The sequence below is a fragment of the Lynx canadensis genome, chromosome B1 (genome assembly GCF_007474595.2).
Source record: "Lynx canadensis isolate LIC74 chromosome B1, mLynCan4.pri.v2, whole genome shotgun sequence".
Taxonomy (NCBI): domain Eukaryota; kingdom Metazoa; phylum Chordata; class Mammalia; order Carnivora; family Felidae; genus Lynx; species Lynx canadensis.
The window spans coordinates 7392325-7680682 of NC_044306.2; the positions used below are offsets into that span (position 1 = coordinate 7392325).

General features: G+C 41.2%; 4 protein-coding genes across 7 annotated transcripts; 2 read left to right on the plus strand and 2 right to left on the minus strand.

Moving 5' to 3' along the window:
• Window positions 1-259: 259 nt before the first annotated feature.
• WDR17 (WD repeat domain 17) lies at window positions 260-87303 on the plus strand. 2 transcript variants are annotated; one of them, XM_032592798.1, is made up of 30 exons: window positions 260-366; window positions 12345-12473; window positions 20393-20576; window positions 24489-24719; window positions 29828-30079; window positions 38038-38160; window positions 40777-40961; window positions 42994-43162; window positions 45989-46080; window positions 48504-48586; window positions 50197-50283; window positions 55500-55664; window positions 57596-57798; window positions 58757-58906; window positions 58994-59124; window positions 59427-59552; window positions 60568-60723; window positions 63520-63584; window positions 66533-66665; window positions 67445-67536; window positions 68591-68690; window positions 69509-69648; window positions 72116-72136; window positions 74254-74365; window positions 77646-77787; window positions 78065-78167; window positions 79219-79320; window positions 83511-83609; window positions 83929-84112; window positions 86254-87303. In XM_032592798.1, exons 1-30 carry the CDS (start codon window positions 301-303, stop codon window positions 86371-86373), a joined length of 3945 nt encoding a protein of 1314 aa, XP_032448689.1. In that variant the 5' UTR covers window positions 260-300; the 3' UTR covers window positions 86374-87303. The 2 variants fall into 2 exon arrangements, with proteins under 2 accessions (XP_032448689.1, XP_032448690.1); XM_032592799.1 differs by lacking the exon at window positions 72116-72136.
• A 4285-nt stretch (window positions 87304-91588) lies between these two features.
• Window positions 91589-104287, minus strand: SPATA4 (spermatogenesis associated 4). The gene is made up of 7 exons (XM_030311843.1): window positions 104070-104287; window positions 103100-103229; window positions 102628-102746; window positions 102302-102522; window positions 95077-95193; window positions 93705-93794; window positions 91589-91927 (listed from the first exon to the last, which is right to left on the minus strand). The coding sequence occupies exons 1-7, from the start codon at window positions 104285-104287 to the stop codon at window positions 91821-91823; spliced, it is 1002 nt and encodes a 333-aa protein (XP_030167703.1). The 3' UTR covers window positions 91589-91820.
• Window positions 104288-110003: 5716 nt separating this feature from the next.
• On the minus strand, window positions 110004-163075 carry ASB5 (ankyrin repeat and SOCS box containing 5). 2 transcript variants are annotated; one of them, XM_030312078.1, is made up of 7 exons: window positions 162789-163075; window positions 119824-119903; window positions 117539-117646; window positions 116084-116234; window positions 115787-115921; window positions 113357-113548; window positions 110004-112078 (listed from the first exon to the last, which is right to left on the minus strand). In XM_030312078.1, the coding sequence occupies exons 1-7, from the start codon at window positions 162982-162984 to the stop codon at window positions 111951-111953; spliced, it is 990 nt and encodes a 329-aa protein (XP_030167938.1). In that variant the 5' UTR covers window positions 162985-163075; the 3' UTR covers window positions 110004-111950. The 2 variants fall into 2 exon arrangements, with proteins under 2 accessions (XP_030167938.1, XP_030167939.1); XM_030312079.1 differs by lacking the exon at window positions 162789-163075 and adding an exon at window positions 133409-133629.
• Window positions 163076-199352: 36277 nt separating this feature from the next.
• Window positions 199353-211729, plus strand: SPCS3 (signal peptidase complex subunit 3). Of its 2 annotated transcripts, XM_030312081.1 has the most exons (6): window positions 199353-199612; window positions 201083-201156; window positions 203451-203527; window positions 204996-205130; window positions 207079-207194; window positions 208131-211729. In XM_030312081.1, exons 1-6 carry the CDS (start codon window positions 199470-199472, stop codon window positions 208261-208263), a joined length of 678 nt encoding a protein of 225 aa, XP_030167941.1. In that variant the 5' UTR covers window positions 199353-199469; the 3' UTR covers window positions 208264-211729. The 2 variants fall into 2 exon arrangements, with proteins under 2 accessions (XP_030167941.1, XP_030167942.1); XM_030312082.1 differs by lacking the exon at window positions 204996-205130 and having other exon boundaries at window positions 199356-199612.
• Window positions 211730-288358: the final 76629 nt, after the last annotated feature.

A 288358-nucleotide genomic window follows, 5' to 3' on the forward strand; every position in this document is an offset into this window, starting at 1 on the left:
TTTGATGAAGCATTTGTTGGTACTTTACAACAACGTAATGATTATTTGGTTTTTCTTTCCTGTTTGACTATAGGCTTACGTTTTCTGGATTAGCATTATTTTTTACAGATGCTGTTCTTTGTAAATTATTAAAGCTGTTTCAGCTGAAATGTTGCTGTGCTTCTAGCTTCTTGTACTGAACAACATTTCACAAGGCAGAATTTGGTAAAGCTTTTTGGTTGAAACACGTTATTGTTACTTTAGGTGCTGACTGTTGTGATGCCGACTTTCCAATTGCCTTGATTAAAGTAGAAACATTCTATGGCTTGGATGACTTACATTTCAAATTGGTTTGATCAAGATGATTGGTATGAAGGACTACAAAGAGTAAGATACATTTATGTTGTAATTATGATATTCTGTGGGTTTTGTTTTCTGCTTTACTACTCATGCAGCTGTGTTTCTTTGTCATTTATGTTGAGGACATTTTTTCATTGAAATATTCTGAGGGTAAATAAGATAATCACTTGATCGATTCAAAAGCAGAGGTAAGAAGAGAATATGTAAATATAGTTGTATATTGAGGAAAAGGCATTTTTTTGTCCGTCCTGGTTTCAGATGAATTCTTAATTTTTTCAGATTATCTTTAACCTTTAAATATAAAACAGAATTCTTTTTAATGAGACCGATGGATGAAAGTAGTAATACTTTTAACAAAATCATTTTACATAGAGAAAAACTTGATGAAATAGAAGATGTGCATGATAATACTACATATATGATAATACTGTAAAAGAAAATGCAAAAATTTTCTGAAGAAGAGTGCCATATTCTATTTGATGAATTTTTAGGCAATTAATTATGTTTCAAAAGGACTTGGCATTGTTACTATGGCAACTTTTGCATAGTATTTTGAAAACAGCTATTCTGATCTGTTATTGCAATAGTAGAAAACTGCTATTTAAAAATGCATCTAATCAAGATGGATTTTGTGTAAAATTGTATGACGTCTCTGATTATTTTCACTTTTTTAATGGAAGTTTTCTTAATCATTTAGATGAAGGCACTTTGTGGATTTTTCTTTCTTTTTTCCTTTCTCCTTTCTCTCTCTCTCTCTCTCTCTCTCTCTCTCTCTCTCTCTCTCTCTTTTTTCTTCTTACACAGCCTGGATTTTTCCTTTTATTAGTGACTGGAACAAAAGAGCCAGAGTATCTTCACACAGTCTCACCAGCTGGTCCTCTTCGTTGTTCGAGGGCAGACAAGCCTGGAGATAGACAGCACTGCCTTCTCCCCCTCACTTCCTCGGGTCCCTTTCTCAGCACATCAACGAAAGACATTTTCCCAGTATTTTACTTCCTTTTAAGTATCTCTTTTGTTGTAATTGCTCAGCAGTTTAAAGCCTCCTGCCCTTTGGGCTTTTCTTGAGATTTGTTTTTTCAACTCTGAAACAAGCCGGTGAACATCTCTGGAGCCAGTTAATAGCAAACCCTGGGGAATAATCCTCATATCGTGGACCCTAAAGCATTCTTCAGGACACAGGTGGAGGATCCATGGGGTAGCTTTTCATTCTGGACTCCAGCCTTATCCATAAATGATGCAACTGTTCCAGCTTGTGGGTTTACTACGTGCCACAGGACACACACCCCCCACAGCATCTCCCTATTGTGCGTGCGCATTTTTGATGGAATAATACGCGCATTTCTGATGTGGACCCAGAGGCTTTTCTCCCAGTGTAGTCCGTGTATTTCTTTCTCAGTGGGAAAGCGTAGGGATGGTAGTCCAGCTGGCTAAAATGCTTTTTACTAAAATTGGGTGTTCCTTTGTATAGTGACTTTAGGGTAGTTCAGAGATTATGAGAATTCAAATTCTTTTCCTCTGTCCTGACACCATCCTGACACCCTTTACAACTACCATTGGCCTTTATAAATGAATTCCTGGCTCTGAGACGTATTACGAGAGTTGCCGTTGTCACATACGGATAAAGTTTGACCCTGAAATGACCACATCGTCTTCGTGGGCTTGAGGTTCTTCTGGCTCAGGTTTTGATCAGTTCTTACATAGACTTAAATGGGAATGAAAGATCCCGTTCTAAATAATGAGAATTGGCACATGAATATTGACTAATTTCTTTAAAAATCCAGCTTACTATTTTTCAGATGATGTGTCTGTGCATATATATCCTATATAATCAGCATTCAGCCTAGTACATTTTTCAATATAATAGTTTTTAACTGTTCATAGGAAAAGATAAGTTGGATTTTTTTTTAGTTAAAATTGTGGTTTAAAAATGGAGTCTTTGAAAAATTACATACAAGTGAGTTTGATCTTTAGTACGAAATTATGATAGAATTAATTTTGATAGGATTAATAGTGATGGCATATGCACATATTTCTACAGATACACAGACACGTATATATGAACTTAATTTTCACTTAGTTTTATAGTTTTATTTTTGGCAGTTGTAACTCTGTAATTAAAAATTTTTTTTTAATGTTTATTACGTGAGAGAGAGAGACACACAGAGAAAGAGAGAGAGAGAGAGCAAGCAGGGGAGGGGCAGAGAGAGAGGGAGACACAGAATTGGAAGCAGGCTCCAGGCTCTGAACTGCCAGCAAAGAGCCCGACATGGGGCTTGAACCCACAGACTGCAAGATCATGACCTGAGCTGAAGTTGGCCGCTTAACCGACTGAGCCACCCAGGCGCCCCTATATTTTAAATTTCATTGTGATTATTTCATATCTGCATACTCTCGCATATTCAAAAATGAGCTTTAATATTATACAAATCTAATGTAAATATACTCTTACCACTTTAATTTTTTTGCATTTCATGCACTTAATGTGTAGAGCATCTCTACTGTAATTATAATGTATGTAGGTGCATTTCATAGGAGATTGAAACAAAAAATTGAATTTAGGTTAAGAAAATAAAGTAATATTTTTGCAAGTAGGCTGTTGCCAGGCTACTGACAATGTCAGTTGCATGTGGGGTGTCCCAGTGCTCCGACTGTCTTCCTGAATCCTTTATAAATCTCCATTATTCAGTGTACCGAAAGGGTTAGTACTTCATCTTTAAAGTGTGCATGTTGTTTCTGGGCCAGAAAGATGGTATTTTCTAAAGCAACAAATCTTTGGAATGAACACGGAGATTAAGTCATTCTCTCTCTCTCTCTCTCTCTCTCTCTCTCTCTCTGTGTCTCTCTCTGTCTCTCTCACACACACACACACACGAAACATTCTAAAGTAAGGATGCAAAAGGGTACATCATATTTATCTGAAATATGTAATGAGCTTATATTCAGTTAACATATATTTATTTTCCTAAATATATGACATTTTATAGGATTTATATTTAAGGTACAGACACATATGTTAGAATAGACCTTCAGTTGAACATTTTCCATTTTCAGTAATGCAGAGTCAAGTCATTAATTGTGTAATATTCATGCGGACTACAAAGATAACACAAGCTTCTGGACATTTCTTTTTATGTCTTTAGTGATTGCAGATACCACTTTATAGGAGCTACATAGTATTACATATATTTTTAATAATACTTTTGAAAAAAAATAAAAATAAAATAAAATACTGCCTATAATTAAGATGTATAAATGCAGTAGTATTTATATATTTAATGATGTATAACTTTTTTCAAGTTTCATCCCAAATCCTAGATTTTTAAAATAAGTCACTATTTTGTTTTGTCCTGTTTATTATTAATGGCTGGTTTGGACATGTTATTCAACTCTGAATTTTTTTTAATTTTTTTTTTCAACGTTTATTTATTTTTGGGACAGAGAGAGACAGAGCACGAACGGGGGAGGGGCAGAGAGAGAGGGAGACACAGAATCGGAAACAGGCTCCAGGCTCCGAGCCATCAGCCCAGAGCCTGACGCGGGGCTCGAACTCACGGACCGCGAGATAGTGACCTGGCTGAAGTCGGGCGCTTAACCGACTGCGCCACCCAGGCGCCCCTCAACTCTGAATTTAAAAAAGATTTAAGTTGTTAGACTGTAAGGCTTATAAAAGCTGCTTATGAACAAGGTCATACCATATTGGATGACAACAATGATATTTTTAGATTATCTAAGTTTGGAAATTCAAAAGTAGTAAATTCAAGATATACTGATAGTTAAAGTAAGAGTGTATTGACAAAATGGATGTTGAAGTAACTTATTTTTAATAAATAGTTAGCAGAGGGACTTTGGGTTTCTAGTCTGCCAGGTAAGGAGCTTAGAAGTCTTCATTTCATCCTTAAAATGATACAAAGCTGAACGAACTGAAAAATCAAGAACTCTTCTTAGATCTCTAAGAGAAGTGAGATCACAAGGCAGATTGCTTCTCACACCACTGGAGACACTGACAGGCAGTTACAGAAATTCACAACCTACTGGAGCAGAGACCTACCAGCTAAAGCCTCTGCAGGAAGCAGAACCAGGGTAGGAAAAACTGAACTAATTGATGAATTGCTGTGAGGCTCCTGTGACAAGTCTGAGAGGTAAAAGTTCCAGGGAGGCTGCCGTGCTTATGTGCTTTTACCTCCAGGATCTCTACTAGGCCTTCACCATGAAGACCAGGGAAAATCCCTGCATGCTCCTGGCTGGGGGAGGGGAAAAGGAAGTATTGTGAAATATGTCCAGGCATTTTGTTCTTAGCAAGGGTGTTCTCAGGGGAAACTGTTTTACCAGAGCCCAACTTGCTGGTTATTTCAGAACCTACCCTATGTGGCAGAAGGGAAATAGCTATCTCAAGGCCACTGTACCCCTCATGTCCCACCTGGGGAATAAAAAACCCCCAAGAATCAGAGGCAAAATTCACATTCCACAGGCATAGACTCACCAAAAGACAGAGACCTAATCTTAGCACTTTCAAATGCTTCCTCGTGTTTCCTCTCCACCCTCAATGTACCATTACATTATAAAGGTCTGTGTACCACAGTTCCTTTTACCACTACATTCATGTTCTCCTCTCAAAGATTACAGGGCATATTAAAAGGCAAAAACAAAACAAAAGAACCCACAAAACCCCCCAAAACAAAAACAAAACCCAACAAACAAGCAAAAAACCAGAAGCAATTTATTGGAAGGGAGTAAAAAAAAAAATCAGAACAAGAGTCAGATATGGCAGGAATGTTGGAATTATCGGACCAAGAATTTAAAGAAACTTGGTTATATGCCAAGGGGTTTAATTGAAAAAAATAGACCATATACAAGAACAGATGGATAGTTTAAGCAGAGAGATGGAAATTCTAAAAGAATCAAAAAGAAATGCTAGAGTCAGAACACTGTAACAAATGAAGAAGTCCTATAGTGAATTCATTAGCAGACTGGATATGGCTGAAGAAAGAATTTCTAAGCTTGAGGATATGACCGTAGGGACTTCCAAATCTGAAAAGAGAAAAAAGAATGGGGAAAAACAGAACAGAGTACCAAGAACTGTGGGGCCACTACAAAAGGCATACCATGTACACACTAGAAATACCAGAAGAAGAAGAGAAAGGAGCAGAAGCAACAATCGAAGCAATAGTGACTTAGAATGTCCCCAAATTAATGTCAGACGGCAAGCTCCACATCCAGGAAGCACAGAAGATACAAAACCTGGTAAGTGCAAAAACAAACAAAAAACTACACCTACAAATCATATATCCTATTCAAACTGCAAAAAAAAAAAAAAAAAAATCTTGAAAAAAGCCAAAGAAGCAAGGATAAGAATTAAATTGAACTTTTCAGAAACCCTGACAGCAAGCAGAGAATGGAATGAAATATTTAGTGTTCAAGAAATAAAATACCAGCCTAGAAATCTGTACTGATAACACTGCAGTTCTCTTTCATGAATGAAGGAGAAATAAAGACTCTCAGGCAAAAATTTGGGAATTTGTTGCCATTAGGGAATTTGTTGCAGCAAATGTTAGAAGTTCTTTTTTTTTATTTTTTTATTTTTTTGAAGTTTCTTTATTTTGAGAGACAGAGCAAGCAGAGGAGGGGCAAAGAGAGAGGGAAAGAGAGAATCCCAGGCAGGCTCTGTGCTGTCAGCGCGGAGCCCGATGTGGGGCTTGAACTCACGAACCATGAGATCGTGACCTGAGCCGAAACAAAGAGTCAGATCCTCAACCAACTGAGCCACCCAGGCGCCCCAAAAGAAGTTCTTTGGAGAAAATTAGTGATAAAGGTTTGAAGCTCAGATCTGTATAAACAAAGGGAGAATATTGGAGAGTGTATAATTAAAGGTAAAATAAAAACTTTTATCTTTCTTACTCTTGATTGATCTTGTTAACAAATATCAGTGTGTTCAAAATAAAATAGCAACAGTGTATTTGATTATACTTTTATACAAACACACGTATATATGCTGTGTCGCTTATGTATAAATGAAATGAATGACAATGATCATACAGGGATGGAGAGAGGAATTAGGGATATTTTGTTATTAGAAGGTACCCATACTACCTGAGAAGTACTACCTTGGAAGTAGACTTGGATTAGTTGTATATTAGAAACTCTAGGACAGTCACACACAAAAAATGTTTAAGTGAGACACAACTGATACGCTAAGAAAAAAACCGAATCATATAAAGTGTTCAGTTGAAACCACAAAAGGAAGAAAAAGTGTGGAAGACAAAAACAGGAACAAAGAACAAGAGAAAATTGAAGCAGTAAAAATATGGAAGATACTGATCCAAGTACATGAAGAATTATTTTTGACATTAATGCTCTAATCCACTAATTAAGACAGAGACCCAACTATATGTTATCTATAAGTAACTTGCATTAAATATAAAGACGTATATAAAGAGTAAAGGAATGAAGAAAGATACACCATGTTAGCACTAATTAAAAGAAGTGGGTGTGTCTGTGTTAATTTCAGACAGAGCAGAATTCACAGCAGGGATAAAGAGGGACAGTACATAGTCACTCTCCAAGAAGGGGTCACTCCTCCAAGAAGACATAATAATCCTTAATGTGTATGCGCCTAATAACAGTACTGTAATACATGAGGCAAAAAATCGATAGAAATGCAAAGAAAAATCGATGAGTGCACTATTATAGTTGGAGACTTTAATGCTTTGTCAGACTGAACAGATCTAGCAACAGAAAATCAGTAAGAATGTAGTTGGACTCTAGCATCTTCAGTAAACTGGATATAATTTCCATTTATAAGGCACTTCACCCCAAACCAGATTGTACATTCTTCCCAAGCTCCCATGGAGCATTCACCTAGATAGACTGTATTTTGGGCCATAAAACACATCTCAACAGCTTAAAAGTATGGAGATAATATGAGGTCTACTCTCAGACATGAGTGGAATCAGACTAGAAATCGGTAACAGAAACATAACTTGAAAATCCCCAAATGCTTAGACACTAAGCCATGGTCTTTTAAATAACTAAATAACACATAATCAAAGATTTTTTTTAAGTTCATTTATCTTGAGAGAGGGAGCACAAGCAGGTAAGGGGCAGAAGGAGAGAGAGAATCCCAAGCAGACTGTGTGCTGTCAGCACAGAGCCCGATGTGGGGCTGGAACTCACGAACCTTGAGGTCACGACCTGAGCCGAAACCAAGAGTCAGACATTTAACTGATTGAGCCACCCAGGCACCCCAGAGAATTCATAAATTAAAAAGTATTTTAAACTGAATGAAATTGAAAATATGACTTAACGTAATTTGTGGGAAACAGCCAAAGCAGTGCCTAGAGGGAAATTTATAGCATTTAATGCATAATTAGAAAAGAAGGAAGATCTAAAATTAATCACCTAAACTTCAACTTTAGAAAACTCGAAAAAGAACAAATTAAATTCAAGTAAGCTGAGGAAAAGAAATAATGAAAATTGGAACAGAAGTCAGTGAAATTAAAAGTAGAAAATTAGTAGAGAAAATCAGGAAAAGTAACATCTGCTTCTTTGAAAAGATCAGCAAAATCTATAGGCCTTTAGCTAGACTAAGAAGAAAAGAGAGAAGGAGGAACATATTACTAATACCAGTAATGAAAGAGTGGACCTCACTGCATAGCCTATGGACATTAAAAGGCTGGTAAAGGAATACTACAAAGGATTCTATACCCACAAATTTGATAACCTGGATGAAATGGACCAATTCTTTGAAGACACAATTTGTCAAAACTCACAGAGGAAAACTATGCAATCTGAGTAGGCCTACATTTTAAAGAAATTGAATCAATAATAATGTTTTGCGGTATCATGATTTATAAGAAAATACTTTGGGTCATTCACAGGACCTGATTTCCCAAGCGTTGAGAGCCATTAATGTGTCTTGTCATGTTAATTAGGTGACTTTAAAAGCCTGTGGAGGCTGATCGCTGGTGGAGCCAACCATATGGTTAGAGGCTTGGAACTTTTAGTCCTACCCCCTTGACCTCCAGGAGGGGAGAGGGCCTGGGCAATGATTTAATTGGTCTTGCCTCTGTAAGGAAGCCTCCATGAAAACTCCAAAGGAAGGGTTTTCCTTCCCAACTTGATAAACATGTGGCCCACTCTGAGACTACGGGACCTCCTTGCCCTTCCCCTCATTCCGTGCCGTGCCGTATACATCTCTTCCATCTGGCTCTCCCTGAGTTACATCCTTTTATAATAAACCAGTAGTCTAGTAAGTAACATGTTTCTCTGAGTTCTCTGAGCCATTCTAGCAAATTCAAAGACTTGCACAGATACTTCACTTCAGAAGGTAGATGACATGTAAGTGTATGGAAAGATGACCAGCACAGGGAATTGCAAATTAAAACCACAGTGAATTACTGCTACATACCTACTAGGATGGCATGTCTGGACCGCTGACAACATTCAGGCCACTGAGGATGGAGAGCAGTAGCTGCTTTCACTTACTTCTGGCGGGAGTGCACATGGTTGATGGTTTCTCACAAGATGTACATACTCTCTTTGAAAGATGTTTGTTTATTTTGAGAGGGAGAGGAAGGGGCAGAGAGAGAGGGGGAGAGAGAGAAGCCCAAGCAGGCTTCTGTTAGCACCGAGCATGACACGAAGCTAGAACTCAGGAACTGTGAGATTACGACCTGAGCCAAAATCAAAAGTCATCCAGGTGCCCCATAAAGTAAACATGCTCTTACCAGGATGTAGCAGTCACCTCCTTTTGCACCCCTTGTTATTTGCCTAAATGAATTGAAAACTTAAGTTTACACAGAAACCTGCACATGGATGTGTGCAGCTTTATAGCAACTTAAAGTTTTTTTAAATGTTTATTTCACAGAGAGAGAGAGAGAGAGAGAGAGAGAGAGGGAGGGAGAGGGAGAGAAAGCATGAGCAGGGGAGGGGCAGAGAGAGAGGGAGACACAGAATCCGAAGCAGGCTCCAGGCTCTGAGCTGTCAGCGCAGAGCCTGACGCGGGGCTCGAACTCACGAATGGTGAGATCATGACCTGAGTCGAAGTCAGACGCTTAACCGACTGAGCCACCCAGGCACCTCCATAGTAGCTTTATTCGTAACTGTTAAAACTTGAAAGCAACCGAGATGTCTTTCAGGAGGTGATGGGTAAATAAGTGGTTCATCCAGAACAGGGAATATTTTTCGTTGCTAAAAAGAGATGAGCTTTCAGGCCATGAAAAGACATGGCAGAAACTTAAATGCATATTACTAAGTTAAAGAAGCCAATTTGAAAAGATTACATACTGTATGATTACAACAATATGACACTCTGGAAAAGGCAAAACTACAGAGAGAGCGGAGATATCCGTGCTTGCCAGGAGTTATTGAGAGAGGGAGAGCTGAATAGGCAGAACATAGAGGAGTTCTAGGACAGTGAGTCTCTTCTCTACAATATACTAAAAGGGTGGGTACATGTCCTTCTGCATTTGTCAAACTGCATAGAGTGTGTAACACCAGGAGTGAGCCCTAATGTAAACCATGGACTTTGGGTGATGACATTGTGTCAGTGCAGGTTCACCATTGTAACAAATGCACCGATCTGATGGGGGATAGATGGGTGGGGGACCTTGTACATATTGGGGGTCAGGGAGCGAGTGGGAACGCTCTATAATCTTCTGTTTTGTTGTGAAACTAAAACTGCTCTAAAAACAGTTTATTAATTTAAAAAAAAGTAAAGAGCAGAAAGTGAAAAATGTTTAAATGATTCCATTTTACCCACTAGTTTAAATCTCACGTTTCTTTTCCAGATATAAATTCAAGATTTGTTTAAACATAAATCAGAAACCATTTTTATTTGCACACAAACATTATTAATATTAATCTTGGATCCCAAAGATAAAATACAAAAGCCTACTTAATTCACCCTGCGGTTGAAATAATATATATTTTCAGTGAAAAGTAATGTGGTAACATTACTAGTTAGGTAAAGTATATTTTAAAACATTTGTCCTGACTGTTAGTGCCTGAGGAAATATAGGTGCCGGGGAGGAGGAACGAAGATTTTTATAGTTAAGCACTCAGAAGACTGAAGGCCCAGTTTGTTGATCATGCCATTTTTCACTTCAGATAATGTTTTACTTTTTTTTTTTTTTAAAGCCACTAGTTCCACCCTGATGAGGGGATTTGATGGGATGAAGATAGGTTTGAGGAAGAAAGAGGAAATTAAGAGATCTTTTCTAGAAAGTGGGAATATGAAATAGAAAAGATCTAAAGAAGAAAGTAACTTTATAAAAATGGAGATAATAGAACTGACTAGAACTTATTAATTGCTGAGCACTAAAATAAAGGAGAATTATAGGGTTATGGTCAGGACATCCTTCCACCTGTACTGAAAAGGAAGCAGGTAGTAAAGAGACAGTGTTTTGTTTTTCCGTGGTGGTACCAGGCGTCACTGGTTCAGAGTAGTTGGCTTTAACCCACTAGGTGGCAGGATAGAAAGAGAAGAGGCAGGTTGGGGTGGAAGGTTCCCGGGGCTAGACTGAACATGTACCTGTAAGAATTGTGTCATAGGTCAGACGTATATGTCTTTCTGTGTTTATCTTTCATATATGTGATAGTTCAGGTGTGGTGTTAAGGCAATAACATTTCGCTGCTGAAATGATGTAAAGCTTTTGAAGAACATAAAATAGTGATGAAATGCTGACTCTGGGATAGACTCGTCAACACGAACCAAATTTATCATATTTCCCAGATATTATTTTTTCAAAAATATTTTAAGATTATAATTGCTAGCTGTATTTTTTCCTTACTTTAATCAGATATGAAATTGACAGTAGTGAAAAATTGCATGGCATAACTCTGTGGTATTAGTGAAGGTTGTCTTATACTAAGAAACCTCATTTTTAGACCAATATTTTTTTACCATATTAGAAAAGACATCTAACAATAGTCTGGGTTGTGTCTTTAAAAAGTTGTTTTTTGGCCAATTAATCTATTCTTGAATGCCATTCGTTAGGTAACTATATAGTGCAATACTCAGAATAGGTTTTTTGGTTTTGTTTTTGTCTTCGTGTTTTTACTGTTTTTGGATTTTCATAACGATTGTAGACTTAGAAGCAGCCTCCCTCTTGGTTTGCTCTTCTCCGGAATCCCAGAGAGTTTACGCGTAGATTCACAGAATCCTTTGGGCTGAGAGGGATGGTAGGGAAAACCTAGTTCACAGGGTTTCTGTTAGAAGAAGCAGAGACCTGAGCTTCGATGCTTGAGTCCAGCTCATGCCGTCCGCTGGCTTGGAGTCGGGTCTCCGTCCCTGTGTCCCAGCCAGGCTGATTCTGCATCACCAGGCTGTTGACTCCACCAGCCTCTGTCCTGCCACATCAGCAACTTGTAACCGGTAGTTTCCAGCTTCCTTCTGTCCCCTGTTCGCAATGAGCAGTGTTGGTAATGCAGCTTGTCTACCTGCCCTGTGTGCCTCAAGTGGCTTTTGTGAAGGTGCTGAGTCACTGTAACAATAGTGATGCTCTGTGGCAGAGGTCACACAGTCCCCCCAATAGTGGTTCACGGTGTTTTACGTTTGAATTTGCTGCCTTGAATGTATTGCCAGTGTTTAGAAATCGTTAGGTTTTACACAAAAATCTAGATTCTTCCGTTTCCCTGGAGAGTTTCATAAATCTGGCCACATGGGAGGAGGACCTTTCTCCAGGGGCCCTCAAGCCCTTTAGATATAACATGCACCTGTATTCCACTGTAGTCCCCATGGGTCCTACATGGGGGTTCCCATTCCTTGGCTAGGTGCCATTTGTCATTTATCATTTATAATCTCTTGCTTTTCAAACTGAAATGACCTGCCTTGGTGTCTCTAGACATCGGGGGATTTCAACTCTTGTTCTCTGAAAGTATGCACTGAGATCAATCGTTCTCGTAGAAATTTCTTTAAAAAAGATGAAGATTGAGGAAGATAGATGGAAAATAATTAAGTTGGTTGCATAATGGAAATGACTGATATTTCTCCAAATTTGTTTTTCAAGGCAAACATGTCCCAGGTAAGGCAAGTGGGACTCCTAGCTGCTGGATGTCAGCCTTGGAACAAAGATGTTTGTGCTGCCCATGGAGACAGGTTTGCGTACTGTGCTACCCTGGCCATCTATATTTATCAGGTCAGATTCTGTGGATTCTTTCTGATTTCCGAATTGTATTAGGTAAAGTTAATATTTAAGTAGTATGTATTTTTAAATCCCTGTGGTATGAAAAGCTGAGTGCTTTTTGGTTTTACAAGTCAAGCTTTTAGAAAATGCTCATCTCCTAGTTTTAAATTATAAGAATCTTAATTGATTTCACAATCATTCATGTGGTTTCATCAGCAAGAATTTCTTCAAGAATTAAAAGCTCCCCATTCATTTTTTAATTTTTTTAAGGTTTATTTATTTTTGAGAGAAGGACACACAGTGCAAGCGGGGGAGGGCCAGAGAGAGAGGGAGGCACAGAATCCGAAGCAGGCTCCAGGCTCCCAGCTGACAGCACAGAGCCTGACGTGGGGCTTGAATTCACGAACCGTGAGATCATGACCTGAATCAAAGTCGGATGGTTAATTGACTGAGCCATCCAGGTGCCCCAAGAGCTCCCCATTTATGAATGGCGAGCAAGTAGAATTTAATTCTTTTAAAATATATTCCCATATAAATAATTGGAATTCGTTTATTCATTAGTTTCAGACCTTGCTTAGTAACTTTCGTACGATAAAATCTTACCAGGTGAAGAATAGGCATCATCCATTAGAGATCATTATATTAAAAACAGTGCAGATATATTTTGAGATATCCTTGGGATACAAGCCTTTATAACTCCTTTTTTTCCGTTAACTAGCTCCATCCAGACATCTCTTATCAGTTCCCAATCTACAGAGCTAGTGGCCTTCTGAGTTTCCCCAGGCAGAGGTGCCTTATGCCTCTTCAGTCCAAGTCAGTCTCCCTCCTCAGACTCGGAGCCCACATTTTGGTGTTAGCACTGCGCCCTTCATCTGAACCACAGCCGGGAGAGCTAGCTGTCTTTGGCTCCCTCTTCTGCTCACCTCTTTCGCTGAAGGTGAGCAGGGGCCATCGTAGTGTTTTGTACCGATTACTGTCTTTATACTGTGTCACCTACACTTTTCGAATACTCTCTCAATATCCTCTTTGCCTCTACTTTGACTCTCTAGTTTATTCTTCATTGTAATTAATCATCTTTAATGCAAATCTGAAATTTTCAATCTTCAGCTCTTCCTCATTCCCTTTTATGAAATCCTAACTTCATAGTATGATATCGTGTTACCAGCATTCTGTCTCTCTCCTCTCACCCTGTGTTCCAGGCATACCATGGTAATTGTATTTTCCAGAACATCTCAGACTCTTGTATATCTTGCCTTTGCTTACACTAATTTCTCTCCATTTGCCTGTGTTGCCTGTTTAGAAAGTATTTTCTCGTCTTTCAGATCTCAGTTGAAGTATAAACTCTTCTCCATATTCTGCTTTTTCCTCTTTCTTATTAGCAAAGGATCTTCTAAAACAGACTGCCCGTCTCAGTGCTTCCCTTTACCAGAATGAGACTTCCTCACCTTTGAACTCTCAAGTTATGCATACTCTCTGGTATTTTTTAAAAGTACTTTTTATTGTTTATTTATTTTTGAGAGAGAGCATGAGCAGGGGAGGGGCAGAGAGAGAGGGAGACACAGAATCCGAAGCAGGCTCCAGGCTCTGGGCTGTCAGCACAGAGCCCGATGCGGGGCTCGAACTCACTAACTGTGAGATCATGACCTGAGCCAAAGTTGGACGCTTAACCGATTGAACCACCCAGGAGCCCCACTCTCTGGTATTTAATAAAGACTCATTAAATGTTTTTCTTGTGATACATTTTTTTTGCTATTTTGAAACACCAACATATTTTCAGTTAAGAGTGAAAAAAATGATTGCATTATTCTGGAGTAAAAATCCTTTTAACTATTAACAGTGTTGTAGGTTTATTGAAAATTGAATAAACAACAGCATTAATCTATAAACCAGTTTTCCACAATATCAATTTTATGTAGTCCATTACTCAAGGTTGTAGAAATACACACCAAACTGCAATTTCCATATAACTCACAATTTTTTCGCTTCCCATACAGAAGACAGCAGAAGCCTGCTGACTGACCCCCCCCCCCTTTTCCTCCCGTCTGCCTCCTTCACACTTTCCATGTCCTCCCAAGCTTCTCCTTCCCAAAGATCTACAAAATGCCTCCCTTAGTCTTAAGTCCCTATCTTCTTGTCTTATTTCCTTTTAGAGAAGAAGAATGTATTAGACAAGGCAAACTATTCCTCTAAGGAGTGAAGAAGGTCAGAAAGTGGATGAAGGCAGAACTCAATTTTTTTCATGTTTGCAAGTGTCTTAAGTTTTGTGATGACATTTTGTGACTTGAATATTTAGGAAGATTAAGCTAAAATTATTAATATAAAAACCCTATGAAGAAAGTTTATGTATCATTAAAGACCGAAACAAACTAAAAATCACTCTGATTTAGAAGTTAAAACAAACTCAGGTGACAGTTGATTAGAGAGTTCGGTGTAAAACCTTGTTGCAAAGTATAATAGAAAATTACATTTATATTAAATGGTGGCATTAACATTCAACTTCCATTAATCAGTATTGTTTTAAATGTCATTATCTAAATCAAAATGCTTTGAAAATTATGCTACATGAATATTTACTAAATCATACCCAGGGTCAATGTACAGTCAAAGTCTGATTGTCTGTTACACTCTCTATAATGATGCTGAGGTTTTATCAGATTTTTCAGAACTATTAAATGATACTTGTAAATGCCATAAGAATTTTTTCTTTAACCATTGGATTATGATGCAATAATATATTGTATTAACTACTCTAAAAATAATTTATGGCCTAGGTCATTGTAATGGTACAGGCTCTCAATTGTAAATAGAATGGGAATGTATTAATAAATTAATCCCTGTAAGTATTCTATATCATGCTTAAGATACTACTTGGATAATTGTGTACTAAATCCAGGAAAGATCATTGATGTGCATTGTAGCTTCTTCATATGTGTTTGTATTTATAGACTCCTCCACAGGATTTCTAGCTTATAGAGCAGTCTTTCTATTAGATACATTAGACACTTTCACAGTATTTACCACAGGTAATATAAATCACTGAATAACATCAAACTTACAAAACTGTTCATTCTTAAATGTACAGGAAATATTCTTAAATATTTAAACAGGACAATTGAAGATTATTGTAACTGCAATACTAATCAGATGAAAACTCTACTCGTACTTGGTTATCTCTAATAATATTTTCATCCAAAGTTGTTCAGGAATAGCTGAAGTTCAGGTAGTAAGAGATACAGACATTATAGAAGACAAAACCTTTGGAGATAATTAGGTCATTAGTCAAAATTTTAGATACAGAGGTGTTCGCTATAGCATTATTTGTGATAGCAAAAGTTAAAAGTTGCTTAAATGATAAACAAAAGCATAATGCATCCTTTTTTCAATAATATTAACTGAACTTCTTTTGGCCAAGTATTACTAGGCACTAGGAATGCAGCTCTGAACAAACCAGTCACATTCTTCTCATTGAATTCATGTTCTTAGTAAGGACAGGGGACAGGGAGAAATCTGTGAAATATGTCATTTTATGAATAATAAGTAAATGTTTCAGGACGAAATGCGTTCTACAAAAGATGTAAAAATAGGTAATATGCTAGAGTCATTGACACCAAAATCAAAGGCAACAAAACCAAAAGTTAACAAGTGGAACGACACCAAACTAAAATCCTTCTGCAAAGCAAAGGAAACCAACAACATACAAAGGCAGCCCACTGAGTGGGAGAAAATATTTGCAGATCATATATCTGATAAGGGGTTAACATCCAAAACATATAAAGAACTTGTATGACTCCATAGCAAATTAAGCAAGCGATCTGATTAAAAAATGGGCAGAGGATCTGAATAGACATTTTTCCAAAGAGGGATTTCCAGATTGCCAACCGACACATGAAAAGAAATCTCAGTATCCCTCACCACCAGGGAAATGCAAATCAAAACCACACTGAGATATGACCTCACACCTGTTAGGATGGCTGTTTTCAAAAAGACAAGAAGTAACAAGTGTTGGTGAGGCTGTGGAGAAAAGGGAACCCTCATGCCCTGTTGATGGGAATGTAAATTGGTGCAGCCACTGTGGAAAACTCTATGGGGGTTTCTCAAAAAATTGAAAACTGAACTACCATGTGACCTAGCAATTCTGCTTCTGAGCATTTATGTGAAGGAAATGAAAAGATGTATGCACTCCCATTTTCACTGCAGCATTATTTACAATAGCTGAGACTTGGAAGGCACCAAAGTGTCCATTGATGAATGGACGGATAATAAAGAAAATGTGTGTGTAGTTAGCCATAAAAAGAAGGAAACCCTCTTTGCTACCGTATGGCTGAAACTTGAGGGCGTTATGCTCAGTGAAATATGTCAGAGAAAGACAAATACTGTGTGATCTAACTTATACGTGGAGTCTGAAACAAAAAACAAAATGAAACTGAACTCATAGATACAGGGAATCGATTGGTGGTTGCCAGAGGTGGGGGTGCGGTGAGGGAGAAATGGGTGACGGTGGTCAAAAGGCAAAACTTTAGAAACTAAATAAGGCATGAGGATGCATTGTACAGCATGTTGAATGTAGTTGATGGCACTCTGTTGTATATTTGAAAGTTGCTCCGAGAGTGGATCTTAACATTTATCGTCGCACCAAAAGAAATTATAACTATGTGTGGTGATAGTCAGCTAGACTTAAGTGATCATTTAGCAGTATATACAAATGTTGAATCACTATGTTGTAGACCTGAAACTAATATTACATGTCAACTGTATCTCAACTAAAAAAAGGATACAGCTAGGGGACAGGTTTTGGCATGGGAAGGGGTGTATAAATTTATTTAGATAGTGTGGTCAGAAAATACCTCTGTGAAGAGGCAGTTTTGAACTGAGACCTGAACAGGAAAGAATGAATAACCAGGAGCAGACAGACGGGGACAGCATTGAAGGCCAAGGGAACAGCAAACGCGTTAAAGCAGATGTGATTTTGCTGTAATAGAGAAACAGGAAGGTCAGAGTGAACAAGCAAGAATGTGATACCAAATGAGCCTTGCCAAATAGCCAAGGTTCATGATGTTGTAGGGCATTGAAGGCCATGTTGCAGTCAGGATTTTACTGCAAGTATAAGGTTGAAGAAAGATTGGTGTAATCAGTAATTAGCGTAATAATGATTTGAAACACTCCCCAGTAGCAGTGTGAAAGGTTCATTATTGTGTTAAAAGGTAAAGCCAGGTACAACCAAATGGCTATATGGTGTAATCCCAAACATGTTGAAAAAGGTAACAAAGGAAAAGGCACTGGCTGATGGCGCATTTACAAAGGAAAGAGGAAAATTAGGCTATTTCTTTTGTCCACTTACATATAAGAACACAACGAAATGCCCCATCCAAAAAACAATAACATAAAACAGGTCCAGTGATACCATTGTTCTGCAGACTTCAGACATCTTAACGTAATAATGAGCAGGTGGTTTGTTTCACCTGATTTTTTTGTTGAAGTATAATTAACATTCAATGTTATATTAGTTTCAGGTGTACAACATATTGATGCAACAGTTTTTCACGTTACTCACTGATCATGATTGTAAGTGTAGTCAACATCTGTCACCATACGATGTTATTACAGTATTACTGTATTCACTCTGCTGTACTTTTCATCTCCATGAGTTATTTTGTAACTGGAAGTTTGTACCTCTTAATCCCCTTTATCTGTTTCACCCATGACCCCACCCACCTCCCCTCTGGCAGCCACCAGTTTGCTCTCTGTATTTAGGGGCCTGTTTTTCTGTTTGTTGTTTGTTTTGATTTTAGATTCCACATATAAGTGAAATCACATGATACTTGTCTTTCTCTGACTTATTTCACTTAACATCATAACTTCTGTCTGCAGCCGTGTCATTACAAATGGCAAGATTTCATTCTTTTTTATGACTCGGTAATATTCCGAGTCATATTCCCACATCTTCTTTATCCATTCATCTGTTTTTTCAAAGTTTGTTTATTTTTTTGAGAGAGAGCGTGTGTGTGTGGGAGAGGGTCGCAGAGAGAGTGGGAGAGAGAGAATCCCAAGCAGGCTGCACACTGTCAGTGCATCTCACAAACTGTGAGATCATGACCTGAGCCCAGATCAGGAGTCCCAACGCTTAACTGACTGAACATCCAGGCGCCCCCTGTCCATTCATTCATCTATAGACAGATGCTTGTGTTGCTTCCATATCTTGGCTGTTGTAAATAATGCTACAATAAAAATAGGGCCGTTTTCATTTTCTTTGAGTAAATACCCAGTAGTGGAATTACTACATCATGTGGTATTTCTTTGTTTAATTTTTTGAGGTACTTCCATACTGTTTTCATGGTGGCTGTATCAATTTACATTCCCACCAGCGGTCCTTTTTTTCCACATTGTCAACTCTTGTTATTTCTTGTGTCTTTGATTTTAGCCATTCTGACAGGTATAAGGTGATAACTCATTCTGGTTTTGATTTGCATTTCCCTGATGATGAGTGATGTTCAGCATTTTTTTTTTCCTGTGTCTGTTGGACATCTGTATGTTGGAAGATGTTTATTCAGGTCCACTGCCCATTTTAAATCAGATTATTTGGTTTTTTGGTGTTGAGTTGTAGAAGTCCTTTATATGTTTTGTGTATTAACTCCTTATTGGATATATCATTTGCAAATACCTTCTTCCATTCAGTAGGTTGCCTTTTCATTTTGTGGTGGTTTCCTTCACTCTGCAAAAGCTTGTTTTGGTGTAGTCCCAATAGTTAATTTTTCTAACCTAAATTTTTTCATTCACATCTAATTGAAAAATTACAGAAAAAATATTCTAAACCAAGTGTTTTTCCCTCATAAATACATATAGCTATAGAAAATATAAAGCTCTGAATTATTATGCATATTTAAGTGTACAGTTATTTTTACCTTTTATAAATTATGTTTAATGTCAGTGCTCTTATTTTTTAAAAACTGATTTTTTTCTAGACATCGTAACTTATCAGGAAGATGCAAATTAAAACCACAGTGAGATACTACGTTACACCTGTCAGGATGGCTAAAATAAAAAACTCAAGAAACAATAAGTGTTGGTGAGGATATGGAGAAAAAGGAACAGTCGTGCCTTGTTTGTGGGAATGCAAACTGGTGCAGCCACTGTGGAAAACAGTATGGAGGTTCCTCAAAAAGTTAAAAATAGGACTACCCTGTGATCCAGCCAGCAACTGCACTGTTGGGTATTTACCCAAAGATCATAAGAACACTAATTCCAACGGATACATGCACCCCTTTGTTTATAGTAGCATTATTTACATTAGGCAAGATATGGAAGCCGACCGAGTGTCCATTGATTGATGAATGGATAAAGAAGTAGAATATATATATATATACAATGGAATGTTACTCAGCCATAAAAAAAAAAAAATGAAATCTTGCCATTTGCAAAAACATGGATGGAGCTAGAGAGTATAATGCTAGGTGAAATAACTCAGAGAAAGACAAATGACATAGGATTCCACTCATATGTGGAATTTAAGAAACAAAACAAGCAAAGGGAAAACATAAGAGAGGGAGACAAATCAAGAAACAATCTTAATTATAGAGAATAAACTAATGGAGGAGAGGAGGGTGAGGGGATGGGATAAATAGGTGACAGGGATTCAGGATGCACTTTCATGATGAGCACCAGGGGGTGTATGGAAGTGTCGAATCACTATATCGTACACCTGAAACTAATATAACTATGTCAGCTAACTGGAATTAAAAACTTTAAAAAAATGATTTACTTCTGATTGAATACTGTTCACATTTGAAAGTAGACCAAGGCTTGAAATGTGTTCATATCATGGTAGTAGGTGTACTAATTTTCACGTATGTAGCTTTTTAAAAACAATGTGATTATTAATGAGAAGTGTATAACTTAAAAAGCACTGAAATGTTTTATTTATATATTTTTTTTAGTTGGATCACCGTTATAATGAATTCAAACTTCACGCAATTATGTCTGAACATAAAAAAACAATCACAGCTCTCTCTTGGTGTCCACATAACCCTGATCTGTTTGCAAGTGGCGGTACCGATAACTTAGTGATCATTTGGAATGTTGCAGAACAAAAAGTCATTGCTAAGCTCGACAATACAAAAGGTATATTTATAACTGGGATTTATTTTATTGAGTGAATTATTTTTACTTCAGTAAGAAAAATATTTTATTTAAATTAGCTTAGGTTTTAAAGTATTGTTTTTCAAACTTTCTACTGCTCGTCTATGTAAGAACTACATTTCACATCATGACTCGTGTGTGTACATGTGTATAAAACTGAAGCAAAATCTCATGAAATATTTTTGCTTAGTACACCAGTTAAACCATAGTCAACACCAAATGATTTCATTAATATTTAAATATGACAAACATTCCCCCAATAAATATAAAAGTAGTAATTGGTAAGATTTTCTTAATGAGACAGTTCTCCTAGCCGGGTCATTATTCTATGCCAATCTGAAACATACAAACACCGTGTTACCCATGTAGTCACTGCCCTGATGAGCTGGTTTCTTTCCCTTATTTTTAATTGGGTCATGGTGGAAAGTCCTAGTTCACATAAGTAGGTCTTAGTGAATTGAAGATTATTACACTCTTTCTGGCTAGCATCTTACCCCATAATAATGATGACGCGAAATAACCATTTTTCTGTTTGATGTTACAATAATTCAGTCTCTTTTTGAACACCGAAGGAAGTTCACTTATTAATTACGGTTTTGAGAACTACTGCTGGGTATGTTCTTTATATTCAGTTGTTTCTCTAACAATGACCGGTTATCACTTTGAAGTAGAAAGCCTGGACGTGACAGTTCGATTTCTTTAGAACAGTCTTCAGTGTGTAGCATCAATATTAGAGAATTCATAGGCTGCTATATTTAAATCTTGCTTCCAAGTGTAATAATAATGCCAAAGGTTATGCTCAGCGTATTTAGTATGTGGCTTTTTCCTTGTCTGTTCAAATTTAGGTCATTAGGAATGCTGAAAATACCAGTAAAATAAACGAGTTTTGTTATATAACTTTCATCTTAAGAAAAAATTTGCCAAACAGGGTTAACTTTTCAACTAGAAAAATGCAAATCTCATTCCCAAGTTCACATAACCTGCTTATTATTTTCACTTGAGCTTCGGTACTAGATAGTGTGTACTTTGCTCCAATCTCTGAGCAGTTTTGTTTTTTTTTTTTAAGTCAGCTATTCAGTGAGCTTCCATTATTGTAACAGTTTACCATAAGGTTTTCAATACATCAATGAGGAAAAACCAAAATACTTTTGGTACAGGCTTTGTGATGTATAAACAGCGATTGATAGCCTCCAAATAAAATTTTTTATATTTTTCTGGTTATACCTGTTCATACCTGTTTGTCTCCCCATCATACCTCCTACGGTTTTTTCCAGTATTGTTCATATTGATCAGTAGCGCATTTTCTCAATACTTTAAATTCAGCTTTAGATGAGATTAATTTTAAATAACACAATAAATACTCCTAAAATGCTATACGATGTCATTGTTCTTCTGAGGTTGTCGCACAAAATCTATACCAGGCGATACCTGCATAATAACATTTCTAAATGTTATGCACAGGTACATATTAGTTGATGTATTATCACCTAGTTTATCTGCCGATTTGTCATGAAACACCATATGCATCTCCTCCATTCACGATGGAAGAGTTTTTTATTCATTACTGTGTGCACCAGGCTTCTTTTGCTAGTGAGCATACAATTAAATAAGACTTTTTCATTAACATTGTACAGTTATTAAATGGTTGTGGTAAGAGTTTTGATCACTTCTACTATTTTTCCTTTCCTTACACATTTTCCTTCTTTTGAAAATTTTCAGAGCCTTAACAATAAATTCTTCTTGCTATTTCTAAATATCTTCTTAATTTGAAGGTTGGAAGTTTGTGATTTATTTACAAAAAAATATGAATATTTTTGGTCATTTTCATTGTAAATATTTCACTTTGAAATGCATTAGACTCTGTTTCTTCTTTTCAGAATTCGGCTTAAGCAAAGTAGAATTTTCCATGAAATCAACTTAAAAAAAATTCTATTAGAACTTGCACGTACAGCAGTTGAACTTGATGTTGCCTCTGTATTTTCATTTCATCATTCTGTATTCCACAATAATAAAAAAATACACTTAAAGGGAAACAAGTATTAGTTTGTTTAAATGTAAAATGTTAAAATTATCATCAACTTGGAAAAAATCATACTTGGTAATATCCATCCAGGAAAAAAAAAAACAACCCAAAACACGTTAACAGTGGATAATAGTACTACCTGCCCATCTCAGAGTATTTTGGAGAGAATTAAATGAGTTGATATTCTGTAGAGCTCTTCGAAGCGCTTACACATACTAAGCCACTACAGAAGTGTTTTCCGTCTTAACTATATGACACTGTTGCTGGTCCCTTCTCTTCCTCGCTGCATTTCCTGAAACCCAGTTCAGAGAACCAGCTTTCTGGCTTTCTCCACGTGTGCTGTGGTGGTTTGACCCATTCTCTTACTCCTTACTGGAAAGTTCTCCTTCTGTTAATGGATGCCAAACCACATCAGCTTTTTATTGGCCTTATTCATGTGCTCTTTCATTCCTTCTATAAGCATTTATGGAGTTCCCATTTGATGGCAGGCCCCAAGGTAGGCATTAGGCGTGCAGTTGCTGCCCGTGGGGTGGTAAGGACTGTGACACAAACTGAGTTTACTGTCCATGAACAGCTTCCGACTGTGTCTTCATTCATACCATTTCCTTTTCCTCGGAAATACCACTCATCCCACATATTAAACTCTGCTGCTGTGTCTCAAGGTATAATTGAAATCCAGTTTCTTTTCAGGACAGTAGCCCAGTGGTTTACACACCTTTCTACACATCAAAATCATTTGGAGAACCTTGTTACAGATAGATTCCTGGGCCCTAATTCCAAATGATCTAATATGCATATTCAGTTTGCTGATTCTGACGCAGTTACTTAAAGTATCTGTGTTGGCACGTTTATAATTTCTGTCTTGAGTTAGAAATTTACCATAACACTTACTTTATATATGATTTATTTGATCACTGTAATGGTGAAGAGAATACAATTAACTTTAGTATGTCTTTTATAGTTTAAAAGGGACTTTTACATACATTATGATATATCCTTTCTTAATATTCATGTGGAATAGGTGTTCAGCTGTTTTTACTTATATCCGTTTTATAGATGAGAAGGCAGAGGTTTAAGAGGTGGTTATTTGTTTAGTTCATCTGAAGCAGTGCTAAGATGTGAATCTAAGCCCTGATAAAACATAGACTGTGGCATTAATTTTAAATTTTATTTATTTGTTTTTTATTTTAGAGAGAGGGAGTGCAAGCATGGGAGAGGGACAGAGGGAGAGAGTGTGAGAATCTTAAGTAGGCTCCATGTTCAGCGTGGAGCCCCATGCAGGGCTCAGTCCCATGATCCTGTGATCATGACCTGAGCTAAAATAGGAGTTGGATGCTCAACTCATTGAGCCACCCAGGCAGTCCTATAGCATTAATTTTATTGTTTTTAAACTCTTATAGCAGCATTCAACTTTTCATACAATGGATCCTTATCTTCCCAGGACTTTATATTTTTATCTTATGTTTAAGGTCCTAAAAAGCAGGAATCGTATCCCATACGTTTATACCTAAAATGCCTATAGCAGGTCTTCTATACAAAAACTCAGTAAGAATTTAATGCTTGATTACATAGTTTCTGAAAGAAAAAAAAAACCTCTTTTAAGTGCCTGAATATATGAAGTGTATTATCATATTAGTAGTTTTAACCCTAACTAGGTATTTTTCTGTTTTGGAAGCACCCTACACAGGTGGCCTATAGTCTTTGGGGTTACTTTATAAGTCCAATTCCCAACTTAGAAGGTAATATTATTTTAATAACAAGACGGTTGTTATATTTTAAGTTGTTTCAGCAGTGTGCAACGTAAATAGTATTTCATGGTCTGGTCTTCCTCCACATGTGTCTATTACGTGTCTATATTTTGTTTATTTTAGGGGTGCCTGCCTCTCTCAGCTGGTGCTGGAATGCAGGTGATACGGTGGCATTTGTTTCCCACAGAGGCCCGCTGTTCATTTGGACCATCTCAGGACCAGAGAGTGGGGTGACTGTTCACAGGGAAGCTCACAGCTTCTTGTCTGATATCTGCATATTCAGATGGCATAGCCAAAAAAGGGGGAAAGTTGTATTTGGTCATATTGATGGAAGTCTATCAATTTTTCAACCAGGTAAGAATTTAATTAGTCAAGATCTCTTGAAGTTTATTTTTCTTAACTTACAATTTCTTTTCTCCACGACATACAGCCAAAGTCAACAATATTTTAATTGTAAAATAATAGTTGTGCAAATATAGTCCAGCACCATGAAGTGTTGTTGTAATAGATATAACTCTTCTATGCAGTTTGGACTTGGCATTAGCCTAAATCTTGTCACTTGCCCCATAATTTTATTGTTCTAAGTCTGTTGTTCATTTTTGCACATTTACCTAGAAAGTGGCCTGAATGAATAAGGACACACAGCAGAACTATATGATGACTTGGGGCGCCTGGGTGGCTCAGTTGATTGGGTGTCTGACTTCTGGTTTCAGCTCAGGTCATGATGTCATGGTTTGTGAGTTCAAGCCCCACATCAGGCTCTGCACTGACAGGGTGGGGCCTGCTTGGGTTCTCACTCCCTCTCTCTCTGTCCCTCCTCTGCTCTCTCTCAAAATAAATTAAAAAAAAAAAAGTTTTAAAAAATAAAAAAATTAAAAAAAAAAGAAATATATGATGACTTACTAATACGACCCAAAAATACTTTCCTACCTGCTTGTACAATACCATTGTGATGCTGCAACCCCTTAACAAAGACTTTGAATCTGAGATAAAAAGGAATAATAACTCTGTGGAGTCCCTCACTAGTTAACCAATCTGGCTCAATGAAAGGGTCTGAGTAATTATGTTTATTTTTTTAATTTAAACAATGAGAAGTTGTGCAATGAAAAATTTTAAAAGTTGCCTAAATAGCTCTCCACTCATAAATAAGGATGGCTACCATTTGAGAAACATCTTTTAGCCATCTGGTACCTCTGTTAATAAATGTGACTCCTGATTCATTAGATAGATGGGTAAAAGCGCTTTTTAGGGTTAGGATCGCTACTTTCACAAAACAGATTACATTCAATTTACCTGAAATTAATGGAAGAAAAAAATTGAAATCGAACCAAAGAAATCATGAAAATTCAAATAAATATTTCTTAAAGGAACAATCTTTCTAAAGTTAAAAAATGTTACTTTAAACATTGGTATATTGGGGTCATTTTATCTCAAATATATTTCAAACAGGATCTGATATTCACTTAAAAAATTTTTTTAAGTGTTTATTTTTGAGAGAGAGAGAGAGAGGCAGACCACGAGCAGGGGAGAAGCAGAGAGGGAGGAAGACACAAAATCCGAAGCAGGCTCCAGGTTCTGAGCTGTCAGCACAGAGCTCGACACGGGGCTTGAACCCACGAACTGTGAGATCATGACCTGAGCTGAAGTCACACGCTTAACCGACTGAGCCACCCAGGCACCCTGGATTGTTATACTTTCTTTTTGAGAATCTTTTTGAGCTCTAAAGAGGATCCTGAGGAGGGTGTGCTTACTTTGGTCCAAATTTCATTCTAGATATTATTCATGTTTTATAATTTGTCATTGTGGCCATCTCCTTTTTCCTTGACCGTGGCTTTCTTTTCTTGCTTTATTATTGTTACTAGTCTGTTGTTGTTGCTAGTAGGCATTTTTGGAGGTTTTAACTCCTAAGACATTGAAACATTGTATTATGTATCTAAGACCTAAAACACTGAGACGTTGTATGCTCATTCTGGCGTAGAAAGGATAGGGATGGATAAAGACTTCCTTTCCCTTATTTCCCTGTTGTGGATTTCAGTCAGGGTAGGATGTATATTTCAGCAGTCCAACCCATGTCACTTCTAGAAGGGCCCAGATTTTCCCATAATTCATCTTCAAGTTATTAAAGTAAATTGTGCATTTTACCCGTGTAATCAAATGATTTTTCTGGGTCCACCCATGTGTTTACTTGCAAGGGCTGCCCCAACCAAGTTCCACACACGGGATGGCTTAGAGCAACACATTTATTGTGACGTAATTCTAGAGACCAGAGACACAAAATCAAGGTGTCAGCAGGCCCCCTGAAGGCACCAGGGAAAGCTTTTTGTTCTAGCCTGTCTCTTAGTTTCTGGTTCCTTAGCTTGTGACAACATAACATCGCTGTTCACATGGTGTTCTCCCTGTGTGCATGCAGGTCTCTGTGTCCAAATTTCTCTTTTTTATAAGGACACAGTCATGTTGGATTATTATTTGCCCTAATGGCCTCGTTTTAATTTATCATCTGCAAATACCCCATTTCCAAGTAAAATCACATTCACAGATTCTTGGAGGCTGGGACTTGAACATCTTTTAGGGGAACACAATTCCCTGTATGGGTAACCACCCGAACAGACTTGTTGACCTCATTTATTCCATAGGATGTATGGCAATGAATATGTACACAACATCAGAAAAGGTATAATCCTGCTATGTATTTTCCTCTTGCACATATATGAGCTGATGGTTGTGAAGGAAATACTACTTTTTGTTCTAATACTACATTCTGCACTGTGAGTTTGAAGCTTTGAGGCTGTTAGTATTCATACTGGTATTGTCCTTTCCTAAGGAGGGGTCACTTTCTTAATGATTTTTTGGCACACCAGGTGGTTCTATCTCTGTGCAACACGATGAAATTACTGTCCTCCCCGGTTCTTACAGGAGGCTAAGACCTCAGGCTCTCTGCTTTCCTGCCTTTATCTCTCTTTTACGCTTTCTCCCTTTCAGTCTGAAAAGCACCACTTTATTCTGTTAAATAATGTATTGGATCATGTACAGATCCACATATGAGCAGAGGAATCTAGGGCCAAAAACATTAGAAAACTGCTTTAGCTATTTTAAATAGTTTTGGACAAAGCCAGGTCATTGGATTTTTTTTTATCCTCATAATAGGAATGTTTTCATTGAATTGACTTTGGTTTTATTCCAAGGATGTGCATTAATCAAATTTGCATGGTTTTATTTTAGGAACGTTGATGATATTGTCCCTATGTAATGCTGTGTTCCCTTTTTGAAAACACACGGGAGACGTGTATTGCTGGTCTCATTTCTGGGAAAAGTTGTGCTTCTCCTGAGCACATTTTTTTTGTGTCTTTTTGTTTTATTTTTATCCTGTGGACCCTGAATTATGTAACCTTTCTTGATTTCTTTCCACTTTGCTTGGGCTGCTGGTCTCAAAATGAAAATTTGAACAGATATGTGTATTATACATTATCCTCATTATTTTATTTTTCGGCCCTAGTTTTCCTTTGCCCCAGTTTTTGTTTTTCATACAGAAATTGTCAACCTCATCTTCTTACTGAGTCTTGTCATACACTCCTGTCCTCATCTGACAACAGAAGTCTGATATTTGTATAATAAAATGGAACATAAATAATAGTAACATAAATACATATAAAATAATGAAAGTATTATCAGCTCTTGTTCTAATGCCTGGCTGTAAAATTTTACAGCTTTAGCTTTCTATTTTTTAATAATAAAAATGTTGGTACTAGACAGAATAGGAAACAATGGCTATAACTCATAATCATTTTGACTGTATGGGGCTTTGAAGCAACCCAATTTCAATATTTAGCATTTACTTTTTTTTTTTTTTTTTTGCATGCTGGAATATTTTTAATAAGCCATTGATATTAACTGTCATATGCAAATACCTAAAAATTACTTAAGAAATAACTAGTACAACTTAGGTGAATCATTTTTCTTCCTCTCTCTGGCTTACAGTGAATAGCTATTTTAATATTCATTACTGTTTTTTATATCAAATAGCACTTTAGCAAGGTGCTTATTTGGGGCAAGAAGAACCAAACTTTTCTTGATGATGATTGCAAAAATTTGATAAATTTTGATGAAACATCACGTGTGCCTTCTATGGTTTTATGTGTAAAAATTCTAAATAAAATTCTGCCCTTGTAAGATGAGCATTATGAAGATCAGTGTATTCTGACAAATTTACTCCCAGGCCAGACACTGTAAGGTGTTCAGTTCACTTTACAGATATATCCAAGGAAATTTATTTTTTCTGCTTTTATAATCTGGTACGTTGAAAAACAGTGTGTAATGACGAGATTACAGAAAGGGCTCTGCCAGTGGGTTATGGTTTAGTAAACACGCTTTGCAGGGTTTATAATACTCAGGAGGAGTGGGTTCTTTGTGTTAACATCATGGCCTCTGAATTGTGTTGTTTCACTGCCGTTCTTCTGGGAACCGAGGCCGGCTAATTGGAGCCCCGTGTGGTGTATCAGCAGAAGCATGTTTCTTCCTGTTGCCGGTTGTATCTCAGCTGGGACGGCACAAGAGGATTGTTGGATTGTTCTTTGCTTCATTCAGTTCCACACGTTTTATGTCCCTGTTTTTCTGGCTGCCTTATTTGTACCTGATGTCGGGAGTGAGTTATGGTTACGACAGATGCTCTGATGCACGAGGAGGGACAGTAAATGCCGATATGCTGCTTCTAAGAGGCCCTCCCGTTCTTAGCCCTGTAAGCAGCTAACTCCCTTAATCTTTAACAAAACTCTGCAAGCTAAGGATTGTTCTGTTCTCCATCATACAAATGAGGAACCCGAGCGCACAGAGACTCGGTGTCCTGTCCGAGAACGCAGCTAGTCCCTGGTGGAACCAGGCTTTGCCCCCAGGCAGTCCACTGCCAAGTCTGTGCTTTAATCACTCCAGGGTGCTCCTCTTGGTAAGCACGTCCCCGCCCCTACACTGTTGGAACTCCGTGCAAACTGTAGTTGATGACAAGAGCATTGGTGTTCTTTATCTGCGTCTTTTTCCTTTGGCGTTCTGGGAACAAACAGAAGCATTTGGGCTCTAGGGATTGCAGCTGAGGCTTCCACGTCCTCCTGTGCTCAAGTGTCCATGGTGACTTCTGCACACAGATGCCAGACTTCAGCACTATGCAGAGAGAAAATTAATAGGATCGCAGTTACTGATTTTCTTTTCTTTTTTAATGTTTTTATTTATTTTTGAGGGAGAAAGAGAGCACGCACGCGCCGGGGAGGGGCAGAGAGAGGGACACAGAGACGCCGGAGCAGGCTCTGGGCTCTGAGCTGTCAGCACAGAGCCTGACGTGGGGCTCGAACCCACGGACCGCGAGATCACGACCTGAGCTGAAGTCGGGCGCTTAACTGCCTTAGCCACCCAGGCGCCCCTCAATAATTTTCTTTTGAGCATTGTGTTTAAAATCTTTCTTCTTTATATTTTAATAGGTAGTAAAAGTCAGAAACATGTTCTGAGACCTGACTCTCTTGAAGGGACAGATGAAGAAGATCCAGTGACAGCCCTGGAATGGGACCCGCTGTCTACCGATTATCTCCTTGTGGCTAATTTGCACTTTGGAATTCGCCTGCTAGATTCGGAATCCCTTTATTGCATTACAACATTTAATTTTCCCAGTGCAGCGGCTTCTGTCCAGTGCTTGGCCTGGGTTCCCAGTGCTCCCGGGATGTTTGTCACTGGAGGTAAGTTTACCCTGGTCCCCAGAGTTTTAAATATATGTTTATTCTTTAATGGAGTCAGGGAAATGATACCCTTTTATTGGTTAATTTTGTGTAAAATGAATTAATATCCCAGTATTATTTATTACAGTAAGTGCCTAGTTTACTTTCCTTTATTATCATTTATTATAGTAAATGCCTAGTTTACTTTTCTTTATATTGTGTGTCATTAACATAATGATAAAAATGAAATTAAGGCCCAGTTTTCCAGGTTTTTTTTTTAATATATGAAATTTATTGTCAAATTGGTTTCCATACAACACCCAGTGCTCATCCCAAAAGGTGCCCTCCTCAATACCCATCACCCACCCTCCCTTCCCTCCCACCCCCCATCAACCCTCAGTTTGTTCTCAGTTTTTAAGAGTCTCTTAAAAAAAAAAAAAAAGAATCTCTTATGCTTTGGCTCTCTCCCACTCTAACCTCTTTTTTTTTTTTTCCTTCCCATCCCCCATGGGTTTCTGTTAAGTTTCTTAGGAACCACATAAGAGTGAAACCATATGGTATCTGTCTTTCTCTGTATGGCTTATTTCACTTAGCATCACACTCTCCAGTTCCATCCACGTTGCTACAAAAGGCCATATTTCATTCTTTCTCATTGCCACATAGTATTCCATTGTGTATATAAACCACAATTTCTTTATCCATTCATCAGTTGATGGACATTTAGGCTCTTTCCATAATTTGGCTATTGTTGAGAGTGCTGCTATAAACATTGGGGTACAAGTGCCCCTATGCATCAGCACTCCTGTATCCCTTGGATAAATTCCTAGCAGTGCTATTGCTGGGTCATAGGGTAGGTCTGTTTTTAATTTTCTGAGGAACCTCCACACTGCTTTCCAGAGCGGCTGCACCAATTTGCATTCCCACCAACAGTGCAAGAGGGTTCCCGTTTCTCCACATCCTCTCCAGCATCTATAGTCTCCTGATTTGTTCATTTTGGCCACTCTGACTGGCGTGAGGTGATATCTGAGTGTGGTTTTGATTTGTATTTCCCTGATAAGGAGCGACGTTGAACATCTTTTCATGTGCCTGTTGGCCATCCGGATGTCTTCTTTAGAGAAGTGTCTTTTCATGTTTTCTGCCCATTTCTTCACTGGGTTATTTGTTTTTCGGGTGTGGAGTTTGGTGAGCTCTTTATAGATCTTGGATACTAGCCCTTTGTCCGATATGTCACTTGCAAATATCTTTTCCCATTCCGTTGGTTGCCTTTTAGTTTTGTTGTTTCCTTTGCTGTGCAGAAGCTTTTTATCTTCATAAGGTCCCAGTAATTCACTTTTGCTTTTCATTCCCTTGCCTTTGGGGATGTGTCGAGTAAGAGATTGCTACGGCTGAGGTCAGAGAGGTCTTTTCCTGCTTTCTCCTCTAAGGTTTTGATGGTTTCCTGTCTCACATTCAGGTCCTTTATCGATTTTGAGTTTATTTTTGTGAATGGTGTGAGAAAGTGGTCTAGTTTCAACCTTCTGCATGTTGCTGTCCAGTTCTCCCAGCACCATTTGTTAAAGAGACTGTCTTTTTTCCATTGGATGTTCTTTCCTGCTTTGTCAAAGATGAGTCGGCCATACGTTTGTGGGTCTAGTTCTGGGGTTTCTATTCTATTCCATTGGTCTGTGTGTCTGTTTTTGTGCCAATACCATGCTGTCTTGATGATTACAGCTTTGTAGTAGAGGCTAAAGTCTGGGATTGTGATGCCTCCTGCTTTGGTCTTCTTCTTCAAAATTACTTTGGCTATTCAGGGCCTTTTGTGGTTCCATATGAATTTTAGGATTGTTTGTTCTAGTTTCAAGAAGAATGCTGGTGCAATTTTGATTGGGATTGCATTGAATGTGTAGATAGCTTTGGGTAGTATTGACATTTTGACAATATTTATTCTTCCAACCCATGAGCAGGGAATGTCTTTCCATTTCTTTATATCTTCTTCAATTACCTTCATAAGCTTTCTATAGTTTTCAGCATACAGATCTTTTACATCTTTGGTTAGATTTATTCCTAGGTATTTTATGCTTCTTGGTGCAATTATGAATGGGATCAGTTTCTTTCTTTGTCTTTCTGTTGCTTCATTGTTAGTGTATAAGAATGCAACTGATTTCTGTACATCGATTTTGTATCCTGCAACTTTGCTGAATTCATGTATCAGTTCTAGCAGACTTTTGGTGGAGTCTATCGGATTTTCCATGTATAATATCATGTCATCTGCAAAAAGCGAAAGCTTGACTTCATCTTTGCCAATTTTGATGCCTTTGATTTCCTTTTGTTGTCTGTTTGCTGATGCTAGAACTTCCAGCACTATGTTAAACAACAGCGGTGAGAGTGGGCATCCCTGTCGTGTTCCTGATCTCAGGGAAAAAGCTCTCAGTTTTTCCCCGTTGAGGATGATGTTAGCAGTGGGCTTTTCATAAATGGCTTTTATGATCTTTAAGTATGTTCCTTCTATCCCAACTTTCTCAAGGGTTTTTATTAAGAAAGGGTGCTGGATTTTGTCAAAGGCCTTTTCTGCATCGATTGACAGGATCATATGGTTCTTCTCTTTTTTTTTTGTTAATGTGATGTATCACGTTGATTGATTTGCGAATGTTGAACCAGCCCTGCATCCCAGGAATGAATCCCACTTGATCATGGTGAATAATTCTTTTTATATGCCGTTGAATTCGATTTGCTAGTATCTTATTGAGAATTTTTGCATCCATATTCATCAGGGATATTGGCCTGTAGTTCTCTTTTTTTTACTGGGTCTCTGGTTTAGGAATCAAAGTAATACTGGCTTCATAGAATGAGTCTGGAAGTTTTCCTTCCCTTTCTATTTCTTGGAATAGCTTGGGAAGGATAGGTATTATCTCTGCTTTAAACGTCTGGTAGAACTCCCCTGGGAAGCCATCTGGTCCTGGACCCTTATTTGTTGGGAGATTTTTGATAACCGATTCAATTTCTTCGCTGGTTATGGGTCTGTTCAAGCTTTCTATTTCCTCCTGATTGAGTTTTGGAAGCGTGTGGGTGTTTAGGAATTTGTCCATTTCTTCCAGGTTGTCCAATTTGTTGGCATATAATTTTTCATAGTATTCCCTGATAATTGTTTGTATCTCTGAGGGATTGGTTGTAATAATTCCATTTTCATTCATGATTTTATCTATTTGGGTCATCTCCCTTTTCTCTTTGAGAAGCCTGGCTAGAGGTTTGTCAATTTTGTTTATTTTTTCAAAAAACCGACTCTTGGTTTCGTTGATCTGCTCTACAGTTTTTTTAGATTCTATATTGTTTATTTCTGCTCTGATCTTTATTATTTCTCTTTTTCTGCTGGATTTAGGCTGTCTTTGCTGTTCTGCTTCTAGTTCCTTTAGGTGTGCTGTTAGATTTTGTATTTGGGATTTTTCTTGTTTCTTGAGATAGGCCTGGATTGCAATGTATTTTCCTCTCAGGACTGCCTTTGCTGCGTCCCAAAGCATTTGGATTGTTGTATTTTCATTTTCGTTTGTTTCCATATATTTTTTAATTTCTTCTCTAATTGCCTGGTTGACCCACTCATTCGTTAGTAGGGTGTTCTTTAACCTCCACGCTTTCGGAGGTTTTCCAGACTTTTTCCTTTTTTTGATTTCAAGCTTCATAGCATTGTGGTCTGAAAGTATGCATGGTATAATTTCAATTCTTGTAAACTTATGAAGGGCTGTTTTGTGACCCAGTATATGATCTATCTTGGAGAATGTTCCATGTGCACTCGAGAAGAAAGTATATTCTGTTGCTTTGGGATGCAGAGTTCTAAATATATCTGTCAAGTCCATCTGATCCAATGTCTCATTCAGGGCCCTTGTTTCTTTATTGACCGTGTGTCTAGATGATCTATCCATTGTTGTAAGTGGGGTATTAAAGTCCCCTGCAATTACCACATTCTTATCAATAAGGTTGCTTATGTTTGTGAGTAATTGTTTTATATATTTGGGGGCTCCGGTATTCGGCGCATAGACATTTATAATTGTTAGCTCTTCCTGATGGATAGACCCTGTAATTATTATATAATGCCCTTCTTCATCTCTTGTTACAGCCTTTAAAGTCTAGTTTGTCTGATATAAGTATGGCAACTCCAGCTTTCTTTTGGCTTCCAGTAGCATGATAAATAGTTCTCCATCCCCTCACTCTCAATCTAAAGGTGTCCTCAGATCTAAAATGAGTCTCTTGTAGACAGCAAATAGATGGGTCTTGTTTTTTTATCCATTCTGATACCCTATGTCTTTTGGTTGGCGCATTTAATCCATTTACATTCAGTGTTATTATAGAAAGATACGGGTTTAGAGTCATTGTGATGTCTGTATGTTTTATGCTTGTAGTGATGTCTCTGGTACTTTGTCTCACAGGGTCCCCCTTAGGATCTCTTGTAGGGCTGGTTTAGTGGTGACAAATTCCTTCAGTTTTTGTTTGTTTGGGAAGACCTTTATCTCTCCTTCTGTTCTAAATGACAGACTTGCTGCATAAAGGATTCTCGGCTGCATATTTTTCCTATTTAGCACACTGAAAATATCGTGCCAATTCTTTCTGGCCTGCCAAGTTTCAAAAGAGAGATCAGTCACGAGTCTTATAGGTCTCCCTTTATATGTGAGGGCACGTTTATCCCTTGCTGCTTTTAGAATTTTCTCTTTATCCTTGTATTTTGCCAGTTTCACTATGATATGTCGTGCAGAAGATCGATTCAAGTCACGTCTGAAGGGAGTTCTCTGTGCCTCTTGGATTTCAGTGCCTTTTTCCTTCCCCAGTTCAGGGAAGTTCTCAGCTATAATTTCTTCAAGTACCCCTTCAGCACCTTTCCCTCTCTCTTCCTCCTCTGGGATACCAATTATGCGTATATTATTTCTTTTTAGTGTATCACTTAGTTCTCTAATTTTCCCCTCATACTCCTGGATTTTTTTCTCTCTCTTTTTCTCAGCTTCCTCTTTTTCCATAACTTTATCTTCTAGTTCACCTATTCTCTCCTCTGCCTCTTCCATCCGAGCTGTGGTGGTTTGCATTTTGTTTTGCATTTCCTTTAAAGCGTTTTTCAGCTCCTCGTGACTGTTCCTTAGTCCCTTGATCTCTGTAGCAAGAGATTCTCTGCTGTCCTGTATACTGTTTTCCAGCCCAGCGATTAATTTTATGACTATTATTCTAAATTCACTTTCTGTTATATTATTTAAATCCTTTTTGATCAGCTCATTAGCTGTTGTTATTTCCTGGAGATTCTTCTGAGGGGAATTCTTCCGCTTGGTCATTTTGGATAGTCCCTGGCGTGGTGAGGACCTGCAGGGCACTTCCCCCGTGCTGTGGTGTATAACTGGAGTTGGTGGGCGGGGCCGCAGTCCGACCTGATGTCTGCCCCCAGCCCACCGCTGGGGCCACAGTCAGACTGGTGTGTGCCTTCTCTTCCCCTCTCCTAGGGGCGGGATTCACTGTGGGGTGGCGTGGCCCGTCTGGGCTACTTGCACACTGCCAGGCTTGTGATGCTGGGGATCTGGCGTATTAGCTGGGGTGGGAAGGCAAGGTGCACGGCGGCAGGGGGGGGCAGGCTTAGCTCGCTTCTCCTTAGGTGATCCACTTCAGGAGGGGCCCTGTGGCAGCCGGAGGGAGTCAGATCCGCTGCCGGAGGTTTGGCTCCGCAGAAGCACAGAGTTGGGTGTTTGCGCGGAGCGAGCAATTTCCCTGGCCGGAACCGGTTCCCTTTGGGATTTTGGCTGGGGGATGGGCGGGGGAGATGGCGCTGGCGAGCGCCTTTGTTCCCCCCCCAAACTGAGCTCTGTCGTCCGGGGGCTCAGCAACTCTCCCTCCCTTTGTCCTCCAGCCTTCCCGCTTTCCGAGCAGAGCTGTTAACTTATGACCTCCCAGACGCTAAGTCGCGCTTGCTGTCGGAACACAGTCCGTCAGGCCCCTCCGCTTTTGCAAGCCGGACCCGGGGGCTCTGCTTGGCCGGCGAGCCGCCCCTCCGCCCCGGCTCCCTCCCGCCAGTCCGTGGAGCGCGCACCGCCTCGCCGCCCTTCCTACCCTCTTCCGTGGGCCTCTCGTCTGCGCTTGGGTCCGGTGACTCCGTTCTGCTAATCCTCTGGCGGTTTTCTGGGTTATTTAGGCAGGTGTAGGTGGAATCTAAGTGATCAGCAGGACGCGCGGTGAGCCCAGCGTCCTCCTACGCCGCCATCTTCTTCCCTCGACCTCCAGGTTTTTGATAATAAGCTGGAATATAGTCTGTATGAGCACACATGTACACACACGTGCGCTCATGTTTTTGTGTTCACGTGCATACAGAAGACACAGACAATACAGTTTCAGGCATGGAAGGATGACAGGAAAAGTACTGACTAGAAAAACGGTTGACCTGGCTGGGAGCTTGTTTCCTCACCGATGATTTTGGTCGTCAGGGACCGCGGGTACCGAGAGAGACCAAGGCATTTTCAACGTAGGTTGGAAATGAAAGTGGAATTTATTACCATGGCTAGAACAGAAGCCCCTTCGTGGTTGCCTAATTGTGAGAGAATTAGTAAAGCTAAGAAGTGATGGGAAGGGAAAATGAGGGCATTCAAAATGGTAATTAAGGATTAAATAACTACTTCTGTTGTTTACTTAGTGTCCAAGAGAGAAGTCTCTGAAAGGCTGAGTACTTTGAGCTACTGTGTGACTACCTCCCACATTTGCTTCATGTGGGATAAGAGAGTTTTCATGCTGCCCACCGTCTTAAAGAAATTCTTTACATCCTAAGCACTTATGTCACACATGGAAGTGCATGGAGTCTTACTTAAATATCAAAATGGCCTTTCACTTCCTAGGATATAATTGATGATAGACATGAACATTTTCAGTATGCTTTCATTATTACGGAGTTAAAATTCACATACAATAAAACAGCATTTTGAAGTGTAGACTTCAGCGACTTCTGTAGGCGCAAAGTTGTACATCCGTTCCCACCACCTCCTGCCGCAACATTTTGTCGTTGCCCCGGTAGACTCTGTAACCATTAGCAGTCACTCTCCGTCAGCCGCTGTCCACAGCCCCAAGTGCACACAGGAGTGCATGTCAACTGCTAAACTGCTCTCTCTCTCTCTCTCTGGATTTACCTACTCCAGACATTTCCGAGAACTGGAATGATTCAGTGCATGTGTCTGGCTTCTTTGACTTAACCGTAAAGTTCTCAGGGTTCATCCGTGTTGCGGTGCGTGTCTGTACTTCATTCCTTTTTGTGCAAGGATATTACTCCAAGTGTGGCCATGCCACACTTGGTTTAGCCATGTATCAGTTGACAGACATTTACCTTCTTTCCACTTTTTTTTTTTTTTTGCTATCGTAAATAATGCTGTGATGAACGTTTGCGTACAGATTTTTGTGTGGACGTGTTTATCGTTCTGTTGGGTGTATGTGTGGGAGTGCAGCTGGCGAGTCATACGGTAGCTTTCGTTAATCGTGTGAGGCACTGCCAGAATATTTTCCAAAGTAGCTTGTATATAATAGGTGGGATTTTTTGGAAGGGAGGGAGCTTTCTAATTGGTCCTTAGGTAGTCCTTGTTTGCTGACAAGTGGGCGAGGGAGCATTTTACCAGCATTTGAAAAGACAAAATATTACTTAGTGTTAACGGTGGACAGTTTCTTTAGATGGCTTTCCTGAAGCAACTGTGGCAGTGGGCTGCCTTTTTTGTGATCAGACTCTGATAATAACCTTTTCAGGGGATACTGCCAAGGTAGGCAGTCTTTCACCCTAGGAGAGGATTTGGAACAGAAAAGTGAAAGCAAAACGAGCCAAAAATGTAAAGGATGAATACTGTTTCACCTGTTTCTCTGTGTTATTGTGCAATATTGTTTGAAGAATGTTGATAAGTGGTGCTAAGAATCTACAAGTTGAGGTTTTTGTTATTTCTTTTATGTCTGGGCATTTTATATTTCAAATAATATTCGTTAATACAATGCTGTTTTCTTCATCCGACTAGATTCTCAAGTGGGTGTTTTGCGTATTTGGAATGTTTCACGAACAACACCTATAGATAATTTTAAACTAAAGAAAACAGGGTTTCACTGCTTACATGTACTTAATTCTCCTCCAAGAAAAAAATGTAAGTAAAAATCTCATCAAAATGTACTATTTTAAAATGTCAGATTTGTTGCTGTCAAATGAAGTGACTGATATGATATATAGACATACCAAATACTATATGCTCCTGAAAAGCAGATTTTTAAAAATAGCCTTTGACAATGTATGTACTAAAGGACCCGTTAAGGCCATATAATATCTAATATTACTAAGTTGAAAATATTTAGAGCCAAGTTACTTTTTTTAAATGCTAATGAATTTAAAAAGAGGAAAAAATGCTAATGAGAATGTTAAGATAATCTCAAATTATCTACATGGGGAAAACGAAGCAATGATCATTGTGAAAATAGCAAATATCGAGAGTAATGGGATCAAATAAAATTGGTCTGAACTAGGACATTTTATGTCTTAACTGTGGCTCTTTTACAATCTGTAGGGTTTATAAGAAAGTTGAACGAACCCAAATGCTTGAAACCTAGGCTCTGGAACATATGTTACATGTGTGAATACCAGTTGTCACTGGACTCATAGCTGCTATTTAGGGTATTATTTATTTTTGTCTACTTTTTTTCTCGATTATCTTTTGTTGCTTTTTTAATGAAGAGAAATAATAAAATACACTTAAGCTCTAAAGGAAACTGTCTGGCATGTGGGGGAGGTTTAGAATTTTTCTTAATTCAAATTAAGGGAGGGAAAAGAGATTGACTTCCTGTTAAGTCCATCATGATTGCTCCATGTGGTTCGTAGTGCTTTCATTTTTGTGTGGATCGGAGAAAAACATGGGGAAGGGAATTTAATGATCGAGCGTTCAAGAGTTCCTGACGCCTCCTTACTGCTGTCCCTCTTTAGAATGCAGTAAAATATTAGCAAGACCTAATCAAAGCCATATGGTTTTGGTTGCAAATTTGGTATAGAATTTAGTGGGTGACGCAAGTAGGGGAAGGTCTCTGTGTTGGCAGAGCTTTCGTACATTTCCAGGCTTTCCATACATTTAAGCTTTGCTGTGCAGGCCTAACACTCCTGGATCCTGGAAACTGGAGGGGACAGAAACATTAGGGCCAGACAAGTCCTGTGCTCGAGGCCAGCATATCCATGCATCCTGTATTTTTTTTGAAGTTATTTGTGTTTAGGTGCTACCATGGGATGACTGAACTATTACAGTTTCTCTTCTTTCATATTTTTTTATTATTACAAGGGTTGCCCCTGCCCATTAGAGATAATACCAAAAATAAAAAGAAGCACATAGCCATCTTGTGATTTTTTAGTAGATCACTTCAGGCTACCTGTTGTTAGATATCTATCTCATTCCTCTCCCCTCCTCAATTTTTTAATGTAACAAAATGTGGAATAAAAAAAAAATATGTGAAAATGAAAACTTTCAAATATAGACATAGTCACCAAATTCTTCAAAAAGATAAGTTATAGATACATAGGTACATAAAAGATGTCACAGTGGGCACCTGGGTGGCTCAGTCGTTTGAGCATCCGACTTCGGCTCAGGCCATGATCTCGCGCTTTGTGGGTTCGAGCCCCGCATCCGGCTCTGTGCTGACTGCTCAGAGCCTGGAGTCTGCTTCAGATTCTGCGTCTCCCTGTCTCTCTGCCCACCCCCTCACACTCTGTCTCTCTCTCCTTCAAAAATAAACATTAAAAACAATTTTTTTTAAATGTCACAATCACCCATAATGTCAACAAATTAAAATATTAGAATAACCAGCCATGGAACATACTAATTTTAACCAAACTGTCAGCAGAATTTTGTTGAACCAAATGCTTTTTTTGTTATTCATGATTTATGCTAGTTTGGTCTTCCTGTAATTCTCAGATTCTGAGAAATGAATATTATCAAATTGAATGTAGTAAGGAAGGCTTTATTTGGATCAAAAAGAACTTACTGGAAAATATTTATTTATATTCCACTATTTAACTAATATAGATTGGTCTGATCATTTACAGCAGTGTCATTACTTTGATTTGTGTTTGCAAGAAAAAATTCACATTCTAAGGCAAAACTTCTTGAAAGAAGACAAAATATGAGACAAAGAATATAATCGAAAGTTGAGAAATGGAAATATATGAACAGTAAAAATAAACCTAAGGAAGAAGAAAGAAAAATTGCGATGTAAATGTACGTCAGACAGTTGTGATTCTTAATTTGGGTGCTAAATTTGAATTATAAATAATGTCAAAAATATTTTCATTGGATTGGAAATTAGTGGAAGAGCGTTATTAGCCTTAAAATAACATTCATGCATGTTTGTGTCTGTAGAGGGGAAGTAAGCCGTTAGCATTTTGAGAGAAGATTCTAATTAAAAAATAATCATGCTGTACTTTAATTTATGGGGAGATAAGAAACCAAGTATTCACCACATATTGTGGTTCCTCACTCAACTAATTTTCATCTGTTTTTCTCCACCTTCACGTTTATACACATCCTTGCAAAATCATCTCCACCTCTACATAGATGTATGTATGGTTTTTGACAGTGCTGCTGAATTACTCCTGTGGCAGAAAATATGGTTATCGTCTAACGGTTTATTGATATAAATTCTGGATAAAAGGAAACAAAGGGACATCTTTATAAACTATGGGAAGCTGTTGGTATAAATACTTACTTGTTTATTCTTTTCTTTTTTAGTTTCAACCCAGTCTCCAACTAAAAATCATTATACGTCCTCAACGAGTGAAGCAGTTCCTCCCCCAACTTTGACACAGAATCAAGCATTTTCTCTTCCTCCCGGTCACGTCGTGTGCTGTTTCTTGGATGGTGGGGTTGGGCTTTATGACCTAGGAGCCAAGAAGTGGGATTTTCTTAGGGACTTGGTAAGTCATTCCTTCCTTTATACACAACACTTATTTTGTGGTAGCATATGATAATTACTTTTACTTGCATATTAATATTGTTAAAATTATTTTTGCAAAGAATCATATGTTAGGACCTTATCTTGGTTGGCTGCAACATTTTAGAATTTTATATAGGATGATAAGAAAGCTATTATGTTTCTTAAAATTCTAAACATTGAACTTCGTTAATATTTAGTTTTATCATGATTACTGCACATGGTTGGTAGTGTTCCCATTTTTGTGTACACCCTGTGGATCCTTCATGTAGTATTGGGAAATTACATTTCTGTACTGTATGTTGGAAGCAAAATAAGAAACCAGTATTCTTTCGGAAGGAAGGACAAGTCCAAGCTTTATTGTTCATATCTGTGAAATGAATAAGGTTGAGTTCAGTGTTCTCCTAAGATTTATTGTTGTTATCGAATCAGTACAATAAATCCGTTGATTCTGTGAACTTCTGTTCTTGTGATCATTAAGCCCCCGTGTAAAATAGAATACAAACTCGCTGTGGACTCGTGTTTTTGTCTGATTTTTTATCCCCATGACATGAAATCGTGCCTGCCACACAGCCAGACTTTATTAAGTTTAGTTGAATGAAGGCATGTAATAATGTATATCGTGTTGCATTAGACTGATCCAGATACTTAAGAAACCTTGAAGTGTTGGTTGTTTTTCTGTAGAAAAACTTAGAAAAGGGATCTAGAGCTATAATTGCCCTGGTTAAAAAAAAAAAAAATTGAGGGAAACAATCGCTAATCCTGTATCATTTTAGGACATGTTTAATTTCATCTTCCAAAAAAAGGGAAAGGTAACCAAAAAAAATGTTGTAACAATGTGTAGCTTAGTTATTTTTAAATATTCCATTTGTAGATTTTTTCCAGACTATTTAATTTTCTTTCCATGTAAATTATTTCCCAGTGTGGTGAACTCTTCTTACACTTCAGATTACCATTTGCTTACAAAATAATTTATGAAAGGGAAGAGAGAAAAATACAAAACTACATTTAAATTTGTAACAACTTCTATTAGCAAAGGAGTAGTCATGCAATCGAAGTTCAGTAGAGTTTCTATTGAGTATGTGTCTTCATTTCGAAATGTTTTATTTAGAAAACGTTTTGTAGTTCTAAGAAAAACAGTCCTTGATTATAAATTATTGCAGTGGCTCCTTTCATTTTGATAATGCCTGCCAGTCTGAAGAGACAGGGATTTTTTTTTTCCTTACAATTTTTAAAGAATAAAGTTGTTAGAAAATTTGGAACAAGACTAATTAAAAACGAAAGCTATGCTGGATACTTTCAATTCTCCCAAAATCATGACGTTCTTTTGGCGTACGTCGTGGTATAAAAGAGAATAGTTGCATTTACGGACCTATAGTTTCAGTTTTATCTTCGTCTTTTATTATGCTACCGGAAAGACACAGTAACTGTTAATAGTTAATTACTTTATACATTTCTTTTCTTTTAGTATTTTTATTTATTTTTTGAGACACAGAGAGAGCGCACAAGCTGGGGAGGGACAGAGAAAGGGGGTACAGAGGATCTGAAGCAGTCTCCAGTCTCTGTGCTGACAGCAGAGAGCCCGATACAGGACTTGAACTCATGACTGTGAGCTCATGACCTGAGCTAAAGTCGGACACTCAACTGACTGAGCCACCCAGGCGCCCACTTTATAAATTTCTGGAATATAATAATCAGAAAAGACATGTTTTGTGTTTTTGAATTGAAGTTGACAAATGACACTTGGGAATTTTTTTGTATTTTGTTGCTGATTTGAGGTATTGTGGTTGAGTAAAATCTAGATCTGTATAAAAGAGTATAGTAATAACAGCACAGAGAACATTCAACCACAGCAGCGATTCTCATTTGGTATTACTATGTTAGTATATATTATCTATTTTAACATGAATGTTTGAAACCGTGGTCCATGTGTCACCTGATTAGACATTGTCATTTGTTCATGAATCACATGAATTGTCCCCAGTAGTTCTGACTTCTTTGTGCTGCATTCTCAGGGGCATGTGGAAACAATCTTTGACTGCAAATTCAAACCCGATGACCCCAATCTTTTGGCGACAGCTTCATTTGATGGCACCATAAAAGTCTGGGATATAAACACGTTGACAGCCGTGCACACGTCCCCGGGGAACGAAGGCGTTGTTTACTCCCTCTCGTGGGCTCCAGGTAAGCCTCAGCTCATTAAAATAGAGAATACAATTAAGTGAAAAAAAAAAAATACAGCTAAATGACTTTCTTAACTTCTGTTTTCGTTTGGGTTATATTCTTCTCTCAATGCCATCTTGCTCCAGATGATTGTAGAGGCACATTAGTTCTAGTATGTATGTTGGTTCTGTTTTTGTGGGGTTTAGGAATAGACTTCCCCTGCAGGTCCGTTGATTTCGGAGCCCTTTTATGTGACATAATCATTTACGAAAACCACAGTCAGTAAGGGTCATCTTGACCCTTCTGGTTTTAGTTGCATTTGTATAGCTGTGCCTTGAAAGGTACAACACATTTTATATGATAAAAGTTTTCCTTAAAATTTTCATATGAGCCAAACACATGAAAGTAAAAATAATAATAATAATAATAAATTATAATCCATATCTTTCCCTGATACGGCTATTTGCAAATATGAATCATTATATCATCATCACAGTTCCATTGTGACTATGTAATTCTATATAAAGTTCACCTTTGTAATATTGAAGAACTGTTATTGCCAGAATAGGGTCTTCTGTTCTGATCTCAGAAAGATGCTATTTTTATACCTTCCCGTACATAAAGGAGAGAAGAGATGTCCTTGAAACTTCTGACATTTTTTTTCAAAACATTATTGCCCTATAATAAATCACTTTACACACCTAAATGAATTTTCACTTTATAAAGTATATAGGATGTTTTCCTTACTTGTGCTAACGGTGACGTATTAATTTAAAATCCACATATAACCAGGATATAGCTTTTTTTGAGATTATCTTTTCATGCACAGGGATGATTAGCCTTGAATTTATGGGCTATCGAGGGTTTTAGACATCTGCAGAGATTCTGGGAGTCTCTTGGATTTCATGCAGAAAAGTTTTAGCATATGTGTGTATGTGCCAATGTCTGTCAAAGATTATCTTAGGAATCAGATTTTTCATAGAGGTCTGTGATACAAAAAAGGCTAGGAACCTACTGCTGTTTTATTTAGCCCTTATCTCTAACAATCAGGAGAAGATCCAGAAGCCGGTTTTACCTCAAACTCTTAATGACAGTAGTTGTTCTTTTAAGAACATACTTAGTGCCATTATGCATACAAGGCTGATTGAAAACAAAAAGTTACTTCACTGATTAAAAGAGCTAACTAGGTCTCTTACCCGCTGCCTCATTCACATTCATTTCAATTTTATCTTTTGTGATGACCAACATTTAGTAAAGAGGGCCTGAGGTCAGCGAGGTTGAGTAACTTACCCAAGGTTATGTGCGTAGTGGGTGGTGGTGGAATCAAGGTGTGAACAGCTGTCAGTTTGACTTTGAAGCCTGTGTTCTCGGTCAGTGCCATATGCTTCTGCTTAGCAGGGCCCCTGGCTCGGGAGGCAGGAACTGGGCCAGCCGATGCCGTGACACAGCACTGTGGCAGCTAGTAGCTGGATAGTCTTCCTCCTACAGAATGTTATAGAAGTCTCAACCCTAAAACTTAAATAGAAATTCCAAGTGTAAAAACCATTGTTTGAAATCGTAACCCTCGGGGCGCCTGGGTGGCGCAGTCGGTTGAGAGTCCGACTTGGGCTCAGGTCACGATCTCACGGTCCGTGAGTTCGAGCCCCGCGTCGGGCTCTGGGCTGATGGCTCAGAGCCTGGAGCCTGTTTCCGATTCTGTGTCTCCCTCTCTCTCTGCCCCTCCCCCGTTCATGCTCTGTCTCTCGATGTCCCGAAAATAAACAAACGTTGAAAAAAAAAAAAAAATTGAATTCGTAACCCAGAACCTAATCTTACTGAAAAGCATTATTTCACTCTACCTTGAGAATTTGCCTCAAGAAAGTAAACATGTTGGAAAATGGAAATTCTTAAGTTTTTTTTCTTTGATATTTTGAAATGTGATTACTGATGAATGGCTACTTTAGTTAAGTATGGAGAAAATTTAAAAGGCTAATGCAGGTCGATAGGAAGTAGAGTAGAGAGGATTGTGTAACTTGCCATAATTTTAGAGTAGCTACCGCAGGAAAAGAAAAAAAAGTGCAGATTTATGTGGAAACTTCTCCCCAGTAATTTGAGAACCCAAAGGGGGAGCAGAATGAAAATACTAGAAACATGGTAAGGACTTACATCTTTTTTTAGGTTTCTAATAATTTATCATTTCCTCCATGTTTTTACTCCATGTTTTACTCCTAGGTAGCACATGGCAACTCTTCCTTTCTTTTAATGGACAAAGTCTCTCTTTGTCTGCCTTGCAAAAAATACTTAAGTCCTAGACCATTTACTAACTTAGCAGCAGTTTGATTTTCACAGATTTTTTATTTCTTAAAAACATAGTTTATGTTTTTTTATTGTTTCTATGATTCTGCCTACAGAAGTGCTTTCCTAACCCCTCCCCCAAAATTAACTAGGTGTAAGATAAAGAAAATTGTAAGCACTGATGGGAAATCTGATAATATTCAGCAATTACTGATAGTTTTTGTATTTGTGATTGTGATAGTTTGTTCATGTCAACGAAAGAGTCTCTTAGACATCCACACTGAGGTAGTTACTGATGATATGATACAATGTCAGAGATTTGTTCCCATGCAACCCAGGAGGGACTATGCACAAAACAAGATTGACTGTGGTTTGGTAATTGTTGAAACTCTGGGATGGTTACATTCATTATACTCTTCTCTGTTGGCATATACTTCATAATTTCCATTATAAAACATTTAAAAAGAACTGTTAATACAAAGTACAAGTCTTACGTTTTCAAAAATTACATTTTGAAAAGAATTACGTATGTGTCAAACATTTCGTATCATGTCTAACCAATTGTTTCCTAAGGTGACTTAAACTGCATTGCTGGTGCAACGTCCCGAAATGGTGCTTTTATTTGGGATGTGAAAAGGGGCAAAATGGTACAGCGATTTAATGAGGTAAGGTTTATTTTTTGCTAGCTGAGTAGTATGATGGCTTATACTGCCTCATGTTTTGTAAGTGCCTTTCTCTCTTAATTTAATAATCACCAGGTGACATTGTGTTCTGTCCCTTAGAAAAAAATCCAAGAGAACATACACATGTTGAAATGAACTCTGAAAAATGTAGATGGGTCTAAGATATAAAAATTCTCCTAAAATTGCATTAGAGATTCAAAGGAATTCTTTTTTTTGTTGTTGTTGTTGTTGTTTATTTCTGAGAGAGGGACAGAGCATGAGTGGGGGAGGGGCAGAGAGACAGGGAGGCACAGAGTCAGAAGCAGGCTCCATCCTCTGAGCTGTCGGCACAGAGCCTGACGCGGGGCTCGAACTCAAAAACTGTGAGATCATGACCCGAGCCAAAGTCGGTCGCTCAACCGACTGAGCCACCAGGCGCCCCTAGAGATTCAAAGGAATTCTGAATCCTCCTCCACAGAATTGTCTAGGCAGATACTCAATTGGTTGTCAAAAGACCGAACTCAGAACAAGTTCGAAATTACGGCCTGAATTCTGTTACTAACCAGCTTCTGACACCGGCAGAGTCATTTAATGTCTTGAACCGGGTTCTTCGCCTGTGTGATGGTGAAGTTGGATTATACGGTTTCTTGGATTTCCTTCCACTTCTCAAATTCTGTTGTTCCACGGCAAGCACGAAAACCTCCCCTCTTCCTGCCTGCAGTGTCTCAGATCGTACTTGACTTCTGCCTGGAGTTAAATTGCCAGCCCGTATTCTACAGAGTACTGCTGATATTTGGAAACCACATGATCTTGTTAGAATGTGTTAGGTATGAATCAAGGGAAATAGGAACAGCATCTCTCACCATTTCAAAATTTCAGTCATTTCAAATGATTGCTATTGAAGTTTATTGAATATATAATTTATTTGAAAATGGTTTATATTTCAGGCTTTCAAACCACTTATACAAAATCTGATATTCCCACAAGGGTTAAGCAGCTTTGATGTTCTAGGGGACACTAAAGTAATGCGGCAAATGCAGCATATTAGGGAAAGGTTACCCACGACCTGTAAGCAAAGACGAAGCCTTGACGAAGGACCATGTAGTTACATCCCTCCCTTTCTCTGCATAACAATACTTCCCTTTCAGCTGTGCCCCCAACCTGCCCTCTTCCCTCCCAAGAACACTACCTATCCCATAGTGGTCATGTAAAAAGAAAAGAAGAACTTGAGAAAGAAACTTTTGGCCTTAATTGAAAAATGTTATCCTTAGGTGTCAGTCCTGTTGATCTCTTCTAAGAGCATCTTGGCATCTGTGACCTCAAATATGTGTCCATCAGTGCCACCGCGGCCCGTCCGGCCTCCAGCAGCCCTGCATCCTGGCATCGGGGCCGTCTCTCATGTCCATACGGGAAGACTCCCGGCATTCAGTAACATAGTCGAGACTGATCTAAAAAGTGCTTGCCTTTAGGATGATAAATATGGGACAATGCCAGCTTTAATTAACCGAGTTAGGTACGGTCTTCAAGCCGTAAGTGCACTTTCCTTGGGACAAACAAGGCTGACGGAAGGCCTCCACTCCTTCAACTACATGAGTATAGAGACCACCTCCATTTTTGTACCCGTCGTTACACAGCTGCCTACCTCAACCCCCAAAGAGGAAAAAAGAGCCAACTAGAGACCATTTTAGTAAAGGAGTCTTAAAACTCAGGGTAAGAAGTTACTTTAGTCTCTCCCTAGCAGCAGCCACAATTGAACTTAAAGTTAAATAAAAGTTGGAAATGGATTGATTGCAACGTTTATTCACCCATATCCCTGTTGATAAATGACGTTCCCATGAATAATATATTCCTTGTGGTTTTAAAAATCTTTATCATACTACCTGTGACTCTGTCCCTTCCCCTTCCCCAGTCCAAGAATGTAGAGGAACAGGTCAACATTGAGTGATTTGTTATAGGAATAACCTTAAATCCATTCTCCTCTGTTTCTATAAAAATAAAACTTCGAAATTTAGAAGAACAGTCACTAATAACAATTTCTTGCAGTATTTCGTACACTGTAGTTGTAGCCCTGGGTTAGGAAGCAGATAGATAACCGTCTTCGTCTCGAGTGGCACTTCGGGGAAAGGCATTAAGCAGAGCTTTCTTCTACAGGTGGCCGAGGAAGCAGATTCTGGCTCTATGCCAGTGTCTGCAAAACATGAGTAGAGCCACTCAATTTATACATCAAGACAGAGGTTTTGTTTCTTAAGTGTGATATCTTCATTCATTTTAAAAGCATATACCCAGCTTTCTGCTGTTGACCATAATGCCTCTGTTAGCGTCATCTAGAGTAACTTCCTAATAGAAAAGCAATACAAGAAGTAAATAAATATGAGAAAAAAGGGGTGAATTATTTTTTATTGATAGGTATTTTGCATTTTTTGAAGCATGGAAAAAACGGAATATTCTGCGTTGCCTGGAGTCATAAAGATTCCAAAAGAATAGCCACCTGCAGTGGTGACGGTTTCTGGTAAGTACTGTGTATGAAGTTATCCTGTTTGTAAAAGATACATTTGATAATACCGATTGTATCATGTTAGCACATACATTAAAACAGTCCGTGAGATCCCATTTGTACAGCGCTAGCAGCTATCCTAAGTATATATAAACCCATCTAGGCACATGCTGTGTTGCTTTACTGTATTAGTAATAGGAGTGTGGTGATGTTTAAAGCACATAAACCATTAATTCCTTTCTAAATGGAACTCCCACCTGAGATATAACTAAAATACTGTGAATTGCCTCAAAGAAACTTTAAGGACTTCTCACTAAGAAACTAAATAATCCTCACCACATTTTTAAGGGAGTGGTATTCTAGTTTTACAAGTGGTTCAAGAGATAACAAGTGCTCTAGAAACTTGTTCACCTTCTGTAGCTGCTGTTATTTATAAAAGGATGAAAAGCCTTTGCAAGGAGGAATAAAGTAATACATGTGGGAGATGCCTTTTTTTAGGTGACTAATATCTTTGACCCTGTGTTTCAGAAGTATGTGCTTTCTTCATTCTGTTAAGTCCCAGGAAAAAGTAGGTTTCCAAGAAATGTATGGAAGGGAAGAATTGCCTTTGAGTTAAACAAATGTCTGCTAGCAAACGATGCTACTGTGGAGCTCTAAGCATTGTCATCTTTGACAGGTGGTGTAGACACACCTGGCTGTTGAGAATATAGTGAGCATTGCTTCCTGTTAGGTTTTGCAATCCCCAGCCCAATTTTCTCTTCCTCATTTTTAAATTTCAGTGAAAAAGATAGTTGTTATGGAAACCGAAGATCTTTTCACCAGGAAGTTAAAATTTTCAGAAATAACAATATTAGTGACTTTTTCCCCCTGAAAAGAACTATTTGCTAATCAATAAATAGCCAAATACAAGAGATGTGCCTCTGAGGTTTTTGGTTAGGTGATACACATTTAGCTTTCCCATGCACTGTCAGGACCCCGCTTATTTGATCAATACCACAGGCAGTGACTAAACGTTTGTAAGCATAGGTCACCACCACTCCCAGGTAGTTCCAGAAGTTTTCATTGGCCTAATGAGACTTAGAAAAACCTGTAATACGTTAATTTATACACAGCTTTTTTTTTTTTTTTTTTAATGGAATCAATAGCCATTGTATTTTGGCAGTGATACCGTCGGGTGTTAGAATTCTTTCTGGCATTAGAATTTGCCAGAAAAATGTTGTAAGTTCTGAGTCTCGGGCTTGGTGCAATAGTACATGCAGCCAGCATTATAAATGGGTTGCCGTAAATACAGATTTTGAACTGCTGAATTTTGAAGCTAAAAGTCGAATGCTTATGTCAGTTAGATCCTTGTTTTCAAATACATGTATTAAACTAGGTGTTTCCTCAACTAATAGTTTTTAAATCAAAATTTATCACCTCCAAATTAAGTGGATCGCCATAATTAATAATGTCCGATGTAAACATACTTATAATTGGTAATTACACCGTGCTTTTAAATGTTCCCTGTGCTTTGCAGACAAGGTCTCGGTCTCTATCCTTTTGAATTAAACGATTCTGGCTTTGTTTTTGTGAATCACGTATTTAGGGTGTTTTTTCTTCTATTAATATGTCACACTTGCTTTCAGTATTATCCGAACGGTTGACGGTAAAGTGTTGCACAGATACAAGCACCCCGCTGCGGTGTTCGGTTGTGACTGGAGCCAGAACAACAAGTAAGAATTCTGCTCTCGAGATAAGGGAAAGCCTCGTGGCTTTTAAATAACCGTGAAATTTAATGTTACGCCCATAGGTGGTAGTCCTCACTCTTTTTAGGAAATGGTCGTTTTGCCTGGTCTTGTGATTGTTCTAGCTGATGCTCTAGGAAGAAGCAGAGGGCTAACAAGAAGTGCAGAGCAAGTCTAATCTGCACGTAGCTTCTCCACAGAGGTGTAGGTAGCCCTTTCCCTAAACCCACTTAGCGATCTCTCCAGTGGTTTTCTCCCACCAGGACTTTCCATCGCTGCCCACTTCATGCCTATGCTGTGGCATTGGAGGACTTCCTCAAACGTAGAACCCGCATGCAGAGTTCTGAATGGTCATCCTTGCTTAAGACCCTAGTGTATTCACCATATGAACATCGGCTCAAACCCCTAGTAAAACTGATCCTTCAAGTCACCGCACTTCCAAGAATCTTGCGTTTCAAACCTCTCCTTAGGCTATATAAATTGTACATAGAAATTCAGACTTTCTTTAGATATTGTGAAATAATGTAAAAATGAGTCAGCTCATTTTCATACCACAGCTTTCCCTCATGCTGTCTCCCTTTATCTAGGATTTGCTTCCAGCCCCACACCCATACAATACAGCTCATCTGTACTGTATGTAGATGATGTCCACCCCTGCTCTGGCTCTCAGGTCCAAACCACTTCTACAGAAAAGTGTTCTTTGACCCCTGTATTAGGTAAATTTCTCCTGTGATATCCTGGGAACACTTAACGTAATGAAATTAATTATAACAAATAAAGTTAAGTAAATATTAGAGCAGAAATCAGTGATACAGGGTTGCCTAGCTGGTTGAGTCAGTGGAGCATGTGACTCTTGATCTCAGGGTTGTGAGTTCGAATCCCACACTGGGTGTAGGGATTACTTAAAAATAAAATCTTAAAGAAAAGAAAAGAATGATATAGAAACTAAAAAAACAAAAACAAAAACCCCATAGAACAGATCAGTGAAAACAAGAACTGGTTCTTTGAAAAGATGAACGAAATTGGTAAACCTCATTCAAGACTCATGAAAAAAAGAGATGCCAAATAAAATTATTAACGAAAGAGGAGAAATAACACCCAACATCGCAGAAATACAATTACAACAGAATATAATGAAAACCTATGTGCCAACAAATTGGACAACTTAGAAGGAATGGATAAATTCCTAGAAACATATAACCTACCAAAACTAAAGCAGGAAGAAATGAAATTTGAACAGACCAATTACCAGCAATGAAGTTGAATCAATAATCAAAAAACCCCAAAACAGAAGTCCAGGACCAGACGGCTTCACAGGCAAATTCTATCAAACATTTAAAGAGTTAGTACCTGTTTCTTCAAACTATTCCAAAAAAAATACAAGAGAAAGGAAAACTTTCACATCCATTCTATGAGGTCAGTATCACCCTGATACCAAAATCAGGTAAAGACACCACAGGAGAGAGAACTGCAGGTCAATATCTCTCATGAATATAGATGCAAAAATCTAACAAAATATTATTAGCAAACCAAATCCAACAATATTTTTTTAAAAATTGGGAGCACATGGGTGGCTCAGTTGGTTAAGTGCTCAGGTCATGATCTCACGGCTAGTGAATTGAGCCCTACGTTGGGCTCTCTGCTGTCAGTGCAGAGCCTGCTTTGGACCCTTTGTTCCCTCCCCCCACCCCTCCCCTACTCACATATTGTCTCTCTCTATCTCTCAAAAATAAACATTAAAAAAAATTCAGGAGCACCTGGGTGGTTCAGTTGGTTAAGCATCTGACTCAATCTCAGCTCAGGTCATGATCTCACTGTTTGTGAGTTCAAATGCTGCGTCGGGCTACATGCTGTCAGTGCAGAGCCTGCTTGGGATTCTACCTCTCTCTCTGTCCATCCCCTGCTCTCTCTCTCTCTCTCTCCCTTTCTCTCTTTCCCCCTCTGAATAAATAAACTTTTAAAAATTTTTTGAAAATCAGGGGAAACTGGCTGACTCAGTCTGTTAAGCATGCAACTCTTGATTTTGGCTTAAGTCATGATCTCAGGGTTGCATGATCGAGCCCTGTGTCAGGCTCTGTGCTAGGCATGGAGCCTGCTTAAGTTTCTCTCACTCTCCCTACCCCTCAACCCCACTCATGTACTCACTCTCTCTAAAAAAAGAAAAAAGAAAAAATCATACACCAAGATCAAGTGGGATTTATTCCTGGAATGCAAGGGTGGTTCAGTGTTCGCAAATTTATCGATATGTCATATCAATAAGAGAAAGGATAAAAACCATATGATCATTTCAATAGATGCAGAAAAACCATTTGACAACGTACAACATCCATTCGTGATAACCCTGTGCAAAGTAGGCCTAGAGGGAACATATCTCCACATAATAAAGGCCATATATGAAAAACCCTCAGCTAACATCATACTCAGTGGTCAAAACTGAGAGCTTCTCTCCTAAGGTCAAGAAGAAGACAGGAATGTCCACTCTCACAACTGTCATTCAACATAGTACTGGAAGTCCTAGCCACAGCAGTTAGACAACATGAAGAAATAAAAGGCATCCTAATTGGTAAGGAAGAAGTAAAACTCTAGTTCCAGATGACATGATACTGTATAAAGAAAACACTTAAGGCTCCACCAAAAAACTATTAGAACTGAAAAAAGAATTCAGTAAAATTGCAGGATACAAAAATCAATACACTGAAATCTGTTGCATTCCTATACACTAATAATGAAGCAGCAGAAAGTGAACTTAAGGGGCTGCCTGGGTGGCTCAGTCAGTTGAGCATCCGACTCTTGATTTTGGCTCAGGTCATGATCTCACAGTTCATGGGATTGAGCCCCATGTTGGGCTCCATGCTTAGTGTGGAAACTGCTTGGGATTCTCTCCCTCTGCCACTCTCCCGTGCTCATTCTCTCTCTCTCTCTCTCTCTCTCTCTCTCTCTCTCTCTCTCTCTCTAATGAAAAAAAAAAAGTGACATTAAGAAAACAATCCAACTTATAATTGCACCAAAACCAAAAAAATTTCTAGGAATAAATTTAACCAAAGGGGAAAGACCTCTACTCTGAAAACTGTAAAACACTTTAACAGAAATTGAAGATGACACAGAGAAATGGAAGGACAGTCTGTGCTCATGGGTTGCAAGAACAAGTCCTGTTAAAATGAACGATAAAGAAGATGTGGCATGTACACAATGGAATATTGTTCAGCCATAAAAAAGAATTAAATCTTGCCATTTGCAATGACATGGATGGATCTACAGGGTATTATGCTAAGTGAAGTCAGTCAGGGAAAGACAAATACCATAGGATCTCACTCATGTGGAATCTAAGAAAACAAAGGAGCAAAGGGAAAGAAAAGAGGCAAACTGAGAAACAGACTCTTAACTATGGAAAACAAACTGATGGTTATCAGAGGGAAGGTGGATGAAGGGATGGGGGAAATAGGAGATGGAGGTTAAAGAGTACACTCGTGATGAAAAAAAATCAACCAGGAACTACTTGACACACAAATATTAGCCATGTGAGTAATAAATATATACATATATAATTTTTAAAAAACATAATAAAATTAAATTTTAGTTGGAAATTGGCTGTCTCACCCTCTAAAATGTAAGCTCCATGAGATCAGCAACTGTTCTCTATTTTTAGGAGCGTATTCTCAGCAAAACACTGTGCTGCTGACCCTCACTGTGCCTTGAACAAAGTGACTATTTAAAAAGTATTTCTTCAGTATACAAATGGATAGGATTACCTTGTATCCGACCGATAGACTAGTTCTACATTCGTATTTCTCTGCTTTATATGGTTGGTAAGCGTTTGAGTAGTTGAAATAAAAATTAGATATTAACGCAATATGTTTTCTTGGTTAAAAAAAAAAAAGTCCTTTATACTTAACTTGCATGCTTACTACCAAGTGTACCTAATAAATTTCATTTTTATTTTTAAAAACTTTTTAAAAAATGTTCTAATAGAGTATCCATATTTTAGGTAGCACCTTAGGAGATAAGTGAAAAATACCTTGAACTTACAAAGTTTATTCATAAGATATCTCTGAATTTACAATTTGGATGTCTGTACATTCCTTGAATGTTTATTATTTAATTTTTAAGATTTTATATTTATGTATCCACATACATATAGCCACGAAGACGTACTCACGTATACATGTAAATATTTGTATTACGCAAAGTGTATTTCCCCATGTGTAGAACCTGGCCCAGTTATCAGTGGGACTTAGGCAGATGTGATAATGCACATTTAGAGATGGGCGTGCCAGTTGCAAAGTGGTGTATTTCTGCATGTGGGCTTAAGTAAATGTAAGTATTATGACCCGTATGACAAAAATCAACAATTTGAAGGAAGGTTGTGATGACAGTTGGGTCCAAATGTGTAACTTCCTCTCTTTACGTTTAGAGTGTGGGGGCTGTTTGTATGATCATTAATGATCATTAGTGATCATTAGTGATTTCCACAGTTCCACCCTGTTAGTGCTGGAGTTAGTGCCCTAACTCCATTTGGAACAGTATTCCAAGTATGACCCAAGGGTATAAATGGTTTCTTAGTTTACTCTCAGTCTCTTGAGAATAACAAACGAATATCATGAAAAGATCAGATGCACATATTATGTTTCCAGAGGATCCTTAGTGGGAACAGTTAAAGCATCTCCTACTGGAGTAGCCACCAAAGAGAATTGGGAACCCAGGACTGTAACTTCCGTCAGCTGGGACAGCCTTGTCTGCAGGGAGCTTTCCCAGCATCCTTCAGGGGAAGCATTGCTATTTGTACTCATGCCACAGAAAAATTTCTGTGATTAATAATTTGCTTACCAGCAAGGAGGCAAATCTGTTACTCACCATTGCGGACCCTCGTTAAGACCCAATCGCTATGAAATACAAAGGTATGAGAAATATTCACCAAGTTATGAACCTGGACATTTAAAAAAAGACCTTATAGAAATACATATTCCATGATCTCTGATCTAAGATTAAAAATAGCAATTCAACCAATTAAAAGGGAATATAAGGAAACCCTTCACACTCTGGCAGTTTCTGGAAATCATGGTTTTACTTCTGTGAGTTTTCTAACTACGTTAAGGAAGCAAAAAATTCTAGTTTCAGAAATTAGAACTGTAATACATTTTAAAATTATCAGTAACAAATAATATCAACTTTTTTCATATTTTAATGTGCCACTGATGATATTCCAGAGACATGATAGCCACTGGCTGTGAAGATAAAAATGTTCGTGTCTATTACGTAGCCACCAGCTCTGATCAACCGCTGAAAGTCTTCAGTGGGCACACTGCCAAAGTGTTCCATGTTAGATGGTCTCCTCTGCGGGAGGGAATTCTTTGCAGTGGCTCTGATGATGGGTATGTAGTTTTGGATTTTAATTTTTTAGTCCTTAAAATCATAAGCTTATAATTTTCTAGAAATGTACACATTCATGTGATCCAACTTTTGGGTGAAAATATGTAACAAGTACACACAGGCAGTTAACACTTACCTAATTGCATTTAGCCAAAAGTAAATTAAATTTTGCCACACTTAAGTTGTCATCATATTCATGATTTCTATTTCTTTAACTTGTTTTGTTTACTATGGATGCTTATTTCTATCTTACTAGAGACAAAGTTAACAGAAACAAAATTTTTAAAGGATCAGTTCGGAAAGAGAAAAAAGATCCAAAACAAATAAATCTCTGTAAAACACAAGAATTTTTTAAAATAATGACCCAATATTTAATATGGAAAACAGCTGTACTCTGTTTTCATTAGGAAAAGAAAAAAGAAGATGATCTTGTATTTTAGCGTGAACAGAATGTGTTTAGAAATGAGAGTGATTTAACATTTTTTTTTCGGGGTTTGTGAAAAAGTTCCTGAAATCTTTTCTATGTTTTATATTCAAACGGGATAGATTTGCATAGTACAGCTTGGTCCCTATTTTAATACGAGATAAATTAGGGTAAAAAAAAAAATCTTACTTTAGGCAGATAGAAATCTGTATACAGTCACCACATGTTTAATATTGAATAATTAACTGTTTTCATCTTGAAATTTTGGCATCCATCCAAATTTCATAAGAAAAACAATGTGAAGTTTCTGTGGGTTTTCACTGGAAATGTTACTTAAAGTAAGGTTATAATGTCAAAGTGAAGGAGTTGACTTTATGGTAAGTCTGTTAACATAGACTTCAGTGTCTAAATTCTATGGGTACATGGAAAAAAGTATAATCTTCAACCATTGTCTAAGAAATATTCGTCAGAAAGGTAGTAGTAAGCATTTTACTTATTTATGATAATGAAACTTGAAAGTCTTGTAAATTCAGGTTATTGATCCCATTAGTAGTCATATAGGTGATAGCATGCTGTTGGCACCTGTAAATAATGCTTATGTGCAGTGGGGTATATCAAACTCTTTTTGTGTTTGGCTACCAAATATAATTATGTTAGCCTAATGTTTGCCTAATCTAAATTATGTCATAAAGCAATACCTTCTAGGGAATGCCTCTTAGAATAAATTATTTTGATACAACTCACTTTAGCATAATCTTATTTATGAAAGAGTGATATCAACCAAAAATAACTTAAATGGTAGCATAAGAGATTAGCACAAAGTTAGGTTATGATATGCCTGGACATATTGTCCTGTACTAGGGTAAGGGGAAGAAAAAGGAAGTCTTTATAGAAAGCAAAAATAAATATGCCTTAAATAAAATTATATAATGTGTCTTCTTTACTTTGTACAATGGGTAGATTCAAGTAATGTCATGAATTCAGTTATATTTGAATTTTGTACTTGATTTTAGACTGATTGCACACTGACTAAGCCACTTATTTTATTGACCAAAACATGAAGGAATGATTTACTCTTTGATAAGAGCATAAAGATGAATTGATTGTTCAAATAATACCCATCATCAAACATGCTATATTTTCATGGTGTACAAATAATGTGAGGGTTGTTAGATTATTTTATATGTATTATTAGTCATATTTTTCTTTTGGCTTTATCTGTTCTGGATATTTCTCTTGAAGAAAGAAATGTTTTAAGTATATAAACTGGAGTAGTATATTTAGTATCAGCAGTAAAGGAACAGTTAAAGTAAGGCAAAATATGTTGAAGTAGGCTAGCTCTAGCCTAATTATTTGTTCATTTCCATGATGAAAAGAATTGTAGTAGAACTTGAAACTAAAAAGCTTTTCCAGTTTACGGAGAAATAATTGTACTCCACTAAGAGCGTGTCAGTACTTTAGATAAGTTATAACTTGAATGGTATCATATACATAATATTCTGTTTTCAGTTCTGTTCGAATCTGGGATTATACTCAGGATGCTTGCATAAACATTCTTAGTGGCCACACGGCACCTGTGAGGGGATTAATGTGGAATACTGAGATCCCTTACCTTCTCCTGTCTGGCAGCTGGGACTACACTATAAAAGTATGGGACACCCGAGAAGGAACTTGTTTGGATACTGTATATGATCACGGTGCAGATGTATATGGTAATGTGTTTTTCATATACTTTCAAATTTTGTTGTATTACTGATGGTTATAATTTCTGAGAAAAGCAATATTTTTTGAATAAGGCTTACAGTGCTTCATTTTAAAAGAACGTCTTTCTTATTAGAAATTGTACTTGTTTGTTATTGAAATGTCAGAATACACAAGAAAATCCAAAACATTATGAGAAATTATTTGTGTTTCTGTGCACACAGAAACACGCACACACATATGGTTTGGATTTTTCTCCCTTCCTTTACCATCTCTTCATAAAGAAGTTGTGAAACAGGGAATCATTGATAAAGTAGATAGAACTTACCAAACCATTCTTCTGCCTTTACTCTTGGATATTTAGGACAATATTTTATTTTTTTAATGTGATACTGAGTCAATAAATATAATTGAGCTGGGTATGGAAACCAGATTTCTTGTCTTATGCATGTCACTTTCATTTGTAAACCCAAACTTTGATGAGAAAATGGTTCCTTAGAGAAAGGTACCGAATTCTAGCCACTTGTGTCCATATATGTCATATCAGTGGACTTTTAGTTGAAGCAGTGGGGCTGAGTGTGGGAGAGATACTGTTTCTGGATGTTATTAACTGGAAGGTCCCAACTGTTCCTTCTTGCAGTTGGAACTTCTGTCCATCTACCATTACCATTACCATTACCATGTATTCCATTGGCGTGATAGTATGCTTGCTGCTGAACCACCCGAAATGTAATTTCAACATTTTCATCCAGGACCGTTTGCTAATCATTATTCAATTTTGTATCCATATTAATAGACTATGCTAAATAATTTCTTATATTCTTGTATCATTTTCAGCCAAAATAGAAATGCTGTCTTAAAACACTCCTTTATAACTTCAATTCTGTAGAAGTTTTATGAGATACATACAGATGAAAAGTATTTTTCACTGTTTACTTTAGTTAAAGTAGGTTTCTTTTTTTCCATCAGGGTTAACATGCCATCCCAGCCGCCCCTTCACCATGGCATCTTGTTCCCGTGACTCTACAGTGAGACTCTGGTCATTAACACCTTTAATCGCTCCTTTACCAATAAATATTCTGGCAGACAGATCTTGGGAAGAAATTATCGGGAACATTGGTATTGCCAATATGCATGCATTAGATTTTATTTTTCAATACTATCTTCTAAGCAATCCTTTCTCACTGAATTATGTCTGTTCTTTAGATCATGCTGTGGAACAAGGCACTCCCCCTCTATTGTGTGGTAAAGTATCAAGAGATATTAAACACGAAATAGAGAAGCTAACTGGTAATCCTCGAGCAAAGAAGCTAAGATGGTTTTCAGAGTGTTTATCAGTGAGTATTATAGGAATTAGGTGAACATTTTCCCTGTAGTCTAAACAAGTCATGACAACTATTGTCCTCAAGTTATCACGTATTTGCTCATATCATCCCAACTCAGTGGGTCCCTCTGAACATACCTCGTACAGAATAAGAAAACAAATGGAAACCAGAAACGATAAATGAGATAAAGCATAGTTATAATTTTGTTAATCTTTCAATTTAAATATGCCTTCGTTGTGTTTGTGAAGATGCAAAGTTCCGTGTGGTTTTTAATTCATCCTTGTATCTTTGGTTTTTCTGTATCAACCTTTTAGCCTCCAGGTGGCAGTGACAACTTATGGAACTTAGTTGCTGTGGTAAAAGGACAGGACGATAGCTTGCTCCCTCAGAACTACTGTAAAGGAATAATGCATTTGAAACATCTGATTAAATTTAGAACGGTAAGTATGTATGTCAGGATCATGTACTCAAGCCCAAATTATTTTTGCCTTTTCACTGTTGAAATATAAACATTATTTTTCAAAATTTACATAGAGTTAGTAAAGTAAAATGAGTAACCACTGAGAACATATATAGTAAAAACCGATCATGAGACTATGAATTATTTGAGACCAGATTAAGGCAGCCACGGTTTCTATAGGTTGAATCTCGTGTAATTCTTCAAAGTCACTTGGCACCACCTGAAGTGGTGTTACCCTTACCCTGTTACCAGGTGACCATGATGTGTGGACCCGTCTGATTTTAGTCTCAGAGGCTGAATACACTGTATTCTCGGATACGTTTTATCAAAACTGGCCATATTATAGCTCTTAATGAATTTCATTTCGAAATTATCAGTGACCTTATCCCTGGAGTGATATATCATACAAACAGACCACTCCTGGGACCTGAAAGAGGAAATAGCTTTTATATTTGCAATGAAATATCCGCGGTTAACTCAACTGTCGGTGAGGAGAACCATTCCAGAGATGTGGATGGAAAGGTCATACGGAACAGTTATTTTCATAAAGGAGCGCCTTGATCACAAACGACACCTACCCACTACAACTCTTACCACCTGACAGTAGGAGAGCCTAGAGAGTGAGCCTGTCACTTTTAATTTTTGAGATTTTTCATATATGTTTTCACCAGTTACATATCACTCTATCATTCACTACTTTTTGGCCCCTGGACTTGTATCTAACCATAACAGCTGCTAAGTTTTAAGGACAGTGGGATTTAGCCTTTCTCTACCCCATACCAGACACATCTACTCTTTACTCCCCACACACATCAAAATATTAAGGTGAAAGAGGTATCATGTTTTATAGAGAAAAAGTATTGATTTTTAAAAATACCTAATTTCCATTGCTATCTGCTTTTAAAATATGTGCCCATGTAATGCTATTATAATCATCTTTTATCATCAGCTCTTGTGTAACAAAATTTAGAACATTTTGTTTTCTTTTTAACCAGTCTGAAGCCCAAGAATTAACAACAGTCAAGATGTCTAAATTTGGTGGTGGTATTGGTGTGCCTACTAAAGAGGAAAGACTGAAGGAGGCTGCAGAGATACATTTGAGATTAGGACAAATTCAGAGATACTGTGAACTTATGGTTGAACTTGGAGAGGTAATGTGCTAAAATCAATGAGTTTAACAAAGTTTTCTAAGTATTGGTGGAAGACTAAATATTAAGCTTATCTCAGGTAGTGTGCCTGAGAACAGTACTTACCAGAGTGAGATTTCCCAGGCCAGCAGCATCAGCATTACTCGGGAATGGGTTAGACGTGTATTTCCCAGTCCACACCTACAGAATCAGAAACTGCAGGGATGTAGCCCCACGACCTGTGCTTTTATAAGCCCTTCAGGTTCTTCACATGCCTGAAGCCTGAGAACCACTGCCCTGGGGTAGGATCTTTGATTCCCTTTGATATCTAAAAAAATACCCATGTTGGCTCATTTGCTCACATTGGGCTCCCCTCACTAATACGATTTGTTGTGACTAAACCCCACACTGGCCACAAGAAGGGTTGTCACTGAGGATTTTCTGGTGAATTATGGTCCTAGGGCACATCCTGAGTTAGAGGACTGATTCAGCAAAACAGAGTTTTCAAGAAAAAGGTTAAGATAAATCTATCCTATTAAAGTTAGGGTAGTGGTTATTTTTGGAAAGTGGGTGGCAAACAAACTAAGACAAGAAGGAGAAGGGGTTTCTGTTTCTTGATCTGGCTGTGGTTACTTGATTGTTTTCAGTTTGTGAAAATTTTTGGAGCTTTTTGTTTTTCTGAATGTCTACATTGTTCAACAAAAATTCTCCCAACCCTCCCCTCCCCCCAAAAAAACGGCAGGGATTCATTTCATAGTTGATGAAAAGCTCTAAGTTAGTTATTTTATAATTACAAAATACTATTAAGTGTACTATTAAATAATATAAAGTAAAACTGAACAATAAAGTTACATTAAAATATATCAAAATTAAATTTAACTTGCCTTTTTATTCCCCTATACACTAGAAACAAATAATGAATTACTGCTTGACCTAAAACAAAATGTCATTTTAAAATGTTACTGAAAACACATTGCAAACTATAAAGTGTTCAGGAGCAGTATAAAAATTTTACTTCTAAAGAAATAGAGGTTTGGCTTAAAGGTTACCTTTCTAGCAAGACACTGTTAGAGTATTGATCAAATTCAAGAAGAAAAAGAATAAATAAATTTTGGTAGAATACAAATTCTTCATCTTCCTGAGTTTTATATTTGGGTATATATTTTTTAAAGCTATATTTAATTCACATTTAAAGATACTTTCACAGTGTCCGCTTGTGGAGCTTGAGAATTTTGTTGTGCAAGGTCATCAGGGTTCTTAACGATCCAAAACACTGTCCTTCCAATCCTTAAGAAATACAGATGTCTTTGGAGCGCTTCACAATATGCTCCTTCTGTAGTTTCTGATTCTTTGAGATTAATTCTGTGAGATTAGGAAAACAGTTCATCTCTCCATTTACAGGACATGTTTTTATAGAAAAGGCTTGATGATTTCAAAGTTCATTTAATCTACATTTTAACTTGTTTCTTGCATTTGCCTCTACTATAATAAAGACAAATTTTCCCTAAAAGCATAATTTAGGTTACATTTTTCTAAAAAGGTAACATGACGACAGGGGTTCCTGGGTGACTCAGTCAGTTAAGCGTTTGACTCTTGACTTAGCTCAGGTCGTGATCTCATGGTTCATGAGTTTTGAGCCCCCATTCTGGCTCTGCACTGATAGTGTGGAGCCTGCTTGGTATTTTGTCTCTCTCTTCCTCTCTCCATCCCCGCTTGCTCTCTCTCTCTCAAATAAAAATAAACTTAAATAAAAAGGAAACATGACTACAAATAATGTAGTATTAAAAAGTTGCTATTTTGTACACCCAAAACTAATTTTATACTCTATGTTAACTAACTGGAATTTAAATAAAAACAAAAAACATTTACCTATTTAAAATTTAACCTATTATTTTCAGGCTAATTACCAATCTTCTAGCCATAATTGTAGTAGAATTCTGTTTGGGAGAGCCTTAATTAAGATGAAGTTTAGATCCATGTTGTGATATTCAGAATTCTTCACCCTCACTTCCCTTCTAGACATGAGTTCAGTGAAGTCTATGTTTTCCATATAATTGTCTCACTTGCCTTGATTGAACTATGATCTTTAATAACAGTCTAATTTTTAAAATATGAAGATCAGGGATGCCTGGGTGGCTCAGTTGGTTAAGTGTCCAACTTCAGCTCAGGTCACAATCTCAAGCTTCGTGACCTAGAGCCCCGTGATGGGCTCTGTGCTGCCAGCTCAGAGCCTGGAGCCTGCTTCAGAGTCTGTGTCTCCCTCTCTCTCTGCCTGTCACCCACTCGTGCTCTGCCTCCGTCTCTCAAAAATGAATAAACGTTAAAAAAATTAAAATACGAAGATCAGTTTATCAACTATAAAGAAAGATATGACAATAAATAAAATGTATAAAAAAACAAAGAATAAAAATAGAAATAAATGTCATATTTTTTAAACAGAAGAATTTCAGTGTGTATTATTTTGAACATAGGACATAGATTACCGTAGAACAGATTACTCTGGTGTTGTGTCAGAAGGGGAGGTACTATGTTTTTTAAACTACACACTTAGGTAGTACTATTCCTCTCCCCTCCCACTGCCCCCTGTCTAGGCTTGGGATTTTCGTTGCTGAATAATACAATTTACGTATTTTACTTTATTTTAAAATGTAATATTTATACTCTGTGGAATGGGATAGAATTCAGAAATATTCCTGGAAATCTAAACACCCTAAAAACACACGAAAAACTCCTATTAAAAATGTGAGTTCGTTAAAAAAAAAAAAAGTTAAGAGTTAGTACAGTCAAAATACACTTTGCCTTTCTTGTTTTCTGTTCTAGTGGGACAAGGCCTTGTCAGTCGCACCGGGGGTGTCTGTGAAATACTGGAAGAAATTAATGCAGAGGTAAGCACAGAGTCTGTGTCCAAATAGATGTTTTAAAATATGTTAAAATGGAAGCAATATATAAATAGTAGCTTTTGAAATTTTCTAGTCTTAGGTTGTCTTTAAAAACAGCTGAGTTTTGGGGCGCCTGGGTGGCGCAGTCGGTTAAGTGTCCGACTTCAGCCAGGTCATGATCTCACGGTCCGTGAGTTCGAGCCCCGCGTCGGGCTCTGGGCTGATGGCTCGGAGCCTGGAGCCTGTTTCCGATTCTGTGTCTCCCTCTCTCTCTGCCCCTCCCCCGTTCATGCTCTGTCTCTCTCTGTCCCAAAAATAAATAAATGTTGAAAAAAAAAATTAAAAAAAAATAAAATAAAAACAGCTGAGTTTTATGTCTGCTAATGCCGTAAATTAAATGAATTGGTTACAAGTCACTTGGTGTTCTTCTGTTTGACCTGGCATCTGAGAAAGACAGTGGAAGGCGGATTCTCCATGTCAATGGAGGGATTGACAGATGAGTAAACATACTTATTGGATAATATATTGCTACTGAAATATAGGTGGTAAGATTTTCTGAAGGTTTCCTAAAGTTCACAGAGTACTTCTTCTGTAAATAATCTCAGTTCTCTTTGGCCACCAATCCCTGCCGTCTCCCGTCCGTGAATACGAGGGAGGCACTGGTGAAGCCTCTTTCTGAGATGTGTTGGTTTCCTATGGCCCCTGTAACAAAGTATTATAAACTGGTTGGCTTTAGACCCACAGAAATTTATTCTCACAGCCCGGAGGCTAGAAGGCCAATATCCACTTGTCGGGAGGACTGGTTCCTACTGAGGTCTTTGAGAAAGAATCTGTTCCACGTGTTTTCTCCAGCTTCTGGTGGTTACTGGCAGTCGTCGGCCTTCACTGAGTCATGGGTGCACCACTCAAACCCCTGCTTTCTTCTCACGGTGCCTTACTCCCTGTGTGTCTGTGTGCACATTCCCTTCTTTCTTGGAGGACACCAGTCATAGCAGATTGAAGGTCTACCCTCAACCAGTTTAACTCCCTCTTTACTGATTACATTAGCAAAGACCCTCTTTCCAAATAAGGTTACATTTGTAGAGACCGTGGTTGGTCCTTCAGTAAACGTGTTTTGGGCAGACACATTTCAACTCACAGCTTAAGACTGTTCCCTATTCTAGTCATTCAGGGAATATTTATTTTTTTAGTGCTCACTATGTGTCTAGCACTGTGCTAGGCCTGTAGACTACTATTTCATGACTAATTCCCTTGATTCTGGCCTTAAAAATGAAAAAGTTTGATTTTTCTTCCACGAGACATGATTTAGAAGCAAATTCAACTGCAACTCACATGTATAAATAAAAATCTGCCTGAGGCTATGCATGAAATGCAGAAGGACTAATGAACACATTTGCCGTTGGAAAGTAGACCGTTCCCTGGCACCTGTTTTCCCAGCAATAAGTGCATCAGCAGGCTGGCTGTGGGCTCCCTGTCTTAAGTTCTAAAAATCCCAAATAATTCCAAGTTCCTGTACCCTCACTGCACACTTGTGAATGTTATCTTCCCCCCCAACCCCCGAAATCTTTAATAAAGTCGTGTTAGCAGACACTGTTTCTTTCACAAAACAATTGTGTTTCAACCTCAGCAAAAACTGTTTCAGATATCTTTGGAAACCAACACCTGCTTTTCTCTACTCCTTAATTCACATGGTGGCCAGAAAATGGTCTCCTCACGGCTCCTAAATTTATGTTGTATAGATGCAGCCATTCAGAGAGATTGGCCATTTCTCAGTCCTAGTTCCTTAGAAGGGGATATTATTACTCCTATAACAAAGAAATCAGTGTCACAATGGTTGAAAACACAGGTATTGGGGAGAATTCCAGTGACCCTGTAGATTGGAGATTGTTAACAGTGAGCTGGGCAAACAAAAACTGTGCTACACCAACCCAGAGATTGGCGATTGAAATGTAGTTTAATGCAAATGCCAGCATATATTAAATATGCCAGATTAGTGTTCTCTTTTTTTTAAATTCATTTATTTTGAGACAGAGAGCATGAGTCAGGGAGAGGCAGAGAGAGAGAGAGAGAGAGAGAATCCCAGGCAGGCTCTGCACTGTCAGCCTAGCGCCCGATGCAGGGCTGGAACTCACGAAACTGCAAGATCATGACCTGAGCCAAAATCAGGTCAGACACTTAACCAACTGCGCCATCCAGGTGCCCACAGATTAGTTTTCAACAAACCTGAGGCTATATATTAAGAGTTAATTTAATTTGGTTGGTCACTGGGAAACTACTTGGGACTTATTTAGGAAAAGAGAAACATAGGATACAGAGAGACAGAGGCAGACACAAGTAGATTCTTGGTAATCTCCAAGATCAGGATCCTATTTTCCCCTCACGTATCAGGAACTTTTTGTTTTTGTAAACTGCCTTGCTTGGGGTGCTCATAGTATTCTATATTTTATTGTCAGTATTTATACTCTTCTCTTTTTTAATGATTTCAAGTTACTTGCATTTAAAGGGTTTGCATTCATTGTTGTGCTCCCTAAAACGTTTAAAATTCTGTCTTTAATGCAGTAGACACGCACGTATTTATTAATCCAATTGAAAGTAGATATCCCATCACACATCTAGTTTACAACTTATTTTCAGAAAATATATTGCTCACTTTAATAGATAAGCTCTATTCATTTTTAAGACCTAATATGTTCAGTGCTTTTAAAATATGAAAATATGTAGTGTTTTAAGAGAAAGTAGGTTATCTATTTTATTTATTGCAGAAAACTTTTGTCTTCCATATCTGATTTGATTATAAAATCTGAAGCTTTTAGAAAAGTGATATGCAGAAGGGTTTTAGGAAATCTGCCACATATTTTGGATATTTGGCTGCTTTAGATATTTCAGAAAATCTGAGTCCAACTGAGAACCTTGAAATTGGTATATTATAAAGAAAGCTGTTCTTGTTTTATTAGGAGAGCTGATCAGTTAATCCAGGAAGATAAGGATGATGTCATTCCATACTGCATCGCCATTGGAGATGTGAAAAAATTAGTGAATTTTTTTATGTCAAGAGGTCAGCTTACAGAAGCTCTGCTTGTTGCACAGGTACCAGTACATGATCACACAGGCCACCTACCCTGGCGGGAGGGCCTGTGGAAGGAAGACTGTGCTGACTGATCACACCTGCCTTCCCGTGATCGACAGTCAGATGGCCTGGCTCCTGCCCACCTCCCAACCTTCTCTGTCTGCAGTACGGTCACACTTTCTATGCCCTGGTCACACTGCACGTATTTTAGACATTCAGGCATCCCTGGACTTTTGTATGCTGCTGAATGTTATATGTGGGTGAACAACTATTTCTAGTAACCATGCACTTGAAGCTTTGTGTTGATACAAATGGAGTCCACATTCTTTTTCAAATTCTGAGGGTACCTCCAAATTGTATAAATTTTAAACATGATTTAAATAAGCAGTTGATCCTTGAACAGCACAGGGTTAGGGGCACTGAACCCCCACCCAGAGATCCTCCTATAACTTTTGACTCCCCCAAAACTTAAGTACTAATAGTCTACTGTTGACCAGAAACTTTACCAATAACATGAGCAGTTGATTAACACATATTTTGCACATTACATGTATTATATATCGTGTTCTGACATTAAAGTGAGCTAGCGAAAAGAAAGTGTTATTAAGGAAATCATGAGGAAGAGAAAGTACATTTACCGTCCTGTATTTATTGGAAAAGATCTGCATATAAGTGGACCTGTGCAGTTCAAACCCATATTGTTAGAGGGTCAACTGCACTTTGATCAAAATAATATTTAGAAATTGGGCAGCTGTCAACAATTAGCTAAAAATTAATTAAAGATTTTATTAAATTCCAGGCTGCTTGTGAGGGAAACATGCAGACCGTACATGTTTCCACACCTAAAGGATCTTCATATCCTGATGATATCTACAAGGAAGACTGTCATGAGTGAGCACTTTATCCTTTGTGTGGGATCAGTATTTTCAGGGTTGGCTTCCCCTTAGGGGGTTTTAAGACCCATGCGCTTCACCCTTCTCCATGCACAGGGGCTGGGCTGTCTCACTTTGATTCTCGCCTCAGTCCTGCTCCATCCCAGGGTCTCTGGGTGAACAGGGCAGTGTCAGGCATGCACGTGCAGCCTGCAAGCCTTTTGTGTGGCTTTCAGAGAGGCAGCATGTATTTCAGTAGAGAGATTGCAGATAAAGCACCGAAATAGTTCAAAACATCAACCTTGTTTAGGGAGGAGACGCAGTAAAAATAAGGAGGGCTGTTTATTAATGTTTCACTGTAAAGTCATTGTAGATGACATCATCCCAAGACACCAGAATTAGTGTTGGGAATAAAATTTAGACTCCTTTTAAAGAAGAAATCCAAATACACATTTTTTAAAAGAAATGGAAGTTAGAATTCTTCAGCCTTTTGCCCTTTTTAAAATCTAATAATCTACTTTCCCATGCCTCATTATTGGCTCCTATTATTGCTTTAAAAAATTGGATATTTAAACTTTTAGGATGCTTTTCAAGTAAAAAAGGGTCATAAAATGTTAAGCAAATGATGTGTTAGGACCAGCATACTCCTTCCTGATTCTTTGCTGCTATTCTCTGCCATATCTAAACTCGACATTTTAAAGATCTAACATACCCTACCCATATTGTGGTCACCATCTAAATGTTGAAAAGTTTCAGTTCAGCCTGTAATTCTTCTGCAGTTAACTGTCCCTATAGCTGAGTTGTGAATTATTCAATGTAGGATGGCAAATTTTGAAAATGAGACTTTTATTCTGACATTTGGGGTGGGGGCATGCCATACATACTAATTTGTTTGCTAAGAAAAACAGCTTTCCTGATTTTTCTTTCCCAAAGATCAGACTTTATACCTGAATCAAAGATACCAAATTAAATCCTATGTGATCCCTTAATAAGCTTGTTCTAAAAGGGCGTTAGTTCATTTTATGACGGAATCCTTCTGTTTATATAGACTACATACTCTTTCTCTTTTCTAGACTCCTGCACAAAGTCAGTGAAGAACTAGCGGAATGGTATTTTCAGGATGGTCGCGCAGTGTTAGCTGCATGTTGCCAGCTAGCCGTAGATAATACTGAGGTACATTTCACATTGGTTTATGTAAATGGAAAGCTCTTAAGGTGCATCATGGTGTTTGAGTGGAAAAAATATGGCAACTCCTGTGCAAGATCTGATTTTGCGTGCTTACCAAGCCTGAGCTACCGTGCCTCAGAAGCACACATAAACTCTACAGACTATGAAATCTTATTTCCAATTCATTTTTATCACAAGGTTCATATTTGTAACAACCTGACTCTAAGTATTTCATCTGATATGAGAAGAAATAGTGTGGTGAAGGGAAAAATCTCAGGGATTCAGAATACTTGACTTCTAGAAGCACTTATTTTTAAGTATACGTTAGTATAATCTTCAAAAGTGATGTTTTTAAGGTATTTTCTATTTGACCCTCTAATCTAGTAAGAAAAATGTATAGTAAAGATGGATTCTGTTTTGCATGTATCCTTAGATACAGTAGATTTAAGGGATCATTGATAATCATTGCACACTGTTGATGAATCTTCTAAGAATTGGCATTGTTTTGTGATAGAGACATGGAAGGACATGAGGATATAGCAGACAAACTGTTATTAATTCATTAAAAAACTATTATCAAGGGTTCTAAACTTAAATTCTGACCTTATAAAAATTCCCTGTATGTCCCTTTATCAGATAAGCTTTTCCATCTGGAAATTGCATTTATACTTACATAAGTACTTTATAGGAATATTACATTCAGTATTTTTAAGAATAATTGATTATAGGTTAATACTGCTTTATCTACTTTATGAGCTTGGCGGGGAAAGATGATCCAATCCAGCATCTATGAAACTGAAGGAATTATTTTCTTATTGGGTAAGCTTGCTATGGCATACCTGATTCGTGGAAATGAACTGGAGTTGGCCGTCAGTGTGGGCACAGTGCTCGGAGAGCCTGCTGCACCCACAACCCACTATGCCCTGGAATTGCTGGCGAGAAAATGCATGATGATTCCACCATGGTAAGAATTTCTAAATTCGAAGAATAATTTTATAGGAATGGAATACATTTTTAAAATATTTTAACTTGCATTTGATGTGTTTTGAGAGAATACAGCATCTCCTTTTCAATTTTTTTAACTTAATTTAATTTCTTAATATTTATTTATTTTTGAGAGAGAGAGAGAGCATGTGATCAGGGAAGGGCAGAGAGAGAGAGAAGGAGAGAGAATCCCAAGCAGGTTACAAGCTGTCAACACAGAGCCCAAAGTGGGGCTCAGACTCATGAACCATGAGATCATGACCTGAGCCGAAACCAAGAGTCAGACTCAACTGACTGAGCTACCCAAGCGCCTAGCATCTCCTTTTTGATTGAAAGAGAAAGATTGTGGGAGGAAACAGGGCTATGATAATGAAGTAATCGTGGGAACTGCCCTGGTTTGGAGTGAAATCTACCGTGGCCCATTCTGAAGCAGTCCCCTCGTAACTCGGTATTATTTCGAGTGCACAGAACATCGTGAATAAATGTGCACTGCTTAAGATAATCAGGACCACACATTTCCACATTTCAGATTCTGCATATCTACACTCATTCTTGTCAGACCTTGTGTCTTAGTTTAAGGTTTGCAAAATAAGGTCACTTTTCTAATGGAGCATAATAACATAGTTTAGCTGGAGACTTGGAACAGGCCATTTCCCCAGACGTGGACAGTCCTCTAAGAAATAGACCCTGGAAAGTCCCTGGGGTGACCTGGAAGTCCAGGTCTAAGCAGTTCTCACCCCCGTCTGCAGAGCCCTGATCTTTGGGCAGATAGTCCTTCATTATGGAGCATCTTTAGCAAAGATACGAGGCTGACACTCAAGAGTTGTTTGTTGAATAAAGATGATTTCAGACATTCATCTTCTCCTTCCCTAAAGCACTTAAAACCTTAAGGAGTTTCTAAATAAACTTGTTAATCGGGCCTTTCACCTCTTCCCACCGCACGCCCAGTTCACGTGTGTGCGTGCACACACACACACACACACACACACACATACACACACACACACACACCACTCGTAAAATGGAGCTGTACAGACTCTACTGTCGAATCCCACAGACAGTAATAACATTAAGAATAACGACAGCTAACTAACCCTTCTGTACTGTGTGCCAAGCTCTGTGGTAAGCACTTTACATGTAATGATTCACTCACGATAGATACTGCTTTGCCTCTGGCCTCAATAAGTGGTGGAGCCAAGATTCAACGTTCTGTAAACTGGCTCCGAAGTTTATACTTAGCTACGGTCTTTGTCAGTTCAGGCTGCTGTGACAAAGTGTCACAGACTGGGTGGCTTACAAATGACAGAAATGTATTTCTCACAGTTCTGGAGGGTGAGAAGTCTAAGATCAAGGCGCTGGCAGATTTGGTGTCTGATGAGAGCCGGCTTCCTGGGTCCTAATCAGCCATCCTCTCCCTTTGTTCCTGTGCGGAAGGGTCGAGCTAGCTCTCTGTGGCCTCTTTTACAAGGCACCAATACCGTTCAGGGCTCAGCCCTCAGGGCCTAATCACCTCCCAGCGGCCCCACTTCCAAATACCATTGCATTGGGGATTAAGTTTCAATATGTGAACGTGGGGAGCAACACAGGTCTCCGGTCTTTTCAGCTATCAAGCCATGTGGCCCCCTTCGTCTGTGGCTAGCTCAGAAACACAGCAACACTTCCCGTTTTCCCTTTCTTTCTGGATCTGGGGGCTTCATAGGGAATCGGGAATCTCAGAGTTTTTATCATTTATTCCCGTGTCTTACAGCCACAAGAGGTCCTTCCCCCAACCCAAATGTGGCAGCACCCCACCATTGACCTTAGACTTATGACTTATGTGTGTGTAATGCCCCCCATCCTTAGTACCCAGGTCTGTGTCTGTCAGGAACAGTAACGGTCAGTTGCATACTGTGACTTGCCTTAGACCTTATCCCAAAGCATGAGTTTCACGTAGATTATTTATTCACAAAGGTGACGGACTCCCTGCTGGAGGTCATCGTGTAATCTAAATAAAATGTGATTAAGTTGTTTTTTGTTTTTTGGGTTTTTTTGGTAAAGGTAAAAAGTAGCAAAACAAGTAGAAATTAAATTTAGGTGAGGTTTAAAAAATCTTTCAACTGACTACATGTCTTAGTTGCTTTTAATATAAGACAAACTTCTATTTCCTCGTAATGCCCCTAAGAAGTTTCCTTTATATATCCATAGATACATGCACCAGAAACTTGGATAAAGTTCAAATTTTGAAATATGTAATGCTCATCAGGTTTATTTCCAGGGGAAATCCGTAAGCCCTATGAATAAGGCTCCAAAAGTTTAAATAAAAACATAGTTGATAATTTGGAAGGAATGTTCACAATTTTGTAAGACAAGTGCCCTTCCCTGTTTTACATTTGCTGGTAAAAGTCTCCTTTTTCCTGGTTCTCACTGCATATACATGGTATTCATATTTAAAATAATTTTCTTTCTAGCTTTCCATCTGTTGGATACAGGTACTGTCTAGTTTTATAAAAACATTTAATAAAAATATTCATATTTTATTTCAGTTTTAGAATATTAACTCTATAGTAAATGATCATTATCTGTTCTTGCTTCATTGTTTTGCGGAATAACAATTCATTTATAGAATTTATAACATATAAAACCTAACTACAAAGTGACAACACTTCTTGTAGTGTAGGTACAAAATCTCTCACGGTTTTATATTAAAATTTGTGTCATAAATGAATTGTGACTTTCTACAATACAAAATAGTAGTCAATAACTCAGCTAAACAAGTGAAAATGCCTGTTCTGACAATGAAATTTGAGAGTTTAGATTATTCAGTAGGTCTGTATTGTTACATGTATATACATTTTCCCCATTGGTAAATGGAAGTTTCAGTAAATGGTAAGTTACACTAAAAGGAGAAGAAAATTAGCATTGCTGCAAACTTCAGTGTATCAGGATATAATTCTACAGCAAGAAGGTCAGACTTTTGTCTGTAGTTCATAGAAGTTTGAATAGAATTTACGCATCTAGTTTATGTACTGTAAAAACAAATGTTAATTTCTGTATTCTCATGGACATTATCAAATACTGCTATTAAATGTCGGTATCAGGAAGCATAAGCATTGAAACTTCTTAGAGCAGATGAATTACCCTAATTTGAGACTTGGAAAAACACTCAAAGACTTACCTGTTCAATGATGATACAGTATTTGATACACATAAATTGTCTCTCTTCCTGTTCCATGCTCACTGTATTCTTGATTACACACCTCTTAATGTTTTAAAAATAATTTATTCACATAAATGATCAATGTACATTTTACTGAAGGCTTCACAAAGAAGGTGAAGGAAGATTTTACTCTCTGAAGTCCAGCCTTTCAGAAACTCACATTTGAAATATTGCCTATTCTCAAGTTATGCTGAATGTGTTTTATATCAGTTTCTTGAAAAGTGGATAATAACATCTTGAATCATTAAAAATTAGTGTTTTCTCAGTTGTGCAACAGTATTCAACGAAAAACTCTTCACCTAATGATTTTTAAAGAGGATATCATACAGAACATTTTTAACGTAAAGCCGTTAAATATGACACATGACGCTTTAATATACCTTCTTTTTTATTTTTTATTTTTAAAATTATTTTTATTTTAGAGAGAGACCAGGAGCGAGAGTGGGCATGAGCTCGGGAGGGGCAGAGGGAGAGAGAGAGAATCTTAAGCAGGCTCCACGCCAACCATGGCACCCCACCTTGGGGCTTGCCATGCAGCTCTATCCCATGACCCTGGAATCATGACTTGAGCCGAAATCAAGAGTCAGTCGCTCAACCAACTGAGCCACCCAAGCGTCCCTAAAATACCTTATTTTTAAGTGATTTATTCCTTTCATTGAATCTTTAAAAAAGTAAATCAGGAAACTGCATTTCTATCTTTGATTTCCACGTAAAGTTTAAGAGATGCAAAACACCTGAAATTCGAAACTTAAAATATCTAAGTGTTCTTTTGTTTTTTTTTTTTTATGTTTATTCATTTTTGAGAGACAGAGACAGAGCACGAGTGGGGAAGGAGCAGAGAGAGAGGGAGACACAGAATCTGAAGCAGGCTCCAGGCTCTGAGCCTGACATGGGGCTCAACCTCACAAACCATGAGATTTATGACCTGAGCCAAAGTCGGATGCATCCAACTGAGCCACCAGGCGCCCCAGTCAGTATTCTACTGGTTTTAAAGACTGGCTTAATCCAGCTGTGGTTGCGGCCATAACAAAAGCTGATGAAAAGTAGCCTTCACAAAGCTTGCTTCATAATTCACTCCACAGAACATATCTAATACTGCTTAGTTTGCTTAGAGAATAATTCTGTAATAGCAAATTAATTGCAAATATATACAGATTTAAGATTTTTACAAAATTATAGAAATTTCTTAATACATTTTTCCTTCATGCCCTTTGGTTTATCTGTCATCCACGTTTGGAGGTCTTTTATAATTAAGTAGAAAATTAGTATTTTTTATGTTAGTAGAAAACCAAAGGAAGTATCAGAGTTTTCTTCCTTTGAAATAGTTCTAAATGTTATTTTTAGATTCTTTCCTTGTTGAATCAATTTCCCCCTTTGTTATGTGCATAGGAATTTGGCAGCTGATCTTCTCCTGATGACTCCTGACAATGAACTACAGTTAGTTAAACTCTGTGCTTTCTACCCAGGGTGTACCGAAGAGATAAATGATCTTCATGAGAAGGTATTCTAAGGGTATTACATATTCTAATTTGGAATGCAGTGCTAGGATTTAACTAATTTTAGGTTAGGGCAAATAAAGATTCAGGCAGAGAAACATATGATCCCTCGCGAACCCTTTTATAGATATAACAGAAGTGATAACAGTAAGTGACATTGGTTGAGCTTCTGTGTGCTTGAGACAGTTCTGAATTTTCACATATGTTTGTATTTTACTGAATTCACATGGAAACCCCGAAAAGCAAGGCTCACTGTTCCTATTTTACAGCGAAAGTGAGCTCGGGGAGCTTAAGCAACTGCCTCTAATTAGTTAAAGGCAGAGTGTAGACTTGAGCTTTACCATGTCTGACTCCACATCTGTCCCACTCCGCCCCTCTGCACCTTAAGGTGCATTTTTGCCAACTTTTACAAATAGGCAGTTTAGGATCTTTTTTTTTTTTTTTTAATTTTTTTTTTCAACGTTTATTTATTTTTGGGACAGAGAGAGACAGAGCATGAACGGGGGAGGGGCAGAGAGAGAGGGAGACACAGAATCGGAAACAGGCTCCAGGCTCCGAGCCATCAGCCCAGAGCCCGACGCGGGGCTCGAACTCACGGACCGCGAGATCGTGACCTGGCTGAAGTCGGACGCTTAACCGACTGCGCCACCCAGGCGCCCCAGTTTAGGATCTTTAAAAGAGTTAATTATGATGAAATTCACATGCATTGTGTATATAAAGTGCAGTACATTTCTGTATTTCAATGCTTTTCACCCATTAAAAAGATCATGAAGTTCTCTTTTTATTGACATTGGTACAAGGCTATAAAACAGTTCTGTAAAAAAGCAGAATATGAAATACATGCCATATGATTTTCATTTTGAAAATAACTGCACATATTTATGTTAATTATTATATATTTAAGGAGATATATACCGTTCTTTTAAGAAAAATATAACTTATAGTAAAACATTTTTTTTGTCTTTAATATGAAAATAGCAGTGTTTTATTTCACTTAAATGACCCCACTTCATGACCCTTGATTTGTCTGCAGTGTTTAAAAATTACTTTTTAATGTTTATTTTTGAGACAATGCGAGAGAGTGCAAGCAGTGGAGGGGCAGACAGAGAGAGATACAGAATCTGAAACAGGCTCCAGGCTCTGAGCTGTCAGCACAGAGCCTGACTGGGGGCTCGAACTCACGAACCGTGAGATCATGACCTGAGCCGAAGTCGGAAGCTTAACTGACTAAGCCACTCAGGCGCCCCATGCAGTGTTTAGTGGTCCTTTTCATCCAACGGTGGATACTTACTAAGTATTATGATAACACAGATAGAGTGAGCATGTGTGTGCATGAGTGAGTGTATATGTGAGTGTTTGAGCAAGTGTGTATGTGTGTAACTGTGTGTGTGAGATGAGGGACAATACTTATGAGATGGTAATCATGCACCAGTGGGTTGTGAGATTATGGGTGGCCTGACTTCTTTACACACTTTGTGTTCTGTGAAATATTTTCTAAGTGAGTTGTGCTTCACTTTTACAAACATGACAAGTAAAAGCTATTCCTGTGTTGAAATGAAAATGCAGAGGGAAGGAAGTATGAACCTTACATTTGCTGCATGGTGGTTTAAATATACACCCTATGCCCTGTATGAGGTGATAGCAGCAAGCACTAATGTTGGGGCTTAGGAGAAATACTTGTCTGTGTTTACACGCTCGTAATGACACAGGCAGGATGGCATTCGCATCGCCTTTTTGTCACACAATCTAAAAGGATATAATTAGACTTTGTGCTCAGACTTCACTGATAACTGTTTACAAAGACTAGTCAGTTAGGTGTAAAGGTGTTACTAATACCTGTGGACAGTTTCACAAGTAATGCTACAAATTATATTTTTAAATATTATCTTAATTTATATAACTTAGAATTTTAAGATAGGATGGGAATTACAGCGATGATCATCTTACTCTTATTATATTTTATTTAAGAATAAAATTTCAATAGAAACCATTTTTTTTTATTCCCTTTACTCTTGGAGCATATGTCAAAGTGAAGAACTTTAGCCAGTTGTAATACCTAGTGCACATAGTTGCTCAGTAAATAACTGGCATTTAGTTAATGAAGTTGGGAAAACACTATGAAATTTTATATATACGAGAGCTCCTTTAATTTAGTTCATTGTAATTTTTTAAGAGAGATTGTGGAATCCAAAATGTTCAATTTACATAATTTTTATTTGATTTTTAAGTTTAATTTAAATTCCAGGTAGTTAGCATACAATGTAATATCAGTTTCAGGTGTGCAATATAGTGACTCAACGCTTCGGTACTCATTACAGCAGGTGCACTCCTTAATCCCCATCATCTGTCCCCCATCTCCAAACCCCCTTTAAACAGAAAATACAAAACTATTGAATAACCAACCTAGTAACTTAAGGGGACATAAAAGTGAGAGGGAAGAAAGTGATAAACCTCAGAGGTGAGGAGATGGGCAACCTTGCTGTGCGCGAACCGCGCCCTGTGGAGTCGTAACACAAAATACCTTTGTGGAAGCACCACATCAGTGGTTGCCAACCCCAGTGAGAAGAAGCATTAACTATTTATAGGTGCTGGAAGGGGGACAATGCAGGAAACCCCCGCCTGCACCCTGGAAGCAGGAGAACGTACCTAAGGGAGGAGCAGACTGAGTTTCAACAGGAAAAAAAAAATCATTTGAAAAACTGGGGAGTAGTGCTTTTCATTTTCCAGTAATGAAATTTCCTGGGCTCAAAAATCTGTATTTTGTGGCATTTCAGAATGTCAGAGCTAAAAACTTTGAGAGCTTGTAACGTGTTTTGCCTTTCTACTTCAAATTAAGTTGCTCTGTCTCAAAGGCCAAGCAAAATTAAACTCCACAGTGTGTGTGAGATGTCAGAGTGTATTTTTTATGTTTTCTGTATTTAATGTAGTTTCTGACAGTGGTCAGTATATTCTGAAGTGATAAATCTCAGCATGTGTTTTTCTAAGTTACATGTGTGGATACTAATTCCAATATCACAGGATAATTTACTTCTACCTTTTTCATTAAGTATTTGTGTGATGAAAAACTGCTGATGCACGTAGGTAATTAATACCTTATTTACTGTTATTAGATCCTAAAGATATTTTCATAAATGTGTGCTTTTAATAAAAATTATTTCACTGGCATCTGTTTTGAGCAACTTTACTAGGAAGAGCATAGTAGGCATATTGGAGATATTTAGTACTTATACTGCTGCGTGTATCCCTCTAAGTTTTAGTGACGTCATTAAACCGATTACTTTTCAGTGCAAGCTACCCACAGTAGAAGAATGTATGCAGTTAGCAGAGGCTGCCCTTGCGGATGGTAATATATTTGAAACTGTGAAGTATTTCTTGTTAAGTCAAGAGCCTGAAAAAGCCCTTCCTATTGGTATTGACTTCATCAAAGGTAAGTTTTCCATTGGTGGTATCAACTCAAATCTACTCACTGATTTTAGCCTTTCATTAGTATTGACAAGCAGCCTTAAAGTCAGACACCAGCCATCCTAAATTTAAAAAAGGAAGAGATTGCTGATTGTGTGCTATGGGGACTTGAGAGAGGGTAGATGTGCAATACTTGTCCAGATGAGATGGCCAGGAGAGAATTAATTATGTAAGTTAAAAGTTGGATGAACATGATTAGTATGATTATTTAGATCATCTCTTATTTGGTTTTGTTTTGCCAGAATGCATCAGTAGCTCAGAATGGACATTGGATACCGTTTACCCCGTTCTTGACCTATTGAGTTATATCCGTACTGAAAAATTAGTCTTGCATACATGTACTAAGTAAGTGCTTTTACTCCAAAATACATAAGGGAATCTATGTAATGCTTGAAAATGGTTACATTGTTTTTGGTGTCCATATCAAGAAATAAGATCATCTTGGATAGGGAAGTGCCCTTGGAGAAAAATTACATTTATATTTGCTATTCTTAAGAAAAAATACAGAGGTCAATTGGAAACGGAAAAAATAAATTCTCATGGTCCTATTTACTAATACCTACAGTGTGTACACAGACACATAGACACACACACACGGACACATGGACACACACACGGACACACACACGGACACACATGGACTCATGAACATACATGCACATGGACACACACACACACAGACACACATGGACACAAAGACAAGACGCACAGACACACATGGATACACACACACACACACGCACACCTGGTTCAAACAGGGCTAATTCAGAGCGTTGGGGTGGTCTTAGATCTGAAGTCCTCAAGAAGCTGCTGGTCACGTCTATTAAACAGCCACTGTGCACAGAGCATACTACTGGGGGAAAAGTGAAGGTGCTAGGGAGTGACATCTAGTTACCAGCCCTGCATTCAGGTATGGAAGGACACTCGTCCACAGAACGAAAGTCCCCGGAGATGGTGTATAGTTTGCAATGGAGGCTTTGGGCTGTTACTGTTTTAATGGCGGTGCGGGAAAGACGTTGCCACGGCCTGGGAAACTTAGACGTTTCCCCAGCGGGAGATCGAGAGGGTGTGCCCTGTCCTTGCTTAGAGTCTATAATGTGCCAGGAATTCCTAAATCAGGCCTCATGAGTTCCTTAGAAATTTGCATGAAGAGACGGCCAAGGGATAGAGGAAAACAAGGAGCCAAAAGTTAAAACATTACTTGTGCTGTAGCATAAATGTCTGAAAGGGACTCAACTCATGAATAAAACATCTTCAAGTTGAGAAAATTTTCTAAACATATTTTGCTATAAATGTCACCCATCAAAATACAGAGATATAAGTACGGTAACTATATATGTGAGTAATGTTCTGTACCTCAAGTTAAAAGAATTTTAAAAACTATATTCTCTTTTAGAGCTCGAAATGAATTGCTCATCTTATGTGGTTATATTGGTGCATTATTGGCCATCAGAAGACAGTACCAAAGCATTGTTCCAGCACTTTATGAGTACACAAGGTAAAAATGATTTCTCTTCTGGTATGAAATGAGAGACATTCCTTTCCCTAAGGTTTTAGTCTCTGAGTGTGTCCAGAAGGCACCAGATATATACTGCATGTATCCGTTTATTCATCCAGTATGTACTTTATAATAAAGCAGCAATCAAACTATATGAATTAGAAGTAAATTAGGCTATAAATAATCAAAATCCTAATTGTAGCTTAAACGTGTGGGGTTTATTGGTCTTCTGTCGAGACATTTGGGGTCTCCACATTCCAGGGCCATTAGAGCTGCAGCCAGAGTCCATTGAGGACCTGAATTCTTCCCTTCTTTTGACACTGACCTCCTGGTTTCCTTCCACTTGCTTGAACTACCTGGTGACAGGGTCATGTGTATTATGTCTGCAGTCTAAGTGGGAAGGAGAGAAAGGTGACAGGATGGGGACCCCAAAGGATGAGGCCATGTGACTCAGGAAGGAGAGGCCCCCTTAGGCTGGCATCCTACCGGCCGGATCTATGGAACCCGAATTTTGAAAGAAGAGGAAGGTGCACCTGGATGGCTCAGTCAGTTAAGCAGACTCTTGATCTCAGCTCAGGTCATGATCTCACAGTTTGTGGGTTCGAGCCCTGTGTCAGGCTGTGACGCTGACAGTGTGGAGCCTGCTTGGGATTCTCTCTCTGTCTCTGTCTCTGTCCCTCCCTTGCTTTCTCTCTCTCTCTCTCTCTCTCAAAATAAATAAAAATAAGGGGCGCCTGGGTGGCTTAGTCAGTTAAGCAGCTGACTTCATCTCAGGTCATGATCTCTCAGTCTGTGAGTTCGAGTCTTGCATTAGGCTCTGTGCTGGTCGCTCAGAGCCTGGAGCCTGCTTCCGATTCTGTGTCTTCCTCTCTCCCTGCCCCTCCTGTTCTTGCTCTCTGCCTCTGTCTCTCTCTCTCAAAAATAATAAACGTTAAAAAAAAATAAAAATAAAATAAAATAAACTTAAAAAAATACATTTAAAAATTGAAAAAAAAACCAGAGCGAAAACTGGGTATTTTACCTTTCCGCTCTCTATAGTAGGAAAAAGCAGAGTAAAGAGGATTTGTGAATAGTGGGTAAGTCACTATTTTCTAGTTGGGTGTACCCTTCCTGCCAGACCCCTGTATCTTCTAACAGCTTGGTGAATGTTGGCCATTGTGCTTACAACTTGTTATAATCAAAAAGAAAGCCCCACAGTGCCTTCCCCACACAGCATTTCCAAGTTGACCAGTTTGTTAAGCGGTAGAGTAGCTAACGCCCAACAGTGCTGAGTGTGAGACTAAGCAGTTGTTCTGAGTGCCTTCACGCGGGCAGAGATTCTGAGAGAAACAAAGCTTTCTCTTCCCTCCTCTTCCTTCTGGTCGCAGAGAAGGTCCTGCTTACATGTAGGGCCCCCACCTAGAGCAGACCGGGCAGGGGGGCAGAGGGGACATTGCTAGGTCAAGGAAAAACTCAAGGAAAAACCTACTTTCACTCAAGGAAAAACCTACTTCTGTGCAGGCAGCAGGCCCAAATGTGAAAGCAGCTTTTAATAATTTGAAAATCTGGGAACAATAGGGTGTATGTACCACATGGAATTAAAATCTATTTAATGAAATATATTCATTTAATAAATATGACTTGGGGGGCGCCTGGGTGGCGCAGTCGGTTAAGCGTCCGACTTCAGCCAGGTCACGATCTCGCGGTCCGGGAGTTCGAGCCCCGCGTCAGGCTCTGGGCTGATGGCTCAGAGCCTGGAGCCTGTTTCCGATTCTGTGTCTCCCTCTCTCTCTGCCCCTCCCCCATTCATGCTCTGTCTCTCTCTGTCCCAAAAATAAATAAACGTTGAAAATAAATAAATAAATAAATAAATAAATAAATAAATAAATAAATAAATAAATAAATATGACTTGGGTAATGAAAGTAAAGAGAGAGAAAATGGTCCCTTGAAATAATATCAGAAATGAAAGGAGGATTTTGTAAGGCAGAAGAGACCTGGGAGAACGTGTCTGAGAGAAACAGTTGAGAAGGAGAAACTTAAGGCCCTAATTGGAAAGAACTTCCCTGATTATGGTGTCTCTTGTCCTGTGCTCACACTGCCGCCTTGCCCTCAGGCTGAGTCCCCAGGCTTGTTCCTTCCTCTGCTTCCCAGCTCCCTCTCGGTCTTCTTCCTCCCCTCCCCTCCCCTCTGCTCCCCTCTCTGTACTCTGTCCTTCAGAAACCTGGCCCTTGCTGTAGCTCTACCTTGCCAGTTATTGTGACATCGCTCTGTGGCTCACTGAACCCTGGCTTCAACTCTGTGTGCTCAAAATGAACATCCTCTTCCTTCTCAAACTGCTGCTTCACCTGTGTCTCTTCTTTTGAGTATGGCGTTCTATTTCTGTCTCCCAGAATTTAATGGTGAGGGTCATGGGTGTTTTCTCTGACCGTAGTAAGGGTCTGCAGTAACTCCCTCCCACTGTAGCCCTGCATCTGGTCACCTGCTGTCTGGATCACTGTCCTCCTCCTGCTGCCTGCCTGACCCCACTGTGGCTTCTGCCTTCCTGAAGCTCTGCCCTTCCTCAGCACCCTCCGGGGCTCTCCAGTGTCCATCACAGAACTTCCAGATTCTTATTCTGACGTTAAAGGTCTACAGAAATAGGGTTTTGACCAAGCCGTCCACCTTAGCCTTCTCTGCGTTCTCCACTTTGGTCAAACGGAATTACTTGGGACCCCATATGTATGGGAAGCTTTCCCGCTGGTAGTTTCTCAGTGTCTTGTTTTCTCCTCACGCTTTAACACTGCTTTGCACATAGTAGATCATCAAACACTACTGGCGGGAAAGTCTTGTCAAGTGCCAAATTGTAGACACGGAAGGCACAGTGTTGAGGGAATTCATTTTGGAGCTAGCCACGTTGTCAATACAAATTTTACGTTCCGTAATTTTGGGGGGGGGGCGCCTGGGTGACTCGGTTAAGCATCCGACTCTTGATTTTGGCTCAGGTCATGATTTCACCATCGTGAGACTGAGCATCACTGTGGGGCTCAACACTGGGTGTGAAGCCTGCTTGAGATTCTGTCTGTCCCTCTTCCTCTGCTCTCCCCTTCTTGCGCTCTCTCAAAAAATGATCTTAAGTTCAGTAATTTGGGGTTGAAGAAAATGATAACTTACTGATTTGAGATGGTATTACTATAGTTTTCGGCGTGTGTAGGTGGAGATGTGTGCCTTTTTCCTCACCAGATCTTATTAGGTCCCAGCAGAATGAGGACAATTAGAGGGAGTAACCGTAAAATGTACATTACAGAATGGCTTACCTGTACCCTTAACTTCATCTGTAAGGTCTTACATTCTGTTTCTTTCTATCTCCCAAACAGCTTTTGCTTTTAAATGTCCCATAACTAGTTCCTTGAAAAGCACATGGAGTCTGTGACTTAGTATAGAAACTAGGACTAATAATTCTTTATCTAAAGCCTCCTAATTAATACCACATATACCTGTTTCCAGTTTTCCTTATGCGGATGTGATGGATCACTACTGTGGCTGTTTTCCTGCTTTTTCTCACCAGTCTCTGTCTCTCAAGAATTGAGCATTTCCATTCCTTTCTGCTGGTTGACATTCTGCTCTAGCCTTTCTCCCACTTGTTTTCTTACTCTTGATACTCATTTGTAATTCAGACATGCACCGCCTCCCACCCCTGCTGTGTGTGGCTGTTATTCAGCATTCTTGGCTGGACTACCCAGTCTCCATAGTTTGTTTGGTCCTTCATTTATTTCCTTATTTATTAGTTTTACATTTTATTTTTTTAAGCTTTTTTAAAGTTCTATTTAAATTCCAGTTGGTTAACATACAATGTAATATTAGTTTCAGGTGTACAGTATAGTGATTCAGCACTTCCATACATCACCCGATGCTCATCACAGCAAGTACATCCTGAATCCGTCACCTGTTTCCCTCACCCCCCCACCCCCTCCCTCGCTAGTCCCTTTTTCATCCGCTCGCTCAGACTGTCATCCAACCAACAGTATTGAACGTCTTTAACCTTCCAGGGAACTTGAAGGCCAGATATACAAGTAAGCGCGTGCACACACACACACACACACACACATTCATGTATACACGTGTTTTTGAACAGTAGTTGTTAAATCCAAAATAGCAATTATTTAAAGTTCATTTGCTTTCTTTCATATCTTAGTCTTGGATGTCAGTTGTTAATTTCTGTTCCACGTTTCAGTCAGCTGTTAAAACGTCGGGTGGTATCAGTGCCTTTAAAAATTGAGCACCTCTCTGAGGAACTGGATGCGTGGAGAGCTTGCACACGGTCCACAAGCCGGTGAGTGAGGACAGTGTAAAAATTGGGATACGGAGGTGTTAATATTATACACAAATTTATTGAAAATGTGGATTGGCTCACTATTAATCTTTGCCGAAAAATGAATCTTGGTTTGGTCAGCGTATATTCCGTCATCATTTACAATCCTATTGTTTTCTGCCTTTTTAAAGTACTTCATTTTACTATAAATTAAGCCTAAAGTTAATTTGCCATCATCTCTAATGGGGTCTAAATAATCATCAGGGACTGTTTCTAACTTAAACCTCAATAATTCTGTGGTTGTATGAAAATGAAAATGTAATATCTGTTGAAAATATAGATCACCAGAAGAATCTCCATATACACCCCCTTCTGATTCACAAAGAATGGTTTATGCAACTTTACTGAAGAGACTACAAGAAGAACCACTCAAAGGAATTGTTGGGCCAGATTATGTGACTGGATCAAATCTGCCCAGTCATTCAGATATTCACATCTCTTGTCTTACGGGATCAAAAATCCAGGTACAGCCTAATGTAAGGCATAAATTGTTCATTTCCATTATTTTCATTTGTTCAGTTACTCAAAACAATATGGTCTTAGAATAAGCATAATCTGAATAAAAGTCGGTACCTATAAATAAGACTGGTGGCCCCTGAGAAAACACTGCCCTTAATGCTGTATAGTTAGTATGAATGGTCGTTTGCTCCTTAAAATAAATTCAGAGAGATGCTCCTTGTATTATCATGAAAGCAATTCATGTAATAGGTATACTTAGAAACAAATGTTTACAAATACATATAGATCATACCCTTTGGGAAATTAAATAAGGGAGACAAAGCTACAATCAACATAGTTATAAATTATGGCTAAATAGATTAAAATTAACTTTATATTCTCCATTTGTGTTTTATAAACACAAAGACATTAAAAACTGGCAGGTGTGTGTTATCGATATACTGTATATGTTCTTAGAGTGACTTCCTAAATTTTTCAACAGTTACAAATTACTGGGATCTGTCACAAGGGATGACTAATTCCTGAGGAAGGTCCCTAACATACAGTCAAAAGTAATGATGGTGAATCATTCCAGAGCCTCCCAGTGTGACCCAGGGGTGCTGTTTTCTCCAGACAATGGAGAGGCCTTCATCATCTCAGAGTCAGGGCCAGGTGTAGGTGTCCATGTGAAGTCAACAAAGCTGAATCCATACCGAATGCGGATTGAAACTACAGTCTGGACTGAAAGAACACCACCTCCCAGAAGTGTTCACATTTTACTCAGTGGATTCTTAGATTTCTAATGGAATGTGACTAATTACATTTCTCATACTGATATGCCAGGTCAATGGGGACAGCTGCTTTTTTGGAATAACCATTTAAATTAAATAGCTTGCTGCTAATGTAAACCGTAACCATAGCTTGACTTGACACTATAAGTTTATGTAAGTAATATTTAACTAATATATTCTGAAAAAACAGGACACTGACATGCATAGTTTTTATCCACTTCCATTCAGAGGTCAAGAATCAAAGCAGTACATTCAGTAACTTATAATTAAGAGCAAAAAGATCATGCAATATTTAGAGTTTATCTTCAGCGCTAGTCGCGGCCCTCCCTGTGCCATTTGTCCTGATACCTTCAAGATCTTTTTCTCCATCTGCAGTAGCCATGTGGCCCAACACGTAGGCTGCCTAACCTCTCCGCACCCAAACCTGCATTAGGAAAAGACCTACTAATTATCTTACACACACTGAAGTGCAGATGACTAATGGAGATGGGGTGCTCCTCTCCCAGGATACTTCTGTTTCAACAGAAAAGTAATATTCTGGTTAGAACTATGAAATTTCAAGTGCCTGTAGGTAGGTACTTGAGAGGTACTTGAGAGTAGGTAGGTACTTGAGAGGAGGAAGCTCTCTATTTCATGTGATGGATTTTCCAGTGTCTCGAATAATTTACTAACAACAAGCTGTACCATTTGAAATTGTGATAAAAAATCTGATAACTTTAGAAGATAATTAAGGAGATAAGTTTTTATTCCAATTTGTGTTTTTTTAAATCATGCTTTTCCTTCTGAGAGCTAGGAGAAACAGATTGAAAGATTTCTTTGCATTTGGTGCTTCAGAACTATCCTTGACATGCAAAGTAACTGACATAGCTAAATTATAAATATGCTAGTAAATCGTATGATTGACATGATTTTAAATTATGTAGACACATCTACAGCAACATGTTCTTTGTCTTCTAGAGAGCAGGTTCAGAGCTTCTGGTCTGAATAATTCGCCCAGCTGTATTGATGCAGGCCATCTGATTAAAATAAAGTATATTTAAGTCTATGCTAGGCATGTATGCCTTTATAAAATGTTTACTTTGTATTAATAGATTAGCACTACCTGTCGTTATTGGTAGCACTACTGTATTCAAAGAACTTAAGTTATAAAACTAAATTCTCTTGTGAAAGACATCAGGGCATATTAAGATATTTTAAAGTTTAGGGATATTTGTAGCACTTCAAAAAAATCGGATTTTCTCATATTTTAAAAATTCCCATTAGCAGTGCCTAAATATTGCCAGTAGTTTTTTATCAGAGTGATTCTGTTTCTGGAAGTTGAAAAGCATGTTACACATTTATAATCTCATCGTCTCTCTCCTCAATTCTGTGTGCAGGGCCCTGTATTTTTCCTTGAAGACGGGAAATCTACTATCTCATTGAATGACGCTTTGATGTGGGCAAAGGTGAACCCATTCTCACCTTTAGGGACTGGAATACGACTCAACCCATTTTGACAGGTTTTTCTCCATGTTTAACTGTTTTTTAAAAAAGACCTTTTGTGGGTTAATATTACCTTAACTTTTGTTGTGCACAACCAAAGGTTGAGGGGAGAAGGGGAGGTGGGAATAACAGTTGACTTAATTCATCAACTTCAAAAAATAAAATAGTTATGTAATTTCAAGGAAAAATAGGTGTATTCTTTATAAAATAGAGTAGCCATATTTGGGAGAAAGATAATATTTAAGTTATAAAAGACCGAAAAATATAAAAGAGCATATTAAAGTTTCAGAAAGTATAAAAGGTACCAAAAGACTATATTTTTGAAACTTTGAAACATATAAAATAATACAACAGATAGAATAGTGCTTGACATGTAGTAAGTACTTAAGGAATATTGGAATATCAACATGTAACTGAGGTATGTAAGACTGATCTTCAAGTTAACAAACACCTATATTGTCCTCTGTAAAATATATAGTAAACCACTAGTTTTAGTTCATATTTAATAAAAAGTTTCCAGTTACGAGCTTACTGCGTGTCAATAAACGGATACACAGTCAAAATACTTACGAGTTTTATTTTTAAAAAAAAGAAGGCATTACCAAATTTTTTAACTGAAATTAAATGTGCAAGTATAAAGGACTAGGTTATGTAGGCATAACAGAAATTGACACATGAAAAACACAAATGCAGTTAAATTGGTCTGAGAATTTACATTTGATGATAATTGACTATTTTAAAAGATATTTGATATGTATGGATATTAGTTTTGATTATGCATTTAATATTTACAGTAATCTCTAATTGATTTATATTAACTTTCTATAACATTTATTTGATAAATTTAGTTTCAAATTTCTATGAGTAAATAGGATATTAGTTAAAATTTGGGGTATATTATAAATTCAAGTTTTTAAAATATTTATTAAAAGAGTAAAACTAGTGGGGCACCTGGGTGGCTCTGTCGGTTAGGCGTCCAACTCTTGACTTTGACTCAGGTCATGATCTCACGGTTGTGAGATCGGGCCCCACTTCAGACTCTATGTTCGGTTCCGTGTCCAACTCAGCGCTGGACGTGGAACCTGCATAATATTCCCCCTGCCTCTCCCCTACCCCTCCCTTCCCCTGCTCACTCTCTTTCTCTCTCAAAATATTAAAAATAATAATAATAATAATAATAATAAAACTATTTTTAAAAAAATCTGAGGCATGACTACCAGTATTTCAATTGTATTAGAATTCTGATTTTGAGGTCTATGAAATTAATGTATGACTAGGAACAATAATACTTTGGTACTCGAGCTGTTTCATAGGATTCATAATATAGATGTTTTTGTCTAAAGAGTGAGCTTATATAAATAGAATAATTGTGATTTTTTATTATATTTAAACCTGTTGCATTGAAAGTATTTTAAAAATTTTCTTAAACCCACTTCTAAAACAGAAAATAAGATATATATTATGTACTCTCTATTGCATTAACCACTTCTAACTCCTCAAAAAGACATTAGAAGGCCTAAATTCTATTTTATTAAAAAGATTTAATTAACACTGTAGAAGAGAATATATGTGACTCATTGATAGTGAGAAGTATTTTTTTAAATCCTTGGTTATATGTGTAACTCAAATTTTTTTAGGTGGGAGAATTTTTCATTAGCATATATGTAGTAAAATTCACTTAAAAATGGCAGTTGAAATCCTACTATAATTCTCTTTGTTTTAAAATAGATTAAGAAGCCTATCTTCTGTGCTTTAACTACTTTGAAAGAAAAGATACCATTGAGTTTAAGTTATACACAGATAATTATTTCCTTCTTCTGTATTTTAAATGAATGCGGGAAAATGATATTTTATGTACAAACTGAAAAAATATAACTCTTTAGCACATGAACATAATAGAGGAGGAACCAAATTTGTGTCTAAAATCTAAATTGAATTGATTCAAATATAATTCTTTTACTCTTTGACTTCTATAATGTTCTGTACCTTAGTATTAATTGTAACTATTAATTCTTCATAGAATTATGTCATTTGACCATGCCAGTCTGCCTCTCTTGTGCCTTAATATGAAAAACAAAGCAATTTTTTAAATTTATAAAAGGTTTTCCATTGTTACATTTCATATGCATGAAAACCCAAACAAATAATATTAGCTTATTTTACTATAAGAAGATGTCTATATTATTGATAACATGGACAAATTATTTTGCAAGATTACATATGCTTTTAGGAAAGAAGTCTCCTTAGATAATGGTTTTGAAAGCATTGGAAAAATATTTTGTCTATAGAAAGTACCAGGTGGTTAACAAAATTGCAACATCAAAATGAGTTCCGTCTTGGGAAATATGATTTTTATGTCAATCAAAACTGACATATATGTGTGTATACATATATGTCTGTGTATACACACATATATGTCATACATACGTATATACATACATATATGTATATATGTATATGTATACACACACACATAGATTTTTCCATGAAATCATCCAGAGGTGTTCAGGAACATGGTTGCATTAAAGCAATGACTTGTATTGTGTTGTCCTTAAAATAGGAAAATTGACACTTTTTTGGTCTTAAGTCAAAAGGCATTCTGAATATAGTAAAAGCCTCCCTACTTGTTTATAAAATTTGGGGTTTAGATTTAGTGTAGCGGTAATACAGAAGATATCTTTATGGTCAACTCTTAATAAGTGCTTATTGCACTATATCTTTGAAACATTTATTCCTAAATAATTGAAAAAAGGACTCTTCTGGTCAATTTAATTAGCCATATGACAGTGCTATGATATGGCATGTAGTTATCGAGATTTGTATGTCTGTATGTACGTATTTCAGGTCCCCTAAATTTCAGGAAACGCTGCAGTTAAAAGCAGATATGACAGAGTTAACCGCTAAAATGAGCATCAGCCTTGTCCCCACATATGCCATTGAGAGAACATGGTCTCTCCATAAATGCTGGGCCAGAATCATCAGAGGTGTGAAGGGCTGAGCTGTTCATCTGTGTTATTACTTTACGTGGAAACCTAGAAAAATCACTTCTTTAGGCTTTTCAGGAAGATGATTCTCCAACTTGTAAGAAATACTGACTGTAGTAAACCCCAAAATTAGCATAAAAGGGGAAAAGCTTACTAATAATGCAAACAGCGTATCACAGAGGCATCCGGTCCCTGATGAGTGTTGTGCCAATTGATTGAAAAGGTTGTGCTCCCAGAGGAGCTGCTGTTGCTTCTAGAAAAGCTCCTTGCTTCCTTCTGCCAAAGATCCTTTGTGAAGTAAATGGCCTTCTTAAGATACACCTGTAGTGTTGGCCTCTCTTAATACAACTCATCTTCCTGAAGCTCTTCAAGTTACCTACTTTGACCGTACCTGCTACCTCCATTTATTTGCTCACTATGAAGCATACAGTGTATTTCGGATTTTCCACTGCTCTCCAGAGGCCCCATGGGAGTCATGAGAACTTACCATAGGCAGTGGTGAGTGATCAGCTTTTTCAGGAGATTGAACGTACAGTCAGGAGGAGAATAAAGAAACATTTTGTATGACTCTCTACCCAAATTTAAATCCTTTTCTCTGGATCTTTTCCCCAGCTGAGGTTCCAAAGACTTGCTTCTATAGCCCCTCCCTAAGGAACTATATTTTATGGGTTAAAAATTAGTCTCATAATTTTCTACTTTAGATTTGTGCCATTAGAGTGCAAGGTAACAGGGGTGCCTGGGTGGCTCAGTCGGTTGAGTGTCCGACTTCAGCTCAGGTCATGATCTCACAGTCTGTGGGTTCAAGCCCCGCGTCGGGCTCTGTATTAACAGCTCAGAGCCTGGAGCCTGCTTCGGATTCTGTCTCCCCCTCTCTCTGCCCTTCTCCTGCTCGCACTCTGTCTCTCTCAAAAATAAGTAAACGTAAAAAAAAAATTGTTTTTAAAAGAATGCAAGGTAACAGATGGGTAACGTGTAGCTGCTTAAGGTACGCATTTAAACTATATACCCGTTACCTCAGAAAAAACTAGATCGTACACTCACTCCCAAGAAGCCATCCTATTTCATGTGGGCCCTCTTTAATTTCTTTCACTAAATATTACCTGCCCAGGGGCACCTGGGTGGCGCAGTCGGTTAAGCGTCCGACTTCAGCCAGGTCACGATCTCGCGGTCCGTGAGTTCGAGCCCCGCGTCGGGCTCTGGGCTGATGGCTCGGAGCCTGGAGCCTGTTTCCGATGCTGTGTCTCCCTCTCTCTCTGCCCCTCCCCCGTTCATGCTCTGTCTCTCTCTGTCCCAAAAATAAATAAATGTTGAAAAAAAAAAAATTTAAATATTGCCTGCCCCAAATGTGAAATTAAACACAGAAGTCTTTGGAGATAGAAATTCTAATAAAGCCAAGCCTTCAGCAATGCAAAACAACGAACAGAGTTTAGCTGGAGATTGGCGTGTGTGTCTCAGGATCCAGCATTAGTAATGCTCATCTTGGAAGTCAGATGAGACTGTTAATGAGAGAGTGTAACAACATGACTAATTACAGTTGAAGAAAATTTTCCAAATGTGAATGTAAAATTATAAGAATGCATGAAAGATAATCCATCTTTCAAGATATCGGCCAACTCTGGTTTCCCTCCACTAAAATTCTGGGGAGTGGCAGCAACCGGTAGAAATTTTTCAATTGAGCTAAATGGTTTGCTAAACACCAGAACCAAATTCCAAGTGAGGCACAATTTTTCCTCTCCCACAACTCCCTATCAACAAGAAGGACGACGCCTGTTTTTTAAAAATGTTTTAAGTCTAGCTGTTTATGGGGGTGGGCAGTATTCTTTCCGGGCCAATGTGTGATAATCACCGTTCGGAATGCATTCTTTATGAGTGCATGTGATATGTAGATATATATCAGGCAAAGTGGTTGCTCTTTTCATTTCTGATGAGGAAAACATAACAAAGCAGATCCACCATTGCTACAGAATTGATGAGAGAAAACTTTTACCTGTCATGGTGAATTATGTTTAACTGTACCTCTGGGGCGCCTGGGTGGCGCAGTCGGTTAAGCGTCCGACTCCAGCCAGGTCACGATCTCGCGGTCCGGGAGTTCGAGCCCCGCGTCGGCCTCTGGGCGGATGGCTCGGAGCCTGGAGCCTGTTTCCGATTCTGTGTCTCCCTCTCTCTCTGCCCCTCCCCCGTTCAGGCTCTGTCTCTCGCTGTCCCAAAAAATAAATAAACGTTGAAAAAAAAAAAAAAATTAAAATGATTTTTGCTCCTTCTCTGTTGATTTTGCATTTTCAACAGTACCTGGCACAGGTGTTTTAATACGTGGTTGTTGAATTGAAAAAAAAAAAAAAAACACGTTTTGAGCCCAATTATGGATAAGACATGGCTTTAATTTACTTATATACCCACACCCAGGTGATTAGACCCTCTGGGATGGCAGGAGACGCTGCATTACATCCTCAAAGCCATTGGACACGTGCTTTTCAAGGTTACTTTTTCGTGTTTGTGATAGGGTTCATGGCAGATTCAAAAGAGTATTTTCCAGCTTGTTTGACATGAATTCTTCTAAGTGGATTGCCAACAGTACCTGTGTTTCCTGGCATATTTAAATAAAAAACATTAAAATCAGTTTGTGGTTATTAAACATTTGCGCGATGATCAGTGTTTCTAACATACAGAACTTGCACGAGGATCAGCAACAGTCTGAACACAGGTTCATCTACATGCCTGGTAAGTAGAATAGTTACAGCACGCAGGGTAGTGGCCGTAAATAAAAAATCGGAATGCCCCCCGCTTCCAAAAGCCATTAGCAGTGCCTAAAATACCCGGGGCTTAGTTCGGCGTATCTGACACTGAATATGACTCAACTATTTTTAGATGTTGTTTCAGAAAGCAGCTGAGGCCTCGATTCTAACAGTGCTGAGATTTGGCAAATACACATAATTCGCAGTTTAGTTTCTGGAACTCTGATTGCAATGAAGCGTCCAAACTGGCTGACCTTCCAGGTCGCTCAGTTCTCATGTGAGGGACCAGTGGCAGCTAAGAAATGTATTCTCCCTCGGCCCACGAGTTCACCAGATGCTAGGTTTAGGTAAACATAGGGAGGGACTTCAGTGTTAACGAAAAAAACAAAGGCAACAGCCTTTCTTACAGTTAATGTTTGCCACCCTATTTGAGAATTAGAAGCTTTTGAGGTGAACAGCCTGTGGATTTGGTGCCGTTACTTGCCGCGCAATGTTAGATGGTAAAATAGGATCCTGTTTTACCTGCGGCCTAGCTCTGCTCCCCTCCTTCCACTCACTCCGATTATGTTAGCTGACCTGACCTAAACACTCTGCTCTTTCAGTAGAAACAACTGAGATGGGGGGCGCCTGGGGGGCGCAGTCGGTTAAGCGTCCGACTCCAGCCAGGTCACGATCTCGCGGTCCGTGAGTTCGAGCCCCGCGTCGGGCTCTGGGCGGATGGCTCGGAGCCTGGAGCCTGTTTCCGATTCTGTGTCTCCCTCTCTCTCTGCCCCTCCCCCGTTCATGCTCTGTCTCTCTCTGTCCCAAAAATAAATAAACGTTGAAAAAAAAAAAAAGAAAAGAAACAACTGAGATGGAATCCCTTGAATTAATTTGGAAAAAATAAAATCTAGCAAAACAGCTCTCATCGATGTAATTACCAAAGTGAGCTGCACACCATTCATTAATTTCCGTTATGCCCAGACTAAGAGGATCCAAGTTTCTGGAATAGGATTGAGAGAAGTAGAGAGAGAAAAGCATGTTTCTTCCCATCCTGATCTGTCCTGGTGATGTCTCGCTTAGCCCATCACCCACTTTGAAAAGGATGGAGAAAGCCCACTGCAGTGAGGGGGACTCGTAGAAGAGCATGGAGAGAATAAAATGGGGGAGAAGTCACGTGCAGCAGTTGCTACGTCATTACAGTCGTAAAAGCAGGACTCCACTCTCCTTGGAGTTGTGATCCAAAATGAGAGCATTATTTTTCTAAAAACTCATTTGTGACCTTGAAATGTTTCTGGAAAGATAAAGGAAAGTTCTTCAGCTATTCAAGTATCAGTAGCCATCATTGTGTGTGTGTGTGTGTGTGTGTGTGTGTGTGTACACACACACACACACATATATATGGACACTTTGCATCTGTTTCTTATGCAGGAAGGAGGCCTTGCAACATCTCATTCCTCTTCCCGCCTTCTCATTGCAGGTCCCAAAGCAAGTGGTCCTGTGCTTTCCCACCCCCAGGCAGGTCCAAGTAGTCCTAAGGGGAAAGAGGCAAGCAAGGGAACCAGCAGAGCCCCCCCCCCACCCACCCCCCCCCCCCCCCCCCCCCCCCCCCCGCCACCCCAGCCTCTGCCCTGGAGCCACTGCTTCTACCTGCTGGAGCTCTCCCTGCAGGCGTCACTGTTGGAAGAAGGTTGAGGCAGGTTGAAGGAGAGGATGTGTTCCCAGAATCTGAAGGTGAAACTATGGATACTTATTTTTTTTTTTCCATAGAAACGTCATTATTCACTTCTGTTGAGTCATGCTGAGTACCATGCCTCAAGCATATGAGTTAGACCTTTTAATGGACTGTTCTAATGTCTAGATATTACAAAGTGTGCTCTTAGAAATGGTAGTTCTACCAGGCCATTAGCAAAACAAAACCAAATAAGAGTGATGTGTGATCAAATAGAGTTTGGAAAACACTTCCCTGGGTACCTCTCCTCTTCACTGTTTACAATGAGTATTAGCATATTAAAGGCTCTGAGAAATCACAAGTTTAAAAGGAGGAATCTGTTAACATTGCTTTTCCAGACCCTATATAAACAAAGGCCTGTGTCCCCCACCCCCCATGAAACCCTTAACATTTTAGGAATCCTGCCTTGTAGGACAGGTCCCCTAATATTTTCCATCAGAGCCCTGACAGTAAAAACAAAACATGGACACTCAGTTAAGTTCGAATTTCAGATGAGCAATGAATAATTTTCAATGAAAGTATGTCCTCAACATGTCCCTGTAATTGGTTTTATTGGTTATATCTGTTTTTATTCACTAAATCTAGAACCTACTTTGTGGGCAGCGACTCGGCCCTGCTTTTGTCGCGTAAAAGCAGCCCATAGACATGGCATGCGGAACGGTCCTGGCTGTGTTCCAGTACAACTTTATTTATGAACATAGAAATTTGAACTTCATACAATGTTCGTGCATCAGAAAATACCATTTTTCTTCTGATACACTGTTTGAACCATTTAAAAATGTGAAAGCCATTCTTAACTTGCAGGCTCTACAAAAACAGGGTGGGAGACTGATTTTGGCTTATGGGCTCTAGATTGCTATGCTATGAACACTTTCTGAACTCCCAGGATTTAAACTAGGGGCTTGTTGTAATACAAGTATGCAAGTATCCGTATCTGCCTTAGGGCTGATTCCTTACCTGCTGGTAGAGAATTGAGCTTTGAGCTCTGCACTGGCCTTCACCTGTTTCAGACCCACCTCTTTGAAGATACATCAGAGCTGAAGTGGGTCCTTTAGTTGGGGTGGGGTGGGGGGAACCTGGCTTGGAAACCTCCCCAATGTGACCGGTACTCAGCGGACTGTGTGGCCCCTCCACCTACCCAGAGCATGCCGACACCAGCCTAATACACAGTTTTAGACTGAATGCCTAGACCAACATTTTCACTGTTTAAAAAAATTCTAAGGAACCAAGTAGCAGCAAAAGGTTCAGTTCACAGGTAAAAAGAATAAAACCACAGTAACAAAGACTCACGTAAAACAGGAGCAACTCTTTCCCTTGAAATCATGGAATTATATTTGCACCGAGAGCCATGGGTTGGAAGGTGGTCAAGAGTAAGTTCTCCCACTGTTGGTTTGACCTCAAACCATTCTATGAAATAGGAACACAAAAACTGTTAGAAAATCACTACGGCCAGGGCCAGAATAAGACACTGTAATTTAAAAATTAGGCAAATTCTTTAGACATCTGTTTTATCATCTTCTTAAGAGTGGTGTGAATATGAAGATGATTAACCTTCTCCCCACATTTTTCACATCTTTGATGCACAAGATAGTGGCTTTAAAAAAGTTATTTCAAAAAAAACCCGTTATTTTAAAGACTATCTTTATGTTCTTAGTTTTTTTGATAAGTTTTTATTCAGTAATAATATGTATACAGAAAAGTAAACAAATTATGTGTTTACAGCTTGATGAATTTTTGGAATGAATACACTTGGGGTAGCCATCACCCAGGTCAAGAGATCATATATTACTAGTAAGTACCCCCCAAATCCCCTGCTTGTCTCTCCTACACAGTATCCTAAAAAGAAAATACTGTATTGACTTCTGTCAGGTTAAATGATTTCTTAAATATTGTTTATATTTCATATGAACAACATGCAGTATCTGTTTTGCAAACTTATTTATGCTTTAAAACTAGTGACTTAAAATTATTTCTTTGTTTCCCCTATTTCTCATTAACTAATTCTATAATTCTATCTATCACACTTGGATATCAACTTCCCTGTGCTTCTAAAGATCACTTACTGCTCCTCTGCAGCTTGAAGAAGAGTCTAAGATTATTTCTACTTATCAGCCAGACCCTGTTCATGCTAAATACAGCTCTGGTCAGCAGCATCCTCAGAACTATAATTATCACAGTTCATGACTTTGAGCTTCAAATCAGCAGCCTCAAAGATCAAGATGGGTGATAACAGAATACTGTTGCAGAATCTGAAGGGTTGAGGTGATCCATGGCTAAAGAGAAAGTGTGCTCACGGGAGGACAAGAGAGATACAGGTTAACTTTGTGCAAAGATGGACTTTTAATTAGAAGATTAAATAGAATACTTGTGTTTGGCTCTAGAAATCCCAATGAGAACTAGTGAGTGACAGTGATGGTGAGGTAGACTAAATATAAGCAAACATTCTGTATGAAAAATAATCGTATCTGGTTTATGGTGTTAGAAATAAGGTAACTTGACAAAACTAAAATGCCGAAGTGCGGTAAGGGGCTGACAAGGAGCCGTCAGTGTTTTAGGGTCCTTATAGTTGGAGAAAGAGTAAAGACATTAATTTTAGATGAGGATAAGTCTGCATGGTGAAATTTCTAGAATGGCACTACAAAGAGTAGAAATTTAAAAATTTCCAAGTCAGTTTGGGGGGTGGGGGGAGACAGTCTTTACAAAAAATTCAATCCATTCAATCCAAAAGAAGAAAAGATAGGTGAAACAATAACAAGAAACGGAAAAAGAATAAAGAGCACAAAACACCACGATAGACGTGAATGCAAATATAGCAGTAGGCAGTACTACTGAATTCCTAACAGTAAAAGTCACAGTGAATGAAATAAATAGGTCCGTGCAACAGGATACTTCATAGAGGGAAGAATGGCAGGACTTGTTTACCAAGTGCCAACACTTGCTATAAAGCCATAGTAACTAAGATCGTACGGGTGATGAAGTTGCACACATTTAGACAAAATCAGCTAGGATATATATATATATAGGAAACAGGCCCAGATATACACAGAAACTTGGAAAGTTTGAGACCTAAGGATACTACAAATCAGTGGGGAAAGAACAGACTATTCAAAAAATGGTTCTGAGACCATTGGTTCTCCATTTCAGTTGCAGACAAATTAAGATCTTTTTTTTTTTTTCAAATTAACATCTTAAAAGAGACTAACCCCTTATCAGATACATGCTTTGCAAACATTTTTTTCCCCATTTTATAGTTCCCTTTTCACTCTTGTTTCCTTTGCTATGCAGGAAGCACTTTAGTTTGATACAACCCCATGTATTTATTTTTGCTTCTGTTGCCTGTGTTTTGGATGTCATTTCCAAAAATTCATTGCCAATACCGAGAAGCTTTTTCCCTGTGTTTTCTTCTGGCAGTTATATGGTTTCAGGTCTCATGTTTAAGTTTTTTAACCCATTTGGGTTTGATTTGGGGTGTGAGATTCTTCAAGTGGATATCCAATTTTCTCAGCATGATTATTGAGGAGATAGATTGTCCTTTCCCTATTGTGTATTCTTGGCATCCTTATTCAAGATCAGGTGACTGTAAATGCATGGGTTTATTTCTGGGCTCACTGTTCTGTTTCATTGGTTTACATGTCTGTTTTTTATGCCAGTACTTTACTGTTTTAATATAGTTTGAAATCAGGTAGTGTGATGCTTCCAGCTTTGTTCTTTCAGAGAATTGCTTTGGGTTTTCAGGTTCTTTTGTGATTCCATGTGAAGTCAGGATTGTTTTTTCTATCTCTGTAAAGACTGCCATTCAGTTTTGCGAGTTTGCATTGACTCTATGGATCAATTTGGTAGTATGGACATTTTAACAATATTCTTCTAATCCATGAACATGGGATGTCTTTCCATTTATCTGTGTCTTCTTTCCTTCATCAGTGTTTAATACTTTATCAGGAAGTAATATCCAAAACGTATAAGGAATTCATACAACTCAATACTGAACAAAGCAAATAACCCAATTAAAAATGGGGCAAAGGACCTACGTAGATGTTTCTCAAAATAAATACAAATGGCAAACAAGTGTATGAAAGGTGCCCGACATCACTAATGATGACCAATAATCAGGGACATGCAACCAAAACCACAATAATATATCATCATACATCTGTCAAAATGGCTGTTATCAAAAAAGACAAAAGATAAAAAGTGTTCATGAGGATGTGAGAGAAAAGAGAACCCTTCTACACTGTTGCTGGCATGTAAATTGGTACAGCCATCATGGAAGCAATATGGAGATTCTCTCCCAAATTAACTACCGTATGTTTCAGCAATCCCGCTTCTAGGTATATGTCCCAAGGAAACAGAATCAGTATCTCAGAGAAATATCTGCATCCCCATGTTCACTGCAGCAATACTCACATTAGCCAAAGATACAGAAACAACCTAAATGTCCAAAAATGGATGACCGTATAGAGAATATGTACATGTATACGTACACACGTGCACACACTCAAAATGGAATATTAATCCGCCTTTAAAAAGAAGGAAATTTGGGGGGTGCCTGGATGGCTCAGTCTGTTAAGCTTCCAACTCTTGGTTTGGGCTCAGGTTATGATCTCACGGTTCATGGTTAGTGAGGAGCCTGTTTAGGATTCTCTCTCTCCCCCTCTCTCTGCCCCTGCCCACTGGCACAGTCTCTTTCTCAAAATGAATAAATAATAAATGAAAAGGAAAATTTATCATTTGCAACAACACAGATAAAACTAGAGGACGTTATGCTAAGAGAAATAAGCCGGACATGGAAAAACAAATACTGCATTTCCACTTCTATGTGGAATGTAAAACAGGCTCTTCGAAGCAGAGAGTGAAATGGTAATTTCTAGGGATGGGGTGGAGGGGCACGTGAGGAGATGCAGATCAGAGGTGCAAAGTCTCAGTTATGCAGGATGGGTAAGTTCTGCAGGTCTAATGTGTGGCATGGTGACTGCATCTGATTGTGTATTGTGTACCTGAAATTTGCTAAGAGGGTAGGCCTTAAGTGTACTCACTACACAGAGCAAGCAAGCAAGGGAAAAAGAAAAAGGAAGAAAGAAAGAAAATGGCAACCTTGTGAGGAGATGGATATTTTAATGTTTATTTTTGAGAGCGAGAGAGCCTGAGCAGGGAAGGGGCAGAGCGAGGGGAGACAGAGGATCCAAAGCGGCCTCTGCGCTGACAGCAGCAAGCCCAATTCAGAGCTTGAACTCAGGGAACCGTGAGATCATGGCCTGAGCCAAAGTCAAACGCTCAACTGATTGAGCCACCCAGGCGCTCTGAACATGGATATGTTTGATTGCAGTGATCATTGAACAATGTATATGTATATCGAAACACCAAGTTTTACACCTTAAATATATGTAATTTCTATTTGTCACTTATACCTCAGTAAAGTTGAAAAATTATTTTAAATGAAAGGCTAACATAGCAACATTTTTCTAGGTATGTCTCCTGAGGCAAGGGAAATAAAAACAAAAACTCTTTGGACTACATCAAAATTAAAAGCTTCTGCACAGCAAAGGAAACAGTCCACAAAACTAAAAGGCAGCCTGCTGAATGAGAGAGGATATTTGCAAATGACGTATCCAGTAAAGGGTTAGTATTCAAAATACATAAAGAACTGATACAACTCAACACCCAAAAAACAATCCAATTAAAAAATGAGCAGAGACATGAACAGATGTTTCTTCAAAGAAGACATCCAGATGGCCAACAGACACATGAAAAGATGCTCAATAGCACTCGTCACCAGGGAAATGCAAATCAAAACTACAATGAGATACCACCTCACACCTTTAGTCAGAATGGCTAAAATAAAAAACACAAGAAACAACAAGTGGTGGTGAGGATGTGGAGAAAAAGGAACCCTTTTGCACCGTTGGTGGAAATGCAAACTGGTGCAGTCACTCTGGAAAATGATACGGAGGTTCCTCAAAAGGTGAGAAGTAGAACTGCCCTACAATCCAGTAATTGCACTACTAGATATTTACCCAAGGACTACAAAAATACTAATTCAAAGGGATACATCACCCCGATGTTTATAGCAGCTTTATTTACAATAGCCAAATGACGGAAGCAGCCAAAGCATCCATCTATGGATGAATGGATAAAGACGATATGGTGTGTATGTTTATATATATATATAAACATAACGTGTATATATACATATATATGTATATATATACTTAAATACAATGAGTTATTCAGCCATAAGAAAGAACGAAATCCTACCGTTTGCAACATGGATGGAGCTCGATAGTACAATGCTAAGCAAAATAAGTCACCCAGAGAAAGGCAAATAAATACTATATGATTTCACTCATATGTGGAATTTAAAAAGAAAAAAATGAGCAAAGGGGAAGAAAAGACAAAACAACTAAGAGACTCCTAACTACAAACAGATGGTCACCAGAAGGGAGGTGGGTGGAGGATGGGGAAATAGGTGATGCGGTTAAGGATGCACTTGCGATGAGCACTGGGCGTTGTATGGAAGCAATCACTAAATCGTACACCTGAAACTAATAGAACGTTGTGTTAACTGGAATTAAAATTTAAAAAAAAAATGGAAAGGCTAAACCTTAGTCAAGGTAAGGATAGGAGAATATTTTTATAACCTCATGATGCCAACAGTATTAATTATGAAGTTTGTGTTTGTTTTTCATTTCTGCCGTAACAAATTACCATAAAGTTGGTGGCTTATGAACAGTAGCCATCTTTACTCTCACAGTACAGAAGTCTATGGGCTTCTTTTTAGAGGCTCACCAGGCTGAAATCGAGATGTTAGCAGGGCCACATTCCTTCTGGAAGCTCTGGGGATGAATCCTCTCCCCTGCTCATTCATGTTTTTGGCAGAATTTGGCTCCTTGTGATTCTAGGTCCAAAATCTGTCTTGTCGCTGGCTGTCCCTGAGAGTTGTTTGAGGCCATGCCCTCACCTTGTGCTCTCCAGGTGGCCTCTGTGGCAGTGGCAGGTTGAAGCCCTCCCACACGTCAAATTGTTCCTGCTTCTGCTGCACTCCTCTGAGTCCACTTGGAGAACCATCTCCGCTTTTAAGGGCTCGTGTGATTAGACTGGATCCGCCTGAATAATCCAGCATAAACTCCCTATTTCGAGGTCTGTGACTTCTGCAAAGCCTCTTTTGCCGTGTAATACAGCGTATTCACAGGTTCCAGGGATTGGGGCATGAACAACATGGGGGACATTCTACCTAGTACAGACTTTGATAAAATCTTCTCAATTGAGAAATACATATGAATGAAGTCGTGCGCATAAACAAACTTTTTGAAATCAAGGCAATGACAAAGGCTGCAGGACAATGGTTACTCTCAGAGGCAAGTATGAAGAAGGCGGTAAGAGCAGGACACCGGGAGAATATAAAGCTATGGGTGATGTTCCACGTCATAGATTATGCAGTGATACACAAATATTTATTCATTGTCTTTTTAAAGTTGTACATCTACATTATATGCATGCATGAATCACAGCAGAATTAGTGTTTAAAAACCTACAAAAGAATTTGACTATATAATTCCACAACAGGATTAATGACCTCAGTTCTTTTCTGTTCACAAATTCATGAGTAAGAGCAAATAAGGAAGAGAAACAAAAAATGATAGGCAGTGGAAGATGAACAGAGCAACAGGATGAAAACCAAAATATCCAACTCACATTGTGAGGGGAAGTTACAGTTACTGCTCTCCTTTCCTACCAGAGACTAGAGAGAAAATGGCTCTTTTCTTCAGAAAGTGGGGGTTCAAATGAGAGAGAAATCCTACTGACCTACAGCTGCCTCATTCTTGAATGGTTTTAGTGCCACGGTCATGATGAAGTCACTAAATGTCTGGAATCAAGGACTATAGAATTCTGAGACCAATGGTGTCCTAAGTTAAGTGTTAGTAAAGCAACAACAATGAAAGAAAGAAGGTTCACTTATTTTGTTTGTCATTTGTTGGGACTCTGATGGCAAATGCTTTGGATGCTTTGAGAATTATTTCAGTGATCTCTCTGGAAGATTGCCGTGGGTTGCCTCCATCTGCCTTACCTTACGTACCCAGTCTACATACCGAGGCTACTACAGGACAACCATGACCATGGTCTGGAAATCATCTAGAGCAAATCATGATAATCCAGGCTTTTCCTAAAGTACTTACATCCTGATGAAGTCTGAAATATTCTCATCCTCGTTAGTAACTTGATATTTGAACTTACTTCCCACAGAATTTTATGTGAACATAGTCACTCTTTTCTAAAAAGAAAAGTGTTAATATACTAAGTTAACCTATGCTTTCATTTAAAAAAATATGCCGTAAACCACTCCAGTGATGATAAATCATTCCACTGCTAAGCATAAGAGAACCACTTTCCCTTTAAACCAGGGATAGAAAAAGCAGAGTTGGGACAGACAGTGGTCAACTTTTCTTTCATCTGTACTCAAGCATAGATAGCCTCACTACGTTGGGAAGAATTCAGTTGACTATTTCCAAGGAAAACTTACTGGGATTCAATTTTCTCCTTAATTTTCTTTGCAACATTTGTAAAAGGAAGAGGAATTCTACTTTAAGTTCATTGCTGAGCGTGTTGGGATTGCTTTTTATCTCTGATGACCTAATGTTATCTTTAATCGACTTGGAAGCTGTGGAGCTAGGAACCAGGGGCAGACGCATCTGGTAACTGTAGTCTGTGAAATTCACGAGGTCATCCTGGATACTTTTAATTCTGGAACGAAAAAAATATTGTTGACAAGCCATATTTTAGTAATGAGATTTATATTACCAAATTTTCATTTTAAGTTGTATCGCTAGAAGATTCCAAATGACTTACTCTCGATGCGTTAGCAAAGTATAAACCTCTTGTATTAGTATTTCAGGTACTCCAGCTTTGCAATGAATTGTTCCATGGATTAGCTCTTTAGGTAATTTAAGTCTTTTTCTTGCCAGGAACTTTAATAGTAGAAAGAAGGTATTTTCATTATAAGAAGTTACGTAAAAATCTTCATTTACTTTGTATTCACCTTAACCCCCTTTTTTTTGTCTCTCACCTAATAGTTTTTTTTTAACATGTTAATTATTAAAAAATATCGTTCAGCAAGAAAAGCAACCATTCTATCCTACTCCAATTTGAAATGAGTTTCATAAGTGACTCCTGACAAACTTTAATAACATTCATTTTAATACACGGAAACAAGCTGCCAGCTTCGTGGCACAGCCACACGCACGTGTGTGTAGATATCCACGACATCAGGAGTACACCATTTAAAACACAAACTTCTTAAAGTCGATGACTGCTAATTTACCTTCTCCAACTGTGCCCAGTTATCCAACTTGACTTTCAAAGAAGTTCCATTTTCAAAGGATGACAATTTAAGGTCCCTGGGGTAATATATAGTGAATATTTCTGCAATCAGGAAGCCATTTGAAAAATCCCTGATCCATAATATTAAAGAAATGAAATAAAATGTGGTTACTTTTACAGTTTGTTTTATAATCAATTAACACCAATTTAATATTCCACACTGACAGCAAATAACTTATAAAATTAGTTTTGTTGGATCATTGCTCTAAGGAAGACCTGCTATGGAATAGAATTTTAATAAGATTAGATACACACTAAAGGCTTTCGTGTTCTTTTTATGAACCCAAACTATTAATTTGTATTGAATCTTCATTTTAACAAGATCCCTAGGTGATTCCGATGCACATTGAAAATTTCAGGCATGTCTCTATTAAGGAGTATTGAAATTAGTAAACCAGAGTCTGCAAAAAAGTCATCGTCTTCATCTTTATGGAAATTAGTTCGCATTCCCAGAGCAGATATTAACCGCCCGTTACGTTCAGGGTGGCTGCAGTTCAGCAGCAACTTTTTTCCAGTCCCTGACTGGAAAAACTAGATGCCACCCAGAGGATAAACTGATCCCCACGATTATTAATGTCCAGTGTCTCTAAAGAAAGAGCCTTGACTATCAGTATTTTTTTGTAGTCACCAAGGCATTCTATATTAGCTTAAATCTAAAATGTGATGATTGAATGGGTAAATGAATAAGTGAGTGCTTCATCGCGTATTTTCCAGGCCCGCTCCCTAAAAGAAGGGGTGTGTGTGCTTGCGCGCGCGCGCCGCGCGCTGAGCGGGTGGGGGTCGGGGTCTGAAACCTAAACCAGGGGAGTAGGCCGTCTGCGCCCAGTGCCGCGGCGGGGCAGGCGGGGCAGCCGAGTGGTCGGCGGGTCCCCGGGGTGCTCAGGCCCCGTCTAGGCGGCTTGCTCCTGCACCTGTTGACGTTCCTAGGAAAGAAGGTGAGATCCAGGCCCTGGAGCCAGCGCAGAACCGACGGGGACAGGCGGGAGCTCTTCGGTGGATGCGGATAGACCAGATATTTCTTAGGCTTCCCTCGGATGGGAGCTGCTGCCTGTAGCGAAAGTGACGGTGACTTGGGTAGGGCTGCCGCCGGCAGTGTCAAAAGCCTTCCTCCCAGGCCGGCGGCAGCCATGTCGCTTTCTGGGTTTCTATGGCAGCATCCGCGGCGGGGCGGGGCCTCGTGGGGGCGGGGTCTCAGCGCGGCTGGGCGGGGCCCGTGGGTGGGCGGGGCTTGGGCGGGAGCGGGGGCGGGGCGGGGCGGGCGCTGGGCCTCGAGCGCTCCCCAGTTTGCAGAGCTGACGCTGTGGTCTGGGGCGATTCCTGGCCCCAATCTTGGTTGTAGTTAGCCTCTCTTCTCCCAACCCTTTGTCCTTCCAAATTTACTTTTTAGATATTGTGGATTCAGCCCAGCCAAAGGCCTATTGTGGGTCAAACATCTTGAGGATGGGAGAAGCTTCCAGAAGACAAGGTCAGTTTTTGTTTAGAAATCGGAAATGGTAGAGTATTTGCTCCAAAACTCCAAAGAAAAAATTTTCGAAATTAAAGTGAATAAATGTCTAATATCTACAGACTTAACCTCTTTCCTTAATTATTACGTTGTTTATAAAAATTTGTAAGTTTTCCCATTTCACAAGGATGCCCTGGTATAGATGATTCATTCATTCAACAATTATTTGAGTCCCTAGTATGTGCCAGGCACTGACCTAGTTACTTGGGATTTACCAGTGAACAATGCAGAGGGGAAAAAAGTGTAGCATCGACAGTTATAAACTAAATATGCAATAGATTTGTTAAAATCCTTCAAAAAGTTTTGCAAAAAAACACCAGTGTGGCATGTAGATACATATTATGCAAGATGAAATATGGGATAGAGTTTGATAGTGAAGCTATATAATGTTTTGTGGCATGTTTATTCATATAGAGATTTATTAATAAAGCAAACCATGGGACACCTGGGTGGCTCAGTTAAGCCTGGGACTTTGGCTCAGGTCATGATCTCGAGGTTCGTGGGTACGAGTCCCAAGTTGGGCTCTGTGCTGACAGCTCTGAGCCTGGAGCCTCTTTGGATTCTGTGTCTCCTTCTCTCTGCCTCTCCCTGCTCTGTCTCTCTCTCCCTCTCTCTTAAAAATAAATAAACATTAGGGGCACCTGGGTGGCTCAGCCGGTTAAGCATCCGACTTCAGCTCAGGTCATGATCTCACAGTTCATGAGTTTGAGCCCTGCATCAGGCTCTGTGCTGACAGCTCAGAGCCTGGAGCCTGGTTTGGATTCTTTATCTCCCTCTCTCTCTGCGCCTCCCCCGCCAATGCTCTGTCTCTCTCTCTCTTGCCTTCAAACACAAATAAAAAGCATTAATAAATAAACATGAGAAAATTAATAATAAAGTCATTGTGAGTCTGTATATGGTTTGAAAGAGAAGAACAAAGCTATGAAAGTATTTTCTTTTTGCCCAGTGAAGTTTTTCACGAATGACTAACTGTTCTGTACTGTGTTACTCACTGCATCTTCACAATCCAATATGGTGGCCCCTAGCCACCTGTGGCTATTTATATATAAATTTAAATAAAATAGAATAACGTGAGTGACACTTGCTGAGTTTCATCTGTTCAATACCCACGTGTGGCTGCTGGCTACCCATGTTGGACAGCACAGATACAATGCTGTCACCGCAGGGGGTTCTATTAGGCAGCTGGGCACTAGATTATTTATAGAAGGTGCACAGATATAAATACCAGTGAAAAGATCATGTACACTGAAAAGCTCCGCCATGGTAAAAATATATCAGGGAGGAAGCATGTAATTTGGATTGAGGGACTCTAGGAGTCTTTTCAGAGAAGGTGACATTTGATTTGGATTTTATGAGGCGATATTTTAAATTGTTTATGACAGGCATTGGAGGACCAGCTCTACTTTTTTATTAGTTATGTGACTTTGGGCAAGTTGTAAAATGTTTAAAAGATGGGAATAAATAAGTTATACCCCACAGGGTTGTGTTAATGATTAAATAAAGTTAAATATGCAAAGAGCCTAGAAGGGTGTGCAGTACATAGTAAGATCTCAGTAAGAATAAGTTGTTTCTAAGACGGTCATGGAAATCTGTGGGATGGGGGGGATGGGGACAATTCCACACGGAATGACTAATGTGAATGAAAGTACAGATGATATAATCTGTGATATGTGAGGATTTTTAAGTTAAGTTTATTTATTTATTTTGAGAGAGAAAGCACAGGGGAGGGCAGAGAGAGGGAGGGAAAGAGAGAATCCCAAGCAGGCTCCACACTGGCTCAAACACAGGGCTCAAACCCACAAACCATGAGATCATGACCTGAGCCAAAATCAAGAGTCCGACGCTTAACCGACTGAGCCACCCAGGTGTCCCGATATGTGAGTTTTTTATGAGTTTTGGGAAATAACGAACTCAATAGGGTTAGAGAAAGCGTTTAGGTTTTAGCATGAGTGCTAACCCAAGATTTAGGTGGTAACAGCTAAGGAGCTAGATTAGGGCTACGGACTGGGGCTAAATTAAGCAAAGTTTTGCTAAGGGTTAAAGCCTTCCCGTAATAAATGTGCCAGTTGATAAGCAGATACATCTCTGTTTCAAACACGTTCTGTATTTAGCCCGTCTTACCACCACAATGTGATTTCTCCTTTGCTGAAAGCTTTATTAAACTTTGCCAATAGGGGGAGCTAGAGGGAGGCCAGGAGGGAAAGGGAGGGGAAAGGGCGCTTGCTGTTTCCACATGAATTTGCAGGGGTGTTGCCGCAGCAACAAAGCATAACCTGGCAGGGGCAGGTGGTTGGATCTCCAACTTTCTTTGGCTCTCCTGGAGCAGATTTCATCTTAATGGTTCAGACGTTTCCCAAGCCCTGAGAAGCGGCCCTCCTTAAAGAGTCCCGGATTTTACTCTGAGCTTCCGAAGCCTTGGCTCCAGCTGTGTGCTCTCACCCTGCAAAAAGCCAGTCCATAGAAGTTTCCCTTCGAGTTCTCGGCTCTTACAGCCCGCACTTCTTAACTGTGTTCTCCAGCACGAGCAATTGCTTCCTGAATCGTCTATTTCTGTTAATTTGATGGCCCCATTTTAGTTTTTCAGTTCGCCGGCATCTGTTTAACCACTTCCTTAGATTAAGTTCTTGTTTAAATTGTGTAGTTACTTCCGTCTTCCCGACTGGATGCTGAGGGATCCGTTGCTTTATAGGTGGAGTGAGGTTTCCCTTTTCCACTAGTTGACCTGCTTCTAAGGCATCAAGATCCAGGTCCAGTCAGCATGGCATCATCCGTAGAGTGCACACGTGATGTTCTGTGGAACGTGAAGACACTTAGAAACCTTGGCTCATCTCCCGGCAGAAAGCACGAAAACGGATTTGACCCTACGGCAAGATCGTGAGCGCGCACTATGGGTCCTGATAAATAAAAGCAAACTACTTGTGGTGGTTCTTGCAGATTGTGACAGAGGGGAAAGGTACTTTCCAGATGGGTAATGGCGTCACAGTTGCTAGGACCGTGGTGATTTATTCCAGTAAAGAGATGTCAAATGGGGGGGGGGGGGGGATGGCTATAACTGGAGTTACTGCCTGATGAAGTTTGCATTAATCCACAGTCACCCTGTAAGATCCACCGAAGTTTTGTACCAGCCAGATAGCCATCAAAGTCGGTGGTGGTTTTTGATGGATCGCCTGCCGAGAGAGAAAATTCAGAGAGCTTTACTTCACAAGGATGTTTTGCTGAACAAGGAGCAAACCGTTCTCAAACAGGGAGATTACTTGCAACTCAAAGGGGAGGAGTAATTTTGTAGCCAGTGCGTGCCCGCATACAGCAATGACACGGTAGCGGGCGGAGCGTTCCAGGCAGAGGAACAGCAGGGGCAGAGGCAAGGAGGCAAGAGTACTTGAGGGAGAATCAAGTGTGCTTTCTGACTTTCCCACTGGGAGCTTCCCTGTAAAAGGCGCTTTGTGATCTGTCTCCTGATGCAAACAGGAGGAACAGAGTCATTCCTCTGACACAGGAGTCTTCCGGGGGGCACACCCTGGCCAGTGAACACTCCCACCAAAAAGTGGGTTTCACAGAATCTTTTGGAATTCAGATGCTACCCCAGAAAGAATGGGGAGGGAAGAAAAAAGACTGGCATTAACAGGCTCCATCTGAAGAGTGTAGCTGAGAGACTGAGAAAGCACTGAATTGAATGAGTTTACCCCAAAGTGGCCAGATTTCCCTGGGTGAAAGGGAAGCTCGCGATAAACGTGAAGTTCTACGAGAAGAATAAAGTTGGCTTTTAAACGCCTGAATATGTGCTTTGTAAAATTTGTATCTATAAGGTAAGCCTCTTAGACACCAAAAATGTTTTGAAAAATGTATCTGAGGGGTGCCTACATGGCTCAGTCGGTTAAGCGTCTGACTTTGGCTCAGGTCATGATCTCACAGTGCCTGAGTTTGAGCCCACATCACGCTCTGTACTGATAGCTCAGAGCCTGGAGCCTGCTGCTTGTGTCTCCCTCACTCTCTCTCTCAAAAATAAATAAGCATTAAAAAAAATGTATCTGAATTTCAAAAGTTACTTATTGAAAGACTCCTTGAATTTGAGCATACCACTCAAAATGGGAAGATACCTATCATTTAAAAAAGGAGAAAACGGAGACCTCGAGAGCTGAAGTGAATTGTTTAAGGTCCTAGAGCAGATGGAGGGGTAGTAACTCAATTTTTTTTCCTTTTTTTTATTAAAAAAAATTTTTTTAATGTTTATTTCAGAGACACAGCATGAGTGGGGGAGGGGCAGGGAGATAGGGAGACACAGAATCAGAAGCAGGTTCCAGGCTCTGAGCTGTCGGCACAGAGCCTGACGCGGGGCTCGAACTCAAAAACCGTGAGATCATGACCTGAGCTGAAGTTGGTTGCTCAGCCGATTGAGCCACCCAGGCTCCCCTTTTTTCCTTTTTTAAAAAATGTTTATTTATTTATTTTGAGAAGAGGGAGCATGCATGAGTAGGGGAGAGAGAGAGAGAGAGAGAGAGAGAGAGAGAGAGAGAATATGCTAAGCAGACTCTGCACTGTCAGCACAGAGCCGGATGTGGGGCTCAATCCCACAAACCGTTGAAATCATGACCTGAACCAAAATCAGGAGTCTGACACTTAACCAACTGAGCCACCCAGGTGCCCTACACCTGAATTTTCTGAATAAATTTCCTGCCACCAACACTGAAAAATCTGACAATGATTGTTTAGGTTTTTAAGAGAGAAGGCAGGCCTTGAAATAAACTAATTATAAATGATAATTAGAATAAGAAAGTTGAAAAATTAGAGTAAAAAAGTGAGACTAATCCGGAAGAGAGAATAATGTATAAAGTTACTTTGTAAACAGACAGCCACAGTCACTTGGGTTCAAGACCATCACAGAGCAATGAACACAGTACATTCAGACCTTCTTTTCCAAAGGGGCCATGTTTCACATAGTGTCTCTGTTCACTTCTTCGGAAACATCAAATATACTTTGTGGCTAAAACAAGAGTAGAAATTAAATACCTTTTCCTACAAAATAAATGTTTCAGCAGTACCTTACTACAGTGATTAATTTCATGGTACTTTAATCTCATGTCAAATAGTTTGGTGTTGCTTGGTCTTTGCCTTTGTGGGATTTTGTCCTTAGATCTTTGTGTGTGTGTGTGTGTGTGTGTGCGTGTGTGTGTGTGTGCGCACACAGTAAGATTTGGATTAGAAGGCCTTCAAAGTATCTGTTTCAGTCTGCACTACTCTCCTAATGCCCATAATACAGTGATTTGAAACTAATGTTGAAAAAAATTAGGGCAACTGAATCTTATTCTCCATTACCTTCAATTATAAAACCAAATACTAATTAGAACAGAAAAAAAAAGTGTTTTATTCCAGTGATAATAGTCACACTTTAACATATTAACAAACACATGATACAGTTAAATTAGAACACTTCTTCGATAAGACAATCATACCCAAGCAAAGATAAAAGGTATCAGCATACTAAAATTTTAAAGTACCCGTTTTAATTTTAATATTGATGTGTACTTATTGGCACAAGCCCAGTGAAAAGGGACAAATTATATTACCTTACACCCTAAGCCTACATATGTCTAGCTCAGGGAAGATACTAGTCAACACCTGTTTCACTAAAAAAGCAGTCTGAATACCCAATTATATGTAATGAGGTTACTCTATAATTAAACAATTAAATGCACATTATTCATGAGGACATTATAAATTTGTTAGGCTGAGCTATTTAGTAGAATAGCCTCATTTAAAAGTCTCTAGGCACACAGAAGACATTTTTTTAACACACATGCTACAGCCTTATTTCTATTTTTGAAAATCTAAACACGACTTAACGATGTGATCTTAGTGACTTTGGGGTTACATTCAAGAATAGTTTATTTCCCATAGGTATCCAAAATTCAGCCAAGAACCGAGAAGAAAGGAAAAAATAGGCCCCTGGGCTTATTATTAAAATAGTGGTCAAAATACTTTATCAAACTTTGATAAATTTATAAAACTCATCAAAACATTTTCTACGTTACACTATAGTAAGTATCCTATCTTATTTCTCAGTCCACAACAGACTCAAACTTAGTCTAAATTACAAAGAAGACACAGTTTGTTTTATTATGTTTTATACCGCGCTAAAGTATGTTTAAGGCAGAAGAAAATAAACACAGTAATAACCTTGCCGAAGACACTACTTTGTAATGCTATATACCCTCTTGCTAACACGGTCTAAGCCTCAACCGTTGCTTTGCAGAAGAAGGATTGGAAACAGCACTAGTAGGGTGTATGTATGGGGTAAATTTCGTAAGGTGTCTAAGTTTGCTAAGTGGCGCAGCCTTTTTCTTTTCTTTGCACACCCCACAATCGAAGGAGATTTTATCTTCTGTTTTCCACAGCCTTGGACTGCCCTGATCCCTGAAGCATGGCCCAGGAAGGGCCTCTTTCGCAACTGGGTACGAAGTTCATGGTCTTCAGTCTGCAGGTACCACCAGCTAGTGACAGTTTCTGGATGGAAGAAGGCTGGAGTGCTTCGTACAAAAGCACTGTAGAGAGGCCTTATGAGGCTACCCTGGAGAAGGAGGAAGTCTTAAAATAGTCTTAGCAAAGGTGTAAGGTTCCAACCATCCCAGGAAGAGATGGAAGGAGCCATAACCTTAGTCCAACCCGTTTCTGGAATGGGGACATTTAAGGTGGCAAAGTGACTAGTGAGATCTTTGCAGGGAGGGGGGCAGTTTATCTTTTCTTGATGAACTGATGATTATAATGACAAGCGCACATTCGACGCGGTGGGTTTCGTGAATGACAGCCATCTTTATTTCAAAAAGGGTAGTAGTTGTTCTTTTCTAAACCATACTCGTATTTTGCATTAATGTAAAAAATACACAGAGATCACCAATTACAGCAGCTAAAATTTAAAAGTTAATGCATTATTGGCAGGATGGAGGCCTTTTAAAGTATGTAGTTTCAGTAAGAGTTCACATTTTTTTTTCATAAAAAGAAACACTGAAATGAAAATTTCTCCTTTTTTCTACATCAAAAAGGGTACATGGGAATAGCTAATAATATATAGATATTTTAAATATGCTATAGTCCAAAAAACAAAAAAAAAGTAAAAATGCATAAAACAGTAGTACTCACTAGTACACTTAAAATTTAAATTGACATTTCACTTCTTCCCCAGGGCCTCATAATCCCTTATATACTGTGTTTAGCATATTTTACTATGAAATATACACTATGCAGATGAGACAGAAATGTTTGGATTTCGCAAGTTTAGCATTACTTCCCTGCCTTATCGGTACTGTAAGAAATTCTGCAACAACGTTGGCAGCTGGAGCTGAGGGATGAGGTGCAATCTCGGCCTCCCTATGTAGTTTCTGATACAGAGTCGGCAAAGTTGGCAAAGGCTGCTTGGAGTAGCTACAAAAGACAGGAAGGCATTTGTTAATTAAAATCCAAATGGATTTTTATATGTTGTTAAGATGCACAAAACAAACCATAAGCTTCAGTGCTTTGAGGTAAATTAAATAGGGTAGTGCGACCGCTATGCTAGAGACATTTACATAAGCATTTCAGTGGCTTTTATTTATAAGCTCTTATTGTAATTGTGGTATATTCCATATGGGTTCTTTAAAACATTATAATCCTGAGGCTTATGAAATTGTTATTGCATGTAAAGCCTCAGAAATAAATTCTGCTTCTCAAAGAACATATAAGTCAAAAGACCCAATAATGTTAGGCACTAAAGGGGGAAAGTTTTAAGTTGTATCTTTTTCTCAAATTAGGTCTACTAGTTAAGCCAAAACAAATTTTATTATAGTGTCTGAGCCACGCTTAAAAAATTCTGTTTTAAAATACCAAAAGTCTTGGGGAACCTGGGTGGCTCAGTCAGTTAGTTAAGCATCTGACTGTGGCTCAGGACATGATCTCACAGCTCACGGGTTTGAGCCCCGTGTCGGGCTCTGTGCTCACAGCTCAGAGCCTGGAGCCTGCTTCGGATTCTGTGTCTCCCTCTCTCTCTCTCTCTGCCTCTCCCCTGCTCACATTCTCTCTCTCTCTTTCTCTCAAAAAATAACCATTAAAAATTTTTTTGAATAACAAAAGTCTTAGGTATGAAAGTATTTCCTGATTCTGTTTCTATAACATTATAGAAGCCATGTGCCCTTAGAAAAGGGGGCATGTTTCTAAATATTTATCAGCAGATATTAAACAGAATTACATATTGCATATTGTCAAACAAACTGAATACATTTAACTTAACCCAACATATACAGACTTTATTTAGGTAAGATAAAAAAAAGAAAATTGAGATCATTGTGCTATCTTCTTTACAGATAGAACCTAAGTTAAAAAATCATCTGCTTCAAAAAAATATTTTAAATGTTATGCCAGTATCATTTTACATGTCAACAAAAAGTCTTTACTTTGCATTGATTTCAGGCAAATGTATTTTTGTGGGTTTTTTTTTTTCTTTTTTGGTTGTTTTTTCTTTTATTTTTAGAGAGAGAGCACAAGCTGGGGGTGGGGGCAGAGGGAGAAAGAGAATGTTAACCAGGCTGCACCTTCAGCACAGAGCCCGATGCAGGGCTCTATCCCAAGACCTGGGATCTTGGCCTGAGCTGAAATCCAGAGTCAGAGGATCCACATACTGGGCCACCCAGGGGCCCTGTGTTTTGAAGTGCCCACAAGTATCCCTACCTTCATGTTGAAGCAACAATCTTTCCACCAAACTGCTGGAAGTCGCTACATCTACAGGTCGAAGAAGCTCTGTATTTTTGGCATTGATATCCGCTCCAAATTCCAGCAGTAAGTTTACAACTTCCGTACTGGACTGCTGGGCAGCTGCATGCAGTGGGGTGTCCCAGTATTTGCCTTTTTGTACATCGGCACCTACGTGTAAATAAGGAATGATGAGAAATCTAAACAAAAACCCTTAGACCAGTCACTTACCTCGATGCACACAGAAAAGGGTGATGCCAAATGGACCTCACCTCTGTCTGTAATGAGTTATTCCCCCCCCTTACACACACACACTTCAAATGTACACATTAAAACTTGACACACATAGATGGAGAGTGCACGTTTGTTATGTTCTCTAATATTTTTCTCTATGCTTGAAAGAGCCCATAATACAAAATATTTTTAAATGCTTTAAAGCCCCCAAAGTAATCATATTAACTGGTTATTACAAATAGAGCATGATGAGGCCCACTCATACCTGTTTTCATCATGACTGAGATTCCTTAGGATTATTCAAGAGTTTATTGCTCGTATTCTTTTCATTTATTTTAAGGCAATAGAGCTCTTCGTGTTTCCTGGAAAACTCATGAATCTAGACGTGTGAGCTGTTTGGGGAAAATGTGCACGGACTTTCCTGTCACTTCTCTCTCATACAATGTAAGTCGATAAATATATAAAGGCATTGAGCCTCTTAAGTAGAAAGACACATTGTATTTCCATGTGCAAAGTAAATTTTTTAAAAATCTTACATTAAAAAAAAACACCACCCTACCTATTAAATTATTTATTGCTTAGTTATTTTATCTGAGTACGAGTCATGGCACATGGTGATCATTCAATACATGTGCAATGAATCAATACTGTGTAATACTGGAAAGAGCAATCTCATTTCCCAGTACCTAAGTGGTTATGACACCAAGAAATATCTATCGGTAAAAATGTGTAAGTCCTTTTCAACTCTGCTTTCTGATACTATCAATAAAACTAACGATGTTTACGAGAAGCAGTATGTTTTAAGGGTCCCTTCAGGCCTCCCTGCTACTTTCACATTTCAATAAATGTAATTGTTTTCATATTCTTTCATCAAATACACAATGTTTAGTGAAAGAATGACAGTCCATGACAAAATCTCCATGGAGAAAGCATAAACTCTATTGGTTATGTTAGTTTTATGGGAGGACAGAGCCTGATAATAACAATCAGTCCACAATTACCAACAGCATTCTCTTTCTTACCCAATATAAAATGTCTGGTGGAAATAATAATATTCCTAGCAAAGTAAAAGAAAAGAAAAGAGAAGAAAAAAGGCAACAAAGAAGAAACTCTTCTAGTTCTACAAATTCGTGGGCGATCACAGCCAGAAAATAAGAGTGTGTCAACGGTTATTAGCAGAAGTCCTATTTAAGACTTAACAGATATGACGGGAGTGAACTAACGAAGTAGAAACTGCCTGCAAGAAGCTTATCATTTAGCTAAGACATTATGAGCGTATCAGAGGCCAAATGATGGCAGAAACAGTAAAAAGCATGGAAATCCTTTTACTCATTTTACGTGTATTTTCAGCACCTACCACGTGGGAGGCGCTGTGGTAGGGAAAGGAGATGATGGGGAAAAAGACATAATCCACATCCTCAAAAGCGCCTGTTCCTGGGGTGCCTGGGTGGCTCAGTTAGTTAAGCATCTGACTTCGGCTCGGGTCATGATCTCACCGTCCGCGAGTTCGAGCCCTGCGTCGGGCTCTGTGCTGACAGCTGAGCCTGGAGCCTGCTTCAGATTCTGTGTCTCCCTCTCTCTGACCCTCCCCCGTTCATGCTCTGTCTCTGTCTCAAAAACAAATAAACATTAAGAAAAAAAATTTTTTTAAAAAAGCTCCTGTTCCTATAGGGGGAGACACCATTATGGTCTCAAAAGATTAGGACAAGTTTTCAGGAGGCTAACACTGAACGCTGAGGCATAGGTTTGTTTCAAGTTAGAAGAAAAGGCCGTTAAGTCTTTGTAGGTAAATGGGACAGGACAAAGTCGGGGCGAGCACATGAGCTCTTATGATTGGTAGAAGACAAGGTAGCTAAGCAGTTACTACCCCTCAAATTCCTTGTGATGGATTTATTCATGAAGAAATACATATTTGGCAACACTATATCAACCTTGAGGTTTTACGCTGTATGATCTTTACAAGGGGGACTTTAGGACTTGTGAGATAAAGCTTGTGAATTATCAAGAATGCAATTCCTTTTTTTATGGGTTATGTACTTACATGCAACAATGCTTAGAATAAGAACATTTTTAGCAAGGAGATATCTTTACACAGTTTATTCAGAGACACAAATATGGATCTGAATCATTGCTTACGTGTACGGACAGAACGAGAGAGGTTTTAAAGAAAATTACCAGCATAAAGAAGCTTCCGGATGCAGTGGAACTGCTGTGACATACAAGCTACGTACAGAGGAGTTCCCAGATGAGGAATGTCTTGGTCAACATCTATGCCCCAGGATATCAGTATCTCTAGGCATTCGTGATGGCCTGCCAACACAAAGTAGAGAGGAGCTTACTCTCGACACTGCCCACCTCCATGCGCCTCACCTCATGCTGTTCCCTGCAGTTACTCATTGAAAGCAAAATGCAGCACTCCACGTTGCTAAAGGGACTTCCTCCCCTTGTCACCTAATCCCATAACTAAGTCACCTTTGCTGGCGGCCTCATGTGTGGGAGAAGGAAGACAGGACTCCAGCTGGGGTTTGGCACCGTATTCCAGAAGAAGTTCTGTACAGCTGGCACTGCCTTGTGAGCACGCATTGAATAATGGAGTCACGCCATCTATCGTGATTGCGTTTACCTAAACCAAGCCAGAGTTCAGCAACGAGAGTCACAGAGCCGTACGAGATTAAACGCTAGGCATTTCAAAGTTCTACGACCCAACAGAAATCACTGGGATAATGTGTGCAGTAAATATGACAGAGGATATTTAGCTCATACGCATCAACAAGCAAAGCTTTTTTTTTTATGTATTTTTTTTTCAATATATGAAATTTATTGTCAAATTGGTTTCCATACAACACCCAGTGCTCATCCCAAAAGGTGCCCTCCTCACTACCCATCACCCACCCTCCCCACCCTCCCACCCCCCATCAACCCTCAGTTTGTTCTCAGTTTTTAAGAGTCTCTTATGCTTTGGCTCTCTCCCACTCTAACCTCTTTTTTTTTTTTTCCTTCCCCTCCCCTATGGGTTTCTGTTAAGTTTCTCAGGATCCACATGAGAGTGAAAACACATGGTATCTGTCTTTCTCTGTATGGCTTACTTCGCTTAGCATCACACTCTCCAGTTCCATCCACGTTGCTACAAAGGGCCATATTTCATTCTTTCTCATTGCCACGTAGTACTCCATTGTGTATATAAACCACAATTTCTTTATCCATTCATCAGTTGATGGACATTTAGGCTCTTTCCATAATTTGGCTATTGTTGAGAGTGCTGCTATAAACATTGGGGTACAAGTGCCCCTATGCATCAGTACTCCTGTATCCCTTGGGTAAATTCCTAGCAGTGCTACTGCTGGGTCATAGGGTAGGTCTATTTTAAATTTTTTGAGGAACCTCCACACTGTTTTCCAGAGTGGCTGCACCAATTAAGCAAAGCTTTTAAAAGTCAAGAGATAAACAGAAATATGATGTGGTAGATGAGTCAGTCACAAGAGTGGCCATGCAGCTAGTAAAAGTCATGGAAATCAATACATGCTCAAGAGTCAAACAAAAATGAATTCAACGGTCAGGTGCCTTTCAACTAGGAAAAAAGTCCAGAAATGTGATGGTGACAAACGTTGTGGTGAGGTCTCCTTGCTGGTGGTAAATCAGAGAAATGGGAAATTGTGTTTCTGAGAAATTTATCTAAAGAAAAACATCCTGGGGCGCCTGGGTGGCTCAGTCAGTTAAGTGTCCGAATTCGACTCAGGTCAGCATGCTACCCGTTTTTGCAATGACTAGAAATCCTTCTTGGAGCGCACTGAGAACACTGAAGCAAAGTGATTTCTTATTATTCTGCAATTTTTGAAAACTACTAAGGAAAGAAACGCCACATGAGAACTTTGTGGATTGTCTTAGTCAGTAGACGTGAAGTGATTAATGGTTTTAACCGGTACCTACATTAGCTCCAGCCTCCAGCAGAGTTCTGGCACATGCCACATGGTCTCCAAGGCAGGCTTCGTGCAGTGGGGTGATGTGGTCTATGGTAACTGCATTTACGTTGTAACCCTAAACACGACATGGATGATTTTGAAAGGTGAGCAAGAAAGTATACGAAATCATCTTTATAAAGGTCATTAGTGAGTGACACAAAAGACCAAAGACTCAGGGAGGCAGGTATAAGTTCAGCAGGAAAGGCCAGTTCAGACGCCATAGAGGCAGTCCGTTGTCAAAACTCGTCAATACTGTAACACCACCACCGTATCTAAACCCTGTAGTGGCTAAATTGTTTTGTTTAGTAGATTCTGAATATTTTCATAAAATTCCACCTCCTTAACTTTCTGTGGTCTTTATGAATTGGTTTGATTACTATTATTGTTTTCTTTTTTACTTTGTAGAAGTGGAGACCGTTGATAGGCCGGGTCACTTGTTTTGATTTGGGGCTGTGAAATTACAGGTTAGCCCAGACTGGGGGGAAAATAGTCTAAACTGTAGTGAGCCATGTTGTGAACTTTTGTCACTGGATAGGAGTGACTAGGTTCTATTCTTGTGGTTGAGAGCTCTGATCATCAAGTCAGTGACACTTGGGCTTGAAGCCTTGTTCCAGAATGCAGTAATTATTTTAATTTGGGTGAGTACCTTAACCTCTAAGTTTTAGGGTCATCGTGAGGATTAAACAGCATCACGTATGTAAAGCAGTTATTGTTACAGGGCCCCGCCTATGGCAAGAGTTCCATCTTATTTTATTATCCAATCAAAACCAAGTACACACTTTAAAAATCAAATCAAAACCAATAAAACACTTTATTCCAGTTAAACTAATGATGTCGGACTAAACTAATTAAATATTAGGACAGGAGATTCTGTGCTTTCCTGCTATTTTTGGTAACTCACTGTCTATTGACCATCATACTAAACACCGTAAGAGGAAGATTTTCGTGGCCAAACCCCCATAACATGACGCACTGCCATGGCCTGGAATACCGGGATGAATCTTAAAATGAAGGCAAGAAAAGATTCGCCCCCATTCTTTGTCACTAGCAGGTGGCAACTTTTTAGATCCCTTAAGTTATCTTTTCACAGATTTCGAATTGTCTAGCCAGCAGTCAGACTTGAAGGAGCCAATTCCTAACTGCCACCCGCCGGGGTGACCAGGTGGCCGAGCGTCTGAAGAGGTCTGGATTCTGTTTCCCATCGGGCTCTGGGGGCAGCCTCGGACTCTTCCTGGCTGGCGTGTGGGTGTATGAGATACATGTCGAAAAATATCGTGAGACTGCTCTCCTCTCAAAGAACTGCGTGAGGGTTTCTGTAGGTGGTTGGGGGGACCGAGTGGGTTACGTTTAGAAAATTACTGACTTTTCTGAGGGTGGGTTTTTTTTCCCCCCATCAAGTGATGAGCAAACAAAATGGTCACTCTGTTATCACAGGACAGCCCTACAGGAGCAGCTTGTCCTACATGTTCCCTTTATAGATGAAGAAAGGAAGGTCAGGAAGGTTGTGATCCACTTTAAGAACCCACCTGGCATGCAGGTGCCCTGAGTCCCAGGGCCATGTCCTGGAACCCGGGCATCACTGCCTTTCCTTCCCACACAGCCACCCGAGAGCATCCCTTTCTCCCGGATACCAGGAAGCACCGGGACAATGACTTCCAGATCTGGGTGTGCTTCTGAATCACGTCGTTCAATTTTAACAACGCACAGGCTAAGCCAGAGTGCTCTGTGTTTCTGTAAGGAATCTATGCTTTTCATTTCTCCTCTGGTGAGTCTGAGGAGTGGGCAGGGAGAGAAGTGATCGCTCTGTAGCGTTCACGGGTAATTCGCCATCACAGAGGACAGATTAATGTAAAAAAGCTTGTTTGGGCATCTGCTCTGATTACCCCTTTTTGGATATTTTGTGACCAAACTTTCTCTGCAATTAGCTGCACACATTGTATAGAGTAAAGCATAGTTGAAGTGCTAAATGAATAATACATACGTCCAGTGACTTCTTGCTGAAATATGTTTCAGTGAGCAAGTATACTGTATGAGAAAACTCGGTATATTAAGACATAGGATTATGCCAAAATATTTATAAAGAAATCTCAAAGCTAAATGCAAAGTAGAGAGCTGACTGATAAGGGGTTAAAACAAAAAAGACTGGTAGCATTTATTAAGAAGCTTTATTCTTTTTTCTTTGATTACTTTTGAAAGTTAATGTTCTACGGTCATGGGACAGGGATGTATTTCCAGCCGTAGCTAATACGTCACCTGGGATAGCAGTGTTCGCAGAGCAAGAAGACGACCTTGACTTGCTGCTTCATGTAGTGGTGACCGGTCTGCCCAGGAACCTGTTGGAAAAGAAGACGAGATCTGTGAGTAGAAGTGAACCCTGACGGACACACTCAGTTCCTGGAAATGCACACTCTTCAGAGTCTGTGTTCAACAAGGTGACTGAGACACCTGACCATATACCAGGAAGTCTGATTCTTGTCTAAAAGATCCAGCCTGGCAGTTTCAGAATGCCAAGGGCTATAAAGCATGTTCTGGAACTGACCAATCCAGACCTACTGTACCTTTTGAACTGTCTTCCAAAGAAGGGGAGGATTAAGTTCCCTTAGATATGCCCCAAAAGTACCTGTTTCATGGTTTCTCAGAACTCCAAAAAACTTTTTTTTTTAATGTTTGTGTATTTTTGAGAGAGAGAAACAGAGTGCAAACGGGAGGGGAAGAGAGAGAGAAAGAGAGAGAGGGAGACACAGAATCCAAAGCAGGCTCCAGGCTCTGAGCTGTCAGCACAGAGCCCGATGTGGGGCTTGAACTCACCAGCTGTGAGATTGTGACCTGAGCCGAAGCCGGACGCTTAACGGACTGAACCACCAAGGTGCCCCGCCCCCCAAAATCTTTTTTGGGCACTTTTAAGAAGGCTAGCAGCAGGAGCACCCCACCTCTCTACTTTCTATGCCCACCCTGCCATGCCCCCCTCTCTCTGCACCCCCAGACTGTCCTCTCCTTATAGTTTGCCCTGAGGTGTAAAGGGGCTATGCCAGGTTGCCAAGGAGAATGAGTAGCTGACCCCTACGTCCTGCGCCCTCGAACAAGCCCAGTGGGCCCTCGAAAGGGGTGTCGCGGGTTGGGAGGAGCAGACTATCGTTGATGTTTGAAATGGTACTGATAATGCCAAGGGCTCCCTCAGGGGTCGCTGATTCTCCACATACCAATGGTCGGCAACCCCTCCAACCCTACATCCTGAAGAAAAAGGCACTGACCCACCTTGTCCCCCAAGTTCCCCCTTCTTACGTGCCTATGCGCCCCTCCCATTAGAAAATCAGTGCCCTCCCGTGTGGAAATCCCATGTCCTTCTCTCCCCCAGAGCCATCTGGCATCCAACCACCCCTATCTCTCCCACCCTTGTGGTCCACCCAGGTGGTTTTATATGATACCGGCTTGGTGCCCGGTGATTTTCTTGTAATTTAAACAGGATCAGCATGGTTGATTCTATTTAATCTACACGAGAGATCACCGTGGAGGTTTTTCAGTGATTAAACATGCAGAACGTGCCAATCAGAAAAACATTCCTTTAAGGGGTCTCATTGGCTGATAAGCTGAAGCACTGCTAGCTAGAGGGAGAGCCTTCCTGATGTAATGGGATTATGTTCGCTAGTATCTGTCTTCTTGTCTACTCCCTCTTCCTCCTTTCGAGGATCCACAGGACGCAATAAACAAAAATAATGTTTAAAAACCCTGCTGGTCAGTCCTGGTACAATTTAAATAAAGTCACTTAGCTGTTAGAAACAGACATTATATGAAAAGCGTGTCTGAAGCTTTCTGAATAGGTCAGGAAATTAGGGGAAACGCGGTAAGGTGTAGTACTTTAGAAACACGTCATTGCTCCTATGATTTCATACCTTTGAAGAAGTCTCACATGGACCCAGGCTTCCTCAATTATGGTCTCACAGAAGAACTCTGCCAGAACACCGTAAGGGAGGTCCAAACGATTTCACCGAATAAAATGTGGGCCACATATCACAGGATTCATGAAATGACCGAGTGAACGTGGTAAAGAGGGCAGAAGGCAACTGCCCATCATCAGTCTTTTTTACATCCGGTGATATCATGGGATGTTGTGGAAGACACAAATCCCGAGGGCAAGGGGGCACAGCTTCTCTTCCCGTTACCCCTGATGTACCAGTAACGGTAATGGTGGCCGATGCCCAGCCTGCGCCGCGTGGGACACGCGGTGGGACATGGGACACCTGTGCCAGCACCGTGTGCATGATCCCCCTTCCTCCTCACACTCGCCGAGGCATAGACAACTATTAGTTCTAGTTTTTAAATTTTTCCTTTAAATTATTTATTTTTGAGAGAGAGAGAGTGCAAGTGGGGAAGGGGCAGAGAGGGACGGACAGCGAGAATCCCAAGCAGGCTCTGCGCTGACAGTGCAGAGCCCTACACAAGGCTCGATCTCATGAACGCTGAGATCTTGACCTGAGCTGAAGCCAAGAGTCAGACGCTTAACTGAATGAGCCACCCACGCACCCCTATTAGTTCTACTTTAAAGCTGAGAAATGAGAGCCAAGAGAAACATCATTTAAAGAGAGCTACATAATCTAACTGGAGTTGGTTATGACACTGCTCTGTTCTCCCTTTCCAGCCAGCATTATTTCTTGCTTATTCAGAAGATTAGCAAGCCAGACATCCAATTCTTTGAGCTGTCAACCGAAAGAAGATTTACCGTTATTAGCTTTTGGGCATTCTTTCTTTCCCGTGTGCAACGCTCCTATTATATATTAAAAGTAGGATTGAAATGCACAGCAATAAATATTTGTTGATAGGACAATATTTGGCGACAAAGCAATCATTTCTAAGAAGTTAGAACGTTATGTTCTCGCTAAACAAAGTGCAACGTCGCCATCGTAAATAATATTATTTGGGGGAACAGCTATGTTTTGAGTTTCAGCTTCTGAGGTGAAACCTGATGCTTTAAAAATCATACTCGTCAGAGTAGCTGGGTGGCTCAGTCCGTTAAGCATCCGACTCTTGATTTCAGCTCACATCATGATCTCATGGTTCATTAGATCGAGCCCTGTATCGGGCTCTGTGCTGGCAATGAGAAGCCTGCTTGGGATTCCCTCTCTCCCTCGCCCTCTGCCCCTCCCCTGCTCAAAATAAATAAACTTTAAAAATAAAAATAAAAGTCATACACGTTTGTTTTATCATTAAAGTAAACTTGACTGCTGAGTGAAACTCTGGAGAACTTAAGAACACGTATCAATTTCATTGTGAAGATTTAAATAAGGAAATTATAACAACTTTTCAAAGAGATCACATATGTGAAATCACTAAGTTCAGCTTGCTCAGAAGAGCAGTAGTAAATTAATAAAGTTTTAAGTAATCCTTGCTTAAATATATAAATTTAAATAATCATTTATAGTATTTATAATGATTGTAATGATCATGTTTTCTCTCCTGTATATTGGCTCAATAAATTCATTACCTTAATTTACCTCTGAAAGATACACGCTGAATTACATGATGCCGATTCATTATTGCTGCCTATTCTTTCATTGTCACTAGCTAAATGGCAATTAACCAGATGTTGAGACTGGGAAAAGTTTAGAGAAATAGCCTTTTGGTTCATTTTGGGCTCATTTCTATCTAGTATATTTATGAAGACCTTTAAGGGGCAGCAAAGCGAACAATATTTGTAGCTGACGGCAATCTGATATCCCCCTTTTGCAAACTAATGTGTTTGCCCATCAAAATCGTTGTATTGTACTTCTGAACAATTTCAGCATTGCTTGTTGGTGTTCATGAAAGAAGGCGGTGGGGGGAAGAAAGGAGAAGGATCATTTAGAAAACAGGCAACAGAAGGACCAAAATAAAGAAATGGAAGTATTTGAAGGTACCGCCCCGTACCCCAACCACCACTTGTCCCCCAGGCTGTCACACAGCTTTCTGTGGCACCTTCAATTTCTTTTTCACCAAGACTTAGGTCTATTATGGTGGGGAGAGAAAAAGCTGAGCCAGGTTTTCCCTTTGTGTCTTTGGTACTGTTTCTATTTACATGACCTCCAAAGGCATGACAAGGGAGTGAAACGTAATCTACAGGGCAGCGTGGTGGGAGGTCAGTTACAAAACCACTGGAGATATGCTGGATGAGGAATCTCTTGGCCCATCAGGCAGAGATCAAGCATGGGCCCCCTGCTGTCTGCCATTATTCCTACAAGAACTGGGTTGGGGATGGGGGAGTGGGTGGAAGGTTGGGGGAGGGGCGGGGAGCAGGAGAATTAAATGAGACACAGATAAAGCTAGAGCACAGAAGCTCAGGAGGAAAGAGACGGAGGGGCCAGGCAGGCCACGATTCGCATCCCAGTTTAGGACAGTGGCTTCCATGAAGTCATCTAACTTTTCCAAGATTCGGTTTCCACCAAAAATGGGACAAGCACCAGCAACAGTCAGACAGGGTTGAGAGGGGGACCGGGAATGAGCAAGTACAGAGCCTGCTCTGTAAGTAATAACCTGGTGGTCTTTGCTAAACAAACTGGTAAATAGGGGGGCTTCTAGTAGGAATTTTAGGGAAAAATAATTGTTTTCCAAAACTAGAGAAACTCGAACCATAAACAACAGCATTAAAATAATTTTCAGTGCTATCAGTTTAATAAACTAAAGCACCTGAATGATTTATAAATGTATTTAAGCCAACAAACAACACCTCGTGCTACGTTTTTTTGAAGTGTAGGTATGTCCATCTACCGAAGGAGTGACCTATAGCACGTGCATGGGACTCGAGGCACCTTGTTTGTTTGAACTCTGCTTGCTTAACTCCCAAGCGACCCCACCTCATTCCCGGTAATGCTGGAGAGGAATCTCTGAAATGAATCCATAACGTGTGAGAATCACAGGCACGAGATCAAATTCCGGTTCCTGTTTTGACCTAAGCCTCCACCCCTCCGTATTTCCTGCCTTCACAATCTGATATTCGGCAACTGCAAATTTCCATTCAGCTGTGTTGCATATAAAATATCGTCCCTTTCAACATGGACATGCTTTATATTAGAACGATTGACACACTTTCTCTCAAAACCAAGCAAAATTACACATAGCTTCATATACAACAGTTCAGGAACTTTACAATCTTGTCAGACTTTAACTGGCTAGCTAAGATTTTTTTAAGTGTCCACTTTAACTCTTTAGGATGAATTAGTGTGAAAATTAGTTTTACAAAACGCCTGTAACTTTCGCCAGGCTGATCGGGTGCCTTCTGTGAAGGCCGCGCTGTGCCACACGGAGGTAACTTGACTATATTTAGAAACACCACCAGTCCCCAGACATCTGGTATATAATTTACAGGGAGAGAGCCTACCCTGTCTGTAAACATCGCATGGCTAGAGCAAAAACATTCTCTTTCTTAGATAAATACGCTTTGGTAAGAGTGTATACCGTACCTAAATCGCCATCTCCCCATGGCACTTCAAGCCAGCCACTGTTGAGGTAAATCCGACTCATATCTTTCTTTTATCAACATAAAAACAAAACAAAACTCGCTCGTCGTTTGCTAGCTCTGTTCGGCCATCTTAAGGACCTCTAAGCTCCTTGTAACATGACCTTTCACCACCCAAAACGAAACAGCTTTTAAAATCGGATTTATTTTTCAAAACTGCCTTTTCTTACCGATCATTCCTCTTTGACAAATTGCTTATCCTACCTAATTTTTTCTTTACAGTATATGCCTTGCAATAAACTCCAAGCATTACAATGAGAGCTCTACCCATAGCGATGATGACACCAATCTGCTTCTTAAAGAGTCTGTGCCTGGCTCTCCTTAGTCCCATGTGCGGAAGTAGGACGTAGCCTCATTCCAGAGCTAACCTCGCACTGGCAGTGGTGCAGAGGGCTCTCTGTGTTTGGGTCACTCCCACTTTGCTCAGTTGGTCTCAAAATACGAAAGTCAGGACACTTATCTCAAACAGGAAATTATAAGGACAGATGGGAAGCAATGACATCTTCCTATATGAATCGGTACCAAATGTTAATGCATTTTACAACTCCCTTTGCTATAAAGCATTAAATCAACTATCTTCTTCAAAATGGCAGTGGATTTACCATGAAGCCAGTGCAAACTTAAGTTCAGGACCCCTCCATTGCACAGACACTTTCTAAGACTCTGTAATTTTGTATTATTTTGTTTAAAGAAGATCCCAAAATGCAGATAAGCTTCAGGCTCAACATCTGGCCCATCCCTCCTCACGGGTTTACAAAATAATTAAAAAATCACCAGGCATTTACGGACCTTGATGGTGTACTTTTCTGTTTAACCACATAAATAGAGCTACATAAACCCATGAGAACACGCCTGACAAGGAGAGAAGCATTACGCTGTTAAAACCAGTCCCTCCCAAGCTTGAGACTGTCCTCTTTTTCCATCACTGTTGCCTCTCTGAAAGTTTCCTCAGAAAAATCTCGTCCAGATCTGAAAACCACAGGCCACAGCTGTGCCTTGGAAACTTTAGGTCTAAGTGGTGAATTGCATGGGTATGCAACTTACTCTAATTGGTTTCTTGTTCACAGTCTAGGATCCCGTCATTATCTCCTAAGAAGACAGTGTCTGGTCCCGAACAGAAAAAGACAACAGGTAAATGAAAAAAGTTCTGGGGTTGAGCTCAAATTAAAAAAAAAAAAAAAAAAAAAGACTTGGGGCGCCTGGGTGGCTCAGTCAGTTAAGCGTCCGACTTCGGCTCAGGTCATGATCTCGTGGTTTGTGGGTTCGAGCCCCGCATTGGACTCTGCGCTGACAGCTCAGAGCCTGGGGACTGCTTCAGATTCTGTGTCTGCCTTTCTCTCTGCCCCTCCACTGCCCCTCATGCTCTGTCTCTCTCTCAAAAAATAAGTAACATTAAAAAAAAAAGGCTGGATTTCTAACAAAGTGAAGGCAGGGATTTCACTATGATAGCCACGAATATCCGAAATCAAGAGAGAAAGAGACTGTAAGGCCTTGCTCAGGTAACAGTGCTGCTCTTGGAGGAGACTATCTAGTCATTCCAATTACTTGTCACTGGTCACTGGGGCTGTGGGCAGAGCACGCTGGACATCTTCAGGTGGATCTGAGTTCAAATTCTGGCACAGATCCTACTTGTGAACTTGGTAGTAATTAACCTCTTGAACGTCAGTTTTCTCAACCATAATGGGAAGGATAAATCTCTATACATCACAGGGTTGGAGTCACTGTGAACTACTTAGCATAGTAGCAAACACATTTGAAATCTGTCAAAAACAATCCAAATTCCCTTTTCAACAATTATTTCCAAATATCCGCCCCGTGAGCTTTTTGCGACCTGTTCTAAACAGGAGGGTAGAACAACTTAACTTACTTAAGGTTATGAAGCTTTAGCTCCTCTTACTTAGATATCTGTAGGGGGCTATAAATAGAGAATGGTCAAAATTTAGGGACAATTATCTCCTAAGTCTCTTCCCTGGGCTTCCCAAAAACTTTTGTGCCAATTCTGAAATTTACTCCTGGATGTTCACCTGGGTCAATCATGTCGATACATTTCTAAAACTAAACTTGTCACCTTTCTCTCAAAACCAGTTATTTCTTTTTGCTTCTGTATGGTTTTAAACAATACCGTCCCCCCATCACCTGGCCCTAATAATATGGTCTTAAACGTAAGCACAACCATTTTCAAGGCAACTTCATACATGGTCGCTGTTTCATATGCTCCTCTGCAAGGAGGGAGTTAGTTATCATTGGCTCAGTACTTCTTTTTTTGGGAATTTTCTTCAACCCAAGCGGACTCCTAGCATCTGCCTACACTCGCTCTTAGGGGGAATCTCTTCTGGTCCCTTCAGTACAAATATTATTTGCGTGTTGATGAGCCCAAATTTGCATCTCCAGACCAGCTCCCGCCTCTAAATTCCAGACTTAAATTTCCAGCTGGCTCTTCCAACTCCTCCACTTGGGTATTTAAGCGGGCAGTTCCACTTCACATGGAAAGCCGAACTCGTGCCGGACTCCTCCTAGATCTCCTACCCACTTCCTGACAATGCCACTCATCCAGGTGCTGTGAGGCCAGAAGCTTCCGTGTAATCCTTCGTTTCTATTCCTGACATCCCGCAGGCAGATACCAGTCAGTCTCCCGCCTCTCGCCCTCCAGTGTAGTCCGGACTTTGGCTGTCATAACCCTCACTGCTGCTGCTCTGCTACCGGCCACGATTTCCCTCGCCTGACGTGCCGCAAAAGCCTGCTGACTGGTCTGTGTGCTTCTACTCGTGACCTTCCAATAGTCCGTTGGAACCACAGGAGCCGAAATGATTCTTCTTAAGTCACGGAGAACCCAGTGGCTTCCTTTCTTGCCCAAAGTAACATCTGACGTCGTCGTTGTGAGCCACCGGTGTCCCCAGGCTCGTCTCTGATCTCAGGTTCTACCTCCGACCCCTTCCATCGGCCACACTGGCCTCACTGTTTTTCCTCAAGCACGCCTCATGGACTTCTGTTCACTCTGCCTGCCGTGCCTCTTCGTGAAATTTGCACCTGGCTTTCTTGGTGACCTCTGTTCTGCCCTGGCACGTCACCTTCTCAGAGAGCCCTTCCTTGGCCATCTTCTAAGAAGTCCTCCCTGTCCTGTTCTTCATTCTGTCTCTCTACCCTGCTTTATTTTTCTTCTTATAATTGCCGCTAGTATATAAGATCTTGGAAAGCAGGACTTGATGTATTTTATTCATTGCCATGCCCCCCAATACTTAGCCCATTAATAATGTTCGTTGATGAATAAATGTTCAAAATCACATGATGCTCTAGAGCTTGGGGGCCCTGACTCCTAAATTCATTGGTTCTTCCATTGCCCCAAGCCACTCCCCCCCCCCCCCCCCATCAATGAGTCCTAAGAGTATTTCCTCAAGCAATAATCTTGCCCTTCACATTCACCCACTATTTGTTCATTTATTAAACGTTTATGGTGCTCTCCTAAGCAATTTTCACCCTTCTAGATGCCAGAGATACACAAAGATGAATTAAGTATGGTCCACTTCCTTTTGAATTCAGTTTGGATGGTCTTCCTCATGCCCATCTCTCTCCCACCATCCTTAATACTGTCATTGAATTAAACTTCCAAAAGCACCTAGAGTTCCAGCCAGCCCACAAGGTGCCTTGAGGAAAATTAGAAAAGGCCCCCGTTCCCATGGCAGTCACACCCCATGCTGGGCACACATGGTCGGGCTACACAACAGCGAGTGGCTGTTGTGAGCCCGAAAACACCTTTAGGACCATGTTGCTCTCAGGCTCAAAACCTTGAATGGCTCGCCACTCACATGCCCATCCTAGAATAAAAGATTATCTGCCATGTGGATGAGACTTTCTGTTTTTATCTTCTGTTACTTGCCTTCACATGCCCCATGCTTATGTTAAACTGGACTCTTGTACGCGTTCCCCCAATTTTTTCTTTTTTTGGATCATCTCCCCCAGCTCAATTTTCCTTCTTTTGTGGCTGTCTGTCTGCTTCGCTGGTCTGCCTGCTCTGATCCTTGGGGCTTAAGAAGTCCAAAAAGCAGAAGTGGTAGCTTCCCTTACGGGGAGAGTTAGACACTGGGCGGGGGAAGAGGGTAGAGGGTGGGTAGAGGGAGGAGAAGATAGCCAAGAGAAAGGAGGATAGAGAGGCGGGAGGGAGGTGTGAGAGGGGAGAGGCAAAGGAATGGAGGGAAGGAGAGGCAGAGAGCCACAGGGATGGTTTTTAATGCTGGTCCTGAGGCACCAGATGCCAGTGTCCAGGCCTTGGCCACACCCCTGAGAGGTGACAGGCAGAGGAAGAGAGGGGCCCTCGCCCTTGTGTCCCCACCTTCAGGACAAAGTTGCATGCTTTACATCTTAAGCTTTAAGATTTGCTGAACTTGTTTCAAGGGATTAATGGCTCGGCCAGCAGGCTCATCAGCAGGAAGCCTGGGGCCTGGAGGCCAAGTGCACCTCCCTAGTGCACTGGCATTCAGCTCCCACCTCGGCACAAAGCGGAAGAAAAGGATGTGAGGGGACATTATTAAAATGATAAAGTTCTTGGGGTGCCTGGGGGGTTCAGTCGATTAAGCATCCGACCTCGACTCAGGTCATGATCTCACAGTTCGTGGGTTTGAGCCCCGCATCAGGCTCTGTGCTCACAGCTCAGAGACTGGAGCCTCCTTCGGATCCTGTCTGTCTCTCCCCCACACCCCCCCCAACTCATATTCTGTCTCTCTCTCTCAAAAATAAATAAACATTAAAATAAAATAAAATAAAATAATAAAAAAATAAAATAAAATAAAATAAAATAAAATAAAACGATAAAGTTCCCAGTCAGCCTGAGGGATGGGAGCTTGAGGCTAGGTTTAATGGGGAAGTTAAAGCAGGCTGTCGTCTTTTGACCATGCCAATTTTCAGAGTAAGGTTCTATCTCGCCAAACTAGACTGGTTTCTCCCTGACCTCCTCGCAGAGCCTGGCTCCACAGTTTTCTCGTCCAGAAAACCCTCGGAGTGCTCCAGCAGGAGCGCAAGCCCTCTTTCTTCCACAGACCTCAGCTCCTTGAGAGTGAGCGTGAGTGGTGTGGCCATCCTGTGTTCCCAGCACCGACTCTGCACGTTTGCATTTTCTCAGTCTCCCTCACCACTGCTCCACAGTGGGCTCTTCCTGCTTCCTCAGACACAGTCATGTTGATCTTCCTGAGAACCCTGACAGGTCAGGTGGAGATGTGGAGGGGGCTTCAAACCCGGCTGTGGACGGAAGGCGTATCTACATTGGACATCTGACCATCATGTATTTGCTACTGCAAGTCGGTGAGATTAAGTTGCTAAATTGGTTTCCTCATCTATAAAATGGGGGCAGCGGTGTCTGCATTTTCCAGTTGTTATAAGGGTTAAATGGGCCTGTGTGAGAAGTGTTTGAACCTCAGTGTGTCTTTAATAGAACTCTGACTCTTATTTCCACTGTACTGAGATTCAGTGCTATGGACTGACTCGTGTCCTCCTAAAATTCATATGTTGAAATCCTGATGCCCAATGTGATGGTATTTGGAGGTGGGGCCTTTGAGAAATATTTAAGCCATAAGGGTGGAACCCTCATGAATTGGGGACTAGTACCCTTATAAAAATGGCTCCAGAGACATCCGAGCCCTTCTACCACAGGAGGACACAGTGAGAAGGTGCCAGCGATGAACCAGGAAGAGGGTCCTCATGTAACATGACTGTGCGGGCACCTTGATCTTGGACTTCCAGACTCCAGAGCTGTGAGAAATAAATTCTGTTATCAGCTACTTAGTCTCTGGTATTTTTTTTTATAGCAGCACAAGTGGACTAAGACAGGATTATTTTGTCTGCCACCAAATTCCTACGCTGAAGCCCTGACACCCAATGTGGCTGACTATATTTGGAGATAGAGCTTTTAGGAAGTAATTAAGGGGAGGCAAGGTCATGAGGATGGGGCCCTAATCTGATAGGGTTGGTGGACTTATAAAAAGAGAGAGATCTTTCTCTCCACAAACATGCACCAAGAAAAGTCCATGTGAGCATATGGTGAGAAGGTGGCCAACTATAAGCTAGGAAGACAGTTCTCACCAAGACCTGATTGTGTGGGCACTTTGAGCTTAGACTCTAAGCCTCCAGAACTATGAGAAACTTAATTTCTGTTGTTTAAGGCACCAGCCTGTGGTATTTTGTTACGGCAGCCCAAGAAGACTGAGACAGTGATTAAATGCTTTGCTTCAAGTTAAAATCAGTACCTGATAAATCCAGGAAGCAAACTCAGTCCTTTTGAATGTTCAATGAAACTTTATCATATAATATTTTCTCTTCAGCCACAGAGCATACAGTATACTTAGCAGGCTGTTAATCCATAATGGATCCATAATAAATACTACAAAACAAACTAATTAAACACACTAAGAAGCGTTACCTTCTAAAAATGAAAAAGAACCGTGGAATTCTTGTCTACATTCTCATATAATAATATGTATATTTGCAATAGTAGCAACAATAGCTGTACTCTCTTATTCAATTATAAAAGTGGGAAATTAAATAAGACAATAAATACATTGTCAATCAAAATCAAAATACATTGTAATCAAAAACCAAAAATCACAATGCTGCTTTCCAAACATAACCAAACCTTTTGTTGTATATACTTACTAATTTTTTTCTAAATGCACACTTTTTAATCAAGATGCAACCATACTACTCAGATTATTTTTAACCTTTTGTTTTCATTTATAGATATAATTCTACAACATTTTAAATGGTTATAATGCATATGTCATTGTATAGGTATACCATTATTTATTTAGTTAATCTCCTACTGAATGTTTAGGTGGCCTTTAGTTTTGAGGAATTAATATTATTTCTTATTTTTGTGAATGTGTCTAATTATCTGCTTAGAGTAAATTCTTAAGATTCTGATATATGTCATCAAATTACCTTCAGCAAAATGGGCCTGTTTACATTCTCATTCACAGTGCTGGAAACATTTGAAGCTAAATCTAATGAAAGTTTGACAAGACTTTTTTTCTTTATTGAAGCATAGGACATTTCCTTTTTATTTTTAATATATTTAAACTATGTCAAGGAAAATTGTGTAAAACTCTATTTTCTCTACACGAAATTAGATTTTAAAATATAATTTTACAGCTTATTTTCAACTTCTCTGGAGTCTGTCTTAAGTGAAAATGTGTGAGACTCATCCAGTTGAATTAATTTTGTTTGTTTGTTTTTAGCCACCTTGCCGAACTCTTGTATGCTGCTCGTACCTGTGGTCAAGTGCATATTTAGGTAATTTAGTCTTCACTGAAGAAGGAACAAAATGCTCTACAATAATTATTCTACAATAATTGCCTAAATTCCTCCTGGATCTAAGGACCGTGCAAATGATGAGACTATTTATTACTGCTTTCCAACCTCTAACACAATGCCTAGCACACAGTAATCGCTCAATAAACACTTGCTCACTACTGTCTTCTTTGTAGTCAACTACTTTCTATTCATGCTAATCTATACTTAATTTTTATTGATAATTGTACAGTTAAAAAGTAACTGAAAGGCAATGTGTGCTGGAGAGGAAGCATTAGGGAGTTTTCTCAGTCTTTTAAAGAAGTGATAGTATTTCATCCTATTTAAAAGCATTCTTTTAGATTTTTAAAATTTGTAATACTTTATCAGTAATATTCTCAGATTTCATCTATTACACAGTAAATGCAAGTCTTGCAGCGTTTTTGGAAATAGAGGTTTCCTGGAACAAGGGTCACCTTCGAGTCCGCATTCCCAACAGTTAGGTCTATTATTGACCATACTGGTGTTCCACTAAAATTTACATTTAGAGTATTCTTTTTAAAACTAATTTCCTCACAAAGCTCCCTTCTGGTACTGTGCTCATTCTCCTTTATACGTTTCACATTTTTTTATTCCTAAAATTAATAACTTTGTGTCAGCGTATTCTAAGGAACCCATTCTATTCATTTTCTTGCCTCCATCACCCTCCTACGTTCTGGTCCAATTTAAGTGATTCAAAATGTTCATCTTTGATGGCTTGTGAACAGTCTTTTCCTGCTTAACAGCATCTTTCTTTGTTTCCATACCAACTTGGAAGCACCTGCGGAAACAGAGAGGTAAACAACCCAGAGGCTAAGAGTTTACCGTTGTGTTTAATCTACGGTCATAGAAATGGGTCCACAGATGCATTCTCCATACACTAAAAAGTGAAAACAGTGCGGTCCTCTGCCATGCCATACATTTACATTTCAGAACCCGCGTTCTGGAAAGCACCCACAGCTTAAAGTTAGTATTTGCGAAAACAGGTCAACATAGTTTACTGCAGGATACCAACGGATTTGCAATGGCCGCTATACTAACCTTGACTGGTCAGAATAGCCCAGCTAGCTTTTCGTTTAGTAGAACGTTCTTCTACACTCGCTAGCCTTCTTTTCGTGAGGATCTGCTGTACGCAGTCCCTTTCAACAGCAATATCTGCGGGCATCGTGTCGTAGACGTTTCTGTCTGCGACAACCAGGTATCATAAGTGCAATTGCTCTAGCCAGAAGAAATACCAGCGACTGGATTTCTAACTACTTTTTCCTTCCCTTGAGACTTTCACAAAGATTCCTGTGTGCTAACTGGAGAATGGCCTGGATACTGAGCTCTATTCAGAAACACTTGGAGCGGGGTTAGTAAGGAGCAGGTGGGGGATGGGCCAGAAACGCAGTAGCATTTTCTATTTTTAAAGTGGAGACTCAGCAGCGGCCGGAAGTATTTAACTATTTGCATGATACAGAAAGGAAAAATGTGTAAAACTGCATTTCCTACTGGGAAACAGAACAGAAATGAATTCTACGTTTAAAATATGAAAGCCTATTTGAATTACTGACAAGTCAATCCCATGTAAAATTGTCCCTTGAAAACAGCTACAGACAGAACGGTAGAGCCAGAAAGCTCTGTTGTGATCAGTGAGTGGTTAGCCTTTCTTCTTCATCCTCGGGAGTAAACAGTGTTTGTGCATTAGGATCAGCTGGTACGTAGCTCATGTTCGTTTCGTAAGAATCTAACTTTAGAATTGGCTTCCCTACAAAATCACAGTCCTGTTATTATTTATATAGGCACAGCTCACTATTGTGATTTTTTTGGAGGTCATTTCTAGGCCAAAAGGCGTCAGCGGTCAATTTAAGTACAACAGATCTTTCACCCTAAAAGGCAGAGCAGAGCAGAGAGGAAAAACTGCACCTGTGCCTCGTATTTTTTGCTGGCATGTAAGTTAGAACAGGGTACGCTGTCCATGACTGAGTCAAGAGCAGCGACTGAACCATGGTTGATCTCCAGGGATTAACTGAGCTGGCGGTCATGTTACACAGTATTAATATATTGAGATCTGTCTTGATGAAAAACGGTCATAGAGTCTGTTACCACCTTTAACTTTTTTATCACTATTTTTTAGACTCCACCTTCTGTTGGCATATACAGAAAAAAAATTATTGGGGTATTGCCTTTACATAACAAGCTGGGTAAGAACAAAAACATTTCATGCGTAAAATTATTTCCCATGCGCTACCCCGTTAATAGTTGCTGCCAGATTACCTCGCCAGTATTTACCTCCAAGTCATCACTAATAAACACCAATATCTTTCCCTTATCTTGAATTAAGCTTTAATCCTACGAACTATGTGATCTGAGGCAAGCAGCTTAATGATACTTCTGTAAATGAAGAACTTGGATAAGATGACCGTCTTCTGGCTCTAACATTCTTTGATCCCATTCTTTGATTGGGATTCTATGACTGACATACAAAGGGCAAGGGTATATGAGCTGGACGCATATTACATTACCACAAAGGAGGCCACACCTTCCCAGGAAAATGAGCTCAGGGCCAACTCAGCTGAGGCAGTCTGTATGGGGGGCACATTCCTAGGGGTCTGAGAAGGCTGAAGGGTGGTCGATGAAGGGGCTTATTCAGTCCGTTCTCTCTCCATGTCCAGTTGTCACTAACTGTAGGTTCTTTGTCCCCAGGTGGTGGCCACAGGGGAGTGTGCTGATCTATACAAGCCGCACGGTAAGAATAAATACTAATTTTTGGTTTAAAAAAAAAATTCAGTTTTACGCTTTTGACTTTTTGGCTTTGTACTTTTATTGTTGCAAGATAAATATAGGAGGCTTTATTGTGAGAGTTGGGATAATTTTTGTTCTTGAAAAATTTTGGACACCAGATACTGTCATCATTTCCATGGTTGTCCCCTCTGGGTTGTGTGATCAGAGTGCATACCTCTGTTATTTCATAGACCTAGCACTGTACCTCTTGAACAGTGGGCGTTCAAAGCAAACAAAAAAAGTTAAAGAGTGATTTGAATAATGGCATTCACAAGAATGCATCAGTACTTCAAGAAGGCTTTCTGTAGTCCGTGGGGGGTAATAAATTTCCAGTGCCGTGGGGAGAAAACAAGCAGTTAACTCAGATGTGTGCTGGCCTGCACAATACATATAATAATTCACACATATAATCAAATGGACTAAGGGAATAATAATCACTTCTTTCACAAATTTTCAGTGCATCCAAAGCGAAAGTAATTTTAAGAAATGACTGCAGGAGGGGCGCGTGGGTGGCTTGGTCGGTTAAGCGTCCGACTTCGGCTCAGGTCAGGATCTCACGGTCCATGAGTTTGAGCCCCGAGTCGGGCTCTGTGCTGAGAGCTCAGAGCCTGGAGCCTGTTTCAGATTCTGTGTCTCCCTCTCTCTCTGCCCCTCCCCTGTTCATGCTCTCTCTCTGTCTCAAAAATAAATAAACGTTAAAAAAAAATTAAAAAAAGAAAAACAAGAAATGACTGCAGGAAATGGAAGGAAAATGTTGTGACAATTTAGTGGAAAAAATAAGGAACAAAATGCTAAATCTATGGAGTAGCTCAACTGTATGATTTCATTTAAAAAATGCACAGTGAAGTGAATGTGTTTCGGACCAAATCACTTGAATGCTGGATGTCGGCCATTATATGAACATGAGCGCACTGTGAAATATCTGGATATGTAGAAGAATCTAGCATCTTTCCTTGTGTCAATGTAAAAGTGGACTGGATAGGCTGCAGGATATCATTGGGCAGAAGTTTTAAAGTAAACTAGTATTCGATACAACGCTGCTGGAAATAATAAAAATTACATTCCAAGTAAGATAACAGATCCTGCATTACTATGCCTCAGAAAAAGCATGTGAGTTCACTAGGGATCAGAGATGACATACTACTACTCTCCACAAAGGCTAACGTAAAATTCTACATCTTTTAGGAAGGATAAAGGAAACGAAACAGGGCCACTCTATTCCCATTTTAACCAACGCTGATGTGTCTGAAAAGTCGGGGACCTATGTTTGGGCTGGTTGCCAATCCTCAGTGAAAAAGTGCTGTGAAGATTGGAAAAATTTCAAAGAGCGCTGGAAATCATCAAAAAGCTAAAGGCACTTCTACCGGAGAGCAATCTGAGTACCTTAGAAATTTCAAAATGAGAAGTTGAAATCTAAGAGGGATTATGCTAGAACTATATACAATCATCCAAGACACCGTTGGGAGTGAATAAACTTTTTCAAGAAATTCTGAAAAACGAGATAGTGGGATCAACTTCTGACAGTTTTAAAATTATATTTGGGACACAAATGGAAACTTTTTTTGGCTCGCACAACCAATCACAAACTGCAGGACCTCACTGGTTCCAAAAGGCAGTGCTGGGCTACCACCTGAATCTTGGGAAACAGGTCAGGATGAACAGACGCCCGCTTGGATCCAGGTGGCAGTTTCCCCCACTTACGGCTATGGAATATTTTATCTTTATTTATTTATTTTTTCAACGTTTTTTTATTTATTTTTGGGACAGAGAGAGACAGAGCATGAACGGGGGAGGGGCAGAGAGAGAGGGAGACACAGAATCTGAAACAGGCTCCAGGCTCTGAGCCATCAGCCCAGAGCCCGACGCGGGGCTCGAACTCACGGACCGCGAGATCGTGACCTGGCTGAAGTCGGACGCTTAACCGACTGCGCCACCCAGGCGCCCCCTATGGAATATTTTAAACCCGGACGCTCTCCACCACCCGATTCAACAGTTAGCAACTCACAATTAGTCTTGTTCCTTCTGTCACCCATCCTACCCCACTCCTAGCATCACTTTGAAGCAAACCTCATTATACCATTTGATCCATACATACTTCAGTCCACACCTCTAAAAGATGAAGACTCTTGGCGATCAGAACTACAGTATCATAATCATACAAAACGCAGTCATTCTGATATATCATCAAATACATGTTGGCAATCTTTATTTTTCGAAGAACAACTCAGTTCACAAATTGCCTTCTAGAATAATACCTAAATTGATCGTGTTTACATCCTTTCTCTTAGGACAAAAGTCTGTGATCTCTCTGCTTTCTAAACGTCTTTTTAAAAACGTCCAGGTTCCCATCCCTGAAAAGAAAATGTTTGTCTTCTCTAAAGTACCAATGGCTTGTGAAGTACAAGAAAATATCTTCCTCTTAAATCATCACACAGATACGTTAGATTCCCTTGTACCTGTTACTGCCAAATTTCCACCCTTGCAAAGTCTCATCAGGAACGGGGCATCATTCAGTTCTGGGAGGCTGTTTTGCCAGGGGTGTCTTTGCCAGGCCACACGTACATGTGTCTCAGAAACGTCGTCTCTGAGCCCCCCTCTTGTCGCTCCATTCTGTTTTCTCTTCTATTTTACTGAAACATGAGTACCTAACTCTGTTGGCCTAGTGATGGGGAGTGAGGGCAGTGGAGGTCTGAGGGCAAACCTGACACGAGTGTCCTGGGGAAAAGCAGAGTGATTGTTATCTAACAGTTAACCTTTGTCCAAGGGTCATTCGCTGCTCCTCTAAAGGTTGCTGGGAGACCTAGAGTGACATCTTGTGGTCCAGGACAGCTTCTCTCTTAGTTGCAACTGAGTGGTTAGGTAAGGCCCCAGGGGTCTGAAAAATCGCAATTAGAGAATATACGGTTAGGACGGTGACACAGCCAAACGTATAACACAGTGCCTAACCACAGTGGATACTTTATCAGCCTGGGTGTGCAAGACTTTGAGAATCAATATTACGGAAGGAGGTGTTTTCAATATTACCAACTTGTTTTGGTATGATTTTTTTTTAAGTATAAGCGTAAATATAAAATCCGGTTAAATTATACCCTTGCGCAAAACATTTTATTGTAGATCCTGAAACAAAATGGAAGGGGCTTCTATTGAGGAAAATGTACCCGTCCCCAACGTCCAGGAAACTTAACAGTGAAGAGTAATTCTCTGTTAGCTGTCACTTATGGGTGATTTCTACCATACTCAAATGTTTATTAGTACTGAGAGTTAAAATCTTCTCAAAATATTTAAAATATCATTTTCAACATTATAAAATAAAAGATGTCCCTGGATTTGGGATATTTTTCACTGTACCAAAAGATGTACATGATTTTCTTAAAGGCACAAGTAATCCCTATATGTGGAGAGAAAAAAGTAAAATACAATTTAAATTCAAAATCCCTAAGATTCTAAACCATGAAAGGCTAGCATAAACTCAAACTACTGAAGTATATTAATTTCTAGTTGCATAATGAATAAGTTGATACAATGTCATTCATTCATTCATTCATTTGCTCAGTATCTCCTAGGTGTCTAATAGATGCTGTATCCTGGGTACACAAAGATGAAAAGACAGTCGCCAACCGCTTGAACCTTAAACTCTAGATAGCATTTCAGAATTACATGAACCTCACTCACTGTCTAAGAAACCTCTGTATGTCCAGGAATCAGGGACTCTTAGAGTCATGACGTTCTTGGAAGTTCCCATCTCTAGGTTGCAGTGATGCCCCTTAACTTCAAGAAGTGTCCACAAAATATCTGATTTGCATACAATTTTCACTGAAGTTAAATAAATAGTAAGCGGTAAATAGTGATTCCCAATAAAGAAGAAACGACATTACAGTAGAAGATGCCATTGAGAAAGGAAAAAAATACAGAGAATCTAGCCAAAGACATCAATTCTGTCTTTGAAAACAGGATTCAACATTTCTCCAGACTTCTGTTGAACATATTTGTGCAAGAAGGTATATACACTTCTAATTTTGTTTTTCAGCCATAATAAACAGAACTAAAATACTTAAAACTCCCACTGATGTAACTATTGTTTCCCAACTCCACATACATCAGCAACGTATCTACGCTTGGCTTAACAGATCTCAGGAGATCCACTTTCTAATAGAGCTATTCATTCCAACACAGAGTAGTAGTTAGGGGCCTTAATACTGCCCTCAAATGACCAAATCCGGGTCCATACCCCAGAGGGGGCAAACGATAAACGTGTTACCTTGAGAAAGTTACCTCATTTCTTTGTGCCTCAATTTCCTCATCTGGAAAATGGGATAACAGTCCTACCTCACAGGATTTCTGTAAGAATTAAATGAATTAATATATAAATCAGAACCGTGCCTGGTATACAGTTAGCCCTCAAATAATGTTAGTTTTTATGGTATCATCCTGGCTAATGTAGAATTGTACATATAAATGCATCATTCAGGCTTTTTTCATCAAATCTTGACTTTCCATTTAGTAGTAAAGTTAAAAAGCAAATTAAAAACTCACAATGCTCCAGCATTCACTTACTGGTAAACGCCACAAATATTCACGGTTGACTAGTTGCTCAGTGTCTATGGTGTATATAAAACAGTTCTTGGTCTACTGGATATAACTTTGCTACTTTGTAAGCAAAACAAAATAAAACAACCAACCAAAGAAAATCAGCTAGTAAAAATTAAGCAACAAAAAATGCAGACTAGAACAGCTGCGGACTCAAAAAAATGTCTGTCCTGTGTCAGAGGTGAGTCTACTGGTCACAAAGAAAGAAATGCTGGTTGATATATAACTGATCAGCCATTTTCACATAAAAATTACAAAAAAATGAGAAAATACTTAAAATATTAGAAATGAGAAAATTTTTAAAAGAGAAGGAAAGAAGCCACAAATTTTGAAGTACAGTAAAACCTTGGATTGCAAGTAACTTGCTCTGCACGTGTTCCACAAGATGAGCAAACATTTCTAATAAATTTTAACTTGATAAACAAGCGATGTCTTGCAATACGAGTAGTACGTGACGCCCAATGTCACATGATCACAGCTGAGCCAATGGTCCTTGAAATTCGCTTTGATATAAGAGTGCTTTGAACTACAAGCATGTTTCTGGAACGAATTATGCCCGCAAACCAAGGTTTTACTGTAATTGCAAGCAGCATTATTCTGGAAACGTAGAAGTCTCTCAAATATCCTTATCAACAGTCCTTAGGTTCTGGAAGGTTTTACCAGGGGTGATGAAGCTGGATGATTTGGACAGTCCCTGAGTACAGCTTTGTTCAGTTGAATTTTACTTCCTCTCTTCCCGAGGTAAGTGCCCGTTCAACGGACAAAGAAATGAATGACAATTCCTAGATGTGCAATAATGCACTTTAGTGTCTACACTGAAAATCCCTTGATAAAGTTAATTGCCATTAGCCCAGGGCATTCACATGCATAAGCTGATCCATTACTTCACCATGCCAAACTTCTTCCCCAGTTTCCTTTGATTATGTCCATATTCATTCATCTCCAATACCATCACCCTTGGGTCAAAGGCTTAGACCACGCTACTGGATATTCCTGTACTGTAACAGGTACTAACTGTCCTCTCTACATCCATTCTGGCATCGTCCAATCTCTACTGATTAAGTGATATGTCTGGGTTTGCTTCAGAATAATCCCAGGGTGATTTTTGCAGGTTTGATTGTGTACTTCTGCCAAAGCAAGGTTGTATCTCGTAACAGGGTGTTATCTTTCCGCTCAATCTATGGGCCAGGATGTTATTTAAAACAGGCACCCTTATCATAAAAATTTCTTAGAAAGCTGATGCTTCACGCTAGATTTGGTTTGCTGATATTTTATTTAAGATGTTTGCAGCTATGTTCATGAGTAAGGTTGACTTCCTCTAATTTGCCTTTCCTTTACGGACTTTTTCAAGTTTGAGTAACGTATCCATTAAACTCTGATCACTCGGAATGTTCTAGAATGAGGAATTTTTTGTAGCAGTTAGTTAACCTGCCTCTGTAGTTGCAGGTTAAGAATCTCTGTGAGGCTGCTGTCTTTGCAGGTGTGCTGGGCTTGAAGTTACCATAGCCTGTCTGGCTGACCGTGGTAACAAGAGCCGAATGTGAAGTTGGGGAGAGCAAAGGTGTACTTGAAGCCTTGAGGAAAACCTGGAACAGAGTTTGTCTGTCTCTGGGGTAGACGTCCCTGTCTCCTCAGGGATGTTGGTGCCCTGAGGAGAACTGGTGCCTTTCACCCCAGAACGCACACACAGCTGGCCTGGGACTCCGGAACCCAAGTGGACAACCTGGAGGGAGCTGAACTAGCTGTAGATCTGACATTACCAGATGGCCAGTGACACGTACAAGCAGGATGGCACAAACGTGGACTGTAAGAGCGGCAGCTCCTCTACTCTGCCATCCGATGTTCTACAAAGTTCTCCTCTGCCCAATCCCAACCCAGACCAACACTAGAAAGGGAATCCTGGGAAGAAGTTTTGGCATAACTAAGTTGACGTGGTACAAAGCCACTAGATGTAATGGTTACTAACTCCATGAAAGGAGCTGGGGACTTGTCCTTGGCTTTCTCTGCTGTCATGGTTCACCTACTAGAAATATTTCTACCTATAATGCTTGGTAGACATCCCAGGTTATATCCTCTGCTCTTGGATGTGTTTTGGAGGAAGTTTTTTTTTTTTAAGTTTATTTATTTTTGAGAGAGAGAGAGAGGGATAGAGTGGGGGAGGGAAGATACAGAGAGCATGCAAGTAGGGGAGGGGTAGAGAGACGGAGAGAGAGAATCCCAGCCTATCGGTGTGGAGCCTGATGTGGGGCTCAATCCCACGAAGATCCTGTGAGATCATGACCTGAGTCGCAATTAAGAGTCAGACGCTTAACCGACTGAGCCACCCAGGTGCCCCTGCCTGTAAGTCTTATCCCGCATTAATATGGTGATACACTTGCAGGTAATATTTCTCTTGGGTCTATTCAACTTTTCTGAATCCTTATTTTTTAAACGAGTCATTAAAAAATATATATTGCTGGCTATTACCTAAAAAATCTGAAAATGGTTATCTTTAAACAAGAGAACTCAACTTATTTATTTAAAATAATTATTTAAATTACTGATCTATTTAGTTACTTATAGTTAGATTTATTTTTCCCATGTTAGTTCTGTACTTTGTCTTTTCCCCACCTTTTCTATGTTCCTTTGTTCTCTTTCTTTAGATATTTTGGTTTGATTAATTTTATAATTCCATTTTCCCCTATTCTCCTCTGAAAGTTATATACTGTATTTTTTTTTAACTCTGGGCCTATTATTTTATTCCAACTCCAACACTAAAGAAAGCTGCAATAAAATTATAGACCTAATCTTGTCTGCAGAAGTGACATATTTCAAGTACAAGTTTGGAGGGACACATGTCTCATACCCCAAAGCACAAATTCCCTTGTTCCCTGGGGTACCAGCTGTAAACCACATGTACATCCATAGCTACTTACATCTGTAGCACAAAATACATACATTGCTAATCATTATCTGCCAATTATCACTCTACAATACTATATATATGACTCATACCTAGAACCTCTCTTTAGAAACAAGACCTCACATCCAGTGCAGAGAAAAAGTCTTTCCCGAAAACTGGCTAGCTCTTTAATACACCTCAACCTTCTCTTGCTACCCAGTGAAAACAGCCAAACTGAACAGTCACTTCAGTGAAAATGACCCATGCCTCGCTTCAGCCACCACCCTCCTTATAGTTTGTCCTCTGAACCTGGCTTGTCAGGAGTTTCCAGATCACCTTAATTACTCCACAGTTCATTACCTGGAAGCAATAAGGCATATTACAGAAAACTATGCAAACATAATAAAACACAGAAAGATCCCAAAGTTGACCTTGGCATAGATTTAGTAAGGAGGCCACTTGTGACAAGCACTGAGTGTTGGATGTGAGTGATGAATCACTCAATTCTATACCTGAAACTAATATTACACGGTGTGTTAACTAACTTGGATTTAAATGAAAACTTGAAAAAGGAAAAAAAAATAGTAATGGTTATTTAAACCTTTTATGGACACTTTGAAGACAGTTGATGGGCCAGGATGTAATAGGAGAAAGGAAGAATGATACTGCTAAATCAGGTTTTTCTGAGACAAGATTTTTAAAAGTTGAAAAAAACTCATCTTAAAAAAGAATAATTCTCCAGACCATCTAGCAGGCAGGTGCATTCCATGGGTCCGGGAAGTAAGGAATGGACGCTTTGAAAGATCAAATAGTTTAAACCAGTATGACTGCCCCAGACACAACCACAGAATGCCAGTGTAGGCAACACATGCCAGCGTGTCACTTACGAGGTGAGTCTGGGCCCTGTGTACTGATAATTAGGCGAAAATGTGAACTCCATCATTGATGATATGAGGAATGCTAAAAAAAAAAAAAAAAAAAAAATGCATTTGCAGAAGTAAGTGCTCCTTAAGTAAACAGGATGCCCAGATGTATGCACAGTTAGAAACTGCTGGGTTAATAAAGACAGAACAACACTCAGCTAACGTAACAGAAATAATAAGGTACTTCCTTAAAAATGGTAAAGGTTGTCTACAAAACCAAAGAAACAAAAACCTTCAGGAAACATTATACTTAATGGCAAAATGTTGAAAATTTTCCCTCTGAATGGAAAAATTTAAAAACAGACACTAATTATCACCGCTCCGTCAAACACTGTACTGAAGGTTTTAATCCACAGAATAACTGAGGAAAAAGAAAGAATGGCGTAACAATTAGAAAGGAAGAAACACAACTGGCATTAGTCACAAATAATATGATTTTCTACCTAAAAAACCCCCACAGCACCTACAGACTCCTATTAGAATTAATGAAAGTTTGGCAGGTTCGCTGAGTATAAAATTAATATATCAAAATTAATTGTATTTCTCTACGCCTACAGTATACAGACGGAAAATGAAAAAATTTAACAAGACACTTTTCACAGTACCATAGAACAATTTAATACCCAGGAATGAATTCAACAAAAATATGTAAGACCTCCTCAGGGGATAATAATAAAACCTTACTGAGAGACATTAAAGAAAACCTGAATGAATGGGGAAATATATCATGTTTAGTCATTGGAAGGGCAAGTACTGCAAAGATATGAATATCCTTGTAATAAATGATTGACAGGTTAAATGAATCACAACAAAAAACCCGACAGGTGTTCTGTGAACCACAGAAGTTGCTTCTAAAATTTGGAATTACAAATTACTGAGGACAGCCAAAGCTACTGAGAAAACAGAACAAAATGGCAGGGGGAAAGGAAGGCTTGTCCAACCAGGTATCAAGGTATTTGAAAGCGGTAGAAACCAACGTACTGTGGTTTAGAGATGTACCCAGGAAGAGAGCCCATAAACAGACCTTTGTATGAACAGACGCTCTACTTACACAGAAGGGCTGCGGCAGTGACCGTGGTTGACAGAACGTGTGACTGACTTCCTACTAACTGGGAGGAATATAATTGGCTATCCACTTGGAAAAAAGGGGCTTACCACTCAAAAGGTCATTTGCAAATGGATAATTTGAAAGGAAAGCTTTAAGAAGAAAATACAGAAAAATACTTATGAGGGCGCCTGGATAGCTCGGTTAAGTGTCGGGCTCTTGATTTCGGCTCCGGTCATGATCTCATGGTTCGTGGGATCGAGCCCCGTATGGATGCCCACGTCAGGCTCTGCACTGACAGTTCAGAGCCTACTTGGATTCTCTCTTCCTCTCTCTCTCTGTCCCTCCCCCATGCATGTGTGCATATGGGTGAGGGCACTCTCTCAAAAATAAATAAATTTAAAAGAAAAAAATTTTCATTATCTTGAAGTATGGCAGGAATTTTTAAAGTAAATTACACAAAAAGTGTTAACCGAAATGGCAAATATTTATAAATTTGACTATGTTTACAATTTTTTTAATGTTTTATGTTTATTTTTGAAAGAGAGAGAACATGAGCAGGGGAGGGGCAGAGAGAGAGAGGGAGACTAAAGCAGGCTCCAGACTCTGAGCTGTCAGCACGGAGCCTGACGCGGGGTTTGAACCTACAGACTGCGAGATTATGACCTGAGCTGAAGTCAGACGCTCAGCCGACTGAGCCACCCAGGCACCCCTAAATTTGAGTATTTTTAAATAAAGAGCGTCTATTCATCAAAAGAAAAACCATAAAAAGTGGGAAGCTGAGCCACAAAAGATATTTGTAAGTAGTATCTTTAAGTTTTTCATTTTTGATTTAATTGTTAGAATATATAAATAACTTCTAAATCCAAGAAAAACAGGGCAAAAGACCCAATAGAATAGATGGCAAAATATTTGGTACACACATCACAATAGTGGAAGCACAGATGGCCAATAAGCGTATGAAAATGGCATTATTAGGGAAATGAAAATTAAGCCATACGGTTGCATTAGACCATACATAATCTGCGTGCCCGCTAGATTGGCAAAAATTAAGAATACGGACAATACCACATATTAGCAGTAATGGGAGAGACTGTGAATTCTCATACACAGCGGGTTTCACTGTAGATAAAATCACGTTGGAAAACAGTGTAAAACCAACTAAAAAGCCAAAGTTATACATGCTGTATGACCTGGCGATTCTCCTCCTAGCGCTGCACAAACTTGCGTGTACTCGATGTTTATCTCCATATGATTCCTAGTTAAGCCAAATTTGGAATTTACAGCGCTGAAAATGAATGAACTCCAGATACACAAATGCTTCTCTTGTGCTGTTCGGTGAAGAAAGTAAATCAGGAACATATATTTAGAGAATGGTTCGATTTATATACAATTTAAAAGCAGGCTAAACCAAACTGTCTCTACTTGAGGTATATTCAGGGCAGTGAAGCCCTTAAAGAAAGACAAGAAGACGATCACCGGAAAAGTAGTCACCCTCTGTCCACCCACCCCCTGTCAGAATAAAACAGGATGTTCTGAATGGAAAGGGGACACCTGGATGCCTTCTGAGGTTCTAGAATGTTCTAGGATGTTCTATTTCTTGATGTAGATGGTGGTTAAACAGGTGTCTACTATACAATCTTTTACTTTTTTATTATTAAAAAATTTTTTGTGAGAGCGACAGAAAGAGAGAATCTTAGCATGTTCCATGCTCAGTGTGGAGCCTGATGCGGGGCTCGATCCCATGACTCAGAGATCATGCATGACCTGAGCAGAAATCAAGAGTTCGATGCTCAATTGACTGGACCACTCAGGTGCCCATCTGCTTTACAGTCATTTATAAATGTCTGTAAATGTGTTCTGTTTCTTTTTTTTCCTGATGTAGTTTATTTTATGATGACAAAAATACTAATCAACAAAAGGAGGCCAGCCGAAAGGATTTTAAGTAGAGGAGGGGGCTAGCAGCAAACCTAACGGTCCAATAAGAGAAAGGGTCGCACTTGGCTCCCGTCACTCCGAGCGGCAGGACCCGGGGGCCCCCCCTGCTCGCCCGCCTGCCTGAATCTGCTGAGCGTCTGCTCCGTGCATGAGACCAATAAGGCTCTTCTCCCGTTTGTGCAGAAATGTTAGCCGTTCGCCTCTCCGGGACAGAGTGCCCGAGATGACCCATGGGCTTTCTCTTCGAACCGCAAGTGTGCATGCCAGCCAGGGAGAGGAAGGGGACCATGGGACAGAGCACTACCCCAGCGTGGCTGCAGAGGAAAGTCGCTAACCATATGTTTCAGGGGACTTTGGGGGACCCCTGAAGTGACTCATTGAAAGCATGTCTGTCTGCAAGACCACAGGGACTGTTCTAAAATAACTGTCATTATGTGTTCTGTGGTGACTCATGACAGTTCTGAGCAGTTCAGTTGAGTACATTCTCCATGTTCTGGAATAGGGCAGGTGAGGTCACGGGTATGATAGATTCACAAAAGGTAACTCGGGTTCTCTGTGCTGAAAACTCCTCTGGTCAAAAATGATTCACCAACAGGCAAAATAACATGAAAGAATCATAGTGTTTCAGAGCGAAGAGAGGACTCAGATCCCACGGACTTCAGTGATTGACGGATGGTTTCAAAGGAGCCCCGTGAGGCCAGCAGACCCACCGCAGAGCGTGCGGGCAAAGCCTGGGGCTCTGCCTTCAGACAGCACAGCGACCACTCTATTGGCTAAATTGAGCTTCTGGAGCATAAGAGAAAAAGTCAGTGGCTTAAAAAAAAAAAAAAAAAGCCTTTAAAACCCACTGATTTTGTCTAACTTCTTCATTTTGCAGGTACAGAAACCGAAGTTCAGAGAGGGTAGGTGCTGTCCTCAAGGTCATCCAGAACATTACCAGCGAAGCAAGACCGGAGCCAGCCAGGATTGTCCGCTCCCCACCAGTGTTCTTTCCATCTGCCCTCGACATCGTGGGCAGACACACTAAACTGGTGAGCACAAAACCAGGAAGGCAAAAACAGATCTAACGACCTCTGGCCCCTACCCTGTAAGGTTTCTGTAAGGACTAAATGAGCTCATGATCGCAAGGGCTCTGGACAGCCCGTGGCGTCAGACGGAGACCAGAGTTGGTGTTTGCTCTCAGATTCTCCTAAAACGACACTTTCCTTGTCCTTCCTTCTCTTTCCCCGCTTGGTTACAACGTTCTGTCCCTGCCGACTGCCAGCCTGAAATTTACACAGGTCCACAAACCCATACAAGGAATGAAATGGGCAACCCGTGTTCTCTAGTCTGAGCCCGACAGCTGCTGGGGAGAAAATCTGATATGCGCCACGGACAAGGACTTAACATAAGAACAATTTTACACATAATCCTTCTCCTCCCCATAGTTCTAGCCACAAATGGTTTTACCCCCACGAACCGTGTATTCACGGAAGGGTCAGGCATCGGCAGCAGCTGCGGGTTTTACGTTGACATTGAAGGGAGAGGCGTGCTGACGTCTGTGTCTGCCATGTTGAACGTACTTGGAGGAGCAGGGCTTAGAGCAGGAAGCACCAGAAAGTCAGGAGTCCCAGGTGTGCTGGCCTCAACTCGAGCTTGGTGTGAGCGGGCAGCCTCACATACGCTCGGGCTGGCCAGCTCCGGTGTCCCGGGGGCCAGTCTGTCCTTGTGTGTCTGTCCAATCTGTGTCTACCCCTGGCTGTAAGGGCCACTGCTCCGTTTCACCCTTGTGCTTCCTTATCCTGACACTGACATAAACCAATCCCCCTGCCCCCTGCAATCCTTCAGACGCCCCGGTACAAAGAAGCCAGTTGCGTGATGGGCAAAAGCAAGATTTAAAAAAAAAAAAAAAAAAGTTTTATGTGTATCATTCCTACCACTTTGGTAACTAAAACAGACACGACAGAATTTGGGGCCCAGGCCTGAAGGGTGAAGAGCTAACATCCAGAGGTATTGTTTGCAGCACGTACTGATCTAAGTTTTACGTCAGCCAAACCCCTTCTCGTGATACCTTCTGACACTTGACAAGAGAAGACCCTCTCAGTTATAGTTCTGACGCATGGCGTTTCGGGTGTTTTCTGTTTGTGACACACGCTTCGCGGTGCCCTAAGGAGCATCCGGTTTAAAATGAACAAAGGATGAACATTTAGTAACATTTGAAGTTTGGCTCAGAAAGTTAAAAATTTTAAGAATAAAAATGCATTCCCTGAAGGTGAAAAATCAAAGAGTAAACAGATAGCATCCCTCACCAGAAGGGAAGCGGTCTGGGTTCATAGGCGATGATGAATAAGATACCTGAAGACAGGTACGCTGTACGAGTCAGTGAAAAAGAGACAAGGGAAAGGGTTTGTTTTGTTCAAGGAGGACAGTTAGGGGCAATCCAGGAGGTAAAAAGGAACCAGGGAAAAGGGACAGTAAGTCTGATTCAGAAGGACAAGGAGTGGAGGGCATTACTATAGATTTCGATTCTGGACAGTATTGATTTTCTGTCTTCATTTTTCCTTGAGAATTAACTCCCAGAGCCTCTCCACGAACATATACGTAGTGTCCATATGGGTCCACACCACTGGGCGAGGCCTGACAAGAACACGCAAAAGCCTGTGTGGAAAGTGGTAATAAAATCCATGGGCTTGAGTGATTGTGAATCCTCCTGCTTTCTACCTCCCTTTTTGCCTCCTTCATTTGTTCCTTCCTTCCTTGATTATTTGAGTCCCTGCCACATGCTAGGCACTTTTCTGGGCTCCAAGGATGACACGAATCTGTGTCTCCAAGAGGCTTACAGGCTGGTAACGAACCGACCCGGTGGCAAAGTCAATGTTGAATCTGTTTAGGATATCCCATGGACGGTGAGGGTGGGGGCGTGGTGGGGAGCAGCACAGGGCACTAAGGGATTCTGTGTCTGGCCGGGATTATCTCCAAGACCCTGAAAGACAGGCTGAAACCAGAAGCAGAGATAGTTCCGGAACAAGGACATTACTTGCTTCATACTATAAACCAAAGAAACAAAATCCCACAGAATGGTCAGGATGAGTGATGTCAGAAGCAACATCAAAATACCAGGGCTCGTGTTTTCACTTTCCTCTAACTAGATCAGGAACCTTGAGTGAGTTCCTCTATGTTTTCAACGGTTTCCTTCTTTGCAAAAGAAGCATTAACGCCATCGACTTTGTAGAGGACAGTTATGAGGATGACAAGGGATAGAATGTATGGAAAGACTTGGTGAATTACAAGAAAAATAGACCATATTATCATCAGAAAGTGTAAGACAGGTCACGCAGAGTTAAAGCTGGGAATAGAAAAGATCAAGAGACGTGCTAACCACCCCTATTAGGTCCAATTACAGGGTATTTGAGAAACAAGAGATTCACTTTTTTTCCATTTCTCATCTTCTCCTCCTTCTCCAACATTAACCACATAATATCTACTAGGAAAGCATCTCAATTTAAGAAAATGTGGTATATGAAACATTTATACTTACAAAATAAATAGTTTCTTTCCAAAGGAACTCCTTTAAGTGACAAGTTTACATGGTGAGACAAAATCCAGTGATTTACTAAGAGCTGTTTTGTACCCAACTTATAAAGTACAACTGTACCCCTCTCTCTCCCTCTCTCTTTATATGTACATATATATATATATATATACACACACACACACACACATAAGTATATATATATATATATTGATTGGTATATATATGCATATATATATACACATATACGTGTGTGTGTATATGTGTGTGTGTGTGTGTATATATATATATATATATATGTATATATATATATATATATAAATCGGTATTTTACCAAGTTTTAAAGCTTCAAAAGCACCTAGGATATGGCTATTAGGAAAAATAGCATGTGTGTTAGAATATTACAATTCTGTATTATAACATGGAACTGAGGTCTATCGTCTCATGAAACAGAAGGCCAGTATCGTAGCGGTGTCATTATTCCTTAAACAGCCTATGGCAAACCAGGCTAGACTCAAGACACCTCACGAAAATGTCGGGGTCGTCAAACACTGCTTTGTTACTCAAAAACGCTGCTCTCCAGTTAGGGATATCGCGGTTAGACATTCCATTTTGAGAAAGTTCTTTGTCCATTATCATATTCCTGCCAAATTTCAGTAGCAAGGCCTCATTTCTGATTTGAGGTTGAGGTCCACACCGGGCCATGTACACTGTAGGTCCATGCCGGGCCATGTATATTGCAGGACAGCAACTGGTCCCTCAGACCTTGCAACTAACAGCCTTCATATCCCTACGGCTTGCATCACTACTTTGTTCCCAGGTTATAAGGCATACAGTTTAATGGTCTCTTACTCAAGAGGCAAGACGAAATCATTATTTGTGATTTATTATTTTCTCAACAGAGGCATAGCCACCTTCAGATAACCTCTGCACTAACCTCATAAAGAAGCAAGTGTTCCAGGAAGCTCGTGGAGGGGTATTTTGCAAACCTGTGCACAGGGCCCCAGACAATTTAAAATACTGATAGGCTCTGAGCTTTTTCAGTGAGTCTATGAAATAATCCTGCGTCCTTATTTCCAGTTATAATCTGCTTTGTTTTTTTATAAAAGGGTTATTTTTCTCCCTTCTGATGAGAAAGAAAAACAAATGCTTTTTATAAGATATGTCCAGTGAAAACCTATGTTTTGCTAGCTTCCTGGAGAGGCCGGCTGGCAGAGAGAAACAGAAAATAAAGGAAAAAAGCCGAATCCCTCCACGAACTGACTCAGCCCTTCACGGCTAGTGTTGTCATTATTGTTTTTTGTCTTCCCTTTTCAGCTGCCAGGGATTAAGAGGAAAGAAAATAAAAGGGCAAGAAAGTTTGGCAGAGAAAGTTAGTATCTGGTGCTGTGATACTTTGGAGGTGAAGCAGCTTCAGCTCCTTCCATGGCCCTCACTCCAGAAAAACAAAGAGAAATTTGTGATACGCCATTGTGCTTTTACAGCAATGCCTTTGCGGGAAAGGTGAGGTTTTCCTACAGCGGAGCCGTGAGCAGGTTGGCCCAGGAACATTCCCGTCTGAAGGATTTCTGTCAACAAGAGTTCCTTTGATAGAGTAAGATGGCAGAAGAAATGTCTGCAAGTAATTCTTTTTTTTCGTATTTATTCATTTTTGAGAGAGAGAGAGAGTGAGCGAGTGAGCGGAGGAGGGGCGGAAAGAGGCCGGGGCCAGAGGATCCAAAACGGGTTCTGTGCTACAGCGGTGAGTCCCACACAGGGCTCAAACTCATGAACTGTGAGGTCATGACCAGAGCCGAAATCAAGACCCGGATGCTTAACAGACTGAGCCACCCAGGCGCCCTTCCGTTGGTTGTTCTTAAATAAACGCGTGAATAAAGCCAACCACTTAAGCTTCTGAGACCATCTACCTGAAGAGCTAATGCGACGGTGGGCAGAATGCCCCAGCATTACTGTGTGCTTACAGCAACTGTTCAGCAAACACCATTTATTATAATTTCACCATGGGGCGCCCGGGTGACTCAGTTATTACGCATCTGACTTCGGCTCAGGTCATAACCCACAGTCCGTGAGTTCAGGCCCAGCGTCAGGCTCTGTGCCGACAGCTCGGAGCCTGGAGCCTGCTTCGGATTCTGTGTCTCCCCCTCTCTCTGCCCCTCCCCTGTTCACACTGTCTCTCTCTCTCTCTCAAAAACAAATAAACATTAAAAAAATTTATAATTTCACTATCTTTTTTTATTGATGCCTCTCTGAGCTACTAAACTGTGGCAGTTTTGTACCGTTTTTGAAGAACTGTAAAGTAGTGTACAAAGAGCTCACTGTTACAGAGTGACTATAGTCCACAACACTGTGACGAATGGTTTAAGTAATTAAAGTATATCTCATAGAAAATGTACCATAACCATCTGAAATAAATATCATTCTGTCTGTTTTACTAATGAAGACACTGAGGCTGCAGACTTTAAACAACTTTCCTAAGATCTCACAGCTGGAAGGTGCTAGAACCATGACAGAATAATCTATGTATGGCTAAATCACTGTTATCTGTAATGGGATTTGAAACTCCATTTCCCCCTGATTTAAGGTATTTTCTTTATTCCATTAGTCTTTTCTGAGTTTCTTCAATATCCAAGGCATTGTTTTTCTTATATGCCACTGGCTGTTATTTCAAAGACCAAGTGACTTTTCGCTTAATAAAGAAGTATAATTGCCTTCTCCAAAATGACAGCACTATTTCCCTGCAGTCTTGTTATAATTCAGTATCCAAGTATTTGGCAAGAATCATGTTTGCCTCTTGAGCCTCAGGTTAATTACAAACTTCTTTTCTTTTCCTTCTAGTTAAATCCCTTGTCCTTCAAAACTCTTATCAAAATATTTTGTTACAATGCTGTAGAACCAGGTTTGTGGTCATTTGTGTGTGCTATTTAAAACGAACCTTGAGGGGCGCCTGGGTGGCGCAGTCGGTTACGCGTCCGACTTCAGCCAGGTCACGATCTCGCGGTCTGGGAGTTCGAGCCCCGCGTCAGGCTCTGGGCTGATGGCTCAGAGCCTGGAGCCTGCTTCCGTTTCTGTGTCTCCCTCTCTCTCTGCCCCTCCCCCGTTCATGCTCTGTCTCTCTCTGTCCCAAAAATGAATAAACGTTGAAAAAAAAATATAAAAAAAAAAAAACGAACCTTGAAATGATTATAAAAATCTCTAATATTGCATCTAATTAATTTTCATAAATCAAAATTCCTTTAAAAAATATTATTACTTCCAACGGGCCCTAAACATCGAGCGCATTTAGACAGATTCCCCTTTCCTCCACATTCCTAGACCATCACGCCAGTTAGGTATACAAGTATTTTTTCAGGACTTAATATTCTCTATACAGGAGATAGTCTCTCCAACCCAAATCACTCTTAGTTTGTTGCTTTCTTTGAGTGACTGTAAGTAGCCGTAAAACTTGGCTTCTAGACTAGATTTTACCAGATGAGCAATTTCATCATAATGGCGGAATGGAGAGAACAAAGCTCACATTTTTGTGTAGCGTCCTTTTTCTTCTTGGACAGTCACTATGAAGAAATATTCATTCCTTCCCAGACTCAACAGTTGTGTGATCCTGTGGGTTTGAACTCTGAAGGAACTAGCACTTTTTCCTTTTCCTAATTCCCCATTCTGGATAGAGAAGGAAGTCAGACCCAAAGCTTCCAAATTCAGAAATTCATTTGGTGCTCCACACTGTGCTGAACGTTCTGTATTACTTGCCCTTGATGGATGATAGGAATCATCATTACTCTAGTGAATGAGGTGGTGTGGAAAACAGACGGAGCTCATCAGTCTCCTCAGTAGATCATCAGAGATGTGTTCGGTTGTTACGAAGGGGTTCCGTTCCCCCCAGACTCACAACTTACGTGCTCCTTATTGACTGCCGCTGTGGTGTGTTGGGAACTCTTTAGAATAGCTTCCTCCCACGCTTTGGTAGCAGTCGACTCTACCAACTGACAAGGAATTGCGCGGCATTATGAGGGCGCAGAGGCTCCGCGGGCCTTAACTTCCATGGCTCTCACCGTCCGTCTTCATTTAAACCAAGCTGCACACTTGATGACTGAGACTAAGCCAGCGTTTCTATTTAAGAGCATGAATGGCACTTCGGTATCACGTTTCAGTTTGTTTGTCCTCTGCCCATAGTTTAAGACTCTCAGCCTTCTGGAAAGAGTGGCTGTGTTTCTGAATGTTTCTATTTTGCTCAGTAGGTAATGGTGGCATGGAAATTTTAGCTGCCCTCACGGAGACAGGATGGCTGCCTGCCACTTCCCATGCTTGCCCACATTCCTGACGCGCCCGAAATGTTTACCGTTGTTGTGATCCTTAGGAAAGAATGCTGAAAGGTTGCTCAGTTGTGACTCATTTTATGAGGGGGTTAGGTTCCCTGAAGATGAATGTGACCTACATCCTATTTTAAACAAGCGGACACCGTTTATTTGTAAACACCATTTTATCCTTTCTTTAAAGAAAAATTCCTCTGAAAGTCCACCTTCTGAAACTTCATAAAAGTAGGGCTGTCCCGTTTAGAAGAAGGGGCCCCCCCGGGAACCCTGTCCCTGCATGCTGACACAGCCTCTCCATCCCACAGGCTCTTCTGGAAAACTCCTAAATCTACTTAGAGGGCAGATTTTTTTTTTTTTTTTTTAAATCTGTCCCACAGTAACTGATGGAGAATTAGAAGATTCAGAAAAAAAATCATTCTAATAGATGTTGTCCCCAAACCTAAATTTCACAGAGTGGACTGGTTTAATCACAGGCCACCTGGAAGGGTTGGCAATTTAATAATTTATGAGACTCTACTTCCCTGATCTGCTATCCGGTGGGCATCTGCAGTCTTAAAAGCCAACGGTCTCCTTTGTAGCACTGCTGAGAAAAGGCTGGAAAGAATGAATGATTTGTTCTTCATGCAGCTGGTAGAGAAGAAATGCCAAAAGTTCTACGGACTCCATAAGCAAACTCTTCTTTAAAAAAAAAAAAAAACAACTTTGTGAGGGTGGTTTCAAATGAAGAGGCTTTCCAAATACCCCACCTGCTCTCAATGCCATGGTTCATCTATCACTGGGGACAAACCTTCCTGTCTTCTCCCTAGGTGGGAAAATGAGCTTAATGTGCTAAATTGTTGCCGGAATCCACAGAACCGCCAGAGAGCCACTCCGAAGACGTGTCCTGCTGATTCCACGAGGAGGAGGTAGTTTGTCTTCTCTGAGATGGAGTTTGCGAAATACACATAGGGACGTATTAACTCATTACACCAAGGATTCTGTAAAATACTTCCGGGGGTAATTATTTCCATCCTTAGGGAACGGCTCTTTTTTGTGTAGCCTGAATCCAGTCAAGGCAGCAGAAAGCTCTTACTAGAACTATTTACTTGTGGCTGTCTGATTTGAGAAGACGTGCCTTGACTGTTCACACTGGCACCAACCGCCCCTCTATGGATCCTTATCTAACATTTATCCATCAAGCTTTGCCCCAGATGAACCAGGCTTGCTTAGTTCCACATTCTAAACGTCCTCTTTGCGCTTATCTCCAGCTTGCTGTCATCGCCACTCGTGCATAACGAGATGCGGTCTGCCTCTGAAATTGACTCTCAAGCCCCACCTTCTTGATGAAGGGCCCGATACTCTCAGGGGACTTCCTTAGAAAACACTCATTACGGATCTGAACCGTTTTTATCTTAGCACCGTATGGATTTCTACTTACGTGCCGTTTGACTGTTATATATGTGCCGTTTGGCCCCACATCACCGAGTCTCCTTTTGCTCATAAGGGAAGTCATGCCGCACATGTGGTAAATACATAAATTTCTGTAGGTGCACGTACGTAATATACAGACACACGTATTCATCTATGTGCGTGTAGCAAGGACATTGGGCCAGAAATAGGCGTCCAAGTACTTATCGAACTGATTTAAATTCACAACTGTTATCAGTTATGCCAATTAACAAGAAAAAACTTATTACATTAATTTACCACCTTCTAAAAGAGTAAATTCAAAGGCAGAAGGTCCAGACCTACTTTTTATTCTTCAACTGTCCTTATTATATAAAATCTATAGAACTGGTTATAACAATGCCTCCTATCAATATATGCAAAATTCATTTTGAAATTTTTTACTAAAATACCTGTTATTTTTCAAATGCCTTAGTGGATAAATAATAAACATACTTATTCTTGCCTAAAAACATTCTTTTTTTTATTTAAAAAAAAATTTTTTTTTTAAACATTTATTTTTGAGACAGAGAGCGAGCATGAACAGGGGAGGGGCAGAGAGAGAGGGAGACACAGAATCTGAAACAGGCTCCAGGCTCCGAGCTGTCAGCACAGAGCCCGACGCGGGGCTCGAACTCACGGACCGTGAGATCATGACTTGAGCCGAAGTCGGACGCTTAACCGACCAAGCCACCCAGGCGCCCCAAAAACACATTCTTTTAACAATAAAACTTCGGGCTTTTAAGTAAAAATTTAGGCAAGAGATATGTGAGTCAGAAATAATAATAATAATAATAATAATAATAGACTGAAAGATGAAACAGTGAATGGGGGAGTGAAACTGGGGAATTTGGATGGTTTTGAGCGTTAAAAATAAGGATACATGCACGATTATGGGAGAGAAAATGCGTGTTGTTAGTACAACTTTATGTAACTGACATGTCCCAGGCAGAACTATTCTTATCCCTACGCTCTTGCCTCTTTGCTCCCCAAGCTCTTCTTTAGCCTTGTAAAATAGCACATCGCACGTTTTTAAACTACTCGGTTATCAATCTGTCTCCCAGTAGACTACACACACCTTTAGGAAAGGGACCGTGATGCGTTCGTACAGTTTGTCCTTAATGCCTAGCCCAGTAAACACGGTAAGTAATAAAGGAGCAAGTAATCGAATGACCTAAGGAAGGGAGAGGGAAACAAAAGGTACGAGAAGAATATTCCTAGGAAAACCAACCCCTCGCGAAGTTATGGGTAGGCCAAGTTCTTTAATTCCAAAATTCCATTCATTTCTCCAAATACAGAGGAAGAGCAAAGATACTAACATTAAAAACACGACAGTCTTTGTGAACCTGGAACTTTGTTCCCAGATTCCGTTTTTAATTCACAGTATTATAATGGTCTCTTCCCAGAAAAGTGCTCTGACATTTCCAAAAAATAATAGAGCTTGGGCAAAATGAAAATTGCTTCAAATTTTTTTGTAGCACTTTTGATTATAATGTCGTGTCTTTTGTCATAGATAACAGTTCTATTGATTCAAGTTATTCTTACCTGGAGCTCCATCTAAGTATAGAAAATGTGCCCAAAGCTGTCACATCTTCACGGTATTTTTACACCTTTATATAATGCACACCATGAAAGAAGTCATCCTACAGATTTGCCTCTTGAAATTTTTCACTGCTGAGATTCTGAGGAAGTTCCTAACATAACTAACCCCACACACAATCCACACGGCAGCACCGAAAACTACATAGAATAAGTTGCTCCTTGAGTACAGGTAAGATGAACATTACTGCTGCTGGAGTTGTTGGCATCTGACATATAGTTAAATTCCTAAAGCTGTTTTTAAACCTAGGATGGACTTTTTGATGGAGGAAAACATGACATTACATTGCATAAAATTCTAGCTGCTTTTCCTACCCAGCTGACGTTGTTCTCCAAGATTCCCGGCACTTTTGCCATTTGGCCTTTGGTGGCACATGGACACTGGAGCCTATTTTCAACAATAGATACGTCAAAAAAAAAAAAAAGGGTTGCATGCTTAATGGTCACCCTAAAACCAAATTCACGAAATCATAAGAACACAAAGCAGTCCCTGAAGAGTCTGCATGTCATGAGACTGTGTTCCAAGCAGCCTCACAGGGAGACATTACTTTGGTGAATTTTTCCACAGTGCAAAATCCGGTCCGTGGCTTTGCACCCTCAGCAGCCCGATCTATGAGCAAAGCCGGAGGAAAGGCACACGCCGGAGGCGGGCTTAGAACTCAAAGAGCACAAAACGCTAAAGACTGCTGTCAAGATCCAAATATGTTCATTTACAACAAGGAGCAGAGTGTCGGAGCACAACACCCGTGGGGGCAAGCCAGCTCATTCTCTTTCTGTAGACACACCTCCCGCAAGAGCCAGATCATAATGGCAAGGTCACTTGGTGATGAAAAAATGGAACAGAAGTCTTACGTAACTCAAATGGAAGGCCAGGATTCAGATTCCAGTTCCACCACTTCCTGATTTACCCTGATGTCTCACAGGAGGGAGCAGTGACCCCGCAGACTCACCTAGCAGCGAGGGGTCCACCCCCCACCCCCCACCCCTGCAGTGGCTTTGGCTGGGAACTGCAGGCTCACCTCCGTGGCTCATCAGTCCCTCTGCTGAATGACAGACGTTTCCTTTAGATGTGTCCATGTCTAATTCTGGGAGACAAACAGTTACCCTAAAGGAACCTCTGCCCTCTCTGCCAGTGCCATTTAAAGGTGTCATCGGATTCGTTTCTTTTTTTCTTCTTCTTATTTATTTGTATCATCATTCTTCTTTTCTGTTCACGCCACCACCACCAGGCAAGTCTGGCCCCACATCTCCCCACGGCAGGAGCCTAACTGGCTTACGTCCTCTCAAGCCTGTCTCATTGTCCAACTCCAAAGATCGCTACTACATGCACACGTACTTCAGGTTAAGGTTCTATACATGTGTTTTCCCATTTCCCCCTTTCACTCATAGCAGAAACTCCCAGTGAATCCTAGTGCCTTCAAAGTTAAGTTTGAACTGCTTACCCTGCCATTCACATTCTTTTGTATCTGTGGGGCACCTGGGTGGCTCAGTCAGTTAAGAGTCTGACTCTTGATTTCTGCTCAGGTCATGATCTCATGGTTTGCAAGTCTGAACCCCACATCAGGCTCTGTGCTGATGGTGCAGAGCCTGCTTGGGATTCTCTCTCTTTCTCTCTCTCTCTGCCCTTCTCTCTGCCCCTTGACCCCCCCCATCCTCTCTCTCTCAAATAAATAAATTTTTAAAAAATTTTTAAAAAATTCTTTCATACCTGTGCCCAATTTATTATCACTTTCCTACTATATGAACCTTGGCTCTAGTTAAATCTACTGTTTCTTAATATTCTATGAGCACCCCTAATCCATGTTTCTGCTTGTTCCTGGGGTCAACTCAACATCAGCCTCCTCAATTAGAATAAACTACCAGCAGGTGGAGAAAATACATCTTGCATTTTTTTAAGTTTACTTATTTTGAGAGAGAGAGAGAGAATGTGTGCACACAAGTAGGGGTAGGGGCAGAGAGGGAGAGAGAATCCCAAGAAGGCTCCATGCTGTCAGCACAGAGCCTCACACAGGGCTTGATCCCACGAACTGTGAGATCACGACCTGAGCCAAAAGTAAGAGTTGGATGCTTAATTGACTGAGCCACCCAGGCGCCCCACATTTTGCCTTTTTTATATCTTGCTTTCTCAGTGCCTTGCTACCAAAGGTGTTCAAAAACAGGTGCTTAGAACTGGCCCTATCCGCTAGTAGGTAAAACCTCTGAACTTTCTTCAGAGCCTAAGATAGAATGTGAAAAGTATTACCCTTAACGGAAGAGAGATGCCGTCTCTTGACGTGTCTTTGGGGCATTCGTTAGTAGTCCATGGCTTCTTCTAGGCCCTTGGAGTGATTTCGTAATATCACTGTGCTCCCCCACACCCTCATCGGCTGTCTGTATTGTTTAATACCATAGCTGAGAACGTCTGTCAACTCCTGTTAGCCTCACTGTTAGTCTCAAAGTATAGGGCTAGCTTTAAAAATAGACTAGTCGTCTCGTATTTTAGAAATTGCAACCAGGACATTTAACAGCTACAATGATACGGGGGGTGGCTATATAGAAAAGTACAATAAATAGGTCCCTTCAGTGCGATGGCGGAGTTGATAAAAGTCTTCAGTACAAAAGATGAAGAGGCGGATTTGTAAATTTCATTGGCATCGCAAAGAGATCAAGAAGGAAATAGTCTTAAGCTATTTCATCTGCCATTGAGCCTTCGGCATTCTCGTTGTGTAATCATACCCTGGTCCCAAGCCTGACTGGAAAGTACTTGAAGAAAAAACTCTACCCTGCATTGCTCAAATACAATGAGCTGATTTGCAACAGCATCTAGTAAGACACAAGTTTTTTACTTCATACCAAAGTACTATGGCTCGTGGGGAGGACATCCAGAATGTTGTCAACAGAGTCCTCTGTGGTTGTGAAAGACATGAAAATACATACATCATCTCGTGTTTCATGGAATTTGGCAACTCTCCGTCAGAAATGTTGGGGAACAATCTGGCTAAGTCTTGAAAGTAGGAATGAGAAGCCTAATTCGAAGTGGGATGAAGGTGATAATCTTTCCTAGGCAGGAGGAAATTGCTAGATGAAATGAAGATAATTAAGCTTGATTAGTTAATTATAAAAATACAAACAAAATGAAAATAGTCTGATTGTAGGAAATAAAAGGAAGAGCTATGTTAAAATGGAGAAATAAATAATTTCCTAGGCAAAGAAAAATTAACTCTTAGAGGTAGGAGATCAAGAGTTAAAAAAAAAAAAGTTCATTAGGTACCTGCCTATCCTCCTAATATTACAATAAAATTGGAGACGAATTATGCTTGCACTGAATACAAATTATAATGATATATTCTATTGTTTATAGATTAATACAAGATATGAGAAAGAAGAATTTTGTTAAATCGACATAATATTAAAACACAAAGCACAATTTTTCAAAACCTTATGTTTCCAATTAATATTCCCAGGAAAAGATTTTCCATTAATGAGTGTTTTCTTTCTTTCTTTTTTTAAAAAAAGTTTATTCATTTTTGAGAGAGGGAGACAGAGAAGGAAGAAGGACAGAGAGAATGCCAAGCAGGCTCCGTGCTGTCAGAACTCACAGACCGTGAGATTGTGACCTGAGCTGAAATCAAGAGTTGGACGCTTAACTGACTGAGCCACCCAGGCGCCCCTCTTTCTTTCTTTTTTAGGGACATGATCCTAGAGTTCTAATAGATCTTCACGCAGGCTCATAAAACTAGACGGGAACATGGAAGGCTTGTCCTATATTCCTGTGACCTTCTGGCATAAGCACACTGAGATCACATTAAAGAGGAGACAATTGTCTCCACTTATTTATGACTATGGACAAAAAGGAGCTACCATAGCTTTCTCTACACATCTACACTTTTTGTCACTCCACAAAAAGTGTAGATGTTTAGCCAATATTTCACGTTATGTTATGTCCGGCAATTCTCCTAAGAGGTAGACAAGATTTGACCTGGAAGTAATGGGCTACAGGCTGCCATGAGAAGAACTTCTATCACCTTACGATCGTGTATGATCGATTTAATCTTATATCTAGAAATGCGGTTTGTGTTTTCAAATCTAGTTTCGTATGTTTGCTGCTTTCTAAACAAAATATTCCGTTTACCAACACAGCGTGCGCCACATTTAAATAGTTACAGCCGGTCCAAAGCTGGGCTGCTGGGCAAGGAATTACGTGCTGCCTGTTCCCTCTGGAGCCCATCTTCTTGTGTGAGTTTCATACTGGCGTTTAGATTTTCCACACTCTGAACTGAGTACATAAATTTCTCACTTTGCCTAAGAACACTCTTTCCCGGGAAAAAAAAGACTTCGTATCCATCTCACATACCAAAAAAGATTTTCTACCTTTGTTCAGCTTTCCACGTACCTACAGAGTAACCTAGATTCTAAAATGAAGTATTCCACAAATGGAAAAGGTAGAAAAGCAGATTTTAAGAAGGCAGACTTTCCATTCTAAGTGCTCTTTTTTAAAAAACTAAGTTTTCTCATTCCTTGATGGTACATTTGGATTCTGAAAATTTAAGCTCCTTCAGAGGTATCTGGGGTCTAAAGTGTGCATACCTGCCTGATGATGTTCAAACCAGAAATTAATCAAAAGGCTGTAAGGAAATTAAAATGTCACCCCGAAGCTCACCATAACAACTGTTTTACTGTACAGGATATCAGTCCAACAGAATAGAAATGGTTTTACAACCTTTAAATTTAGTCTATGGTTAAAATGACTTTCTCGTTTGGTCTCATACTTCAGTCTCTTCCTGAGAGACATGGGTAGACGTCCTTGGCTACACACAAAAAAATGTGTTAACTCATGTTCCTATCCCCTTATAATCAAGTTTCTACACACTGGGGCAAAGCAATGACAGCTCCTTCCAGAAAAACACACGCCGTAAATCCTAGTATTCCGCAGGCCGTGTTTTATTTTCTAATCTCGGCAAAATAAACGCTGTGAAAAACAAATACAACCTTCACCTTTCTCTTTTTCACAATCGACTAAAGAGTTGATTTAAAAATCATAAAAATCCGGGGACGTGTTAAAGGACAACCGAAGTACGATCGGTAACGGAAGCCTCTAGAATTACAGCGCGGCCAATGCAATGTTTAAGGTTTTCAAGAGTTGGGGTTTTTTTTTCTTTTTTCTTTTTTTTTAACAGAGAAATATATCCTCCATGGTAGGTTTCCACTAATCTCTCTGGCCAGGATGCCCCGATTTTATGAACCCAGGCCTTTGCACGGCAAAATGATTTTCTTTTTCCTGGAGCCGTGAGGTTAAGGAATGTTTTCATAAGGGGTCTGGGGTGGGCGGGGGGGGGAGGTGGAATTTAACGACACAGTGGGCTTTGAAGCGGCCCCTCAAGCAAACACGCGAGGTTTCCTCGGGCTGCGGCCGGAGCATAACCAGCCTCCGCTCCAGACGGCAGAGCGTTATCGTAAACATACCTTGGCCTTGGGTGACTCCGTAAAACTCAGCTGCTATCCTGGCCGCTTCCTTGCGGTTGCCTTTGACGATGTAGAAGTGGCTGAGGATGGCGAGGCTGATCTTCACAAAGAGCTTGAAGCAGAAGAGCGAAAGTATGGTGAAGTAGACATTGGAGAGCTGCTGCGCAAACGGCCGGCTCTCTTCCAACAGCGACATCGCCGCACCTGAACCCTGCGGGGCCGTCCGCGGCGCTGCGAGTCTCGACCGTGCCCGGCTCTCCTCCGGACGCTCCCGAACAGCTGGTCCTGAGGAAGGAAAGCGTCAGCTGGTCACGATGCCCCGGGCTCAAGATATTTATACCGTCCGTCAAAGTCCTCCGCACGCTGCGATTGGCCTGACGCTGCTCGGCGGAAGCCAGGGCACGCACCACGTGCTCCGCCCGCTCGCCCGGCTCCTGACTTTCCGTGCTCCGCGTGGCACGACCCCCCGCCGCCCTGCTCCGGATTTCAAAACCCAGGCGCCGAAATCCGCTTGCAGACGATTTCCTTTTTCGGCGTCGAATGGTCACGAACGCTCCGGAGACTTCGCGCGTGCGGTTCCCGTTGTTAACGTAGACGATTTTCATCATAGGAAGATGAAATTGAGTCCGTGAATTCCAGGCCGCGGCTGCGTGATGTCCAGGACGCCTCATCAATTAGCTAACCATGTCGCTTTCACTTTATCAGGAAAAAATTTTTTTCTTATAAATGGACAGATTGGAAGGCCATCGACTCATAATTTTAGACTGTTCATTCGTCTCGAGAACACTTTTTAAGCACCTACTTAGGTGTCAGGTGTTTTGCTGGACGCTGGGGAGACAAAGAAGAATGTAATGATGGGGCCATAAGGATCAGTAGTCTAGAGGAGCACAGGGGTAGGGGATAAATATCACATCACGGGAGCCCAAAGAGGAAGGGCCTGATCCTCCCAGGGAAGAGTCAGAAGAGACTTCTCGGAGGAGGTGGCATTTGAAGAGACCTAGCAGATAAACATAGCGTTTTATATAGTCCGAAACAAGCAAAACCACAGAGGCCTGTCATTTTTTTTTTTTTTTTTTCTGCCTGTAATCTTTAACCCTAACTTGAGTTAATTTGTGAATGAATTGCAAGTAGCTCTAAGGGCATTCTTAGGCAAGCTATATTTTTGAAAGACAAAGAGAATAAATTATTAAGAGGAATAATGTAGAGTGGCAACCTTTTGGCACCTAAGTCAAAAAGAAAACACCAAAATAAAAAATGACACGTTACACAGGGAGTTTATTCATACTTAAAAAAAAATTATTTATCCTGAGGGAGAGAGAAAGAGAGAGAGTGAGCGAGCACGACTGGGAAGGGGCAGAGAGGGAGAGAGAATGCTAAGCACGCTCTGAGCTGTCAGCAGTAGTCCATCTGGGGGCTCCAACTCATGAACGGTGAGATCGTGACCCGAGCCGAAATCAAAAGTCACATGCTTACCTGCATGAGCCATGTGGGCGCCCCTATTCATACATTTTTATGACCAGGTTCGGTCATCGTTCAGTGTTGCATGCGTCCCAATCCTTCTGAGAAGCTCCAGAATAACACGTATTAACATACAGACTGAATAGAAGTGGATCGATACGATGAGGGAGCACACGGATGCCTGCACATATTGGTAAGTGTTCCATGCTTATCTGCCCTCGTATGTGCTTTTTTATGCTGGTTATCTTATCTGATTGGAGTTACTACCATGAAACATTCCTAAGACAGAGGAGACATTGCTGTAAAATAAAGGTGCCCAATGAAACAGGCTTCTTTCCCCAGTGACCGAGTGGCTCCCAGAAAAATAAATTAGGTCAAAACATTAGAAAGAAACGACTGAGCTCTCTCTGAGCTGGTATTGTTTTCACAGGCAGAGAACTAGACCGTGTGGGTGGCCGTTCCTTGGACCCGGTGTGCCCTTTCACGTGCACTTTGGGAATCAATGAAAATACACTTCGAGGTATGGAAGAGAAAGGAACCAAACGTTCCTCTCTCTCACTGGTAGTGAGACAGTGTCAGTTAAGTCATTACATGACGATCACCTTCCAGTTAGTCTTCCCTCTGGCATGGGGACTCATGCGTGACCGCACCCGGAGAGACGCGCCCACGGACAGCTGGGCCATCACAATGCTCTGAGTCACTGCACTGACTTCCACCGCGGTGCTTTAGAATCAGAAGTAAAACCCGCCTAAGCCACATCCAAGTGTGCATCTAAGGTTTCACTCCTTCCTCTTTACCAGTAAGTGCTATTATAAATAATTATCTCCACATCAGCTAATCAGGGGCCTGGATTCTTTCGGGTTGAGGAATATGTTTATTTAAATAAGGCTGCCCTCACTGGGGCACTGAATTTAGATTCCTATGGTTTTAGTAGGAGAAAAATATTACTGACCAGTATGTAGGATTTGTTGTCAAGATGCCAGGTTTTATTTTAATGAGTTTCTTGATCTCTGCCTCTATTTTTTGCATTGGAATATACTCTCCTTTGGAAAAGTTTACCATCCCTGAGTAACCACCAAATAAAAATTAAGGCTAAATAAAAATAACTCACAGTAAGTGAACTCATCAAATAGAAACTAATGTTGTGTCTTTCACATTATAGACCCTTTTATATAACACCATGAATAACTTTATTAATATTTGGAAGACACATGAAACGTATTGTGTGTCTAAATACTTTTGCTATTGACCATGTTGAGATGATGTGGTATTGAGATGATATTTGGTTGATTAGCCCAGTACATCCCGACTGTCTTCATCTTGTTAGTTTCAGTCAATCAATCAAACCAAAATTGAGCTCAACAGTTGTGTTTCTAGAATGGACGATACAAGAGATAATAAAAATGCAGGCGGAAGTGATTTTTGAAAATCCAGTATATGCTACATGTTTTATATAAATCTTCTTGTTTACTATTTTATTCTCTTTCACACTCATTACTATTGTTATTTACATTTTAAAGATGAAGAAAATTGGAGGGCTCCTGGGTGGCTAAGTTGATTAAGAGCCTGACTCTTGATTTTAGCTCAGGTCATGATCTCACAGTTGTGAGTTTGAGCACCACAACAGGCTCCTTGCTGAGCTCAGAATCTGCTTAAGATTCTGTCTCCCTCCCTCTCTGTCCCACCCCACCTCTCTAAAATTAAAAAAAAAAAAAAGTTTTTTAAGATAAAGAAACTTGGGTTCAGAGAGCTTTGGTGACCTGTACACATTCATTATGAGTAACAGCGCTGTTTGAACATAGATCTGACCCTAAACTATGTGCTCAAGTTACCACTCATATTTTCTGTTTTTAGGCGTTTCCAATCTGAAATGAGCCAATGCGATTTACGCACACAGAGACTGAGACGAAGTCACACGGATTCACACACAGTGAAGAGATCAGTCTGTGATTGTATTTAATCAGGTGCTTAAATTAGTACCTGAGCTAGTAGGGCAGGGGATACATGTTCTGATGATCATATGAGACAGAATCTTGTGTGAGCTCAACAAACGTGAATAAAGGAAAGGGAGAATGTGTCATGACTGGGCTAATATTGGGGGGATTATTCAAGGTGAAGAATTGGTTATAGGAACCAATAAAAATAACAGAGAAGTAGCAGAGAGAGAGGCCAAGGAGTAGGGTAGTGCAGAGTGAGTACATTAGAAACATCGAGTGTTCGGGGCCCCTGCGTGGCTCAGTCGGTTACGTGTCCAACTCGTGATTTAAGCTCAGGTCATGATCTCACGGTTCCTGGGTTTGAGCCCCGCTGTGAGCGCAGAGCCTGCTTGGGATTCTCTGTCTCCGTCACTCTCGGCCCCTCCCCTGTGCTCTCTCTCTCTCTCTCTTTCTCTCTAAGTAAATAAACTTAAAAAAAGAAATACTGAGTGTTCAAAACAGAGTCAAATGACTAAGAACGAAAAGAATGAGGCTTAAAAAAGGATCTTAGGTCTGGCCAAGAAGTTCACTGGAGACTTTGAACTCAGTGTTTCAACAAGGGTAATGGGCTGGGAATGGGGACCTCATGTTAGGGAGTAATCCTTAAAGCAACTTCCAAAGCGAAGCAGGCTCCTCGGCTTCCCCCTCTTGTCACCCTTCTAAGGCCCTGGCTCTCTGCCCCTCCCCCATGTGGGTGTCTAGGGAGAGTCATCTCTGTGGCCCACCCCTGGGACCCCCCTCCCTCTCTCCTGTCGTGTCTCCTGCTCCAACCCTTAGCATCTCAGGGAACTACGTGAATTGATATTTTTTTGGTGTGTTTCAGAGACTCAATTTCATGTCATTTGGATGCTGAATGTGATAATGACTTTCAAATGTGACCACATTACCCTTTAAATTGTCCTAGAACAATCTCATTTCCGGAGATTCTGGAACGAACCTCTTTTGACTTAGCTGCAGTATGATCCAAGTTATTAGATTGAAAATGTCATTGGGACGCACACACAAAAAGCCTCTTCCTAGTGCTTTCCAGTTGATAAACTTCAGCATAAATATTTTTATGTAGAAGAAATACAGTCATCCCATTGAAATGATCATTAATGTAAAAAAAAAATCGGATCCCTTATTTTCTGGTAGAAATCTGAAGGCTCTGATTGACATTTTTTATTCTTAATATTCCAAAAAACAGAACTACAGGGATAAATTCAAACAGCGAGTTTGCTAATAGTGCAACAGCAAGGCACCTTCCCAGCCCCAGGAGAGGGTTTCTGACAAGCATCTGTACACGTTACATGCAAACTGAGAAAAGTCTTTTGTCCATAGATGTGACAGTCAATGGTGGCTGATAAAAGGATCATATGCAAATTGATATTGGCGAGATAAAAGCTCCCTGGTGTGCTTAAAATACCATTGAAAATATAACCTTCATTTTTTCATTTTTGTGAAATCTCATGAGAAAAAGTAAGGACAAATGAATCTCTTCGATGTTTAGAATACACTGGAGTTTTACATGTTTAGAATACATGGGAATTTGAAATAAAACCAGAAATGTTTACACTTTAAGTTGAAATCTTTTTTTTTTTTAAGAGAGAGAGAGAGAGAGAGGGAGAGAGAGAGGAGCAGAGGGGGAGAGAGAGAGGCGTAGAGAGGGAGGGGCAGAGGGACAGAGAGAGAGGGAGAGGGAGAATTTTAAGCAGCCTCCAAGCTCAGCACAGAACCCAACGTGGGGCTCGATCCCACGACCCTTGGGATCATGACCTGAGGGGAAATCGAGAGACAGATGCTCGACCGTCTGAGTCATCCAGGCGCTCCAAGTTGAAATCCTGAAGGAGAACTGATACCTGCTTTTAGCTTTATCTCGCTTCAGTAGGTTCTGTTTAGTTAGCTGATCTTCAGTTACCCAAAAGCTGTACTCAGGGAAATAGACACTTTTGCAAAGGATAAACTGTCACAGAGATTATAATTAGTGTACTAATTATTACTTATGCTTTTAGTTGGGAACACTTTCGTTGAGACCTATTATATTCCGTCTGATTGTACTACTTAGGAATAAATTCTTGGTTTTGGCCCTGACCCATACTTCCAGGGTAATGGAACAGAAGAGTAATTTCTGTTAGCATTAAGATAATCCACACACACACACACACACACACAAAAACCTAAATATCATTCATCAAGTTATCGTTGACTTAGATTTTACCCAGGTTTGTTGGGGAAAATTGGAACAGTCTCTATCCTAAAAATTGAGTCATGGTAAAGGTCACATGTTATGGTCACCTCGGATAAGAGGCTGCCTTAGGTCAAACGGATTCTAGTCGTGCATGTGTGTCCGTGGCCCTGCAAAACTTGGCCGGAAGCTGGTAGCTCTACATAGTGAGGGCTTAAAGAGTAGAGTCTATCGTTAAAGTACCGTACCCTTACTGATGCCTACTGTGTACGGTTCTAGATATTTCACGTAGTCCAACGAAGTTTTCTTTGTTGTGTTTTGTTCGTTTGTTGTTTTCTGTAAACCCGGCATTCTTTAGAGGATCCGTCCGTGCACTTAATATCCTGCTTCCAGAAAAGAACACTTGACTGAACTAAGCCAGTGAAGGGTGTTTCTGGGACTTCTGCAGGGGCTTGGGGGGAGATAGCCAAACTCTGCAGGGTAAGTCAAGAGAGCAAGATCTAAACCTAAAGATGTTAGGGGATGGCACCTTGTTGGGAAGGAAGTGGCCTATCTAGGAAATAAACCAGTTCAAAGGAAAGCATTCTCCAGATTTGGAGAGGTGGTGTCCTGGCGCCTTCGTTTGAATATGTACCTGGACCAGCTACACCGGAAGCCGCTGCATACGACGGTAACACGAAATAAATTGGTTGTTGTTAATTAAACCAATTTGAATTGAGGTTTCCCTCGCTTTTACTGAAAAAGTCCTGATACGCTCCTGTGTTCTGGAGGCATCACAAAGAATGATGAGGCGTCGGTGCCATTATTCCTTCTGTGCAACAAACGAAGACACAGAAACTTGAAGAGCCTAAGTGATTGGCACGAGATTACACCTCTTGAAGTGAAGTGCTGGGATTCCAACAGTGTTTTGTTTTGCTTTGTTTTTGCTACGGCTCTTCTCGTGTCACTGTTCACAGGTTAGAGCTGAAACGTTCACGTTGTCCCATCGGCTCACTGTCCCCCCCCCCCCCCCATCTATCCCATCTTGTGATTGACAGCACGCATTTGTGCCGTGTTTGGGTTATAAATAGTCTTTGGCTAAATACTGGCGTATTTCGCCGAGTTAGAGCTCATGGGCCTCACCCACGTCTTTGGTACTAAGATTTTGTTCTACCCGTCTCATGTGGACAAACCATCTATTTCAAGACCACTTAAAAAGAAGCCTTTCGGGGCACCTGGGTGGCGCAGTCGGTTAAGCGTCCGACTTCAGCCAGGTCACGATCTCGCGGTCCGGGAGTTCGAGCCCCGCGTCAGGCTCTGGGCTGACGGCTCGGAGCCTGGAGCCTGTTTCCGATGCTGTGTCTCCCTCTCTCTCTGCCCCTCCCCCGTTCATGCTCTGTCTCTCTCTGTCCCAAAAATAAATAAAAACGTTGAAAAAAAAAATTAAAAAAAAAAAAAAAAAAAAAAAAGAAGCCTTTCACCGTGGCCTCGTGGCCTCGTTTTGAAGAGCCAAAGCATGGGATACATTAGAAGTATGATGAGGTACCAGTGTTGCCTCAAGCATTTCTCTATATACACGCTTTTGGGAATTAATAAGTATCATTTCTTCAAAGAGGTCAAGTTGTATCGATTTCTCTGGGCTGTGGCCAATTTGGCTAATAAAATTGGAGTCTGTGGATGACACCCTTAGGATCCTAAGATTCCAGTTTCTTTGACCGCATAGGTACTGCCTTATCTGCTCTCTTTTCAAATCTGTTTTTTGCCTGCGGTTATGAGCCCCATTATAAAAGCATCTCTCTCATGTGATGTGTGGTTTAAATGCTGCATGATAAGAGCTCAGCAAATATTAACTACATTATTATGATTTCTTTTATTCATTTATTTACCTCTTTGTTTTTGAGAGAGAAAGTGGGGGGGGAGGAGCATGAGCGGGGAGGGGCAGAGAGAGAGGGAGACAGAAGATCGAAAGCGGGCTCTGCGTTGACAGCAATGAGCCCAATGTGGGGCTTGAACTCACGAACCGCTAGATGATGAGCGGAGACGAAGTGGCCGCTCTTAATAGGCACTAAAATTTTGCTGTGTGCTTTTTAAACTGAATGTCCAGCTTCCAGTAGTACTATCCTGTCTACCAACAATAGACGTCTCCTTATACAAAATAAATCTAACAGATTCCCCCCAGTGTTAGACAGTGTGCCCTTTTCTACAACCGGTATTCATAACCAATGTTAGATACAAAATAAAGGATACATTTTTGTTTCAAGGTATGAAGGATAGCTATAACTTCCGAAGAAATCTGTTCATCACAAATATTTTGTAATAATTTATATATTTTCCCAGGCTCGTGACGAAGTTTTGACATACTGATGACATTTCTGGCTTTCTGTGGGATTTTATTTTTTGGTTTGAGTTTTCAAGGCGTAATGTAGACGTTCAAGTTACAAAATAACACGTCTCAAGACAATTAATATTACACTGAGGAAGTTGGAGGGAAAAAAAAAGTTTTGGATACACAGGGAAGAGAGCAGGTACTTTGAGTCTTAGAAATAAAGCTGATCTCCTATTGGAATCCATGGCTCCTGCGTGAAGAAACGAAGGTACCAGAAATGTAAACTCTTACCTGAAGATGTGATGTGATGGCAATGATAGTAAGAATAGTAAAGGCAAAACGTATTTTGTTATATGTTACTAGGACCCTGGACTGGCCCCACGAACTAACTAAAGTTGACCAAGTAGGGGTTTGAAGACAGTGGAAGCTGTCTGGCCAACTGAAAGCCATGTCATGTGATGAGTGTCTAACAGCTGACATTATGTACGTCCAGGGATAAACCGGGCAAGGCGGTGGGTGCAAAGTGCCAGGGCGAGGTCTGGGAAGGCCCGGCGGTTCTAGTCGCAAGCCGTCACGTCCGGGCAAGTTCCTTGACCCCCGAGCCTGTCCTCTTACCTGTAACACAGGACACTAGATCCGTCCCAGACCGGTCAAGGTGTATGAGGATTTTGATTTCCTTTGAAAGGCGACGTCTTACCTAGCGAGCCTCTGATTTCACTGCCTTTTCTAAGATAATAAACAAGCTCGCCCTCCGGCAAGAACTGAATTCCAATTTCCCACTGCTAAGTATCCACAGCCGCCTCCTCGGTTTTGCAAGGCAAGAAAAGCCTCTTTTGTTCAACCCCCGCCGCCTGGGCGTGCACTGGGCACCGGCCTCTGTTGGGCACTGGAACACAGTGCTGAACAGGGCAGATGAGGTCCTTGCTGTCACGCGTGAAACATTAGCTGACTCAGTCTGGACTTGGAACCGATTAGCTGTCCAGTTTTTAACAATAGATTTTCTCGAAATTATGCAACTTGTTTTGTTCTTTTCTTTGTCAGATGCCCAGAATGTGAAATCATCAAAAAGTCAAGAGAAGCCTTCATTGGACCACCAACCTCAGCATTAATTCAGCGTTTTCTATTCCCTCCTTGTCTTGACCATTCTCAGGCCTCAGCTTTTCCTGACGTTTTGGCTTCGTTTTCCTTGGAAATTGCCTCCGCTTGGCCTGGTGACCTTTCCACGTAGTGTGCTTTGGCGAGCTCCCCCACCTGGCCTTAGACGGTAATGTCTCCAAAGGCAGTAGGGGGCTCTGTAGGTATTTCGCAAAGATAAACAAATGTGAACATGCCTAACGCTGAGGTCTGTGAAGCCAAGATAAGATTTTCCTTCATACGTATCTAGCACTCACTCAAAAATAAGGGAGCACGAAAAGATTTATGAATATGAATGGAAACCAGCACAAACAACAGACCCATAGGTATTCGAAGAGTGAAATTTCCAGAAACGTAGTATGTGTCAGGTATTATATTAAGCTGATAGAGATAGAAGTCAAACTTCAACATCTCAGCAAGAAACTGGGATCTTTAAAAAGGACATCACAGATTTAAAAAGAAAATAGAAAAAAATAGGTGTCTTGGAACTACAAAACACAGTACCTGAAATTAAGAACTCAGTAGGTGGTGTTCCAGCAGATTAGATACAACCAAGAGAAAGTTAGCACATCTGAAGACAAGTCAGTACAAACCATCCAGGATGAAAGGGGCAAAAGAAAACACAAGACGAATGGAATTAGAAAATCTAACATATATTTAATCAAGGTGTTAGGAAAGAGAGAATGATCAGAAGCGAAATTTGGAACGATAACAGCTGAGAATATCCCAAAACTAATAAAAGATATCCATCCACAAATTCCAGAAGCCCGATGGCTCCCAAGCAGGCTAATTGAAAAAAACAAAAAATCCTCCTCATCCAGAACTATGAAGGATCTGAGATATTATTCGACTTGCCTGTAATAAGTAAGCCCGCCGTAGTTTCTTGGCTGCTGACATCACCACATGAGCCTCCTGGGTCAAAGACTGTATTTCAGGTCAGGGGACAAGAATAGAGTATTTGCATCAATTCCTCTTGCCTCCAAGGCCCTCAGGGACAACACAGAGGGGCCCAGGTATGCGCCGCACGTGTAGTGGATTTGTGTCACAGCTGAGGAACTCCAGGCTTCAGCAGTCCAAATCTTTTGTGATGGGCAGTAAGCCGGACTAAACTTCGCCCTGAAGAGAGACTATTATCATTATATCATGCTATGCACAAACCTGTCCTCTGCTCCAAAAAAAGACATTGATCTCTATTTCCCAAGGCTATTTGCTATGCAAACGTCCTTTAAAGGAGAGTCTAGAGAAAAAGCAGCCAGTACCTCTGCTTGGAAGAAGAGCACAGACTCAAGAGACCCATGGAAAATTGTATGCCAACATCTTCACCCTTCATTTCTATACCATCTTGGCTTCTGGCTGGTTCTCCCAAGAGTACGTCACTCTTTCGGCCACTGTGACTGATCTGAAGACTCAGCGGAAACCTTGGCACAGGCTGGGACCCAATCCATCCAATTTCTCTCACGACATGTGAATAAGGCTACTATTTACAAGACCCCAAGCAGCGGGACGCGGAACATCTTGCAGTACCGATGTCAACCATTCCCTCTAGAGTCCCGGACCCAAGCAGCTGAAAAACTCCCGTAAGCCATGAATGCCTGCCTTCTTGTGCAGAGGTAGTTTTGTTGATCGCTTTAGCTAAAGTTAGAGACAAATTTTGAACCATCTTTTTTCAAAGCAGTTGTAGGGAAAATTACCTTCAGACTATGCATCAATAAGGAGTCTCTCATTTTTGTGGGAGCATCTCCAGGTAATCAAGGGTAGCCCCATTTTGGAGAGGTCTCTGCAGTCATCTTGTTACCGAAACTGGGTTTGCCTCTTGGTGGCTGTCAAAGCAAAAGACACAACGAAGCCAAGAGTTGGAAAAAGAAGGGTTTTACTTGTAATAAGTAAAGGAGAACACTGGGAATATTTCCCAAAGCAGTGTTTCCTTAAACAATGAAACTGGGGAAATTTTAAGCTAACAGTGCATGCATATTCATGAAGGGGCTTACATAATGGGGACTTCAGCATGGAATTGGGGCAAAAATCACCTATGGTGACAGAGTCCAGGTCTTAGCTGAAGGGAGTCGTGAGGGTCAGCAAGGGTCAATATCAGTTCTCTGGCTCCAACTGGTCTGGTGTTTGAGTGCTCAAAGGGATTTAAATCCCTCAAAGAAAACTCAAGAATGTACGTAAGGTCAATCTTTGCTTTTAAAACAGCAGTCGGAGTTTTACCACTGATTTATTGCCCCTGGTATGATTAGGTTATCTCCTGGCCTGATAGTGGCTGTTTGTTCTTATATTCTTTCGTTCCCTTAAAATCATTAACTACTGAAATCTATTCCTCCACAATTTCCATGCAAGTCCCAGGAAGTTGTGTGAGAAACATGGCGTGGGCATGTAGTGCCAGTCGGACTTAGATCACAAGATGGCCAGGGCCTGAAATGACTTTTCCTAGGTGAAGAAAGCTACATCTCGTCTTGCTTTCTCTGGGGACCCCTAACCCGTTCTGCTTACAATTTGAGGGCTATGTGATCCACTGGTGGTGTTTTCTAATTCATTCCTTAAGTGTGACCCATTCTGACTTGAGGAGGGAGCCAGGTGAATGCATGGCTTCTACACTAATTGTACCACCCCGAGGATTCCCGTGGTGCCCTTGGAAAGAAATCATTGTTTCTAATTGTTGGGCAGCCCCCGAGTGATCCCTACATTACTTGAGGGGAGGGGAACTCAGGTAGCCAGCGCCTTGAACATGGCCTCCCAATGGCTGCTAAGTCTTAGGGTTCCCAGTTTAGTTTGATAATGGAGTCTGGTCCTTCCTTTTGAGGAGACTCTCTGAGAATGATCAATGAAACCTGTCCAGTTTGTCCGTACCACAACCGCTAGCAATCACCCACCCCATGGAAAACTGAGTGATGGCCACGGGGCGTGGGAATACAAAAGACATCAGAGGTATTGACAGGGAGGTACAGGAGTCGAAGCCATCCCCCCTACTGTTTCCAGCAGACTTACGGTTAAGGGGATGGTGATCACACTGTGCTTGGAAACACGCGGCTGGAGGCACCAGACCAGCCATCCATGAAGCTGAAAGTGCCTTCAACAGTTTGGGAAAGTTGAAACAGGCCATTTTTATTTGTGAGGAAGGCTCTGGGGCAAAGATTACCAACGTCCTTCTCTTCCTGCACTTCCCAGGGTGTAAGGTGTTCCCCCTCCCCTGCCGTACCGATGGTCTGACTCCATTCTAATAGCTGAAACTTCACACCTTTTTTCTTTTTGTTTTCAATTATCCTCTGCTTACCCTCAGAGCTTCTGTCCAGAAGCATCAGATGGAATAGGGATGAGGGAGTTTTTGTAAAGCACAGAGTAACCTGTTCCATCGCAAAGTGCAGCCTATGTGGGCCTTGTAGTGGGGACGTGGCGAGCACTGTCCACAACCAGTCATCCCCGTCCTCGTGATCTAGGGTCCTGTCACTCCACAAGATGAAATGCACCCGGGTGGCTCAACTGGAATTAAGTTCGAATATCCATGGGCCCGCTCTGGGTGGGCTGCCACCAGAAGGAAGTACTGTTGCAGGATTTTTTACCGCCATAGCCGGGATTCGTTGTCTCGCTGCTTCAAAGGATGAAGAGGTGGGCACAAAATGAGCGGCAGGCAGAAGTTTATTAGAGTGTAAGATCAGAAAGGAAGACCAGTGGGAACGCTCTCTTTACAGAGAGGGGGCATTCGAAAGTGAATGCGGTGAATGCCCGAGGGCTACAGGCAAGGGTCCCTGTTCTATAAGGTTCTGGTGGGGCCTCCCACTTCCCTTCCCCCTTGTTCCTGCTCACGTCCTACCCTTATTGGCTTGATAGCTCTGGGTGCTGGGTTGCCCATTCTGATCGGCTCGTTTCCATTGTATGAGGGGTGGTCTATGGCCGTACTTAGGTCTTTTGTCAAATTCCAGAGGGGAACCTGAGGGGGGAGTAGGTGGGGTCTGTTACAGTCTTAAGAGGAACCTTATGCCGGAGGGGACCCGCTGTGGTCAGACACTCCCGGCATTGTTTCAAAATAGGTGTTTTTCCCCACCCAGGGACCTCAAGCCCTAATCTTTCCCTCTCTGCCTACCGAATCCTGTCTTCTCCTCTCAGAGTACTCACCAGGCTGATCGCTAGTGGAGGGGAAGGTGCGTCATGCCTAGGAATGATCAGTGGGAAATGTGTCTGTGTAACCACCAAGTCCTTTCATTCTGGTTATTAGCCAGGAAGCAGCTGGGAGAGGATGGCCCTTTTCTGGAGACAGCCACGTGCCGTGTGACCAGTCTGCCTCACCCGGGTGTGTGGATCAGGAAGAAGTGTGACAGGTAAGGTCAGAATTTTTTGAGTTTATTTATTTCTTTTTTAGATGTTCATTTATTTCTTTTGAGAGACGGAGAGAGAGAGAGAAGGAGCGGGGGAGCGGCAGAGAGGGACAGCTCTGTGCTGTCCCCATGGAGCCCGACATGGGGCTCGAACTCACCACCTGAGCCGATATTAAGACCAAAGCCACCCAGGTGCCCCTTTATTAGTTTATTTCTGAGGAAGCTGTTCCAACAGGATCAGATGTGGGTAGATGTTGGGGGGGGGGGGCACGGAAGCTTCATCCAATACTTCGACTGCGCATCTATTGTGGCGTAGCTTTTGCGATAAAAAGCACACCATTGAGAGACTGACTGAAAATGGCCCAGAAAGCCCAACACGTGGCTCAGAGGAGCTTCAAGAGCCACAGTGGTTAGCCGATCGGACCAGACAAACAGAAAATAACATCAGCAGAAAAAAAAAAAAAATGTGACCAGTGGTGGAGCCCCCCTGATGGCTCCAGGAGGGGGTCAAAGCCCTAATGTGGTCAGTCTGGCGGGAGGGGGTGGGGCACGCCCCAGGCCGTGCAGCCTCCCCACCTGGGGGACAAATGAGTGAACTTCGGACAGGAGTCCCAAGTCCGATGGAGGGTCAGCCTCCGCAGAAAGACGAGAGTATTTCACTTTCACCCACTGTGTTACGGTCCACGTGTTGCCGCGGTGGGGGCGATGATGGATCCGGGCAGCAGTGTTTGGAGACGGGCAGCCTGAGTGGGGCTCACCGGAATGAGCCCGTACGACGGGCGTCTACATCGGTGACCCAGATGGTTCATTTACCGGCATGATTTGCTTCCATCATCTGCGGCCTCAAAGAGGAGCGTCAAATTTGCCAGGATGCCGGCCCGTAAGCGGCAGAACACAGGGCTAGGCCAGTGGCCATGGCCCAAGAATCCATAAAGGAGCTAATGAGGCTCATCCAGGGGAGGGCTGGCCGGAACAACAAGAGTGGGATTGAATTGACCCACTGAGTGGAGAGACCACATCCATTTTGGCGTCTGCGATGGGCACACTGAGGCTGAACAGCTACAGCCACCCGATGGACACCATCTGGTTTCCGCTCAGTCAAATCATCAGCGAACCGGGCCTTTAGTACATTATGAAAATAAACTGCAGTCTGTGCCTGTATTACTCCCCCGAACATCACGTCGAGGTAGTGATTCCCTCTACCCCCAAAAACGCGCTGTGTAATTTCGTTCATGGGAAGTTCACAAACAGGCAAAATTGACCATTGTTTTTAGGGATACACACTTAGGTCGTGAGCGTGTAATGAAGAATGGCCAGGCGGCGTTTACCAGGTTAGTAGTTAGCTTTGGGGCAGGGGGCTTGACAAAAAAATGTACATGGGAAGGGCAATGTCCTGTTTCTTGAATCTGGGTTACCACTTCATAATAATTTGTTAAGATGCACATTTGTTCGGCGCAGTTTTCAATACGTTGTTGGACTTTACAGGTTTTAAAAAGGGACTGGACCCATTAGCATGGCCATGTAAAGGAGTTGGGAGTCCAAAATTAAAATCATTAGCTCTTGTGACTTTCCAGTTCAAAGTAAAAAAGGAAGGAAGGAAGGAAGGAAGGAAGGAAGGAAGGAAGGAAGGAGAAGGAAAGAAAGAAAGAAAGAGAAAGAAAGAAGAGAAAGAAAGATCTCAAGATAAATTAAGATCCGAACATGATTTTACTAATTTCTCATTCTGCTCAGCCGAGTCGAAGGAGTTGTCGGGAACGGGGTACAGCTGGAACTCCTGCGACAGCCCTGACCCGGGTCCTCCCTTGGAATACTTTCAGGGCATCAAAAGTCCCATTAGCTCAATGCCAAGTCTCTGATATTCCTCACGGATCAACAAGTTCAAAGAGATAGGGCGCGGATAAGATTATCAACAGTTCTAGCCCCATGCCCAGCAAATGCAGAACACAAACCAATTCCCTGCTCCTGGCGATTATCCCGGGAAAAATTACGTTTCTAGAATCCAGTGTCAGTATTGCCAAAAAGCCATGGCAGAAACTCAATCATATTTGAGCGTAGGAGAGTAGATGAAAAAAAAAAATCTGGGTTTTATCTTCACCAGATTGACTATCAAAAAATACCAGTTGTACGGCACCCACAGCTGTGAACTTAAAGAGTTTTGTCAGTGGCAGCTCAACTTGGGTGCCATGAACCCGGGAACTTACTGTATCTGCAGGGAAAAGCCCACCCATGCATACTATCTCCTCTCTCAGAGAGGGGTACCTGTGACACTGAAGTTTCTCTGTAAGATTTGAAATTTGCGGTGGAGACAGCTCCAGTCATCGCGTCTTATTTGGGGTGCTTTTCTTCCCATCTCGTAGGACACTGTAATGTGCGTTTCCCTTCACAGCGTCACATTTCTGGCCCTTAACGTGCTGTGTGTGAGCTCTCTGTGCTAATAGGGCCTCCAAGCTCCGTCGTAAGCAGGTATTTTCAGTCTTTCGCCTCAAAGGCTGCCGTCACTGTCTTTTCTTGCAGGATCGCCACAGTTTAAGAACCTTGTATCTCAAAGAAAGTAGTAATCAAGTTCTCTACATTTTGTTCCGACTGGAAAATCAATAAATCCCCAAACCGAAAGCTGCTTTTGGGATTTTTAATGCCTGTTCCCTGAGAGGCTTAGGGAGGTGTATATACATTTCTCCAGATACTCTCTTTGCCCCACTTTGATTTCTACCACATTATTTTGAAGTTTATCCATTGATTCTTTGAATATTTTTATACTTGATCCTGTGGACAAGCCACACGAATTCAAGGTTACTGGTTCACAGTCCAGCTTGCGCCGAAGTGGAGAATTTGGGGCATCCCTGGAGAAAGGGGAGCCCTCTTACACTGTTGGTGAGAATACAGACTGGGGCAGCCACTCTGGAAAACAGGGTGGAGGGTCCTCAAAAAGTTAAAAATGAACTAGCCAAGAATCCGGCGATGGCACTATTAGGTATTTACCCAAATGCACAAAAATACTAATTTGAAGGGATACATGCACCCCGATATTTATGGCAGCATTATCAACAATTGCCAAATTATGGAAACAAGCCAAGTGTCCACTGACTGATGAATGGATAAAGGAGGTATGTCTGTCTGTATGTATGTATACACACACACACACACACACACACACAGGAATAGTACTTAGCCATCAAAAAGAATGAAATTTTGTCACTCCACATAGATGGAGCTAGAGAGTACGATGCGAAGCAAAATAAGTCAGAGAAAGACAAATACCATATGATTTCACTCGTATGTGGAATTTAAGAAATAAAATAAACGAACATGGGGGGAACAGAAAGGAAACTGAGACACAAACTCTTACCTAGAAAGAACAAACTGATGGTTACCAGAGGGGAGGGGAGGGGGGAAGGGGGATGGGTGAAATAGGTGATGGGGACTAAGGAGGCACTTGTGATAAGCACCAGGTGATGTATGGAAGTGTTGAATCACTAAATTCACCTGAAACTAATATTACATTGTATGTTAACTAATGAAATTTAAATAAAAACCTGAAAAAGGAAAAAAAGAATTAGGGGCGTCCCAATTTTAATTCTAGAAGCTTCCTAGTGTTTTGTGGGAGCAAAGCAGTCAGCTACCCTGCATTCAAAATGCAATAGATATATTCTGCCTTCTAAGATCTAAGAGGTCTATACGCAGGGGCACCTGGGTGGCTCAGTCGATTAAGTGTCTGACTCTTGATTTTGGCTCAGGTCATGATCTCGTGGTTGGTGAGATACAGCCCCACGTGGGGTTCAGTACTGATAGTGCGAAGCCTGCTCGAGATTCTTTCTCTCTCTGTCTCTGCCCCTTCCCCAGTTGTGCACATGCTCTCAAGTTCTCTCTCTCTCTCTCTCTCTCTCTCACAATACATGAGCATTAAAAAGAGAAAAAATAATAAAATCAAAGGGCGGTACACAGTGAGATGTATTTCTCTATAATGAACCCTCATTCCAGCTCTTGGCCCCTTAGCCACCCCCGAGGCCCCACGCTCCACAAATGTACCTGCAAATGTACCTCCAGGGCGAGCTGGAGCAACCTCTACCCTGAGATGGCACCTTTGCCGATGGCCCTGTGCCCTTGCTTCAGAAAGACGCTGTGCGTCTTAGAGCCTGGCACGCTCGCAAGTCTGCCTCTATTAGGGGCAGGCACCGATCCGTGGACAGAATAGAGAGGCCATACGCTGCATGTGCCAATCGGGGTGACCTCTCCACAGCCAGCTTGACTTCGGTCAGGGCGGGAAGAGCTGACGGCACCACTGGAGACGTCTGCCCAGCTTAATAAAATCTTCCCTGGTCCGTCAGGCTGGGCTGGATTATGCCTTTTGTGCGCCCTGGGCACTTTGCCTTCTGGGACCCCCTTCTATGAAATAAGAAAAAAATATTTTAAAATACCAAAAATTAGATTTTACGACTGCATTGGTATAAAGACAAGGTGGATTGTCTCTATTTTCTTTAGATTTTAAAAGAAATGAAAACAGGTTCAAGTCCAAACCCCAAGCCCAGACTCTGATGACTCCATGTTAGGTTTTATTCCTTTTCACTTACTTCTCCGTGATTCTGGCTAATGCAACCAATGATAAAGTCCTGAGGGGGTTCGATAATTAACACCTTTATCCCTCCCACAGGAAGACGACAAATGATAGCAAAGACGAGGTCAAAATATCACCTTTATTACCAGTAAAGCTTAGGTTGCAGAACACTATCCATTTGAGTCTTGTCTCTACTATCAGAACTCGGAAAATGTATCCACCTGGTTGGTGGCAGTTCTGGACCGAAGCAGACTGCTCCCGAGGCAGGGAAGGGCTTGCTCCTGGGGGAGGAGCAGAGACTGCCTCCTTCTGGTAGAAGGCTGGTTCCTAAGAGGTAGAAGAACATCGAATGGAGACGAGCATGTCCGGATTCTTCTCCCCACACTTGACAATCGGGTTAGTCACTCAGTGCAGGGATGGTAAACAGGGGAAGTCAGTAAAGCTTTGGAGAGAGAGATCCCTTGAGTCCCTGCACCTGGGAAAAAAGGCATCAGGAGAAGTATTCCCTTCCGAAGATTCAATGTTAAATGTTAAGAACATTTAGGAGTTCTTAAAGGATTGGCAGGATAGCAGAGAAATTATGCCCAATATTTTCTTTTTACTTTTTAAGGGCGTTCTCCAAACAGAATGAAACTATGAAGCAAAAGCCTTATGTGTCTCAATAAGCCGATAATACTTATTAAAATATTTATGCCGAAGTCCTCTGACATAAAGTTAGTTAAAAATACTTGAGGCATTTTTTTCCCCCAATCATCACTGAGAATACAGTGCTGAATAAGATGGTCTTTGCCCTCATGGAACCTACGTTCCTCTCTCTTACGACAAAACACACTCAATAGGCTCAAACTACTCAGTGGAAATGATGCCCCAATTTTGATTTATAGTTTCCTAAGGATAAACATAAAAATGAGCGTTATTTGAAGAAAGTCGAGAAGATGAAGAGTAGCCTTTGAATTCTTAAAACCGCTATGATTAGTAAAACCAAAAAAAAGATATTTATTGACTGGTTATGAGTCATAAAGACCATCGTCAGTTGCTGACCCATTTTTCTCTTTCACATCTGCATGTAGATCTAAAAATACATCCTCATAGATTGACAGCAAAGAATTACCATAATCAAGTCCCTCTGCCAAACAGGGAGCAACTTTACTCAATAGTTTAATTGTACTGAGCATTAATTAATTACCCCGCAACACTCCGTTTTAGAAACTGTCTTATATATAAAGTCTTGAGGCCTTTTACTTCTTCAGCTTTATCTCATGATGCTGACTTTATCAGTTAATGTCTCGCTGGGCCAAGATGCATTTAGTTTTAGTGGAGGGTTGATTTGTTTCATCAGTAAATGTCTGGCGAAGTGTGATAATCAGATTTATGTTATAGGCCTTGGATAATTGTGTGAGGTGACCTTGTAATTATCATTTAAATTTCCTTCAGCCAAGTACGCTTTCCGGTAACTGCACACCTACATATCAAACTCTGCTTTTAATCTGTTTCTTTCATGTTTCTGTCTTGCCCTTGAACAACTCATTAATAGGGATAGCTCCATCGTTAATTTACTTATTGTTATAATTAATGGCAACAATATTGTGCATTTCTAGTAAGACAGTACTGTAATAATTCTTGTAATTTTAATAAAGTTGCTTTGATGTATTATTAATCATCGCTACAGCATCCCTGAAATGCATGTCATATCCCTGTCAGTACACATGCAAACACACACACACACACACACACACAGAGTCGATGGATGATAACTTGGAAAAGAATCTTGCCACAAACTCCTTAAACTCAATTGAGGCATAAAAGAAATAATGCCACAAACTACATTTTCTGGCAATCCAAATGCTAAAAATCATTGTTTGTTACAATCCAGCTTTGAGACAAAATTAGGCATTCTTGGAGTAATTTTGCAAATGTATTTCAGTTTACTTATTTTTGAGAGGGACAGAGGCAGTGCATGTGGGGGAAGGGCAGAGAAAGAGGGAGAGAGAGAATCCCAAGCAGGCTCCGTGCTGCCAGCACAGAGCCTGACGTGGGGCTTGAACTCACGAAACTGCGAGATCGTGACTTGAGCCGAAACCAAGAGTCAGATGTTTAACCGACTGAACCACCCAGGCGCCCCTGCAAATGTATTTCACAAAGCAGGTTTCCTTTTTTCCTGTTGGAGTGATTCTCAGATATCAATGGGTTTTCTCAAGTTCCTTATTTTTTTCCATAGATTTTAGCATCAGTGATGGGTTATGTCAAGCAGGCTCACTTTTGCCACGTGATGGCATCTCATGAATAATTTTCTGTAACGTACCCAGAGGTGTCATACGTAATGTGACCTCCCAGAGATAAAAATAGAATCTCATCACAAAGGGCAAAACTTGAGTTTATTGCTGCAAGCAGATTGAATAGACATTTTCTTTTGACATCGTCTTCTTACCCTGTGAGACCAAAGCTGACCTTTGCCATCGTCTTTGGGCTGAACACGAACGTGTGACTTGCTTTGATCAGTGATATGTGAGCACATGTGTGTCCCTTCTAGCAAAAAGCCTGTGGTGCCCGTGCGTCATTCAGCACGTTCCCTCTTTCTTGCCTGGGCGAATACAGAAGCCAAGAAATAAGCCTCGTGTAGCCTGCGAACTTGAACGAAGACGATACGAAACGGACCTCCCATCTCCCCGGCAGGGACCAACAGGGCGAGCAGGAAACAATCCTTTGCAGTTTTAAGTCACTGACGTTTTAAAATTGTTACCGCAGCTTTTAGCCTCTGACTGAGACACGGCCAGCCAGTTTGATCAGTCTGCGCTAGGCGATCAGGAAGCTTCCCTAGTGCAAAAACGCGCCGAAGACTTATACTCATTCATTCAATAAAAACGTATTAAGTGCCTGCTATGTGCCAGCACTATGTGACATATTAGCAAGACAGGTGTGAGCAAAACAGGTGTCCCTTTTGTCACGGAGCTTATACTCCTGGGGAGAAGCGGAATAATAACAATTTAAAAGACACACACTGTGATGAGTGCAATGTGGGACATAAATGCGACCAAAAAATAAATAACGGTGATAACGGGTGAGCCATAATTAGGGAAGGGAGGGGACAGCTGCTGGAGAGCGTGATAGAAGCGGAGACCCGGACAGGGAGACAGCCGGCCACGTGGAGTCTTCCAGGCACAGGCGGGAAGGGACGGGTCCTGTGGCAACGAATATTGTGGCTTCTGGGACCTGTGCCTGCAGCCCGAGGGGAAGTCCGGCACGAGTTGGCACCAAGGCGGGCGGAGGGCCACTGGTTCCGCGCCGCGGACAGTGGGCGCGGCCACGTGCCATCGATTGCCCGTGGGGATCTCCCCGCGACCCCGGCCCGCTCACCACCTGCAGCTGTCAGTCCTCCCGACAGACCCTAGTCCTGGAGCTCCCTCCTACACCCCTCTGCTCCCAGACTCCTGCTCGAGGAGCCCCAAGTGCCACATCTTAGGGCGACGGAGCTTATTCTGAACTGGATGAAAAGTGCTAACCTGAAAAGTAAAACCGCCCCTTATCTTACCAGCAGAAGATGGGTTTATTCGGGAATAAAAGAGAATCGCGTTCCCGGACAGACCAGCTGCGGCCAAACCCTAGCAAGGTCGCGGGAACGAAGGAGAGGCGTGCCTTTTTAGGGAGAAAGGGGGTACACCGGGAAGGCTGTTAGGGGCCTCCCCAAGTCCGTGGCAGGAAACCACGGGGGGATCGAGGTGCCGTGGCTTCTCGTCGGCGGAGCCGTGGTCCTGCGGGGATCCCTCTGAGGGAGTGGAGTCGCCTCCGCGTGCAAGGTCACGTCTGTGGAAGGTGAAGTTCATCTCTTCCGGTTGGGTCTGCAGTGGACTTAGGGCGATGGGGCTTGAGAGCTCCCCCTGCCGAAACCTCCCGAGTCCGTCTTAGCGCGGTTTCCCATGACGGACGCTCACAAAAGCGATCGAGGGGCTTTAATAAAAGCAAGGGAGGGTAATTTCAGCCGGTGTGTATAGAGTCAGGGCAGGCGGGGAATCAGAGGGCAGTCCGGTGGAGATGGGGTTGGCCGTGGCGAGGGCAGTGGAAGGAAAAATTGAGAAAAGTCCATGAACGCCATAGGCTTTGGGGGGTAGAACTGAGAGAACTTGGTGATTAACTGGGTCAGGAAAGAAAAGAAGGCATCCAAAAGTGACACCAAAGCGATAGCAAAGCAAAATTTTGGATGTGCAGGACCAGAAAATTCAGGGTACCGGAATTCAACACTGCCTCCCGAAGCTTGGATATAACTGTATAAAAACAAACAAAAAAGTACTGAGAAAAAACTCCAGTGCTGAGCATCTTGCAAGATATTTGGGCATCATTTTAGAAAATTATCCCCATAGAAATATGTAATCAGTATACATTTAAAAACATGGCCCCAGATTATGAGCTCCACATTCTAGTTCTGTTTATGATTTCCACATCCTAGTTCTGTATATTACATGGTATTTGCTTAATAAATTATTGGCAATTAGTTGCCATCTGGCACTTTGAAACTAAGCTGAGCTTCAATATTGTAAACTGAATTACCAGAAAGTAAGAAAACATGGCTCATGTTCATTATAATATACCAGGATAGGCCCAGAAGTCAATAACGGCTTGACATTCCAGCAAAAAAGACTGGTATTGATAAACCTGATTCCACAAAATGACGTCTTTAAATAGGAATTATATGAGGTAAGCATTTGTGAGTGAATAGAATAAAAGAAAGTAAAAATTAAAGAGCACAGGAAGAACTGTCAAGGGGGCAGCTGCCTTACCTAACCTCAGACCTAGGCTGTTTCTACTGTGATCTAGAAGGTACTGCGGCCATCAGTGACCACCCAAAATTACGCTGTCTATGCTGTGATTCCAGAAGTGGCTTCACTCACCCTCAAACTCAGGGACACTCATGCCTGAAAGCATGGATGTCAGTTCCCTGTTTTCTTATGTAGCCAATCAAATCAGAGCTTCATTAAAACGTATCTGATTAATGAAATCTAAGTCACATGTCAGTACTCTGGCAACAAGGAGTGCCGGGAAACGTAGTTTCTTAGGTTTTGGACTGGGGAGGCAGAATGCACAATGTGGACAACTATCACCATTTGGAGAGAGCATTGACAAAAATTTAGGTAGACATCAATGACAGATAACCACCATAATTAACACTACAAAATCTTCATTCAAGATTCCATCATCAACGTATTCAATTTTTCACTGCATAATAAATACTGACCACTAAACTAATAAAAAAAAAAGGAACCAAAGAATTACAGATGCTTGTGATAGAATGTTCCTTATGAATAATGATTATTTGAGAATCTTCACTCCTATCTTCAGTAACGGACTAGCTGATAAATTGCCTTTTGGCAAGGTCATATATTAAAAACTTACTTTCACTCAATAAAAGTATAATTGATCATTCAAGCTCACTGGAGAGCGTCTCTGCTCAAGAGATTTATTTATAGGGTGTCAGCTCTAAATATGACTGATAGTTTAGTGAAATGCTTCTTTTGTAATTCCGCTGGTCTTCAAATAATTTACTCCTAGTGAAATCAGGAACAGTGAGGTATTTTTCATGGGACGTTAGGGCACCACCCTTAGTAGGAAAGCTTGGCATATCTCTGTTATTAGAGATTCCTATTTTCTTTGCTCTTAGAGTTCTCTGTGCATATGAATTTGCAGATGCAAATTGACTGGCATCAGTCATTCTAGTATCTTCCAAAGCAGCTTTTGGGATGCCATCTACTATAGTTTCTGGTAGAAGGCTCTATGTGAGTCCTTTCAATTGTAATGGGGAATTTGCCTGCTATCTTTGTTACCAAACATTATTGTTTTAGGTAGCAATAACACATTAAAGCAAGTCTTCTATAGAGACAAAATCTCCCTGGCATAATAGTCAGATGTTAAAAACACACAATGCAACCATCAAACTAGTGTTTCATGGCCTATAAAACAGACTCCTACTCTTAATATGGTTGGTTTAACTGAAAAATTATTATGGTTTGTTTTGACCAGTCTAATAATATACAATTATGTTTAAGGAATAATAATTCTGTTAGCTTACATTTAGATAGATAGATATGTATTGCATTTGAATATATAGATATTATATATTTTATATATTAATATATGTTATAACTATGTATACATATATAATAGTTTCCAAATAATTTAAAGGCACATTATCTTATTTAATTCTCATAACACATTGACTGAACAAAGGCATTATGTAGGCTGAATGTAGGCTACAAATAAAAATGACAATTTAGCTATTCTTATACCACATTATCTAAAAAGTTGCCTTCCATCATTTGATATCATTAAATATTTTGATTTTACTTAGGCAACTATGACAGGCACTAAGAGGTATTTCTCATTTTGAGATCTACACTAAATATAGCTCTACTGAAAATAGTAGTGGTTAGTTCACATCTGAAAATGCATTATGAAAGTGAGCAGGAAAGTGACTCATAAAATGGTAAACATTTGAAGCAGCCAAAAACTCTCTTAGAAGCCCGATAATAGCGTGCAACAAATTAGAGAATAAGCATCTATCCCCACTACCTCTTACTCATTCCAGAGTACTTTGGATCCCAAATAAATATTCCATATGGAGATTCTATAGTTTTACATTGCTGAACATGCTTTGATCATGGCTATTTTTCAGTGAGCCACAACGCTGAATGAGTGAGTGCCTACCTAATTTGTAGAGAAGTTTAGTGCATGTGTCCAGCTATAGGTATAAACTCCAGCAATTTTAGTGTTTCAGGCACTGGGTTGGCTTTCATTGGGGTGCCTGGGTGGCTCAGTCGGTTAAGTGTCTGTCTTTGGCTTAGGCGATGGTCTCCTGGTTCATGTGTTTGAGCCCCATGTCGGGCTCTGTGCCGACTGCTCGGAGCCTGGAGTCTGTTTCAGATTCTGTGTCTCCCCCTCTCTCTCCCCCTCCCCCACTCGTGCTCTGTCTCTGTCTCTGTCTCTCTCTCAAAAATAAATATTTAAAAAAGTATAAACTGGAATTATGGATAGGATTCAAATTATTTTCCATGAAACACTTAGAAAACGCAAGAAAATCAGGAGTTACAACTCAATATGGTAGGTAGGGTATCACCTAACTCCTCACGCTGGGTCATGAGCTTTAGCTGTTAACAAAGCTAGGACCCTCCAACAGGCCTGGTTTGAGGGAGAGGTCTGCGGGATATCATCCTCAGAGATGTGATTCCGTGGGGCCCAGAGAACTATATTTAAACAGATATCTTGGATGATTCTTTTATATAGCCAATTCATGAAGCAACATTTGGGAACCATAGCTCTAGAATATCTTGGCTCTTATACTTTACATTGGAGGCACAAGATTATCTGCTCTAGCATTTGGAATGAATCTGCAATATATTTAATGGGAATTAAAATAGTATTTAACTACTTTGCAAGAAGTTACTATTTAAAACCCGGAGATGATGAATAAGATGAATATAGTTTATAATAAAATAGCAAAATTGCATATATCATAATTGTGTCAGCTCTTCCAAAGTCACAGATATAAAGTTAGGACCTTTTCCTTTTCTGAATCTACAGATCATGCCAATAATCCTGAGTGTTATTGCTGCTTGTATTGGATTATTATTTCAAGTAAAACTCAGTATGACTTGTGTCAAAGACACCGTTTCCTTCCCAGTTAATTTTGTATATATTGCTGTACTCTACCTTGGTCGCAATAAAGCAACTACCTTGTATTTGTATTCTAAGTTTTTGTTTTCCCCCAGACTGCATAACCTGCAATGCCAAATTTTACATGTCCGAATCATTGATTTGGATGAAGAACGACTCATCAAAGTCCGTTTGGTACATGATTATCCTAATGGCTAAGAGCTTGCACACAAGCTTGACACAAAGATTGAGTTGAGGAGATGGGCAGGGATGAAATGAAAAAGTTTAGTCCTAGGGGGGGAAAAACCCAAATAATAACCATAATGGTAGCCGATAACATTTATTGAGCACTATAATTTAAATTTAGGATACATCGAGATCTCTATGGTTCTCTATATCCTAAAATATATCAAAATATAGAATATAAAACTTTATTCCAAGTATCTCATTTCATGCAGTATCTCGTTTGTTACTCATAATAACCCTGTTATGAACTGAATTATGTCTCTCTCAAAATTCATATGTCAAAGCCCTAACCCCCAATAGACTGTATTTGGAGAGATATGGCCTGTGAGGAGGTAATAAAGATTAATAGAGGTCACAAGGGGGAGGCCTTAATCTGGTAAGAACAGTGTCCTTACAAGGAGGGGAAGAGACATGATCTCTTTCGCTCTCTCGGCACACAGGGAAAGGCTGTGGGAGGACATAGCAAAAAGGCAGCCTTCGGGGCACCTGTATGACTCCGTTGGTTGAGTGCCTGACTCTTGATTTCAGCTCAGGTCATGATCTCACGGTTTGCAAGACCAAGCCCTGTGTTGGGCTCCACATTGGGCATGGAGCCTGCTTGAGATTCTCTCTCTCCCTGTCTGTCTGCCCCTCCCCTGCTTGTGCTCTCTCACTCTCAAAAAAGAAATTAAAAAAAAAAAAAAAAAAAAGGCAGCTATCTACATGCCAGGAAGAGAGGCCTTCCCAGAAACTAACCTTGACTACACATTGATCTTGGGCGTAAAGACGTCAGCACTGTGAGAAAATAAACGTGTGTTGTTTGAGCCACCCAGTTAGTTGGTTGAGAGAACCAGTTGCCATAAGAAAATCCAGTTTTGTCATGGCAACCCTATAGGACTCATACAGCCCCTATCGGGTGACAGCTCCATTTTACAAGTAAATGTAGAAACAGATACAGAAGAGAGACTCAGGGAATGTATAATAACCTGTCCAAGGTCAAAAAGTAGACAGAAGAATTTTCAGCAGACTGGATGGCTACAAGCTCAGTCTCAAGGTAAGAAGTGCCAGAGACAGGAATACTTATTTATCATTATTTTTAAGTTAAAGTATAGTTGACATTCAAGATCCTACTAGTTTCAAGTGTACATCATAGTGATTAGATGTTTTTCTACCTTATGAAATGATCCCCATGACAAATCTAGTCACCATCTGTCACCACACGTTATTAGAACATTATTGACTATATTCCCTGTGCTATGCATTACATCCCCCTGACTTACTCATTTCAGAAAAGCAAGTTTATGCTTCTCAATCCCTTTCACCTCTTGCACACCCCCCAACCCCTCCCCACTCTGGTAATCAACAGTTTCCTGTATCTGTGAGCCTGTTTTCTGTTTTGTTTGCTTTTCATTATGTTATTTATTTTTAATTTTTTAATGTTTATTTATTTTTGAGAGAGAGAGAGCGCAAATGAGGGAGGGGCAGAGAGAGAAGGACACACAGAATCTAAAGCAGGGTCCAGGCTCTGAGCTGTCAGCACAGAGCCTGATGTGGGGCTTGAACTCACAAACCACGAGATCGTGACCTGAGCGGAAGTCAGACACTTAACTGACTGAGCCACCCAGGCGCCCCTCATTATGTTTTTTAGATTCCACGTATAAGTGAGATCTTACAGTATTTATCTTTTTCGGTCTGACTTATGTAACTTAGCATACTACCCTCCAGTCCATCCTCGTTGTCACAAATGGCAAGATCTCACTCTTTTTTATGGCGGAGGAATATTCCATTGTATATACATACCACACCTTCTTTATGCCTTCATTTACTGAATGCATTTAGGTTGCTTCCAGATCTTGGCTACTGTAAATAATGCTGCAACAAACACAGGAGTGCACATTCTGGTGTTTTTGTTTTCTTGGGATACATACCTAGAGCTGGAATTGCTAGACTGTTTGGTAGTGCCATTCTGATAAGCAAAAATATTTCAAACCTAGAAATAGGTTTTCCAACAACACAGTGAGATTCCTTATATAATAGTCGTATTGCTGGATTAGAAATCTAGGCTAAGATGGGGCGCATGGGTGGCTCAGTCGGTTGGGCATCTGGCTCTTGGTTTCGGCTCAGGTCACGATCCCAGGGTCGTGAGACGGGGGTCCGCATGGGGCTCTGTGCCGAGTGTGGTGCCTTCTTGGGATTCTTTCTCTCCCTCTCTCTCTGCCCCTCCCCTGTTCACACTCTCTCTCTCTCTCTCTCTCTCTCTCTCTTTTAAAAATAAATAAACTTTAAAAATTTATTAAAAAAAAAAGAAATCTAGGCTGAGAGAAGCAATCTTGTAGGAAATGTCACGTGGCTCAGAAGAGGCAGGGAGGGGCTTTTATCTGTTCTCTGAGGCTAGATGACCTTGGGAGCCAATTCGGGAAACATTTTCTAGCTTGACCTGGGGAGGAGCCAGAAGATAAAGTTTGGGACAGCTGTGAAAGCCTGATGTCTCTACTAAGACAGAAAAAGGATAAAGACCACATCCCACTGTATTTAGAATACAGTCCAAGTTCTTTCACATGGGCTGTATCTACAGTATGCTGTTTATTACCTGTTTATTACCCAAACCAGGACATTTTGGAAGGTGAAAGGAAATACTATTTCAATTTTTCTAGTACGACAGGTTAAGCCAGGACAGTCCTGGGCAAACATGGATACAGCTTTGCAATCGGGTCCTGCCTTGTCTTACGTCATTTCTCCCGTTCATGTATCATACTGACTTCCTTTCAGTTCTGTGAACACATCCACATCCAAGCCGCTTCTTGTTCGGAGACCCCACACCTACTTTCACGCCGCGTGATCCAGCCCTTCTCTCTTGGCCTGGGTCACTAATCGGTAGTGGTCACTGTTGGTCGGTTGCTCAGCAATCTTCCCTGCTTCCTCCTTCCTAACCACTCTTTGATTTCATCCTGCCCCCACCTCATGCGACCCCTGCGCTCGGGAACTCTCGACCACATCCTTAGTAGGGGGAAGAGCACTGACTGAATGAGCCCATCAGCACACGGCATTGCTCTCTCTGGCCAGTGACTTAGGGACAGTGCATTCCCTGGGCGCTGCACGCAGGCAGCACAAAACATGCTCAGAGGTGGTTTGAGCAAGCTAAACAGTGAGGGGGTGGGGGGACGGTCACGGCCGCTACTGCCACGGGTGTCAGGCACTCAGGATGCACCCTGCCTGGTCATCTTCAACACGCGCCTGGAGATGCTCAGCCATCATATTCACATTGAAGCCACAGGAAGGAAGACGGGACCAGGAAAGGCGTACTCCCTCCCTGGAAGAGTAGATCTCAGAAATTACACAAATTACCCCCATTTACCTGCCATTGCTAAACCCTAGTCACAAGGCCACACACAGTCACAAGGGAACATGAGAAACGTAATCTTTATTCCCGGTGGCCCGGTGCCCTGCCGAAACCCGAGCATGATGGATGTTGCTGGAAAACTAGCGGTCTTTCTACAAGGTGGCTCAGCCTGAAGGGCAGAAAGAAGTTAGTCTCTAAGCTTATTTTTCTTTTCCTCTCATGTCAGGAAATGTAACTAATCCTCAAGTTGCAACCATCGCTAAATGAGAGAAAGATAGATTTCTGTGTTGTCTGAGACATGATCCTAAGAAGACGCGGGTTTAGAAGGAAACAGACACTTTGGGCAGCAGAGCAGAAAGAAGAACCAAGCTCCTGAGGACACGGTTGGGCACCGAATCCCCCAGCATGAAGCTCTAACTCTTTGTGGGTTCGAAGGAGTTAGATGGGTCCGAGGAGAGATGTCCTTACTGTGAAACCACTCTGGTTCACGGTCCCTTTCTTGTAGTTAAGGCAGCTTGAAAGCATTCCCTACAGGCCTTCCTAAACAGCCAGCCTCTTTTACAATCTCTCTCAGCAACCTCTTCTTTGCCTTCACGGCACTTACACTAATTTCCAATCATTTATTTGTTGTTTAAAGTCACTCTCCTCCTCGGGGCGGTAAGCCAGGAGCTATGGGACTGGAATTGTTTTGCTCTAGGAAATGAGATGAAGTGGGTTAGCACAATGCTCGGCACACAATAGGCTTGTAAATAGATGTGCCATACAGTGACACTAAGGAGCCTCGTTCAGAGAGACGTTCAGAGAGAGTTTCTAAAGGTAGAGAGAGCTAGAGCCACGTGAAGTGATGCAGAAGGACAGCGTGGGGGAATCAGCCTTTCCTGTATTCTTAGGTTTTTTGCCAGAAACCAGTTTTTCAGCTACAGCCAACATTTGTTTTGTAGGGTTGGCAGTGATCTCGGATTTGAATGTTGAGCCTCCAGTGCATAAATGGGACCAGAGGGCTTCTGGTCCGCCTCCGATGCTGTCACATTGCAACCTTGAAGCATGCCTTCCCAGGCGCCGGAGGGCAGGATGTCTTAGCTGCAGGTGGCAGGGCTATTCACATCTAGCTCTTAGACCCACGGCTTTGCCCCTGAGGGCGTGTTTCTGGCCGAGTTTTCTATTGCTTACTCTTCCCCTCCTCCCCAAACCTTGTGTCATTCTTTTACTTCTGGTAATAGCAAATACATTAAACAATGAACTTGGTATGTTTATATTTACAGGTGATCTCTGAAGTCACTTACATTCCACTCAGAAATGTAGGTCTAACATCTTTCTGTCTCGTACACTCATTGTTTCTTCATATAACCCGTGGCATTAATTTTTAAACGATATGTAACTCAAGGCTCTGTTCTAGTTAGATGTGATTATTACGCCGAAGCTCGGGGAAAAAGTGTAACCACGACAAATGAAAGCAAGTAGTCTTCACTTTCAAAATCGATGTTTCCATGAAAATTGACTTTTAGCAGGGCCAATGCGAGTAGCTATCTTTTATGGAGTGCCTACGTGATTCAGGTGTTACGACGGGTAGTTTATACAATGCAAGCGGCAACGTGTGTTTAATCCATGGGAAAAGATTTGTGCTACAGGCTGCTCTATGTTCTACAGAATGAGTAGTTGGAATCGTTCAATAATAGGAAATTATTTGAGTTTGAGAATTTTCAGAATTAACATTTGCATTAAGATAGTACTCACCATATGATTATGAGTAACTCAACTATTACAGATGCAAATGAATTGAAGTTTCAAACATTTGATAAAGTCCACAGAATAGCTGAGTTAAAAAACAATTCTTTTAAAAAAATTTTTTAAAATGTTTATTTATTTTTGAGAGAGAGAGAGAGAGAGAGAGCGAGCAGGGGAGGGGCAGAGAGAGAGGGAGACAGAATCTGAGCAGGCTCCAGCCTGTCAGCACAGAGCCTAACACGGGGCTCGAACTCATAAACCGAGAGATCATGACCTGAGCAGTAGTCGAACACTTATCCGACTGAATCACCCAGGCACCTAACACTACTCATTTAAAAAAAAAAATCTTTTTTAGGGGCGCCTGGGTGGCGCAGTCGGTTAAGCGTCCGACTTCAGCCAGGTCACGATCTCGCGGTCCGTGAGTTCGAGCCCCGCGTCGGGCTCTGGGCTGATGGCTCGGAGCCTGGAGCCTGTTTCCGATTCTGTGTCTCCCTCTCTCTCTGCCCCTCCCCTGTTCATGCTCTGTCTCTCTCTGTCCCAAAAATAAATAAACATTGAAAAAAAAATAAAAAAAATAAAAAATCTTTTTAATGTTTACTTACTTTTGAGAGGGGGGGGAGGGGCAGAGAGAGAGGAAGACAGAACCCTAAGCAGGCTCCAGGCTCCCAGCTGTCAGCACAGAACCCGACGCAGGGCTCGAACCCACGAACTGTGAGATCATGACCTGAGCCGAAGTCAGACACTTAATCTCCTGAGCCACCCAGGCGCCCCCAAAACAACTCACTTTTTACCTGTAGGATTATTTTTTAGATTTGTAATTATCCTTCTGTAAAATTTTTGACATGTGATTCATTTGCCTCACAGAATCGTGGATATTTTGTTTTAAAACCGAAAATAAAAACAGGCATTTAATATCAGCCCTCTGTCTCACCACATCTTCTCCCCCTGGTTTTCTGTTTCCGAGCTCCTTGAGGCTGGGACACGTGCCCCTCCCACCCACCTCCCTATAACCTACAGGGTCAACTCTGCAGGTGTTTAGACAATCCTGACGGCGGTAAGAAAGATTATCAGTGTATGAATACCCCTGTGCCCTGGAGGGGGGCATAGTTAATCCAAGATCCCCAACTGGGATCTGGGACCCAGCTATGGCAGCTTCGCTCCTTAGGCCCCCCCTTAGTGGCTTCTCAGCCAGATGTAGCCTCAAATTACAATATCCCCTTTCCACTCTCGTCCCCATCCGAGACAGGATTGAGAGTCTCCATGGTCTCTACCGCTGAGTTCAGCCTGACTATCCAATTTAGTACCTGGGAGTCTTGCCCTGAATACCTACGAACATTCTATAGCCTGCACGGACACACCTTGTTCAATTACCACTTACCTGCCCAGTGCCTGAGTTCTACCTCTATTATAAGTTCCCCAACAGGGGGTTCTTCTCTTACAATCAGAATCAAGCCTAATGAGTACATGTAATATGTCAAGATTACGTGGCCAGAAAACCCAACTTTAGAGAAAAGATTTACCAAGAATTATTTCTGAAAGAATTAAGGTAAATGGTCAAGATAGATCCCCCAATATCTGTCATCTATGTTTTATTCCAGCAACTCTCCCCAAACTGTTAAATAACTGTTATAAGATGTTACACACATGATAATTCTTACTTTAAAAACATTGATTTTAGGCTTATAATTCTAGAAGAATTGTAAGTTCACCTTAAGCTGAAAGGAGGAAGGGGAGATGCAAGGTCAAGTACAGAGAGGGCTCTGTATCCACATCTGTATCAAAAAGCTCAAGGAAGACAGAAAGTGAAGAAACACAGCTTGTAGGCTGGCTAAAGTTTTGGCTCTTTATCTTGTTCGGGAGAAGGAAGACACGATCTATTCACTGCTTCCTTCTAAGGATCTTTGTGTCAGGAATCACTTGGGATCTTTCCCAGGAAAATTGTCACAAAAATTATCGACTGTTAATTATGGTAACTTAGAGTGAAGCATATCTTAAACAAATTAGCAACTTAAATGCAGAAGGACCCCCTAAGAGTTTATGTGTAACTCACATCTCCTATGCTGGTGTTTTCTGCATCACCACTGTCCTGGGAACACCCTTGGGGCACTGGGTTTTGCCTGCCTCTGCGGTAAAATCAGGGTAAATGGCAAGATGATTTTCTCAGCATTTGTTAACAGATCTGAGGCTGGGTCATAAGTCTTTTGCTTCCCCATCTGCTCTCGAATACCAGTCACTTATGACTGACTCCTGCAATGTGACACATGATTAAGCCACAGAAGCAGAATTTGTGCTTCAAGAATGTCAGTTTTAGTAGTATATTGACATCGCTTGAATGGTACCTCTTACTTCCTTCCACTCGAAAGATTCACAGAAGTGTAAGAGTACAAAAAATTGAAACATATTCCAGCCTTCAGGAGCTAAAATCTAGTACATTCTCTTGAAATTTTTTTTTCTTTCAGAATAGACCTTTCAAAGTAAGGATATGAAGAATTCAGATGTTTTCTTACTCCTTTTTTGTAAGTTACTAAGATGGAATAATATTGTTGCATGTGGATGTTTAATTTATCAGGTATTCTCAGTAGTTAAAAGTCTGAGGGAAAAAAAGGTAATTTTAGGTATTACTCAGAGTTTTCTAACCTCTGCTGTATATTGATTTAAAATTCTTTTCAGCTTACATACATAAATAAGGAGCATGAAAGTAACAGATTCACACAAAGAATATACTTGACTGAGATCATGGCTTTTGCCTGATTGGTTCCCCTTCCAGGGAGGCCAGCTGAGCTGATGAAGACACTGAATGGCTCAATGATTAAGAACAAGTAGTGAAAACATCTTTCCATCCGGTGCTGTGGACACGTGTAAAAGCAGAGGGTTGCGAAAATCAACATTAAGCGGGTAACTCAAGGTCAAGAGCTCAGAGAAACGTGTCCACATGAGTAAACAGAACAGGGCCTGCCACCGGCATTGGGGACAGAGGGGACAGAAGGGAGAAGGCAAGGAATCCAAAGGACAGGCCGAATAAATGCAAGGTGCAATCCGTCAAAACACGTAGGCAGTTTAGCACCCCGAACTAAGGATGGAGCACGTTAGAAAGGCTTAGGATTAAAAAAAAAAAAAAATAATAATAATAATAATAATAATAAAATAAATAAATAAATAAAATTATGACTCTTTCCCTTACAGAATAGAATGGGGCTAAGTTTTCTTGGATTTTGGTAGAAATCCTTAAGAACATCCTTCATATGGAAATTTATGAAGCAGGAGATAGTCTTTGTGTTGGGGGTGTCCACGACCCCGTCAGGTTTGCTGATTTGCCATTAAGGACTCACAGGACTTACATAGTCATACTCACAGCCAAAGACCATATTGCAGTAAAAGGCTCACACAGTAGACACAAAAGAGGGAAAACGTGCATGGGGAGAAGTCCTCTTCCAGAGGAGTCACAGAGGATGTGCTTAACTCCTCCAATAATGGGTTGGGACAGCACAGGCGAAATGTTGTCAACTAGGGAAGCATTAGACTCAGTGCCCAGGGTTTTCACGTGGGGATGGTCATCTAGGCACCCTCTGCCCGGCATGTCCCAAAATTCCAGACTCCCCCAAATAAAGCAGGTGTTTGGCATCAGCCACATTGTTTCAACAGTTTACGTGCAGTGAGTCACTTATAATTTAGGGGAAGTTTTACATCAGTGCGGAGAATTGTTTGCCCGCCAATTTCCTCAATGCCAGCCCGGGGCCAAGCCCGCAGGCGGTACTTCTAAGGAGAGATGGCTCAGACCTGTTGTATTGACCCTTCCCAAAACCATTCCCCACTTTTATTTCCATTCCAGATGTGGCTGGCTTTGTTTGCCAATGGTTATCTAGAAACCTGACTGTGATAAAGGTGACTCAAATGAGTTAAAGAACCTCACCTTGCATGGTCTGAATGTTCAGCTCGTACTCTAGAGTTTCAAGGGTCTGAATATATTATAACAGGGTAATTCCCCAAAGCCGACCTTGAGGTGGACTGCTCAGCTGGGACTAGCTCCCCTGGGATGTGTGTGGGTTCTCCAGTGACCAGATGTACACCCTGGCATGTAAGAGACATAGTTTCAACAGTGCATTTCTGAGTGAAGTCAGAGGGGGCCAGAAAGAGAAAAGTTGATGAGGTTCTTCAACTAAGAAAATGCCACAGGCATCACTAGCAGCCTCTCACTTTCCTGAAAGTGTAGTGTCTCTGGGACATGAGCAGAGAAGTTGGCTATTAATTGCATAGACTATTCAATGACACCTGGCAAATTTGGATGTCTTTGACTGCCTAGGGAACATGGAAGGGCTTTTGGATCTTCATTTTCCTTGGGAGGGTGGGGTATGGATCCTCAGAAACCAACGTTCTGTGGTATAATTTCCTTTTTTTTTTTTTAAGTTTATTTATTTTGAGGGGGAGAGAGAGAGAGAGTGCATGCGAGTGTGCATGGGAGGGGCTGCGAGAGAGGAAGAGAGAGAGAATCTCAAACAGGCTCGGACGATCAGTACTGAACCCCACGAGGGACTCGAACTCACCAACCATGAGATCATGATCTGCGCTGAAATCAAGGGTCAGACGCTGAAAGGTCCGAGCTCCCCAGGCGCCCCTGGTATAATTTCTGATGGCCCCTCAAGGATACTCAAGAAACTAGTCTGATATGTCAAGAGCAGCAGGCTGTTGTCAACAAATGAGCTAACGTGTCATGCGGGGATACAGTCCAGTGCACACAGGCAGACCAAACACAGTGGACTGAATGGCCAGATTCAAAAAGCAAGTGTGAGACAGGAGGGCCTGGGAATGAAGATCCGGAGTGCAGAGCCAAGACTCGGGGCCGTTACATATCGATGGCTTGCTAATTTAAAATATTTACACATTAAGGGGCGCCTGGGTGGCTCAGTCGGTTGAGCGTCAGACTTCGGCTCAGGTCGTGATCCCGCAGTTCGTGGGTTCGGGCCCCTCATCTGGCTCTGTGCTGACAGCTAGGAGCCTGGAGACTCCTTCAGATTCTGTATCTATCTCCTCTGCCCCTCCCCCGCTCGTGCTCTGTCTGTCTCTCTCTCTCCTCTCTCAAAAATAAATTAAAAAGCAAAATAAAATATTTATACATTGTGCTGTATGGCAACCCCACAGTAATTATCTCCTTTGATCTTAAGAACCCCGTGAGGTTATTCTTTTAGTTATGGGAACTGTCACGTTAAAATGAAAATATTTAAAATTGGTAGCAGCAGCTCTTAACCGTCAGAAACAGCTTTAGCTGCAGTTGTAAGGCAAAGCATTACTGGGAACTGGACTGAGGTTTGACGTGGAAAGTAAAGCAAAGGCACACTGCTTTGGGGAACCGGGCGGCCACTCTTTCTGTCCCATACCCTCCAAAAAACTGTTGTAACTTTGACCCGATGTGACAAAGGGTAAGAGTTTTGTAAAGTGCTGCTTCCAACGCGCAGCCTCAGAACACACTCCAAACGAACTTGTTCTGCTGTTGGTTTCAAGCGTAAATTAATGAAATACCGGCACTCTGACCACCACACCGAAGGACCGGGAAAGAAGGGTGGGCGAGCCTAGCGGCCAAAGGAGAGGAAGCCAGGACAGGGGGCGGGTCTTCCGTGGCGAAACCCTTGCTCGTCGCTGATTGGTGGAGGCGATAGGCCGCGAGGGTGGGTGTGTCCCGGGAGGCGGACGCGCGCGCGCGCGCGCGCCGGAGGACCGGAAAGGAGGCGGGGCCGCGGCGGCGCGCGCTCCCGGAACGCGCGCGGGCGCAGGCGGCGCGGATCGCAGGGAGCCGGTCCGCGGCCGGAACGGGGTCCCCCGTGTGCGTGTGGAACGGGGCTCGGGGCAGACGGTCGCGATGAACACGGTGCTGTCGCGGGCGAACTCGCTGTTCGCCTTCTCCCTGAGCGTGATGGCGGCGCTCACCTTCGGCTGCTTCATCACCACCGCCTTCAAAGACCGGAGCGTCCCGGTGCGGCTGCACGTCTCGCGGATCATGCTGTGAGTGCGGCCGAGGCCCTGCCGGCGGGGCGGGGCGCCTGGACCGGGCCGGGGTGGGCGTCGAGCCCGGGCCGCCGCGCCGGGGGCGGGGGGGGGCCGCGGGGCAGGGCGTCCGCGCCGCCCCGGGGCCGCCCCCACCCTCCCCGCTGCCGAGCGGCCGTCGCCGCCGAGGGCGGACGCCCGGGTGGACGTCGCGGGCTTCCCGGCTTCCCCTCGAGCTCCCACCCCTCCGCCGCAAATTCCCGGGCTTGCTCTTAAATTTTAATTTTGAGTGTTACTCAGGCCAGTGCCTCCGCTTCCTTCCTGTTCCTCACTTCCCCCGCCCACGCCTGGCCAATGAGGGAGCAACACACCAGCAGAGCGGCGGCGCCGCCGCCGGCCGCGCGCAGCCCGCCCGGTGCGCCGCCCGCTCGCCCGGGCTCCGGTGCGGTCCGCCTCGCCGCTGGTGAGCGCGCGGGGCCGGCCCCGCCGTCCCCCCGCCGCTTTTGTCCTTCCTGCCTCTGCCGGCGGCGCACGCCTGCTGCCGCTTTGAAGTTGGCTGGAGGGGTCGGGATGCGCCGAGCGCGGTCGCCGTTCCAGCTCGCCGATGCGGCGCGGTGGAGATGGTCTAAGTCCGCCGCGTGAATAAATCGGCGAAAATGCCAAAAATGGGATTCCAGAATGACGTTGTCATTTCGTGAGTGCTTTTGGGTTTTTTTCCTTCATAATGTTGGTTCTCTGGCACTTTTTTCTTGGATACGTTGCTTTTTCCCCCCCTGGTTCTCACCTCTTCTCTGTTCCATCTTGCATCAAGTTCACTCTCGTTCTTCAACGTCAGTTTCCTTGATTTCTTTGTCGGAGTGGCAGGCAAGCCAGTCCTCTAATCGCCGACTCCGACTCCACCCCCCGCCACCACCCCCTTTTTTTTCTCTATTGCAGTTTATTAGATACTGTGTTTTAGGTTCAAATAGACACAGGAACTGTTAGCTGGTGTTATTCTTGAGCAAGTTTCGTACCGTCCTGGACCTTAATTTCCTTTTGTCTAGAATGGAAATAATACCCAACTTGTAGGCTTGTTGCGCGAGGATTGAGATCGTAAAGAAAATACATTCTTCACCTGGCCCAGACACATAATAAGCACTCAACAAACAACAGTGGTTATCACTATATCTTAGCTTCTTCCACACCACCTGTAGTCATCTGGAACCTTCTACCCATGCTGTCAAAGTGCTTTACAGCAAGTGTTTACATTTTGAGCAGTTTTTACACCCCGCTAGGGATTCTTTGTTAAGGTATATGAATATGGCGAAAGACCTCATTTTGCATCAGATTAAAATTTTTATCCTGTTTTCACACTTACAGGTTTTTCTGATTTTTACTTGTTTCTCTCTGGGATTGCTGTTCCACCTGTGCGTCCAGCTTTATGGAATTATGTGAATTGTATGTGCTGTTATATTTCAAGGATGATAATACTTTTGTCTTTATTTTTAGAAAAAATGTAGAAGACTTCACTGGACCTAGAGAAAGAAGTGATCTGGGATTCATTACATTTGATATAACGGCTGATATCCTTTAAGAAAATGTTTTATTGCTTTCTCTATAGTTGTATAATGATACACATGTTGCTTAGTGATTTTTGACTATCTCCTGAGTCAGCCACACTTTAGTTTCTTTTTTTAAAAATATAATTTATTGTCAAACCGGCTCCCATACAACACCCAGTGCTCATCCCAACAAGTGCCCTCCTCAATGCCCATCACCCATTTTCCCCTCTCCCCCACCCCCCATCAACCTTCAGTTTGTTCTCTGTATTTAAGAGTCTCTAATGGTTTGCCTCCCTCCCTCTCTGTAACTCTTTTTTTCCCCCCTTCCCTTCCCCCATGGTCTTTTTCTGTTAAGTTTCTCAAGATAAACATCTGCACCCTTTAGTTTCCATACCTATGTTTCTATTAGTAAGAGTTTTCATACCTTTTCATTCACACTTTGAAAAAAATTATTTTTGGATTCTTCAGTTAATCATTTTATGAACCTACTTTAAATTGTTTACAGAAACATTAACTAGATTGAAAGCTGTAAGAGAGTTTGAATCTGTTTCAGAAAGAAAATACCAGGTTGTTTGGATTACAGAAAGAAAGATGTTACCAGTGCTCAGCCTATGTGGATGGAATCTTTCACGTACAATCCCAAGTATAGATCCATATTTTACGATAGCAGATATACGTAGATGGAATATTTTATGTACAGTCCCAAGTAAAATATCCATATTTTACAGTAGCAGAGAGAAACCTAGGTTAAAAAAGTGAATTGGCATCTCTTAAGGTTTAGAAGATCATTATCAGAATGGTCATTGGTAAACTGTATGAGCATTTTGCCATTATCGTTTTTTTATAAGTACTTTTATCATAGGAGTCAGAAAAATCTTAATATTTAAAGGAGTTAATTTAAAATGAGGGTGATTTAATATTTTCTCTTTATCTTGAGCTTCTACCTTTGGAAACTGTTCATTTTGGCCAATCCAGTCTTCTAGGGTCTTGGTAGCATTGTTCCCTGCCCCTTCCAGTGCAGTCACCTGGCTCTTTAAGACCTCGGTATTATAATTGGCTCTGGTGATGGCACTGTCTGAACTTGGGTAAAGCACCTGTCTGTCGAAGCAGATAACATTCCCGGAGAGTTTACCTGATACGGCTCTTTACTGCCATGGAATTACTTTAACTGGACTTTTTAGAAATAAAATGTTGAGTTTAGAAAGAGACTAAGAATTCGCTCTCTAGACACTTTTTCAGGAAATAGAGTGCACCGTGACAACAGTCCGATGGTAAACTTGGTATGTCTGCCTTTGAGTCTTCACGTCATTTTAAAACTAGTAAGGAGCTTGGATCTCTTGTGAAAGTAGTAGCTTTGTGTACCTGGAGAATTACAGTGAAATTTCCTGATCTCTCAACAACTGTACATATTCAGTCTCATTTGTAGTTAAGTCAGCTTTTCTTAATGCTGCTGCTAAACTTGAAATTGTGCCCTTTCTTCTAAAGAGCTATCCTAGACTTCTCCATTCTTCTGAAGTAGTGTGATTCTTAGCGGATACACATGTCTAAACGTGGAATGAAATAGATGTGTTGCTGTTGGTATGAAAATGCACATAATGAAAAGACTTCACCATTTACATATAATGCTTAATAAAAATGCAAACATTAACTCCGTTCATTTCCCAGTGACACAGCTCTTGTGTTGAATCCCCATGAATTTTTTTTCCTTCACTCTGATAGGCTGATGAAATCAAATTGGTATTCAACTGCATATTCTTACCAAAGCACTTCATGGATTGAGACATTTTGATCTCTGCTGGCATGTGTCCAAAAGCAATGTGGACAATTTATTATACTTCGTGTAATTAACATGAGCTAGTTCATGTTTGCTTATCAGTAAATTTAAATGGCGAGGGCTGGTTATCCTTTAGAACATCCATGGAATCGAAAGTGCTTGAAGGATTAAATCCTCTTTCTTTTAGACTTAGTCGATGTCACAGAAAGCTAAATTTTGTATTGCTCTGTTATTATTAACCAAAGAATCTCAGCTAGTAATGCCTAGAGGTATGGGGTGATAATGCTAATAATCTTGCTGATATATTTTTCTTTGGAATGAGCTAGATTTTACGGCATGTATGTATATGTACATATATATATATATATATATATATATATATATATATCATGTATTTTTACTAAATTAGTGTCTCACTATGTTTCTGGCCCACCTCCTTTTTTTCTATTTTAGTATTAGTATTGTTGTGGATAATTATGAACAAGAGTGGTTTAAAAGTGGTATGTTGCCTCATGATTTATATATTCCTTAATTTATTTACATCTAGAGAACATATTTGATTGGAATGTTAAGCAATTGTTTCTTTATTTATCAGCAGAATATTCAACAAAAAATAATGTAAGTATATATATATATATACACACATATCTAAGTTTTAATAGGTCTTTAAAACCTGATTAGTTAATAGATCATTAAAACCTCATTTTATTTATTAATTTATTTTAAATGTTTGTTTATTTTGAGAGAGAGAGAGAGAGAGAGTGTGTGCTCGTGAGCACATGGGAGAGGGACAGAGAGGAGAGAGAGAATCCCTAGAATCCTGCGAAAAGGGAGATCATGACCTGAGCTGAAATCAAGAGTGGGACGCCCAACTGACTGAACCACCCAGGTGCTCCAAGAATATAAATTTTATATATTCAGAGTATCTGACCTGAGGAGTTTGGTAAAAATCACAGGCCTCCGGAGAGGTGATTCTACTAAGAAAACATCTCCTTTGGTAGCCTCTGTCTTTTTTCTGCTTCTGTAGCTCTCTAGTATTGTGGTCCCCTGATTGGGGTGCAGACGGGGCAATCCATAAGGAAAACCGTTCAGAGCTATTTTTTCCTCTCTTACGGATCTAGGAAGAGTTGCCAGTTTTTCAGTTCATTAGCTTTTCACTGGCTGTTAGGATGGAGTGGCCACTTCCAAGCTCCTCACGCGCCATACTGGAAAGAAGTTGATCTGTGTGTTTCTCTGTTTAAAATAAAAGGGAAAGAAGCTTTACTAATACTTGCAATACGGGCTGACGTTAATATTCACACTCAGTCCCTCAGTCAGGTGATTACATGTCTCCTACAACATGCGGCGTCCCTGGAGGAAGAGGAGGAATTCAGCGGGCAGGAGGTTGACCACACTGCCTGCATTTCTTCATTCATTTTCAGCATTTTGTAAGGTTGTGCAGTATAATCCAATTAAGTGGGTGATATTACCTATTTCTTTTAAGTTTACTTTTATTTTGAGAGAGAGCGTGCAGGGGAGGAGCAGAAAGAGGGAGGGAGGGAGAAAGAGAGAGAGAGAGACTGAGAGACTCCCAGGCAAGCTCCATGCTGTCAGTACAGAGCCCGATATGGATGGGGCTTGAGCCCACGAACCGTGAGATCATGACCTGAGCCAAGATCAAGAGTTGGCCACTTAACCCACTGAGCCTCCAAGGTGCCTCTGATGTTACCTATTTTTAAATAAACGAATCCTCACAAAATGGAAAAAAATGGTTGAAAAGATTCCTGCAAAGGAATCACAGGTTGAAAATGTGAACGGTTCAACCACATGTAAGCAACAGGAAAGGGGCAGAGCTGGTGGGTTTCTTTCTCTTTGGAGCTGCTTAGCCACAGTGGATTAAAAAAGGGGAGAGCTGAGATCTAATAAAAAAGTTGGCTGAGAAAATTCAACATTGGTCAGGAATACTATTTGAATTGCAAATTTGCCTTGACTGTCAGTGATGACATCGTCCGAAAGTAGTAACGTGTACCGTGCACATCATTTGTAAATAAAAATGCATCTTTTGGGGTTTGTGCTCAAAATAATTTGTGATCGAAAATCTTCGGAGACCATTTCCAATGATAAGGTCAGAAAGGATGTTGCTGAATGCTGGGTGTACGAGGAAATGGGGGTGAGGCATTGCTGCTCGGGTGTCCCACTCTTCAGGCCAAAGTTTTCTTTCCACAGCTTTGACTGGAGAAAGGTAAGTGAATCAGCAAACTCTGTGAGCTGTATTTACAGCTCTCATTACCCATGTATGTAATTAAAAACTGTAAAGGTGACAAATGTTTGAATCATGTCAGATTAGTTTAAAATCCATCTAAGTATTTCTATTTTTCTTCTCGTGAACTATTTTGATAGTCTTACCAAGCCGTATATCTCCAGTTAACATTTGTCTGCTGGGAAATATTTTCCTTTGCTTTGGAGTTGTATGGGATTCACCAATTATTTACTTAAAAGTAGTCTTTCTAATCATAAACTAGACTTTATCAGAAGTTTTGTAATGAAAAGCTACTAAACTATTAGGTTAAAACACTACTAAAATTGTTAATTTGTAGATTGAAACTTACTGGTCCATTTTGATTTAGAGCTTTTTTTGCAAATAAGAGTAAGGGTTGAGATATTTGTATGGAATGTCACTAAAACAGAAATCCCCTGAAAGTGTCAAGTGAATGATTGTGATAAATGAATTAAAGTACAAAAGTGAAATCCATGGAATTAAAATGTGCTTCCTTGTTATTTCACCTAAGTCACTCTCGTGTTTGTTACCATACAGTCTGGAGGTAATTCGTATTTAGAGATGAGTCTACTTCTGTATGTTATTTGAACTATATTTCCTTTCAAGGGATGAAAAATTAATCAACTTTATCTGTTGATTGGTTTGATTAGTTAACTGCAGTTTTTAGTATTTCAATTCGTTTTACATTTATTTTGAGCGTATCTTTTATACCACAGAATTTGTTAGGCACTCGGATTATTGGGTTGGAGGAGTTTTTGTCCTTGTCCTTGAGAATTAACAAAATGTTAGAAGGGTCATTTAGAAAAACTTATTCTGAAGGTAAGAGTAATGACTATATACACACATACTATTCTACAGGTCTCAACAAATTATCCAAATTTCTGTGTCACCTTGGCAACAGGTGTACCTAAATCATATTCATAATTCTGGTTTACCCCAGTGTGACTAGTAAGTTAATACAACTTGGAACTTTGACACATCATTGCTTTGGTGAATGAATAAATGTATAGAAGATGTCATTTCACTTCGGCATATCTTTGATTGTGTGTTCTTCAGTCTCGATGTTTCTGTTTAATCTTCGCGGTTTTATGGTGAAGATTTGAAACCTCTTAGAAATTACTTCCACATTCCTTTTTAGTGAGCACAGTCCCCACATGCTAGCAGTTGGCCTCCCAGGCTAATAATGCATAATAGCTTTATAAGAACAGATGTCTTGGGATTTAGTAGTGATCACAAATGTGTTTTGTCTTCATTTTATGCCCCTCATTTTCCAAACAGAACTTGCTTTTGATATGTCAAAATAGCGATTTCAAAGAATTGGCTTCTAGAATGTTGCCATAAATGAAACAATGATGTGCCTATGGTTAATTTAAGGGAAAAATATTTAGAAGGCTTCATTTCTTTAGTGATTCTTCGATAATTTAAAGACCTTGGAGATACATAAATACTCATGATCTAATCTGGCTGCAGTGACCCCTGTTAACAGTGTGACGGACCAGGAATAGTTGCCTCAGTTTCCCTGACACTATGCAGAGTCCACACTGAGCTGGGCAGGAGAGGTGATTTACGAGAATGCTTTCCTTCCAGGGATTCTAATCCCTTCTGTGTCTCCAAGGGCCTCTCTCTGGAGAGCGAGTAGGTCTACAGCCTCGGAGTAAGCTGTGGGGGCCCTAAATGACAGTTGCCTTAGCAAAAGCAGTGATTTCCTGGGAGATCATCTTTTGTCCCAGCAAAGCTCAACTTCTTATGTGTATCCTCTTGTTATTGTTTTGTGTGCTTTAAGATTTTAGCAATTCCCTCAAAAGTTGTATTATTAATATAAATTAAACTATTTGCTTAGCACTGCTTTGAATTTGAAGTGACAGAGATGAATTTCTGATGAGCTGTCTAATTCATTTTCATTTTAATGTAGGCTCTCAACCAAGTAGTCCTTTGGGACAAGATTGTTCTGCGAGGCGATAATCCAAAGCTGCTGTTGAAAGATATGAAAACAAAATATTTTTTCTTTGACGATGGAAATGGCCTCAAGTGAGCAACTCTTTGTCCTTCTTTACTTGTAATTGTGCGGGGGAGAGAACGATGTGAAGTATTTTTTATTTTAAAGAAAAAGATTAGAGGGTACAAAGAGGACAGTTGAGAAAGAAGAAAAGTATACGGATCCAAACCAGAGGATTGGGTAGAAATACTGTCATAGTAACTGGGGTTTAGGAAAAGCACACAGTTTCTTGCAGTGTGTGAACCCCAGTCACGCTCAGAAAGCCCTCAGATGCTTCTAGTCCCAAGTGCGCAGGGGGCCTGGGCTGTCCCACCTGCGGTAGGACTGTGGTTGGCAGGGGGCTCCTTGTGGAACATGGGGAGGGACGTTCTCTGGGACCCTTAATGGGGAAATAGTGCATTCATCCAGGAGGTGACACTGAGGGCTCTTGCTGTGCTTCTCTGAACTTCCCTGAACCTCAGTTTCCTTTCACACCCAGTGAAGGAATTAGAATGGCTGGTCTTTTGGGGTCATTTTTAGCTCTTAAGCTCTGCGAGTAAACATTGGAAAGGATTTTAGGGGAGAGCTGTTTTAACCAAAGCTCTGGTTTTGCAGACGAAAAATTGCCAGCTGTGAGAAATTGTGATGTGTTCACAATCTAGATAAGGATAGAATTAGATTGCAAATCATTGCCTGCTGACATCTAGCTCAAATCTCTTTATATTCTCTGTGTTTTACTCATTTAAGCTTTTTGGCTGGTGGTTCTGATAACTGTAACTGAGTGAATTTAGGTAGGTCATTATGGGATGCCTGCAAATAGAATGCGGGTCCCTGGGATTTCAGAAGACGAGAAAACTGTTGATAGATGAGGGTTCCAGTTACAAATAGCTAGTTCTATAGTATTTGAGCCTCAGTGCTTGAATTAAAATGTTTTCTTTGAACTAAAAATGTTTCTGCTGACATCCGTTTATTATTATATCTTTTTATAGGGGAAACAGGAATGTCACTTTAACCCTGTCTTGGAACGTTGTACCAAATGCTGGAATTCTACCTCTTGTGACAGGATCAGGTCATGTATCTGTCCCATTTCCAGATACATATGAAATAACGAAGAGTTATTAAATTATTCTGAATTTGAAGCAACATATTTTTATACTTAATCATATCTCATTTTTCTCTTCCCTTGTATCTTCATTTGTTTTTTGGTTGTTACTTTTTTTGGGCGGGGGCATAAGACTAACATCAAAAGGCATATTTGAAAGGTTAATGTGCTATGTAGACTCAATTTTACAAACAAAACACACACAAAAGAAGGCCACCAGAGTGGAGTATTATAAAAATAAGACATCTACATAATAAAGATTTGTAACAAATTTATCTTGGAGATATTCCCCGTATGTCCATGATTCTTTATGGAATAGAAAGTGAGCATGAAGAGTTGTTAAAACTTTTAGGCGCCTGTGGAGTTACGAGAATGCTATTTTATGCCTTGCATTCATGCAGGTTCACATCGGATGTGATTCAGAAGCGGACATTCTCTTTGAGGGTGTGTCTCATTACTGGAAGCATTAAGATGGTTATTTGTGAGACACCTGGTTTATAAAACAGCCAAGAGGGACAGGATTTTGTTCCATTTGTCTTAGGAATGCCCCATGATGCTTGGTTTTCTTACAGGTGACGAGCAACCTTCTCCACTTAAAGACTAAATACCTCTTTATAAGCTGGAAATCATTCTAACTCACTTTAAAGTCTCTTAAGTCAACCAAATATGTGTGTCTCAGTGCTTTCTCTAAAATTGTTCCTTTGTATTATATCTTTGTGTGAATTTTTAGCATTGCCATTGAAAGTTGAGAACGTTTGCATGGTTTACCTTCTGAGTTAAGTTTGTTTTCGTGAGCATGCCTCGTGCCACTGAGTGGTAATTATTTAAAATTTTTTGTAGGTCCCCATTTTAATAATTATTGCGGTAATAATAATCAGTATTTGTTGGTGTGCTTTCCCACTTAGAAGCACTCTCATATGTTTTACTATGTGTTCTCCTCGATAATCTAATGAGGTAAGTAGTTCGAATGTTAGGTCTTTGCAGATGAAGAAACTGACACCCGGAAGTTTATTGAATTGCTTTGCGGTTACCTAGCAAGGAAGGGAGTTAAAAGTTCCCTCAGATTAATTCTCTAAGCCTGTCCTTTCTCCTGTAGCTCTGATTACCGGCTAATCAGAATTCACTTACAATTTTCATTATGTTTTCTGTGACCCTGGACCCTCTTTCGGCCTCTCCTTAAAGCGGTTTCCCATCCTGTATGGAAGTGACTAATTTTCAGGCTGCCAACAACTTCTACAGAGAGGATCTCTCATTTCATTCTCTGCATAAATTAATTTTACTTTGTGAAAAGTAGAAGAATCCAAATGTATATAGAAATAATTTAAATGCAGAATAATACACGGTTGAATATATGATCATATTTAACATGATTTTTTCTTACTGTGAACAAATAAATGTCCTCAAGGAAGCAAGTACAAATCAATTACCCTTAAAAGCAAGACCAGACACTGTAGTTACACTCTCAGCAGTAACCAAAAAGGGCTAATGTTTTCTAAGAATAGGTTTCAGCTAACAGTTGTTCCATTTACCTCCTATGAAACACCTCCCCATTTCCTTACATTGGTTTTAGCGGTCACTGTGTGTGATCCCGTGGTTTGTGTCAAAGGTTGCAGGTGTCCGATCACCAATACCAGAGTGGGTGTGGCCCCCAGCTTCTTCATTCAGCTGTTCAGGGTCTCGGTTTCTTTATCTGTAAGACGGAGTTGGAGAGTCCTTAACTTAAACAGTGGTTCTTCTATAACCACAGGAGTCTGAAATGCGTGGTATCTGTTCAGCAGAGACTGAACAGCAAAGCCCTTTAGTAATGTGACGACGGGAAGGCGACCAGAAGACTAAAACACAACTGTTCCTCCTGATTTGACTTTATTTCTGTTAGATTTTATACCCAGAAAATTTAACTTTCTATAGTTTGTACAGATCTTACACGTGGAAGCGTAGTATCCGTAGGTGTCTCGGCTGAACCCCAGGGTGCATTCGTGAAGGCGGGCACCACAATAAGCCTGCGGTTCCAACCAGGTGCAGGCGCCCGTGTGGTGGTTCCCTACACCTCTGTGATGGCGCATGTGTTAGGTTGCCGGAGATGAATGTTGAAGTTCACTTGAGTTGAAGTTTATTTGACCAGTTCGCCCACTTCTTTGGAGTTGGGTGAGGAAGAGGAGCGGAAAGATCCCAGTAGCACAATGGTTAGGTTTTGGTTTTTACTGAACTTCGGGCAACTGCTCAGGACAAGGATGCTCCAACGTGGGAATAAGAAACCTCTGTCTCAGGAACTCATTTTTGGGTCGCACGGCTTTGTTGGTTGACCGGGATTCTTCATGAAAACAGATGGCCTTGTGTTCAGTTTGATCGGCATATCATCTACCTTAGTGACTGTGTTTTCAAGAAGTCTTACGAAGTCCAAGGCTTCAGATTGAACAGAAACCTAAGTGTTAGAAATGTCTGAGTCCAGAGAGGATCTTGGGAAGGGAGAACGATTGCAAGAAACGTACCTAAAAGAATTCTGGTTAGAAGCCAAGTAATTTGCAGTTCGCTCACATCGTCCTTTTCTGTAGCAGGTTAGCCTGGAGAAGCTCTGTCGGTGCTTTTTTATTTCCCCAGTTGATTACATTTGGTTTCTTGATGCTTAAAGGAAAATAACAGAAAACTGACACTTCAGAAATTCCTAAGGGTGTAATGGGAAAGTGGGTGATTGTAAATTTCCTATTTTGGAATTGTTTTACAGTTCTTTGGTGGGTCTGGCCGGCTTAGTAATAGCACGAAGATGGGTCTTTAAGGTTGTATCAGACATTTTTCCCCCAATATTCTATCTAAAGCTTCGTGATTGAAAGCTTCGGGTCTTTGAGGTATAGGTTACTGGAGGTGCTATTTTATAATATTTTGAGTTGACGTGAGATGAGTGTAGGGAGAAAAACCGTAAGCTGTGAACTTTGGTAGTAAAACACCACCTATTTGTTTCAGACACTTTGCTTTTAGTAGAGAGCCCGTGTATGTTCTGTGTGACTGCCAGTGGGTTTAAAGAGGTCTCTTTCAAAAGTTGCACGTTTTGAAGCGATTTAGGAAATTGTTTACAAATAACAGATTCGTAAGAAAAATTCATGAAAATACTGAATATGTTTGAGGATTTTCGTAATTGCAATAAACAGCCCTTTTTTCTAATGAAGATGAATTTTGTTTACGAGTAAAAGTGTGCATTTTAAAAGACTTTCAGATACATGCTTTTTATGTCAAGCTGCTGAACTAGAAGAAAATGAAGCCAAGTCGAGTGAACTTAAGTTCTTTCTTATTTTTTTTTTTTCTTTTTGTGGGGTGGGTGGTGGGGGGAGGTTATTTACATCTAAAATGTCTTCTCCAGACACTGTATGCTCCTTTCCTAGACTGTAAGCTCTTTGAGGGCAGTCCTGTCGGATTTGTCTTTGTATCTTTCCCCGCGCCTAGCACAGTGCCTTGCACGGAACGGGCGCCTAATAAATACGGCTGATGAATGAAGTCCTTTGTCTTTGTGGCCAAACCGCGGGGGCCGCTTTGTTGCCCACACTCTCCCCGCCTGGTGAGTGCCGCCGGCTTCCGTTCTTGAGCTCCGTCCGGTGACGCGGGGTGAGTCTTGTTTCCTTGCAGCCCCGTTAGGCTGCTGAGTGGAGGCCGGGATGCCGCTCCTCCTGCTTCTGTGACCCGTGTTCTCCCAGCCCTCACTTTTGATCGTGAGCGAGCCAAGGGGTAGTGAGTGAAGGAGGAGTGAGCTGGAAAGTGCTTTACTCTAGTACGAGAAGACCACAACCTAGACCCGACTCAAAATCTGCAAGATGCGTGCTTAGCTCCTGAAGAAATTGCTGGGAAATGCGGGTGCCTCCGTGTCAAGGTCTGGTTTGCCGAGCCTGCACCGGTTTGGCCCCCAGCCCTCACACTTCTGGCTCGCGGGGCTGCCCTGAACCTACGCATTTCCAGAAAATTCCACCTTTTATCTATCCCTTATCTACCTCAGAAGAGAGCGGAGTTTCCAAGAAAACGGAACGCTTCCCAGGGAACTCGGCCAAAGCGACTCCCTCAAGGATAGAAAATAGCCGACTTCAGTGGGGACTTGTGTTTTAAAGCCTAAGCGTATGTTATTTGGGAGGATACGAGAGCTCAGGCCAGGTTTTGGCTTTGTTTTCTTCAAACCTGGGCAGCCCCGCATCAGAACTTCAGTGCTTAGATCTGTGTTGTGCTCGCCAGGTCATGGGTTAAAGCAAGAGTCCGGGGCTCAGTAAACCGTCGCCTGATTCCTGAGCTCTTCCTGCAGAGGGAGGAGTGGGTGCGTGGCTTCGGCAGGTGTGCCCTGTTCTACCTGAAGAGACCTGGAGCTGAAAGACGCTTCCCAGCTGGGCCTTCCGCTCCCCCGAGAGAGTAGCAACGAGGCATCTCCTTTCTGGAACGCGGGTGCTTCCCGCACATCCCGCTGGTGCATCTGTTGAGTGTAGCTGGCAGCAGGCATCTGGGAGGAGAAAAGCGTGCTGATTGGCGGGGGATCCGTGAGACAAAGCCTCTGCTTTTTCCTGCTAAGGGCCACCAGTTCTGTGCCCCTCGCCCCGCCCCCTTGCGGGCTCAGAAGGGCTCCTCTGCCTGGGAGAGGAGGGGAGTACAAATCTGAAGGGTGGGAGTTGGAGTGGGAAGGAGGCGGGTTCTGAGATGCGAATCCGAAAACAAGGGCGTTTGGGCGTAGAGGGCACTGCATCCCGTTAGAAGAGCCCCCCACGTTTGTTTGAGAAGTTGGGGGCCTGTCCCGTTGCTGCAGCCCCTGCTGCTAAGACCCCCGCTGTTGTATTACCCTGTCTGCCGAGACCAGGAGGGCCTGAAATCCTCTGGGAATCACGTTCACCTCTAAGTAATGTTTTACCAACGCTATGATGTTGGGAGAGACCGATGGCTACCTGCTCGCTGCTCTCATCCCGGCATTCGAGAGCTCAAATACTCTGCGTTAATTCAGGTCCCACTAACTGCTGTCATAGAGAAACCTCAAGATCTGAGTAGTTCATTTCCTGCCTTAAGGAAGCTAAAGTGGGAAGGAGGTGAGGTGGTCAGGCAGTTTTCCAGAAGGTGTGATTGAAGGGCCCAGGCGTGTCCCATCTCGTGACAGCCATCCCGGGGTGGGGGGAGGGAGGGAGGCCCACAGCCCTTCCACCTGGCTGGCTGGGGTGGGGGAAACTGCAGAAATCTTGCTGCTTAATTAGCTTGGCCCAGAAGCGTCACATAACGTTTTAGCGTTTTCTGTGTTTTTTTTTTTTTTTTGTTTAAATTGTGTAGGCATTCAGAGTTTTCTGAAAGTGAGCATATTAGGTTTTAAGAGTTAGGTTTTAAAACACTTATCGGGGGGCGCCTGGGTGGCGCAGTCGGTTAACCGTCCGACTTCAGCCAGGTCACGATCTCGCGGTCCGTGAGTTCGAGCCCCGCGTCGGGCTCTGGGCTGATGGCTCAGAGCCTGGAGCCTGTTTCCGATTCTGTGTCTCCCTCTCTCTCTGCCCCTCCCCCGTTCATGCTCTGCCTCTCTCTGTCCCAAAAATAAATAAACGTTAAAACACTTATCGGGCATTAGAATTCCCTGACAAATGTAATCTTTCTACCTAGTACTCCCTCCTTAGAGTGATTTTTATTTTTTAAGTTTCGGTGAAGGGGTACCCAGTTTATACTGATTTCCTTCTTCCCTGGTTGCTGCTGTTTGCATCACTCAATGCTGTTCGAATACACAAAAGATCTCTTAGTGAATGCTGTTCACAGCTCTTGCCCAACTTTGATCTCGTGTTCTCCATGCCTTTAGGACTTGGAAGAGATTCCTGGGAGTCAGACTATTAAGTGCGGGTAACTTTGAACGCTTGAGAGCCCATCAAAGCTGCTGGGACTCCATGGCTTCCATACAAGGAGCCTAAGCAAACGTTGGTTCACTGAAAGCACTCCAGCATATAACACATCTACACACACAGCCACCATTGACCACCTTGATCTTTCGGTTTGCCAAGCAGGCTCGCGTTGCATGAACTTCTCAGTACCTCCTGGAGCCTCTGATTGAATGTGACAAGCCTCGTGTCTACTCATTTCATCAGCTCAGGCATGTCACATGGCAAAGCCTTTGACCCAAAGTCAAAAGGGTGGAAATGTAAAGTCGATCAGGAAGTAATGCAAGTCTCAAGAAGCACTTTGTAATCCTCTTGAGAGGAAGGGGGAGGGAATTCTTGGGAGTAATGACATGATTTATCACACATCCCTAAGCGACATAATTTAGTTTTGCTTGGCTATGAGCATAAGTGAATGTTGTCATAGGATTTTTTTTTTTTTTGTCTTGCTACTTTGGCTCAGTAAATTTGAGAGATTCATTAATGTTTTTGTGGGAAGCTATAGTTTATGCTGAATTTTCATTGTGTAATAATAATTGTAATACAGTAATGCATAGCAATCCGTAGTCTGCATAATTTCTTCACCTGTTCTACTGATGGACAGTTGTGAGTATTCTCACACAGGTAGCCTGGTGGGTTTGTGTTTCTCTAGGAAAGAGATCTTCAGACATTTTTGGTTGCACATCAAAGATTTATGGGGTGAAAAAAAGAATTGCTAATATTATTAAACATGTAAAATGTTTCGTCTTGTGAAAATAGTATAAAGGTTGTAATTTTTGGCATCGTGTGAATATTAAAATTTTAAAGTACAAACTGGTGTATGACTGTAAGACATGTAGCTAAATGTATCAAATGGAATAGAAATACGATTGATAGTCACATTTATTTTTTTTTTTTTTTTTTTTTTTTTTTTTTATTTTTTTTTATTTTTTTTTAAATTTTTTTTTTTTTCAACGTTTATTTATTTTTGGGACAGAGAGAGACAGAGCATGAACGGGGGAGGGGCAGAGAGAGAGGGAGACACAGAATCGGAAACAGGCTCCAGGCTCTGAGCCATCAGCCCAGAGCCTGACGCGGGGCTCGAACTCCCGGACCGCGAGATCGTGACCTGGCTGAAGTCGGACGCTCAACCGACTGCGCCACCCAGGCGCCCCACATTTATTTTATTTCTAATGAACAAGTTCTTCTTAATGGTAAAATGTTTAATTATTCTTTTTTCTTCTGCTTAAAATCATACTTACATTCCTTTGCCCCAATAAAATTTATCATAATGGGTATCGGTACGGATAGCAATATTTTCAAAAATCTTTGGTAACTGTACCACGCTTCTTCGTAGTCAAAATATGTACATAAAATTTTCTGTAACCCCATTGTTCTAAGTGTGTGTTTGTTTATTGATTTATTCACTGATAACATTTATTCACCTTTGAGAGACAGAGAGAAAGCGCGAGTGGGGAAGGCGCATAGAGTGAGGGAGGCAGAATCCGAAGCAGGCTCCAGGCTCTGAGCTGTCAGCACAGAGCCCGACGTGGGGCTCGAACCCATGAACCACAAGATCGTGACCTGAGCCTAAGTTGGACGCTTAACCAACTGAGCCATCCAGGTGCCCCCTAAGTTTAAAAGCTATTCCATCTACCAACAGTACACAATCAAAATATAGATATATTAGAAATTTTGATAAATCATTACTAAATAATTATAACTCCGTGAAATCGGCTCAGATGGGGGCGTCACGATTGATGGTGCTTTTATTAAAGGAGTTGTCACATTCTCTCTCTTTCCCCCAGGGTTTTATACCTTGCAGCCATGCACCATAGTAAGATTCTGGGTAAAGTCCAAGTTTCCTCTGCGAAGGGAAGCTGGTCAAGGAGGACCTCAAGGTCAGGCCCATTGTCAGCCGGGTCAGGTTAGAAAAGTGCAAAGCTGATGACTTGCATGGAACAGTCTGTCCTGTGCAGAGTTTCATGTTCCTTGCAGTTGAAGACCGCTGCTCTAACATATATGCCTAAGACCGGGATGTTCTCAGTCTTGGGGGATTCACATCCTCGTCTCTCCTACCTCTCCCCCAGCTTTCCCCAGATGGTTTTTTCAAGCGTGAAACCCCTTTGCTTACACTTCGCCTACATTTGGTCTTAACAGATTTTGGTGCTTGTCGGGCTGATGGGTGTCCAGTGGTGTCTCACTTTGGTTTTAATTTCCATTTTCCTGATTATGAAAGTATAATCATTTTGATTTTCTTCTCACATATTTATTGCTCACTTGGATGTGTTTTTGTACAGTGCCTGTTCAAACCTCACCCCTCTTCTTGTCTGTCTCCATTGACTTAAAAGAGTTCTTTGGATATTCTCCATCCCAGTCTGTTGTTACTCGCATGTATTTCACTCTGGCTTCCCCTCTCACTCCTTCCGTGGTGTCTCTTGATAAATACAAATTCTTAAGATAGTCGGATCTTTGAGTGTTTCTTTTATTACTTCAGACTCTTTCCAAGCATTCTGTCAGCTTTGGCAGAGTGCCGTGTAACAAAGAGTTCCCAGCTTTGAAGTCAGAAGTATCTGGGTTTGGATTCGGGTTCTGTCACCTTCTAGTTCTGCGAACTGGGGCAAGTCATAATTAGTTTTGTAACAGAGCAACTTGCCCACGCAGAATGCTTGGTATTGACCGAGCTGTAGGTGCCTGGCATTAGTATGTGTGCTTCGCATATACTTCTTGTTAAATGAGCTCACAACAACCCCACGAGGGATTATCGTTCCCAGTTTAAGGACAAGGAAACTGAGAGATAGGCCAGCAGCCTGCCCGAGGCCATGAGGGTCTTTGGTGGTAGAGCCAATATTCACACCCTGGCATCTACACGAGAGCTTGAGTCATCTTCCACGAAGGCTGAGCTGTTTCCTCAGAAACATGGGAATGATCGAACCTTCTTTCAGACTTGCTGTGAGAAATAACTATGTGTGGAAAAGAACCTTCTAGCATTCGGAGCATATAGCAGGATTTTAGTATTTCTATGAAATGGGCATGTGGGGGAGTTGAACGGACAGAATCGAACAGTTCACAGACTTTAAAGTCTCTCAGCAAAGACGTAGTTTTTTTTTTCTCTCTCGTACATGTAATTACAGAACAAGTTATGTCGTTATCTCACTTGATGCAAAACGGTGAGTCTTGCTTCGGTGTTTTTCTAGTAAAGATGGAAAAAGACCAATTTCTTCAGTCAGATTAGCTTATTAGTGGTCATGAAAAGTATGGAAACATTTGCCCTCATTTTAACCATGCGAAATAAGGAGGACCAGGTTAAAAAAAAAAAATCAAATAAACCTTTGGCTGGAAGGAGGTGTGCAAGACAAAATGTGCCAGACAATGAAGGAGATGAGGTTCTCCCGGCCATTGCGATTGGGAGAACATTCGTTTCTGCACGAGGATGTTTCAAAGAGGAAGAAGACTTGGCATTTTATAGAGGTAAACAAGGCAATCAAGAGGCAGCCTTGGGTTCTCCGAGTGTGTGGGGAGGTGATCCCCGGAAGTGAGTTGCTTCTCGGACCTTCCAAGGTAGGGAAATGTCTCAACCACTGCCTCCTTCTGGGAGCACAGGGCTCAGAAAATTTTAACAGCGTCCTCGCTACCAGGACCGCTACGAAAACCGCAGAATCCTGTGGCAACACCATAGGTCGGTATCCAGGAAGTGGTCATCGTCAAGGCAACACGTTGCAAACCTCATCAGGAGGCTAACAGATGAGCATGAAACCCTTCTATGCCACATGGTTTGTAACTTAAAAAAATTTCTTTAATGTCTACTTATTTTTGAGAGAGAGAGAGAGAGAGAGAGACAGACTGTTAGCAGGGGAGGGGCAGAGAGAGAGACACACACACAGAATCTGAAGCAGGCTCCAGGCTCCGAGCTGCCGGCACAGAGCCCGACGCGGGGCTCGAACCCACGAACTGTGAGATCACGACCTGAGCTGAAGTCGGACGCTTCACTGATTGAGCCACCCAGGCGCCCCAGATTTATAGTTTTTAACTTAAAGATTGACAGTTCACAAACCACCAGCTCTTCACCCTGGATTATATCACAGCAATAACAAATTCAATGAAACCAGTATTAACATTCTTTCCATCAGGTTCTGAATATTTTTAAGTCAGGGCCTCATGGTGTTTCTCTCCCCCTGCCATGTATCTACTCAAAATCCTCGATGACCTTTCCGATCGGTAATGACCTATACCGGCAGCAACACTGTTAACAGGTTGTGAAGGCGCCCCCGGGGTGCTCACCCTTACTAATTAGGAAATCAGAAGCCTCCCCTTCACCGCGGGAGGAGGAGGGAGAGGACCCTGGTCTTAAGGCAGAGGCTCCGCCTTCTCGCCGGACGTCAGGACGTCAGGGCGTCAGGACGTCAGTCTTACGTCAAACGCTGACGTCACTCCCTCCCTTCTTGCCAGGTGTTTTATCCCGCAGCAGGCGTGAGCGCAGTAAGATATTTGGAGAATGCGAGAAAGAGGTCACGGTCCCATAGCTTTTACAGGATGGTTCTCGTTGTCCTGTGTGATCATTAGCGATCGTCCCTAGTCTCTTGCTGTGCGTAATGTATAAAGTACCCTTCCCCCCCCCCCCCCCCGGGTGTGCATGGACTGAGTACACTGGGCCGGGTGCCAGCACAACGAGGTCCCCTGTACGGTCCCTGGGGCCGGGTTTGCCTCCTGGTAACGTCTTCCACAACTGGCAGTGGGAGGAACCCAGGCCCAACGAGCTCTACGGAGTTTAATGGGAGAAAGAAGCAATGTATCCCTGCCTCGCGGCTTCAGTGAATTCTTTAAGTGAGGCGGCACAGGCGGAGAATTTTCTACGTAAGTGAAACGGTTTTTATTCATTTGAACCTGTAAAACCACTAGCGAGGGAAGTCATCTTCACCAAGGCGCTTTTCCGAGTTTCTTGGTTTTAAAATTTAACTTCTCTGCCGGAAAATGTTGTAGGGCCAGATCATTTCGCAAAGAGCCTTCAGGGCACTGGGCTCGGTGCCGTCTCTGCGCCTTGATGCCCTGGCATTTCATATGACCCTCATGAAGTGGAAGTTCTTCACCACGTTCAGGTGCAGGGCTGTGGAAAAATCGAATCCTTGCGATGGTCCTGTTCGCAAAGGCTGGTCTTCTGCTGATTGCTGGAGCTTTGGTGCCCTCTGGTGGTGTCGTTGGGGAAAGCAAGCGCGCTGTATGGAATCGCTGTGTCAGGTTCACAGTTGCGCAAGGCTCAAGTTTGTAAAGAAAAATTACCTGTAGAAAGGGCACTTGTCAATGCATTTAGTTTTCCCTCACATGGAAATTGATAAAGCCTTTGAGAGTGTTGAGGTAAGGGAAGGCAGTATCTAATCTCATGAACTGAGCCCAGACTCAAAAACCAGTGTCAAAGAAAAGAATTATCCATCTTTCAGAGGGGCTAACAGAAATAAATCTGTTTTTATCGCATGTGTGTGCACCTTGCCACTAAATCCCCTCTCACTGAAACAAGACAAGGAAGTTTTGTTTATTTTCTTTTGTGTATTCTTCTTTAAGACAAGGAAGTTTTAAGATGTCACTGAAAATCCGAGTAAAAACAGACCCACTAACAGTATGAAAAACACGGTATTTTCTGGGCAGTCTGAACAACAAACTTAGAACAGTAGATGGTGTGGCCCTACAGTAAATAGCATGCAAGCATTTTACTTTCATCCTTTTTGAGTCCTGATGTTTTAGAGAGATCTCTTTAAAAATTTTTTGTTTTTACATTTATTTATTTTTGAGAGACAGAGAGAGACAGAGCACAACTGGGGGAGGGTAGAGAATGAGACACAGAATCCAAAGCAGGCGTCAGGCTCTGAGCTGTCAGCACAGAGCCCGGCGTGGGGCTCGAACTCACAAACTGTGAGATCATGACCTGAGCCAAAGTCAGACGCTTAACCAACTGAGCCACCCAGGTGCTAAATAGATTAAGACGGGTTTTAAAATCCAATTTTCATTGGTCATTATATGAATGTCAGTGTATTTGGACTTGTTCTCTCCTCTTTGTACTGTAAGTACAATCTATTTGCTTATTTTTTCTCGTGTTATTTTGGATTGAGCCTTTTTCTTGTATTTAATTTTTATTTAATTTTTAATTCATTGATTTTTTTTTAAAGTTTATTTTGAGAGAGTGTATGCATGTGAGCACGGGAGGAACACAGAGAGAGAGCGAGAGGGAGAGAGAGAATCTCAAGTAGGCTCTGCTCTTTCGTGTGGAGCCCAGTGATTCAGGGCTCAGTCTCACAAACCACGAGATCATGACCTGAGCCAAAATCAAGAGTCAGATGCTTAACCGACTGAACCACCCAGGTGATCCTAATTTTTTAATTCACTGATTTTTTTTTTAACATTTGTTTATTTTTTTTTTATTTTTTTATTTTTTAATTTTTTTTTCAACGTTTATTTATTTTTGGGACAGAGAGAGACAGAGCATGAACGGGGGAGGGGCAGAGAGAGAGGGAGACACAGAATTGGAAACAGGCTCCAGGCTCCGAGCCATCAGCCCAGAGCCTGACGCGGGGCTCGAACTCCCGGACCGCGAGATCGTGACCTGGCTGAAGTCGGACGCTTAACCGACTGCGCCACCCAGGCGCCCCAACATTTGTTTATTTTTGAGACAGAGAGGGTCAGAGCATGAACGGGGGAGGGGCAGAGAGAGAGGGAGACACAGAATCGGAAGCAGGCTCCAGGCTCTGAGCCATCAGCCCAGAGCCCGACACGGGACTCGAACTTAAGGACCGCGAGATCGTGACCTGAGCTGAAGTCGGATGCTTAACCGACTGAGCCACCCAGGCACCCCTAATTCACTGATTTTTAAAAGAATTATGTAAACCTTGAAATAGTACCATGCATATGTAACAAATTCTTAGGATTCATAAATGAATACTTAGGAATGTAAGGTCTAAGAAACGTAAGCTCCAGGAGAGGTGGGGTGTTTGTCTACTGCTGTAGTCCCAGCATCTAGGAGAATGGCAGGTGTATGCGATGTACGAACACTAGCTATTCACCTGCTTGTGACCTACATGCTGCTGCTGTCCATCATTATCTATTCATGTATTTATTTGTTTAATTTTTAAGAAGATGTCTTGTTTAAATGTTTATTTTCCAAATCTTAAATTTTTAAAAATGTTTATTTAGTTTTGGGAGATAGAGAGGGAGGGAGGGAATGAACAGGGGAGCTGCAGAGAGAGGGAGACCCAGAATCCAAAGCAGGCTCCGGGCTCTGAGCTGTCAGCACAGAGCCCGACGCGGGGCTCGAACTCATGAACAGTGAGTGCAAACAGTGCATTTATTTATTTTATGTAGGATCTAGTCGTACTGCGGCAGGAGAGCCTCCTAGGGTATGTGGTTCAACCCGGTGGCAAATCAAGTTTGCAGGAATCTCTTTGCTGGAATGAAAACAGCCCTTGGCAACTTTTATGGAGCTGTTGACCTGGTAAGTGCATTTTTCTCTTTCTCGTGTGCCCAATAAGCCAGAAGTTTGCTTTTGCATTAAAGTAAGTTTTACTGTCTTGCTTCCGGGCATCGGTGTTTTCTTTTTTTTCCTGCTATGATTTAGTCAGCAGGGAGCCTCCTTACATCACCATCTTACAGGATGGATAATACCCATTTAGAACTTTGGTGACATTATGTTGATAGGATTTTGTGAACCAGCTTATTCATATACACGCATATCAGAGGGTGGGAGCTTTTCCCCCACAAATTTCTGGGAACTGCCACTATGGTGAAGTGTCCATGGGTTCAGAAATCTGGGTCATGATAATGTGTCATTTTTAAAGTTTTTTCGTTTGTTTCTGTTTTTAATTTTGAGAGAGAGAGAGAGAGGGAGAGAGAGAGAATCCCAAGCAGGCTTTGCACTGTCGACACAGAGCCTGACGCAGGGCTCGTTCCCACGAACCGTGAGATCCTGACCTGAGCCAAGATCGAGAGTCAGTCACTTAATGAAGTGAGCCACCCAGGTGCCCCAGCATATCACTTCTAAAGTGAAAGGCACATAGTTGCCCCTTGTATCCACTGCCGCTGGGAAAGCACCCTCTCTTCTTGGGCATCTTTGGTTTCCGAGACACCATATACCGTGGTTAGGTGCTGCTCCAATCCAAACGCTCAATAAACCAGTGATTCCAGGGCTGATGGCTCTGAATGTGGCCCAGAATAAGAGAAGACCCTTCTGTTGGCCCAGTTTGCTATGCAAGCAATTCCGGCCCGCATCCTGGTGGACCCAGTGGGGCCGTGAGGGTCTGCGTCTGGTCGGGGGGCTGTGTGGAGTCTCTGGTTGGCTCTGGTAGGTGAGTTAGGGTGAATGCCCTCGGGGTTTTGGAGCAAAACTCTGCTCTCTTCAGAAAGCAAATACTCTTTTCAGAATAATTCCCAGCTTACTACCAGGCTTTGAAATACCAGGCAACTGTAAGCCTTGAGAGGCACATCATAAAATGCGTTTTTTCTGATCCGTGAAGCCTTAAGCCATTACGGTTCTCCAACATTAAGCCGAAGGGATTATATGGGCTCATACAAGCTCTGGATGAACTAATAAGCTCCCTGGCATCCATCCCGTTTTCAGTCCACGTCTGTGACCTATACTGAGTTACCAGAGGGAAAAATTTTTGGATTTGGTTTCTAGATGGTCCTACACGACATTCTGGCATCAGTTAGGAGTGATAGGCTTTTAGCGTTAGGGTACCCAGAGATGGCCTTGGGATGACGGAGGGGGAAATCTCAGTGACTCTCATGATGTACTTCCTCTGGATGGAGAGGGTGCAAGAGGTATGGACCTACACCAATTCTTGGGGACTTGCTCACAGCTTGGATGCTCGATCAGCTCCTGGAAGGAGTAAAATTGGAAAAGTAGGTGGCAGGTAAGATTAGGGAACAGTGTGTGGAAGGACGTCCACGAATGTGCCGAGAATGTAAAACGTTAGTGACTCAAGTAAATGCTCACTGAAGGGCTCTCACTGAAGACATAGGTCTTAACGACCGAGTGTCTTATAGATGTTAGGTTCTGTTTTTCTCTCCTCTGGTTCTTGTTCAGTGGGTTCGGGACAAAGTGGCCGTGTTAGCAAAGATGGCGGGTTTTCATGGGTTCAACCACAAAGAGCCTCGTGCTTGCCACGTGAGAAGTGGTTCCTACCCCCGCTTACTACTCACAGTCCCAGTGGCACTGACCAACGGATGGTTGACCTGTAATATCACGTTATGCCAAGGAAAATGGGGGGCAGTCCTGTCGCCTAGGGGTCACTTGGTTATATTGGACCCCTTCTAAGGTGAAGAACGCAGGGATTTGCCGCTGCTGGGATGGAAACTTATTTTGAATACAGATTGGTGTTTTTTACACCAGCTGCGAATTTTCTGAGTGCCTAATTCACAGTATTAGTACCATTTATGACACACTTTCTGAATGAGGAAGTTGTTTTAGGGCAAAAGAAGTAAGGCTGATTTTTGTGCAATAAAATAAGCATATCCAGAATAGGTGGTCATTTGTAATGGTGGAATGGCTTTATGAAGACTAATTTATAGAGTCACCTGACCTGCGACATTTGCAAGCTGGTGGTACTTTCTGGTAGGATGCAATACATACTTGGAACCAGCAGGTGGTGCTGTGTTTCGTGGCCATCATCAGAGTCTAGGAATGCAGAAGGGGCCATCTTTCCTGTTTACACTAATGACCCTGGGGTGCTTCTTGTCCTTCTCATCACTGCTCTACTCTAGAGGCCCTACACTCCAGAGATAAGCATCCCCCAGCCCCCGCCATCCCCAAAAGAAACAAAGATGGTTCTGTTGAAGTGAACATTGAAACAGGAACCTGGCCCTTTTGGGATCCACATGTCGGGAGGAAGTTACTCTCTTGACTGAGATATTTATCTTTATTCTCAAGCAGAAATATGATGCAGGTACATGACGAAGCAAGACAGGAATGAGAGGTCAGAGAGGATGAATATCCACGGACTCTGGGGCCCTTGTTCAGTCACTGTGTCCGAAAGTCGCAGGCATATTCAGCATGCACAGCTTCCTCAGGAAAGGTGGGACTTGCCTGATGCACAGGGACTGGGTAATACCTCGCTCCCTCGCTTGCATCATGTTAAGGTATATTTGTTTCCCCAGTGAAGTAGATTTAGGAGTTGCTTTATTTATTTTATATTTAACTATTTGTTTCTCTCAGGGCTGTCTGGATTATGCCAAAGTACAAATTACCCCCAAATTTCAGTTGCTTAATCACAATATACATTTATTAAAAAAAAATTTTTTTTGAGAGAGAGAGCACAAGTGAGTGAGGAGCAGAGAGAGAGAGAGAGAGAGAAAATCTTAGGAGGGGCAGAGAGAGACAGAGAAGTGGGGCTCACCCAAAGGGAGGCTTGAGAGAGAGAGAGAGAATCTTACGAGGGGCAGAGAGAGATGGGGCTCACCCGAAGGGAGGCTTGAGCTTACCCTGTGCAGGACTCAAACTCATGAACTGTGAGATCATGACCTGAGCCAAAGTCTGATGCTTCACTGACTGAGCCACCCGGACGCCCAGTTTATTTTTTACTCATAATCCAAGAGAGTCCGAGAGGTAGAGGAGGCTCTGAGTTCTGTAATCAGAGTCGGAGAATTATTTGTAACCTATATATGCAGAACCGTATGAAGTTATCAGCCAACTTTCAGGTCTGAAACTCCTATAGACCTATATTCTCTTTAATCTTGACCATGGCTGCTGTTGGGGATACGGAGCGAGTCTGCTCGCTCCTGTAGGGACTGTTCTTTCTGGTGCCACTTTACAAGAAGCCAATTTTTCATCTTCACCAAACACGGTCTTACCAATACCCAGAGTTAGCTTCGAAGGGAATTAGAGAGCCACATTGCATCAGAGGGGGCCTCTTTTTTTTTTTAATTTTTTTTTTTAACGTTTATTTATTTTTGAGACAGAGAGAGACAGAGCATGAATGGGGGAGGGTCAGAGAGAGGGAGACACAGAATCTGAAACAGGCTTCAGGCTCCGAGCTGTCAGCCCAGAGCCCGACGCGGGGCTCGAACTCACAGACCGCGAGATCATGACCTGAGCCGAAGTCGGCCGCCCAACCGACTGAGCCACCCAGGCGCCCCAAAGGGGGCCTCTTTTTAATACGGTAGCACAAATGGAACCATAGGGAAGCGAGTGCAGTGTGAACCGGGTGTCCTGGATGATTCAGGAAGCAACATAAGCAGCAGCAAGAAAGAGAAAGGTGGTTGTAACCCTGGGCTCGGTTGGCTGTCAGCGCACAGAAGGTTGAGCTAAGCACAGGGGTTTGCGCAAGACTGCTCTGGGTAAATGTACAGTGGCAGAAATAGAGAATAAAAGAAACTCTAAATAAAGGATGATTGCCAATGAATGGGTGAAATATACATACATATATATGTGTGTGTGTATAAACATTTATACTTGTGTGCACACACTTCACACACATAATATTTCACTTCTTGTGAGAACATTTATCAACATCTTGTATGAGAGACTGTTAAGGATAAGCTCACAGATTTTTATGTTTTTAGAACTTCCTGTTCAGCATATTTCATAAGTCAGTTTAAGTTATTCTTAAGCAAGTAACATTTTTGTTGCCAACATTTTTGTTACCTATGGCATGGAGATCCCCTCCGATCCTTGACCACCGCATTAGTTATTGCTAGCCACTGGGAGGAATAGCAAAAGAAAGCTAGCATTTTTGGTTGATTTCCACTAGATGGTACTATCTGAGTTCAAGATTCAACCCCTTGTATATTTAATGCAAGAATTTGAGTAATTATAGAACACATTTATATTGTGTTACTCTTCCCTTCTATGTTAATATTTAAAATGATGTCCAGACCACTGTTTCCCATTTTGGAAGTAAAATGATAAAAATTTTTAGCCCCTGGAAATTTGAAAACACAGTTGACTTCTTAAGAGCTGATAGGATGTTTGTATTATATTTGATATTTTTATTGTAACTTATAGAAATTATCTCTTTATTATAAAACATAATTCTTTGGTCATCTTTACATGTGTTGTTAAGTTTTGATCATAGCTATTTTCCTGTACAGGTGGAATAAGCATTTCCAAACCACTGAAAGACTAGGGGCTCCATTTTCCAAATTTTATACCAGGCGAGAAAACATCCTGAGTGGCTATGTTTGTATGTAAAAATAGAGTACCTCTGAGTACTTAGTTTCACTTCAACTGTCATAAGACATTAAAACAAAAACAAAAATTCTGAAAAATAAACAGTACTTCTTTCAATTACTGAATGGGGAGTATAGTATCTATTGATTCTCTGAGTGTGTTATTCCAGCATAATAAGGAACCTGACAGCTCAGCCTGTTTTTCTTTGCTGTGAATACACATTCAGAAGAAATCTTAGGAGATTACCTAATCCATCTCAGTCATTGTACAAGCAAAGAAACTGGAGATCCAGAGTACATGTTAAATGTGTACTTGGGAGAGGAAGGAAAGGAGGGCTCTCTCTGTGTCTCTTTTAAAATTTATTTTTAAGAGGGAGAGAGAGAGAGAGGGAGAGAGAGAGACAGAATCCAAAGCAGGCTCCAGGCTCTGAGCCATCAGCACAGAGCCCAATGTGGGTCTCGAACTCGTGAACCACGAGATCATGCCCTGAGCCGATGGTGGACACTTAACCGACTGAGCCACCCAGGCGTACCCAAGACAGCCTCTCGTTTCCTTGTTAAATACAGTCTTAACGGTCTGCGGGTCTTTACAAAGTACTTGCTCATAGACAGTGTCCAAATGCAGAACCAGATTGTGAATAAAGAATCAGGGTCTCCCATTAGTGTTTATGGACAATCCTTATTATCGTTAATAAAAGTTGCACAGTTAAAAGGTGGCATGAAATGGTACCGGCACCGGAAGATACGAAAATATCATGTCCCTTGAACCAGTCTGCACAGTGAAAAGTTCAGATCTTGCGGTAAGGTAGAACCGAAGCATTAATTACTCCTCCTACAACCTGTGTCATCTTGGACAAGTTCCCTCACATCTTTGGCTTGGCTTATCTATAAAAGAAATGAAAAATGTCTACTTCTTGGGAGTGTAGTGCAGCCTAAATGAAACGACATGGTAGGCTTTCAGTAGCCATCCCCTCACTTCATTAAGAAATCGTTTTTAAGATGGAAAATAAGCTTGAAAGCCCAGTTGAAGCAGTGGACGAACAAAGTCTGGTGACAGGGATTTCTCCAGCTGGGGACCATGCTGTACTTTGAGCCCTGTAGTGATTGATTCTGATTAATTTCTTGGTCCTAGATTTGCAAAGATCATTTGATTGCTCGCAAAGACCAGGCAGAGCCGAGCTGATGGGAACCCATTAGCTTAAAGAAATCAACACTAAGATGTAGAAAGTTTCAGGCAACAGAAACACAGTATTTACAGAGGTTTTTTAACTGCCCTGGGTCTCCCTCGATTGGACCTGCCCTAATGCAACACCACAGAAGCACGCGTTGTCTCCCTCCCCTGACACCGCGTTACCCTTTTATTCCTGAGGATTTATACCAGCCTTGTTGTGTTACAGATTGTAGACATGGATGGATTCTAGAATGGATAACTGTCAGCGTTTGCATACTTGAACTTTTTGCTTTTCATGGTTCTTCTAATCCAGCAGGTGTCAGTCATTGTCTGTAGCTGGGCTGGGCTTCCTCTCGCCTGCCTAGGACCAGCTGAGGAGAAGTCACCTCTAGTTGTGTCAAAGTGACGAGTTTGTTGAACTGTAACAATAATAATCCTCCCCATTAGCCTACAAGGAACTTGAGGCGTTTGTACTCAAGCAATGATGAATTTCTATTTTCTCACTTAATTAAAAAAAAAAAAATCTCCATCACAGTTTCCAAAATGTATAGCTGGGCAATAAATGAGAAAACACAGAAGGCAGGCAGGGAATTTAAATTTGTGGTAAAATAATTTGTACGTGCATGAGAAAGGCAGTTCACTCCTGGATGTCAGTGCGAGGTTACTGTTTCATTCTGTGGCTTAGAATAAAAAAGTCATGCGGTTGGCAGTGTATGTTTGTGCAGATGTGTGTCTAACAACGTGCTTTGAAATCATCCCTACAACAGCAGCAAGCCTTCGTTATATCCAGCCCTTGGTGCCGGCATAGGGCTTGTTGGATTAAGGCAGATTTTACAAAATCAGAGTCAAACAAGCTTAATTTACATGAGGGAGGTTTTCTCCCATTTCTAAGTGAAAGATGGCTTCTGTAAAAGAAAATACATTGCATGCAAAAGTTCACGTGTCCTTAGATGTTTCTCAAACTTTGGGTTTTAAATCCCACTTTGTCCTTTTCATAGGGATTAGTGATTTGTGAATGCTCTATTCTGTCTCCACTCATAAATGGTGACCCTTCCTGATGGAGGTACAGTGAGCTTCCCAGGGGATCCGTGTAACCCACTTCTGCCCTTCACCTACATCCTCATTGTCTACGGGCCCTTTGCAACCAGAAAAACAAAGCTCACCCAGATTTCCTTCGTTTTACTTCTTCCGGATTCTTTGGCTTTGAGTATAATTTGAGTATGGCTGTGAGTATAGCTTTAAAATTCAAAAAGCCAGTTTTAAGGTCTGTATATTAAATAAGTATTCAGCAGGAAACAATCAGTGACAAAAAAGGTGCCCGAGTAATCACATTAGGAAAAAAGCAACAAAGTGTGATACGAAGCAACGATTTGATCACGTTCTGAAAAGTGGTACAGTTTAATAGTTTGAGTGGGAAAATACACGGTTATATTGTAAAAAGCTTACATCCGACATGACCAAAAAGACCTGTTCCTCAGAGTCTCCATCCTAAATGTCACATGTTAATGCACGCATCGGAATTCGCAAAGTGGAAGAGAACACGAGCCTTGTCCCTCCTTCATTCACACCTGGTCGCTGTAGGAGTGACCGCATCCTCAGCCATGGGACTCAGGCACGAGGGGAAGCGAGCAGCCCATCACGGAGGGGGATCAGGGGGAGCGAGGCCAGGCGGAGGACCAGGTGATGAGGGACCAGGCCGGGATGAAAGTGCGGGTTGGAGCAGGGGAGGGGCGGGGCGTGCTTGGGGGGGGGAGGGGGATGTGCAAACGAGCTGCTAGCCTTGCAGAAACACTGACGGTGAGCTTCTCTGGCAATCGCTCTGCCGCAGTATTTTCACAAAACGCCACAACAGGCGCCGCGGTATCTCTGCGCCCTGATTTGTGCATGCGCTTGAATATTCAATGCCAGCGATGGGCACAGTGCAGGGGAATAAATCCACTTCTCACCCTCTACCCCCATCTCTGATCTTAAATAGATGTCAGCTACTTCATCATCGTCCTAGTTGTATGAGACGTTAGGTCCACATAGTTTATTATTTTTCAGTAACGTTTCTGAAATGCTGTAGGTTAGAGATCTCTGGACTTCTCAGTTTGCATCACGGATGCCAGTGAGGTGAAAGTTTTGTTCAGATTAGTCCCCACCGGAAGTACTGGTTTTTAGTACATTGCAGATACATTAGCAATTTATATTTCCTTTGAAATACTGCTCTGATCATTGCTGCAAGAATTTAAAGCTAATTTTCATATTCTAATAAGCCTTCTCTAATGTTTTGTAAACATAGTTTACATTTGTGGTGACTGAGAATGTAGGAGATTTGCTTAAAAACAAGAATGGCAATTAGAACTAGGGTCTCTTGTAGGTTGAACATTTTTTTTTTTTAATTCCCTGTGCCACCTGTCAAGAGCTGAGCTGCCAGGTGTTGGAGTAGTCAATTAAGACAACAAGCCAAATGAAAGTACCAGGCGAGCTTTTAATCACTTTCTGAGGTAGGAGAAGCACTGAGAAAATTCCCCCCCACGGAACAGCGCTGGGTGAGGACCAGATGTACCCTCCCAGACAGGAGGGGGGGGTTGTGTCCTAACTCCCGAACAAAGACACCTGCCACTTTGTGGGCCCAGGAGAGGAGGGATGGGGAGGGTGCATGGGGAGGGCAGGGGTACCTGGGGGAAAGTTCTGGCTACTGAGTCAGCGTTGAACGATGTATCTCCAGGCACACCCCTTGCCCCCAGAGGTGCCAGGGGAAGGCCTCAGTGGCAAGCCTTGCACGAAGAGGCCTCTGTAGGGAGGGCCCTGGGCTCACACTGCAGATATGCATCAAAGCACATCTGGCCAGGGGGCCGAGTCCTTGAGGGCACCTCCCTTTGGAGACTGGCCACACCCCCCAGCCTGGGGCAGGGAAGGTGGCTTCTCCCCTTGAGGCCAGCCCTGTAGAGCCTTTATTTACAACTGCTTATGGTCAGGCTCGAAAGATGGCACGTAGGTTTTTGGCCAGAAGCTGGACTTCTTCACCATCATCCTATTTTAGGCTGACATCCGCCCCTTCTGGGATTATTGAACTGCCTTTGTCCCTGCTCTCCACCCGCCCGAAGATTGTTTTCTTAACATAATCCATCACACCCTTGATGGCCAGGCGGCTTGTGTCTGCATCGCTGGTTTTGTTCCGTTATTCCTCTGCTCTGCGATCTAGTACAGACCACTCAGGTTGGCACTCAAGGCCTTTACCGGGCTGCAGATTGTTGGGGGCAGATCCACAGGTTGCCACTACTGGCCTCCTCATTCCTCCTGGGCCTGCGACGGTCTCCTCTTGTCCACGTCTGCCCCTCTGAGCTCTGGTCTTTCTCTCACGCCTGGGACAGCTTTGCCTGCCAAGTCCAGCCGACATACTCTACCTCCAGCTGAGGACGTCTTCTCCACGGACTCAGTGCCTTGCCCCACGCTCATTCTTTTTGTTGTTGTTGGTCCAAAAAGTCTTCAGTCTCTATTTTCTTCGTTTTTATCACCGCACTACTAAAATGCCAGTGTTTAACAGTTTGGAATTTTCCTCTAGGTGTTTATTTTTTTAAAGTTCATTATATCCCCACTTAAATGTCAGGTGTGATGTCCTCCTCTTCTGTGTTACATGTGGGCGCCTCCTAGGTGGCAGGCACAGGGCTTGGTATTTCCATTTTGGTCACCGAATTTAATTTTCACAAAGGTCTGCAGGTCATGTGATCTTTATCATGATTATATACATGATAAAACTGAACCTCAGAAAGTCCAAATATGGGTGCCTGGGTGGCTCAGTCACTTAAGCGTGGGATTCTTGATTTCAGTTCAGTTCACGGTCTCCAGGTTTGTGAGTTCAAGCCCCACCTCGGGCTCCATGCTGATGGTGCAGAGCCTGCTTGGGACCTTCTCTCTTCCTCTCTCTCTGCCCCTTCCCTGCTTGCGTTCTGTCTCAAAGAAACTTAAAATGAAAAAAAAAATGTTCAAATAATTTTGTCATGACTGAAAGACTGGTTAATTGACAGTGCAGAGGTCTTTCTTGCTCGGTCCAGGCGTTTTTCTTGTGCGAGACGCTGCCTCTGTCCTGGAAACCCAGAAGTGGCAATAAATGGATGGGAAGTCATGCTGATTTGTGCTTATAAATTCTCTGCCCTAAGAAAAAGCATCGCTGATAAAGTTATTCATTCTAAGATTTTGTTACCTAAAAAATGGATACTTAATGGTATGTTATTAACACTATTGACAGTGGGACAGGGAGGCACGGGCTCTTGCCCTTGAAATCCAAAGTCTGGAGGCTTCCTCCACTCCGTGCCATTTTGCTGAAGGTACTGAAACCTTTGGTCCTCGGTTTCCTCATTTGTCACATGAGAAGGTCTCATCACTGATTTCTTAAGTCCATTCCATGGGTTAGATTCCATACTATTCTGCATTGCTGCGTTGAGTTTGGTTTAGAAGAGAGTCCTCAGTCCTACCTCTGTAGTATCCCCTCTGTGTCTCCACATCCTGTCATGTGTCATCTTTCTCATAGAGATTTTGATCTGATGACCAGAGTGTGATGCTGTTTTCCCCTCTTTTCCATCACGTGACGTGAAGTGCTACATCTTTGCTCTTGAATTTCTCTGAAAAGGTGCCATGAAAACATTGGTATCTGTATTTAAAGGGTTAACCTAAGCATTGCTGTTCATCTGCTGATCCGACCAAAGTCAGAGCTGTCATACTTTGTCCAGTCCAATAAAAAAGTTACATGGAGTTTCCCATCTCTTCAAATTCTGAACATATTTTTAAAAATACTTAATAATGTTTAATAACATTGCCATTGGTCCTCAAAATGCATTAAACCGTTATCTTCATAGCAGATCTACAAAAAGACTCAAGGACACACATTTGGTGGAAATATAAACCAGAAAACAAAATCCATAGACTTCTTTTTCTAGCTGTATCGGTGGGGGGGGGGGGGGAAGTAATGGAAATTTACTAATTGCTTTATTACATGAATAATATAGTTCTGTACTTGAACATGCTTTGTGTATGAATTTCCAAATATGTGCTAGTGGGAAGTCAAAGCAAAATTAGCGAATGTATCTTGGTATATTTCTCATTGTATGATCAGCGTATGTTTTAAACCATTGATTTTTCTCCTTACTGATTTTGCTTCTTGAGAGAAGGGAAATGATGCAGGATGAGTTGGTGAGAAAAGTCAAGGGGACAATAGTAATGAGTCATGCTGTGAGTCTGGGTTTCACAGATTCCCATGTTAGCAAAAGTGTTCGTAGATGGAGATGAGAGAGGAAAACATCCCAGCTGTTTTGAAACATAGTATGGTAGCCAAGAAGAAAGTTCAAATCTTGAAAAGCAAAATGAGCGTTCACGTCATTACATACTGCCCCGTTTCCTTGAATTATGGCCGTGAGAAATTGATTTCTGTGCCGATTGGATTCACTGGCAGTTTCCTTTCCTACAAAGGCCCCACAGTTCCAGTTCCTTTTCCTTTTCCTAAGGAGCAAGAGTGCCCTCAGCTTCATTATAATTCACACTGCCCATCCCTATAACACAAGCCAAACTGATACGGCATTTGCTTTGCTGAACAGAGGTACCTTCGGAGACCTCCCACGTTGCTTTTTAGATTGCTGGCTTCTGATAAGAGGAGCTGCCAGGCTGGAAAACAATGCAGCCCACGTCTACGCTGGCGATTTCCTTGTTGGTGTGGAGACGAGGCTACACCCTCTGTGTGCCGGCGTCCTCCACCCCGGATCTCTGAGGTCGCAGCCTGGCTCACAAGCATTTCTACTGATGATAAAGTCAACATCTCACTGGGCTGCAAAGCGAAAACAGGCTTTCTGCGTGGGGGCCTGTGCCTTGACAAGCAGAGCTCTTTTTTCTGTGGCCAGCCTTCTCTCCTTTCTGCGTATGGGTCTCATTAGGAAAAAGCCTAGCATTGGAGACATCTATTTTCTCGTAAATATGGTAGCTGTCGTACCAGAAAGCAGAGTTTTGAAAAATTATCTTTCTCAGGTTCATCATCTCACAGTGATCGCAGAGACTTAGGAGCGAGACTGCCTGTCTGCCTGGGTTGAACCCACCATCAAGAAGGATGCGGGTCTCCCCTGCCGTTTTCCTATTACCGTGTCACTGCATTCTCTCTGTGGTACTGAGCTCTTTAGTTCTTTTGAGAGGAAGAGAGAAGTTCTAGTTTCAGCTATGGCTCTATTATTTATTATTTATTACTATTTTTTATATCTGTATTATTTAGCCTCCCCTAACATTAGCAGGGTCTGGAGTAGAAGCGTACAGGTAGGCCCACATAATGTTTGGCTAAACATCTAGAAACTATAAACCAAGCTAACGGTCTGTTACATAAAACATGTTCTATTCTCCCATCTTAACCAAGTCACCTTCATTATGACTTGGCCGTGCAGGTCTGAGTTTAAACTTCTTGGACCACTCCAGGTTCTGGGCTGGAAAGGGGATGGCAGGTGTTGGAGCCGGCCTCTGGCTTGCGACTTCTTTTCTCATGTTCGGCTCTGTCCCCCACCACGAGAGGCCTCACACGCACAGGTGTGGATACTTCAGCCCAGATACATTTCTAAGCTCCATCCATACCTTTCCCATGCAACAAACTGATGCCCCTTGATCACCTCCAGGCTCTGCAGATGGTCCTTACTATGCATTCAGCTTCCTACGTAACTAAGCACTGCATCACAACAGAATTACGAGGTAGGTACTGTGATTAGGTGCGTTGTACAGAGGAAGAAACCGAAGCACGGAGAGGTCGCACAGCTAGTAAATGATGGAGCCAGGCTGGCCACCCGCGTGGTTTAACTCTATTGCCTCTGCTTTTAAATCATGACCTTAGTCTTTCTTCTAAGGAAAAGTGCATTTCCTGATGCATAGTAAGAGCTCAGTATGCCATATTAGAATTCTTGTTATTGACTATACTTAGTCGATTGTAATACATGAGTTGAAAGTAGTGGCTTCTGTCTGGAAGCCGAGCTTCCACTAGCAGGAAAACAAAGTGATTTTCAGCCAATATGGAGGCTGGATCTCCACTGGTCCAGTGGCTGTAAACAACGTGTGCCATGTTTTTGCTGCCTGGGGATGACCGTCTCCATGCATGGCTTCTTTTATTGAAGCCTCCAAATTCAGATGGTATCCTGAGGATGAACTTCCATGTTTATGACTGTTTGGATTGTTATCTTTTTCTGTATTGAAATACATTAAAATAAATTCCATATAATTCTTCTATGGGACTTGGTCTAAGGACACAAGAATGCACTTCTTGATATCACATCCTCCTCAAATATTTCTGAGGGGTACCGTAAACACCAGTTAGTGTGCTAAGTATCATGGAGGGGAAAAGGGATATGAATATAAAACGCTGTACGTTAAATAGCCATTTCACGTAATTACACAATTTTTATAATTCAGATGGGTCCTGCGTACTGTATTTTCTCTTTAGCTCAGACCCTTTCTTGTAATAATCCTGAAAAATAATTTCCGTGTCTTTCAAAGTATCTATTACTTGCCCCATCTCCCATATCTAATGTAAAGCTAAGTTGTTTATTTAACAATTATGAGTGGATTCAGTGGATTAGTGTAATGGCGTAAGGCTGTTCCAGCTGTTTCCCTAAGGGTATGTATCGCAACGTGAACATTTTGGCAGACTCAGCAGAGTGCTACTATTTTTAAAGTCCGTGTTTTCATTTTTAGAATACTGTAGTACAGAAATCTTGGTATATCAAAGAATGATTTTTTAAAAATTTCTACATGTTGGATTTCTCACTGAAATGCATCTAATTGAAAGTCCAGATTGGGGCACGTGGGTGGCTCAGTCAGTTAAGTGGCCGGCTCTTGCCTTCAGCTCGGGTCATGATCTCACGGTTTGTGGGTTTGAGCTTTGCATCGGGCTCCACGTTGACGGTGTGCTTGCTTGGGGATTCTTTCTCTCTCTCTCTCTGCTCCCTCCAACTCTCTCTCTCTCCTTCTGTCTCTCAGAAATAAATAAATAAACTTAAAAAGTGTAAGTCCAAAGTTATGTGCTTTAAACATTAAAGTTAGTAGCCCCAATATGCACGTACACTATGCATTTACACGTGTGACTACAGCAGTAGGGGAGTGGAAACATTGTTTGAGCAATTTTGGCTGACTTGCCCTGTTAAAAACTTGGATTGAACTTCCTTATGACGGTCATATTCTTTGGCAGAATTGATTTCATTGACTGATTACTGTAGTGTGAAGAAACAGTGGTAGCATATCTTTGTACTTCACGTTCAGAGCGGAGACAACGGAAGCCCTATTGCGACCATCCTAACAACTGTGCTGTACAGTTTTCTCTCCGCTAGACAGACTTGTGTCTTTCTTCCTGTCAGTGCTCTAGCTATATCCCCGATCTGGTCGTTATATGAGATAACTTCTTTTTTTTTTTTTTAATTTTTAATATTTATTTATTTTTGAGAGAGAGAGCGAGAGAGAGAATAAGCACAGATGGGGGAGGGGCAGAGAGAGAGGGAGACACAGAATCCGAAGCCGACTTCAGTCTCTGAGCTGTCAGCATAGAGCCCGATGTAGGGCTCGAACCCACGAGCAGTGAGATCGTGACCTGAGCCGAAGTCCGACCTGACTCAGTCACTGACTGAGTCACCCACATGCCTCGAGATAACTTCTTAATATTCCCCTTAGTAATCATATTCTCTTACTCTTTCAGCAAGACCACTTTTGCAGGGTCTTGTTTTCAGACAGTTGAGTAAGTCTTATGGGTATGGGACTTAATTAGAACCCAAGGCAGACTTAACGTCTTTAAAGCTTAGAAATTTCCAGTGGCTGATAAATTAAATGCAGTTGGTCATGTTGATGGCTTCTTTCTGAGACTTTGGGTTAATGCTGTTATTACTACTGTTACTATTATGGATCAAGAATTTGTTATGTTCCAAGTTCCACGAGAAAAAGAAGGCCCAGAAGGATTAGATGTCATGTTCAAGGTCACCCAGCCTGTAAATGACAAAATCAGTGTGAGCATACAGCTGTTTTACTGCAGAGCAATTGTGCCTAACAATGAGGTTAAAATCTCAGGTTTGTGACCTGATGTAGTTTTCCTTGTGCCAAGGTCATTTCTTTCAGCTAACCTTTATAGAGCACTTTCTATATGCCAGTAGGATCTTTATAACATATTAGCTCATTATATCCACAAAACAATTTGTCATCTGGAAACAGTTTCAGATGTGAAGAAATGGAGACACAGAGAGGTCAGTTAACATGGCTGATGTCCACTTGGTCACCATGAAAGATGCTCATCTCCTGTATCCCCTCTGTTGCCTACGTGCCCTTCTGAAGGCAAATTGAGTAGTCACGACTAGAGACCTAATTCTGTGTTATTTCCACGGAGCCAAATTAAGCTAGCTGTATCGTCACCTCTGGATGTGGTAATGTTATGTAAAATCCAAAGATCAAGTGCTGATTACATTAAGCATCCGTAAAAGGCATTGCATGACTTATAGTGAGTCACTTCTTAATTTTGATTATTTAATGGAAGAAGGGAAAGGGATAGTTTAATCAAAACCATGCTGAAAACTGTTATTGCTAAGGCTTTAAAGGTTAGATTATATTTTGTTTTAAGGTCTTTGTGAAATTCAGCGGCCTTGCAATTTTGTAATCCTCAAATCGGCTTTAATTAATTTATCAAATCCTTTTAGCAGAATTTGTTTCAGCGTTTTTGTGCATCTACCAAAAAGAGCCTTATTAGTTTTCTGTAATCTTTAAATTAGGTTTGCTCATGTGACCTAATACTCTGTGTGACTGATCTGATTTACAGTACCCCCAAATAAATGCAGTCCTTTATTTTAATATCTAGTGTGATGGGTACCCACTGTCCTCCCCTCCTCAAATATGATGCCATAAATTTATATGAATAATATAAGATATACTCTACAAATATGCCAAGATTAAGATTTAATTGTTCTGTTTCACCTAAGGACATATTCGGTAAACACTGATAAAAGCTAACACTTTGGTTTAAGATGGAATTCACTTAGAGTTGTTTTATTTTTATTTTTTATTTAGAAAAAAAATTTTTAAATGTTTTTATTTTATTTTTGAGAGAGAGAGAGACAGAGACAGTGTGAGAGGGTGAGGGTCAGAGAGAGAGGGAGACAGAATCTGAAGCAGGCTCCGGGCTCTGAGCCGTCAGCACAGAGCCCGATGTGGGGCTCAAACTCACGGATGGTGAGATCATGATCTGAGCTGAAGTCAGACACTTAACCGCCTGAGCCACCCAGGTGCCCCTGGAGTTGTTTTATTTAATATTCCGGATTAATTTACCCAACCGTGGGGTTAAATTTCTTATCATTCCTTAAAAATCCCTCTGATTTTTAGTTCTCTGATTTTTCTGATCAACTCTTCAGTGAAAGAATGGAGAATGCCAGTCTATATTTATAGTCAAATATACTACATTGCCCCTAAAAAGTTCTCAAAAAAGTTGAATAGAAAGACAAGTAAAAAGGCAACACACAATTTACTTTAACCTTCTCTCCTGACATCTTATACATCCTTGTCAAAATTTAGTTAGAACTAAACTTTAAAAATCCTATACTTACACTCAAATCATACTTTTCTTGAGTTGTAACCAACTCAAGGTGGTGCCTGCCAAATGAAGAAGGAAGATATTTCATTCAGATGAATAATATGAAGTGGTGATTTGGTCAGGTCGAAAGATGATGGCTCATTCACAAGTTATTTGTGTGTAGATTTGCAATAATGGGCTGTGGTTTCCAGGCTAAAGAAAGAAGGAAGACTAGAGATTGAGCTCTTGAGAGGATAGGAAAGCATCCAAGAGTGGAAGCCCAAGAGTAAATTTAGTGCTGGGCCGCCTGGGTGGCTCAGTTGGTTAAGCAACCGATTGTGGCTCAGGTCATGATCTCAGGGTTTGAGAGTTCAAGCCCCGGGTTGGGCTCTGTGCTGACAGCTTAGAGCCTGGAGCCTGCTTCAGATTCTGTGTCTCCTCCTCTCTCTTATCCCTCCCCTGCTCACGCTCTGTGTCTCTCCATCTCTCAAAAATAAATAAACATTAAAAAAATTTTTATAGAGTAGATTTAGCGCTGGGCCGCCTGGGTGGCTCAGTTGGTTAAGCAACCGATTGTGGCTCAGGTCATGATCTCAGGGTTTGAGAGTTCCAGCCCCGGGTTGGGCTCTGTGCTGACAGCTTAGAGCCTGGAGCCCGCTTCGGATTCTGTGTCTCCCCCTCTCTCTTATCCCTCCCCTGCTCACGCTCTGTGTCTCTCCATCTCTCAATAATAAATAAGCATTAAAAAAATTTTTGAAGAGTAGATTTAGTGGGAGCAGGAATTAGCGTCTGGGATTATTCTTACAGGGTGTAATACCAGAATATGCCATTGTAGGTGGAGGTTCTGACAAGGACGACCCTGGCTTACCATGTGATGTGTGAGGGCCACGGATGTGATGAGAACTGATATAGAAGATGTCTGGGAAGTACCACACCAGGGTTTGCGTGATTCATTCCCACAGGTGCAGAAATCACCAAGAGGGATCCTAGGAAGGGAAGACCATAAACCAGGAGTCCTACCTCCAAGAAACCTACTGTCGCTCCAAAGGAGGGTTATTGATTCAACGTGCTGAAACAAGAGTCTGAAAATGGCAGACAGTATAAGGAAAAGTGCTGAGGCTTTGGAGGATGTGGGGAAATTTGCGACTTCTGAGAGAGTTTGAAAACAAAAGGAGAGTCTACAGGGGAAAGTGAAGTTTCCCAAAAACGAGCTGGAGAAAGGTTTGTCCTTCAGTAAACAAAAGCTTAAGAATGAAAGGATTTTCCTTTGTGGTCAGTATAACAGAATGAAGGAAAACAGAGTGGAAATGGCTAAAAGGTAGAGGTGGGTCAGGTAGAGGGGGTTCAAGGAGGAACTGAATTGGCTTTTGATGAGAGCATAGTTCTTAACCTTGTTTGGGGAGTGGCTCAAGACCCAGGAGTAAGAGAAAAAGAAGAGTTGAGACATGAACTGAAGGAGGAAGGACAATTGTCACCATTGGGAAGGGTCTGTGTATAGAATCAACCTGCGAATAAATTCAGGTGGGGGAAATCTTGCTGGACAAACCCAGTGCACTTTAGCTTTTGTTGACATGAGATCTCATACCAATAAAAACTGTAAACATATAGTGTATATATGCCTGGCGTTGTGCTAAGCTCTTTGAATTCACTGTTCGTCTCAAGAGTTGTTATCCACGTTATTTAGATGAGGAATCTAGTTACTGTAAGTTAAGTGACTTACTCAGGATAAGTTGTGAGGGCTGGAATTGGCACATAGGTTGGTTTCACTTCAGAGTCTGAGCTTTGTGTCACCACGGATACTACACCTCTAGGAGAGCATATATTGGGATGAATCTCATGCCGCACAGCTCCTTTGAACCCTTTATTAGATTTTTATTGCTTATTGCCTAAAACCCAAAATCATTAGTGTCCTAAATGCCCCTCAGGATGAGGACTTGCCTGCTGGTGAAGACTCGTCTTCCATGAGCTCTGTCTTCCCATCTGCACATCAGCTGTACACGTGTACCTGCAGGGGAGAGCACCGAGCTGTCTCTTCCCTTTGGACCTTCTGATTTCCTCTGCCCTGGAATATTGCTCTCTTTACTTCTTTGCCCTTTCCCATTCATTTCCTCTCCCACCAAACAGATGGTGAATTTTTTCAAGAATCAGTTCAAGGTTCTCATTTGTTTTGGTACCTCCACGAATACATCTTATCGTATTCTTCTACTGTTTCATTCACTTACCAACAAATATTTATCAGACTCCTACTGGCAGTATAGCTGTAAATGAGATTATATTTTTGACCAAGTAGATCTTTCATTCAAGTGAATTGGGGGTAAAGGAGACCATAGTGTAACTTATAGAAATAACTCCTGAAAACCTTTTTTTTGTTGTTGTTGTTTCCCAACCTCCTATCAATCCATCTTTGCAGTAGATAGAGATTTCAGTATTATATAGGAAAATGGATGAATTATTATCATAGGCCTGTTAAGAAATAAATCCATCAGCTTAAGTGTTTTCAATAGTAAATTAAAAAGAACAAAAATAAATGAACTAACAAATTTTAAAATAAGGTGACATAAAGTTGGATATAATACACATGAGAATCTGGATTCAACAGATAATTTTAGAGCAAAAATATAAATTATAAACATTGAACCAAGACAAAAAATGTGAGTCAAATGATAAACAGCTATGAAAGAAATTGGAAAACTTAGGGGGAAAAGGCCCTCAAAATGGCCCTATGGCTGGTATTTAAGAGGAATTCTTTCCGAATCTGAGGAAGAAAAAATTTCCATAGTATGCTATGTAATATTTAATTTAAAAGTGTTTTATTTTCATGTCCATTTTTCCTGATCCTGTATCATTTAAAAATCTTTAGTTGGAGTCTGTTATTTAAATATTACATAGGTTCCTAGTTTTATTGAACTGTGTATGGTGAGTAATCTGTAACAGTTCTAAATTGGGGATTCTGTTATGTTTGCTTGGTGCTTCATGATACAGTAATGTTTTCATAATAATTGTGAAAGTGACAGCCCCTACCAATAAAAGCTTTCTGTTGGAAAAACGAATAGAGGGAGCTACTTTTCTTTCACCCTCTTGCCGATCCCTGGTTATCTTTGTCCTTCCTCTTTCATACTAAGGATTCTTTGAAGTTAATGTCATCAATCTTTATCGTCCTCTGTCTTCTTGCCCTCCAGATGCTGCCTTGTGTTGTAAACAGACTTGTCTTTTAGAGAGATTGAGAAGGGAAAAAGTTGATATTTACTTACTGATTTACCATTTCTTGTGGGTTTCATTCCTTTCTCCAGCATCTAGTTCCAGTCTTCCTTTCGGTACCAGCTTCCCTCTGCCTGAAAAACAACTTTTAGTGTATTTTGTAGTGTAGTTTGGCTGGTAACAAATGTGCTCAACTTTTGCTTATCTCTAAATGCTTTATTTTTCACCCTGGATTTGAAGGTATTATTGCTTGATCCAGACTTTGGGGCTGGTGGTTTTGAGTTTTCAACATGGTAGTGATGTTGTACCACTGTCTTCTGTCCACCATTGCTTCTGATGAGAAGTTGGCCATATTTTAGATAGTCTTTCCACTGTTTACAACATGTCTTGGCTCCAAACCCCACTTTTGGTGTTTTTGAGATTTTTAAAATTTACCTTTCGCTCATCCTTTCAGATCGTTGTTTCACAGCTCTTTCCGTTTATATTCAGTTACATCTGCCTCTTTCCAAATTTTAAACTAATGACCTAACTTCAAGGTTATCTAAAAAATAAATTACCAAATCCACCAACATACATGTATCTCTTCCCTCATACGCTGCTTTCTTTCTCATACATTTGATACTTATATTGACTGCTCCATTCATGATCTGCATTCCTCTTGGTATATATGGAAGCTGCTGCTAAATTCATTCCCTTTTTAAGTTACAGCATTGATTTCACTGTCTCTCACAATAATTTCTGTTAACATTCAAACATTCTTCAAGGTCAGTCTTGCAAAAAAAACCAGTACCCCTCCAAAAATCCTTCTCCAACTCTTTGTGTTTTTAGGTAAATGCTTTGAAAGGGTTATTTATGTTTGTTGTCTCTACTTTTCCATCTTTCTTTTTAGAACCACTTTGACTCAACTCCCTTGGCTAGTTGTCCTTACCACTTGGTGAAATGGTTTGTATTAAAGTCACCAGTGACTACAATCTTAAAGTAGATTTAACTTGATTTTCATCTTGCCAGCCTTCTGAGAAGCCTTTGGCACAACTGTTCTCTCTTTCCTGCTTGAAATCCTTCTCTTCTTTGGGATCCCATGGCACCATTTTCTTCAGTTTTTCTTTTAGTTCATGCAGTACTCCTTAGATTCCTTTGCTGGCTTCTCCTCTTCTGTTGGATTGCTGAATGTTAACATTAAACGAATTAAAAATTTTTCAAAGTGATACATTTACAAACTGTCTTGCTTAAATCCAGATATAGTATGTCTACAGAACCCCCTTGATCATTTGATCAAGTCTTTTAATATGCTAAATCAGAAATGATTGATTTGACCCCTCTCTGTGTAGTGAAACCTTAAGTCCTGATAATCATGATTTCCTTTTTAGAGTAGTTGTATTTTACCCTTTACCACTGGTTTTGTGAAGTGACCAAGATGAGTGTCAAGCTTACTGATGCTTAATTTGCAGACATGAACTTCTACTTCACCCTTCACTTTTGGCTAATTGAAACTATATATTTTATTTTTCCTTGCCATTTTCCTTGATTACGCAAAGAGCACTAGTTGTTCCTTGAATATATTAGGGTCTAATTCATTTGAATGAGAAGACTTGATAATTTATAGCATCTAAATTGAATAGTATCATCTTAACCTGTTTTAGATTTCAGTTACTTTTTTCCTAACCTTTTTTACAGCTTTTTTGAAATGAAATTGACAAATTAAAAACTGTGTATTTAACATGTACAATGTGATTTTTTGATATCTAAATTGTGAAATGGTTACCATGATGAAGCTAATTCACATCTACATCATTTCACATAATTACCTTTTTTTTTTTTTTTTTTGTCCTAACAACACTTAAGATCTACTCTCTCAGAAAATTTAAAATGTTTCCAGAACTTTTCCATCCCACATAATAGGAACTTTGTACTCTTCGGCCAGCATCTCCACACACCCTCCATCCTTCAGCCCCTTTTAGGTTCATTGATTTTTCTATTGTTTTCTAGTCTCTATTTTATTTATTTATTTCTGCTCTAATCTTTATTATTTCCTTCCTTTTGCTAACTTTGGGTGTAGTTTCCTTTTCTTTTTCTTGTTCCTTGTCATGGTCAAAATTGAACCCGTGTCCAATCAAGTGTGTGTATTTTATTTTTATTTCTTTTGGTCGAGATCATTTACCCCCCACCTTTAAATTCCTTTATAACATTGATTTTGAGGGATATCGGGTTATTTTATTTTATTTTATTTTATTTTATTTTATTTTATTTTATTTTATTTTATTTTTTTGTAAAATATCCTAAACTCTACAATTGGGTCTTCTAACTCTAACATTTTCTGTTAACTGGAAATTATCTCTAAAACCTTCTTCATATTTAGATTAGGCATTTTTGGCGTATATTGAAGCGTAAAACTAGGTATGTAGTATCAGGATGTCCCAGAATGCGAAGACTGGCCCTTTTGTTAAAGTGTGAGCTCTGCCTGTGTCTCCAATGTAAAGGTTATGTAAGTAATCTGTGGAGGGCACTTAACACTTTGCAAATATCCTGTTCCCCAACATCCCGCAACCTAATGGTTTTAGCAGGCATTGCTGGAATAAATTATTGATTATTTCTTAGTAATATTTTGTTCTCTGCATTTTGAAGGTCGTTATAAAGGTGAGAGAGCAACCAAATAAAATAAAAATCCAAGAGGTGTTTTTATTTCTTTCCATTATCCATTAACATTCAAAACACAAATCTCAAGTAGGGTTTATCCCTTTTGTGCTTGTTTTTTTCTTAACACTGCATAGTATAAGCCCACAGCTAGCTTGGGGATTTTACCTTCTTGATTTGTCCAAGCCAGAATCTTACATGGCTTGTACGATGGCTTTGTCCTTGGCAATGTGCTCAATCTTCCTGATGTTGTACGCATCTATTACCACCTTAATTTACTGAGAACAGCGTGTGGAACTCTTGTATTTTTTCATTTACCCATCAGTTTTGTACCTCATTGGAATAATTAGTTATGCCTAGATAATTACATTTTTAGAGCTTTCAAACTTTATTAATCCATCTTTCTTAAGAAAGAACCAAAGAATCAAATCCTCTCCTTTGTGTGTGAGGTCTGCCTCATAGAATTACACAAAGGAAGCTTTCTCCATTCCTCTGAAATGACTTACCTATTTTTGTCTCATGGCAATTTTTCCATTGCTAATGTATTTCTCCCTGTTGATTAGAATTAATTCTGATATGACAGTCTCCTCCATGCTGCTTCTGACTTCAGATCAATGAAGAATGTCATCAAGGTCAGACCTTGATAGGTGTTCGGCTTTGAGCTAATGAGTCATTGTCAACTTGCCGAATGGATGAAGTTTCCCATCGCTGCTATATATTAATTCCGTTTCGGCTTCATTGTCTGCTTCTCCCTTCATTTAGCTCTACCCACATGTGCTCTAACAATTTTCTTTCTCCCGTAAGTTTACCACTTTCTAATGGGTACATAATTATTGACAACCTCTATCTTCTCAGCCAACACATTTTTTAAAAATATTCTGTATTCTTAAAACAATGAGACAGTTTTTAAATTTAATATTTAGTTTCTATGAGGGAGTATCAGAATAGTGAGAAGATATTCTTATATATTACTGGTGAGATTTCGCTACAGCTCTGATCTTATTGGAGAGCAATTTGAATATCCATCCATCCTCTCTCTATAGAGACAGAGACAGAAAGATGGAGAGAGAGACAGAAGGAGAGAGAGAGGGAAACAGAGAGGGTCAGAGATGAGAATGCTCATTAAAATGCTTTATATACTTCACTTCCAGAATTTATTTAAAGCAAATTATGAGAAATGCAGACACAGACTTGTATAAAAGTATTTCTCTCTTTAGTGTCATTTATGACTATGAAATTATAACTTTAACACTCAGCAGTAGGATAATTGGCTGTGCCATTGCAGTGTGTCCTAATTATGGCATACTATATTAAAAATTATATTCTTGCAAGTTATTTTGTCTTGACAAAATAATTCATGGTGTAATGTTAAGTAAAGATGGAGGGGTGTGAAAGACATTAGATAAGATCTCAGTTTTAACTGCAACTAGGTTCTCTATCCTGTGAGCTAGTTGGCACAGGAGGAACTTTTTTTTAAACCTCTATTCCTTAATGCATAGATCATGGTTTTTGCTAAGCAGTCCATATACCACTTTTCATCCACATTTCACCTTCTCTCTGTTTAGGGTTTTGGAAATGAAGGTCGATAGAACTGAAAAAAAGACCCAGATCCACTTTCCTCCCCTCCCCTCCCCTCTCTTCCCCTCCCCTCTCCTCCCCTCCCCTCCCCTCTCCTTTTCTCTTTTCTCTTTTCTCTTTTTTTCTCTCTTTTCTTTTCTTTTCTCTTTCTTTTCTTTTCTTTTCTTTTCTTTTCTTTTCTTTTCTTTTCTTTTTTCTTTTCTTTCTTTTCTTTTCTTTTCTTTCTTTTCTTTTCTTTCTAAGAAGGACAAGGGAGATAACTGATCAAGCAGAAGAGAAAGCTGACCCTGTCCTGATATTACTGCATGTCCTTGGTGACGATGATGAATTCACTGTGGTTCTTCCCTGACAAAGGCCTCCCAGTGAGTCAGAGGAGATAATCTTTTGGACCAACTTCAGAGTACAAAATTGTCGTATAACTAGATACAGTGTATTTTTCTGATTTTACTGTAGATTTACTCCCTCTCTCATGGCTGCCAGGAGGTGTCCACAGGATTCCATGTGTGGGAATGTGCCACTGACATGACAGAAGAGGAACCCCACAGAGTTATGCCTGTTTCCCATACAACACTTTCTGTGGGTCCTTGCACAATGGGCAGGACAGCCAAAGGGTTGCACAGGCTTCCCTTGCTCTTGGTGTCCTCTCCCGTCTGCCAGCCTCAGGGCCGCCGTTTGGGTAACTGGAGAGCGATGGCCTCTCACCCTCATTGCCTTGCTCTCCAGCCAGCTGTTTCTCCATCCTCAATCACCCACCTCCATGGTTACGCTCTAGAATTTATTACCAACATCTTTGTCCCCTCCATAATCTTAACTTCAAGGATCTCATCCTCTGAACAGTACTTTCTTTCCCATTCATTGTCCCTAAACGTGTAAGACGCCAGCAACTCAGTGACTTCCCCGGGAACTCCAACGTGTTGACCTCGACCCGTGCATAGTGCTATCCCACGAAACCCTCGCTCTTCCTTAAATCTTACTCTGAATGCTCTGCCCTTGTACTTGAGAATTTGACCGAGCCTGGAGGAAAGCACACTATCACAACAACTTAAAAAATGTATTAATGACCACAGGTCCCCAGTGGACTCTTAAGTGTTGCCAGGAAACATACTACATTTCCCCAGTTCCTTTGTTCTCCTGTTGTGTTGGGCCATTATTCCACAGCTTTCCCCCAAACTCCCAAACCTCCTCCTCCGCTACTCTCAATTGATGATCTTGCTATGTATTTTCCTAAGGAAACTGAAGCAGTCAGAAAAGCTCTCCCATGACTGTATCCAGCACCGTTCCTCTGTGTCCTACCATCTACCATATTCTCTTCCTTCTTATCACCCTGACTGTACTCTGTCCTCCTAAGGCAGACCTTCTTGTACACTGTACTCCATCCCGTCACCTGCTCTAGCATCACTCTCTTGAAATAGCTCCCCTTCACTCTTCCATTAACTGTTTTTCCTATGTAACCATGTTAGAATAGCTCCCGCCTTGAAAGAACCTGCCCCTGCCCTTGATGCCCCAGACTCTTAACCTGCCACCCTGATTCTCTGTTCTTTGCAGCAAATCTCCTCCAAAACGTTCCCTATACTTACGGTCTCCACTTCCTGTACTCTTCTCTCTTGAACCAACTCCAATCAGGTTCTTGTCTCTGTACTGGATTAAAACAACTTGTATTGAGGTTGCCAGAGACTTTTTCACTGCCAACCTGGTGGTCAGTTTTTTAATTCTCATTGTATGCAGCCTTTAAGTGGTGTTGGATATGATATACGTCCTTCTTAAAATATTTCCTTCACCTGGCTTCCAGAACAGTTTTCTCTCTTCCTCCTGCCTCATTGGCTGCTTCTCTTCAGTCTGTCTTGCTCTTGTCTTCTCAATATTTGTGCGTCCCACAGGATTTAACGTGTCTATCCTTTCTCTTCCTAGGTGGACTCATTTTTCGAGGACTTCTCCTGAACTTGGATCTCTCATATCCAACTGCCTATTTGACATTTCCATCTGGATGTGTAATAGGCTTCCCCAATTTAGCATGTCAAAACTCGAATTCTTTAAAAATTTTTTTAAATGTTTATTTATTTTTGAGAGAGAAAGAGAGAGAGAGAATGAACGGGGGAGGGGCAGAGAGAGAGGGAGACACAGAATCCGAAGCAGGCTCCAGACTCTGAGCTGTCAGCACAGAGCCCAACACGAGGCTCGAGCCCAATGCAGGGACGAACTGTGAGATCATGACCTGAGCCAAAGTCAGATGCTTAAAGACTGAGCCACCCAGGCGCCCCCAAAATCGAATTCTTGATTTGTACACATCTCCCTACCCCCAGTCTGATAAACTCACACTCTCCCATTGTGTTTGAAAGTCATATTTATCTTTAAGTTTCTCAGGCCAAAATACTCAGTTATTCTTGACTCCCCTCAGTTCCCACAACCAAACTCTCGGTAAATTATGAGAGTTCTCCCTTTGGCATATGACCAGGACAACCTGGCCACCACGTGTAACTTCTGCTGTGACTTTTTCTCAGTTCACCATAAATTTTCACTTGGACCTTTGCAGTCATTTCTTGTTATCCCTATAACAGGCCTTGCCTCTTTATAGGGTATGCTTCACATACTACCAGAATGATCCTTTCAAAACCCAAGTCAGATGATGATATTATTCTGCAAGAAAGATTTCAAGGATCTCCATCAAGCACAGTGAACCCTGTCTGACTTCATTTCCTCTCACTTGCCCCTTTGCACTGTTTACTCCAGCCACGTAGGCCTTTTGGGTGTGCCTTGATCTGATAAGCATGTGGTGCCTCAGGGCCTTTATATGTGCTGTTCTCTCTTCCTGGCCTGTCTGTCCAGGCCCATCTTCATTGGCTCTTTCCTCCCTAACCTATTTTGTTTTTCTCCATAGCCCTTACTGCCACCTGGAATATCATGTTTCATTTATTTATCTGTCTCCACGGACAAAAAATAAGCTTCACAAGGGAAAAAGTTGTGTTTTATCCCAAAGACCTAGAACGATACTTGATGAACAAGTCATTCAAAATAATTTCTGAATGAATGTACATAATTCACAAAAACTTAAATTATCCATAGTTTAGATCAGAAAGTTAAGATATTACAAGCTTAGTTTCTTTCAATTTACATTCTCACCCCAAGTAGTTATAAACCCTTTCTTCATACAGTCTTTTATTCTCAGGATCTGGTGGCTAAACTCAGGCCCACAGAGTATTTGCAGCTTTTTGAAAGTCAAGAGTGAAGCATGGAGGAAAGGTCTAAAATAAAGATTTTCTTCATCCAACCCAGTACAAAAGTTTCAGAGATTTGATGTTTCTGTTTAGTGATGATGCCATCTTTACATAAAGAATAGAACCATTATGTTGGTAGGTGAATTGAAAATAAGCATTGTATTTATGGGGACATCAAATTAAATGCAATACCTCTACCTTGAAATGTGGGTGTCGGCTACCAGTGTCTCAATTTTACAAGCTGTGTTGATGAGACACAGATGTTCTGTTACTATTCCAGCTAATTTCCCCCTTCTTTCTTTAGACCTCATTAGCTTCTTCTCAGAATCCTAGTCTGTGTCTTGGGAAAGGTAAGAGAAGTATAGTGATTTCGATCGAAAGGTTTTCATTTGGTTTCCCAAGGTGATAAAAAATTTTGAAAACGTGAGTGTTAAATATGATTTTCTCAGAGTATCAGAATGTGATGAGAATTTGATATGGCCTGGGTTTAAGACAAGAGTTTGTTATTGCCAGCTGTTGTATGACTTTAGGGACATTAAAAAAATTTTTTTTAAATGTTTTTGTTTATTTTTGAAGGAGAGAGAGAGACAGAGCATGAGTGGGGGAGGAGCAGAGAGAGAGGGAGACACAGAATCCGAAGCAGGCTCCAGGCTCTGAGCTGTTAGCACGGAGTCTGTTGCGGGGCTCGGAGTCATGAACTGTGAGATCATGACCTGAGCCGAAGTCGGACGCTCAACCGACTGAGCCACACCGGTGCCACTTTAGGGACATTTCTTAAGCAACCCATCTCCTTTTCTGAAAAGTTGGTAAAACTGCACATCGCAGGACATTTTGAGGATGCGATCGGGTAGGACACAAATGCATTTTGTTAACTATAAAACACCATTACAAATCTTACCAATCATTTTTACCAAATATCAACTATGGGGTGATGATCTCACTAGAATGTTAAAACTGAAAAAGGACTTTTCAGCTCTCTCATTTAAAAAAAATTTTTTTAATGTTTTTATTTATTTTTGAGAGAGAGACAGAGGGTGAGTGGGGGAGGGACAGAGAGAGAAAGGGAGACAGAATTGAAAGCAGGCTCCAGGCTCCGAGCTATTAGCACAGATCCTGAAATGGGGCTTGAGCTGATGAACCGCGAGATCTTGACCCAAGCTCAAGTCAGATGCTTACCTGACTGAGCCACCCGGTGCCCCTCAACTCTCTCATTTTGTAGATAAGGACGCTGAGGCCCAGAGAGGTAATCTCACTCAGTAGCAGAGTGGAGAGCTCAGACTCAGGCGTTCAGTTTACATAATGTTCTTTGCACTGCCCCAGGCCAGCAGCTTGCTTCTGGATAGGCTGTTAGCTAAGAACAGTTGTTACATTTTTATTTTTTATTTTTTTTCTTATTTTTTTTTTAATTTTTTTTAACATTTATTTATTTTTGAGACAGACACAGAGCATGAACGGGGGAGGGTCAGAGAGAGGGAGACACAGAATCTGAAACAGGCTCCTGGCTCTGAGCTGTCAGCACAGAGCCCGACGCGGGGCTTGAACTCACGGACCGCGAGATCGTGACCTGAGCCGAAGTCAGATACTCAACCGACTGAGCCACCCAGGCGCCCCAGTTGTTACATTTTTAAATTACAGAAAAGAAATTAAAAGGATAATATTTCATCATGTGTGAGAATTGTTTGGAATTCAAGTTTTGGTGCCCATAAGCAAACTTTATGGGGACACAGCTGTGCTCGTTGGTTATCTCTCATCTGTCACTGCTTTTGGGTGACAGAGCTGAGCGGTTGTGGCAGAGACCAGACGGCCCACGAAAGAAAATATTTACTGTGTGTCCTTAGGCAGAGAAAGGTTGCTAACCTCTGCAGTACCCATTCGGTCTTCGCTTGGTATCTGTTGATCACTCACCATCACTCTCCCGTTAACTAGAGGATGAGGCACCTGGGTGGCTCCATCAGTTAAGCATCTGATTCTTTTTTTTTAATTTTTTTTATTTTTTTTAATGTTTATTTATTTTTGAGACAGAGAGAGACAGAGCATGAGCGGGGGGGGGGCAGAGAGAGAGGGAGACACAGAATCCGAAACAGGCTCCAGGCTCCGAGCTGTCAGCACAGAGCCCGACACGGGGCTCGAACTCACGAACTGTGAGATCATGACCTGAGCCGAAGTGGGACACTTAACCGACTGAGCCATCCAGGCGCCCCAGCATCTGATTCTTGATATCGGCTCAGGTCGTGATCTCACAATTCATGAGATCGAGCCCTGCGTGGGGCTCTGCACTGGCAGTGGGCGGGGCCTGCTTGGGACTCATTCTCTCTCTCTCTCTTTCTCTCTCTCCCCCTCTTCCCCCCCCACTCTGCTGCCCATCTTCTGCCTTCTCTCTCTCTCTCTCTCTCAAAATAAATAAATAAACCTTAAAAAATGAGAGCATGACACATGTTCATAAGTCTTACACCCATCTTTTGAAATGATTGGTAATAATTAAATCTATTTCAGACCAAAGTCTCCACAGGTAAAACTGTTTTATCAGAATGAAAACTAAAACCAAATCCTTAACCTAAGAGTTCATGTATAATATTTCTTTTATTTCTTTCCCATTTGCTTTCTTTTTGTCTGTGTATATGTACACACTCAACACAAATCAGCCATACTCTCATTTTTAGCTTCAATATACCTAGCCTAACCTGCAAACGAAACAAAGCAACAAACAAACAAAAAAACCCCAACATGTTTTTAAGTTCAAAGGAATGGAAAGGGGAGACATCAGATACTAAACTGACATTGCCAAAAAATATTTCTTTTCGCTATAATTTTAAGAAATGAATCAATCTGATGTTTTAAAAAATTAAGCGTGATACCTTAAAATTAATTTAAAAATTCTTTCCTTTGTACAAATACATTTTTATGCAAATGGTATTTTTGCCCAGAGCTCCATTGAATAGCAGTGTAACTGATTTGGTTCATTGAAATTATTAATAGTATAGGGATGGTAACTACATTATTTGGTTTTCTTTGAAGACCATGTTTGTTTGCCATAAATTGATTATTTCCAACTTGCTGTCAGTGCCTAAGTTATAACATTAGAGTGATCCAAGCAAAGTTGTGTCTGTGAAAACCTGCGTTCTTGAATTTCTTAAACAATGGACTAAAATAAGGGGACGCATAGAACTAACAGACACTACATTTGCTCTCTCGTGGCCTATTGTTAGAATTGAATGTAACTGGCATTTGTAGAGAACTGGTAAACAATTAATCTTTGAGATCTTTCATAGTTTTGAGATTTAAAAATGTAAAATTACTAGGTGTGCCCAAAGCAGCCAGTCCGTACACCTGTGAACCCACCGTGCTGTTGGTGCTCGACGAGAGCCACAGCAGACATATTCGTAGGGCCAAACAAAAGGACAGCAATGCTTGAGACCCCAAATCAGCTCTAGAAATTTAAAAATGTACATTTGGTATGTATGTATATATGTGTGTACGTGTAAGTACAAATAATCTGTTTATCTGGTTATATTTCCATTTATGGTATGATATACCAGCTATTCTCAGTTCATAAGGCCACCATTGTGGCCATAATGCTGTTAGATAAGTTGGTAAAAAGAACAAAAAATGTTAAAACTTACTAAGACTTACTTTACTAAGACTTCATTACCAGGGCTCCAGATTATAGATAGTTTGCCTGTTTTTCCTGAAATGGCTCTCACTTTGTCTTATGTTATTTAATGTTTGTTTTGAACCTAATATTAGACAGCTAATTAATTTTGATTAATATTTTTCAGACCGAAGTCTCTTTTTTTTCCTAGTATTATTTATCAGAGGGATCCACCACAATGTCTAAGAGTAAACAAAGAAATACATGTTTAAACCTTGCTTCATTTTGCAGTTAGTTCCCTGGTTTAGCAATAAAAAGAGCTTGATAAAGACTGCCTTGTATAAAAGAACAATTTTACTTGGGTTTTGTGTGAAAGAAAACCCAGATTAAATCAAATTTGAAGAGGAATTACGTACTAGATGGCAAATAATTGACTTGATTAGGTATTTGGATAGAAATCGATTTGGATAGAAGTAAGACCAGATCTTTTCCAGCATATGTACGTGTTTATAAGGACTTTCTAGCAATTTGAATGTTCTGTGATTATTGGCAGCCTGAAGAGGATGTAGTTAAAGTATTTTAGTGTGAGGACCATAAACATGCTGTTAAGGATTGGCCCTGGAAGACCTTAAGATTTTTTTCTTAGAAATTTTTTTTTAACTAGGCAAAAGTGTTTTCCAAAAAAACTTGAAATTAAAAAGAAATTTTTTTTTAATCTTTATTTATTTTTGAGAGAGAGACAGAGTGTGAGCAGGGGAGGGGCAGAGAGAGAGGGAACCACAGAATCTGAAGCAGGCTCCAGGCTCTGAGCTGTCATGCAGAGCCCGACGCGGAGCTCGAACTCATGGACCGTGAGATCATGACCTGAGCGGAAGTCAGACGCTAAACCAACTGAGCCACCCAGGGGCCCCAAAGATGCTTGAAATCTAAGCTCAAAAATACAAATGTAAAACTTAGCTTTTCCTGCATTTTTTATTTCAAGAGCTGATTCTTGAAGGTTTGAAGCCCTGCTGGTGTTTTTCACCTACCGGTGAAGGTTGTGTTGTTCAGTTATGACAAGTAGAGGTTGCCTTCTCTTTCTCCCAGATGAAATTTTTCTCTGGGACCACATGAATAGTCATTAGCCATTTTTCAGTGAGCCTGAAAAAGAAGAGATTTAAGTAGTCTCATGAGTAAACGACAGGCAAGTTGATGACTAAATTTAATGAACCTTTCTGTCGATAGCCCCTTGGGGAGTTTTAGAAATTCTTTGCAAGCGATCCTGTGCTTTTTTGCTGTGGAGTAAGTTTCCGGGGAAAGACTGTGAATGCGGCATATGGTCTGTTCATAATGCCTGTGACGTGAACAGGACTGGGTGTCCAGTTATCACAGTTGATAAGTATTTGTTGATTTAGGTATCCTTAGAGTTTATTGACAGTTCTTTTCTGTAGATAAGTAATATTCAAAGCAAACTCTGGGTTTCAAAGTTTGCATATGGTCCTGAAATGATCCTGTGAGGCTCTTGGGTACTGAATGAAATATTTAAGTACTGATAAAAATGACTTGCTCGTTGTCCTGGAGTATGTCAACTTTTTCAAGGATGGCATTTTAACAGTTGTCCATCATGTAGAAATTGTCACCATTTAATTGAAGGTGGAACCAGGAAGGAGAATTGTCCAAAGTAAGAAAATCTTGGGGCACCTGGGTGGCTCAGTTGGTTGAGCGTCTGACTTCGGCTCAGGTCACGATCTCGCAGTCCGTGAGTTCGAGCCCCACGTCGGGCCCTGTGCTGACAGCTCGGAGCCTGGAGCCTGCTTTCGATTCTGTGTCTCCCTCTCTCTCTGCCCCTCCCCCACTCATGCTCTGTCTCACTCTCAAAAATGAGTAAATGTTTAAAAAAAATTAAAAAAAAATCTTTCAGGATTCGTATTCGGAAAAAAAAGTAATGCAAATATGCTTTTTCTCTCTAACTCATCTTTTCTTTTTTCTTTTCTTTTTTTTTTTTTGAAGTCAGCATGGCTGAATAAGGTAACTAACTCCATAATCTCTTCCAGGAGCTTCCCAAATCACATTTCATTTTGACTGGAGAATCGGGTATCAGTGCCATTGATGGGATCTTCTTGGTACAGATGAGGGACATTCCCTTTTATGTTCACAAGAGACAGCAGAAGTTAAAATAACAAAGCGTTAAAAGTAACTGTCTCCTGGGGCGCCTGGGTGGCGCAGTCGGTTAAGCGTCCGACTTCAGCCAGGTCACGATCTCGCGGTCCGTGAGTTCAAGCCCCGCGTCGGGCTCTGGGCTGATGGCTCAGAGCCTGGAGCCTGTTTCCGATTCTGTGTCTCCCTCTCTCTCTGTCCCTCCCCCGTTCATGCTCTGTCTCTCTCTGTCCCAAAAATAAATAAACGTTGAAAAAAAAAATTAAAAAAAAAAAAAAGTAACTGTCTCCTAAAAGCGAGGCACTACGTCACAGTGCAGTCACACCCGACCAAACCCAGTACTGGAACAGAGAAGCTCCTGATTGCAGTCCTGGCCTCATGAATCACCTTCCGGTGACTATTTATTGTCCTTTATAATGATCAGTATTGAAATTGGTGACATCTCATCATTTTTTTTCTCTTGCAACGTCTGATTTATACGTGATTTTAGACATTCATCTAATTCTCAGGAGGCAATTGTGAAGTGTATCCTACTCTCCATGTATAATCCCATAATTTCATTTTTGTTAGTTTTGTATGCACATGGTTAAAGCATGTACAAGTTTATAATGTTTTGCCCTTATTAACTGTGTTCTACAGTTATATATGTTCAGGGCTATCTATTTTTGCGAGGAATCTTGATAATTACTTATTGCCCAAGTCTCCTTTTCTACAGATTTCTCAGGGAGACCATATAGAACAATAACCCCTTAGTTCTTGAATGTTTATAACTATTTTTATTTGACATTTACGTTTGAAGTTCACTTAGCTGTGTATAAAATCCTAGCCTCATGGTTTCCTCCCCACCCCGCCTTCAGAATTTAAAAATTGTGTTTTGGCACAAAATGTTGACGTGAAACAGTCTGAGGCTGTTTTGTTTTTCTTTCTTTTACAAATTATATACCCTTTTTGTTTGGAATGTCTACAGAGTTTTTCTTTTCTTTTCTTTTCTTTTCTTTTCTTTTCTTTTCTTTTCTTTTCTTTAATGTTTATTTATTTTTGAGAGAGAGAGAGAGAGAGAGAGAGAGAGAGAGAACGAGAACGCATGGGGGAGGAACAGAGAGAGAGAGAGACACAGAATCCAAAGCAGACTCCAGGCTCTGAGCTGTCAGCACAGAGCCCAACATGGGGCTCGAACTCACTAGCTGTGAGATCATGACTTGAGCCGAAGTCGGATGCTTAACCAACAGAGCCTCCCAGGGACCCCTGAATTTTTCTTTTCCTAAGGCCCAACTGATTGATGTGGGTATGTTTGGCTGTTGGCTGTCCCTAGTTGATCTCCCCAGTGCAATGTCCCTTTCTTTTTTTTTTTTTTTTTTTTTTTTTTTTTATGTTTATTTATTTTGAGAGAGACACAGAGAGAGAGCCAGCAGGGGAGGGAAAGAGAGACAGGGAGACAGAATCCCAAGCAGGCTCCGCACTGTCAGCACAGAACCTGACATGGGGCTCAATCTCACAAACCATGAGACCATGACCTGAGCCAAAATCGAGTCGGATGCCTAACCAACTGAGCCACCGAGGTCCCCCCAGTGTCCTTTTCTTGTCTTCTGCACTTTTTTGTTCTCTAATTTCCTTTCTTGCAGATGATATATCTTCTGCAAGATACATGGCAGAAGTATCTGTGGCATCTTCTATATTTACCTTTTTTCCCACAAACCTCTTTCTGTATCTTATACTTCTGATTTTTAGAAAAATTGCCTTCTTTTTAACCTCTGTTTTTCTTACGATATTCTCTGCAGTCTGTCTTTGTGTATTTCTAATATTCTATTTATTAGTTTTTATTTCTGAATTGTTTCCTTTCCTGATCTCACTGTTGTACCTTAACTTCTCCTTGTCCAGTTGTGCCATTCTTAGGATTTTCTTTTTAGGACTTACACAGCTCAGTCATAACTTCGGTCATTTTCGTAATGCCTTTTTAGCTAATTTTGAGACACAGTTATACGGTTTCTCTGTTGGTTCGCTTTTTGAGTATAGTGATCATTGACATCCCTTTCTGTTGTTCATGTTTCATTGAGATGGTTTTCCTATATTTTTGAAAAAAGGTTTTAAGGTGATGGCTGTGACTTGAGCATGGGGCATTTTACCCTCGATGACTGGGAGTTCCCTCATCGTTTGTGCTGTGAGGTATGAAAAGTAATAGCTGCCTTTGCAGTTAGCTCTAAAAAAAGCTTTCTGAGGGGCCCCTGGGTGGCTCAGTTGGTAAAGCATTGGACTTTGGCTCAGGTCATGATCTCATAGTTTGAGAGTTCAAGCCCTGTGTTAGGCTCTGTGCTGACAGCTCAGAGCCTGGAGCCTGCTTCGGATTCTGTGTCCCCCCACTCTCTCTGCCCTTCCCCAGCTTGTGCTCATCTCTCTGTCTCTCTATCTCTCTGTCTGTCTCTCTTTCAAAGATAAACATTCAAAAGAAAAAAAAAAAAGCTTTCTGAGATCTGGTTCCTCAGGATCTCTCCTCAGGAGTGTGTGGACCTTCTCTCTCTTCTGTATCACCAGTGTTCCTGCCTTGTCAATCTGGGCTCTGTTTTTAGCAATATTTCCTCAGAGTGGGCTCTGAACTAATAAAAGGATGATCTGCTTGTGAGTTTCTAGTTATTAAGAATGCAGACTGCCTGGAATCTTCGGGGCTGCAGCCTGTAAGTGTGAGAGTCCGTGCAAATTTCTACTGTCTTCACCCTTTGTCCTCAAACTTGTCGGCAGACAAATGCTCGCGGATGTTTCTATTCAGATTGTGGTTTTCCTTTTAGAGATGAATATCTTAAAGCAGTTTCTGAAATGTGGTTCATGGGATCAACAGAAATCCTCTTATTTTTTTCTCCTTCCGTGTAGCTCCTGATGACAGTATATGATCATATGTATTTATCATAAACATATCGCATATGATAGGACATATGTCACACACAGGCCTGGGATCTGTCCTAGCCACTCAACCTTTGGAGGCTTGTTACTAGTTTTATTGAGGATGCTGTCCCTTTGAGATCTGTTTTTTTTTTTTTTTTTTTTTTATTTCATTTCCCCTTCTGTGAGGGAATTTTATGATACTCGAAGACCACGTCACTGCCACTGTTTTTTTGATTTATTATTCTTTTTTTTTTAATTTTTTTTTTCAATGTTTATTTATTTTTGGGACAGAGAGAGACAGAGCATGAACGGGGGAGGGGCAGAGAGAGAGGGAGACACAGAACCGGAAGCAGGCTCCAGGCTCCGAGCCATCAGCCCGACGCGGGGCTCGAACTCTCGGACCGCGAGATCGTGACCTGGCTGAAGTCGGACGCTTAACCGACTGCGCCACCCAGGCGCCCCTGATTTATTATTCTTTAAGCATGACTATAGACCAAGAAGCTGATTTCTCACGACCTCTGTTTATGATTCATTTACTTTCAGCCCAAGTTAAATATGTACACTGGGACTGCTATTCGCAAGCACTAGCAAACCCTCAAAACACCCTGCCTGTCTGTTCATCTGCTTATCAGTGTCACTTTCCTTATCATCTGTCAGCTTCGCTTCACGTCCCACCATTCCATGGCTCCCCATGGACCAGGGGATGGTTCTCCGTGTAACGCCTGCCTACTAGCTTCATTTTTAGGAATAGAAACTCCCGACAACACTAAAAGGGAAAGTGGGAATGCCTTTGTGAGTCAGAATGGTACAAAAATTGTTTTCCCCACAAAGTTATAGACATACTGCTTAGTCCTCCTCACTCCGTTGGCGGGTGCAGTTAAGGTTCAGGGTGCTGTGATGGGAGGCAGACCGGAGACATTCTTGTACTTCATATTTTCTTCCAGCCTAATGACCTCTCACCTCTGCAATTAACAAACAAGTTGCAAAGGAGTACCGTGTGACTTTGCTATTAATTTTGTTTTTTGGCAGTGACGAACAATTACCTACTTTTAATTTGAAATAGAAAATATCAGTGGGCAACAAGATAAAACACTGAGAAAATCTTTAAGCAAGTGAAGGAAAGGTAATGAGAATATTTATATACTCTACATAAACAAAAAGAGAAGGAAGTAGAAATTCTGGTTACGTAGACTTTTAGACTTGTGGATCTCAAAATTAAGTAACCTATTTATGTGCAAGTGATGAGGAAATTGACATATCATTAGAATACCTATATTACATGCATTATAAAACTACCTGAAAATGCTCCTCTGGCATATGGTGGACATACAGCAGTGAAACACGATAGCTTGAGGAGAATGACTTCCTACCCAAGAAAATACAGACCCAAGCTGCCCGGAATCCAGGAGTGTACAAATGTTACATCCCAAGTTGAGATCGTTGGAAAAGTTTTCAGCAGTACTCAGCTGCTTATTCATTGCAAAGAGAATACAGTCTTCTTAATGGTAAACTAACTGCTTTTGCCTTAAGACCTAGGGTCATAGTTCATACTTTGTGCTCTGTTGCTAGCTATGGAAACGATGATTATGAAACAACAGTGTATTTTACACACACTGGAAAATATGCCGTGATCCCATCAGCTTGGTGTATTATGCTTCAATAAACTGCAACGATGGAACATTTCCAGTTTATTTCCTGAGACGCATCTGACCTTTTTGGCAAGTGTGGAAACCTGTTCAAGCATCTGTTCGGAAGCGCAGAGGAAGATGGTTGTGTCTACAAAGGTTTCCTTGACCCTGCGTGAATTTCTGTGATGAGAACTAGTTTTCCATGCGTCGGTTCGTGGCGCCTTTTACGATAAAATGGGAAGAACAGTGTACCCAGAATCAGTAACTGTCTTGGGAAGTTTTTGGTTTGGTAGTTAGGTGATACTTACTAGACAGAGTAGGAAACTGTGTAATTTCTCATTGCTTAATTTGCCAATATTTTAAGTGCTATTACAATTTTTTGAGAAAGGTATAGAGTACAGAGAACTGTGATTGCCTTTGTCTGACTGACAAACTTGTGAAGATACACGCCTAAACACGTAGTTCCTATTTGGTATTTTTTCTCTGTAGGAACACGTAAATGATACTTTAAAATTTCCTCCAGTGCTGATGTTTCCTTTAAAAATTAGGACTTTGAGTTCCCATTTGCCTGCGTTTGCTAAAAGAAGGTGGGTCGCTATCTTTATGAGACTCTACTGTATGAATAGGACCAACTTGCTGCCACTTGTGAACCGGGGGCACATAATTTCTGGACGAGTACTGTATTAAGATCACAAATGACACTCTTTTAATGAAAAAGTTTGATCAACTTAAAAAAATAAAGAGTCGTTTCGAAACGATTGAGTCCGTGCAGGCCAGGCTGCCACGCGTCCCTCAGACGGTATTTAATTATTACTTTAGCTTCTGCTTTTAAATTAGACTTCCCTTGCATACTGCCAAGGTGCACGCAAGGAATTGTTGTCACTTTAATTGAAACATGTCACATATATCCATGAAGAGGCTGTGGAACATGAAACAACGAATTCAGTTCTATAAAGTTAATGTCATACAGAACATTCTTCTTTGTTCTTAAAAGCTTGATGTCAAGTGGATTATTTAAAGCAGGTTTCTTTGAGAAGAACATCACGAAGAAAGTCTTAGGTGCTCGAAAAGAGAAGGATCTTGCTTCAAAGGCGATGGCATAATGAAAGAAGTTAGGAAAGAATTTGCTACGTGTGAACTCTGTAGAGAATAATGTGAATGAGAAGAGATGTAAAAAATCTGAGAGGGAGGCTGGGTAAAGCCCTCAACGGCTGAACACAGACATACGTGCGTGCTCGTGTGTGTGTCTGAGAAGAGAGAGATCCTAAAACCAAGGAAGTGCTCGAGATGAATACTGTACCCTCCGTTGAAAATAGTTCTTAAACAGCTTTATTGACATGCGGTTGATTTACTGTAAACGAACCCACGTAGACGGTTACCGTTACGCTTCCATCACCAGGTCAAGTCTCCAGTCTCCGGTTAGGAACCTCACCTCTGACTCCTCAGGCCCACACCCAGCCCCAGGCTGGTGCTGCTTTGCCTCTCTCTCTCTATAAATTTGCCTTTTCCGGACCCTTCATATGAATGGAATCATATCCTCTGTAGGCTTCAGTCATACGATGTGTCTGGATCCTCTCACTTAGCACAGGGTTTTCGGGGTTCTTCCGTTTTGTACCGTGTCCCGCTAGTGTGTTCCTTTCCATCATTGCACGGTTTCCATTACATGCGTAGACCACTTTTGCTCATCTGTTCCCTCGTTGCTTGTACATTTGGGAAGTTTCCAGGTGTTTTCACTATTATGTACAGTGCTCCAGTCAGCGTTCGCGTGCACGGAATGGACATATGTCAGCACTTCTCCTAGATAGGAGTGGAATTTCTGAGTGATGGGACGTAGGGTTACCATTTTGAGCAACTTCCAAGTTACTTCTCAAGGTGGCTGCAGCATTTTACATTCCCTCTGGCGGTGTGTGAGGGTTCCAAATTCTCCACATCGTTGCCAATGCTTGTTGTTGTCGTCTTTGTTGCCATTCTAGGGAGTGCGTAGTGATGTCTCATGGTGTTAATTTGTATTTCCCAAAAGACTAATGTTGCTGAGTTTTTTTCATGTGCTTATTGGCCATTTGTATGTGTTGTTTGCTAAAATGCCTATTTAAATCTTTTGCCCCTATTTAAAAACAAATTTATTAGTGTTTTATTTTGAGAGAGAGAGAGAGAGAGAGAGAGAGAGAGAGAGAGAGAGGCAGTGCAGGTGGGGGAGGGGCAGAGAGAAAGGGAGACAGGGAATCCGAAGCAGCCCCAGGCTCCAATCTGTCAGCACAGAGCCCAACACGGGGCTCAAACTCAGGGATTGTGAGATCATAATCTGAGCCAAAGTCGGATGCTTAACCGACTGAGTCACCCAGGCGCCCCCCTTTGCCCATTTTTAATAGTTTGTTTTTCTCTTCTTATCATTGAGATGTATTTTTATGTATTTTTCAAACTAGCTCTTAATCAGATATATAATTGGCAAATATTTTTCCTACTCGGGAGCCTTTCCTGTCCTAATAGTGACATACATATGGACTCTATTTTGAGCATCTTTTAAGAGTTTTGATACAGTTCAATTTAACAAGTTAAAAAAAAATGTTTCGTGCTTTTGGTACATGTTGAAAAAGTCTTTCCTTTAGTAAAGACTGTGGAGATTGTGTTCTGTGTTTTATTCCTAAATTTTTATAGTTTTGACCCTTACATTTACAGTCTATAGTTTATTTAGAGGTAATTTTTTGTGGATGGCGTGAGATATGGGTCTAAGTTCTGTTTTGTTGTTGTTGATGCCGTGGAGTTTTACTGTTTTGACCTAACGTTCAGGAATTTTTCAAGCAAAAATGCTTCTGGTTATTGTATGCCTCTGGTCAGTTTCCAGAGTATATGAATATTTAATTGGGTTAGTTTTGCCTAGCTGTATTGTTCCTTTTTTGAAGGAAGGATTTGCTACTCTTCTTACTTGGCCATCACTCCACATCTACTTTTAATATGTGAGAAAAAACACCCCAAAATTAATAGTCTTTGAGTTTGGAAAGGGAGAGGGTATATGGTGGCAAGAGGGGTTAGCCTGTAATCATTCAATAGCATCTTTTTTCTTTAAGTCTTTCAAAGGCTGTGTGTGTGTGTGTGTGTGTGTGTGTGTATGTGTTACTATATAATAATATAATTTTGTAGCAGGATATTTATTGCCTTAATACAATGAAATACATGATGCTCTAATACATTGTACAATAGAATTCCATTCTCACTTGGGTTCTCTAACACACACAAAAAACTATGGTCTGAATTAGAGATTTGGAGTGGTCCTGTATTGCTTTGCTAGTCTCCTATCAGGTATGTTTTTTACTCCTACTGTATCATACAATCCATATACCTCACAATATCCTTTATAAGAGATATGTACACATGGACATACCATAACAGGTGAACGTTGATACTTTGTAAATTGTGGTTCTGGACCCAGTTACAGCAAGGGTCATGAGTAAGTAAGTGAGAGTGTGTGTGTGTGTGTGTGTGTGTGTGTGTGTGTGTGGTTTCCCACATCACGAAGGAATTCTCCACAGCACTAGCTGGGGGTCCTACCATTTGACTCAATTTTAACACTCTCCACCCAGAGATAATGTCAGATGCCACAGGTTAGGGGCTCTGTCCGGCAACTCTGTCTGCCCCCTACCCTGACTTCCTATGCCAATCCCAAGTCCAGGTTGTTACCTGTACTTCTGACCATCTGGTTGTACTTGGGAGGTTCCCCATTCCTTGGGGAATAGTTAACTTGAGTGGCTCGCAGAACTTGAAAAACATCTTATGTGCTAGGTCACTGGCTTATGACAAAGGGATAGAACTCAGGAACACCCAGAAGAGATGCATGGGGCGAATTAAGTGGGAAGGGGTCAGGAGCTCCCTGCTCTTTGAGTGGGCTCCTCTCCCTGAATCTCCACGTGTTCAGTAATGGCAAGCTCTTGGGGCCTCGTCCTTTTTCTGGAGGCTTCCTTACCTAGGCATGATTAATTAAATGTTCCTTGCTGATTAAACTCGATCTCTAGTGCCTCTGCCTTTCCAGAGGTCTGGGGTAGGGCTGAAAGTGCCAGCCCTCTGATCACTGGGATGGTTCCCCTGGTAACCAGCCCCCATCCTAAAGCACTCCCCCCCCCACCCCATCAGCTCATTAACACAACAAAAGACACCTTTATCAAGCTCCTCCGAAGACATTCCAAGAGTGTCAGGAATTCTGTATCTGTAAGACCAAATATATATTTCTTATAATAAATCATAGCATCATGCTTTTTTTTTTCTTATCCTTTTAAAATGTATTTATCTTTTACAAAATTTATTCTTAAGTGTACAACAGGATCCAAGACAGCACTGCATTCTAGCTCTAGGTGGCAACAGGTGTGGTGGCAGGAATCCAGATATTTAAACAGGAATTGAAATACGGGTCCGGGAGCCTGGGTGGCTCAGTCGGTTAAGCATCAGACTTTGGCTCAGGTAATGATCTCATGGCTTGTGGGTTCCAGCCCCGCCTTGGGCTCTGTGCTGACGGCTCAAAGCCTGGAGCCTGCTTCAGATTCTGTGTCTCCCTCTCTCTCTGCCTCTCCCCCTGCTTGTGCTCTGTCTCTGTCTTTCAAAAATAAACATTAAAAAAAAAAAAGAATCATTAAAAAAAAAGGAACTATGGGTCACCATTGCCCCAGGCACAAGGAACATCTTACCTTTTACCAGATTTCTTTTTTTAATTAAATTAAATTAAATTAAATTAAATTTAATTTATATTTAAAAAATTTTTAATATTTATTTATTTTTGAGAGAGAGAGAGACAGAGTGTGAGCAGGGGAGACCCAGGCACCTTAATTTAATTTAATTTTTTAATTTACATCCAAGTTAGCATATGGTGCAACAGTGATTTCAGGAGTAGATTCCTTAATGCCCCTTACCCATTTAGCCCGTCCCCCCTCCCACAACCCCTTCCAGTAACCCTCTGTTTGTTCTCCATATTTGTGAGTCTCTTCTGTTTTGTCCCCCTCCCTGTTTTTGTATTATTTTTGTTTCCCTTCCCTTATGTTCATCTGTTTTGCCTCTTAACGTCCTCATATGAGTGAAGTCATATGATACTTGTCTTTCTCTGACTAATTTCACTTAGCATAATACCCTCCAGTTCCATCCACCTAGTTGCAAATGGCAAGATTTCATTCTTTTTGATTGCCGAGTAATACTCCATTGTATATATATACCACATCTTCTTTATTCATCCATCGATGGACATTTGGGGGTCTTTCCATACTTTGGCTATTGTTGATAGTGCTGCTATAAACATGGGGGTGCATGTGTCCCTTCAAAACAGCACACCCACATGCCTTGCATAAATGCCTAGTAGTGCAATTGCTGGGTCATAGGGTAGTTCTATTTTTAGTGTTTTGAGGAATCTCCATACTGTTTTCCAGAGTGGCTGCCCCAGTTTGCGTTCCCGCTAGCAGTTGCCAGATTTCTCAATTCCACCCAGAGCCGGGGGCCCTTCCCCTGAGGCTTCGCTCTGAATTCCTCCAGTTTCTTCTTCTCCTCTTTCTGTTTCTGCTGGAATGCCTCATCTTCCTCATCCACCTCCTTGGCCTACTTCTGGGGCTGCTTCAGGGACTTCTTGCCATCTTTGTAGTCCGACCCGGTGTCACGCTTTCTTCTGACGTATTTGCTTGAACATGTAACTACTAGATGCTTGAAAAGATGAACGTGGTCGTTGCCCCCATCCCTGGGTGCAAGCCCCTTTGCAATAGGACATTGTCCCTCCTTGTGTCAAGAGGTAGAACCTGTTTTCCTGCCCTTTGGCTCTGCACTCGCCCTGCGCCTTGCTCTCATCTGAAGAGTGAGGCAGAAGTATCATGTCACTTTCAAGCTGAGGGTGCAGAACTCTGACTGCTGCTTCTGACTTCTTTAAATCCTGAGAAGAGCCATACGAAGAAGCCTCGAATGGTTTTCTCGGGGAGGAGACACCATGTGGAGTGACAGGCCCAGTTCACAGACTCCATCCACCGCCACATACGTAGGGTAGGCCGTTTCCGACCCCGTGAGCAGCTAGATCTCCAGGAGCTCCTCGGCTGAGACCAGGAGAGAACCTGTCAGCTGAAGAAGGTATATGAACAGTCAGCAGGTACATGAAAAGATGCTGGACATCATCGGTCACCAGGGAAATGCAGGTCAAAACCAAAATGACATACCGCCTCGCACCTGTGAGGATGGCTAGTCTCAAGAAGATAACAGGTGACCAGTATTGGCGAGGCTGTGGACAAAAGGAACCTCCGTGCTGTTGGTGGGAATGTAAATTGTTTCAGCCGCTATGGAAAGCAGTATGGAGGTTCCTCAAAAAAGTTAAAAAAAGAACGACCGTATTATCCAGTAATTCTGCTTCTGGGATCAGATCTGAAGCCAGGGAAAACACTATGTCAGAGAGCTGTCTACACCCGCACGTGCAGGGCAGCGTTATTTACAGTAGCCAAGGCCTAGAAACAGCCTAAGTGTCCACTGATGGATGAATGCAGAAAGAAAATGTGGTACACATATACAATGGGATACTGTTCAGCCATAAAAAGGAGGAAATCCTGCCATTTGCAACAACTTGGATGGACCTTGAGGACATTATGCAAAGTGAAATAAGTCAGACAGAGAAACACCTCATGACCTCACCTGTTTGTGGAATGTCAGAAAAAAGCAAAAGGAAGGAAAATCTACACACAAACCCCCTTCCCCTCCCCCCCCAATTCATGTAAAAAAGATCAGATTTGTGGTTACTAGATGCGGTGGGTTAGGGAAGGGGGTCTAGGAGGAAGGTGGCCAAAAGGCAGACTACGGGCTGTAAAGTAAGTAGGCCCTGGGGGTGTAACACACAGTGTGATGCTCACAGGTCACAGTGCTGCAGGGTATGTAAGAGGAGGAGACGGCAAATCCTGAATCTCATTACAAGAAATCTTTTTTTTGTATCTTTATGAGAAGGTGAATGTTAAGTAAACTTACCGTGGTGATTATTTCATGATCTATATCACCCAAGGAAGTATACTGCACCCCTGAAATCTACACAGTGCTGTATGTCAATTACATTTCAGTAAACCTGGGGGAAAAAACCCCTGCCATCTGAGTCCACCCAAATTCCTGACTCACATAATTCTGAGGATTGGATAAAACAGCTGTTGCTATAGGCCACTTAATTTGCGGTAGTTTGTTATGCGGTCATTGATAATTGAGACAATATATTTATTTTATATTTTCTCTCCATAAATTTTTTTTTAAGTTTATTTTTTCCCTCTTTTTTTTTTTTTAAATTTTTGTTTCAACGTTTATTTATTTTTTTGGGGACAGAGAGAGACAGAGCATGAACAGGGGAGGGGCAGAGAGAGAGGGAGACACAGAATCGGAAACAGGCTCCAGGCTCTGAGCCATCAGCCCAGAGCCCGACGCGGGGCTCGAACTCACGGACCGCGAGATCGTGACCTGGCTGAAGTCGGACACTCAACCGACTGCGCCACCCAGGCGCCCCATCCCTCTTTTTATATTAAATACAACTTATTGTCAAATTGGTTTCCATACAACACCCAGTGCTCATCCCTACAGCTGTCCTCCCCAATGCCCATCACCTACTTTCCCCTCTCCCCTACCCCCCCATAAGTTTATTTCTTGAGAGAGAGAAAGAGAGAGAGAGAGAGAGAGAGAGAGAGAGAGAGAGAGAATGAAAGGAGGAGGGGCAAAGAGACAGGGAGAGAGAGCGAATCCCAAGCAGGCTCCACACTGTCAGCGTGGAGCTCAGTGTGGGGCTCGAACTCAGGAACCACGAGCTTGTGACCTGAGCCAAAACCAAGAGTTGGCCACCTAACTCACGGAGCCACCCAGGCGTCCCTCCATAAATTGTTCTACCTCAACAGAATATCTTAAAGCGGGCACTGTGGTGTTTTTAGTCTCCTTCAAAGTTTTTTGGGCCTTTCTGGTATCAGAAAATAGAGACTTTCTGATAGATATTTTGTCTAGCTTTTGTATGCTATTTTTTTGGTAGAAGTGTATACCTTTCTTTTCAATTTGTACATACCAAGTTTGATGTTAGGTTGAAGTTAATGCAATCAGTGTATGTTTAGGGGATTGCATGTGACTTAAAAAAATTTTTTTTAAATTTTTGTTTATTTTTGAGAGAAATAGAGAGATAGAACACAGTGTGGGGAGGGGTAGAAAGAGAGAGGGAGACACAGAATCCAAAGCAGGCTCCAGGCTCTGCAGAGCCTGATGTGGGGCTTGAACTCACGAATTGAGAGATCATGACCTGAGCCAAAGTCAGACACTTAACTGACTGAGCCACCCAGGCGCCCCAGTTGTGTGTGACTTTTAAAGCTGGTGGCTGTAACTGTATCAGATTCATGTCTCAAGTAAAAGTCTAGCAAGCGATGCTTTGGACTCTGTGTCTCCCTCTCTCTCTCTGCCCCTTCCCCACTTGTGCCCTCTGTCTCTCTCAAAAATAAATAAACATTTAAAAAAAATGAAAAAAAGAATAGGGGCGCCTGGGTGGCTCAGTCGGTTAACTGTCCGACTTTGACTCAGGTCATGATCTCACTGTTTGTGAGTTTGAGCCCTGCATCGGGCTCTGTGCTGACAGCTCGGAGTCTGGAGCCTGCTTTGGATTCTGTGTCTCCTTCTCTCTCTCTGCCCCTTCTCCTCTTGTGCTGTCTCTCTCTCTCTCTCTCTCTCTCTCAAAAATAAATAAACGTTAAAAAAAAGCCTAGCAAGTGACCTTCTTTACCCGTGCTGCCTGCAGTATCTCTTTGAGATAGATACCACTTTTTGAAAGAAGGGGAAAACATTTTTTTTATTATGGATTCTTTAATCAACAGCAATCAACTATTTTCCTTTTATTGCCGCTTGCAAAGAAAATGATTCCTAATTTCCCATTTCTAAAATGCCCTAGTGTAATAGATTCTTAATGACTTAAGTGAAAAAGGAACACCTTCTCATGGTTGCTCAGACATTAAGGCTCATAGGAGTGATTGCCAAACGTGTCTGCTTTCATAGACACCAAATGCTGAATCTGTGAGGACTTCCTGCCATTCTTCTGCATTTTGAATACTGTTCATGTAAATTGAAAAGGCCAACATTCAGAGACATTTATGTGACTTTCCCGCTGTTGAACATGTAGACTTGATAAGGTAAAGGGGCAGCAAATTTTCGTGAAATTATGTGTACAGTTAAAATTTCTTTTACATGGGTTACAAGGTATTTTTGCTATAACTACTTGAAGTATTTCCATATTACTGCCATTATAACGTCAGATTTGTATCTTGTTTGAGAAAATACACACATTTCATTAATCTAAAATTATTTACCTTAGTAGCTTCACTATATAAGCACTTTGATTCTAGGAACACAACACCTGCATGTACAGGCTTGAAGAGGGTTTAACAATGGATTTTCGGGACACATTTTAAAGAATTAGCCTAATGGGTATTACTTTTGTATTTACAGTAGCAAGACTCTGAAAAGGCCATCCAATGGAATTGTGTGAATTAAATATTTCTGGTGTTCATTCCTACTTGGAAACAGCTACGGGAAAGGATTTGTTCAGTTGTAGCTATGTATCCTCATAGCATCTTCCATGCCTGAGTAAATTTTTAATCTTGGCAGATCAAAGAATAGAAACATTCTCTTCCTAGAGAAGACAAATATTGGAAATGTCCAGTCTTCTTTTGGCGACCCCTTTAAAGTCAATCCAATTCCTCCTTTTCAAAGGTTTTCTGTGTTCAGGCTGTAGAAGTTGTGCCTTTACTGACCTGCTGCTCAGAAGTACGGGAGCTGGGGGAATCCAGAAAATTCGGGAAAGAGGATAGAGAATTTCCTTGTCTTTGACCCTGGGCCTGGCCCTTAAAAAGTGTGTTCCACAGATCAGGGGCACTTCCATCATTTAAGAACTGGCCCCCTCTAGGACCTACTGAATTCGAATCTGCATGATGACCAGAATCCCCATGCGGTCGTCACTCTCAGCCAAAGTTGGCATGCTCTGCCCTAGCAGGAGGCGTTAGGTGAAATCTCCGATGGCCCTCAGAAAGATCTCGATCTCCGGGTTTCCCTCTACGGAGCTCTGGCAGTTTATTTTCACTGGATGTGGCTTTGGGGAAAGAGTTTAATTTCCAGGTTTGTGTTTGCTGTCTGTAAAATGATGGTCTAACATTATGTGACATATCTCTCGTGGGTTAGCATGCTGTGACTCACTCCTGTGTGTTGACATTGAACCCAAACCATTATTTAGGAAGAGAAAGTCTTCACCCATGAGGCAGCACTTCACCAGCACAAACTGATTGTAGCCTAATTCACACCAACTAAATTAATTTAATTAGTTTTAACTTAAGCTAAAATAAGCTAGATTGATATGAATATAGTTGCCACTGAAATATACTCTCAGGTAAAAGTAGCCAATCATTAATATCATAGTTGATTTACGTATTTTTTCCAAAGGAAAAAATGTAATGAACTGTTATTCATTACGATTAAAATAGATCATGTCTTCAACTAATTACCTTCTAGAATGCCACTTGGGATTATAGTATACTATAAACTGTATTTCTGCTGCAGAGATATAAAGATGTACATACAAATTTATCTTTAAAACTCAAAGGAGAGTATTAAAAATAACTATAAAATATACTTTCGTTTACAATTTATGAAGGTCTTAACCCACATGGTTTCACTAAAATACAAGGAGTCTTAGCAACTTTCAATTTAAAAGTGTGACGCTTGGTAAAATGGCTGTGATTGTAGATGTAGATTTCTTTGAAGTCCCTAATTTAAAACATCACAAAAGTGGCTTACTGTCATGTGGTATGCCAGGGACATATCTGTGTGGTTTCATGACTCTTACTGTATTTCGGTATTGTAAGGGCTTTGATTGAGGACATGGCTCTGTTTCTCAGGAACTCCTTCTTCTTCCCTGGATCTCCGTCTCACTCCATGTATCAAGGTCATTATGTTCAGCCTGAGTTGACATAAGGTACAGACAGTGAGGCACCAATTTTCTAGGCTTGACAATACTTAGGACTGATATTCTTACTTGACAGCTCACTTTCAAGATACACGAGACAGGGTGGGCTTTCGTCTGATAGCCAGATTAACTTGCCACATCTAAAGTGATTTTAAATAGCTTAGTCACAAAAAGTGATAAAGGATTGAGGATAAACACTGTAAAAACAGTTAAAAATCACCATGGAAATATGTGGAAGGCATTTAGATACTTATTTCAGAATAAAATAAGGGAAAGCAGAACATGATTTTCTAAGATGTATCCTTTTATTTGATTGTAGGACATGTCAGTATTTTTTTTAATAACCCCTGAGTGCACACTTTTTTTTACTTTTTTTTTTTTTTTTTTACCTCCAAATATGTGTTGGTAGTTAAAAAAAACCACCACAGTGAAAGCTTAGTTGGTCATTATTAAATGTTATTTTTAATGAAAACTTTTTAGTAATCAATAAACCATTGAAATAAAAAATACTGTTTCTTTAATAATCTGTCCTATTCAATGGAGTATAACTAACAATCTTCCTAGCTTTCTTTTCTTCTTTTTAGTAAATACGTACAGCATACCTATTACCTGTCAGATGCTGTGTCATACTTACAGGCAGAGACAAAACACGGTTCACAACATAGTGGATCCTGGAGTTAAAAAAAAAAAAAAAGGAATAAAAACCATAGGAATTACAAGTTTGTGGTTTTGTTGAAGATGGAACTGACTTAATAATGAGGATATCAAATTAATTTATAAGAAGTTGGAAGCATAGAATGATCATGACTCCATGTGAAGGAATACCAAATGTTTGTTTTAATGTCAAAATCCAACGAGATTAATGTTTTTCAACAAACGTGTATGTTGCTAAATGCTACACTGCGCGCTAGGTGTCAGGGATATAAGGGGGGACCAGACAGACTGGGTTTCTGTTGTTATGGGTCTGGTATTCTGGTACTGGAATCAGTTTAAAATTAAAAAAAAAAAGAAAGGTAAACACAATACTTAGAATTAGCAATAAGAATGAATGCCACCAACACGGGGCCATGATAGTGGGGTAAAGGCAGGAAAGGGTCACTGAGGATTTGACGTTTTAGTCGCTCGGGATTTAAAGGTTGAAGGTGATGGTTCCAGCCATTGGAAGCGGTTAGGGCTTGGTGAAGGCATTGCAGAGGGTGGAAAAGTTAGTGGATGATTCTCTGGAGCTTTAAGATTATTCTGTCAGTAATAGGCTTAGTACGTAAGAGTCTCAAAAATACATAGAGTTTTAGAGCTAGGCCATGAGACATCGAACCAACCAACGTATGAGTCCTAGTTTCTGTAGGCATGTCTGAAAATAGGCAGAAACCTAGGTCCCATTCTCTGTGCCTGAGCTTATAAACCTTAGCTACAAGGAATGACCCTTTGCACCTCTTGCTGACTTTTTTGCTGTGTGCGTAAGTCACCTTAAGCATGTTTAAGTAGAGTTGAGGCTTTCTTCCTTCGCTTTAAGACCCAAGCTTGACCGGTCACTAGGGAAGAAAGAATTTCACCAAATAATTCAGAAGACAATACAGAACATCAATGCGTCCGAATACTGGTTAGTATTTGACTTCATCTACTGAGTTTTGTAACCTGCATAGTTTTCAGAGGTTGTTGTAGGGATTATGCACACTCTACTTTGCATCATCCACCTAGAATTTTAGCAGTAGAAATCTTACCCCGTGGGCTTCTCTGTCCACACCCCTTCACGTTGCTGTGTGCAGTGTGTGACATCCACACGTGCAGAAAGCACACGTGATTTTTGCTTTCAACCATCATCCATATTTTACAGAACTTAAAAAGAGTCTATGACATTGAGGGAGATATTTACCATCTCCGTGGCTTTTGCTTTTCATTTCTGAAGTTCCCGGTTCCCACGGGTATCATTTCCCTTCCGTCTGAAGGATGTCTCCTAGAGCAGTTCTGCTGGAGCTGGTGTCTGAGCTTCCGTCATCTGAGAGTGTGTCTTATATGCCTCCACTCTGAAAGATGATTTTTTTGTGTGAAATTTGGAACTCTGCACGGACACTCCTTTTTGCTTAGCATTTAAAAACTGTTCTTCCCCACCTGTGAGCCTCCATGGGTATTGCCGGTAGGAGTGGCTGGTTGAGATGTCAGCAGGAGTAGTTGCATGGGTCTCCCTTACAGTCCATAACCACTTGCAAGAAAAGGACTCAGTGGCATGGAGTGCTGTATTTCTCACTTGTGCTTTTTCTTTTTGTGAAAGTTTTAAAAATATTTATTTATTTACCCTGAACGAGAGAGCACAGGCAGGGGAGGGGCAGAGAGAAGGAGAGAGAGAATCCCAAGCAGGCTCCACCCCCTCAGCGCAGAGCCCGATGTGGGCTCAAACTCACAGTGAGATCATGAGTTGAACTGAGATCAAGAATTGGACACTTAACTGACCGAGCCACCCAGGCACCCCTCACTTGTGCTTTTCCTTATTCCTGCTTGGAACTCCCACGTTATGGCTTTGGCTCCCACAGATAACCTGGGACTTTGGGGATGGAAAAGGGGGTACGGAAGGAGCCAGGGCCATGGATGATTTTGCTGAGCACTGTGCCGGATCTGGCGTGCCTATGTCTGGACTACTTTCACACGAGCCCACAAACTGTCGTTGGGCGTCTGTTATTATCCACTGAACTGAATTTCTCATGGGTATGGGGGTCACACGTCTTCCTTATCTTACTCCCCGGAGGCATCTTTGTTACATACCGAACATTCTGTATATGTATACCACTTAAGCGGATTGCCTTCTTTATATATATTTTAAAATTCCTTGCTGTAGGTGGCAGGTAGAAAAGACTCCCCGGTGAAAGAAAAAGCTCTAATTCTTTGACGTGTTATGTACCACTGTGTAACTTGTAGGTACTCAAAAAAGCATCTAACTTGCATTGTTTATTTTTTGATACGTTAGTATATTGCTGATGCAGAGAAAGGTGGTGGACTTTGAGTATTCAGGCATCGCTTCTCACATCTCGTTTTCTCCAGAACCTGTGCTTATTCATGATGCTGGTAGTGACTGACATTCACAGGACCTGGTTTCTTTCTCAAACCTCATTTAATAGACCCTCTGTGGCCAGGAGTCCAGTGTTAACTACCAAGATAAGAGTGTACCACAGGATATAAAGATATAAGATATTTGTTGATCTGATTATTCATACTTGCATAAATTTAATCCTTTCAGAGTACTTTAGATGGCAAAATGTATGATTTTTTTTTTCATATCTGAGAAGGTAATTATATTGGGGATTTGAGGCTCCAAAGGTCTGATGGAGTGGTGGAAAGATCAATATGGCCAGTGATTAGTATTGAGACTACTAAAAATAAGGAAAAAGTGAGGGGGAGGGAAATAACATTATCAAAAAATGTTGTTTTTATGATATTGGTTATAACTATTAATTTTTTTTACATTTATTTATTTATTTTTTGAGAGACAGAGCACAAGCAGGGGAGGGGCAGAGGGAGAATGAGACACAGAATCTGAAGCAAGCTCCAGGCTCCGAGCTGTCATCACAGAGCCTGACGTGGGGCTAGAACTCACAAACTGTGAGATCATGACCTGAGCCGAGGTCAGCTGCTTAACCGACTGAACCACCCAGGCGCCCCAGTTATAACTATTATAATAATTCATTTTCTAATAGTAATAAGGAGTTGGTGATTTCTCTAAATTCTGTCAATGTTTTCTAAAGGTGTCATTGACCTTCTTTTTTTTAAAATTTTTTTTTTTTCAACATTTATTTATTTTTGGGACAGAGAGAGACAGAGCATGAACGGGGGAGGGGCAGAGAGAGAGGGAGACACAGAATCGGAAACAGGCTCCAGGCTCTGAGCCATCAGCCCAGAGCCTGACGCGGGGCTCGAACTCCCGGACCGCGAGATCGTGACCTGGCTGAAGTCGGACGCTTAACCGACTGCGCCACCCAGGCGCCCCGACCTTCTAATAAGTCTCACTTTCTACTGATTCTTTTGATGACCTGATCAACTTCCTGCCACACAGATTTGCTCTTTCTCCGACATTCATGGAAGCCCAGGAAGTACAATGAAGTTCTATCCTTGAATTGTCCTTCTCTATTAGCCTGATGTGCAGACAACCTGAAACTCTGTCAAGGACATGCATCTTGACCTTCAATTGGCCCATTCTTCACTTCCTCCTCTGTCACTACCTTCCTTTAGTTGAACTATTCTCTCTCCTAGCAGTTTCCTAATTGGCCTCTCAGGCAAGACAAATCACCCATTAACTGCCTCTAGAATTATCTTTCCAAATGCAGACGTGCCTATCTTTCTTTCCTACCTAAATTCTTTCAATGAACTCATTGTCTTGAAAACAAAGTTCATCCAAGGCTCTTAGTGGTGTGGTTCCCTCGTTTCCACTCTAGTGATTCCATCATGCCCTCCCCAACACACATACACACACACACACACACACACACTTCTATCTAGAGCCATATCAAATTACTTTTAATCCTGTGCTCCATTTTAACCTGAGGCTTTCTCTTACCCTGTCTCTTTCCCATGGAGTGCCCCACTCCTTGCTCCCACTTACCCGTCCCTTTTCTTAGAACTGAAGTTGGGTGACATGTTTATTTTCTTGGAGTTGCTCATTTACTCTTAAGTTTACATGCTCCCCTCTGTGGCTCACACTGTCCCCACATGGTAAGACTACCTGAGGGTGGGACTCTGCCTCCTGCACTATTATATCCATGACACTGGGCGGGAGGCCTGTTTGATGAATGATTAGCCAATATTAGACACTTCTGATTGCAGATGGGTTTAGAATTCCTTTAATACACATAATCCTGTGAAAACCAAGCCAGGTGGGTGGGGGGTGGGGACTGGAGAGGTAAAGTCTATGAGTTTTCATTGAAGTAAGTGTTCTGATTTTCACACAGTCCGCTTTGCGTCAGGATTGATTGAGGACTTGGCATAGGAGCTGTTGCCTAGCTCCTGGGTTGGTCGTGTTATGTTAGCTAACAGCAACGATTATGTGTGAAGTTCTATCTTATGTTGTTGCATTTTCATTGATACCTAATAAAAACTCAGAAAATAGCAGAAGGTCGTTCTCATTTCTGTTGAGGAAAAAGAAAAGAGAGAGAGAAACTAGTTAATCCTCTCCCAAGCAATTTCAAATGTTTCTGTTGTAACCTTAATAGCATAATTTGAACTTCTTGGCACTGGGTGAGGTCAACATTGGTGTAGTTTGTACTAACACATTATGCTGGAAAATTGGATCCAGAGGTAAAGTGGAGTTTCCTCTTCTCAGAAGTTGTCTAGCCAAGATACACAATCCACAAACAAGAGTAATTTGGTGACAACCCTACCTACAGGTTACCTAGGTCGTAACTTGTGTTCCCACGCTCTAAAATACCAAAAGCTTACTTCCTTTTGTATTTACTGTTATTTTATGTGATTTAAGTGGCAAAGTAGGCCAATTTATTTTATTTATAATATTTAGAAATTTAGGAACTACTGTTCATCACTAGTATTTCTTGCATGATGAAACTTTTTTAAAAAATTACATTTGGTTGTGAGGAAATATGAGTGCGTTTAAAGCTTCTGGAATCCAAAAACCATGCTTCATATCCGGTTTTAAGAAAGTCGTGACAACTTTTTCTTTTTTTTACTTAAGATTCTCCAAGAGTCATCCACGTTAATTGTTTGCTAATAATCATGCTGGTATTGTGATAGCTTGAGATGTAACAAAAAAGCATGTTTATGAATTACTGATTAGGGCCCTTAGCAACTTAGTTAAATTAATGCCTAATGTTGCATTGGTATAATGGTAATCACTGTCAGATCATTTAATATGAACTAATTCCTAATCAAGACAAGGATATATTTGAAGGAAAATGGTACAGAAGGATGAAGATTACAGAATTTACAGCAAAGAGTTTTTTAACTAAAAGTCAAATGTTAATAACAGATTATTTTGAATGGGATCTACGTTGGTAAACCCCCATAATTTAGTATTATTTGTCTTCTGAATATTATCCAACACATTTCCTTCCCTGCGGTATGTAACCTGGGTAGAAGTCTCTCAAGAGCCAACTCCCTCATGATCCTCCTGGTATTTCCTCTCTGAGTCAGAATGGAAATCTCCCGAATAAGCTCTGTTCCAAGAGGGTTAGCCCGTTGCTCCCACAACTAGAGAATGAGGAGATAAAAGAAGCTGAAGTGAGAGAAAGGCGGCCGAACCACGATTTTGGTTTTGTAGAGCCTCCTGTTTCACTTAAGCTGAGAGATTTATGGATTATGGTCATCAACCAGTATATTTCGATAATTTCTTTGCCTACTAACTTCATGCGTTACTGACTGTAATTCTATTACTAACTACTTGAGTCAAGGTTTGGAAGATTTAGATAGAGGCCTGTCTGGAGCTTCTTTAGCAGGACAAAGGTGACGAAGCATGCTCATGACATGGGCTCTAAGTCTGTGAAGAGGCGGGCAGCCCAGTGTGCCATCAGGAGCTGAAGGTCTGGAGGCTGGGACTGCGTGTGGGCAGTGACTTATACACCGCGGGCAAGATATTCACCCCTCAGGGCCCTGAACTTCAGCATGGTGTTTCACATGTTTTCTTTTTCTCCTCTTTCTCACTTTCTTTTTTTAGCCGTGGTCCTATGAGTCTTCAGTCCTAAGTGGGATCTCCGTTTCACAAATATTTGTTTATTCTGTTGGTCAACAAATATTTATTAAGTACCGACTAAGTGCCGGGCATTGTTCAAGGGGCCACTGCATGACCCATACAGCAGGTCAGAGGAGAGATGATGTGGAAGAGGGGTGACCTGCCTTCTTGGACTATCCCCTGAGCCTCGAAGTGGTCCAGCACATTCTCCTCCGAATCCTAGTTTTGCTAGAACACAGTTTGCGAATCACTGAGAATCTCCCTTATCTTTCTAATAATCTGTGGTTTCAGAAACAGAGGGTACACATTAATGAGGACTTACAGCTGTCATCACAAATGTACCAGGACTGTCATGGTCAAGTTCTTGGTGTACAGAATCAATCATCTTCTCCTAACTGGCATTTATTTGCTTTCTAGGTGAAATAAGCAAATGGATCACATTTTTGCCTTGAGATCTTTGCCTTTCTTTGTCTCAATTTTCCTTCTTGGTGTTGAAGTTCGTTTTTACCTCACTCGAGAGGGCATTGATGGCCCAAGATCCACCTTTATTTTGCACAGTCATCAAGGGAACTCTTAAACGTTTGTTGCAATTTTAATTAATAAGCAATGGTGTTATGTTAAGGAGACACTACCACCTCCTTGATATCTGGGGAAGTTAGGCTAGAACTGAAATATATTCTAATTTCTCATCTGGACATACACAAAAGAGACAATACCAGAAGAGGAGGGGGAGAAAAAAGCAGTGGCCATTCAGGATTTACAAGGAATAGTTGGATTTGACAGATAAAATATATAACTACTTATCCTTCCCACCAAAGGTAATTTCCTCTGGTTCCTTCTGTCTGAGTCCACCAAATAACACACCGGGTGTTTTTCTTTTTATCTTAAGAAAAAAAGGTAGTCTCTGAAATTATATGAAGTTTAAATGATTTAAGTCCTGGCTAGAAAATTTAGCTTGGAATCTAATGGTTATCATCACCTTATATTTCAGTAATATTTCATTTCCCACACCTGCCTTGTAGAGCTGGTTCAATCATGAATAACAGTGGGGGAGAAAAACGATAAACATTCTGTGTGCAGAAAAGGTCTTAGTAGTTACGAGCCAAGTTGGAAAGGGGAACAAATGTTACTACAGGGCTGAACCTGGTGGGGAGTCTGGAGCTCTGCCCCGACAATCCCAAACTCTGCAACTTTATTCTCTCTGTGGTTTTAAAAAGACTTGCTCTTTCTGATATTACACTCCAAAAGCCAACTTAATAGATACTGTATTTCTGGAGAGCTTTGTAGCCAGAATTATGGAAAATTCTTGTGGTTGTTGTCAGGTTTTTTGATCAGAGAGCAAAGTGCAGGATAAACGTGACTGATCTGCATGAAGTTTGAATACTCACCGACAGTGATTCCTGAACAGAATCTTCTTTATACCGTAGGAGAAGAGAAGCATTATTTCTAGCAGCTGAAAGGTGGCTCGGGGATTTAGGGCACTATTTGGGGCTTTGCCAACATGCTTGGCAAGAAGCTGAGAAAGTCAGTGCAGAGTTTTGGTGAATGAGGTAGTCAGAGCTGCGCGTTATAGTTGAAGCAGGTGTTGGCTGTGTGATGGGGTGTGAAAAGTGTGGGGAGCCCTTCATGGTCAAATTTCACCTTTCCAAGGACTTTCACATTATGGTTATTCCTGGGCGGTAGGATCTTTCCTGCTCTTATTAGAATGAGAATAGGTTATCTCAGGGGCACATTAGTCACTGCCACCTTTACAATAAACAGTTCCTCAGATAAATCAGCAGGAAGTAGGATCCTGATTGAATGGTCCTCACAGCAGTCAGTTTGGGTTGAGAGAACAGGATGGGCAGAGGCTGCAGACAAAGATGGGAAGACCCAGTAGAAGTAGTGATGTGGCTGGATGGAGGGTGGGAGGAGGGATTTACCTCTGATTCAGTTCCTGCTTCCATTGAAGCAGTGAGTGTAAAAGCCCATCTTGCCAGCTGGGTGTTTCTGTCCTCTGAAAACTCCCTGGATGTTAGGCACATCCTGTTTTCCTCGCTTTGCTTTTAAAGTATCACTTGTATGAGACGTTTGGCACAAAGAGTTGGGTGTGCCGTGTCTCCTTTCTCTACATCCCCACCATTCCTTTACCCCAGCCTCATTCTTCTCACCTCATTTCGTGGGGAAAAAAAGCAACTTTCCACCTCTGCTTGGTTCCACTGTTACCCTGGCATCCCTGAAGGCTCCCGAATGATATCTGCCGAACTATGGGCTCTCAGCGGCAGGTCCCCTCGTTTAGAAGTATAGGAGGTGGAGGACTTGGAGAATTTGGAAATTAATTCTTTCCATTTTCTTTTGCCACACTTTCCAGCTGTGGCCTAGAGGGGTGTAGAGATTTGTGCCTCTAAAACACTTGTCCTTCCTCAGCAGCGTCACTCAAGGTACGCAGCAGCTACGGTGACCTTGGCTATAAATGATCTCCCCCTCTTCTTTCTTACAGAAGTGTGTTCATGAACATGATTCAGGGCATTCAGAATAAACCATCATGTGTTTTTGAATGGCTACGACAAGGCTGTCTGCTAGATAAGTAGTCTCGTGGGCCAAGTCCCTGCCTATCATGAGCTTACAGTCTACCCAGAAAAATTAGGGAGAGCTCTCAGAGGCACAGAAATATATGACCTCTAGAAATCAATTATGTGCCGAATGATAGGTGCTGAGTTAGTGATGGAGAGTATGGGAGCTCTGCTTTGCCGGCCTCACGAACTTGTTCATAGCCCTTATTGCAATTGTCATGAAAGTAGTTATCAGGATATTATTTGTTTAACATCTTGTCTTCACCTCATTTTCTTTCATTCTCCCTCTCACGGCTCCTGCGTGCCGGGTCCTTGCTTGATTTTGTTTACCAGTGTTTGTCAGGGGAGCATCAGGGATCCAGAAAGTCAGAGAAGGGAACAGTTGCTGTCCGTTGTGCCCATCAGACGGGGGCTTCCCAGAGGTGCTTCCGACGCAGAGGAGAGAAGGTCCACAGATGGCTCTGGGTTAGTCGTGGCATCCCACACCTCTGTCTACACCACAGGATTGTAATGACACAGTTCTTTATTCTGGGAATCCCCAAACTGCTGTTGGAATGAGGGAGCAGCGGATGCCTCACATCCCACGTGGCTGTGGACAGACAGGCTGCCGGCATAACCGGACTTGACCTGTTGCTCTGTGTGGCCCACATTAAATTCCCTACAGAAGCGTGTCCGTTGCCATGGCTTTTGCGTGATGGGTGGCGGTCTGGGCTCTCAGGCAACCCCAGACCCCGGTTATTACTGTCTGCATTCTGAAAGGAGCTCCATGCAGCGTCGTCCCCCTGGAGCTCCTTGCTGTCTTCGAGGTAATAGTTCTGTGTCCTTCACCCTTGTTGCCAACTCTCTTAGGGTTCAAAAGAACACAGGGAGGAAAACGGCAGCAAGCTTTCTGTGGGAGTCACAGCTTTATGTGCAGGGTGGTGTGACTAGAAAGAAATCTTTCAACCATAAACAGGTTTTTTAACCTTCTCTGCTGCTCCTGGTGAAGAAAGGCAGGCAGGTGGTAGAACATTGCTGCACTGTTTTCCGTTAACTCCCCTGGTCCCCCTCAGTGAGAAGAGAGCGAGACATCTGCACCCGACCGGGCCAGGGCTGGAATGTGTTGAGATGCACAAATAGCCTTTGAGCCTCTCTTTTCCTATTCGTTTCAGACAGCTCCAGCCCGAGTAAGGTTCTCGCTCCTCCTAAGATAATTCTGAACATTTCTAAATGGGTGTCAGATTCCCCACCAGTTCCACTACTGGTAATGAGCATCACATATCACGAATGGGCCACTTGGGTGTCCACACGCACCTTTGTAACTGTATTTGGTTTCCTTTGGAATATTTTAGAAACTGTGGAAAAGGAAGGGTTTATTGAGAGCTCGGGGCAAGCCCAGCCTTACAGTTATGGTGTGACTATGGGGGATTACGAAAAATTCAAGTACAGACACCGCCCCTGGAAACATTCTGAAGTGACTTCGCCCTCTCTCCCTCTCCGCCCTGAGATATTATGCATTTGCTCCAGTCAGGTGATTCTGAGCTCTATTTAAAAAATCATTCCTGGGGCGCCTGGGTGGCGCAGTCGGTTAAGCGTCCGACTTCAGCCAGGTCACGATCTCGCGGTCCGGGAGTTCGAGCCCCGCGTCGGGCTCTGGGCTGATGGCTCGGAGCCTGGAGCCTGTTTCCGATTCTGTGTCTCCCTCTCTCTCTGCCCCTCCCCCGTTCATGCTCTGTCTCTCTCTGTCCCGAAAATAAATAAACGTTGAAAAAAAAAATTTAAAAAATCATTCCTAGAGTCTTTTGAATGTTTTCTGGGGTGATAGGAATTCGTTCTTTGAAGACAGGCTTTAATGTAGGGAACTGCCCGAAACACAGGACTAGCCCAACGAATGAGGTGGATCATTGTGGCGGGCGACACCAATTTGGTTCGGAAAATAAAGGGAAATGCCAAAGATTTGCTCCATTTGGTTATTTTTACACTACAGCATCTGTGGGATAACACGGTAGCCTCATTAAGGTTAAGCCTCTTTTCAGTGGCTGACTCTAGATGGGTTTGTTGTTTTCCTCTTCTCATACAGGTTCTGTGCACTGTGGTTTTATTTATGTTCCACTTTGCACGGAACCGCGTACCTACATGATGCAGCCGGAGCTGGGTCTCGCGAGCTTCCTGGAAATCTAGTCCACTCCAGGGGCGCCTGGGTGGCGCAGTCGGTTAAGCGTCCGACTTCAGCCAGGTCACGATCTCGCGGTCCGTGAGTTCGAGCCCCGCGTCAGGCTCTGGGCTGATGGCTCAGAGCCTGGAGCCTGCTTCTGATTCTGTGTCTCCCTCTCTCTCTGCCCCTCCCCCGTTCATGCTCTGTCTCTCTCTGTCCCGAAAATAAATAAACGTTGAAAAAAAAAATTTAAAAAATCATTCCTAGAGTCTTTTGAATGTTTTCTGGGGTGATAGGAATTCGTTCTTTGAAGACAGGCTTTAATGTAGGGAACTGCCCGAAACACAGGACTAGCCCAACGAATGAGGTGGATCATTGTGGCGGGCGACACCAATTTGGTTCGGAAAATAAAGGGAAATGCCAAAGATTTGCTCCATTTGGTTATTTTTACACTACAGCATCTGTGGGATAACACGGTAGCCTCATTAAGGTTAAGCCTCTTTTCAGTGGCTGACTCTAGATGGGTTTGTTGTTTTCCTCTTCTCATACAGGTTCTGTGCACTGTGGTTTTATTTATGTTCCACTTTGCACGGAACCGCGTACCTACATGATGCAGCCGGAGCTGGGTCTCGCGAGCTTCCTGGAAATCTAGTCCACTCCAGGGGCGCCTGGGTGGCGCAGTCGGTTAAGCGTCCGACTTCAGCCAGGTCACGATCTCGCGGTCCGTGAGTTCGAGCCCCGCGTCGGGCTCTGGGCTGATGGCTCGGAGCCTGGAGCCTGTTTCCGATGCTGTGTCTCCCTCTCTCTCTCTGCCCCTCCCCCGTTCATGCTCTGTCTCTCTCTGTCCCAAAAATAAATAAAAAACGTTGAAAAAAAAAATTAAAAAAAAAAATAAAAAAGAAATCTAGTCCACTCCAAACAAGTATCAAATACATCAAATTTAGGTAATTAAATTGTGTTTCGCTGCACCGAATGCTGAAAGCAGAATAGCTCCTATATTAATAAAAGAACCGGCAATGCTTTTGGAAATGTGAAATTATCTGTAGGTGTGCAAACTGGAGTCTATGTTGAAGCCCAGCTGGTACCTAATGTTTCCTCGGTTGCTCCTAGAACATGGGTTCCATTACAGTGGCCTGACATTGAAAAATGAGCCTATTTCAAAGACGCGGGCAGAGTTTTCCTCCACAGGGCCAAAGAGTCTGCTTTTGGCCTCAGCCATTGCTTTGTTTTCACTCCTCCCCCGGCCATGTTCACACTTAAGGCACCTTTTAATGCTTGTGTGAACACCTCCTATTTCCTGTTATTGACTTTCTTATTATAAGCTGCCCTCCTTGCACTGGGTACCTTTCCATCGTCTCCCAGTCCTTCAGTTGAGATGACTTCGCCAGAGGCAGGGGAAGACTGAACGGACCCCGGTCCTAGCTGAAAGAAAGCCACACCGTCATCTGTTAAAATAAAGAATGAACGTCCAGTGCGTTTACCACTTGTGGTTTTATTGTTGCTGTTTGAACTGCAAGCCAGGATGGAACTTTTTTTAATTTCAAAGGCTTTTTTTTTTTTTCCCCCCTCGCCTCCAAGTCTTTCTCTCTCTCTCTCTCTTTTTAAATCTAACTTTGGACCTTAATGTGTCGACAGATCTCTCTTACATTGTTTTTGGCCGAAGCCAGAAGCAAATTGTGTTGAAAAATATTATGAGAACACCTCTCCTTCTAAGATTTCTAGCCCAGCGTAGTCAACTCCAGAGCTTTGGATGGTTCAGATAAGCCTTAGGAAAACATCCACTGTTTTAGATTATCTGCTTAACCAAATCCCAATGTGAAACTGCTAGAAGGTTTCTTATGTAGACCGAGCTAATTGTGTATTACAGGAGTGAGCTGAAAAGTACCCAAATGAGCTACTACTTATATATAAAGGGACTCTCAAACCCATGGTTATGCTTTGAATAGCACGGCTAAGGAAAAGTCAAATTCATGTACATTCCTAAGGTGTGTATCTGTTTTGCAAGCTGCCTGTCTCTGACGTGACTAAAATATGAAATATGTGACTGAATTAACCTGATTTTTCCCTAACAAAAAGCCAAACAGTCACCACTTTATCAAAACTCAATCATTTGGAGATTGTTTAAAAAACATATTTAACTAGTGAACACTTGGAGAGTCCGTTTGAAGGAACAAGCACTGAAACAATTTTTCAGTTGATCAACACTGGTGGCATTGATTCAGTAAACACTGTCTGAGAATCTGCTCTGTGTTGGGTTCTGTCACAGACATGGATGATAGCAGGGCCAAAAGATAGCATCCCTGCCCTCTGAGAATTCTGTCTGAGCAGAGGGACAGCCAGGTAAACACGCAGGGTCAGTGTAAATGTTCTTGAGCTCTAACACAGGTATGTGTGTGGAGGGCTCTGTTGGGAGCGGACACGATGGCCCATCCGGTGTTGCAGGGGACCCCTTCACAGTGGTGGCGAGATAGGCACTAGATCCCGAAGATAGAGTGAGAGTTTCCTCCAAGGTGGTAGCATCAAAGATGTGGAAGCAGTGAATTTTAAGAACTGCGTCTTAAGTCACGTGATCAGTTAGAAAACCAGATGCTATCAGTTTATGTATCTTAACCTTACCTGGTAGGTACATTATACTGTATGCTAAACACTGTAAACCCTCAGAGCCTTAGGTTTTCATGTGCAAAATTGGGACAATGATAGACTTTTCTGGAGACTCAATGTATTAATACACATAGGACACTTAAAACAGCACCCAGGATATAGTAGCCTAACATGTGTTTACTATTCTTAGCTATCATTTTCATATTTATCCGTTCTTACTGATAATGTTGTAATACCAAAGTGCAGGATCATGGATGACTCATTTATTCACAGGTATTTATTGAGCACGTGCTGTGCACCAGGCATCGGGGACCCAGAAGTGAAAAAGTCAGTACTTGCTCTCCTGGAGCTTAACGTTCAAGTACATCGTCAAACCAGCCAACAAATAATAGAACTTTCGAGATGAGTCTTCACGGAAAGAGCATGCCAGTTACTAGGGGGTGGGAGGAGACGTTTCACAGTGTCCTTGTAGATGCCCTCCTGTGGGAGGGGGTGACTTGAATGTAAAAATGGAGCCAGCCAACCCTGTAGGACCTAAGGCGGGAATACGCTTGACATGTTCCGGAGACAGCCAGAAGATCACAGCGTTTGGAGCAAAGGGAGTGAGAGGATGGAAAACAGGTGATGTGGCTGGAGAAACGGGCAGGGGCAGATCATGTCGGGCCAGGGGAGGATGGTAAGAAACTCCAATTTCATTCTGAGTATAATGGGAAGTCTCTTCAGAGTAAGGCACAGTCTTCCGGAACTCCCGCTTCACCTGTGTCACCAAAGACTCTGCTGAGCAAGGCTCTCCTGAGCTGCTGCCGGGTCCTTCGTGCTCTCCCATTCTCCCTCAGAAGGCAAAGCCAATCCTGTAGTCTCGGAACTGTGGAGGAATGCATCCTTCCCCTTCTTTCTAAACCTGGCCTGCCCTCGATAGCATCATCGTACCATTTCGTATCATTTGACAACATATCATTTGAGTCTACTTCTTCCCGTTTATCTTTATCCTATTTATCTTATCACCATCTTTTTCTACGACTGTGTGTGTAAAAACTCATCCTGTGTCCCAGGCACTGAATGAAGCTCTGTGGCCAACGGGGTGAAAAAGACGGTTCTTGCTCTTAAGAAGCTCATGGCCAAGAGAGGTACATAAACGTACGAACAGACACCAAGTCATGGTTGGTGAGTGTGTGACCAGGGCAAGCATGGGGACAGTGGTGAAGGAGCTCATGGGAGTACCACACTCCCCAGAGTACCAGTCCAGGCCTTCTAAAGGAAGGGATGAAAAAATAAAAAAAAATAAATAAAAAGGAGGGGCTGAGCATGAGTTATCAGGTGAAGAGAGAAGGTGGAAAGGTAGAGGAGGTATTTTCCAGGCAGAGCACGCAATCCTGAGAAAGAACGCAGAAGCCAGCGAGCACACTGTTTTCCTAAGAAGGAAAGTAGTTTGGCGTACCTTGAGATGAACCCAACGTCCCTCACGTAATAATCCACATTCTTCTGCCGCTCCTCCTGCTGCGACCTCCTCTTGTTCTTCCCTTCTTCAGGAGCCACGCTTGACAATTGGCCATGACGGCCATTGTTGTCAGCCTGGGCTTTGGCAGCCCTGTGGCTTTTGGCGGGATATTGACACTGAATGTTCGTCTCCCCGCGTTCAAAACGGGGAAGGGCGCCTGGGTGGCTCAGTCGGTTAAGTGACCGGCTCTTGATTTTGGCTCAGGTCACGATCTCGTGGCTCTTGTGGGACGGAGCCCACACTGGGCTCTGTACTGAGGGTGTGGGGCCTGCTTGGGATTCTCTCTCTCTCTGAATAAGTTTTAAAACAAAATAAACTAAAAAACGGGGATACAGATTCATATGTCATGGTAACATTGTGAGAAGTAAATCCACACCCCATAGATGGATTTATAATTAATACGTACTTCTTGGAGACAGAGGTGGATATCAGAGCAACTGCCATTTAGAAAGTGCCAGATTAGACTGACATTTAGTCTACTTTCATTTCTCAGTTGTTTTTAAGAGAACGTATTGGTTCCTCAAATGCTTCAACACACTGATAATACTTCCTTCTGTATTACTGACTAAGGAGCTTCTCATCCTTTGTATGTTTGCCTTGAGTTGTCAGTACCAGGTTACCTTCTTGTCCACATCTTGTCTGTCTTCCCAACCCAAATGTGTACATTGACTTGCTCCTTTTTAAAAGCACCTACCTCTTATATGTAAGCCTTCTCTCAGGCAGATGAAATCTTAGGCACCCTATTCATAAAGCCTCTCTTTTCCTTCAGTATGCTTTGTAGATAGTTTGCTATGAGGCATGATGGGAAGGAGAATTGTGAATTCTCCTAGAATATTGCTTCTTTAAATCCAATGCTTCCTTCACAGATCAAGTATGATAGACCTTTCCTTTCCTAAAAAATGAGATTGAGATATATTTACAATTTTTCTTCTTTTCTCCGTTATCTATTTTGGTGAATAAAATAAATAATACCCTAGGGATATTTTTTCCTATTTCCATCCATGTTTCCCCATCAAATCTTTAAAGAAGCAAACAAAATAAATGGGGTCACAGGGGATCCAGATTTAGTGAACACATACCTATGAAGTGATTGCCATGTTCACACCCTGTATGAAGCTTTGTGGTTGAGGGCTTGATGTTGATGTTTTCCAGATGTTTTCCAGAAAGTTTGAGACAGAGGAGGTACAAGCTCTAAGTTAAGACCATCTGAGGTTCTGTTGACTTGGAAAACAGCTAAGATAACTGGGCAAGTTTGTAGATCGTAGATTCAAACTAAAGTATCAATAAATTTAACAACACATCTCCGGCAAGCTCTTCTGTGCTCTTTACCTCATTTTGCCAGCTGCTTCCCTCTGTCTCTTTTGGCACGAGGATTTTGAAAGACAATTTTTGTTCCAGATCTTAAAGGATAACCACTGGCAGTTAAGTCTCTCATGATAGAACTCTCTCATCTCTTGGGATTGATGATCCTTTGTTGAGAGTCTTAATTGCAAATGTGAATGGAAGATATTTGAATTTGGATATAAATGCCACATGGTCTTTTGTTTTTTTTCTACTTTACTCTTAGAAGGTGAGCTCCTACGTATACCAAAGGAGAAAACTAAAATCCTGCCAATAGCTCTACTGAACAGCATTTAGCAGTAGCACACATTATATCTTGCTCCTCCTTTGGTTCTTTGGGATCTCAAGTTTCATTTTCACCTCATTTTAGGGAGCTGGTTTGGATTGAAGTCACATACGAAATGAACCATCTCCAACAGCTACATCACAAAGTAACTCTAGCTCAAGATAAAGGTCATTGGTTGGGCAACAGGCTTGCATTGCTTATTCTGGCTTCTCTTCCCTGTCCTCAAAACTGTTTGGAAGAGCTACCAGTGACTTACCCTGTATAAGCGTTAAATGTTGAAGTAAAAGCTATTGCATGTTGATTAGCACTTCTCCTGATGAAGTATACAAGTGTCGTGTAAAACAAAGCGGACTCTGCTCATGATGGATTGAGCCTCTGGGGTGTCCTTGAGCCAGGACCACAATGCTTTCGCTCCTACTTGCCCTTGGGAACATCTAACTGATTGCTTCATACCACTTGCCAATTACTGCTCTAGAACAGTCCCCTGAAGCAGACCTTAGATGGGTTCATGCATTTCTAATGCTGAAATTTATTTATTGTGTCTAAGATTTAACTCATTGAATTTATTTGGAAGGCTCACCAGTTATTTAATGGGAGATTATGTCTGAAGAGATATTAGTATAACGTGAAATCTAAATAATTCACCGTCTTTAAAAATAGTCATTTAACTACACCATTTGGAAGGCAAAAAGATGTATATTTCAGATTGAGAATAAGTAAATTATAAAAAAAAATCTGTTGATAGTTATACTGATTTCAGTATTACCCAATGAAAAGCTTTAAACCAGAGCAGTTTATGTAGGTATCAAAATGCTTATTAAAATTATCTTTATATCTTACATGGCAATATTTTCAACTTTCCATATTTTGAAGGAAAAAAATAGGTAAGTGGGCTCACATTGGCTAGATATTAGATATAGAAGATACTAGAAATCAACAATAATTCCAGTTTATTCTAACTTGTGAAAGGTGTGTTCTTCTTGCCATACTTTCCTTAAATTAAAAAAAATGAATTCAGAACGCCTATAAAAATGAAAAACATTGGGGCACCTGCGTGGCTCAGTTGGTTAAGCATCTGATTCTTGATTTGAACTCAGGTCATGATCTCACGGTTCATGAGATTGAGCCCCACACCAGAGTCTGTGCTGATAGCACAGAGCCTGCTTGGGATTCTCTCTCTCTCCCTCTCTCTCTCTCTCTCTCTCTCTCTCTCTCTCTGCCCCTCCTCCACATGTGCACACACGTGCTCTCTCTTTCTCTCTAAAATAAATAATTAAAAAAAAAATCAGTAGAAATGAAATCAATAAATTAAAAGAGACTAATAGAACTTCTTCTAGTGTCTAACTGGCCCATGGATTTTTTTAAAAAATAACATCATGAAGGGGGCCTGGGTGGCTCAGTTGGTTGAGTGTCTGACTCAGTTGAGTCAGCTCAGTTGAGTGTTGGGCTCAGGTCATGATCTCATGGTCTGTGACGTAAGCCCCCACGTCAGGCTCTGTGCTGACAGTCCAAGCCTGCTTGGGATTCCCTTTTTAGCTCTC

Bases quoted from the DNA above. Each gene is read 5' to 3' on its own strand.
- WDR17 (XM_032592798.1), top strand. From the start codon at position 301: ATGGCTTGGATGACTTACATTTCAAATTGGTTTGATCAAGATGATTGG. The intron at 40,962-42,993 runs GTAAGTCATTCC...CTGCATTCTCAG, and splicing joins GGGATTTTCTTAGGGACTTG to GGGCATGTGGAAACAATCTT. The intron at 67,537-68,590 runs GTGAGCACTTTA...TCTCTTTTCTAG, and splicing joins TACAAGGAAGACTGTCATGA to ACTCCTGCACAAAGTCAGTG.
- SPATA4 (XM_030311843.1), bottom strand. From the start codon at position 104,287: ATGGCTGCCGCCGGCCTGGGAGGAAGGCTTTTGACACTGCCGGCGGCA. The intron at 102,747-103,099 runs GTAAATTAGCAG...CTACTATTAAAG, and splicing joins ACTGGGCACAGTTGGAGAAG to TTCCTGGCAAGAAAAAGACT. The intron at 102,523-102,627 runs GTAAGTCATTTG...TTTTCGTTCCAG, and splicing joins ACTTTGCTAACGCATCGAGA to AATTAAAAGTATCCAGGATG.
- ASB5 (XM_030312078.1), bottom strand. From the start codon at position 162,984: ATGTCGCTGTTGGAAGAGAGCCGGCCGTTTGCGCAGCAGCTCTCCAAT. The intron at 117,647-119,823 runs GTGACGTATTAG...TGTCGTGTTTAG, and splicing joins TGCGAACACTGCTATCCCAG to GGTTACAACGTAAATGCAGT. The intron at 115,922-116,083 runs GTGACTTAGTTA...TTGTGTTGGCAG, and splicing joins ACATGAGGCCGCCAGCAAAG to GCCATCACGAATGCCTAGAG.
- SPCS3 (XM_030312081.1), top strand. From the start codon at position 199,470: ATGAACACGGTGCTGTCGCGGGCGAACTCGCTGTTCGCCTTCTCCCTG. The intron at 201,157-203,450 runs ATATCCTTTAAG...TAATTTATTTAC, and splicing joins TACATTTGATATAACGGCTG to ATCTAGAGAACATATTTGAT. The intron at 207,195-208,130 runs GTGAGCAACTCT...ATCTTTTTATAG, and splicing joins GACGATGGAAATGGCCTCAA to GGGAAACAGGAATGTCACTT.